Raw genomic sequence first — 288,358 nt, 5'->3', positions numbered from 1 at the left:
AGTCCTTGAGCAATTTCATTGCCCACTCAGCATTTAACTGAGCAAATAAAACAGTGGCATTTTGATGAAAAGAAATATTGTATACCTGTAAAGAGGATTTTGGTGACTTTGGGGCTCGGACTTGGGTGTGTGAGCAGGGCCTTCAATTGTGGCCCTTTGTAATGGTTTGTATTAGGCCAGGCAAGGTATTACAGCTGTGCATTTCACCATGGCAGGCAGGGCAAGGAGGGAAAGAAGGAGGGAAGGAAGGAAAAGAGGAAGGGAGGAAGAAGGGGAAGGAGGAAGGAAGGGAGGGAAAGAAGAAGGAATATAATTTATATAGTACCTGCATTAGAATAGGAATTTTCTCATTATCAGTAGAAGAAGTAGAAACTTTCAAAATAATATAAAAATCCACTACCTCATAAAGGGTAAACAAACGAACATCCTCAGCTGTCTTTAGATACAGCCAACTGATCTCAACCTGGAAGTTGTGGTATTGATATATAATTGGTCTACTGGCAGTCTCACCCTTAGAGCTGGACCAACAGGGCCTTGCCTCAAAAGGTCCTAGAATCTGGGACTTCTTCCTTGAATTTTTAGTTTACCTCTGGTGACTGGGGCCAGCCAGGGCTGGCAGTGCCATCTGGACAAGGTACAGCAAACCTGGATTAGACTCACACCTATGGGGACAAGTGGAACGCTCTTGCCTGGCCGCTATGCCAGAAGGGCAGCTTGGCAGTAGATGTTTCTTGCACAGAATCACATGAGATTGGTCCACCAGAATGATGCTGGCATGCTGATTTGGAGTGGCTCCAATTGTTAATATAGACAAGAGCTCTGCAAAAAAAATATATTTGTGTAGTTCCACACACACTTACTGTCACCTGCCTACTGGTTCTGTTCTTCCACGATTCTATTATTCCCAAGAAAGAAGACACAGGAAAGTCTACCCAATCAGCCAAGGAAAGAATTACTGAAATAAACATACCACATTTCACAGAGGGCATTAAAGGACTCAAAAAGTATATCTCAAATTTGGAGCAAAAAGAATTCTGAAATTTTGCAAGGAAAGTATTACCTGCGTTGTAGAGTACATCTGAGATCAATCTTGGCCAGACTGTGACTGATTCAGAGAGAAACTTGAAAGACAGATTGCAAAATTTCCCTAAAAGTGGCAACGTAGGACTCTGGTTGACTGAATAAAACTATGGTCTCAATGAATAGAAAGTGGGAGAAATAGAAAGCAGAATAAAGAAAAAAGAGTTTAAAAATCAGGAACTAGTAGGGAACAAATATGTCATTGTTCTGGGAAGATGTGCTGTCAGGAAGGGTAGGAAGTGGAAATTGGGGGCTTCAGTGGTTTTGTTACAAGTAGACGAACAGCCCTGGACCCAAGGCCTCTCCATAGCATCTGTGCCTGTGAGGAGAGCACAGCCTACTGGGGCTCCCAAGTTTGAGAGGCGGGTGGCTTGTTGGAAATGGAAATGTCAGGGTCCCAGTGCCTCAGTCCTGATTGGTAGAATTCTCAGGGACCCAGTAACCTGCCTTTAAAGAAGCTCTCCAGCTGATTCTGATACAGATGGTCTATAGACCACATGCAGAGAACACAGGCATAAAGTCAGGATTCTTTTCTAATGATTACAGTAAACACATGTTGCAAATGCAAACACAAGCACTTTCTCTGGTCCCAAGGTTAAATTCCAGGCCCCTGCAGAGTCTGCCTTTGGGCCCCACACACCACTCTCTGCCCAGGCCTGCAACCTAAAGTCTCAACCCTCCTTTTTGATGGGTCCCCAACCCCTCAAGCTGCCTGGTTGGTAACGAAGCCTGTGTTTGAGTGGAAAGGCTATTTTTTTCTCATGCTCTTCTAGAACACTGTGGGGTTTTTTTCCACCAAGGAAGGGTAGGAAATATATGAAATGTGTTGGTTCAGAAAGGCAGAAAGTACCAGAAAGTTGACAGCACTTGAGTATAAGAAGCAGTTTCATTTTTGTATATACATTGCAAAAGATGTTTTAAAAATACCTCCCCCAAGTAGTCAAAATGTCATTCCTTATATACCAGTGTTTGCCTATAACAAACTAAAATGATTATGAAAAGTCCTATAATAATTGTCCTATCATCCTTCCTTGCTTCTATCCCTTGTCTTGAATGGGGAGGCATCCCAGGAAAAGGGAACAGTAGTATCAACTGTTCTGTGGAGATGGAAAAGCTTTGAGATGGAAGAGTCAGAGGGAAACAATGGTATAGAAGCAGTTTACTGTTGTCATCCATAGAAGATGCTCTAGGGATACTGGAGATGAGAAATGAGATTGGGTGAGGCTTGAACGTGAGTCAAGATTTGTATTTATCTTGGTAGTGACAGGAAAACATTGGCAGTTTTTAAGGAGTCATATGACATGATCAGAGCTGAGCTTTCAAAAAAATTAACCTGGCAAGATATGGAAATGGGATGGATAGAATGACAGAGTGATTGAGATGGGACAGGAAAGCAAGAGGTCATTGCAGTAATCCAGGTGAGGGGCTATGACGGCTGTGATGGAGAATTGGTGGTGGCCGTGGATGGTCGGAAAGACGTGAAGGAAATTAGGGAGTGGCTCCTACAGGGCTTAGACCTGCATGGATGTGAGACAAGAGAGATTTCTGAGGGTCAAGCCTCGCTGACTGGGGAGATCATAACGCCATTGTAGAAATGGGAAATAGTGGAAGAAGAGCTAGTTTAAGATTGACAAGTTCTAAACTTGAAGTTCAACTTGATATCTGGATTTGCAACTAGACAGCTGTGTCAGGATAGAGGAAGGGCCTAGAGATAAAGGGCAAAGTTGCATATTTCCATTGCTTGGACTGTTCCTTAGCAGAGATCTCAGGAGTGGGGAGGAGAGAGGGGCTGAGCTCTGCCAATAGAGACAGAGAACTGGAGTGTAGAGGGAGGCAGAGAATGTAGTTCAGCCCAGATATAAAATCTGAAAAGAACTGGGTTTGAAGAATTTTCTGGTTTACCTGGGATATTTTCTCCAGTACTCTCTTGAGCACTAGGCCGCCATATCTTTACCAGGACCTTTCAAGTTTCCCATCCCATGAACTTTTCTCAAAAACAGGAAGGTATGCATTTGAGAGCCATGTAAATATCCTGAAATATCTTAGATTTGGAGAAATGCTTTAGACCTGGCTGACTTGGGCAGCATTTCTTAATCCTTCTTGGTCTCAGTTTTGTAGAAAGAAAGGAAGGAAAGAAAGAAAGGGAAGGGAGGGAGGGAGGAAGGGATGGAGGAGGAAAGAAGAAAAAGAGGAAGGAAGGAGAGAGAAAGAAAGGAAATTACGAGCCACTTCATAGGGTTTTGTGTGTGTGTGCACATGTGTGGTGCATGTGTGTGCAGAGGAGAAATGAGATAATGCATAATAAAGCATCCATACAGTGACTCGTAAATATTAAGCCTTCAACAATTATTAGTTTCCTTTTCCTCTGCCCTGTATGTTCAACAGCAATTCCCAGCAAAAAATGGGAAGCCCTCGGTAGACCAGCACGGAGCTAGAGTGTGAGGGTCTGCTTTCCAGCCCTGCACCAGCTACTGAGTAGGTTATGGCCTTGGGCTAGTTCCTCAGCTAGGGCTTTCTGTCTCAGTTTCCACACAATTAAAATAAGAGAGCTGGCCTAGATTAGTGTTTGCTAATTTCTATCACCAAGTAATTTTTAAAAAAATAGTATATATTTAAGGTGTACAACATGATGTCTTGACAAACATACATAATGAAATGGTCACTACAGTCAAGCAAGCAAATTAGCATGTTCATCATCTCACATAGTTACTTTTTTTAGTGTGGGTGGCAAAAGTACATAAGGTCTACTTTCAGTGAATTTTCAGTATACAATACAATTCTATTAACTATAGGATAGTTACGTTATACACTAGATCTCTAGATTTATTCATCCTACATAACTTTTTACCGTTTGACTTCTGTCTCTTCATCTCCTCACCCCTGTTCTATTCTGTTTCTATGCATTTGAGCTTTGTTTTTCTTTTTAGATTGCACATAAGTGAGATCATATAGTACTTTTCTTTCCATGTCTGGCTTATTTCACTTAACATCCTCTAGGTTCAACCATGTCACAAATGGCAAGATCTCTCTTTTTTAAGGCTGAATCATATTCCATGGTAGACATGTACCGTACATTCTTTATCTATTCATTCATCATTGGACACTTAGGTTGTTTCCATCTCTTGGATATTGTTTCCAGATCTTGGATATTGTGAATTATGCTGCAATAAATCATGCTGCATAATTATAATGCATAAACATGGAGGTGGTAATTTCATTTCCTTTGGTTATGCACCCATAGGTGGATTGCTGGATATATGGTATTTCCATTTTTAGCTTTGAGGAGCCTCTGTACTGTTTTCCATAGTGATTATACTAATTTACATTCCCACCAACCACATACAAAGGTCTCCTTTTCTCTACACTCTTGCCAAAAATTGCCTCGTCTTTTTGATAATAGCCATTTTAAACAGGTGTGAGATGAGATTGCACTGTGGTTTTGATTTGTATATCCTTGATCATTAGTGATGTTACCACCAACGAATGCTTTCATCCTTTCTCATACTTGCTATCTTTTGAAAGAATTTTTTTAACCAACCAGAAGTTGTTAAATAACTGATTCATTTCCTATGTGATCACCAGTATTACTAAACTGGGTTAATATAACTATTGCCCAAAGAAGCTTGTACAGACTTTATATAAGAAAATATGTAACAGCTATTAGGGGCTTACATTAAGAAAACCAACATGCAGACACTATTATAACCATACTGGAATGTTAAATTCTAGGTTAAACACCACTAGACAAGTTAGTCTTAATGTTCCCTCTAACACTCTCTGAACCCATAAGGTAGTGTAGAGTTTCTACTGTATGCCTTTTGGAGGAGTCAGAAATTTGTTTAGCTCTTAAAGGTAGCAATTTAATTTGTTAGAAAGATAAAGCTAAAACAGTAAGCAATTAGAGACCTATTAAGCACTAAACTGAGCATCAGAATATTTAATACAATAAGCGATCAGAAAAGAGATTTAGTGTGGGCTGGGGTAGTCAGACTTGATCAGTGTTGAGAAGAGGTAGACTTTCTCTGGTTCTTTAATTATAATTACATTTTAAATAACCTGAAAGAGCAAATGAGGGCATTTAAAGATTGGATAAGAGGACTTTATCATAGGATGCAAAGAAGAGAAGCCAACAGAAGAGAATGAATGCTCTAATTTTTCCAATGTTTTTTTTTTTCCCCAAGAAAAAACGTGTCTACTTCTTCACCCTTACTTCTGGACTCAGAGGATAAAATCTAGAGTGTTTTGTGATTTAAGTCACTTTCCTCTACAGTTTCATTTCCAGGCACTCAGCCACGCTGTCTCCCAAACTCCATACTCCAGTCATCTCAGAAGATGGCACCTGATCCACCAAGTTTCTCAAGCCCCAAACCCTAAGATCTTCTTGATTCCTTCTTTCCCCTCCCTCTCCTCTCCTCACTAGCCAATCTTCCAAAGAGACCTGTAGACTGCATCTCTATAATTTCCACATTATCTTTATAAAGTACAAATCTGATTGCCATTTCTCTGTTTAAAATATTTAATGGCTCTTCAAAAGCTACAGAATAAAGTCAAAACCTCTCATGGTGCCATAGCAAACTCTCGATTATCTAGTCCTTGACCACTTTTCTAATCACATCTCCACTGGTTTCCTTCCCCCAAGGCTTGATAGAATGTGTAGGAATTCAACTGCTAGAGAATTCAACTGCTAGAGAAATCATCAGAGGCAGCAAGACCAAGTATTAGAGGATAAGAGCTTAAATTAAGGCAATAGTAATGGGGATAATAAGAATATGGATTTGAGAAATATTGAGTAGAACAGAAAAAACTTAATGACTAGTTAAATGTAAGGATAAAAAAAGGCAAAGCTGGGATGATGATGATGATGACAATAATGACGGCAATAAGTAAATGACACCAAACATTTTTCTGCGTACTTACTACGTATAAAGCTTTGTTTTTGAGTGTTTACATGTGTTAACACATTACATTTTCAAAACAAATCCTATGGGACAGAAGCTGTATTTATCCACATTTTACATATAGGAAAACTGAGACACATAAGTTTAACAGTTTATAGAAATGCACACTGGGTACTTTCACACAGTCTAGCTTTAAAACCATGATGATTAAGCACAACACAAAACTGCCTCCTTTGCCTTGTCAGACTGATTACCATCTCAACATGCCATACTCCTTCGAAACCGTTGTCTTCCCTATCCTTCTGTGTGAAATGGCCTTATCCTTTCCTTTGAATGGAAACCTTCTTTAGGACACATCAAATGTTACCTCCTCTGGGAAGTCCTCTCTGTACCTTCCTCCAGCAGAGTTCTTTATCCCCTATTCTGTTTATATTATGCCATTTGCATAGTTCTATTGGGGAATATATCATACTATGTGCAGATTGGGGACATATATTATACTATGTGCCCATCACTTCTTAGCACATCTATTCCTACCCATGAACTAGACTATGAGCTCTAAAAAAGACAGAATCTGTGTCTCATTTATCTCTCAAGTCCGAGGATCTAGCATATTTCCTGAGCCATAGGAAGTACTCAATGCTTACTGAGTGAATGAATGAGTGAGTGAATAAATGAATAAAAATATGGCCAGGGATGGTGGTTCACACCTGTAATCCCAGCACTTTGGAAGGCCAAAGCAGGCGGATAACTTGAGGACGGGAGTTCAAGATCAGCCTGACCAACACAGTGAAGCTCCATCTCTACTGAAAATACAAAAAAATTAGCCAGGTATGGTGGTGCGCACATGTAGTCCCAGCTACTCAGGAGACTGAGGCACGAGAATTACTTGAACCTGGGAAGTGGAGGTTGCCATGAGCCAGGATCGCACTGCTGCACTCCAGCCTGGATGAGCAACAGAGCAAGACTGTCTCAAAACAATGAATAAAAATGTGGAGGTGGGAATTATCCACTCTGCCATGTTACTAATGGTGCTGATGTGAGCTCTTAATGCAGGATTGAGACAGATGAACATCAATGGAGGGACCAGAAGAATCAAGTGGACAGGTTAGAGATAAACTTGAGACTGGCATTACTGAAGAGGTTAGCAAAATGACACCCAGAATAGCCAAGTAGGGGATGTCAAAAGTCTGAGGATGCAACTGTGGGACATAGATGGAATAGGAATGTCTTAAGATCAAATCTGAAAGGAGGAACAAACAGATGTTACTCTTATGTCTGGGCACTGGTTTCAACAATTCCCCTGCCATTAAATTCCTGGAATATGGCTGCTGTTGACTTATTCCCTTTTTCCTAGAATTTCAGAAAAAAATGTGAATTGCAGAACAGACACCATTATCAAAGAGTTTTCTGGAAAAGAAACCAATCTTTGCAAGTAGCATGTAACAAAGATCAAGTCAATGTTTTAGTAGAAGTCAAAATTGCTTGAACCCCAAAATGTTCTCTGAATACTTATCCCACTCACATGGCTGATCTTTACCCTCCATGTCTCCTCACCCACCATTTATGGAGGGATGTCCTCTGTGTGCTTGGTTGCTGGACTCAATTTGTAATTTGCTTCTTATAGATCCCAGCCTTCTAATAAGGGGAATAGGTTGGCTTCTTTTCTCTCCATGTGTCAATATCAACTTCCGTTGTCTTTATAGATCTTTATGTGCTGGCTGGAGAGCCACTTTGGTTTTTTGTTTTTTGTTTTTTCTTTTGGTTTGTTTGTTGTTTGTTTTTTGAGACAAACAAAGCTCTGTTGCCCAAGCTGGAGTGCAATGGTACAATCACGGCTCACTGCAGCCTCAACCTCATGGGCTCAAGCCATCCTCCCACCTCAGCCGCCTGAATAGCTAGGGACTACAGGCATGCACCACCATGCCTGGCTACTTTTTGTTTTATTTGTAGAGACAGAGTTTCACCGTGTTGCTCAGGCTGGTCTTGAACTCTTGAGCTGAAGCTATCTGCCTGCCTTGGCCCCCAAAAGTGCTGGGATTACAGACATAAGCCACTGAGCCTAGGCTTGAATAGCCACTTTGGATCCCCATTTGAAACTCCCTTCTGTTGGAATTTCAATGATTTTTCTGCACAGTCCTCTACCCAAATGCCCTTCGGTGATATACACCTCTGTGTTACAGTCTTGTTGCAGGCAAAGTGCAAATACTAGGGTTCGGGTGAGGCCATTCCTAATTATTTTCAAGGAATGAGGTTTGCTTGTAAAGGTGCCTGTTTCAGATGTTTCAGAGCCCACCTTCCTAAAGATGTATATTGGTATCTGATACAATGAACTTTGATGTATACTCATTGATCCAGTAAAGACGGACTACTATTGAATGTTCTTAAGAAGAGAAATGACCTTATAGATGTCTAGAGTTCACCTAGTATACCAACACGACTATAGCAATTGTCAGAATTTTGACATACAGCTAACCCTTGAACAACGCAGGGGTTAGGGGTGCTGAGCCTCATGTAGTTGAAAATATTCATATAACTTTTGATTTCCCCAAATCTGAATAGTCTGCTGTTGACCAGAAGTCTTACTGATAACATAGTAATATATGTTAATAATATATATTTTTTTTGAGACAGAGTCTCACTCTGTCACCCAGGCCTCCAGGCTGGAGTGCAGTGGCATGATCTCGGCTCACTGCAACCTCCACCTCCCAGGTTCAAGCGATTCTCGTGCCTCAGCCTCCTGAGTAGCTGGGATTACAGGTGCACGCCACCACGCCCAGCTAATTTTTGTATTTTTAGTAGAGATGGGGTTTTACCATGTTGGCCAGGCTGGTTTTAAATCTCTGACCTCAGGTGATCCTCCCACCTCAGCCTTCCAAAGTGCTGGGGTTACAGGCATGAGCCACTGCACCCAGCCTGTATTAATAAAAATTAACACATATTTCATACGTTATATAGATCATATACTGTATTATTACAACAAGGTAAGCTAGAGAAAAGAAAATATTATTAAGAAAATTATGGGCCAGGTACAGTGGCTCACATGACCTTGCACACCAGTTGTCAGTTTTTTTGAATGTCATTCCTGCAGACGTGCGCTTTGGGAAAACTGTTCTGGCAGCAATGTCTGAGGGGTTAGAGAAGGGAAGACCCCAGAGCCAAATAATTCAGCAACAAGTCTGTTGTCTTAATCAGGACGTCAGGTGGTAAGCGCTTGGTCTAATGCGACAGAGGAGAGAACTAATCTGAGTCACCTGTCATCTTAAGAGGGACAAAGGCTCCTCCAGTGTGTTTAGGACTCAGCCTCTGGAAAGCACGGACAGGTAGAAACCTAGTCCCACTCCCAGGGTAACAAGGCCAGAACAGGACCACCACCAACATCAGCTTATTACTGAGTTAGAAAATTTATAAATTCAGAAAATGGGTAAATTGTCTAGTTCAGTCCAGTCTGGGATAAATTTGAGCCAATAAGTGAGCCCTTATAGAGCAAAAAGGATATGAGATCACAGAGGGAAGAGGGTGCAAGAAAAGGGACGAACAGGGGAAAGGGCGGGGGAAGAAACCAGAAAAGGACAGTCATCAGGCAAATTATGATAGAATGTCATCAAGAACAATGAAGACTGAAAATAGTTACACATGTTTTGACTGGGGGTGACTAGAGTGTCACTGTAGGGATTAAGATGGGAATGGATGAAGAAGAAAATGCATAGTGTGCACTCTGGACTGCTGACTCCAAATGGCCGGGACTGGGAAACATTCACCCATGAGCTGGCTCACAAACAGCAGAAACCTGCAGTATGGTTTGGTGGCCATGGTTCTGTGCAAACAAAAACTCAAGAGAACTGACACTGGGCTGTGACCAGATCTTCTGTTTTATACTTATGTTCCTGCTGATCATTTTTTATAATTACTGACAGCTGGAGGGCAGGGAGAGAATTCTTGCTTTTGTGTCAGAAAACATTAAACATGGAATAGGAACAGTACTTCATCTGGACATTAAACCTCTGGTTAAGGATCCCATGCAATAACTGGGCTCAACTCTGAATATATCCTGGATGTAGCTCTCAGCCTCCTCCTGAGTGAGGCAATGGAAATGTCTGATCCAGTAAGCCAGCATTGTGTCACACCAGCTGTCACACCGAGACTTCTCCAGCAGGGACAGAATTCCTATTGGATTATCTCAGAATCACAGAAGTTTGAGTTATATGGACTTGAAGTTACTCTCCTTCGTTCCTGGAAAATTTTAGGTCCAGGTTTACTAGTTCTGTCTCTACTGCTCTAGTCATAATTTTTGGGGGTTTTAGTGTCCATGAAGATGATTCTTCTAGTTCCCTGGCCTTTAAAATTTCCTCAACTTCTTCACCTTTAATGATTTTGTCCTCCACTCCTTAGCCACCCACTTACTTCCTTAGTCATATACACGTCTAGACTTCATGAATGATGAGAACTGTATCTACTCCATAGTTTTAAATTTTTTTTTAAGAGACAACAGGGCCTCGCTCTGTCATCCAGGCTGGAGTGCTGTGGTACAGTCATAGCTCATTGCAGCCTTGAACTCCTGGGCGAAAGCAATACTCCTGCCTCAGCCTCCCAAGTAGCTGGGACTACAGGCATGAGTCACTGTGTCCAGCTAATTTTTTATTTTTTATAAAGATAAGGTTTCATTATGTTGCCTATGCTTACTCCACAGTCTTACACTCAAACATCTAAATCTTAAACTATCTCATATTTTTGTACCCCAATTTTAACAATTCTTCAACTCAGTGAGGATCTCTAAACTATTGATCCTATTACCTTTTCACTCCCCCAAATCCTCTATGCCCTCACTTCCATGGCTAGGACTAGGGTGAGACAACGGAGAGAGCCTAGGGTGCAACATCTAAGGAGACACACACTCTCAGGGTCCTGCGAGAGCAGGTGGGCACTTGCAAATGTTGTCTCCTTAAATGGTGCACCCTAGGCACCTGGCCTGTGCCTCACCCTAGCCCCAGTCTAGCTTACTTCTTACCTAAGCTAGACAGCATAATTCATTATAATAAAACACCCAGTGCCTCTCTCCTGTTTATCTGGCAAAACATCACTCTGGTTAAATCCAAGCCAGCACCTGAGACATTGCACATGGCTGGAGAAAAACACCCACCCTTGCTCATGGTTCTCAGGGACACTAACCTCACAAGGACTTCTCACACTCCTCAGGAATCTCTCCACATTTCCTAGTCCAGAGGTTCTCAAAGTGAGGTTCCTGGCCCAGCAGCATAGAAATATTAGTCTATTTCCACACTGCTATAGTGAATACTACCTAAGACTGGGTAATTTATAAAGAAAGGAGGTTTAATTGACTCACAGTTTTGAATGGCTGGGAAGGCCTTAGGAAACTTAAAATTATGGTGGAAGGCAAAGGAGAAGCAGGCACTTTCTTCACAAGGCAGCAGAAGGAAAGTGAGAAGAGCCAAACCACATTACACCAGGAACTTGTTAGAAAAGCAAATTCTCAGGCTCCAGACCTCCTGAATTAAAAACTCAGAAGGCAGGGCCTGCCAGTCTGCTTTATCAAGCCCTCCAGGTGATGCTGATGTGCCCTCAAGTTTGAGAGCCACTTCCCTAGTCAACTTATTCTCTCCCTCTTGAGACAATTTCATACTTCTCCTCTCTCCTCCAAATTCAGACAGCCCTTCTCCTCTTGAGACAATTTCATACTTCCCTAGTCAACTTATTTTCTCCCTCTTGAGACAATTTCATACTTCTCCTCTCTCCTCCAAATTCAGACAGCCCTTCCCCTCTTGAGACAATTTCATACTTCTCTTTCCTCCAAATTCAGACAGCCCTTCCCGTGTGACACCCACAACTTCCTACCTGAATGTTTTTTTTTTAGATAAGGTCTTGCTCTGTCACCCAGGCTGGAGTGTAGTGGTAAAGCTCACTGCAGCCTCAACCTTCCAGCCTCAAGTGATCTTCCCACCTCAGCCTTCTGAGTAGCTGGGACTACAGACATGCACCACCACACCTGGTTAATTTTTTATTTTATTTTATTTTTTACATTTTTTTTTTGCGGACAGGGGCTTGCTATGTTGCTCAGTTTAGTCTTGAACTTCTGGTCTCAAGTGATTCTCCTACCTTGGCCTCGCCAAAGTGCTGGGATTACAGGTGTGAGCCATTGTGCCTAGCCTCACATCCTTAATTTACTGAGAAAATCAGAAGATAACCTTCACCTGCTTCCACCACTGATTCTCCTGAGGAGGCTGTGCCTGTGCCTCACACCTGGCCTTCAACATTCCTGCTACCATCAACTGCGTGGGCTCTCCTTAAAGTCCTATGAAGTGGATCCCAGCCCCTCTCACCTACTCAAGCACTCTGCTCCTGCAATTGTGTCCTCTCTCTTCCTTCCTACCGCATAATTCTCATCAGCATTTCATATCTCTTAATCTTTTTTAAAAAAGAAAGAAAAAATAGAAATATTCCATTAAATCCACATCTGGTTTAAGCTACCACCCCATTTCCCTGATCTCCTTTAAGCCAAACTTCACGAGCCATATCTTTAGTTTCTGTCTCCAGCTCCTTTCATGGGTCATCCTCTCATGGATCTACTCCAGCCAGGCCATGGTGCCCACAACTTCACTGACAGTGCTATTACCATGTGCTTCCAATTGCCGAGCCCTGCGGTCAATTCCGAGCACTCATCTCACCTCCTTGGGGTCCTTTCTGCAATTTCCCTTTGGGGCGTTGATATGGTTTGGCTACCCTCACTTACAAATCTCATCTCGAATTGTAATCTCCACATGTCAAGGGAAAGACCTGGTGGGAGGTGATTGGATCATAGGGGCGATTTCCCCCATGCTATTCTCATGGTAGTGAGGGAGTTTTCACTAGATATGTTTTTTGTTTGTTTGTTTGATTAGTGTCTGGAGTTTCCTTTGTGGACTCTCTCTTCTGCCATCATGTAAGTCTTGCCTCGCTTTTCGTTTGCCTTCCACCATGATTGTTAAGTTTCCTGAGGCCTCCCAAGCTATGTGGAATTGTGAGTCAATTAAACCTCTTATGTTTAGAAATGACCCAGTCTCAGGTAGTATCTTTATCGCAGTGTGAAAGTGGACTGATGCAGATGCCATGCCACTTCGGGTTCCCCTCTTACTTCATTGGCTGCTTCCTCTCAAACTCCTTTGGTCTGCATCTTCCCAACATCTGAATATTGGAGCTCCCAGAGTTCCAGCCTTGGTCACTCTCCCTTTCTGGCTACACTCACTTCCTAGGGATGTCATCCAAGTCCATGGCTTTAAATGCTGTTTATATACTAATGACTTAGCCCTCCCATGAGTTGTATAGTCAATCACTTTGCAACATGGCATTGCCAATATATCTACAAATGAGTTCAATATTTCTTGCCCCACCACCCCAACCCATTCCTTCTCCAGCCCTGTGCAGCTCTGTCAATGCCAATGCCACCCTTTTAGTGGCTCAGGACAAAGCTCTGAAGTCATCTTGGATCCCTGTACTTCTCTCACATCCTACATGCATTCCTTTAAGTCCTTTTGGCTCCATCCAAAAAAAATGTGTCTGGAGCCTGACCACTTGTCCCCACCTCCACAACACCTCCACACCCAAGCCACCAGTGTCTCTGTCCTAGATTATTTCAATAGCCTCCAAATGAGCCTCTCAGTCTTCACTCTTGCCCCCACAGGCTATTTTTCACACAGCAGCTGAAATAATCCTTATAAAGTATAAACCAGATCATATTACTCTTCTGAGCTTGAAGCCCTCCAGTGACACACCATCTCAGAATCACATCCAACTGCTTGGCTATAGCTGACAGTGGGCATCACTTCCTTTCACTTTCTGAGACCTCTGGCCCCTTGCAATGTCTGGATGGGCTTGGTACTTGTGTTACCAGAAAGAGGTCCTGATCTAGACCCCAAGAGAGGGCTCTTGGACCTCATGCAAGAAAGAATTCAGGGCAAGTCCATAAAGTGAAAGCAAGTTTATTAAGAAAGTAAAGAAATAAAAGAATAGCTGCTCCATAGGCAGAGCAGTGGCATGGGCTGCTCAACTGAGCATACTTATAGTTATTTCTTGATTATATGCTACACAAGGGGTGGATTAATCATGAGTTTTCTGGGAATGGGGTGGGCAATTCCTGGAACTGAGGGTTCCTCCCCTTTTTAGACCATATGGGGTAACTTTCTGACATTGCCATGGCATTTGTAAACTGTCATGGTGCTGGTGAGAATATCTTTCAGCATGCTAATGCCTTATAATTAGAGCATAGTAAGCAGTGAGGACGACCAGAAGTCACTTTCATCACAGTCTTGGTTATGGTGAGTTTTAACCAGTTTCTTTACCACATCCTGTTTTATCAGCAAGGTCTTTATGACTTGCACCTTGTGGCCAACCTCCTATCTCATCCCATAACTAAGAAAGCCTGGCCTCCTGAGAATGCAGCCCAGTAGGTCTCAGCCTTATTTTACCCAGCCCCTATTCAAGATGGGGTCCGTTTGTTTTAAATGCCTCTGACACTTGTCGTTCCCTGTGCTGGAATGTTCTTATTCAGATACACACACAGCTGCCTTCAAGTCTCTGTTTAAATCATAATTCATGAGAAAAGCCTTTCGTTCCCTTTTAGGCAAAAGAGCCCCACCCCAGAGAGGAATGCCAGGGTCCCATGGAGGGAGACAGACAGTGAAGTGGAGCCTGCCATGAATTCACCAAAGGCCATTCTCCCTTTCTTCCAGAGGAATAGGGTTTAGCTGGGCCTATGGCTACCTACCTAGAGACTGTACCTCCTAGTCACACTTGTGGCCAGGTATGGCCATGTGACAATGGAATGTAAGTGGAAGTGATATATACAACTTGTGTTCATTGGGTTTAAAAAAATGCGACTGCCCTACATTTCCACTCTTTGTCTTATCTGTGAATGGGAACATGGCCATGTCTGCAGCCCAACTTTGTGCAGCAAAGGACAAGGCCCTAGGGGAAGGTGGAGAAACAAAATGGAACAACTTGGACCCAACAACTTGGATCCGGATGTGGCCATGTGGAGTCATCTCACCCACCTGGGCCACTCACCCCGAAGACCGTTGTGTGAGGGTGAAATAAAGTTCTGTATCACTAGCCCCTGCATTTCAGAAACTCTTTGTTATGGCAGTTTTGCTTTTATCCTAACACAGACAGCAAAGTATCTTCTGTGGTACCACGACTAATGTTGTTGTTTAAACTCTTATTATAAAAACTATATAAATAAAATATTAAAAATCAAATAAAAATCGCAAGATAACCCTGTGTAACTATCTAGTTTTAGATACCATTACGTTTTTGGCATATTTACCTCATCTATTTTCTCCAAGGGTTTTTTTTTTTTAAGAAGAGTCATGCTTGTTATTTTAAATTATCTTCTGTGCTCCTTGGCCTTGTAAAACTATGGGTTAGTTCAAATTTTGGTAAATGTCTGATACACATGAACTTCTTGCATTGTTGAGGAAATCAGAGAAAAATGGTGCTGTTTTTCTCTTGTGAGTTGACAATGGATGGAGATGAAACCGCCTTTGCAAAATTATGGCAATAAGAGAAATCGGACATGGCAGATTTCTTTTAGCCTCACACGTTGGCTGTCTTGGCTCATTCCTGGGCATGGGCCAAGCTAACTTTGGCAGAAATTTAGTTTATAGTATAAATGATAATAGCCTTTCCCCAAAACTAAACTACCCTTGTGAAACTAATGAAAGGCCACCGAGTTAGGAGGATGAAAAGGGCCTGAATTCAGCCATTATTCTGGAGGTCACAAGATGTGAAACCTCCCCAGTTACTCCTGTAAATAACATCAGTTGTAGAACCTAAAATTGGCCTTTTGACAGGCTTTTGCACTTCTGACAACTGGATGGTTCCGGGCAGACCCGTGACTCAATCACTCCTGTAGCCCTCATCCAGAAATGGACTCAGTGCATGAGGACTGTTTTCCACACCCCTGTGATTGCATCCCAAACCAATCAGCAGCACCCATACTCTATCCCCCTGTGCACCAAACTATCTTTGAGAAACCCCTAACCTCTGAGCCTTTGGTGAGATTGATTTAAGTAATAACTCTGTCTCCCACATGGTGTGGCTGGCCTTGTGTCGATTAAACTCTTTTTTTACTGCAATGCCATGGTCTCCATGAATTGATTTTGTTTTGCAGTGGGCAGGAAGAACCTGCTGGACAGTAACAGAGAGAAGAGAAGAACCATAAGAAGTGGAATGTAAGGTGGATTGAGAGTTTAGTGGGACCAGGAAATTGAAGCAGGAGTGACCCCAGCAACAGAGGCACCTTGGGGTTTGCAGAAATCATGGGAAAGGCACTGAACTTTCCACAGTATGTCGGATAAGGACTTGAGTCTTCTTTTTTATTGAGACATTGAGACAAGGTCTCTTTGTCACCCAGGCTGGAGTGCAGTGGCATAATCATGACTCACTGCAGCCTCAACTTCCTGTGCTCAAGTGATCTTCCTGCCTCAACCTCCCAAGTAGCTGGGACGACAGGTAGGTACTACTATTCCTGGCCAATTTGTTTTTTTTTGCTTTTTTTTTGAGATGGAGTCTGGCTGTTTTGCCCAGGCTGGAGTGTAGTGGCACGATCTTGGCTCACTTCAACCTCTGCCTCTTGGGTTCAAGTAATTCTCCTGCCTCAACCTCCCAAGTAGCTGGGTTTACATGTGCCCACCACATGCCCAGCTAAATTTTTGTATTTTTAGTAGAGATGGAGTTTCGCCATGTTGGCCAGGCTGGTCTCAAACTCCCGACCTCAAGTGATCCACCAGTCTCGGCCTCCCAAAGGGCTGGGATTACAGGGGTGAACCACCACACCCAGCCCATGCCCAGCTAATTAAAAACAAAATTTTTTTGGTTGAGGCAGAGTCTAACTATGTTGCCCAGGCTGGTCTCAAATACCTGGGCTCAAATGATCCTCCTGCCTCAGTCTTCCAAAGTGCTGAGATTACAAACATGAGCCACCACACCTGGCCACCACTTTTATTTTAACATTAAATGTATATACTACCTAAGGCTGGAAGACACAGAGACACCAAGATGACAGTTAGTGTGTGCTTAGTATATGCAAGTATGCCTCAAAGATATTATGGGTTTGGGTCCAGACTACTGCAATAAAGCAGATATCACAATAAAGTGAGTCACAAGAATATTTTGGTTTCCTTGTACATATAAAGTTGTGTTTATTCTACACTGTAGTCTATTAAGTGTGCAGCATTATGTCTTAAAAAGCAATGTATATACCTTAATTTAAAAAATGGTTTACTGCTGAAAATTTTTCATGATCATCTGAGCCTTCGGTGACTTCAGTAATCTTTTTGTGGGTAGAGTCTTACCTTGATGTTGACGGCTGCTGACTAATCAGGGTGGTGGTTGCCAAAGGATGGGGTAGGTGTGGCAGTTTCTTAAGGCAGCAATGAAGTTTGCTGCATCAATAGACTCTTCCTTTTATGAGAGATCTCTCTGTAGCATGGAGTGCTGTTTGATAGGATTTTATCCACAGTAGAAGTTCTTTCAAAATTGGAGACAATCCTCTCAAACCTGCTACTGCTTTATCAACTAAGTTGATGTTATCTTCTCAATTTTTTGTTGTCATTTCAACATTGTACATGGCATTGTCATAAGGAGTAGATACTCTCTCCAGAAAGCACTTTCTTTGCTCATCTATAAGAAGCAATTCCTCATCCATTCAGGTTTTACCTTGAGATGGCAGCATTCAATCACATCTTCAGACTCCACTTTTGATTCTAATTTTATTGTTATTTCCACCTCATGTGCAGTAACTTCCTCCAATGAAGTCATGAACCTCTCCAAGTCATCCATGAGGGTTGGAACCAACTTCTTCCAAACTCCTGTTCATGTTGATATTTTGACCTCTTCCTATGAATCACAAATATTCTTAGTGGCAACCAGAATGGTGAATTATCTCCAGAATGTTTTCAATATATGTTGCCCACATCCATCAGAGGAATCCTTATGTGTGGCAGTTATAGCCTTAAGAAATATTTTTCTTAAAGAATAAGTCTTTAAAGTTGAAACTACTCCTTGATCCATGTGCTACAGAACGAATGTTGTGTTAGCAAGCATGAAACAACGTTAATCTCTTAGTACATCTCCACCAGAACTCTTGGGTGATCAGATACATTGTTAATGAGCAGAAATATTTTGAAAGAAATCTTTTTTTCTGAGCAATAGGTTTTAAAGGGTGGGCTTGACCAGGCACGGTGGCTCACACTTGTAACCCAATATTTCGGGAGGATGAGGTGGGAGGATCACTTGAGCTCAAGAGTTCGAGATCAGCCTGGGCAACATAGGGGGACCCCATCGCTACAAAAAATAAAAAGTAATGAAAATTTTTAAAATTAAAAAAACAGTGGGCTTAAAATATTCAGTAAAAAATGCTGTAAACAGATGTGCTGTCACGCAGGCTCTGTTGTTTCATTTAGAGCACACAGGTAGAGTAGATTTAGCATCATTCTGAAGGACCCTAGGAGTTTTTGAATGGTCAATGAACAACGGCTTCAACTTCAAATCCCCAGCAGCATTATCTCCTAACAAGAGAGCCTATCCTTTAACACTTGGAAACCAGGCATTAACTTCTCTCCAGCTATGGAAGTTCTAGGTGGCATCTTCTTCCAATAGAAGGCGGTTTCATCTGCATTGAAAACCTGTTGTTTAGAGTAGTCACCTTCATCAATGATCTTAGCTAGATCTTTTGGATACCTGCTGTAGCTTCTCCAATAGCACCTGCTGCCTCACCTTGCACTTTGATGTTATAGAGATGGCTTCTTTCCTTAAACCTCATGAACCAACCTCTGCTGGCTTCTGCAGCTTCCTCACCTTTCTCAGCCTTCATGGAATGGAAGAGAGTTAGGGCCTTGCTCTGAATTAGGCTTTGGCTTAAGGGAATGTTGTGGCAGGTTTGATCTTTTATCCCACCACTAAAACTTTCTCCATATCAGCAAGAAGGCTGTTTTGCTTTCTTAGCATTTGTGTGTTCACTGGAGTAGCACTTTTAATTTCTTTCAAGAACTTTTCCTTTGCATTCACAACTTTGTTAACCAGTGCAAGAGGCCTAGCTTTTGGTCTATCTCAGCTTTAGACACGCCTTCCTCACTAAACTCAATCATTTCCAGCCTTTGTTTAAAATGAGAGACAAGTAACTATTCCTTTCAGTTGAAAACTTGGAGGCCTTTGTAGGGTTATTAATTGGCCTAACTTCAACACCACTATGTCTCAGAATAGGAGACCCAAGGTCAGGGAGAGAGAGAGGGAAACAGCCGGTTGACGGAGCAGTCAGAACACATATGACACTATAAATTAAGTTCACAATCTTTTACGGGAATGGATCATGGTGCCCCAAAACAATTACAATAGTTACATCAAAAATCATTGATCAAAGGCTGGACATAGTGGTGCATACCTGTAATCCCAGCACTTCGGGAGGCTGAGGCAAGAGGATTACCTAAGCCCAGGAGTTCAAGATCAGCCTGAGCAATATGGTGAGACCCCAATTTCTACAAAAAAGCTAAAAATTTAGCTGGGCATGGTGATGTGCACCTGTGGTCCCAGTTACTCGGGAGGCTGAGGGGAGGCTCTCCTTAGCCCAGGAAGTCAAGGCTGCAGTAAGCTGTGTTCATGTCACTACACTCCAGCCTGTGTGACAGAGTAAGACCTTATCTCAAAAATAAATAAATAAATACATAAATACCTAAATAAATAACTGATCACAGATCTCCATGTATATATAATAACAAAAAAGTTTAAAATACTGTGCAAATCACCAAAATGTGGCACAGAGACATAAAGTGAGCATGTGCTGTTGCAAATGGAACTGATAGGCTTTCTTAACAGAGCTACCACAAACCTTCCTTTTTTTTTTTTTTTTTTTTTGATTTTTTTGAGATGGAGTTTTGCTCTTTTTGCCCAGGCTGGAGTGCAATGGCACAATCTCAGCTCACTGCAACCTCCGCCTCCCAGTTTCAATCAATTCTTCTACCTCACCCTCCTGAGTAGCTGGGATTCCAGGCATGCACCACCAAGCCCCACTAATTTTGTATTTTTAGTAGAAATGGAGTTTCTCCATGTTGGCCATACTCGTCTTGAACTCCCGACATCAGGTGATCCACCCGCCTTGGCCTCCCAAAGTGCTGGGATTACAGGCGTGAGCCACCGCGCCCAGCCAAACCTTCCATTTTTTAAAACTGCAGTATCTGAGAAGTGCAATAAAGTGAAAAACAGTAAAACAAGGTAGGTCTGTATGTGAATGAAGACATGGTAAAAGAATGAACCTAGACTGTACTACCAGGTACGATATCAACTTTGGTATTTAAACCACAGGGGAGCATCCCAAACCATGCCAAATAAATGAGTCATGCTCTACCGACAACAATAAGAGTCTTCAGACTTGCTCCAGAATTGTAAGTCTCCAGTGGCACTCCCTCAACTTGGGCCCGTGCTGATCCTTCCTGTGGCTTTGTCTTTGCAGTTACTGACTCTCAGGCTCTGTGTCTACCTCTTTCACAGCTATGAATGGGGAAACTATCCAAGGCTCTCTACTTGCTTGTGAGGTGTTCAATTTGCTTTATTTGACCAATTTTTTCTCCTAGTAAGAAGCAAGAAAATCCACCATAAGCTCTGAGGAACAATCGCACCAGTCTGAGCATTTTTATTTCTTGAGCCTTTGCCTAAGGAAGAGTGTGGATCATATTTTCTAATACAAACAGTCAGGATGGAATATCAAAATGTAAGTATATCGTGTCCAAGCAGCAGGTGGGAGCCCCATAACAGAGATCCTGGTTTAAAAGTATTTCCCTCATGATTTTCAGATTTTCCTAATTGGGGCGACAAGTTCATATTCAGATGCTGTGTTTCCCCTGATTTTGAAATCTGTAAACCTTCCCCCTCTCCCTACAGAAGCCCTAGTTTTTGCAACAGCTCTCCATCTGCACATGCATCTCATGGTGGGGTGCAAAGGGCTGGTGGTGAGATTTTCCAGTGTGCCTGGCTAACCTGTCATAAATAAATGTATGGGGAAAACTAGAAATGTAGGTGGTTATTGTGTTGTCACAATGACCGTGAATTGAGTTGGGGGACCGTATAAAAACAGGAATATTCTTGGTTTGATGGAAATGTATAGTGTATTTTCTGGTAATTTCTCAAACTCAGTTATTCAAATCTCACATCTATTTAAACCAGTCTATGGATCCTGTGTAGGGGATCAAATTGCACAGATCGAATTCTTGACAAAATTTTGGAAAAAGAGCCTTTTCAGGGTTATCAAATTCTACATGGGTCTGTGTCTTTCATTGTCCTTGACTATTTTGCACATCTGTAGAAACTGAAGTTAAGTGGTGGAAGGTTGATGATGATGTACATGATTCCTGTTCTTAGAAATACGAATGACTTCTGTCCAGTGAAGGTGCATTGATTCCCACTCTATGGAACTGGCTAGTTTTGCATCTATAGGCAAAATTAATTCAGTATTTCTGATTGCCTATAAGTGTTTTATCCTTGAATTCTCCTTTCAAACAATTTTTACTTCTTACTGGTTTCCTTATTAAATAATAAGTGGAACAACATTTTTGGCATTGTATAATTGTATGTGTTTTTTAAAAATTACTCTTCAACATCCTGATTCTCCAGCAACTTATTCTTTCCCAGAAATGAGGGTGGCATTGAATGCGAGAAGAATCCTGCGTTTCTGACTCATCATTTACCCAGAAAAGAGTGAGTTGACAGAGCTATGTGAAAGGACAAGATAATGTTTACCCTTATTCCTGGACACAGAGGCTCTAACTTCGAATTCCTTTCAGTATACAGTTATAACATTACGTTTGCACAGCCACATTTGAAGATGTAGTGGTTCTCCTTTTTTTAATCTTACATTTTTAACTAATTTACTTACATAACCAAAAATGGGAAGAACAGGGAAGAATCCTGGTCTTAGAGAAGCAAGATGGAAAATTAAACACCAGGGGATCTCTCTGTCTCTCCCTCCATCACGTATTTCTTAACCTGTTTGCACGTTAATTTCATTCTTCAAGACTGGCTTCTCTACAAAGCTGTAGATCTGCTGCTAGCATCTCAACATCTCTTAACTCATATCCTCTGTGGAAAAAACCAAGAGCACCATTAGCATAAGCCTTTCAGTAATGCCTGCGTGAAAAGGAGCCTTCTAACTTGGGAAGGAGGGTGGAATTTTTTATAGGGCTTCAGCAGGCAGGGTCAGCTCAAGTTCACTTTGTTTTAAGAACAAAGATGGTTCCCAGGAAAGGAAGGAATTTTCTTTAGCAATTAGTGATCACTGTTTGGACAACTTGGATTTTACCAAGAGGAATTGGAAGAACAGTCAGGTCATGTGTGAGCAGTGAGGGTGGGGAGGAACAGCTACAGTGGACAAGGACATGGAGGCCCACAGTGGAAAATTTTCATTTCTTCAGTGTCTCTTACATCTTACAGTCTCACGGCCTTTGAGAGCCTTCCCCCGACTTCAGTCAATCTGACTTGCTTATCCCTGGACCACTCACTGTGGTCAAGGAGGCGGAGTCAAAGAAGAGACTGTTTCTGGTCAGACCCGAAGGCTAGAACAGGGGGAGGAGCCGCTCTTTAAAAAGAGAGAGCAGCCGCTGGGCGCCATGGCTCACGCCTGTAATCCTAGCACTTTGGGAGGCCGAGGTGGACGGATCACAAGGGCAGGAGATAGAGACCATCTTGGCTAACACAGTGAAACCCCGTCTCTACTAAAAGTACAGAAAAATTAGCCATGCGTGGTGGCGGGCGCCTGTAGTCCCAGTTACTTGGGAGGCTGAGGCAGGAGAATGGCGGGAACCCGGGGGGCGGAGCTTGCGGTGAGCTGAGATGGCGCCACTGCACTCCAGCCTGGGCGACAGAGCGAGACACCGTCTCAAAAAATAAAAATAAAAAAAGAGGGAGCAGCCTGACCTGGCCGATGAGGGTGTTATAGTAACAGGGCAGCCCTCGCCTTCCTCCCCATTTGTGTCTACAAAACCCTTCTTTTCCTCCTTTCAGGTGAAAGGCACAATGCTGCCTGTTGGGAACACCGCTTCGGCGAGACCGAGCCAGAGAACTTTCAGCCTAGGGAGTGCGCAGCGCGAACCCAGCTGAGGTGAAAGCCTCCTTGGGGAGCAGCTCCCAGCACAACCTGCTGAAAGGCTGGCCGCAGCCCTGCTGCCCAGATTTCTTCTTCTGAACTAACTCCCTAGAGCTTTTAAAATGACCCCTGTGGTCACTCTGTGTACCAGGGAAGACAAGCGGGTTTGGCTTCATCCCTGCATTGGCAGTGCTGGGTGCCTCTTCATTCTTTTCTCTCTCCTTTTTTTTGGCAGAAAAACTCTTTTCAAATATCCAATGCCCATTAGCCCCTTCTTCTCTATAAAAAATCAGACAGACATGAGCGATGAACATAGTTACTGGTGAAAAAATTAAGATTTAGGAAAGGAAATATCTGTCCTCATCATTTTGCCAGAAGAGCAGAATAGCTACAATCATGGATTTTAGAGTCAAAATCCACAGAATTTGAGTCCTCGCTTCCCACTTACTGGTTCCGTGACCTTGGGCAAATACTTAACCCCAGTAAGCCCCAGCTTCTTGTTTAGGAAATGGGGAATAACGTGTACCTCAAAATTTAGGGGAATAATGCATGTAAAGAATATGCCATGGTGTCTGACATATATTAAAATCCAAGTTACAGTAATTTTTGTGATTATAAAAATGATGGTGAGAGCATGAAAGTGACTAATAAACTAAATAAAATTACATATATTAAAAATATAAAAATGTTTTTTACCACCATCACCACTCCCAATATTAGCATTTTTAAAATAGAATTTTACAATTAAGACCTCAGATGACCTCAGGTGGTGGTCAAGTTGTCACTTCTCTAAAGTGGCCTCAATTGCTCCAGGGCCGGGAATGGAAAACTGAAACGTAGCGCGGGGCACGATGGCTCATGCCTGTGATCCCGGCACTTTGGGAGGCTGAGGTGGGCAGATCACTTGAGGTCAGGAGTTCAAGACCAGCCAGGCCAACATGGTGATACCCTGTCTCTACTAAAAATACAAAAATTAGCCGGGGCATGGTGGCAGGTGCCTTTAATCCCAGCTACTTGGGAGGCTGAAGCAGGAGAATTGCTTGAACCGGGAGGCAGAACTTGCAGCAAGCTGAGATCGCACCACTGCACTCCAGCCTGGGAGACACAGCGAGACTCCATCTCAAAAAAAAAAAAAAGAAAGAAAGAAACAAAGAAAGTGTTGGGAGCAAGCCCCCCAAAATCTGGCCATAAACTGGCCCCAAAACTGTCCATAAACAAAATCTCTGCAGCACTGTAACATGTTCATAATGGCCCTAACGCCCGAGCTGGAAGGTTGTGGGTTTACAGGAATGAGGGCAAGGAACACCTGGCCACCCAAGGCAGAAAACCCCTCAAAGGCATTCTTAAGCCACAAACAATAGCATAAGCGATCTGTGCCTTAAGGACACGCTCCTGCTGCAGTAAACTAGCCCAATCTATTCCTTTAATTCGGCCCATCCTTTCATTTCCCATAAGGGATTCTTTTAGTTAACTTAATATCTATAGAAACAATGTTAATGACTGATTTTCTGTTAATAAATACATGGGTAATTATCTGTTAGGGGCTCTCAGCTCTGAAGGCTGTGAGACCCCTGATTTCCCACTTCACACCTCTTTATTTCTATGTGTGTGTCTTTAATTCCTCTATTGCTGCTGGGTTAAGGTCTCCCCGACCAAGTTGGTCTTGGCAGAAAGAAAAAAAGAGAAAAAAAGAAACACAGGAAACCTCTGCCCTGAAGAATGGGGTAAGTGGACCAGGGACCAGGGACCAGGTCCCCTCATTTCAGTGTTATGTCCAGGCTCTGTGTGTGTGTGTGTGTGTGTATGTGTGTGTATGTGTGAAGGCAGGGGTGGGGTGAGCATGTGTGCACATGGGGGTGTGTATGTGTGTGCATCCATGTGCATCTGTGTGCTTGGATCTGTGTATGTTCATGGGATGTGATGATTAAACAGTATGTGACATCAGAAATTATCAACATTGACACTGATTACAGATGCTGGCAAATTAGCAATGTAGAAAGGGGAAATGAAATTTGGCTTAGCTGTGAAAAAGTAATACTAATTACAGTCATTTACATGAGCCCCTCACCATTTATGCTTAATTACGATGCAGCACAATCATAATCATGTGTATCATTAAATATGTGCCCAGTTAACTTTCGTGTATGTTGTCTTGATTAGAATGAGGGCTCTGCTCTACTTAGACATCCTGCTCAGATGTGGAGTGTATGTACAGTATGTGGAGTGTGCAGCTTGGACACTTGTTCACAGAAACATTGCTTAAAGTCCCTGCTACTTCAGGGGCTATCAAGAGGGACCTGACTTCCCAGATTCCACAACTGCTTACCAGGCTGTATCGACAGGTACTGTAGTTTGAGAAAGCCCTCTCAACCACATCCCAATGCAGGGGAGGCAGAAAGGATCAGACTCTCTCCGTTTTCTTCCTCTCCCATCCCCAGAGGATATCAGAGGGCCCAGGGAGCTCACCTCCCACAGCTAAGGGGACACACATAGCTAAAAGGACAGGACACAACTGTACACAATCACACACACAACCCCCCACACACGTCAAAAGATAGTAGTAGAGAGATACAGAGAGAAATAGAAAGACTTGCAAGCCAAGAGATGTGGAGAGAGCCACAGAGAGATGTAAGAGGTGTCAAGAGAGGTCGACAGAAGCAGAGACAAGTAGAGAGGCACGCAGACAGAGAGATATAAAAAGTGGGAGATGTGAGGGCAATCTGGCTGTGGTATCTGTCACCCCATTGATTGCCAGGGTTGATTCAGCTGATCTGACAGCCTGGCAGGTGTCCCCTTCCTCCCTCATGGCTCCGTGTGCGTCCCTCCTGAAGCTGTGCACTCCCTGGAAGAGGACAACCATCCCCGATAGACCAGTCTACGGTCAAGGCCAAGAGTACCTGCGCTCCCCTGCTAGAACCTCCAAACAAGCTCCTCAAAAGTGGGGTAGAGACACAGCCACAGAGGGAGCCAGTTCAGAGGCCTTCACAGGCCTGGTTGTTTTTCTCTGATGCTCCATGAGATAAAATAATTCCCACAAGCCAACCCAGTGAATTGTAGGGTCCCTCCTTATCCTGAATACTGAGGAAAAAGAAAGAGGGGGATGAAAAGACAAGGGGAGGAAGGAGAAGATAAGGAGCTAAAATAACAGACAGACAAAGACAGAGACAAAGAGAGGTCAGGAACAGAGAAGAGGGTCTTGGGCAGGTGAGTGGATCTGCAGGACCCTTGGTCAGGACCCACCTAGTTAAAGACCGAGACAGAAAAGAAATGTGGTGACATATCCATGTTCCCCCTTTGTTATGATAAAATGTCCAAGTCCTTTATGGGTTATGTAGATATGAAACTTTATCGGGCACTTACCATGTTCCTGGACCCAGGCTAAATGCTTTCACATATTTGACTCATTCAGTTCTCAAAATGATCCTGTCTTGCAGGTACTATCATGATGCTCATTTTATGGGGCTGGCGGAGGGGTGGGGACTAGGTGGTAACTTGCAAGTAACTTGCCCAAAGTCATCCAGGTGGTAAATGAGATCAAAATCCTGCAATCTGGCTCCAGAGCCTGTGTTCTCAACTACAACACAATACTCTATAACTCTAGCAAAGCCAGTTATGTAATAACTGATAGTTCAGGGATCCATGATTTCAAAGCATTCTTGTTTAATAGTTTATTTCAAATTCATGTAATATGCAATTTAATCAACATTCCCAAGATAAATAATTTTCATTTCAACCAAGACTTCACCTTGTCAGCTCAGCAAGGCAGCGGGGGCAGGATTCTCGCGTTGTGGTTAGCAACAGAGAAATGGATGCCCTGCGGGGTTTAGTTACTCTTTATGATTGTCACACAGTGTGACTGGGCAGACTCCAGTCTTCCACCTCTGTGGTCCCACTCGCTGCAGTGAGTTTGGGTTCTGTTGCTTTTCAGTTGAGAGACCCTGAAGAGGTTTGGATTTGGTTCTTCCGTGACTCCAATTTCCCCTATGGAAGCTTATGCAAAACTCTCCATCAGCTTTCTAATCTATTAATAAATAATGATAGTTTTAAAAAGAAATCACTTCGTTACTGTCCTTGGAGGTTAATTACATGATTAATTTAGGTAAGTGCTTATGAAATATAAAGTGTTTCATAAGTCCTAAGGATTTATGCTCCAGCGTTCTCAGGCCTGGAGGACAGAAATTCTCTGCTGCTTCTCCTTCTCCTCCTCCTTCTTTTTCTTCTTTAATAAAAATAGATTTCACAAAAATTGCTCAAACTGGATCATAGATTTAAATATCAAATGCAATAATATAGAACTTCTCAAAGAAAACATGAGAGAAAATCTGTGTCCTTGGGTTTGGTGATGAGTTTTTAGATACAACATCAAAAATATCATCAAGAAAAAAATAATAAATTAGAGTTTATTAATAAAAACTTCAGCTCTGCAAAAGATATTATTAAGAGAATCAAAAGACAAGCTACAGACTGGGAAAAAATATTTGCAAAACACGTATCATATAAAAGACTTTATCCAAAATATAAAAAAACCTTTTAACACTCAACAATCAGAAAGCAAAGAACCCAATTAAAAAAACAGAAGTAGTGTGTACACGTGTTGACTCAGGGCTTAACATTTCTCCAAGGTTTCTGGGCATTCTCAGTCAACCCAATCCCTCTGCTTTCTCTCCTCCAGCTCTTACTTACATGTTTGGCCCTCTGAAGACCTTTTCCTAGTCTCCAATGAGTTTTCAATGCTATTCATTTATCACTGTAAAATTATTTCTGTCTTTTCAATGGGATCTTGGGAGGGAGAGCAGGTTGACGTATTCCCTGTCTGACATCTTGAACATCTTCAACTTGAAACCTGTTGTATTTACGGTGTATTTACAGTCCAAAAGAGCTATGACTTTATGACTTGAAGAACTCGAGAAGCAACTGTACAAGAACCTGAGAGCACCTGCCCAAGTATAAACAAGGTCACAAAATATAAAATCTACAAAGAAAATTGATCATACCAGGAGGTAGTCATTCTATTGCAAGTTTTGCAGGTGCAGTTCCAGGGCCTTTTATCTAACCAGGATAGTTCCTGGGCTCCTGGCTACTAAATTCTAAAGTTGCCAATCTAAGACTGGGAGAGGATATACATTTGTGGGTATACATCTGCAGATATACATTTGAGGTATACCTCTGCAGTTTCTTCAACTGCAGGCTAGCTAAAACATATCTGGTGCTAACACAGGTGAAGGGGAGGGATCACTAAGATAAGAGATGACGAGATCTGGTGATGAGCCTTTGGAGGAGAAAACTCCATTCACCGGCACATTGCCTGTCCCTTGCCCATCAGAAGTAATGTTCCTCTGTGTTTGTACTTCTCTGTGTGAGAAACACCCATGCACAGGACATCCCAGGAATGGAAAGTGAGATCCCATACCCTTGCAAGTGTGGTACTGACATGAAAGGAGGGCTCTTACACCTATCCAAGTAGGAACTGGCCAAAATCAGCTCAGGGTCTCCTGTGGAAGAATGAGCTGTGGCTATTCCGAATGGACCACCACCACTTGTTACATGGCATTGTGCCCAGAACTCAATGTATATCACCTCCTTTCATCACCCCAAGAATGTATGAAACAATTGCAATTATTATCACCATTGTACAGGTAAGGGAGGTTAAGCAACTCTCCTAAGATCACTGAGCTGGCATTAGAGCCAGGACTATCTGATATCAGGTCCTCTGCTTCCACCTCCTTTCCCCTGCATCCTCGTTCTTTCAGGTAATGAGAAGCTGAATATCAAGGCCTCTTGTCAGTGCTGACTCTCATTAGATTGCATCAACTACCCCTTAGAGAACTCACTGGGAACACAGATGATCGTCATGGACACTTTTACTCCCCAGACTGGAACTTGGGGCACTGAACTGAAAATCCAAAGGAACTGGCAACAAAGGGAAATCAGTTCTGTGGTTACTGAGTCACAGATCATCCATGCACCACATTAATTTTCAGTAGGGGGAGGCTTTGGGGGGCAACGAGCGTGCAAAGGGCTTCTTATGGTCCATGGAACCCTTGCCAGCCCAAGGGCCTAGTGGATATTGGTGAGACTTAAGCCTACGCTTCTTTTCTACAGCTACTAATTTTTGAATATATTTAGTAATATTTAAAAGGGTAGATGACAATACAAGTTAGTGATTAAGTGCTTGACTTTGGAGTCATACAGTCTGGGTTTGAATCTGGCACAGCTGTTCATACATAGCTATATATGACACCAGGCAAGTCACTTCCCCTTGCTGAGCCTAGGTTTCCTATCACGTAATTCCACTAGTATCTCATTCATTGGGCCTATTCCTTGCTTAAAGGAGACAATGTTTGATAACTGCCCGCCACATAGATGCACAATAGATTCAATCTATGTATCTATCTTTCTATCCAATCTATTTATCTGTCTCCTCACATCATCTCTCTCTCCTTCTCTGTGAGAGTGTGTGTGTGTCTGTCTTAATCTGTCATCATCATCATCATCATCATCAACATTTTTGTTGCTGGTTAATTTTTCTTTTTCTTTTTTCTTTTTTTCTTTTTTGAGATGGAGTCTTATTCTGTCGCCCAGGCTGGAGTGCAGTGGCGTGATCTCAGCTCACTGCAACCTCCACCTCCCGGGTTCACACCATTCTCCTCCCTCAGCCTCCCTAGTAGCTGGGACTACAGGCACGTGCCACCACACCTGGCTAATGTTTTGTATTTTTAGTAGAGAGGGGATTTCACTATGTTAGCCAGGATGGTCTTGATCTCCTGACCTCATGATCCTCCTGCTCCGGCCTCCCAAAGTGCTGGGATTACAGGGGTAAGCCCAGCCTTTTGTTGCTGTTTTTAATATCAGGTATAGTTTTTGATGTCCAGTCTCCAATTTGATCACTCCTGAGAATACTTTAGTTCCGTTCAGCAAGTGTCAGGATCTTCAAGGTTCCTGCCCTCGCCATCTAATTGCCATGTTAAGTCATTTAACATCGTACACAGCCTACTTCGATCTCTTGCACCAGCGTCCCGGCCTCATGGCACAGATGCTGTCTTCAGTGACTACCTTGTTTTCCACCTGGTCCCCACTGTCCATCCAGCCTTGCCTTGTTCCTCTCCCCACCCCACTCCAACTCTGCATACTTCTGCTTGTCCAAATCTCCTTCCACACAGACTCCTAAGAGCCTGCCTGCAAGGAGGTGCTGTGCCAAGCAGTTATTTCCAGATAGACCCAGATGCTGGGCCCTAGGTGTTCCCTATCTGGCCTGTCCTGCCACCTGAGCCACAAGCATTTTTTTTTTGAGAATTTCTCATGCCCCAATTCCTTAGAAAATCCACATTTACTCCACAATCACTCACCTCACATACTGGACAAATGCACTGAGAGGCCACCATGTCCCAAGGGTAGGCTGCTGAATTGTGATTAATACAGTAGAAAAATCATGGATTTTGTTTTTTCTTTATTCGGATCTGGATCTGAATCCTGACTGTGTCACTTATTACCAGAATGATTTCAAAAACTCCTTGCCCTCTGTGAACCTGAGCTTCATCTTGTGTAAAATGGAAATAAAACAATTCCTTTATAGGAATTGTGGGATTATTTTTATTTTTATTTTATTTATTTATTTATTTAAAAAAATAGAGATGGGTCTCATTATGTTGCCCAGGCTGGTCTCAAACTCCTGGAGTGTGAGAATTACAGACGTGAGACACCTCGCCTGGTCATGATTACTTTTTTTAAAATTTATAAGAGGGCCAGGTGCAGTGGCTCACGCCTGTAATCCTGGCACTTTGGGAGGCCAAGGCGGGTGGATCACGAGGTCAGGAGTTTGAGACCCGCATGACCAACATGGTGAATCCCCGTCTCTACTAAAAATACAAAAATTAGCTGGGTGTGGTGGTGCCCAGCTACGTCCCAGCTACTCAGGAGGCTGGGGCAGGAGAATCGCTTAAACCCAGGAGGCGGAGGTGCAGTGAGCCGAGATCACGCCACTCCACTCCAGCCTGGGCAACAGAGCTAGATTCCATCTCAAAAAAAAAAAAAAAAAAATTATATAAGAACACCAAGCTCCAAGCTCCATAAAGAATAGTTCCTTCTTTTCTCCTTCTTGAAGTGAGACTCATCTATTTTTACAGGTTTAACTATTACTTCTATGCAGATACCGCCTAAATTCAATGGATATTTATTGCATTAAAAATGACTATGCCAGAGTGTTTAGAGAACTTGGTGACTGCAGTCAACTGAAGGGTGGCCCCTCAGAAATATGTCCGCACCCGAATCTTTAGAACCTGTGATTATTACCTTATATGGCAAAACATGTGATTAAATTAAGGATTTTTGAGAGGATAATCTTAGCCTGGATTATTCAGGTAGGCTTTAAATCCAATGACAAGCGTCCTCATAAGGGTGAGGTCGAGGGAGATTTTACAGCAGAGGAGGACGAGGCAATGTGACCACAGAGACAGAGCTGGACTTGATATGACCACAAACTAAGCTGCTCCTGGAGTCCCCAGAAGCTGTGAGAGGTAAGAAACAGATTTTCCTCAAGAGCCTTCTGAGGGAGCACAGCCCTCCAATGCCTTCAGTCAGATTTCTGGCCTTCAGAACTGTGAGAGAATAAGTTTATGTTGTTTTAAGCCATCCAGTATGTGATCATTTGCTTTTTCATTTTTTGGGGGGGCAACGGGGTCTCACTATGTTGCCCAGGGTGGTCTTGAACTCCTAGGCTCAAGCAATTCTCCTGCCTCAGCCTCTTACATAGCTGAAATTACAGGCATGTGCCATCACGCCTGGCCTGATGATTTGTTTAGCAGTCACAGGAAACAAATAGGGAGGACCCTGAGATAACTGCTAATTTGGGGTTTCAGTGATTACAATAGGAGATGGTACCCTTTACCAAGTGTGGAAATAGAAGAGCAGGTTGAAGGAAGAAGCTGGTGAATTCAGTTTTGGACATGCTGAGTGTTGGAACAATCTTCCCTTGGTCTTTTGTGATCCTTTACATCTGAATATGCGAAGAATGCAAGGCCTTGACAACTCTTTTGTTTTGTTGTGTTTTGGTTTTGAGACAGGGTCTCACTCTGCCACACAGGCTGGAGTGCAGTGGTACAATCTCAGCTCACTGCAACCTCCGCCTCCTGTGTTCAAGTGATTCTTGCACCTCAGCCTCCTGAGAAGCTGGGATTACAGGTGTCTGCCCCCATGCCTGGCTAATTTTTGCATTTTTAATAGAGATGGGGTTTCACCATGTTGGCCAGGCTGGGCTCAAACTCCTGACCTCAAATGATCCACCTGCCTTGGCCTCCCAAAGTGTTGGGATTACAGGCGTGAGCCACTGTGGCCAGCTGGCCTTGACCACTCTTTACCTGGGCCATACATATCTCAGCCTTCTTATGGTAGTGAGCAACCTTGAAGGACTCCTTCCAGAATAGGCAGCAGGCTTGCTCATTGCTTGCTATAAAATAGTAGGTTCCTCAAGCTTCTTGTCCTTTCTTGTAACACAATCAACTGCATGTACAGGCCTCCATCTGGCCCCCCATTTCATCTTCATGGGATTTGGGGTGCAAGAGTAATTGATGCCAGCATGCTAATGCTCATACTGCTTGCTGTGCTGTGAGTAAAAAGGACCTTTGTCTCTGACTCAGTTTTGTTTCTTCTGCCTGCATCCATAAAATAGTAACAGGCTAACTAATTTGCTTGAAAGTAGTATAAAATCAAAAGTCAACTGGACCCTGAGTTGAGGGGACTTGGGGTCTTCCTGTTTCCTAGAAACACCCACTAGGGAGTTGAATAAATAGGTCTGCATCTCACCAGAGACAACTGGGCTAGAGATAACAGATTTGGAAATTATCAGCTGAGCAGTCATAGTCAAAGCCATGAATTTAAATCCTGCCACCCAGGAAAATTTTATTAAGTGAAAAGAGAAGAAAGAGGAGAGGAGAGAGAGGAGAGGAGAGGAAAGGGGAGGGGAGGGGAGGGGAGGGGAGGGGAGGGGAGGGGAGGGGAGAGGAGAGGAGGCTAAAGAAACCAGAGGACACTGATATTTGAGGGGCAAAAAGAAGAACTCAAAAATTAGACAAAAATGATTCAAATATTTTCCTACTGACTCAGCTTTTGTATCTCAGGAATCCTTCACTTACTGACTTTTTTCCCCTGCATCTAATCAATGTCAATTCCAGCTAATCGTTGTCACACTTTGTCCCACGCCCATCCCTTCTTCCCATTCCTAGCTGACATTCTAGTTTATACTCCATATATTGCATCAGTTCTTTGCCATAACCTCTTAACAGGTCTCTTTGCTTCCTGTTAATACCCACTACAATCCATCCTACACAGTGCTGCCAGGTTAATTTTCTTAAAATATTCCTTGGGTTGACTCACTCTTCCTTGTTAGAAATGGTCAATAGTTCCCTGGTATGTCATGATTCCTATTCTGTCTTTCTCTACCCATTGACACTGATTCTTAATGAAAAACAGGAACTGGCATCATAGGGAATAAAATTTAACTGTGAGAGACAAGAAAAAGGACAGGGAAAGGATAAAAAAGAAAAGGAGAATTTAGATTGTGAGGAGGGGTTGACTTTGTTGGGGGTATTGGAAATAAGTCTTGTTCAGGGATACGCAAACTATGGCCTGTGGGCCAAATGCAGCCTGCCACCTATTATTGCTAATAAAGTTTTATTGAAACACACCCATATCCATCATTAACATATTGTCTATGGCTGCTTTTGTGGCTACGGCTGCAGATTGAAATAACTGCAACAGAGCCTATCCGGCCCACAAAGACTATAAACTATTTAATATCTGGTTCTTTAGAGAAAAAATTCACCAACCCTTGGTCTAGTTATAGCTGCAATATGTGAGAGATATTAGACCTCAAGAAATGTAGAAACAGATATTATAGGAAATGATGCTTGGGATTACCAATTGGATAGATCCCTGTGGACAGCCTTTGAAAGATTCCAGCAAAGATTTGAATTACTTTTAATTGCTGGACTGTTTCTTTGAACATATTTTCTCAGACTCTGTGCCATGAGGCAATCCCAATTAAATGTCCTTTGTGTACTGATCCCTTAGCATCTTTATTTACATGATTTCTCTCTCCTGAAATTTCCCGTCTAGCTTACTTTCATGTCTAGCTTATTCCTTTAAATCCCTTCTGTCAAATTCCAACTCAAGTTTACTTTCCTTTGATAAGCTTTCTCTGTCCTTTATTGCCTGCAGTAAGCTCTCACCTCACATGATAAAAGCTGCATTTAATCAGCACTCCCCCATTCAACCTTTACATACCGCTATGTATTTTTGGTTAATCTTTTCATGGTGTGAGGCTTTCTCCCTATGAGATGACAAGCTTATTGAAGTCAAGAACTGTGTCTTATATATCTTTTTATCCCCCACAGCTTCCGGCAAAGGGACTTGCATAAAATTGTGCTTGATAAATTTGCTTATAAATAGTGAAAGCAGGAGAAATACAAGAAAACAGATTTTCCAACTTCCAAGCCCTATAGAAGTGCTATGCCCCAACACTGTCGCATATTAATGTCTGGCTCAGTTTTTAAGCAACTGAATTTGTTATGTAAAAGTCCCAAATCTTATCATGAGAACATGAAGGTGATTGGGCTATGATGTCTGTTACGTTGTTGGTTGCTAGGCTTGATTTCATGCTCCCTTACTCTGAAGCTGCCTGCTCAAAGAGAGGGGTAGGGGGTCTTCCATACAAGTGGCTAACAGGTATATTAAAAAATGCTGCACATCACTAATCATCAAGGAAATGCAAATTAAAACTATAAGGATATATCACTTCTCACCTGTTAGAATGGCTACTATCAAAATGACAAACGTTAACGAGCGTTGACAAGAATATGGAAAAAAGGCAACTTTTGTACACAATTGGTGGGAATGTAGATTAGTACAGCCATTATGAAAAACAGTGTGGAGATGTTTCAAAACATTAAAAATAGAACTACCATATGATTCAGTAATCCCACTACTGGGCACATATGCAAAGGAAATGAAATCAACATGTTGAGGGGATAGCGGCACTTCTGTGTTTACTGCAGCACTATTCACAATTGCCAGGATTCAGAAGCCACCTAAGTATACATCAAGCCACGAATGAATGAAGAGAAATGTGTTACACATACACAACTGAATACTATTCAGCCACAAAAAGAAGAAATCCTGTTATTTGTGACAACATGGATGAACCTGGAAGACATTATGTTAAATGAAATAAGCCAGGCAGAGGAAGACAAATACTGCATGATCTCATTTAGATGTGGAGTCTACTTTTATGTAATCTTATAGAAGTAGATAGTAGAAAGATAGTTACCAGGGAATAAGGTGGTTGGGAATAAGTTGAAAGCATCTGTTGTACAACTGGACGACTATAGTTAATTACATATTGTATTCTTGAAAAATGCCGAGAGCAGATGTCAGTGTTCTCGTCCCAAAGACAGCCCTATAAGGTAATGCATATGTTAATTAGCTAGATTTAGACATTTCACAATGCATATATATTTCACATCATGTAGTACAAAGTAAATACATACAATTTTATCTGTTAATTTAAAAAGTTTCAAAAAAAAAAAAAAAAACCCAAAGAGGGGCATCTGCTCAGATAGGACAGTTCTGTTGTCAAGTGTATAGCAGCCTTTTGTTAGAGCAATCGGCGATTATGAGAAAGTGTAGGCTAATGTCCTAATTTTCTGTTTTATGACACAGCCTTCTGCTATTGTGCCATATATTTTTTTTATTTTAAAAAAACTTTTTTTGAAGTATAACATACATATATAAATGCATGTAAGTGTACAGCTCGATGAATAACAAACTGAATACATTTATGGTACCAGCTCCCAGATAAAGAAATAGAACAGTATCCACACCAAGAAATCCACATCATGCTCTCTTTCAGTCACTAGGCCCCCCTGCTGCCCTGCAAGGGGACTGTTGTACTGGCTAGCAATAGCATTGACTAGCTTTTCCAGGTTTGATGCTTTTCATTAGGTGAAATCATACAGTATAAGCTTTTCCAGGTTTGATGCTTTTCATTAGGTGAAATCATACAGTATAAACTTTTGTACCTGTCTTCTTTTATTTGTGAAGTGAATTCACAGTATTGTGTGAAGTTGTAGGCAGTCATTCCCATTGCTTTGTAACGAATAAATCAATGGTGGCATATTTATATAGTGGAATACTATACATTTCATTTTCATTAACAACATCTTACATTGAAAGCCTTGAGAGCTCAGCTATTGAAGTCCAATGCTGCAATGATCAATGTTCTTCTCAAATCTTTAATTTCACAAAAGCTTAATGGTATCAGTGTCTTGCCTAAGGATAATAGTTCAAGTACGATATCAGCTTCTGAGTTAGGAAAACCTGTTTTGCTTCATATCTGTTAAGGGTTTTGTAACAAAATAATAATCTTTTAAATTCCATTGTTAAGCATCATTGTTGATCTTAGAATTGCATTTATACAACAACCTTTTCAGAAAACAAAGCAATCAAAAAAGCATTTATATTGTAGAGTCACTTGATTCATTACCTCTAAAATGTTCCTTTCCTTTGTGTTTTGCAAAGTTATGAAAACATGTTATTTTAATACCGAAAAGTCTCCTAAATTTAATTTACTTTGAGATGTGTTTATCTCTCCCACCAAAACACACACACACAGAGAGAGAGAGAGAGAGCTCACTATCACTGACTGGGAGGTTTTAGTTACAGATAACCACTGGACAGGTTAAGCCTCGTGATGACAGTCTTCTTTTGATGTGACAGGAATTACACTGTTTGGATGAAATCCAAAACCCATATCATAAAAAAATTCACTGTTATGGTACCCCTCTGTTAAAGTGCCTGCATAAAAGTGTCTTTTTTTTTTTAAAAAAAAGTCCAGTTTATTGAGGCATAATTTACTTATAGTAAAATTCATCGTGTCCAGTCCACAGATCTATAAGTTCTGACGAGCACACACAGTTGTGTAGCCATCACCACAAGCAAGATCCACAGCAGCCTATCATCCCCAAAAGTCCATTCATGCCCTTCATAGTTAATCCCTACCCCAGACTCTATTCCCTGGTAATCACTGATTTCACATAAGCATATACAATGTTTTCTTCTCTTCCTTTATTAGAGACCAGATGAGTAGGGCAAGGTCTGACTCCTTGTTCCCTCTTGATAGGGTTTGGCTGTGTCCTCACCCAAATCTCAACTTGAATTGTATCTCTCAGAATTCCCACTTGTTGTGGGAGGGACCCAGGGGGAGGTAATTGAATCATGGAGGCGGGTTTTTCCTGTGCTATTCTCATGATAGTGAATAAGTCTCATGAGATTTGATGGTTTATCAGGGGGTTTCTGCTTTTGCTTCTTCATTTTTCTCTTGTTGCCACCATGTTAGAAGTGCCTTTTGCCTCCTGCCATGCTTCTGAGGCCTCCCCAGGCATATGGAATTGTAAGTCCAATTAAACCTGTTTTTCTTCCCAGTCTTGGATATATCTTTATCAGCAGCATGAAAACGGACTAATACACCTCTCCCGCAACCACGTGCAGCCTCCCTGCCCCAGCCACGCTGGCCTCCTCAGTGCCTTGTCCTCTCCACGTCTCCGTCCACAAGTCTCATGCCTGTCGAATATTTCACCTACAACTCTCTTCTCTTCCTTCTGCACCTCATCAACACTTACTCAACCCTGAGATCTCAGTGTCGACATAGTTTCCTCAGAGAAGCTTTCCTGATTAGATCAAATCCCTTTACTGTGCACCATGCACATATCGAGGCAGCAATTTTACATTTGTTTATGTAACATTTGATTCACATCAATCTTCCCCATTAAACTGTGAGCTTCATGAGGGCAGGCATTCTGTGAGTTTTGCTCATGGTTTAATTCTGAGTGTGCAGCCCAGGAGGGTACTCAATGAAGACTCAGTAAATGTATATGTTTCTAAGCCAGCATGGTTCTTGATGTTTACCTTTGACCTTTTAAAGTGTGAGATAAGGCTAATATTATTGTTTCTGTTTTATTGACTTAATGATTTTAAACCACATCCATAAATTCTTCGACACTCCTTCCTCTAATGGTGGAGCCTACTTCCTCTCACATAGAGTGTGAGCTGACTCTGTGACTCACTTCTCATGAATTGAATGCAGCAGGAGTGACATTAAAAGTCACGGTTCTTGTCCAGGCTCGGTGGCTCATGCCTACAATCCCAGCACTTTGGGAGGCCAAGGCGGACAAATCACCTGAGGTCAGGAGTTTGAGACCAAACTGGCCAACATGGTGAAACCCTGTCTCTACTACAAATACAAAAATTAGCCAGGCGTGGTGGCACACACCTGTAATCCCAGGTATTCCAGGAGGCTGAGACAGGAGAATCGTTTGAACCCAGGAGGCAGAGGTTGCAGTGAGCCGGTATTGTGCCACTGCACTCCAGCCTGGGCAATGGAACTACACTCCATCTGAAAAAATAAAAAAATAAAAATAAAAAGGCACTGTTCTCAGCCAGGCACGGTGGCTCACACCTGTAATCCCAGCACTTTGGGAGGCCAAGGTGGGCGGATCACCTGAGGCCAGGAGTTCGAGACCAGCCTGGCCAACATGGTGAAAGCCTGTCTCTACTACAAATACAAAAATTAGTCAGGCGTGGTGGCACGTGCCTGTAATCCCAGCTATTCCAGGAGGCCGAGGCAGGAGAATCGTTTGAACCCAGGAGGCAGAGGTTGCAGTGAGCCGGTATTGTGCCACTGCACTCCAGCCTGGGCAACGGAACTACACTCCATCTGAAAAAAAAAAAAAAAAAAAAGGCACTGTTCTCAGCCAGGCACGGTGGCCCACACCTGTAATCCCAGCACTTTGGGAGGCCAAGGTGGGCGGATCACCTGAGGCCAGGAGTTCGAGACCAGCCTGGCCAACATGGTGAAACCCTGTCTCTACTACAAATACAAAAATTAGCCAGGCGTGGTGGCACGTGCCTGTAATCCCAGCTATTCCAGGAGGCCGAGGCAGGAGAATCGCTTGAACCTGGGAGACGGAGGTTGCAGTGAACTGAGATTGTGCCACTGCACTCTAGCCTGGGCGACAGTAACGCTCTGTCTAAAAAACAAAACAAAACAAAACAGGCATTGTTCTCTCTTGGGTCTGTCACTGTGGGAAAGCCGGCTGCCGTGTTATGTGAACACATCAAGCAGCCCTATGGAGACCCGCCCAGAGTGAAGGACTGAAGCTTCCTGCCAGTAGCTATGTGAGTGAATGAAGTGGATCCGTCAGCCTCTCAGGTCTTCAGTATTTTGACTGCAACCTTATGAAAATCCCTGAGCCAGAACCACCCAGTGAAGTTACTCTCAGATTCCTGACCCACAGAAACTATGTGAGAGAATAAACGTTTGCTATTTCAAGCCACTAAATTTGGGGATAATTTGTTACACAACAATATGGAACTGGAAGAACCAATAAGGGAAAGGATGGGAAATTTGAGAAACTTGTTTAAGGTCCCACAACTAGTAAATGGCATATCTAGGATGCAAACACCAAGTCAGTGTGTCTCTAAAGCCCATGTTCTCTGTACCATGCCATACTTATGTTTTACTTAGTATGGCAGTACTAAGTATGGCATACTAAAGATGCTTAGTATGGCAAATGTAAAAGTCATTTCACTGTGCTATTATAAAATCTTTGCAGATTGGTTCATGTTACAGTGCCAGGAGGTTGCTTTCTGTATTTCCAAAGAAGCTGCTGACTGGAGGAATTTCAGTGAGAATGGTGAGTAAAACGGCAATTCTAATGAAGAATTTTAATTGTGCTTTACTATTTAAAGCATTTCCATGAAGATGTTTTGTTGGAAGAATAGATCAAATCAAGTTTGTTATGAGTTAGAAAAGAGATAACTTAAAAGTGACTTTTTTCTTCAGTTCATCATTATGGTATTGTAAGATAGTTCTCATAGTGTGAGTGGATTATACTAGATTTCTCAATTTTACAGATATTTAGTATTTATATGCATCAACATATATTATTTTAAAATATATTTAAATACTTCTATTTTGCATTTCTGAAGAAATTACCCAAATTCAGTATTTTTCTGAGATTTCTTAGTACCATTTCAAATATCCAAACTTTGGAGTAGTCAAAGATTTCTTAAACAAAACACAAGACACACCAAACTTAAAAGTTGTATTATCTACTACTACTTTGGTCATACATGCCCTTTTTTGGACATATTCAATCATAATGGAACCTGGCAGCATTTAACTAATTAGAGTTTTGATGTAGCTTCCAGTCATACCTAATTAGCCATTGTAAGCTTATACGCTTGGTGCTTAGTAGTTTTCTAATCTACCCTAATTAGACCTAATATCTTCATCCCATCACCCTGGAATAACTCATTTCCACTTTCTTCCCTGACTCCTTCTGTTTACCTAATCAAATTCATAAAATATTCCTTTTGTCTAATCTTTCCATCTTTTTACTTTCTTCGTTAAAGCATTTTCATTGGTTTCCTTTCTTACAAGTATTAGACTCTTTAAGATAACTTAAGTAGAGGAATTTCATGGCACCCAAAAGCAGGAATACTGCTGGGCCTTGAGAAGCTTTGGGATTGCAACCTGAAGAGATTGTCTCTGATTTCATCTTTCTATATGTGCAGTAGGTTTGTTTAATCAAGGCATTTTTATTCAGTGGCACAGAACATGGAACACTGGTTCTTTCAATAATTTGGCTTTTTTTAGAGTCTCAATTCATCCTGGAGCTGGAAAAAAAATTAATATTATGCCAAATAACAGCATTTGGGTCTCTTTGGCTAAATTAAGCTCATGCCAGTGACTGCTTTTAAAGCCGGGTTATTGGCTGGGTGCAGCTCACACCTGAGGCCAGGAGTTTGAGGCCAGGCTAGAAAACATGGTGAGACCCTCATCTCTACAAAGAATTTAAAAATTAGCTAGGCATGGTGGTGTGCACTGAGGTGGAGGATCACTTGAGCCCAGAAGTTCAGCCTGCAGTTCAGCCGTGTGTGCACTCCACTGCACTATAGGCTAGGTGACAGAGTCAGACTCTGTCTTAAAAATAAGGCTGGTGATATCTGTTGATTATGGGGTTTTAGAGGAACCAATAAGTAACTCTACTCCCATTGGGAGGCAGACAGGGGAGTCAAGCTTGAGGGAGTTGGAAAAACTACAGTAACTCCGGATAATGTTTATGCAGAAGAGCAGGCCTTAGGTGCTAAATTGAACAGGCTGGTCCATGCTCCCTCTCTAAATCAGACCAAATGCAGTCATGGTCCCCAACAACACTGACTCTTGTTCCAGGCCTATGACAGTAAAGCTGACCATGCTTCCCTTCTTTAACTAAGAGAAAGAAAGTGAATGTTGAGCCAAGCATGTGCTGTTCTTCCACCCAACCCAACAAGTAAGTCCCTTTGCCTTCCCTGGGGGGCAGCGAGTATGACAAGAAGCAAAGAGGAATCTCAACCAAGTAGGACAAAAACAATCCAAATAAACATATAAGAATATGTACGCACATGCTTGTATATGATTTTATAAGCAGCACAGTGAAATGTGTGGAACAACATCAGGTAGGTATTTCACAGGATTACTTGGGTTCGGGGGTGGTGGCTGGGACCCAAAGTGAAGGGAGGAGCAGAAAAGAGTGGGGAGATAAGCAGAAAGGCAAAAGAAAACAAAACACTGAAAAGTAGTATGTGTGGCATGATCACATAAATGTGTATATTACACATATACACATGCATGTGCACACACCGTATTAAGAAATGATACTCCAAATCCTTAAACCAGTATGGCATGTCTAATACTTCATCAGAGTGGACACCGAAGAACTGAGGCAGAATCCCTGGAAGTCCCTCTATTGAGCCAGGCATTAACCTGAGTTGTGGGGTAGCCCACAGGGTCTGGGGAGAGGGGCTGTAAGGCCAGGATGGCAGGAAAAGATGTGGGAAAGGATGGTGGCACTTGGGAGGCTCAAGACAGTAGCTATTTACAAAACCAAATCAGAAGTACGTCAATGTTTTGACAACATGTGCCGCTCTATCTGTGCATTCCAGCTGAATAACATACTTGCTGACTTACTCATAAGATCAAATTCTTAAAATATAACAGGAAAGTTTTCTTCTTGTACTAATATAATTATTTTAGGTGGGGATAGGCAGAACCCACATGAAGAAAACCTATATTCTGGGTGTTGGGGGAGCCACTTCAAAGACTCACTCAAATGACTAGACATTTGGTGCTTGGATATTGGTTGGAAATTTTGCCAGGACTGTGAATTGGGACCTTGGTTCCTCTCTACGTGGGCCTCTCCTTGGGCTGCTTGAGCTTACTTACAGCATGGTGGTTGGGTTCCAAAAGTAAGAAGTCAAGAGATTCAGGAGGTTCAATATTCCCATTCATAATCTAAATTACACAGTGTCACTTTCATTAGAGTCTAATTGGGCAAGGCTGTCTCAAGGGCTCGTTCAGGTTTAACAGAAGGGGACATAGACTCCACTGCTCTATGGGAGGAGTGTCTAGGTCATACTGTTAAGAAGACCATGTGGCAAGGGAAATATGGAGGAAAATACAGTCTGCAAAAACACATTTCTGTGACAACTGTAACATCCATAGTCCATGCTGGCATGGATCTCAAAAGTTTCTCCTATTCCCATGATGCCACACTTAGGACACAGAATAGCTAGGATAACTGAAAGACTGGAGGAAGGGGGGTAAAGTTAAAAAAGTATAGTCAACCAAAGGAAGAAATAAAGCTAATATTAAGCTCTTAATAATGTGGCAGGCATTGTGCAAGGCACTTTGTATTAGAGTTCTCTAAGAGGGACAGAACTAATAGGAGATTATATATAGAGAGATATATACGAATAGATATAGATATAAAGGGGAGTTTTACACACACACACACACACACACACCACACACACACACACACATATATATGGGAATTTATTAAATATTGACTTACACGGTCACAAGGTCCCACAATAGGCTGTCTGTAAGCTGAGGAGCAAGGAGGGCCAGTCCGAGTCCCAAAACTGAAGAACTTGGAGTCTGATGCTCAAGGGTAGGAAGCATCCAGCATGAGAGAAAGATGGAGGCTGGGAGGCTGGGCCGGTCTCTCCTTTTCACACTTTTCTGCCTGCTTTACATTTGCTGGGAGCTGATTAGATGGTGCCCACCAGATTAAGGATGGGTCCGCCTTCCCCAGCCCACTGACTCAAATGTGAATCTCCTTTGGCAACACCCTCACAGACACACCCAGGATCAACACTTTGTATCCCTCAATCCAGTCAAGTTGATGCTCAGTATTAACCATCATACACTTCTTATATCTTCATTAAATCTTCACCACAGGTATGTAAGGTAGGTACTATTATTGCCATTTCACAGATGAGGAAATAAAGGCAGAAGTATTTAGTAACTTGTCCAAAGTTACACCAGGTAACTGGTAGAGCCAGGATGGCAACACTGATCTGTTTGACTTCAAAGACTGTGTTTTTTTCACTACACCATGCTTCAAAGCATAGAAAATAAACACAATCTGTAAAATGTCCCTCTTTTGTTATAGCTATGCAGTTCATTCTATTTCCTTTGATACATACATAAAAGATCTCTCTCTCTCTGTCTCTCATTTCTCAAAAGAGAGTAAAATATTGCAAATAATCGAAATTTATTCCCTCAAATAACCAACAAAGTATTTTCAAGGAGCACATTAGACAACTCCCTTCTCAATTCATGCCCAAGTTATCACTGGTTAATGCTCATGTAGGAATTACTATCTGGAAGATTGGGTAAGAACGTCAAACTAATTATTAAGACTAACATTGCAAATTAAATTGCAAGACACATAATACAAATTAGAAGAATTCAGTATGGGAGTTTATTCAGTACAAAAAAGATTTGTAAATTGTGAAGAAAAAACAAGTGAACTCTCAGGAAGTTTGCATAAATGTAGTCTTCAGAAATGTATGATGACTAAATATACCATGGGAGCTCCCTGCTTAAAGAAAATAGACATTTCTCTTGTTGCAGCCAAGATTTCCCTACATTAGAACACAGACAATGGAGTTCATAATGAGAAACCCCAAGAGTAGCTCATGGAACACACCCAATCAGTAAGTAGGTGTATTTAGTCGAGGCACAAGAACATTGGCTGCAGTGATCAGGGAGGTTCTTACCCAGATATCTCTTTATAATAAGATCTGCAATTGGTGATGGCAGGGATGAGGATCCCCCACCTCTTTTCCTTGTTGCTAAATACAAGCTTCCAAAAAACTGGTTGTGAATGACAGAGACTGTAAGAATTATGCATATTTTACCATACCATTAACCTGAGCAAAGCATGATTCAACCACAATATGCCAACAATACATGGGACTACAGTGATGCTTCTGGCAAAAATTTGGAAATAAAATTTCTTACAGAGAGATACTCTTTGAAATTAACAAATAATTGTTTAGCAACAGAGACATGCTAAGTCCCTGTAGAAGACAGAACGGTTTCAAAGCTGGTGGGACTCTGCAGTAAGCTGGTATTTTAAAAAAGCCGTGTCCATCAGAATTTAAGTAGCATTGGAAGTATACATAAATGGAGTCATTGAGGCAAATTGGATCCATCCAATTACTGCTCAGGGAAAGGCAGCTTTAATCAGGCTTTTCAACTGGTCTAGACCTATTAATTTCTTCATTTACTCACTGAACTTTATTGAGTCCTTACTACCTCAGGCATTAGCCTACATGCTGGAGATATGGAGGTGAATAAGTCAAAATCCTCATGTTTATACTCTGGTGGGAAAGGCAGTCAATTAAAAAATAAACCATACACCAATGACATCAGGTTTGTGCTTCAAAAAATGCTTAACAAGGTGGGAAGATATAGTGAAGGAGGGAGGTTTTGGGGAGGAAATAAGGTATTATTTTAGATTGGGTGTCAAGAAAGGCACTGCTAAGAATGTGATATTTAAGCAGAGATAGCTGCCTAAAGTGAGGAAGAGAGCCATACAGAGATCAGAGTTAAAGAAGAGTTCTAAGCTGACAGAACAGGAAGTGGCAAGTTCAGAGGTTGGAAGAAACTTGTGTATTCAGGGAACAGAAAGGCCAGTTTGGCGTTCGTGTGTGTTGTTTGCCAAATGTTCTGGTTCTCCATCCTTCTGGGCATAAGATAGGATTGCACCACTGGTTCTTCTGTGGATGTCTATAGGACTCTGTGACTAGTTCTGGACAGAGTCATAAGCGAAAATAATATGTTCCATTTACAGACAGAACCAATGTAAAACGCTCTAGAGCTCTTTTTCCTCTCTGGTACGATCAACGATCACCAATGCACGATAGTGGCTGCTCCATCAGCCTAGATCTAGCAGTAAGGAAGGAAACAGAATCACCAGTTGTCTTCTAGTAGACATGTAATTTGAGTAACAGCTATTTGTATTGTGGTTGTTTTTGTTTTGTTTTGTTAGGAAATGGGCTCTCGCTTTGTTGCCTAGGTTGGACTCAAAACTCCTGGGCTCAAGAGATCCTCCTGCTTCAGCCTCTTGAGTAGCTGAGACTACCGGCACACACCACCATGCCTGACTGTATTGTTTTAAGCCTGTAAGATTCAGGGATTTCAATGTGGTGTTACCTATCCAGAGACAGTAAGTGTAAACTGGTGGAATGTAAGCTAGAGGGAGACTGGTAGACTATGAGATCTAAGGAACAGGTGGGGGTCAGGTCACGCTAAGCCTTGTAGATTATGACAAATTTGGATTGCATTCTGTGTGAGGGAAAATCATTGGAGGACTTTGAGCAGGGGAAAATGCCATGATTTGCATTTCAAAAGAATCAGTCATGTAGGGGAAACTTCTTATTCATAGGAAACATACTGAGGTACTGAAAGATAAAGTATAATGCTTTCTACAACTTACTTTCAATTGGTTCAGTAAAATGTGTGTGTGTGCATGTGTGTATATGCACAAAGGGGGTAAAGTGTTAATAGGCGAATCTAGATGAAGGTTTCATTGTACTCTTTCAACTTTTTTGTGGGTTTAAATTTTTAAATAAAGTTGGGGTGAATCACTCTAGAGAACTGTAAGACCATTATGAGCTAGTGCAGGTGAGATGAAGTGGTTTGGGCTGGAATGGCAATGGTGAGAAATGGGTGGATCTGAAACCTATTTTGCATTTGAAGCCAGCAGGATTTGCTGATAGATTGGCTGTGGAGCATGAAGACAAGTCAATGTGCGTCTTAGGTTTTTGTCCTGAGCAGGTGGGAAGTGGGTGATACCATTAACAGACATGGGATGACAGTGGGAGGGCTAGGGTTAGGATATGGGAAATAGCAATTCTATTTTGGGCATGTTAAGGGTGAGCGTCCAAGTGGAGACTGTGTTGGCAGGTGGATAAATGACTTGAGAATTCAAAGAGGTCTAGGCTGGAAATATATAATTTGGGATTATCAGCATCTATTGGCACCCAAGCCATCATGGAAGGATAGGCTCTCCTAGGAAGCAACTGTAGGTAGAGGAAGGCCAGGACTATGCCATGGGGAACTGGAGCATGAATGGACTGGAAAGAGGACCACATATTTCATTTGATTTCTCTTGTTCTGATTCTATGCTTACTGAGCAAGCACCTGATTATTGTTTGACTTCCCATAGAGGTCCACACACAAAGGAAAGATTGGCCATATGGACTTGGAACATTCTAGTTCCTGGGAGAGTTCTCACTGTAAATAAATTTATCACATTCACAAGCTTCGTGCGAGTTAGCCCGAGACAAAGCCATAATCAGTGTGCTGACAAAAATCTGATGGTGAGTCTGCATAAGGGAGAGCCAGACCCTGCACTGTGGAAATTCCCACAAGAGAATGAAGCACTGCTTGCTGGCACTCTTCCATAGCTCACATCTCTTTGCAGCCTGCCAAGTGAGGATGTTCTCATATTTCAAGAACTGGTGAAACAATCCTAAGCCAGGTGTAGCTAAGAGAATATTCCTTTTCTTTAGGTGTATATCTTTTATTGTCAAAGTTCTACTTACTTGTCAGGGTGTCTCTCACATAGTTTTTCTTCCACACTGATCTTGCATTTCCTTAGATCAGGGTCCTTATTACTTAATTACTATTTGGAGAGTATTCTCTATATGCTCGCACTAGATCTATTTTAAAATTTTATTTCATTTTTGTATAGGTAATATTCAATTGGTTCAAAAATCAAAATGACATTGAGAAATCTTCCTACCTCCTCCTGATTGGTAGGAGACACCCCCACTCCTCCAAATCATTGCCTCTCTTTGTGAATCCATCTAGCTTTCAGGCTGTTAGCAATCTTTTGCTATGACAAAGTGGCAATTAATAACTATATATACATACATATACATGGTTTGTAAGCTGTAGTTTTTGTTTTCTCTGCTAAGCTACGATGACGGGAAAGACATATTCTACTTCTTTTGGGAGGGGACGGGCAATTTCTGATAAAAGTTCAAGCTCAAACTGCATTCTTCTTCCCCTTCCCTTTTAGTCTGAAATGTGGATAACATGGCAATTCCTGTACATGATTAAATAGCATCCCTGGCTGAACCAGTTCAAGGATGTTCAAGTTTAACTATTTAGTGTCTATTGCTTTGAAAATAAAAATGGCTCATGCTGGCCCAAGGAGAAAAAATAAGAAGGTCTATAATGATTATTGAAGAAAATGTGTTTGTGGGAGGTGGATCGACATGTAACTTAATAATAAAAAGAAACGCAGCTGAGAAGTTAATGCGTATTTGTCTTTTCCCTCCCATGGTGCAGCAGATTGTATTTTCCAAAGATAGCTGCCTCAATATATCCCATCCCACATGCTCTTATGATGTGACACTGACACTGTTCCCAATGAGTGGTGGGGCCTGCATTCTTCTCCCTTGAACCTCAGGTGATACTTATGACGGCTAAACAATAGAATACAGCGGAAATTGTCCAGTTAAGCCCAGTCAACCCCCAGAAGCACAAGTAAATAACATAATAATTCAAAAAACTAAGTTTTGGGATTATTCATTATGCAGCAGTACAAAATAGAACCATGATCTTGATTTTAACTTGTCTTTACATTTTCCTTGGTCTTGATTTTTAAATTTCATTCAGATTTTACTGTAATTTTGTCTGTTCCTTTTCTTGGGTGGGGGTGGTCTGTTCTTATTGCAGGTCATTTCACATCCTTTGTGGTAGAGGGTATAAGTATAATGTAATTACATTTTTAAAAGTGCTTTCCTATCTAACTCAGTGATGTAAACTCTCTAGTGTCATTCTGTAAATAAGGATAAATCCATGAAAGTTTTACCACTATTTTTGAGGGGTTTCTTTTAATGAAAAGAAAAAGGATTACTTTGTGTAGAGAAGTCCTTTGCCCATGAAAGTTTATAGAAATTATAATCCCATCTATGAGGACCAAATGACTAATTCATTCAACAAATAGGTCCTCAACAGGAATCTATTGTGTGTAAGATATTAGACCAAGTGCCAAACATACAAAGACTCAGTTTCACTTCACAACAGGGTTCCCCCGTTCCTGGACTAGTGACTATTTATACCTATTATATGCAAAGCACTGGGCATGCCTGGAGGTCATTAAATGCTTACGGTAATGGAGGAGTGTTTAACACAACCACAAAAAAAGTGACCAAATGACCTGAAAACCAACTTAAAAAAAAAGAAAAAAATTATGCAGCAATTTTAAAGTAAGTTCATTCACCCATGAATAAGCAAAAGAGCTAATTTATTCTCTCCATATTCACAGAAACAAAATAATGCATCATATAGCATAAATGTTTAAAAAAACAGAATTATATTTAATATAAAAGATCGTGATATTATAGTTTTTAAAATACATTAGTCACCACTTTTTCAACTGTAATGAAAGTTTTTTTCTTCAGTTTTCCTAAGTTCAATCCCAACCCAAGTAAGAATCTGTTGAATAAGTAAATTGGAAACATGTAATTAGAGGAATGAATTAAAGATAACATTGTTTTATTCAACAAGCACTTCTGAATACTTGGAGTAAATATAGCACTGTTTTGGCTATTACAGAGAACTGATAAGGGCAGAAGACACTGTCCTTGTCCATGACAAGATGCATAATGTTATTTACATTGATAAGCTTTTAAAATATGAACATTTGTAAATGAAATAAATTAGAAATAAAAATAAAAAATAAAACAAATAAACATTAGAAATAAAAACTGTCAAATTATTTGTTACTGTGGAACTCTGGCTATGCACCAAATACAAGAAAAACCAGTAAATACATGAAATATCCTTATAAGCTCTTGGGGTCAGGAGAAAATGATAGTATTAATTATACATCCTTTCTAGTATTAACCTTTTACTACAGAAATGAAAGAGTTCACAATGCATAGTTATATTTCAGATAACATATATTCAAAGGTATATCGAAGCTGAAAATCTATCCAAGGTGGCAATAAACAAATGACCACATAAAAGTAAAAATTAATTTTATGCTTTTTGAAAAAAAATTTGAGCCTTTTACTCACTGCTAATTTTATGCTTTTCAAAAAAATAATTTGAGCCTTTTATTCACTGCTTTACAAAGTATGAGTAGGGAAAATTAATGCAAGTAATGTATTCAATATTAAAAACAATTAGAATAAGCCTACCCGAATCAGAAATTAAATGAGTCTATGAACTAAACACATAACAATGAAGGAGGGCTGGAGTGAAAAAGATACAGAATAAAAAGGAGCTACAAAGAAACACCCTCCCCTAAACACATAGGCTAACACAGAGCTGAGACACAGAGGCATAAAATAGGGAAAAAACAGACCCACTTAGCCAAATCGTGGCTTCCCCTCTAGATTTGTTCCATAAAGTAATTTAATATTTGCATCTGGTCTGGTGACCTTAGTGCCTTTCTTCTAAAGACTTTTAAAGTTACGCTATTTTCCTAAGCAGACTGAACTGACTTTATCGGTGGTCACATGCCTGCTTTACTTGGCTTGAGTTAGATGAAAAGTTTGGTTAAAAACTTCTGATGTTATAGTTCATCTTCTGAATCTTGATTGTGAACTTTCTGAGGGTGTCTCTTAACAGTGATTACCAAGTCAATGGTTAATATTTTTGTCAAACACTGAAGAACTGAAGTTAGTAGCTGGTATTTACCTGTTACTGATTCCAAACCTGTCTGACTGCTTACCAAGGGTTGATTGGTTTGCAGTGCATGGAGAGCTCTTATATATATATGTGGAAAGCTGTACTTTCCTGTTTTAGATTTATAAAGGGCTCTGGGAATGCCTAAAAGTGCATTAGCTATTATCATACTAACCATGGTTTCTTCTGATTGATGGCATTTTTTGGCATAGTTGAGAAGATAGTAATGTAACAAGATCTCAAAATTACCACCTACTGGCAAAACACAACCAGCTGGCATAGATGAGGAAAGGTAACTCTGGGAAGTACCCATATTCTGTAACTTACGACTCACTGGTAACATGCTTCCCTTTCCAGTAATATTTGTGGCTTGTAAATTTTCATAAGAAATGTCTATTCTATTGTTTCCTCTTGTTGAATAAGCAGTGGAATTGTTTTTGAGTAATGGTTCATAATCATCAGTTAGCCTGTTTCTTTCCAAAGACAAACATTTCAGCGTTTCATCTGTTTGGAATGTATCTGTTGGGGTTGAATATGGAATATATGTTTCTAATTCTACATCTGAAATTACCAAATTAGAATGTACTTTTAAATATGTTTGAGTTATTTCCAATTCATCTTTGTTCTCTACAACTGTGTCCTGATAAGGCCTTTGTATTGAGCCCTTACCAGTATCTGGTGCTTGATAACTTTCTCCACTGTTCTTATAAATAAAAAGACTTGAAGTGCCATTTTGGTCACTGGTTTGTGTCACGTACTTTAGATCAAGGTCTTTAAATAATTGCCGAAGCATTTTAAATGCTCCATGTAAAGCATCCTCATGTTGTTCAATGAGACCCTGCACTGGTCCACAAAGAACTACACAGTGTGGTATAAATGTACACGTGCCAATCAAGCCAAGATGAACATACCTTTTGGATCTAAGGATAAGAGGTTTACAAAATTTCACCAAAGCAGTGTTAGATATTTCACACTGTGAAAAGGCCTGTGGTGGTACAAATGGAGAAGGATCAATGATCCTCCGGATAAGAGAAACTTCTTCTGATGATAAACACTCAACCACTGATATGCCATTCACCCCTGCATAATAAATAACTAAATCTGGTTGTTTCACACTAGATAGGAGCAATTTTACATTCTGACTACGTAGATGTTTCATTATTGCTTTTGTCTTTTCCATAATCCAAAATTGAGATGTTTGAAACTGTGCTTCTGAATTTAGAATAAACTCTGACCCAGAAGTGGAAAAAACAGGCTGAATGGTTTCTGTTACTATCACCATTCGTATGTCACCATCTGCTGGGCAGTACACAGAAAAATCTTTCTGAAGCACAAGACCAGCTATGATCCTGGAATCTGAAACAGGAAGGCCAGTGACACCAACATTCAACTCTACAAAATAGTCATCCACTAACTCAAATACATCAATCCCACTTTTACAAGTCATACACTTGAAAAAGTAGTCACACATCAACTGTGAAATAAATTTGTGATTATTTCGTCCCACTCTTCCACAAAAGTATGCTTCTAAGAGCAACTCTAAAGAGCTCCTACACAATGTTCTTTCTTTAGCAGATGAAAAGATAGACAAAAAGTGTCTACTTAGGTACTGGTCCATAATACCGTCTAATATTTGTGTCTGAAAAGTTACGAGAGCCTGGGAAATAAATTTCCACTGACAACAATTTTTCCAATGCCTTCCATGGGTTTGAATGTTTTCATACATCAAAGGATCCTTTTCTCTGTCTGTGATTGCATGAAGTCCTCTAAGCAAATGGCAAAGAAAGATAATAAATGTTTTTGCACCATCTCCTGTTTTTTTGAGATGACTGGAAACACAGTCCACTATCATCCTGTACAAAAAAGAAAGAAAGCAACTCATTTTCAGAAGGCTGGCTTCCCACATCTTAAATTAAAACCATGTTTACACAGCCATAAGTATAAAATGAGAATATTGTTCCTTTGATACATCCTTAGTTTTTTCCTTTCTTGGAAAAAATTCTGCTCTATTTCCAGATTCTACGGTTGGGTGGAGTGGGGAGAAGCGGCTTGGGAGTTGATAAGATTTGGGGTAAAGGAGTGTTCCCTTGGGTAGGGCTCTAATTCCGAGCAGACAGCGGTTTCACCCGAGGTCAGTCTTTCCAAGTACGTATAGCCTCAGGATGGGACAAGAGGTCCACAGAGGCTGCCTGGGGTGCCCAGCTACGGGCTAGCGTGTGGGACGCGGGTACCTGGCTATGGGATGCTGTAAGTGTAGCGCCTCCAGGAGGCGGCCTCCATTCCGGCTGAGAAGCACCTCGCCAGTCGGCTTCGTACACAAAACCTGCCGTCCCTCGGGCCCCACGCAGCAGCTTACGATGGCTTCCAGCACCTCGGCCACCTGCAACGCCGCCTTCACAGACCCTGCGGCGGCCACAGAACTTAGCATCTGGGCCGCTTCCCCTTTCTAGCCAGCTTGCAGAACACCGAGGCCGACCAAAAAAAGGGGCGGGAACGGCCGGAAACGGAATAGGCGGGGAGAAAACCCGGAAGCCAGGTGCCGAAGCTGGGGTAACACGGCTTCTTGGTTGGGCGAGAGGGCTGCCCTTCTGCCCGCTTGGTGGAAAAGCTCTGCAGCTTTGCCAGGTGGGGTGAGCTGGCCCGTTGTCTGCGAAGACAGATAAAAAGACTAGGATTTCCAGCAGCTGTGCCAGGAGCGGCAACCCTAAGCCCTTCCCCGACTCCCTAGGTGAATTCATTTCCCTCCAGTGGCGTCCGCTGCCCCCAAATCCCTTAGTCTCCCGAGAAACTTGCTTCCGAAGTCAGCACGGTATTGGGGCCTGCGCGAAGGAGAGGGCACCCCGGTTGGAACTCAGCTGGCTTTCATCCCCTGCCAGAAGCTGCTTGTTCCGGGGCAAAACCTCTGCCTTGGATTCACGCATGTTCTGTCCACATTCTCCACGAATTGCTCTCCTTACCGTCACGGAAATAATTTGTAGACGCAGGACAGGTGAGAGCCTAGCTACAGCCATGAATTGCAGGCTTTATGTCCGCTGCAGAGGCTTTACCACATTTCCTTGACTCAGGTATCACAATAAAACTCTAGACACCACAGAGATATTAAGCAGAAATGATGTGAAGATTCCATTTACTTATTTATTTATTTTTTGAGATGGAGTCTCGCTCTGTCGCCCAGGCTGGAGTGCAGTGGCGCAGACTTGGCTGACTGCAACCTCCGTCTCCCGGGTTCAAGCGATTCCCGTGCCTCAGCCTCCCAAGTAGCTGGGATTACAGGCATACGCCACTGTGCCCGGCCAATATTTGTATTTTTAGTAGAGATGGGGATGTCACCATGTTGACCAGGCTGGTTTCGAACTCCTGACCCGAATGATTCACCTGCCAGGGCCTTTCAGAGTGTTGGGATTACAGGCATGAGCCACCGCACCAGACCGATGTGAAGATTTAAATCCATTAGTCACGTTGGTGATCAACAGTATGCTTTAAAACACACGGTCAAGGATTATTGTATATAATCCAAAGACAGAAAATACTGTCTCCTATATTACAACTTTTTTTTTTTTTTTTTTTTTTTTTTTTGAGACAGAGTCTCGCTCTGTCGCCCAGGCTGGAGTGCAGTGGCCGGATCGCAGCTCACTGCAAGCTCCGCCTCCCGGGTTCACGCCATTCTTCTGCCTCAGCCTCCTGTGTAGCTGGGACTACAGGCGCCCGCCACCTCGCCCGGCTAGTTTTTCTTCGTTTTAGTAGAGACGGGGTTTCACCGCGTTAGCCAGGATGGTCTCGATCTCCTGACCTCGTGATCCGCCCATCTCGGCCTCCCAAAGTGCTGGGATTACAGGCTTGAGCCACCGCGCCCGGCCTGTTTTGTTTTTTTAAAGAGACGCGGTCTCACTCTGCCACCCAGACTGGAGTGCAGTGGCGCCATCATAGCTCACTGCAGCTCCGCATTCCTGAGCTCGTGATCCTCCTGTCTTAGCCTTCAAGTCGCTTTGTGCCTCACTACACCTGGTTATTTTCTTTTTTAATAGCGACAGGGTCTCCCTATGTTGCCCAGGCTGATCTTGAATTCCTGGCCTCAAGTGATCCTCCAGACTTGGCCTTCTAAAGTTTTAGGATTACAGGCATGAGCCACCTTGCTTGGCCTAAAACACAGGCACTTGAGATTATGGGCTTTGGATTCAGACCTGGGTTTGCTCTGTCATTTCCTTACCTGTGGCATTCACCAAGTATCCTCTTTGACCTCTGCTTTTCTCATCTTTAAAAACAATGGGTCTGGTGTGGTGGCTCATGGCTGTAATTCCAGCACTTTGGGAGGCCCAGGCAGGCGATCACAGGAAGCCAAGAGTTCAAGACCAGCATGGCCAACATAGCGAAATCCCGTCTCTATTAAAAATACAAAAATTAGCTGGGCATGGTAGTGCATGCTTGTAATCCCAGCTACTCTGGAGGCTGAGGCATGAGAATCGCTTGAACTCGGGAAGGGAGGTTGCAGTGAGCGGAGATCGCACCACTGCACTCCAGTCTGGGCGACAGAGCGAGACCTTGTCTCAAAACAAAACAATCCCTGCTAAAAAAACCAATGGAGATAATATATATAAAATAAAAATCTCAAAAGGTTTTGAGGTCTGGAGAATGTTCACTAAACACTTTGCATAGTGCCTGGCATAGTTAGCACTCAACATTCAAATATTTATATTACACCTGTTTCAGGAAAAGGGTCCCAATCCAGACCCCAAGAGAGGGTTCTTGGATCTCATGCAAGAATGAATTCAGGGCGAGTCCATAAAGTGAAAGCAAGTTTATTAAGAAGAGTAAAATAATGGTTACTCCACAGGCAGAGCAGCCCCAAGGGCTGCTGGTTGCCCATTTTTATGGTTATTTCTTGATGATATGCTAAACATGTTAGGGGTGGATTATTCACGCTTCCCCTTTTTAGACCATATAGCGTAACTTCCTGACATTGCCATGACATTTGTAAACTGTCATGGCGCTGATGGGAGTGTAGCAGTGAGGAAAACCAGAGGTCACTCTCGTGGCCATCTTGGTTTTGGTGGGTTTTAGCCAGCTTTACTGCAACCTGTTTTATCAGCAAGGTCTTTGTGACCTGTATCTTGTGCCAGCCTCCTATCTCATCCTGTGACTTAGAATGCCTTAATCATCTGGGAATGCAGCCTAGTAGATCTTAGCCTCATTTTACCCAGCTCCTATTCAAGATGGAATTGCGCTGGTTCAGACACCCACCAAATTACTGTGGTAGGTCACCACTCTCCTGGTTTATTATTCCCACAAGTGATATTTTGTGAGATGCAGAAGATTCAACTAGCATAATAGCACAACATACATCATCTAGAGTAGAAACATGCCAGTATTAGCAAGAAAATGACCTTGTAGATATTTCACTGAGGTTGGACAATGAGGGGCCCGTTTTCCTTAATCCTTATTGCTATGAACAAGATAGGAGGAACCGGCAGGCCCTCCCATCTTTTTCTCCCCAATTAATCAAACCAAACCAAATGACAGCCAGAAGCAATTGGACCCTGAGCAGAGAGCAAGAATGGGAAGAAAGGAGGGTGGGGGAAAACCAGAGAGGAATGATGCCTCGGAACTCATCTGATGTTGACTTGGTATGGACTAATAGGTGAGGTGATCTGAGGCGGGGGTGGGTGGAGGGGTGTAAAAAAAACCCTTTCATATGGATTTCGTGTATGTTTAATAGTAGGGTTTTTTTCTGGTGCTACTCATAACAAAGGGGTTACATTACTCAATATAGATTCAAGCAGTGGATTATATTCCTGACATTTAGAAGTGAAGTGCTATTAGAGTTCTATTTAAGTGTACCATGGAGCTAGAGATTCAAACTTGTGCTTTTACTCTTAAAGTAAGAGTGGGCTACCACTCTTACTCTGTAGCTTTTGGAGACATTCAACTCTCTGAGCCTCAGCGTCTTCATGTATAAAATCTGGCTAACTTCCTCTTAAGGTTCATAGAGGATTCAAGAAGAATGAATATAAAGCACCAAGCAAAGCATACTTCAGGGATTCCCACTGTTGAATACCTTTCAAGTCCTTTGCCATCCTTTGCAGCTATCCCTATACCCCTAAAAGGGGGGATTAAAACAAATTAGCACGAATTTAGTCACCATATTGTATTACAAGTCACTTGATCACCATTTGCTCTTTTTAAAAATTTTATTTAGAAGCCTACTTGTAGAAGTTAGCATAATTTTACAGATTATTAGAAAAATTCAATTCTTTTCTCTCTGCAAACAGTTATAATAGGTTAGGAATAATAGATTAGAAATGCACATTACAAAACAGTAGCCTATAACTATCTGTACATTTACTGTGCACCTTAAGGAAAAGAATTTGACAGTGTGCTGTACTTACACTGCAGGTAACATATTTTTATTCTATCACACAAAACTGACCAGTGGTAGTGCTTGTATTTATAAATGGCCATTAAACAGAATATTTAAACTCAGATGTATATTTAGCATGCTAAAAAGTGAAAAAAATTTCAACTGAAGTTCTGTGGCTCGTCAATTCAAATGTTTCATGACATTTTTTTCTTTAAATGAAAAATTTTGATATTGTAAAACAAATAACTTTACATAAATGCAAAAAGATAAAATTTTCTAAATTTTTAGAAAGAATATTCACATTCATTTTGTCATGGGTTTCTGTGGCTCTTGTAAATATATTAATCATATTAATAAGACACTGGTCCTATACAATTTTAACAGTCCATCTTCAATTAAAAACTGTAATAAAAGTAAACAGTATGTAAAGAGTAACAAAAAGTAAATTAAATATACTAAACACACAACAGGTAGAATAAAATGAAACCAAATTACATAATGGCAGGTTATACATTTTAAAGAATCTCCTTCCACTTAGTCAAATAAGATAGAAACTGAAATGTAAACTTACCGATTTCTGTGGGATTTTCCCCACTGGTTCAAATTGGAAAATTTGATATAAATCTAATATTTTATTTCTGTACATTTAATATGATTCAATATAATCTGCAGTCTCATGTATGGCTTATCAATAATGCCATCATCACTGTATGTCAAACAGAACCTCACTGCTTACTAGAAATGCTAAACACTGGAAAAAATGGAATTTTATACGTTTGTTTTCTTAAATTTTGACAGATATTCTTCAAAAAGTTAAAACTGCCTTCCACAAAATTGTGTGTGTATATGGCACAAGTTGACAGCCAAAAAGTGTGAAATCCATCGAAAAGGCACTGTTAACAATACTCAGAATAATCTGACAAGTCTACATCAACGTCTGAGTAAAGAATAGGTAAACAGACAAACCCTTATAAAAGATAGCATTATTGTTTAAATATAGCTATATAAAAAGAAATAAAGTGACACACAGAAATGACCCTTTTATGACAATTAAGCCTATAAACACTTTGAATCATATTATAGTTCTGTAACACAAAAAATGACAAAAATATTTTCTTAAAGGCACAAAAGCATGAATATTAAATGAGAGTTGTATTTTACAAGGCCAACTTTTCAATGGAATGCAATTACCAACTGAGCTGTGACAAAGAGTACACTGTACCTTTATAACTGATATAAAACAAAAAAGTACTAACATGAAATATAAGTAAAATATCTATTGCTGTAACTTAACATTTCACATGCTCTATTTATTGTTTTTTTTTTATATGTCCTGGGCCAGCTACATCTTACTAAATGGTGGATGATGGCATAGTACATTTAACAGCTAAAAAGAAAATGCACATGTGAATAATTATTAATTAAATTTTCATGTAGGAAAATAACATTTGGATAAATGATAAAAACTGGTCATAAGGTCATAAATCCTAGAAACCCTCATGAGGCTCTCAGACAACTGGGAACCGTAAATCACATTATGAATCCATGTGTGAAGGAAGATTAATTTCAGGCAAATAACATTCAAAGTCAATTACATATATGGCTACAAAGTTAGTAATTATGTGTTTTAAAGATTCATATAACTAAGTCTAGTACAAGCACTGATCTAAAATTAAGCCACCAATTCCTGAGTTTTGTGTTCAGTTCATAGAAAGAAACACATACAACTAAAAGCATAAGAGGACTATTAGATTAGATGCATGCTTTTAGTGTATAAGGAACAGTCATGAATAACCCTGCTCTTTCTTAAGAAATAGTTTTTGACTCTTTGGGTAAGAACCCGTAACATTTTGCTCTAAAAAGAAATTTTAAAAATAAAGAACATAACTACCTATTTAGTCTTAGAAGATACCCATACAAATAAAATATTATTTGGACCAAATGAAAACAACATACACATGGATAAGACCAAAGTCCTAAGAGGTGGGTCACCAATAAAAAAAAAGTTAACAAGGTTTAATGATGAAATGATTTTTGTGATAAGCCAATCAAGTTGTAGGTAATTAACTAAACCACAAAAAAGATGAAACTGTACAATATTTACAGAATATCATATATTAATGAATAGGCAGAGTGTAACAGAATGTGAATACAAAAATTATATTGACAAATACAAAATATAACCAAAAATCCATTTGTTCTAATGTCATGAAAACACTGGGTATATTTATGCTTTTATCAATTTAAAACATCCTGTCACATGTACATATGGAATACAGCATTATTTTGCCAACAAAACATGGGAAATGGTTCTTCATAGAAATCTAAGGATACTTGAGATAGCTATATTGATTAGGGAAAAAAGCAGGCTCTTTTTATCATTTTGATTTTCATAATTTATCAATCAACCCTTGTATTTATCATGGCATAAATGATTGTAATTTTACCATTTCACAGCCTCCTCCTACTGAAAGGCAAATGTGGTGGTGGGGATTATTCTCTCTGACCTTCATTTTCATTAAAAAACATTTCAAAATCTATACTTTCAGGATTCTAAGACATATTTTAGAACAACATATTCCTAAACCTAACTACCTTGGCAAAAATTGCTTTAGAGGAATATACGTATTTCTGTAAAAACACAAAGTCAAAATATTAAACTGAAGAAACAAACAAAAAAACTTAGTTTGCCTTAGCCTGAACAATAGGAATCTTAAAGAATTGTGGTTTTGCCACAGAAAGAAGCTACTAAGAAGAGGGAGGATAATAAAAAATTAAGCTTCAGAACTTGATACTCTTCGTAAATACTCAACTTATTGCACGTTTTACAAAAACCAATTTTAATGTACACATAAAGGCCACCACACAGTGTGTTTTCTTATTGCCTTTCTCTTTTTGGTTTTTGAAGTAAAATACTGGTTATAATTTTTTGTATCCTGCTTATTCACTGAACATATTAGAGTCTAAAGCTAAAATAAGTTTTCATAATGAAAAAACATGAATTATCAGCACTTCAAATGCCCTACAAACATCTCTAGAATTTGGCCTATGTTATGAACCAGCTGACTTAAGAAAAACAAAAATAAGAAAAAAGGACAGCAATCAATTTTGACCACATTTTTTTCAGCAAGTGCTTCAGGTGGTATTATAATCAATCCAAGTAGCTGCACACCAGTGTTTTTATACTGATGTAAACAAAAGTATATATATTTACCTGAATCTATAAATATTAAATTCTAGGGGTTAAAAAAAATCTTATGTAAACTTTTAAAAAAGCAATTTGCCATTTATCTCTCTCAGTGTATTCATTTTGACTATTCATACTTTTTCTTTCCTTCTAAGAAGACAATTGAGCTGAGTGCTTTGCAAATGATTTTAACAGTAGTGTATTGAATTAATTATGTCTATTTTTCCATCATTTCTCAATCTGTAATTCCTTACTGATAAAAGTTTTGTGCCTGTTTTATGAAGAAAATAGATTACATATATTTATGAGATTGATAGCATTTTTTGTTATGAACAATGTTAACATTATATCTTAGAACATACTATAGAATACAAAGACTACTGTCAGGTAAGAGTACATAAGAGACAATTGTGTATACATGTGGGTTTATTATACTCACATGTAGACACATTCTCACAAAAGCTAGAAATGTCCTGGCACTTAACACATAGCTCACTTTAATAATCAAATAGGATAGCTCTTGTTTCAGTGTGAAGATAAAAGATACGAAAAGTCAATACCTCTACATTTATCTCCTAGGTTTTTTGTTTTCGGAATATTGTGATTTTTAATAAAGACCAAACCAACTTGAACACTGGTCCCAGGCCAAATCAGATCTTTCTAGTTCACTGATTCAATGGCAGATAACTTCTACTTGAACATGAAGTTTATTATGACTTGAAGCAATATCAGGAGGAAAATGATGAAGTAGTCTTTTTGTTGCAGAAAATAATCTGTGGCAGGTGTGCTTGAAACTAAATGATTTCGAAGAGCCATAATATTTCTACAAAAATAAGCAACAACAAATTTTATAATGATTTGCCAGAAATGTTGGCATAGAGCCCACAATTTGATATTATACAGTCACAGAGCATTTAATGTTAATAATTTTTAGTTGCTGGGTAATGGGGTGGTATGTAGGGGCTGGGGGAGGGGTCTGAGACTGCAAAGAGGAATACTTAAGGGCTCAGAGAGTGAATATTTACCCACTGTTACGGATGCATTTCAATATTTCAACTGATGCATTCCAATGAAATAATAGCCATGCACAGAAGGGACTATAGAGGCCTTTGTCAACTGACTTTCTCAGAAACAACCCCACCTCCACAGGCAACCCAGCTACATTCCTAGCATGCTACAGGAGTAAATAAAGTGATTCCAATTCTACCCTCACAGAGAAAAAACAACCTCTTCTCCCTTCCCAAGTATTTTAGTGATGGAGGAATTTCGTAAGTGTCAAACATCAGGTGATAGAAACTAACATTCTATTTTAGCTTAGCTACATGTTATAAAAATATGAAGTTTGCATATGATTTCCCACATAACAGGATTCTTAACTACTCCTTGGTCTCAAAGGAATAGTCACTGTTAGTATATTACCTTTTAATTTCTTCCTGTGTTTGTTTTATAGATTCGATGGAACTCTGAATGTCTCCCAGTTCTATTCCTTTCTTTCTTCTTGTACTTGGTTTTACTGATTGAGCTAAAAAGACATTTAGAATGAACTTGAAACTATAAAAATAATCTACAGTTCAATTTAATGTTTCTCATGTAATAAAAATTTTCCTGGGCATTTGTTTTTGTAGCCTAGAGATTAGCATAGTAATATGAATACTCTGCACTTTTGAAGTTGCACATCATTGCAACACTAGAACACTACAAATATATTTAAATGACTACACATCAGTTGAATTTTGGATGGCACCAGTTTTATTTTTTAACTAATTAAAACAGAAATAATTCATTAGAAAATATATATTAATTTGAAGAAGGTATTACTCTTTTCTGTTCCTTGCCCATTTGCCTACCTCTGAAGAAGTCAGCTTCTTGAGCCCTTTTTTCAATATTTTATTGTTAGTGTTTAGTTACCCAAACTTTAAATCCCTTTCGACACTTCTGCAAATTTTTACTGCCAATCAGCAAGCTGTATACGTTTTTCCAAATTCCCTCTCATATGCATTCCTTCCTTTCCATTTTTGTTCAGATCCTACTTAACCTCTCTACAAGTCTCAGCTTTCTCACTTTAAAAATAGGGATAATAATACCAGACTTAACAGGGTTGTTATAAGGTGTATTTAACATACAGTCTGGCACATATTAATTACTCAGTAAATGTCTGATGATACGTTACAGTAATATAGTAAAGTGGATGACAGAGTGAATTAAGGAGCCAAAAAATCTGCATATATAACATACGTATACCTACTTATGGGGTATGTGACCTTAGGCAGGTTAACTTGTGTCTCAGTTTCTTTTCTCGTAAAATGGGAATAACAATAATACAACCAATACTCTCTTCTAACACACTGGGATGCCATGTGACTCCTGCTTTTAAACCCTTATTTGTTTAATTCCTCTAACTACTCTAGTATGTTACCTCACCCCACTCCCCAAGCCTAGACTGCTACAATCCATTAGAAATCCTAATAATTCATCAGAATTCTAAGTACTTTCCCTCGAATTGAATTCAGCTCCCTCTCCTTTAAACTGGTTATCGCTTGTCATCTAATTTCTTAGTAATCTACCATTTATTCACCTCTAGTGTTATCTTTATAGGTTAAAATGGGCTCCGTAGTTCAGTGTAAACTCAGTAGAGATTATGGCTTAAAGTTTTTTTTTTTTTTTTGTCATAATGTCACAAACATCACTTTAATCCTTTCATGATTATATCTCAATGTAGTTCAAGATAGTTTACACATTATCTGACTCGAATAAGAATGGAGTACAATTTAATCTAGCAGTTCCTAAGTTTTATATTTTTATTGTCTGTCACTTCCCAACACTACAGTAATATATTCTGGAAATGAAAAACATTTTTGAAGCATGGAAGTGAGCTCAGAGCTCAAAAAATGCTTCTGAATTCAATCTAGGGAACCATCAACAATTTTTCAGAGGTTAACAAGGCATAAGAGGTAGCTATTACCTAGAGTATGTTCTTTTTTTTTTATTTTTTATTTTTTTTTTGAGACAGGGTCTCACTTTGTCACCCAGGCTGGAGTGCAGTAGTGCGATCTCGGCTTAGTGCATCTTCTCCCTCCCGGGTTCAAGCAATTCTCATGCCTCACGCTCCCAAGTAGCTGGGATTACAGGTGTGCACCACCACACCTGGCTAATTTTTTCCTATTTTTAGTAGAGATGGGGTTTCGCCATGTGGGCCAGGTTGTTCTTGAACTCTTGGCCTCAAGTGATCTGCCCACCTTGGCCTCCCAAAGTACTGTGATTACAGGCATGAGCCACCACGCCCGGCCTAGAGTGTGGTTTTTATTTAGATGTCTCCCCTTTTTCATTTTCTGTTTCTTTACCTTGCGTCCTTGTCTCACAACTTATCTATGATCTAGAATCGCTTTTGTACCTCAATCCTGCCTCAACCAAATCATATAACTTCTTGAGTTAATATGAAAAACCACATTCATATCAAATTGTGTAGTAATTTTAAAAAATTAGACTCTCATTAGTCTGCAATAAATATTTTTACCTTCACTTCCAGAGGAGTCTTGGATGTCAGGTTCTGGGGAGGAATAGCCTTTTGCTACTTTCTTCTGTTGCCTGGTTGGCTTATGTTTCATTTTGGGGACATTAACCTAAAGAAAAAAATAACTATTTTGTGAATTTGCACTGTATTTTGGACTGAAGACCAATTGTGTACAACTGTCAAAATTATCTGCACATAGGCATGATATTCAGAAAAAAAAGACAACAATGAAATAGTCTAATTCAAATTTAACAAATGTGATGCACTTATGCAATCAAATGATCTTATTTTAATAGGAAGTAATTTGGCAAAAATGTCAAAAAGTAAAATACACAATGAAGAGTATACCCAGTCTCTCACACTAAAGAGGTACCCATCACTATCAGTTTATATCCAGGGATATTTTTATGTATACATAAACAAATACGAATATAGATCCCCCTACCTCTGACTGCACCAGCTAGTATCTCTAGTAGAATGTTAAGTAATAGTGTGTATAAATTGTATTTATCTTGTTCCCGATGTTAGAAACATTCCCACTGAACGATGCTGGGTTTCCAGTAAAACTGTTGATTTACTTTTAATCACATCTGGGTAGTACAGAAAGTATCTTATAATAATGAAAATGATACTATTATTTTGTAGAGCATTATTTAAACTTATTGAAAGCATTTAAATGGATGCACAAGATTCAAAAGTATATGAAACCATCAACTATGACTAAATTTTCCTTAGAATAATAAACTTTGGACTCTATCCTATTAATAGATTTGTAATTTTGGTGTTCAGTATTAAACTTAAAAACCTAAATGCAAGATTAGAAACTAGAATCAGAAAGACAAGATGTATTAGTCCATTTTTATGCTGCTGATAAAGACATTCCTGAGACTGGGACGAAAAGGAAGTTTAATTTGACTTATAGTTCCACATGTCTGCGGAGGTCGCAAAATCATGGCAGACGGCAAAAGGCACTTCTTACATGGTGGCGGCAAGAAAGAATGAGGAAGATGCAAAACTGGAAACCTCTGATAAAACCATCAGATCCCGTGAGACTTATTCACTACCACAAGAACAATATAATATGGGGGAAACAGCCCCCATGATTCAAATGATCTCCCACCAAGTCCTTCCCACAACACGTGGGAATTATGGGAGTACAATTCAAGATGAGACTTGGGTGGGGACACAGAGCCCAAATCATATCATTCTACCCCTGGCCCCTCCAAATCTCATGTCCTCACATTTCAAAACCAATCATGCCTTCCCAAAAGTCCCCCAAAGTCTTAATTCATTTCAGGTTCTTAGAGACCTACAAAGAGACTTAGACTCTCACACAATAATAGTGGGAGACTTTAACACTCCACTGTAAATACTAGATCAATGAGACAGAAAATTAACAAGGATATTTAGGACTTGAACTCAGGCGTGGATCAAGCAGCCCTAATAGATATCTACATAACTCTACCCCAAATCAACAGAATACGCATTCTTCTCAGCACCACATCACACATATACTAAAACTGACCATATAATTGGAAGTAAAACACTCCTCAGCAAATGCAAAAAAATGGAAATCATAACAAAAAGTCTCTGAGACCACAGCGCAATCAAATTAGAACTCAGGATTAAGAAACTCATTGAAAACCACACAACCACCTGGAAACTGAATAACCTGCTCTTGAATGACTACTGGGTAAATAACGAAATTAAGGCAGAAATAAATAAGTTCTTTGAAACCAATGAAAACCAATGAGAAACAACATACCAGAATCTCTGGGACACAGCTAAAGCAGTGTTTAGAGGGAAATTTATAGCACTAAATGCCCACAGGAGAAAGTGGGAAAGATCTGAAATCAACACCCTAACATCACAATAAAAAGAACTAGAGAAGCAAGAGCAAACAAATTCAAAAACTAGCAGAAGACAAGCAATAACTAAGATCAGAGCAGAACTGAAGGAGATATAGACATGAAAAACCCTTCAAAAAAATCAGTGAATCCAGGAGCTGGTTTTTTGAAAAGATTAACAAAACAGACCACTAACCAGACTAATAAAGAAGAAAAGAGAAGAATCAAATAGACACAATAAAAAATGATAAAAGGGAGGTCACCACTAATTCCACAGAAATACAAACCACCATCAGAGGATACTATAAACACCTCTACGCAAATAAACTAGAAAATCTAGAAGAAAGAATAAATTCCCGGACACATCCGCCCTCCCAAGACTAAACCAGGAAGAAGTCGAAACCCTCAATAGACCACTAACAAGTTCTGAAATTGAGGCAGCAATTAATAGCCTACCAAACCAAAAAAAGCCCAGGACCAGACAGATTCACAGCTGAATTCTACCAGAGGTACAAAGAGGAGCTGGTACCATTTCTTCTGAAACTATTCCAGACAAAAGGAAAAGAAGGACTCCTCCCTAACTCATTTTATAAGGCCAGCATCATCCTGATGCCAAAACCTGGCAGACACAACAAAAAAACTTTCAGGACAATATCCCTGATGAACATCGATGTAAAAATCCTCAATGAAATACTGGCAAACCGAATCCAGCAGCACATCAAAAAGCTGATCCACCAAGATCAAGTCGCCTTCATCCTTGGGATGCAAGGCTGATTCAATATATGCAAATCAATAAACTTAATCCATCACATAAACAGAACCAAGGACAAAAACCATGATTATCTCAATAGATGCTGAAAAGGCCTTTAATAAAATTCAACACCCCTTCATGCTAAAAACTCTCAATAAACTAGGTATCGATGGAACGTATCTCAAAATAATAAGAGCTATTTATGACAAATGCACAGTCAATATCATACTGAGTGGGCAAAAGCTGGAAGCATTCTCTTTGAAAACCAGCACAAGACAAGGATGCCCTCTCTCACCACTCCTATTCAACGTAGTACAGGAAGTTCTGGCCAGGGCAATCAAGCAAGAGAAAGAAATAAAGGGTATTCAAATAGGAAAAGAGGAAGTCAAATTGTCCCTGTTTGCAGATGACATGATTGTATATTTAGAAAACACCATTGTCTCAGCCCCAAATCTGTTTAAGCTGATAAGCAACTTCAGCAAAGTCTTAGGATACAAAAAAAATCAATGTGCAAAAATCACAAGCATTCTTACACACCAATAACAGAGAGCCAAATCATGAGTGAACTCCCATTCACAATTGCTACAAAGAATAAAATACCTGGGAATACAACTTACAAGGGATGTGAAGGACCTGTTCAAGGATAACTACAAACCACTGCTCAATGAAATAAAAGAGGACACAAACAAATGGAAGAACATTCCATGCTCATGGATAGGAAGAATCAATATCGTGAAAATGGCCATACTGCCCTAAGTAATTTATAGATTCAATGCTATAGCCAAGACAATCCTAAGCAAAAAGAACAAAGCTGGAGGCATCACGCTACCTGACTTCAAACTGTACTACAAGGCTACAGTAACCAAAACAGATATACAGACCGAAGGAACAGAACAGAGGTCTCAGAAATAATGCCACACATCTACAACCATTTGATCTTGGACAAACCTGACACAAACAAAACAATGGAGAAAGGGTTCCCTATTTAATAAATGGTGCTGGGAAAACTGGCTAGCCTTATGCAGAAAACTGAAACTGGTCTCCTTCCTTACACCTTATACAAAAATTAACTCAAGAGGGATTAAAGACTTAAACATAAGACCTAAAACCATAAAAACCCTAGAAGAAAACCTAGGAAATGCCATTCAGTACACAGGCATGGGCAAAGACTTCATGACTAAAACACCAAAAGCAATGGCAACAAAAGCCAAAATTGACAAATGGGATCTAATTAAACTAAAGAGTTTCTGCACAGCAAAAGAGTCTATCATCAGAGTGAACGGGCAACCTACAGAATGGGAGAAACTTTTTGCCATCTATCCATCTGACAAAAGCTAACATCCAGAATCTACAAGGAACTTAAACAAATTTATGAGGAAAAAAAAAAACACACACACACACCATGGAAAAGTGAGCAAAGGATATGAACAGACACTTCTCAAAAGAAGACATTTTTGCAGCAAACAAACATACTAAAAAAATCTCATCATCACTGGTCATTAGAGAAATGCAAATCAAAACCACAATGAGATACCATCTCATGCCAGTTAGAATGACAATTATTAAAAAGTCAGGAAACAAGAGATGCTGGAGAGCAGGTGGAGAAATAGGAATGCTTGTACACTGCTGGTGGGAGTGTAAATTAGTTCAACCATTGTGGAAGACTGTGGCGATTCCTCAAGGATCTAGAACTAGAAATACCATTTGACCTAGCAATCCCATTACTGGGTATATACCAAACGATTATAAATCATGCTACTATAAAGACACATGCACACGTATGTTTATTGTGGCACTATTCACAATAGCAAAGACTTGGAACCAACCCAAATGCCCATCAGTGATAGACTGGATAAAGAAAATCTGGCATATACACACCATGGCATACTATGCAGCCATAAAAAAGGATGAGTTAATGTCCTTCACAGGGACATGGATGAAGCTGGAAACCATCATTCTCAGCAAACTAACACAGGAACAGAAAACCAAACACTACATGTTCTTACTCATAAGTGGGAGCTGAACAATGAGAACACATGGGCACAGGGCGGGGAACATCATATACCAGGACCTATTGGTGGGTGGGGGGGTAGGGGAGGGATAGCATTAAGAGAAATACCTAACATAGATGACGGGTTGATGGGTGTAGCAAACCACCATAGCATGTGTATACCTATGTAACAAAACTGCACATTCTGTGCTTGTATCCCAGAACTTAAAGTATAATTGAAATTAATTAATTGACCATGGATGTCTGGCTTGACATTTCGACACTCAATTCTATTCCACTGGTCAATATGCCTGCTCTTATATAAGTACCACATTCCTTCGATTACTGTAGCTTTATAGTAAGTTTTGAAATCGAAAGTGAGAGTTCTCTTTATACTTCTTTTTCAAAATTGTTTTGGCTATTTGTGGTCCCTTGCAATTCTATGTGAATTTGAGGATCTGCTTTCCCATTCTTGCAAAAAAAGGTAACATTGACAGGGATTGTGGCGAATCGGTGGGTTGCTTTGAGTAGTACTGTTATATTCTTACTTCTTTGAGACAGGGTCTCACTGTCACCCAGGCTGGAGTATAGTAGTGCCGTCACGACACTGCAGCCTTGACCTCTCTGGGCTCAGGTGATCCTCTCACCTCAGCCTCCCAAGTAGCTGAGACTACAGGCATGTGCCACCATGCCCAGCTAATTTTTCTATTTTTTGTAGAGACAAGAGTTTTGCCATGTTGTCCAGTCTGGTCTCAAACTCTTGGGCTCAAGCAATTCCTCTGCCTCAGCCTCCCAAAGTGCTGAGGTTACAGGCATGAGCCACTGTGCCTGGCCAAAATCTTAACAATATTAACCTTTTCTACCTGAGAATATGAGGTGTCTTTCCCTTTATTTAGATGTCCTTTCATTTCTTTAGCAATGTTTTATAGTTTTCACTGTAGAAGTCTTTCAGTTCCTTGGTTAAATCTGTTCTTTTAGATGCTATTATTGAATTGCTTTCTTAATTTCAAGAGTGTTTATTGTTAGAAACATAACTGATTTTTGTGTGTTGATCTTATTCCCAACAATTTTTCTTAAGTTCATTAGCTCTAGTAGCTTTCTATGGATTCCTTAGGATTTTCTATATATAGGATAATGTCACCTGTTAATTAGAGATAGTTTTACTTCTTTGTTTTCAATTTTGATGACTTCTCTTTTTTTTCTTGCTCTAGCTAGAACTTCCAGTACAATGGTAAATAGGAATGGTGAAAGTGGGAATGTTTGTCTTGTTTCTGATGTTATGGGGAAGGCTTTCAACCTGTCACCACTGAGTCTACTATTTGTGGGTTTTTCATACATGCCCTTAATCATGTTGAGGAAGTCTCTTCTCTTCCTAGTTTTATGAGGTCTTTCTTTTGATTATGAAAGGGTGATGGATTTTGTCAAATGCTTTTTCTATGTCAATTGAGATGACCATGTGATTTCCCCCCTTCTTAATGTGGTATATTACATTGATTTTCTTACGTGGAACCAACCTTGCATTTCTGGAATAAATTCCACTTGGTTATGGTGTGTAATCTTTCTAATATGCTACTGAATTTTGTTTGCTAGTATTTTGTTAAGGATGTATGAATCTTACTTATAAAGGTTATTGTTTGTGATTTTATTTTCTTGTGATGTCTTTATCTGGCTTTGACATTAGGGTAATGTTAGCCTCAGAGAATAAGTCAGGAAATGTTCCCATCTCTTCTATTTTTTAGAGTTTGAGAAGAACTTGTGCTTATTCTTTAAAGTTTTGTAGAATTCACCAGTGCAGCCATCTGATCTTGAATTTTTCTTTGGAGGTTTTTGGTTACTGATTCCATCTCTTTATTGTTACAGCTCTATTGAGATTTTGTTTCTTTTTGAGTCAGTTTATGTAATTTGTGAGTTTCTAGGGATTTGTTGGCATACAATTATTCATAGTGTTCTCTCATAATCCCTTCTATTTCTTTATGATTGGTAGTAACATCGCCACTTTAATTGCTGATTTTAGTCATTTGTTGTCTTCTTTCTTGCTTCCTCAGCCTAGCTGATGGTTTATTGATTTTGTTATTTTTATGAAAGAGCAACTTTTGGTTTGGTTTCACAAATTCTATTTTTTTCCTACTCTCCATTCTGTTTATCTGTACTCTAATCTTCATTATTTTCTTCTTCTGCTAGCTTTGGGTTTAGTTTTTTCTTCTTTTTCCAGTTTCTCATGGTATGAAGTAAGGTTATTGATTTGAGATCTCTTTTAATGTAGATGTTCACAGATATATATTTTCCTTTCCTTTGCTGCATCTCATAAGTTTTGTTATACTGTATGTTTGTTTTCACTTGTCTAAGTATTACCTAATTTCCCTTGTGTTTTTCTTTGACCCATTGAGTTTTTGTTTGTTTTGTTTGTTTCTGAGACAGAGTCTCACTCTGTTGCCCAGACTGGAGTGCAATGGTGTCATCTCGGCTCACTACAACCTCCATCTCCCAGGTTTACATGATTCTCCTGCCTCAACCACCTGAGTAGGTGGGATTTACTGAGACATGTTATATGGTGTAACATATGGTCTCTCCTGAAAAATGTTCCATGTATACTTGAGAAGAATGTGCATTCTTCCATGGTTGGGTGGATTGTTCTGTGTGTCTGCTAGGTCAAGTTGGTTTACAGTGTGGTTCAAGTTATCCATTTCCTCCTTATTGATCTTCTATCTAGAGGTTCTACTCATTGCTAAAAGTAATTTACTGAATTTTCCATCTATTGTTATAGAGCTGTTTCTATCTTCCAATTCTGTCAGTTTGCTTTGTATATTTTGGGGCTCTGTTGATTGGTGTGTATATATGTATATATGAATTGACCCTTTTATCAATACGCCATGTTCCTTTTTGTCTCTTGTAACAAGTTTTGACTTAAAGTCTATTTAGTCTGACATTAGTATAAACACCTGTTTTCCTTTGGTTACTACTGGCCACCTCAGTTTTCCTTTAGTTGCTATTTGCACATAATATTATTTTCCAACCTTTCATTTTACTGTATTTCTGTCTATGGATCTAAAGAGAATCTCTTGTACACAGCATATAGTTGGGTTATGTTTATTTTAATCAATTTTTACAATTTGTCTTTTGCTCAGAGAGTTTAATCTATTTACATTTTGAAGTGACTATGGATAAGAACTTCTGATTTTGCTACTTTCTATATGTCATATACATTTTGTTTCTTATTTACTCCATTACTGCCTGCTTTTGTGTTTGCTTCTTGTAGTAAACTGTTTCGATTCCCTTCTCATTTTCTTTTGTGTGTATTTTTTAAGGTATTTTATTTGTGGTTACTATGGGGATGACATTTACACCTACCTCTACAACAATCTAGTTTGAGTCGATACCAACTTAACTTCAGGAGTACACAAAAACTTTCCTCCTATACAGCTCCATCCTCTCTGCTTTTATGTTGTAACAAACTATATCTTTATACATTGTATGTCTGATAACAAAGATATGTAATTAAATTATTTTTCATTCATTTATTTTTTAAGCCCTGTAGGAAATAAAAGAGGACTTACAAACTAAAATTACAACAGCACTAGCTTTTATATTTGCCCAACTATTTACTGAAAATATTACTTCATACAGCTTTGAGTTTCATTTTATTCTGAAGGATTTCCCTTAGCATTTTTTTGTAGGGCAGGTCTAGTGGTAATGAACTCCCTCAGCTTTTATCTGGGAATGTCTTAATTTCTCCCCCATTTTTGAATGACAGTTTTGCCAGATACAGAATTCTTGATTGACAAGTTTTTTCTTCTACCACTTTAAATATGTCATCTCATTGCCTTCTGGCCTCCATGGTTTCTATGAGAAATCGGTTGTTAATCCTATGGATGATCCCTGATGTATGTGATAAGTTGCTTCTCTCTGCTGGTTTTAAGACTCTCTTTGGCTTTTGACAGTTTGCTGTGGTGTGGTTCTCTCTGAGATCATCCTACTTCGAGTTTGTTCAGCTTCTTGAATTTGTAGATTTATATCTTTCACCAAATTTAGGGATTTGGGGGTCTTCTTTCCTTAAATATTCTTCATTCATTTCTCTGTCTTCTCTCTGTGGAACTCCCACAATGCAATGATACCCCACTTGATGGTGTCCCACAGGTCCTTTAGGCTCTGTTCATGTCACTTCATTCATTTTTCTTTCTCCTCCTCAGACTAGATAATTTCCATGGTCTTATCTCCAAGTTTCCTGATCCTGTCTTATGCTTGCTTATATCTGCTGCTGAATATCTCTGGTGAATTTTCATTTTCATTATACCTTTCAGCTCCAGAATTTGTTTGGCTCCCTTGAATAATTTGTCTTTATTGATTTTCTCAGAGATGAGTGTCTGTGTAAGTCCTTCAGGTAGTATCCTGACAGCTTAGGACAGACAAACACAATTGTGTCTGAGGTCCACTCTGTTCCTTCTGGAACTAGGAACTTACACTGGCAATGCAGGGGCCCTTCAAGACTGCTACTGCACTGGGAAGGACCTGGGGCAAGGGCAGGAAAAATGCCATCAAGCTTTCCTCTCTTTGCCCTTTCTTGATCCAGTGTTCACTTGGTTGCTGAACACCTCCGACTGTTTTCCAGACTTCTGGCAAACTGAGTTGACAGTTTTTGCTTGTTTTCTGATGTTTCTTTGGGGTAACAAGAGTTCAGAGCTGCCTCTTTTGCTCACCCAAAATTTACATTTTGCAACGAAATTTTAAATGTTGGTTGTTACAGATACTAAAGATTTAACAAATTTATATATCTAGTGTATCTGGTTTTTTATTACATACCATTGGAGTACGATGTTTCACTTTGGTCTGAATAACACCATCTTTTTCAAATTGTATCATATCATTAAGTGGGTCCCATGGTCGGGTACTACATAAATGAAAAAAAAAAAATACCATTTGCTCAATGACTAAACAAAGAACTTTAAAACTTTCTATTATATGATTCAATTTTATTAATAATTATATAGGTAGTTCTAATAATGAGATTTCCCCATATCTTATCTTCGGACCCTCATTTTATAGGCTAACTACTATCATAGAGTCAAGCTTATAATGAATGCAAAACCAAGTTTAAAAATCTCACACTAATATACATGGTTTAATTAAAAACTACTCCAGCAACAAATATTCTAGAAATAAAGGCAATAAACCATGCTAATAATATATTGTTTGAAATAAACTATTTTAAGTTACTTACTCTGCAAACTTGTAATGCCATTCTCCTGTGAGTGGATCAAGTTCAAATAATTTGCAAGACCACTCTTCATTTTTTGTTTTCCGATCTCTGGCAGCTTGTCTTTGAGCTTCTTCCAAAACGTACTTCTCTTGGGTAGCTTCAGTTTGGTCTTTGGCATTTATGGCTCGAGTTACCCGTTGCCAGAGTCTAATACATGTGCAAAAATAGTATTAAAAATGCAACAGAAAATAAAATCTATATAGAACAGGCTTCAATCCCCTTGTAGAGAAAATAATGCTCACATGAATTTTTGGCTTTGACAACACTTATACTCATAGGCTTAGAAATGAGTCAAGATATAAATTCAGTCCCTTGAGTAGAGAGAGGGTTTCTCTATGAACTAAGTTCATAAGTGGAGACTAATTTTTCTTTTACTTGGCAAGAGAAACTTACTATATAGACTCTAAAACTCATGGTAGTAAGTGTTGCTGGCTCAAGATGATAGGAATGTAATGAAGGTAAAGCTCAGGAATCTATGCTTTAAGCAAGCTTCCTAGATGATTCTTACACTGTTTAACATCCACTGGCTTCAGAAAGATCCATTAATGTAATGCAGTGCTTCTAAAGTTTGGATCCATGAATTATCAGAGAACTTTTATAATCAGAATCTCTGGGGTCAGGCCCAAGTATTGATACATTTTTAAAATGTTTCCCCAAAGTATTTTAATGTATTGCCAGTGTTGAGAACCACTGGTTTAATAGAAAAGACCACTGAGGTAAAATGATATCCTCTACTCGTTCTTTCTTCTGTTACATAAAAGTATATCTATATCCTACCCATCTAGAAAGGCAGCATGTTAAAACCAGAAGAAAAGGCTTTGGGATCAGATAGACTTGAGTCAAGTCCTAGAGCTGCCACTTCTTAGCTGGTGCACTTAAAGTTATTTATCCTAAGTCTCATTTCCTCATCTTCAAATATGCTGAATTATACACTCTCAAAAATTATCATATGTATGCCTTTGCAAAGCTTATCTCTGGATAAAGAACATCAAGTGGTTATGGCAGAATATTTAGAACTGGTACATACACATTCTTCCATCTTTGACAACCTTAATTTTGAGTGTAGAAGGGAAGGTACACACAGACTTGAATTCCATGAGAGAGAATGATACATATGTGGGAACATGTAGGGAGGACTAAGTTGCATAATGAGTGTTTAGTGCCTAGCAAAGTATCTTTTATACATAAGTCTCTTTCTCTTAACACAAAGACATAATAACAGTAAAATGGGGAATGTGTATATAGTATTTTTGATTCAAAAAAGTTCATGACTTAAGAACAGAAATGATAGCCTTAATTATTATCCAACTAATAAGTCCTTTAGAAGCCAGTCCATCCAGTAACTTTATTTTTGTTTCAGAGAATGGCACAGAAGTAGATTCTGCACCATTCCCTTTACCTAGAGTTCTAATGCCTAAACTAGGTTAGAAAACAGTTGCCAGGTAGAAACTAAGAGTCACTAATTAGTCCTGTAATCTTATTTAAACAAAAACTTTTTTTTTTTAAGGTTCTGGAGAAGTTGATAAAGAAAAACATGAGTAGTTTTGAGGTACAGAAAAGCAAGACGATTTGTATTATATTTCTTTGACATTCTTATACACAGAAACAGAATACTGTCACATTCCACAAATGATAAACTATTTTGCTGAATTAAGATATGACAGAAGAAAGGTGACAAAATGACCATGTCATTAAGGAATTGAAAAACTACTCTCTGATCCTTATGAAGTTAGCTGTAAAACAGTATACTTACTTCTCTGATTCAAAATCTCCCTGTTCTTCAGATTTTACAGTGTGCCTTATTAATCTCCATTGCTTAATGTCAGGTGTTGGATTCCAGAAAACCTCTGAATTATCAGTCTTTTTATCAGTAATAAAAACTTCACTATCCTATATTTAAAGAAATTCAAAATTAACGTAGAGAATTATACTTAGAAGGCAATTTTATAGTATAGTAATATGATGGTGAGAATTTCTTTTGGTTAATCCTCCAGTTAAAAACATTTTTAAAAACAAATGTAACTAGCACTTTTCCAAAAGCCCCATGTTTCTTATCATTTTTATAAAAACATTAAGATTGAATACATAATACTAGTTAATTAAAAAGAATTTGGTTGAATATCCAGTTTGTGAAATTTCACAAGTTTTACTTCATAAATTTCAAACATTACATGCAAAGCCTCAATAACCATCTTCAAACTGTCAAAGTAGAGCATAGTATTTGTTGCAGCTACAATGAGATGCTGTTGACTATCCATGGTTTCAATATACTCATACATACACACACATCCCTCTGAAAGAGGCTTTCCTAGCATTAAAAATTTGAGGTCTATCTCTATCGAATAATCTTTCTATATAAGACATGGTCTTCCTCTCTTGTGTAGGCTGGAGTGCAGCGGTGCTATCTACCTTATCTATCTAATCTATTTTACCTATCCAATTTATCTACCTGTCTATCCATCCTTCTCTTTCTCTCTCTCACTCTCATCTCTCTCTCTCATCTATATCTTATCTATCTGAGACAGGGTCTTGCTCTCTCACCCAGGCTGGAGTGCAGTAGCACAATAATGGCTCACTGCAGCTTTCACCTCCCAGGCTCAAGCAATCTTCCTGCCTTGGCTTCCTGAGTAGCTAGGACAGGCATGTGCCATCATGCCCATCTAATTTTTTTATTTTTATTTTTAGTAGAGAAGAGGTCTCGTTATGTCACCCAGGCTGATCTCAAACTCCTGAGCTCATGCGATCCTCCTACCTCAACTTCCCAAAGTGCTGGAATTATAGGTGTGAGTCACCCCACCCAGACAGAAATTTCATTTTTTAAAAATGACTGCTGCTTTATCTTTTTTCCAGAAGACGCTCAGATTTAAGGCAATTAAAAAAAAATTTCAGAGTGTATGTGGCCACTTAGCGGAGTCTCTAAATACAGTTTCACTTTCTCATATTTCTCAACATTTTCTGCTTACTGTATGCAGAAAACAGCATATACTCAGTGCTCGTAGTACGGTATATCCATGCAGTGCCATGATTCTTTTTATTCATTTAAGCGTCTCTTAACAAAATTACATAAATATGAATTTAGGTTAGCACAGAAGTAAATAAAAACCATTGCTGTCATACACCACTATATCCTTTCCATGTTCCACTGAAAGGAATGTAACTAATTGGAACTATGCCTCTTTCTTCTATGTGAGAGGCAGCAGAGTGCTGTGCATAAAAGCACAGCCCTGGAGCCAGGGTTCCTGGGCTTTAATTCTTGTTTCACCACTTACTTTGAGCAAATTATGTGAACTCTCTGTGCCTCAGTGTCCTCTTCTATAAAATGGGGACAATAATAAACAATAATAAAATGGTCATGGCACCTATATACTCACCTCATAGGGTTATATGTTATAAATATTAAATCAGTTAATATGAGTAACATTCTTAAATAATGCAGTAAGTCATATATATAAGTGTTAGCTATTTCTACTGATTTTAAAGTTTTGGAAATAAAATATTACATAAAATTAATTATTGTTGATAACAGATCAACACCAAAATATCTGCTATTAAGCTGATGCTTATGTTAAATAGTGATGTTTTCAGCAATGGAATAAGTTTTAAATTTTAAATGTGATTGTTATTTTTTTTCCCACAGAATAAAATCCTTTACAAAAATATGTACCCTCTCCCCTCCAGCTCACATACTCTTCCTCAAGGAGACCCTGCCACTCTCCCAATGAGAAGTGGGATCTATATTTCTTCTCCTTGAATTTGGGTGGTCTTACAATTCTCCAAATAACAGACGACAGTGGAAGTAAAATTCTTTATAATACAAAATACTTACCCAATGACCTTCCAAAGTAGCTAGGACTTCTTTTCCCAGTTTAAGTTTCCCTGATATTTGATTAACACAGTCACTACTCCCTAAGAATGGCTTTCAAATGAGAAAATGTTAAAACATTTTACTTATCACTTATATTTACATATAATGTAAAACCAAAACAAACCAAAAAAAAACAACAAAAATTACTTGCATAGTTATAGTGCTCTTGAATACACAAGCAGTAAAAAACACTGACTCAAATTTCAGTTGGAATGTTTAATAAGAAATCTGAATTGCTGCTATGAAAAAATAGGATAAAACAAGCAGACTATGTTAAATGAAAATAAACATATGAAGAAAGATCACACCGATATAACTGACTCATGTTCCATGTATGCTCAAATCCTATGTCCTCACCTAACTGTCAAGACTGTGCCCTATCAATGTGACATTATCTTAAGCAATAACAACTCAGTAAACCTAAGGGAATTCACGATCCATTGAAATAAATAACACCCTTTCCTTAAAAAATAAACAAAAGTAAAATACATAGCTAAAAAAAGCCTACAAAAAATAAAATTAGAAGGAATATATTTTGAGTTACTATAATATCTTACTAACGTCTCTCCTTAGAGACAAAATTTTGATGCTCCAATGTAATACTTAAAGGCATCATATATACTTAAGAACTCATTCATCATGATCTTCAAACATTATCATCACCATACAAGCAAAATTTTGCCAAGGTGAAAGAAAAATAAAAAAAAGACATTGCATCAAATAATACTTGAGGTCTTTCTCATTAGAGCAAAGCTGCTTATCAGCTGGATATCAACACAGCAGCAATTTAGTAATATTACATAGTTCACAGAAATATTTTTATCTGAACATAATATACTATTGTTCAAGAACAATTAACTCACATTAAGTTCTCAAATTTCCCTTTCATTTTGAGGCAGACAAAAATTTCCAAAGATGGCCTTGACAATATGTACCCTCTCCCCTCCAGCTCACACACTCTTCCTCAAGGAGACTTTGCCACTCTCCCAATGAGAAGTGGGGTCTATATTTCTTCTCCTTGAATTTGGGTGGTCTTATAATTCTCCAAATAATAGACAACAGTGGAAGTGATATAATTTGGCTTCTCAGACTAGGTCATGGAAAGCAAATGCAGCTTCTGCCTTGCTCATTGGGGCACTTGCACTTTGAAACCCTCAAATGCCAAGTAAGAAGTCTACTTTGAGGCTGTCATGCTGTCAGGAAACCAAGTCACATGGAAAAGCCGTGTATACAGGTGCACAGATTAGCAGTCCTAGTCCTTCGGTCACCCTAGACCAGGTATCAGATATGTAGTGATAAGCCTTCAGGTGATTACAGTCCCTAACTATTGAGTCACCCATGGCCTACAAAGTCTTTCTGAGACCCCAGACATTATGAAGCAGAGATAAGCTATCCCCAATATGCCCTGTCCAAATTTTTGACTCACAGAACTCACGAGGAACAGCACAGTTATTAAGTCTGTTGAGTTTTAGAGTAATTTATTACATAGAAATAGTGACTAATACAACTGTGCCTTAGTTTACACAGCTAGACTGCAAGATGACACATATCTTCTGGTATTTGGCAAAAACAATCCTTTATTAAGAAATTTCTGTCTAATCACTTCTTAAATCTCATCTTCTATATAATACCCACAGTTTTATTAATTAAGATGAAAAACAAAAACGTCTTTGTGTTAATTTGAATTTTCCAAGGCTGCTATCTTAGGCTATCCGAAGATACTCACCCAGCCTTGTCCTTATCCCTTAGATGCACTTATCTTTGACCTGACGTAAATTGTTTTCTTACATTTAGTCCTTAACTAGGAAATACATGGTGCCCGTTATTCAATATTTATTGTATGGCTCTCCTTCTAGTTAGGTGATACCTACTATTATTTCTACTAACCTTTAGTTTAAATTCAAGTATTGCACTGTATCCAGTTTTTTGACATGTAATATTGACTGTTCCACCAAGCTCCAGTGTCATTGTACCATAAAGAATTCCTAAAGGAAAAAGATTTGACAAAATATTTATATGTATATGGCTCACAATAAACAGTTTAGTAATCTAATCACCTTTTAGGAGGAACGTTAATTCAAAATCACTCTGTCCCACTCAAATGAAAAGCTATAATACAGACATAAAGATGGTTCTGTGGGATATAAATAGATAACAGCTGATTCACATTATGTGCAGATTCCATATCTGTAAATTCACCTACTCAGTAAAGTATCAATACCCAGAGTGCTTCTGTAGTCATTTGGAGACACGTGCAGAGTAGTGAAAAATTTGAGTCACCTGATGCACACATTCTGAGCTGAGGTTGAGCAAGGCAAACACTCTTCCTTGTTTCAGCTTCCACATTGTTTAAAAAAAAAAAAAAAAGTGTCCTTTTCGCAGTGTATTTACTACCATGTTTTCACATTTTTGTGCTTTTCATTGGTGGTTTTGCTGTTTAAAGTGGACCCACATGTAGTGTTGCAGTGCTGCCTAGTGTTCCTAAGTGCAAGAAAGCTAAAATGTATCTTATAGGGAAAATGTGTGTTAAAAGCTACGTGTAGGTTTCAGGTTCTGTTGGCTGTTAGTTCAAGGTTAATGAACCAATAATATGTAATTAATGTTATAATGACATCAGGTTTCTTTAAATAGAAGCACACATAAAACAAGGTTATGTACTGATTGATTGGTTGATGAAAATGTTAGGACAAGAGGCTCACAGGAATCCAATCTCATACTTCCCCCCGGAGTAATGGCTCAGTATTTGCTAACTCAGTGGTGACTTTATATAACCACTGCAAATAACAAGAATCAAATGCATAAGCAAAGCAAACAAAAAAACTACAGAGTAAGTTCTGTGGTTAAAAGCTGGGGAAACTCTAGGTTTACAAAGCTAAACAGGTTGTGTATCTGCTGTTGGTCTAAGATGTTAAGGCAGCCTTTAACATGCAACGTACAATATTATCTTTTGAGAGGGGAACAGACTATGTAATGTTTCTCATACTTATTTGGCTATGGTACTCTTATTTTACAAAACAATGTGTGAGGCTAGTGACTTGGGGGAACATACCTTAGAAAACATACAGGGTGAAACAGCTTATAAAAATCATTTCATGTGCTCATTCACAAGCAGTTATAACTTCTTTTCTTTATCCATGCATTGCTATAAAAAATTTTCCCTATTGTTAGCTAAGTATGGGCATGGATGTCTACATGGAATATAATTTTATTTTTTCTAAATGATAGAAAATTTAAATATATTTGTTCTTATCAATTCATAATTAAAGATATTTCACTCCATGCTTACCTCAAGCTCTAAGAATAATCTAGACTGAGGCCATAAGTTAGCCTCTTTTGTACATGCTGGGTTGGCCTTCAATAAGATTCAACCCTCCCAGGTTTCTCAACTGTGAAATAAGGCCATATCAAATAATTCCTTTTAAATTATACTTTAAGTTCTGGGATACATATGCAGAACATGCAGCTTCGTTACATAGGTATACATGTGTCATGGTGGTTTGCTGCACCTATCAACCCATCATCTACATTAGGTATTTCTCCTAATGCTATCCCTCCCCTTGCCCCCACCTCCCGACAGGTCCCGGTGTATGATGTTCCCCTCCCTGTGCCCATGTGTTCTCACTGTTCAACTCCCACTTATGAGTGAGATCATGTGGTGGTTGATTTTCTGTTTCTGCGTTAGTTTGTGGAGAATGATGGTTTCCAGCTTCATCCATGACCCTGCAAAGGACATAAACTCATCCTTTTTTATGGCTGCAAACTATTCTATGGTATGTATGTGTCACATTTTCTTTATCCAGTTTATCACTGATGGGCATTTGGGTTGGTTCTAAGTCTTTGCTACTGTGAATAGTGCTGCAATAAACATACACGTGCATGTGTCTTTATAGTAGCATGATTTATAATCGTTTGGTATATACCCAGTAATAGGATTGCTGGGTCAAATGGTATTTCTAACTCTAGATCATTGAGGGATTGCCACACTGTCTTCCACAATGGTTGAACTAATTTACACTCCCACCAACAGTGTAAAAGTGTTCCTATTTCTCCACATCCTCTCCAACATCTGTTATTTCCTGATGTTTTAATGATCACCATTCTAACTGGCATGAGATGGTATCTCATTGTGGTTTGATTTGCATTTCTCTAATGACCAGTGATAATGAGCTTTTTTTGAAAAGTGTCTGTTCATATCCTTTGCCCACTTTTCATACTGAATAATTTCTATGTTTTCATGAATCAGTTCCCAAAATAGAGGATAATTACCAAAAAAGTTATTTTTAAGATTTTAAGAAACCGGTTGGGAGGACACACATCATGACCACACTAAACTGACGCAAAACAGTTGAAAGTTCAGAATGCAGAGGTAAACCACCTGGGTTCAGATCCTGACTTGCTGCATTTTAGCTGTGTGATCTCAGGCGTATTAAGCCTCTTTGTGCTTCATTTTTCCTCTTCTATAAAAAGGGAATAATAATATTTCTATTTTATAGGAGCTGCTGAAATGATTAAATAAATGCATTGAATAGTTGGGTGCCTAGCATGTTGTAATGTAGATGACAATTATTATGTAACACCCTTATCTGTATTTTAAATAATGGGTCAAAAAGCGTAACACATTAAGAAATTGGCAAAAGAGGGTGAGAAAAATCTTTTAAAAACTTTGTACATTAAAAAATAGTAAATTAAAAATTTTAAAAAGCATGGTGGTGCAAAAAAATGAAAATCATCTTTACAGATTCTGAAATAACAGACAGTTTTGTCAAATTTGAAAACTTGCACATCAGGTAAGTGCAAAGAAATTTCATTATGGTAAGTCAGTCTCTTCTGACTAAAGTATACATCACAAAAAGGTCCATTACAGGTGAATTAATTCACCACAGAAATATTCAGCAAATGATAGCAATAATCTTAAATATCTGTAAACCAAGGATGCTTTCAAACAAAATATAAGTCTGACTCCATCAATCAGAAAGCACAACAAATCACAGCTACATACATTTACTTAAAAGGAAAGCTTAATATCTAACTCAAGTATAGAAAATATTTACCTTTACAATGAGCATATGGCATTGTCATTACATAATCTTCACCTCTATTCAAGAAAGTTAACCGTGCTTCTCCCTCTAATATTGCAGATAATGAGTTTCCTGAAATAAAATGTTTATTAAATTTCACAAAACATATTCAACCAACTCAAAACAAACAAAATATATTTAGAACACCTACCAGACATCTACAGTGGAAAGTCTTAAAAATGTCTCAATCTCGGCCGGGCGCGGTGGCTCAAGCCTGTAATCCCAGCACTTTGGGAGGCCGAGATGGGCGGATCACGAAGTCAGGAGATAAAGACCATCCTGGCTAACACGGTGAAACCCCGTCTCTACTAAAAAATACAAAAAACTAGCCAGGTGAGGTGGCGGGCACCTGTAGTACCAGCTACTCGGGAGGCTGAGGCAGGAGAATGGCGTAAACCCGGGAGGCGGAGCTTGCAGTGAGCTGAGATTCGGCCACTGCACTCCAGCCTGGGCGACAGAGCGAGACTCCGTCTCAAAAAAAAAAAAAAAGTCTCAATCTCAGTGTGCCCAAACATGTATTCATTACCTTATATCCAAAACATATTTCATCCTTATTCTCATTTTTACATAATGACTACTTTTAAAAGATACAGTTATGTGCTTTTTTATAATTAAAAAAAAATTTTTTTTGAGATGGAGTGTCTCACTCTGTTGCCCAGGCTGGAGTGCAGTGGAGTGATCTCAACTCACTGCAATCTCCACCTCCAGGGTTTAGCAATTCTCCTGTCTTAGCCTCCCGGGTGGCTGTGATTACAGGCGTGTACCACCACACCCAGCTAATTTTTATATTTGCAGTAGAGACAGGGTTTCCCCATGTTGGCCAGGCTAGTTTTAACTCCTGACCTTGGGTGATCTGCCCTCCTCGGCCTCCCAAAGTGCTGGGATTACAGGCATGAGGCACTGCACCCGGCCTATTTTATGAGAGTTATAAGAAAATCAGAAAACATGAAGAATACTTAATATTAATAAAACACTGTTTCACTGTATAGCCTAATTTTCTTTTTTGAATAAAACCATTATTTTTTAGCTATAAGTCACATTACTTTACAAATCTCAAGTTATTTAAATGCTTATAATTGATATAATAATCCTATAGACAATTTAGATAAATAAAAAATATAAAGCACCAAAATATAGTCAACAATAAAATACTATGGTAATTTCTTCTAAGTTTTCTCCGGTATGCATTTTCTCTCCTTCTATTCTCAGTTTTACTTAAGTATAAATTTACATACCGTAACTAACCCATTTTAAGTGTGAAATTCAAGTTTTGGAAATTGCAGAGTCATATAATCACCACCACAATCAAGATATAGAACTTCCCATTATCCCCAAAAAGTTCCTCCTTGCCCCTGAGCAGTCAATCCTTTCCCTCAGCCTCAGGAAACCACTGGTCCATTTTAAATTACTGGCTTTACCTATTCTAGAATTCTGTACAGATGGCATTATAGAAGATGTAGCTTGCTGTGTTTTACTTCCTTCAATTAGCACAGTGTCTTTCAGGTTCACCCACATTGTTGTATAAGAATTCTATTCCTTTTTATTGTTAGTTAGCATTCTGTAGTTGTGACATTTCCTTACTAGTTGATGGTCCTTAAGTTGTGTTTAGTCCTGGATTATTATGAATAATGTTGTGTATACTTAAGAATATTTATGTACAAGTCTTTATGTAGCCATCTATTTTCATTTTTCATGGGTAAATACCTAGGAGTGGAATTTCTGAGTTTACGGTACATGCATGTTTAACTCTGGACAATCATTTCTCCCACGTGAAAAAACATTTGACCATGTGTACCGGTCTACATCTGAACTCTATTCCATCCCATTAATTTATATATCTACCATTATGTCAATTCCACACTGTAATGATTACCTTAGCTTTACAGTAAAATTAGGCAGTGAAAGACTTATCTTGTTCTTTTTCAAAATTGTTTGGCTGTTTTGGGTCCTTGACTTTTCAATGTAATTTTAGAGTCAACTTGCCAATATCTTCAAAAAAGCCTGCCAAGATTATGATTAGGACTGCATTGAGTCTATGGCTCAATTAAGGGAGCTCTATTATCTTAACAATATTAAATATCTCAATATATAAACATAGTCTATCTATCCATTTATTTGGATCTTCTTTAATTTTCCTCAGTGATGTTTTAGTCTTCAAGATACAGGACTTACATCTTTTATTAAATTTATTTTTAAATATATTATTTGGATGCTATTATAATTGGAGTTGTTTTTAAATTTCATTCTGAGCCAGGCATGGTGATGTGTGCCTGTAATCCCAGCTACTCAGGAGGCTGAGATGAGAGGATCCCTCATAGTAAGACACTGTCTCAAAAAAAAAAAAAAAAAAAAAAAAAAAAAAAAAAATATATATATATATATATACACACACTTCTGCAAGTATTCATTTCTAGTATATAGAAATACGACTGATTTTTCTATTTTGACCATGCATCTTGAGATCTTACTAAATTCACTTATTAGTTACATGGGCTTTTTTTGTATATTCTTGAAGATTTTCTATACAATCTGGTATATAAATGGCTTATCTTCTTCCTTTCAATCTGTATGCTATTTTTCCCTTTAATTTGCCTACTGCATTGGCTAGGACCTCTAATACAATTTTGTATAGAAGCATATATAGAAGCTGGATGAAGTTGGCTATGTATTTTTCATAGATGCCTTTAATCTAGTCCTAGTTTCTTGAGGACTAAGAAATAAACAGGTGTTGAATTCTGTCAAATCATTTTTCCGTGTCTATTGAAATCATACTTTTCTTCTCTGCTATTCTATTAATATGGTAAATTACATTTTTATCAGATGATAAACCAACCTTGTATTCCAGAGACAAAATTCATTTCATCATGATATATTATTCTTTTAACATATTGATCATGATACTTTTATTTATATGTATATGTCCATATATTATTCTTCCTATATGTTGATTTGTTACTACTTAAGAATTTTTGCATGTATGTTCATAAAGGATATTAGATCTGTAGTTTATTTTCTTGTAATCTCTGGTTTGGGGATCAGGATAATCCTGGCCTCATAAAATGATCTGAGGACTGTTTTTTCTTCTATTTTCTGCCAAAAATTGTGTAGAACTGTTATTTCTGCCTTAAATCTTTAGAAGAACTCAAGACATCTGGGCCTGGAGTATAACCTTGAAGAAAGATTTTAAATTACTAAATCAATTTATCTGATATAAGAGTATTACAATTTTACACCACTTCTTGGGTCAGCCGTGGTAATTCGTATCTCTTAAGAAAATTTGCCCATTTCAAATTTCTGCCTCTTTTAATTCTGTTTTTGCTTCATATTGAAGTTCTGTGCTTAGGTACATAGGCATTTATGGTTATTATGCTATCCTGAAGAATTGAACCTTTTTATTTCATTATGAAATGTTCTTTATCTCTATTAACACGTTTTTGTCTTGAAATCTATTTTATTAATATACTCACTCAACTCTACTTGTACTTAATACTTGCATAGTTTAGCTTTTAACTTTTACTTTCCATTTACTTTCTTTTTTTTTTTTTTTCCTTTCTTGAGACACAGTCTTGCTCTTGTTGCCCAGGCTGGAGTGCAGTGATATGATCTCAGCTCATTGCAACCTCTGCCTCCCAGGTTCAAGTGATTCTCCTGCCTCAGCACTCCGAGTAGCTGGGATTACAGGTGTATACCACCATGGCCAGCTCATTTTTGTATTTTTAGTAGAGACAGGCTACATTTTGGCCTGGCTAGTATGGAACTCCTGACCTCAGGTGATTCACCCACCTTGGTCTCTCAAAGTGCTGGTATTACAGGACTGAACCACCAAGCTTGGCCTACTTTTCACTTACTTTCAACCTATTTGTGTGTCTACATTTAAGGTATGTTGGTCCTTGCTGTTTTAGCTAATCTGATAATCATTGTCTTTAAATGAGATTATTTGGGCCATTAAGACTGATACAATCATTATTATTGGGTCTATCATATTATTTTGGTCTATCATTTTGCTATGTGCTTTCTATCTGCCCCTCTGATTTTTGTTCCTTGATTGGGCTTTCCTGTTTCTTTTATAAATTATTTAAATTATTGTTTAAACTTTTCAAATAATTTCATTTTAATTTTCTTACTGACTTTTTGCCTATACTTTTTGGTGGTGATTTTTCTTCGTGTGTGTGTGTTTGCTCTAGTGTAGGGCTTCTCAATGGTAGCATTCCTGACATTTAGGGGACCGGATAATTATTTGTTGTAGGGAGTTATCCTGTGCATTGTAGGATGTTTAGCAGCATTTCTGGCATCTACCTACTGGATCTCCCAACTGTGAGAACCCAAAATGTCTTCAGACATTGCCAAATGTCTCCTGAGGAGAACCACTGCTTTAGGGATTACAATATTTATCTTCAAAATGTCACAGTTGGCTGGGTGCAGTGGCTCATACTTGTAATCCCAGCACTTTGGGAGGCTGAGGTGGGTGGATCACTTGAGGTCAGGAGTTCAAGACCAGCCTGACCAACATGGTGAAACTCCATCTCTACTAAAATAACAAAAATTCGCTGGGCGTGGCGGTGGGCACCTGTAATCCCAGGTACTTGGGAGGCTGAGGTAGGAGAATTGCTTGAACCCGGGAGGCGGAGGTTGCAGTGAGTCGAAATTATGCCATTGTACTCACTTACAGTTAATCTTTTACCACTTTATATAGAATAGAAAATTTTACTACTTCTAGGTCCATTCTCTTCCAGGCTTATGTACTATAGTTACATGTGTTAAATTTGCATATGTTATAAAACTCACAAGATAATGCTGACATTTCTGTTTTGAACAGTTACATGTATTAAAAGGAAAAAATAAGAAAAAATGCCTTTTGAATTTACCTATAGGTTAACCAATTCTGACAATCTTAAATTCAATCTAGATTTAATAGATTCTTTCAAATTATAAAGGAACAGAGAGCTCTGATGTATATAAATTGTAGCATAACACAGAAAAAAGGCCCACTGATGAAGTAATCCCAGAAAGCGAGCTATGCCCCTCGTACTCCATAAAAATTTCTATAAGGGTAGAACACACACTCAGAAAAGCCATTTATACTACAGTCAGGGTAGAAGAATAGAGGGATGAAAGGTGAAGTAGGTAAGAAATATATCAAATATAAAATATATATAAACTTAAGGAAAAAAAAACAAGCAATCACCATCTTAAACAAAACAAGGTTAAAAAAAAAAAAAAAAAAAAAACAAAACCAAACGAAAACAAACATCAAGGGAAATAAAAGATACCTTGAAGAAATATAACAACACACACCAGGTTCCTGATCAAAAACTACTCTTAGATATCCCTGTGGTAGACTTAACTATGGCTCACCACATGCTCAGGTAACCAAACCTTGGATTTCTGTTTACATACTTTATTTTTCCTTTTTTATCATATTAATTTTTTTCACTCAGGTTTAAAATTCTTTGGTTGAAATTTAATTGTTCTTCATTTAAACATTTTAAAAAACTATATAAAAGCATTTTAAGGTTATATATGTTTTACTGGTATATAGCTTTGGCAATGATTTGTTTGAACTGTCAAGTTTTTGTATTAATGTTTCCTACTATAACCTTTTCTCTATTTTCCCTTGTACTTGCAAACAGTTTTTTTTTTGGTATGTTATTTAGTTCAAAGTTAAATATATTTACCGATTGACCCTGGGCCAGTTCTCCTAAACATACCTGAATTCTTCCTCTCTGTTCAAAGACTACAATAGAATGACTGATCCCTTAGATACACTGAGATGAAACACAAAAAACTGGTCAGACTAAAGGCAAAAGAAATACTTTATGCACTAAAGGGCTATAATGGGCAATCATTCTGTCTTTTCATAAGTGATGTTTGTGATATATTTACATATATGTGATGAATACATAAGCCACACCTTTATGAGTGGGCAGAAAAAAGCCATTATTCAAGGAAAGATGATACTTAAAATGACAAACTCCATGTTGCAAATAGCCCATGACGCTGACTAAATAAAAGCTCACCAGAAAATAATACCTCCCAGGAATGGGTGCAAGTTGGGACAGGGGGAAACTCACCATAAAACTTGGACTTAGCCAGGATACTACCACTAAGACAAAATCCATCTTTTCGATTACTAACATAAAAGGCAGATATTGGTGGATGATGGGACACCTATTAAACACAAGAAAAAACATGCATATATAAAATATAAAAACATGTTTATATAAAGTATAAAAAGATAAGCATATTATTGTGTCATTATCAAAAGTTCAAGCCTTATAATAAGAAAAAACATTTAATAAGCAGTAAAATTAAGTATTGATGGTTATAGTAACCAGCCTCCTGTCTCCTAGTGAGACCCACACTCCTGGTATTCACATAGGCCCCTCTTATATTGTACTGAAATGGTTTGTGTGGAAGTGACACTACGTAATTTCTGAAATTAGGTTACAAAGCACCTTCCACGTTGGGGGCTGTCTCTCTGCCGATCTCTCAATCATTAGTTCTGAAAAGCCAGCTTTGAGATTGTGGAAAAACCCTACAGAGAGGCCTATGTGATGAGGAACTGAGTTCTTCTGTCAACAGCCATGTGATGAACCTGGACATGAATCTTCCTATCCAGTCAAGCCTGTAGATGACTGCAAAGCTGGCTGACAGTTTGACTGCAAGCTCATTAGAAATCCTGAGCCGGAACCACCCAGCTAAGCAGATCTCGGATTCCTGAACCTCATCATATGAGATAATAAATACTGCTTTAACCCATTCAGTTTTGGCAGTAATTTTTTAGACAGCAATGGATAACTAATATAGTGATTAGTCTTCATATGGATTACTGAATGACTATAGGAAACAAAAATAAAAAACATGTTATTTAATAATCTAATGCCTTCAACAATATATTTACTTCTTATGTTCTCTTTACATGAGAAAAACTAAAATCACCATCTCAAGCTTCTTAATTTCATGAAGAATTAAATCATTGACTTTTAAAAAATTTAATATAGATGAGTGGTTTTGACTTGAGGGGGTTATCAAAACCTCTAGGAGAAGAAGGTTTTCCAAAGAACACATGGTCTTCTCATTCTCCTTACACTCAAAGTGAGGATTACCATAATAAGGAGCCACCGTTATTGAAAGAGAATGTCATATGCCTCAAGTTTATGCAGACAGAAGACTGAAAATCATGATTATGGATGTATATGAGTTCAAATTAATGAAAGTTTAAAAACTAAAATATTTTCTGTCTGTATACAACAAAAAGAGAGGTATCACAGGGGAGAAGAGGGAATTAAAGAAGCTAACAATTCAATTAGGAAAATAAATATTCTGTAAAAAGGTAAACAATACAAATGTTAAAATAATAGCTTAATGGATAATCACAAAAACAATACAGAAGTTTGAGAAGAGAAAAATCACTGGGAGCTGCAGTCATTTGGATCATGAAGGATAAGCGAGTCAGGGTTTGTTTTGATAAAGAATAGCTAAGAAGAAATACTGGAGTGGGAGAATTAAATTTAAAAATGAGGCAAGAAACTGTGAGATCAGGTTACCTAGTCATGAACTGCACAGGTTTGACTACTGTGGAGAACTAGAAAGGTATTAATTTGAGATAAACTTGGAAAAGATATAGAGGACTTTGAATGCCAGACAAATGAATGCCACACCACTGAATAATTCTGAGCATGATCAGAAGTTGTTTTGGAAATATGAGTTCGGCCAAAAAAACAATTAAAAAAAGGGCAGGGGGTATAGCAAAGGAAAAACACATATTTATTTTTGGTCAAAGGATTCCATGACTGTAATAACAATACCTATCAATATGACATTTAGTAGTATTTAATACTAAAAGGTTAAATGTTTGACAAATGTGCACAAATAAGAAAGGCTAAATAATAGTGAGTTTACTGAGTAAATATTTTCTATAAAAATATTCCAGTAACTTCCAGATAAGTTTTGTTTCCATACATGCATTTCTAATACCTGTTCAGCAATATAAAAAGTTTTGCTGTTTGTTCTGGGATGAATCCATAAACAACGAAAAGTCTCGCCAAGTATAGGATTATAAGGTTTCTTCAGTCCCTGGTTTAAAAAAAAAATGCAATTTCAAATTACAAATACAAAGGATTCAAAATAGCTTAAACTAGTCAAAATGGGTTTAACTGTACCATCTGGGAACCATCCTTATAAAATTTCAAAGTAAATAAAATTTACATTAAATAAAATTAAACGACTTCAATCATAATACAGGTCTAAATGATCAGGTATTTTGCAATTTTGCTAAGTCAAAGAAGCCCAGTAATGTAATTGTTAACAATCTACAGATTACATAAAATATAAAGCACTCATAAAACACTAAAGACAATAAAATACAAACAAACATTACCTTTGGCTTTTTATAGAATCCTGACAAATACCATTTCACTACTTTCTTCAAACGGAAATAAGGATTTTCTTCAAGAGCAGCCCTAAAACACAAAATGGTAAACAAAAATTTTACAAAATAAACCACAAATTCTCTCTCACATTTATTAATAACTGAGTATGAAATATGATTAGAAAACATAATTCTTATTTTAAATGGATGACAAAACAACCATGTAATCAATTTTCAACCATGTAAATCCATTTCTGTTTTTCTTAACCTGGTCACATTTTCCCATTTTTGGTACACTGCCTGAGTCTTTGCTAAAGTAGTTTTTGGAAACTCTCCAAACCAAGGTTTCTGAATTGGGATTCTGTAGAACCTGAGATGTTGTTAGTGGCTCTGTGAAAATTGTGATTGAAAAACATAAAAATGGATTTTGGATTCATGCACTATGTGATTTCTAGCATTTGCAATGATAGACAGTGGCCAAGCAGCCTCATTAACAATTCTGATAGAAGTCTTCAGCCTCATATGTCAGTGAAAGACCAATGTTTACTTGGTTGAGTCCATTCTCAGTTGTTGATGTTAGAGTAGATCAATGGTAACTGGTGGGTGCTGTAGTACATGGAGGGGAGGACATACGTTGACGTTAGCCTCTTTTGTGCAAAGTACTTATCTAAATATAGGATTTTATGGGTATGCAGTCCTTAGTACAAAACACAGAAGTTTCCAATTACAAATATGAAGCAGAGTCAAAATAATTAAATCAATACAGAAGGTTTTAACCTATTTTTATTCTTCAACTTGCTCTTGTGTACTATCAACTGATTTTCCAGAATAAAAACTCAACCAGAATAATGGATAATCAAAGAGTAATTTTTATTTTAAAGAAGTTTGTAGGAGCCATGACTCAGCTGCCCCCCATACAATTCTGTTGTTGTGCAATCATTGCAAAAACCTGATTGTGTATGTCTGAAGTAAATTTTACTGAGAAGTTGTTTTTGTTATTGTTGTTTTCTGTTTGTAATGTTGTTACTATACCCTTATTTACAAAAAGGCATTTATGTTTCACAAGCATGTCTGACAGTCCAACGTGGTGATTTTTTTAAAATGAGATGTGAGACAGAAGAGCACAGACCTAGGCTTATTGACAATTGTGCTAAGTTGAAAGCTTGTGTTTTTCTGGAGTAGCAACCCTCTGATTGCTCTCTGTCCATCTTGGCTTAAATTCCCTTACTATGCAATTTTATTTTAAAATTAAATATATAGAATTCAAAAGTCAAAGCAATATAAAGAGGTACACATGTCTTGTTACTGCCCCATCTCTCCACACTGTTCCTACTTACCTTCTATAGGTAACTTTTAAAAAAAGTTTCCTTCTAAGTTTTCTTTAGGCATAAACAAGCATATATAAATAAACAGTCCTGTTTTTCTTCAAAAAGGTTTGCAAACTATACATACTCTTCTGTACACCTTGCTTTTTTTCACACACAATTCTAGAGGTCCCTCCAGATCAGTTTATGGAATTCTTCCTTATATGGGTGAATGTGTCACACATTATTTAATCAGTACACTGTGCTGGGCACTGGAGTTATATCTAATGTTTTATTATTACAAACACTGCTGCAATGATCTTGTGTATATGCCATTCTGTATATGTGGCATTATATCTGTAAGAGTTATTCCCAGAAGTGAGATTAGTGTATCAAATGATGAATGCATCTATACTTTTGGTAAATACTGCCAGATTACCTTCCGGGTGCTGTGCTAGTCTGCACTGCACGTGGTGGTGCATGATCGTCCCTGGTTGCCAACACAATCTTGGCAACAGTGTGTAATGCCAGAAAAGTACAATCTTTCTATTTGGGACAGGGGGCATCTCTCAAGATCTTGTGATTCACAGGAATTTGCCTTATATTCTGAGAGAAATGAATTTCCAGACAGATAAAAGTGCTGAAGATATTAGAACTAGGATATAAAAGGTTTTTGACTTTTTGTCAATGTGATGGATAAACAACAATAACTTACTATAATTCAAATGTACCTTTTCCTTATTTTGCATGAGGTTTTTACATGTTTAAGGACTGTTCCTATTTCTTCATTTTCCAACTGTCCAGTAATTTCTTCCACTCCTTTTTCTATAGGCTTCCTTTTCTATAGAATCATTTTCATTCAAATTTTAAGAGCTTTTTTTAGGGAGGTTAAACATTTTGCCTATGATGAAATTTGCAAAAATTTCCCAGTTTATCGATTATCTTTTGACTCAGCTTATTATTTTTTTCAATGTTCGCTCATGAAATTTATAGACAGAAACTAGCATTGATAAAGATTCTAAAAATCAGGTCACAGGGCCAGATATCAGTGGCATAGAAAGCACAGTGCCTTGAAACACCATTATTGCTAGAATGGGGTATCAGGTAAGTAAGAATTGGAAGCATGGACACAAAGTTGCTGTTCCTTGCAAAGTTTACTGGTTTTCCAAGAAATTGCTTGGACAGAGGTGGACAGCACCTCCTCTGCCTCCTTTAAGTGTGCCTTCTTCAAAATTACACTCAGGATCAGCTGGCAGCTTCAGAAGCAAAGAAAATAAGGATTTGTTCCAAAAGCTAGCAACTGGCAGGGCATTTTAGTTCTGGTAAGCCATACATAACTCACAAGCATGCAGACAGATAAGTATGAGCAAAAACAGAGGCCCCAGGATGGGACTGAACAAGGCTTTCATAGAGGAGAACAAATGATGCCAATCACCTCTCTCTGTGTTAGGTTAGTGAACTGAGGTTAAGGAGCCTATAATACCAGTGTTGTTCAGTAAAGGGTAGAATTCTTGTTTTCCTCAAGCTTATGATATCTCAATTTCACTTCATAAATGGCAACATTATAGCAAAGTATTAAATATGCTTCTTACTAAGAAGTGGTAGAGAACAGAGAGTGATGTGTCATTAGAGCCTGATTTTGGAAAGGAATGGTAATTGAAAGTAGTACTCTTGAGAGCTTCTAAAATCATGAAGTATTGTCTATTTTAAGAAATAAGAATCTACTTACTCAGATAGGAAATCTGCATGATAGTAGTAATCTGAAAGTTTATCCAGGAAAGAACGGGGTTCCAAAATAAATGTAGGCAGAACCACCTTGGATAGGTCCATGCCAGGACGGACTTGTTTCAATAGTGTCCAGATAAGGCTTTTGTTTTCTTCAGACACAGTTTCTGTTTGAGAAGCCTCACCTGCCTTTATCAATTAATGAAAATTACCAAAACATTACATTTATTTCAGACAGATATGTAAACAAGCCAGCTAATGTTGAAAATATGAATTCTTTTCAGGACTACTCCAAGCATTCTTTAAATGTGGAAACAAAAAGTAATAAAATCTATAGCTATAAAACTTAGGTAAAAAGGGTAGCTGAAAAAGACATCAAAGTGAACAATATGTACAAGAGATCCACTAGAAAAATATTATAGCCCATTATTTTACACTACATTTACTTCTACGACGCACTGGCAATAACAACGTTATAAACTCATGCTTCCTTGCAACTTACTTTGCACTGGCAATGACATCAAGCAATATCCTACTTCAAAATCAAGCTTGAAGAAAATGTAAACTTTAAATTTAATGGAATATATTGGTATTTATGTGAGTATTTGTGTTTAGTTGTTTGTAAATCCTAATATATTTCATATGTGTGCAACTTTGAAAATATCACATTCTATCACAGAAAAATAGGCAATAGATGAAGCAAATAATATCTTCAATTTCATTGAACAATTCCCAAGAATATGAAAATTCAGAATCTCTAAAAATAACAGACTTCTACCTCTCCAAGTTCTTCATGGCTCTGTTCAGTGTAGGTAGTCTCCTTTAAAGGCTCAACAGGCTCGGGTTCGATATATGAGTCATCTTGTCTTTCTGATGTATCTGTGTCACTTTCTTCACTTTTCCCCATCACCTCATTGTCAGACTCATCATGTTCTTGATCATTTTCTTTATCAGATTTATCAGAATACATATCTTGGTCCTTAAAATGTTGTCGTTCAATTTCACTATCATTTAACCTTAAGGGAAAGAATTTTTAGGAGGAAGAATAAAGGATGTTAAGAATGCTCAATTCATAAATAAAAATTATATACAACATTTATTGAGAATTTACTATGTGCCCGACAGTGTTCTAAGTGTTTTACATAGTGTTAATTCACTTAATCTTCAAAATAACCCTATGAGATAGGTAATATTATTATTCTCATTTTATAGATCAGTAAACAGAGGCATAGAAAAGTTAAAAACCTGGAGAAATGTGAAAAGATGATACTCTGAGCTCTTTGCCTCTCTACCAATTGGGACTAAAATCTTCCAAAACCAAAATTTTAGACTTCTTGCTAGATATTTTTCTTAGTTTTTCAAACAGCATCACTTCCATCAATCTCACTGTCACCTATGGTATGAAGAAAAAATGCAGGTCCAGATAATCCGATTCTCAACTGAACTCAAATAAATTATGACTTTCCGCCTGTATATGAAGGTTTCCAAAGTCACCTCACGAGTCCAAGAAAAAGATATGAAAATGGTAAATGGTAAACAATTATATTAAATTCTATTCGTCTGAAAGGTTTAATCCTGAGCAAAAATCCAGAGAATTAAAAATGAAAATTTCAGCTGAAGGAAATGAACCTATGACTAAAATCAAGTAAGTTTTGCTGAATCTACCCTATTCTCACTTAAAGTGATTAGGGTAAATAGTCTGTACAAAAAGGGGAAAGTCTTGGAAAGAGGTTCCAACAAACACTCATTCCTCTGTCAGTAGCCCACCCCATTCCATCCTATCTCACTCAGGCACCAGGTATTTGGGATTAAGGTAAAGCTCCAGATTGTAGGTCTGCAAAGAAATAAGATAAAAGGTCAGGTAATGGAGATTTTCAAGAGAGTAGGGAAAAAAAGAAAAAAAAAAAACAAAAAACCTGGGCAACATAGTGAGACTATGTCTCAATAAATAAATAAATAAATAAGCAAGCCAGCCCAGTGTGGTAATACAGGCCTGTAGTTCTAGCTACTGGGGAGGCTGAGACTGGAAGATCGGCTTGAGCCCAGGAGTTCCAGGTTACAGTGAGCTATGATTGTGTCACTGCACTGCAGCCTGGGCAACAGAGTGAGACCCTGGCTCTAAATATTTTTTTAAAGTAATACAGAGAGAGAGAGAAAAAAAAAGAAACAGGTAAAAGGATAGGGAAGAAATGTCTAAATCAGGCTACATGGAGAAGAGGAGAATAGCAGTCTAACTTTGAGAAGAGCAACCTCAATGCTGATGAAAGTGACTACAGAGCAGAAGCCAAGGAGTGGGGAAAGGGAGGAAATGGAAAAGTCTGATGTTTTTCCTGCAAAGCAACAAAAAGACCTGAATCTCAAGAAAGTCTTTGCACTACTGTCCAGTTTCCTTGGAGAAATGCTTTTTTAGTGTTAACTACAATAAATCCTTCAGGGAATAAAACCACAAATAGGCTACAGTTTCATTCCAAACAGGATATAAATGAATTTCACAAATACCAGGTAGAGTAAGTCCAGTGCCATTACTAAAAACGTGTTACTCTATAGAAAGATAGATTATGTCTCATAGTTATAAAGCTCCACATATGATGTAATATTTGAGACTGATCTTGAATACATGGACAGGAGAAAAAAGCAAGGAGTAGGAGGCAGAAATCATTCTTAATAGAAGGTACATCATGCACAGACAAGGTGAATAATTAGCATGGCTATATTTGGGAAAGATAAAGTAAATCACATTGGCTGGAATCCCTAAGGAAATACATTTCTACACCTGATTATAGCAGCTAAACAAATTTTAAGCCAGGTCTTAGACCATATAACAGGAAGATATGCAAATTTCAGTCCTCGATACACTACTAAAATTCTAGGCCTGCAAACTAATTTTGTGAACAGCACAGTCTCTGAAACATTACCAAATCAGTGGCAAAATCTACTTACTGGAAGTTGTCACCACTGTGGAGATTGTTAGCACGTAGTAAGCCATAGAAAGTTACATGTGTGCTATCTGATGAAACGCTCAGATCATGTTCCTTTCCTTCTCTGATCATTGTACGTTTAAGAAGACTAGAACATTTCAAAGCCAGCTCCAAAGCGTCCATCCAGCACCTTCCTAAATGAACACAGATTCATAAGCAGTATAATTTTTAAAACTATGAAACTAGCATGCATCTTAACTTACCCTGTTACCACTATTTCTTTTAGAAACGTGCACTAGGAAAGTTAATCTGAACATAACATCTGCTAGAACTTCTTAATGCAATCTTTCAGTTTTCCAAATGCTTTTCACATACTAAGCAGCTACAAACCACTGATAAATGAATAGTATACAGCATGCATTAGAAAGTATATCCAATCTAAAATAAACATACTTTATTTTTCTAATCTTAGAACATTAACATGCAGTATAATTTGAAGGTATCAAGCAAGGTACATAAAATATACTGGAGGATTTATGGTTCTACTGTAAACAAACTATCTGAAGTAACTGTTTTTGATAATAGGAAGTCTATCCTCAAGATTAACATCCATTCTATTTGTATGTATGAAACTTTTTAAGTCAGGAAAATGCCTATATAATGCTACTATTAACTGCCATATTAGTTAAGAGAAACATTAATAGTTTTATTTTTTAAATAAAAATTTAAAAGTGAATTAGCAGAAAATTTTTCACTTATATTTGTTTGGGGCTCTTAATTTTCATATATATCACTTCAAGATTTGCTGGGAATATCAGTCAAGTAAAGCATTTTCATACTGAAAGCTCATACCTATATTTTAATTTAAAAAAATCATCTGAGGCCAGGTGTGGTGGCTCACGCCTGTAATCCCAGCACTTCGGGAGGCCAAGGCAAGCGGATCATGAGGTCGAGTGTGACACCATCCTGACTAACATGGTGAAACCCCGCCTCTACTAAAAATACAAAAATTAGCTGGGCATGGTGGCGTGTGCCTGTAATCTCAGCTACTCGGGAGGCTGAGGCAGGAGAATGGCTTGTACCAGGGAGTCGGAGGTTGCAGTGAGCTGAGATTGTGCCACTGCACTCTAGCCTGGCAACAGAGCGAGACTCCATCTCAAACACAAAAACAAACAAACAAAAAAACATCAGATAAAAGTAAACTTTGGAAGGTTACAAGATTCCCTACACCAACCTTGTCTAAACTACGAAACATGAAAGCATGAAAGTGAGGACAAAATCTGTTATTAAGATTTGAAAGCTACCTTGATATCATTTAAGTGTTTCTCTCCCCATATTTGCTTCATGAATTAAGTATTAAAGGAGGAATAAAAAAGGTTGTGCTCGAATGTCTTATGTAAAAAAAAAAAAAAAAAGTATATGTCTCATAAATGGTAACATTTAGTAGTAAAATATAAAAAGTATTAAATGTATCTTTAAAATAAAACATGAGTTACCATAAAGATCACTAACAAGTTAAAAGGTGTTAATATGTCCATGGAGGATGAAGAAGAAAACTCTGAACTGCTAACTCATCGGTAAATCACACAATGCTTCCTTTCTATCAGATATCCCTATTTGTCTATTAAGTTACTCATATATTTAGCATTCAAAGCAATTTATGATTACCATGCTTCTGCTGCAAATGCCATACTAAAAATATATTTCCCCAGAAAAATACAAAGTGGCATAAAAAAACTTTTAAAAATGAAGACCAAAATCCAATCCAACAAAAATTATACTTACCATCTGACTCTGAAGTAGCTCGGATGATCAAATAACTGCTAGGTAAGGGCTGAGTAATGGATCCAACCGCTTCACCTTTTGGACCCTTAATAACAAAATAAACAAAATAAATGGTAGAGAGTAAGTATTATGAGATCTCAACTTTATACTATCCAATATTATCTGCAATAATCTAAATCAGGTATGGATTATAATCTAAAAGCAAATAAGCTTTAATTTCATCATTCTTGACAATGCAAATGTTAAGTATTAAGAAAAATTTTCTAACAAATATATCTCCTTAGCAGAAAACTGAACAAATTAATTATCACTTAAATATTACCTCTACATATTGCTTACATACTAAAAAGAACCTGCAATTTACCATAGTAAACCAAATTTTAACTTAACAATGTCCATCCCATGGATACAACTAATGAGATAAGAAATACTAAATTTCTAGAAGGCTAAAGAAAGCATCTGGAAATAGAATTATAATTCAAAAGAAAAAGAGATGAATTTTAACTGGGTCTAAGGAAAAATATATCTCTACTTTAAAACCAATGACATATACCTGTTTTTAAACACCAACTATATAAGCTGATTTTATTTTTCCACATGAAAGAAAAAGAAATTCTGTTGTTGTTGTTGGCTAGGGTTGTTTTATAAGTATACAATACCAACACTAATTAATACCACCAATGCTAAACTTAGGTAGACACAAATCTGGAAAGGAAACTAAGTATTGAATTTAAAATATAATTTTGATACAAAAGCTTAATTTTTAAGTTGTTTTCAAAGGGTTCTTTAAAGTTATCGGGTCAAAAAACAAAACAGATTTCCGCACAAAACGTTAGAAAGTAAAGATGTAGATTCAAAATGAAAACAGAAAAAAAATTAATATGGCTTTAACAAATACCGTAACCTGCATTTTCAAATAGCTTTACAATTTATGGGCCAGTTCCTAAAACCAGTATACAGTGGGACATGGAATCAGACTGCCTGGGTTTCAATCATAGCTCCATGCTAGAAAAACAGAGTTCAATCTCTTCATGTGTATAATGGGAAGAAACTGTATCCTCCTTATAGGTATGAGAATTAAATAAATGATTTCATGTAAAATACTAAAGTACCTGACATGAATTCATAGCTGTTACTATTTCCTAGTCATAAACACTGGCTTCCAAAATATTTAAACAATATCCTAAGTAGGTTTTGCTTGTGGGAAGTATTTATATAATTATACAGATTTCTCTCTTCTTCCAATATTAAGAATTAAATATTATAAATTTGACATTAAAATACTGATTTTAATTGACATTAAAATCATTAATATAATGGCCTAAAATTTATTTTAATGCTTGCAATTCCTAAGAGTAGAATACTATATATATACACACACACACGTGTATATATATAATATTTTTGTATATGTGTATATGTATACATATATTTTGTTGTTGTTGTTTAAAGGTTTTGAAAGTCATTTTCTCCACTTGAGAATCGCTTAATATATAAATGTCAGAGGTTTGGGGGTTTAAATTCTTTCCCCTGCGGGAAGCACCTAACCTCAGAATGGAACTAACTCGGTAATCCCAAATTTATTCTCGCTGTGACTCCAGACTACTGAAATAAAGATTAAAAAGTACAAGTTTTTTCCTAAGTGTATGTATATTGCGTTATTAAGCAATACCTTCCCTGCCCCCCAAAAAGGATTAAGCTACTTTTAGTTAATCATAATCTCAATTAGGTGGTTTTCCCTAAAGGAGAAATTCTAACTTCTTTATTCTATGATAACTGGCCTTCTTAGAAACTAAAGCAATGATCATTTTGTAAAAACTCAAACTAGGCTAGGCATGGTGGCTCACATCTGTAATCTCAGCACTTTGGGAGGCTGAGGCAGGAGGGCCCAGGAAATCAAGACCAGCCTGGGCAACACAGAAAGACCCTATCTCTACAAAATTTTTTTTTAAAAATTAGCTGAGCATGGGCCGGGCGCGGTGGCTCAAGCCTGTAATCCCAGCACTTTGGGAGGCCGAGACGGGCGGATCACGAGGTCAGGAGATCGAGACCATCCTGGCTCACACAGTGAAACCCCGTCTCTACTAAAAATACAAAAACTAGCCGGGCGAGGTGGCGGGCGCCTGTAGTCCCAGCTACTCGGAGGCTGAGCAGGAGAATGGCGTAAACCGGGAGGCGGAGCTTGCAGTGAGCTGAGATCCGGCCACTGCACTCCAGTCCGGGCGACAGAGCGAGACTCCGCCTCAAAAAAAAAAACAAAAAAACAAAAAAACAAAAATTAGCTGAGCATGGTGGCATGTGCCTGTGGTCCTAGCTACTTGGGAGGCTGGGGTGGGAGAACTGCTTAGGCACAGGAGGTTGAGGCTGCAGTGAGCAATGATCATGCCACTGCAGTCTAGCCTAGGTGACAGTAAAATCTTGCCTAAAAAATACACATACATACACAAAACCACTTAAATTTGACTCACTTATTCTGTTAGTATAATGCTTTTTTTTTTTTTTTTGAGACAGGGTCTTGCTCTGTTGCACAGGCTGAAGTGCAGTGGCATGCTCATGGCTCACTGAAACCTCCTTGATCTCTCTCAAGCTCAAGTGATCCTCCCACCACAGACTCCTGAATAGCTGGGACTACAGGTACATGTCACCACACTCGGCTAATTTTTGTATTTTTTGTAGAGACGGGGTTTCACTATGCTGCCCAGGCTGGTCTCGAATTCCTGAGCTCAAGCGATCCAACTGCTCTGGCCTACCAAAGTGCTGAGATTACAGGAATGAGCCACTGCATCCAGCCACAGTAATGCTTTTCAGTTATAAAAAACATTAATGCTTCAACTTTTTTTTTTTTTTTTTTTTGAGACGGAGTCTCGCTCTGTCGCCCAGCCTGGAGTGCAGTGGCCGGATCTCAGCTCACTGCAAGCTCCGCCTCCCGGGTTTTACTCCATTCTCCTGCCTCAGCCTCCCGAGTAGCTGGGACTACAGGCGCCCACCACCGCGCCCGGCTAGTTTTTTGTATTTTTTTAGTAGAGACGGGGTTTCACTGTGTTAGCCAGGATGGTCTCTATCTCCTGACCTCGTGATCCGCCCGTCTCGGCCTCCCAAAGTGCTGGGATTACAGGTTTGAGCCACCGCGCCCAGCCTAATGCTTCATCTTTAAAGACACCTGTCTCTTTCTCAAGAGTAAGTAATTAAAAAAAAATTTTTTTTTAAGAGTAAATAAGATTGCTTCTGCTTATAATAGGCTTCCCATCACATCTTTACATCACTACAGGAAAGACCACAAAAAAAAAAAAAAAAAGGCAATTTCTGTTCCAGGGATTCTACTTACCATTTTGATAAAGAGAAAAAACATGGGGCGGGCCACGGGAAACAAAACAAAACCAACAACAATAAATATAATACAATGTTACAAAGCTGAGTTAGTAATTGCAAACTGAAAAACATAGTACAAATTGAATCCCCAAGGGCAAAAGAGATAAAAAGATGCAATATAAAAAGACCTCAAAGGCAAAGCTTTTTGGTGCACATTTTGTTGTGAGTAGAGGCAGAATGGGGAATAATGCACTGGAAAGCACAACAGATTTATAAGTCCTGGCAGAGGATTAAACTCATTTGATTGATTTATCTCAGTTCTATTCATGGATTATCATCTTTACCTTTCATCTATATAACAAGCGCTTACATACCTTCACTGCCCAAATAGATTGCTCCAAAGGATGAAAAAGTTTGAAACAAAAGCCATCCTTTTTTGATGGACGTTCAATGATTTCACAGGCATTCAGAAGAACTGTTCCTACCCACTGACCATTTTTTTGGGTTTTATAGATCAGTAGCACCCCAGGTTTCAACACACACCATAACTTGGTCCAGCTCTTTAGAGTACCACGAATCTACAGAAAGATAAATTTATTTTAAAAATGAAGATCTGTTCCCCAAGGTCCAAACCAAAAAATTTGCAAATATGATGTTTTAATCTGAAATTTCCATAACATGCACACTTTAAATATTTTATGTAAAAGCCACTACATGGCAAGCACGGCAAACAGACATGAAAATGACATGGCTCTTGTTTCTAAGATGCTTAAATTTTAGTGAGAGACAGGCCAACAGTTTCGAAATAGTGTACTAAGTAGAATAATTTTCCTAATCTCCCTGACCAGGTCAGGGGCCATTAAAATATACTTTCCTAGTACTGAGATTCTTCTTTTTGTAACATTGATCATGGCTATAATCTTATTTGTGTGTATATGATGATTCTGCTTAAAATAACTTTTCCCCTTTACCACATCAACAGTGCTGAAAACACTGCTGGAACACACTAGGCATTCCCTAAGTATTTGGTGAGTGGTAGGAAGAGAAAATAATTTCCTCCTAGCCCCTAAAATTACCTTATTCAAATTACTTTGTTCCCAGTAATTACATAAAGTATGCCATATAAATTTATTGGAGGATATTTTAAAATACAAGTTACATGAATCCCTATACTCTCATAAAATGTTCCTTATCCTAGGGTTTAACGCTATGTCAATAGTAAGTCTAAAACTACTTTTTCTATAAATTTCTATTTCCATCACCTATTAAAATTGTATCTATGCAATTCAGTGAATTCAAAACAGTGAAAGGATGTTAATATTTAGATCAAAAATAAGAATTATACTTTTATTTACTGTAAAACATCTGTTATTTCAATGCACCTACATGAAGTATGAAATAATACAGGATTCCCTAATCCCCCAAATAGGCACACCACAGTAACTCTCAACAAGAAACACTTAGAAAGAAGGAGTTTGGAGCCAGGCATGAAGAAAAGAGAAAATCTAAGATATGTGTATATGTAAAAGAATGGTAAGACAAGAGAGGTGAAAGGAAGACAGGTACTCTGAAATAACATTTTGGATCGTGGAGATGCAACAGAACACGAAGGACAAATTATCAGAAGGAAGGTAAGGTAGAGAAAGTCAGCCAGAGAATGTGTTGGGGACTTAATAGAAGGCAGCTTTAACTCTGAAAAACCTAAGTGAGAACTTGAGCTAATGCACTTCTAAGTAGAGTCAAAACAAGTTGGAAGGTGTTATTAGCACAAGATTGAAAACCCTAGAATTAGTTACCTGAATTGTCAGGGAAACTATCACTAGACTCTCATTTTAGTGAGGGGAGTCCTAAGACAGATCTCATAAGGCTTATGAGGTCAGAGGCCTTAGTAAGTCTTGGCAAAAGTGGAAAGTTTTCAGGGTTGGGGTGATTCTCAGGTACACGCCAAGTACTAAAATTTTCTGTGAGTCAGAGTCCTACAAGATCACTCTTAAACTTAGGATCCCTACAGCTGTCTTTCAGATAAGAATGAGAAAGAGGATAGAGTGACCAGGATGAAAGAAAAGGAAATAAAAATAACCAGAGGCCAAAAGAATAGGGTCTGGAAACAGCAATGTGTGCCTGTCTGATAATTAACAATTTTCATTTTTAAAAAATATATTATGTATCCAACTATTTAAAAATAGCTTTTATATTAAGTTTGTCTCATCTTTTCAATAATATACTAAGTGTACGGTAATACTTAACAATAATTGGAATAGCAAGCAAAGTATTTTTTACAGCACATTATATTAGACAACATATCACACAAATCTAAAAGCTTTTTTAAAAGAACTGCTATACTGTATGTAATTGATGCTACTGTTAAGAAAGACATTAAGATTCCTTCTCTTCATTAAGATGGGAACACAGAACCTCCGGGAATACAATAATAGTTTCTTTGCCAGTGAAAAACAATCATCTTAGGAGTTGTTTTTGTCTTGTAGGCTTTAGGTATACTCTGGGCTTTTCCATCCCAGTAGATGAACATCCAGCAATCTGAATTCATGATTCAAAACACACTGACCTTCAACCAATCAGCCATAACAATAACAGAAGGATCTGTGATTGTACTGAGCAGCTCCTTTGTGGCTCTTTTCTTTTCTTCTCGGTAATTTTTCTTTTGTACCTATTTTATAGAAATAATAGAAAAGCTAAAAACTCAACAGAAATGAGCAATTTATTTTAAGTTCAGGGGTACAAACGCAGGTTTGTTATATAGGTAAACCTGTGTCATGGGAGTTTGTTGTACATATTTTATCACTCAGGTATTAAGCCTACTACCCATTACTTACTTTTCCTGATCCTCTCCTTCCTCCCACCCTCACCCTCTGAAAGGCTCCAGTGTGGGTTGTTTCCCTCTGTGTGTCCATGTGTTCTCATGATTTTGTTTCCACTTCTAAGTCAGAACATGCAGTATTGGTTTTTCTATTTCTGAGTTAGTTTGCTAAGGATAATGCCCTCCAGCTCCATCCATGTCTCTGTAAAAGACATGATCTCATTCTTTATTATGGCTACATAATATTCCATGGTGTACCACATTTTCTTTATCCAGTCTCTCATTGATGGGCATTTAGGATGATTCCATGTCTTTGCTATTGTGAATAGTGCTGCAATGAACATACACATGCATGTGTCTTTATAATAAAACGATTACATTCCTTTGGGTATATACCCAATAATGGGATTGCTAGGTCGCATAGTTCTGTCTTTAGGTCTCTGTGGAATCACCACACTGTCTTTTATCCTAATAGTCTAGTATTCTAAAGAGGTTTAGAATTCCAGAATCTGACAATAAAAATACTATAGTTTTTTTTTTTTTCTTTTTTAGCAGGAGTTAGTCTTAGACAACCAAGGTTAGAATCTAGTTTTTCTGACCACTAGTGCAGTTCTACATATCTTTTAAATAATTTTACCTCTTTTTTTTTTTTTTTGAGACAGTCTCACTCTGTAACCCAGGCTGGGGTGCAGTGGCGGAATCTCAGCTCACTGAACCTCCATCTCCTGGGTTAAGTCAATTCTTGTGCCTTGGCCTCCCAAGCAGCTGGGATTATAGGCATATGCCACCATGCCCGGCTAAGTTTTGTATTTTTTGTAGAGATGAGGTTTCACCATGTTGGCCAGAATGGTCTTGAACTCCCGGCCTCAAGTGATCCGCCCACCTCTCAACGTGCTGGGATTACAGGCGTGAGCCACCACACCTGGCCAATTTTACCTCTTTTTAATTACACAATGCATTAACACAATCTCACAATAAAAATTTCAAACATAAAGCTAGAAGCCATTTTTATTATACCCCATCCTATTCCAATCCTCTAAATTGATGACTGTTAATCTTCTGGAAAATACTGTCTTTTCAGACCTTTTCTAAGTAACAACCTATAAAACATTTACATTTTGTGTTTAGCATGCAAAAAGTTCCCCCAGTAAACATTTTTTGAAGATTATTCATGTCTGTATCATTCTCATTCTTTTAAATGTTACATAGGATTCCTACTGCAAATTAAAATAATAAGAGCTCTAACACTGAGGGCATTCTGTGAACCAGCCACAGTTCTAAGCACTTTACTTGTATTGTCATTACCTCATTTAATCCTCACAACAACATTGTGAAGCAGAAGTATTATTATCCTTGTTTTATAGATAAGAAAACTGAGGTAGAGAGAGTAACCTGCTCAGAATCACACATTTAGTAAATTGTAGAGTCAGCATTCAAACAGAGGCAGACTAGCTCCCAAAGCTATTCTTTTAACCACTGGCCTATACTGCTTCTAAAATATTTATTAATATATTATCTTACTGATAGAAACCTTCTCTGTTACCAATTTTTTCAGATAACAAAGAATGCCACAACTGTTTGCAATTGAAGTTTTGCTCTCTTTCCCAATACTAACATGTAAGTTATACATAATTAAGAAGCCATAACTATAAAATTAGTTTATCCAAAATATCAAAGTTTCACCTTCATAAGTAAGTTAATTCTAATCATTTGGGGAATCAGCAGTGGACTAATGAGGTCTTACTGTTGCTTTGTTGTTATAATTTGGATAGGGGAAGAGTGATGATAACCTATTAGTGACTACATTTTTAAAAACTAACAAAATCTTACACCAGAAAAGTTGTATTTAATGATAAACAGACTAGACATAATACAATTTTAATAATTCTGTACCCCCAAAACTTTAGATTTTGGTCTTTATTAATCCATCTGATTTAATATCGGATGCAAATACAAATATATATAGGACCAGGCATGGAACACAAATGGTAAAATAGACTAGGCAGGAACCAGAGCCAGTTGGAAAGCAAGTGTTTCTTAAGCTCCAGATTCTATGGCCACTCAGGAAGGTAAGCCCAATGCTACATATTTCTCAGAGAAATTGGATAGCTGAACTTTTAACTAACTGTTGGGTCAAAATTTTAAAACATTATGCAGGTCAGGTTCAGGCCATGACCCAGGAGTTAGCAATCTCTAATTTCAATGGGTGCCAGAGTTCCCATCAGGAGTTCCACAACACAGGGATGATATACCTAGTTCGGATACATTTGTGTAGAGATATCAAGTCCTTAGCCTCTGCAGCTGCCATTTGAGGCCTGAAGCAGTCTGCTCTGGGACAGTCATCAATCAGCCTTATCAGTTGACCACAGTGTACCATACAAATATTAACATTTTCTATGTGTGCCTGCCTGTCTGCACCACTGGATATTTTTTCTTTCTTTAGGAACACACATATATATTTATCTTATTAGCCTACTTCCAAACACACATGCAAAGCACAATGTAAATTACCTTTCAGAAATAACTGGAAACTAACCTTAAGAGATTCTTTTTTTGTGAGTTTGCTTGAAGTTGAACTGTCCTTCTCTGAGCCATTATAAAGTTTAGATTCAGACTGAAATCATATAGAAACAGAAGAGAAATAATTAAATCCTTCAGATTTTCTACACATAGCATAAAAATTAATGTTAAAACTATGTGACATCTTTCTCATTTATTGCTATGATTTAAGCAAATGTCAGTTTTCAAATAGAATTTTTCCCTATATAGTATGTCTTTAAAAATGAATCCATGTTAAATCCATAAATATAAAAAAGTTAAAACTAATCAGTATACAAACCTACAATGTGAAGTTAAGTAAGATCATTTGTAGATTTTACATTTTTTTTTAAAGAGTATTTCTGGCCGGGCGCGGTGGCTCAAGCCTGTAATCCCAGCACTTTGGGAGGCCGAGACGGGCGGATCACGAGGTCAGGAGATCGAGACCATCCTGGCTAACACGGTGAAACCCCGTCTCTACTAAAAATTACAAAAAACTAGCCGGGCGAGGTGGTGGGCGCCTGTAGTCCCAGCTACTCGGGAGGCTGAGGCGGGAGAATGGCGTAAAAACCCGGGAGGCGGAGCTTGCAGTGAGCTGAGATCCGGCCACTGCACTCCAGCCTGGGCGACAGAGCGAGACTCCGTCTCAAAAAAAAAAAAAAAAAAAGAGTATTTCTAAGAACATATATAATTATTTATTCCTAGGACAAAAGTAGCCAAAGTAATGTTATCTTTTAACAGTTTAAATATTCTTAAAACAAACAAACAAACAAAAGACACAAATTCTAACAAGCTGACGCACATATTGCCCTGCTTCTACTCCTCCTCCAACAGGAAGAAATACAAACACTTTTAGAAACCAGTATTAAGTCACTCTATCTAATTTGTACAGTGTGTAAACACCAATATTTCTAGGATCTACTACTTTCTACCTATCAAGTGAGTGGGATTTCCTCACTAAATTATTCATGTCTTAAATTTCTTTCCAGACTTTCAGTTTATACTTCACATTTTCATTTAATCTTCACAAGAATCTTGAACAATAGGCACAACAGATTGTTTTATCTCCATTTTACAAATCATGAAAGGGAGGCTCAGGAAGGTTGATTTTCCAAACTAACAATCATTAACACTGCAGAGATCAGAACCCAGGTTTCCTAATGTAATGCTTGTTTAAAGAGACCACATAGGTTCACCAGAGTAGAAAAGCACAAAACTTAAAAGCTCTATTTATTTTGGAAAAACAAAATTAAACATACTGCTTCAATGTCCAGAAGTTTTATTTTTAACTATTGTTAGACACAGCAGAAGGCACTTAAAGTTCTTAGCAGTACTCCTAAGCAGTGCCAAGAAAGTATACAGAACCTGATCCAAATGGTGGCTTTCAAATGTTGAGTGGCCAGATGTGCATAATATTACTAGATATTATCAAGGATACACACCTTTGTATACAATTCCCTCCATTTTTAGATTAATAAGAACAGATAACACATTTATTTGTCAATGATACCCAGTGTGTATCACCCAAAGAAAAGAAAGAACTCAGTAAATATCTAATGAATTAATAAAATGAAAATAAAATAGGTACTTGCAGCTCATTTCTCTCCTCTCTCCTAAAAACACTTCTGTTACTTGGTATGAAACATGGGCTATTAAGGTGATATTAACTGGCTGAACCAGAAGGGAAATGCAAACAATTTTCAATGTAGAAATCAACCTAGTTAAACTTTTGGGAAAGTTACTCCTTTAAGAACTGGAGTTGAAACATCACATTAATTACTCCAATGATGATGGCATATATTGTGATACCAAAACAATTTCATAACATTCCTCAAGCCAAACAGGTTTCTGTCTTCTCCTTGGCCCTGGGAACACGAAATGGCATGGCTATTGTCAGAGGAATATGATGGCTTAAAATTATTAGGAGATTCTACTTCCCACAACTTAATAGGATAATGTTTACAGTAGTGTACTTTTTAGAAACTATTAAACAAAAAATGTTAATAGTATTACCTTAAAAGTTAATGAATATTCATGGTTGTTTACTATTTACAAAGTACAGTTAACTCTTGAACAACACAGTTTGAACTGCGTAGGTCCACTTATAGGCAGATTTTTTTACACTGAGTGTACCTGCCTTTCTTGCTTCCCCTACCACCTCCTCCACCTCTTCTGCCTCTGCCACCTGAAACAGCAAGACTAACTCTTCCTCTTCCTCCTCAGCCTACTCAATGTGAAGATAACAAAGACAGACCTTTCTGATGATCCACTTCCACTTAATAAATAGTAAATACATTTTCTCTTCCTTATGATTTTTTAAAATAACATATTCTTTCCTCTAGCTTACTTTATTGTAAGAATACAGTATACAATACATATACAAAGTAAGTGTTAATTGACTACGTTATCAGTAAGGCTTCTGGTCAACAGTACACAATTACAGTAGTTAAGTTTTTAGGGAGTCAAAAGTTATATGCAGATTTTTATACGCACAGGGGAGTGGAGGGTCAGTGCCCCTAACCTCCATGTTGTTCAAGGATCAACTGTATATGTTAAACATTTATATACTCAAAGCAAACTTAGGAGATAGTAGTTGTATCCCTCTTTTACTAATGAAGACACTAAAACTAACAGATTACATATCTTTCCAAAGTCGCAAAGCTACAAAGTGCATGAGCTGGCATTTGTACCCTCATCTAATTCCCAGCTTCATGTTCTTACTTATCTCACTATATTAATTTCTCATCTTTTAAAACTGTTCATATGGTATCTTAAAGTTAAGATCTATCTTTACGAACAAGAAGAAATCTGTGGCCGGGCGTGGTGACTCACGCTGGCAATCCCCGCACTTTGGGAGGCTAAGGCGGGAGGATTGCTTGAGCCCAGGAGTTCAAGACCAGCCTGGGCAACATGGTGAGACACCATCTCTATGAAAAACACAAAAATTAGCTGGGCATAGTGGCATGTCCCTGTAGTCCCAGGTATTCAGGAGGTTGAGGCAAGAGAATCACCCGAGCCTAGGAGTTTGAGGCTGCAGTGAGCAGTGACTGCACCACTGCACTCCAGTCCGGATGATAAAGTGAGACCTTGTCTTAAAAAAAATCAAATTTGTTTCCCTAACAATTAAGCTCTAGCTTGGTTATTCCTAAAAGATTACTGTACATAGGGACCAGCAGGCCAGAAGGGTGTCACATGAGCTTGGTAAACCGACCTCAAGGAATCTTTAACTCACATACCTCAAGGAATCTCTGACATAACATGCAGTCTAGTTCTGAAATACAAAAAGGAATGACCACGTTCCAGTCTTTTCTACATTACTACCTCAGTTTTTTAAATCAAAACACCTTTCAAATGCCAAAAATGTAAATGATTTTTTTTGTTGGGGATATTTTACTAAACTAAGTTTCCCGTCCTTCATAAACTTTACTGACCACTCTCTTAACGATGACCATCAAGATAGGCAAGTTTAAGGTATATTACTGCTTGCCTCTTTGTTAAATGGCATTAGAATGCTTAGCATGTTATATTTTTTACTTCTTTCCTTCTCTTTTTCTTCTCTCTTTTCCCCTTTAACTGCTGTCCCCTTATAGGCTCTGTGACTTTGAGAAGTTAATTTCATCTGTCAGTCTTAGTTTCTTCATCTGTAAAATGAAGATACTACTACTAATTCATAGGGTTGCTTTGAGGGTTAAATGATACGTAAAGTGTTTAACTTAGTACTTGGTAATATATTGTTTGAGGTTTATGACTATATCTCAGATTGCAGGTGCTATCAAAAATCTGACCTTTAGAGATTTAAATAATGGGACATTTATTTATTAAAATACTTTGCAATTTGCTTTGAAAATTATATAATGCTACAGATATAAGGAACAACAAGGATAATGGTAAGTTACTGTGATCACATCAGACATTTTGGTTTAGAAAGGTTTGTTAAACGTCCAGGTAAATGTATGTTTTTTTTTTTTTTTTTTTTTTGAGACGGAGTCTCGCTCTGTCGCCCGGACTGGAGTGCAGTGGCCAGATCTCAGCTCACTGCAAGCTCTGCCTCCTGGTTTACGCCATTCTCCTGCCTCAGCCTCCCGAGTAGCTGGGACTACAGGCGCCAGCCACCTTGCCCGGCTAGTTTTTGTATTTTTAGTAGAGACGGGGTTTCAGCGTATTAGCCAGGATGGTCTCGATCTCCTGACCTCGTGATCCGCCCGTCTCGGCCTCCCAAAGTGCTGGGATTACAGGCTTGAGCCACCGCGCCCGGCCGTAAATGTATGTTTTAAAGCAAGTAACAGATGATTCAGCAAACCTACAAGGCAAGTAGTTAAATGGTTGAAGAATCAACTTAAGAGATGTGAGCTCAAAAACCCCTTATCCTTTTAAAAGAATTCCTTTTATCCCACTAGACACATTAGTTATGTTGTAATTCCTTTTGTTGAGATGGATAATTAAAAATTCATTTTAAAATGCTACTTTGTTTGGGATAATCTGATTAACCAACTTTTCCAATTCACTTATTCATACAATGAAAAAGCATAGGAAAAGGTGCATGAGAAAGAGGAACTGCCTTATTTTATTTTTTGAGACAGGTCTCACTCTGTCACTCAGTCTGGAGGGCAGTGGTATGATCACAGCTCACTGAAGCCTCCAACTCCTGCGCTCAAGTGATCCTCCCAACTTAGTTTCCCGAGTAGCAAGTCAAGGTCTCGCTAGGTTGCCCAGGCTGGTCTCAAACTCCTGGGCTCACGCAATCCTCCCACCTCAGCCTCCCAAAGTGCTGGGATTACAGGCAAAAGCCACTGTGCCCAGCTCCTTTATTTTTAAATAATGTCTTGGGGATGAGGCAGGTATATTTTATTGTGTTAATCAGGCTCAATTAAGAATTTTAAGAAATAACATTTAACCTAAAATCCTGTGACCAAAATGAGAGTATTCATATTTTCTGCATCAAGTTGGGAAAAGTTAAAATTGTTTGATGTTCTCAGTTATACAACTCAATCATGAAAGGAATAACAAATCTTGTTTTCCAAAATTACTCAGATAAGAATAAAAATCTTCAGAATTCCACAAGTATGAGGTTTAATGATAAATGTAAAATTTTACACTGTTCTGAAAAACAAGAGAGTTGGTTGCATGCTCATACATATATACAAATTTATATATTTGAGACAAGGTCTCACTTCGTCTCTCAGGCCAGAGTGCAGTGGCGCAAACAAAGCTCACTTGCAGTGTCAACCTCCTGGGCTCAAGCATCTCCTGCCTTAGCCCCCCAGGTAGCTGGGACCACAGGCATATGGCATGTGTCACTACACCTGGCTAATTTTTGTATTTTTTGTAGAGATAGGGTTTTATCATGTCCAGGCTGTTCTTAAACTCCTGAGCTCAAGCAATCTTCCCATCTCAGCCTCCCCAAGTGCTGGGATTACAGGCATGAAACACTGTGCCCGGCCGCATGTTAAAATATTTGAAGACAAAGGAGCAACTATAGACATCTTAAGCTAACAGAATAAACTAAGATTAAATCTAAATTATGAGAAAATCAGTAAGTTTCAGCTCTTGGAAAATAATATGATGAGTACAATTTTACTTATATACCAAATAGTTATGTTAAGAATACCATTCATTCACTCTAATGCTTTATTCATAAAATATCTTCTTAACTATCTATTGTTAACCAGCTACTTTGTCAGGTACTTTCTGCACCACAATCTGGGAGGTAGATCTTACCTCCCCTGAACAAAAAAGAAAACTGAAGCCACTGTGAACTCTAGTTTTAAGACTTATTATTTTGAGTCTTGGGGAATTAATTTGTCTGAGCCTCAGTTTGTTCATTCATAAAATGGAGCCAACAATACCTGTCTTCCAGTATTGTTATGAATGTTAAAATGGCCCAAGTAAACTCTCAACAAAAAGTAGTTATTAAGTTGGGCATGGTGGCATGTGCCTGCAGTCCCAGTTACTTGGGAGGTTGAGGTGGGAGGACTGATTGAGCCCAGGAGTTCGAATCCAGCTTGGGCAATATAGTGAGGCCTTCATCTCTTTAAAAAAACAAAAAAATTAGCTACTAATGGCTGGGCGCAGTGGCTCAGGCCTGTAATCCCAGCACTTTGGGAGGCCGAGACGGGCGGATCACGAGGTCAGGAGATCGAGACCATCCTGGTTAACACGGTGAAACCCGGTCTCTACTAAAAATACAAAAAAATTAGCCAGCTGTGGTGGCGGGCCCCTGTAGTCCCAGCTACTCGGGAGGCTGAGGAAGGAGAATGGCATGAACCTGGGAGGCGGAGCTTGCAGTGAGCCGAGATCGTGTCACTACACTCCAGTCTGGGTGACAGAGAGAGACTCTGGCTCGGGGAAAAAAAAAAAAAAAAAAAGTAGCTATTAATAACATTGTAACTAACAGCTAAAAATTTATAGGTAATAGGAGAGTCAAGATTCAAATTGACTCTTTCCATTTTAAAGCAGCGCTGCCCAGTAGAACTTTCTAAATGCCAGATGTCCTATATCTGAGCTGTCCAGTGTGGCAGCCACTAGCCATATGTGGTTACTGAGCATTTGAGGTATGACTAGTGTAACTGAGGAGCTAAATTTCTAATTTTATTTAATTTTAATTAATTTAAAGATCCACATATGATTAGACGCTACTGTACCCAAAGCATAGTTCTAAAGCTTGAGGTTTTTTTTTTTTTTTTTTTGGTCCCCCTCATTAAGGCACACAGCTTCATTTAAAGTACGCACAGTTCCTTTTCAGGCCTCCCCCATTAAAGGGTACATATAGATGGCAAATAGGTAGCTGTGGTATGTAGATCTGTGTGTTTTGGTGTTTAGGCTTTGGAGTAGGAATACCATTATACCATGTATTCACCAATTCTAGTATTAATTGCTTGAAAATAGGTCTTTAAAAAAAAAAAAACTCTATAAATCTCATTGTATTTCTAGCTGTGGCAGACCTAAGATAAATTATTTCCTACTTTCTTTAATAATACAGATCATGTAAAATGATTGACAGAGCTCAAAACTCATTACCCCAAAATACAGGGGCATACTGACTCTTTTAAGCTGAAGGAAACTGAGAAAACTTGAAAAGCAGAAAGGTCACTCTCTGACCTTCTGCCTTTCTGCTCTAAAGCAGGCCACAATATAATTCTCTGACCTTTCCCTGAAGCAGGTGCTCTACCTATCCTTAGAAGAAAGAACCCAAAGACACAGAGATACCAAGAAGAAGCTGAACAAACAGGCCTTGCTAAATTCCCCGCAGCGTATTAGCATCATATAATACCCCCCAACCTTTGTCTAATCATACTTCTGTGACTGTCTGCCCTTCACCAAACCAAAGCATAAAAATACACAGATTTCCCTGTTCTTTTGGGTCTTCATTTCTGAAAGCTCCTGTGTCACACAGAACTTGTATTAAATACATATGTATGCTTTTCTCTTGTTCATCTTTCTTTTGTTATGGGATCTCAGCCATGAACCTTGCAATGGGGAAAGAAATCTTTTCTCCTGTTGGTGATGCAGGCATTTCTCATATATGTTACATAAATACAAAGTACTTTTAAACTTCTAGCCTAAGTACTTTACACTAATATGATAGATGAACTTTTGTGTAATGTATACATGAAAAGTGGGAATAATATTTGTGTAAAATCCTACACAAATTTTTAAACGTATTGTGCAATCTTCTCAACCACTCTCAAGAACAGGATATGGGGGAGCGTATATGGGTTTAATGGTATTTTTAATTTACTTGGGAGGTATAATGGTTGTTTTTGGTTATGCTACGGCAATGGCTATTGAAGAGTATGCTGAGGCATGGGGTTCAGGGTTTGAGGTTCTGGGGAGTCTTTTAGTAGGGTTAGCAATGGAGGTAGGATTGTTTTTATGAGTTTTAGATTTTGATGGGTTAGTGGTGGTGGTTAATTTTAACAATATAGGGAGTTGAGTGATTTCTGAGGGAGAAGGGCCGGAGGTTAATTCGGGAGGATTCTATTGGTGCGGGTGCTTTGTATGACTATGGGCGTTGGTTGGTGGTAGTTACTGGTTGAACATTGTTTGTTGGTGTGTATATTGTGATTGAGATTGCTCGAGGTAATAGGTTATGTTATTAGAAATAAGGTTAGGGTGAGAGGGATAAGGAAAGAGAGAAAATAAAATTTGATTACACCTTTTTGAGTGGTTGTGAGGATGGAGGTGATAATGTGGGTGTGTGAGATTGTTTAGATTTTTCTAGTCAGATTGAGTCTAGTAAAAGGGAAGCTGGGTTTTGACTTATAAGCAGGTTTTGGTAGGGAGCTGTGCGATGAATTGTAATGGGAAAATATCCTAGTATGTTAGAGAATTTAAATATGTATGATGGGATATCCATTTTAAGTTTATTGGTTATAAGAGTAAGATCCAAGGCTACTAGGAAGCCTAGAGTGGTTATGTACAGGGCCGAGAGTTTTAGGTGAGATGATATTGTTAGTTGGGGAGGTGAGGTGGGAGAGATGCTATTGGTAATGAGAAATCCTGCAAGTAGGCTGCCGATTGTGACGCGTTTGATTGGGTTTAATAGGGTGGGGATGTTTTCGTTAATGTTGATTAAGGTTGGGAAGCGAGGTTGTCCTGTTAAGATGAGGAGAATAGTTCAAGCACTGTAGGCGCTTGTTAGGAAAGTGGCAATGAGAGTGATAGATAGGGCTCAGGCGTTGGTATACGGCGTGTTTGCGGTTTCGATGATGAGGTCTTTGGAGTAGAGCCTGTGAGAAAAGGCATGCCTGTGAGTGCCAGGTTACCGATGGTTAGGGAAGTTGAGGTAAGGGGTATCATTTTAAATAATCCTCCAATTTTTCGAATGTCTTGCTCATTGTTTAGATTGTGGATAATAGACCCAGAGCAAATAAATAGTATGGCTTTGAAGAAGGCATGGGTGCAGATGTGTAGGAATGCTAAGTATGGTTGGTTGATGCCGATAGTGACTATTATTAGGCCTAATTGACTTGAGGTGGAGAAGGCTATGATTTTTTTGATATCGTTTTGTGTTAGGGTACAAATTGCTGTGAATAGAGTAGTAACGGCCCCTAGGCATAGTGTAAAGCTTTGAATTAACGTGTTGTTTTCCATTAAGGGGTGGAAACGGATGAGTAGGAATACTCCAGCTACGACTATGGTGCTGGAGTGGAGTAAAGCTGAAACTGGGGTTGGGCCTTCTATAGCGGAGTGGAGTCAAGGATGGAGACCAAGTTGAGCTGATTTTCCTGTTGCTGCTAAGAGAAGGCCTATCAGTGGGAGAAAGTTTAAATTGGAGTCTAGGATGAATATCTGTTGAAAGTCCCATGAGTTATAATGTAGGAGAAACCATGTTAGGGTTAGGATAAAGCCAATATCGCCAATGCGGTTGTACAGGATTGCTTGGATGGCCGCTGTGTTAGCGTCTGTTCGAGCGTGCCATCAACTAATTAGTAGGAAGGATATAATTCCTACACTCTCCCATCCAATAAAAAGTTGGAAGAGGTTGTTGTTAGTAATTAGAATTAATATAGTGGTGAGAAAAATAAGTAGATACTTAAAAAATTGCTTAATGTTTAGGTCTGAGCTTATATATCATAATGAGACTTCTATAATAGATCAAGTGATGAAAGGTGCAATTGGAATAAATATTACGGAAAAATAGTCTAATTTGAAGCTTAGTGTTAGTTCTAATGTTTGGATGGTTGTTCAATGTCAGTTTGAAATCATTATTTCTTGGTCTAGGAAAATATATAGAGTTGTGGGAAGGAGGCTAGTAATAAAAGCAGATATAATCATTGTTTTTACGTAATTTGGGTACAAGTGTTTTTTTGTTAGGGTTGATAAAGGTAATGATGATCGGGAGGATTAAAGAGGTTAGGGTTATTATGGTAATGGAGGTAAACATGGTTATTACTTTTATTTGGAGTTGCACCAATGTTTTTGGTTCCTAAGACCAATGGATAACTGTTATCCTTTAAAAGTATCCAAAAAATGTAAATTGTAAGAGCAAGCCCAACTGCTGAGAATAACAGAGAACTTAGTCTTTAGAAACAGTTGTCTTACAGTCATGGAAGTTTGATCCCATAAACATAAAAGCTCCTCCTGCTACTAAATCTTGCCAGAAAAAAAGTCGAAAGTCGAATCCCTTCAAAAGTCATAGAAAATCCAGTGAACTACAAACCCACAGGGAAACTGGTTACTGCATCACATAGTGTTTCTCAAATCTGAATATGCACTCTTAAAGAAAAAATGCTCAACAGGCCTAAGAATGTGTCTAAGTATCCCAGTTTGAGAAATACTGATTCATAAACTCCGTCTTATTCTAAGAAAATGTCTGTCAATCGTAGACAATTACTACTGCAAAGATCTGGCTTTTAACTGGTAAAAATATATGTATTTTGGTTGTCATCTGAATGAACTCAAAATACTTAAGAATTTTTTTTAAAGCTATAAACCCTGAGAATATATCTGAATGCAATCCTCAGACTTAAGTTTGAGAAGTGCTGCTATAGCAGAGATACCAGAAACAGTATTACTCTGACAGGAAAACTGGTTACCAATCAGCTGTATTTCTAAGTAACCAACAATACTTACATTAGCCCCAATGGAACTTCACTCTTTTAATACACACTACATGGTTTAGATGTATCAACATAAAAACATCACATAAAAGCTTCACAGGATTTCAGTGTTAGTTCCCTTATCTCAAATACTAGGGAAATGTCATAATCATGTATTTGCTTATATATGCTTACCTTGCTCTTTGACATAGAAAGTGAAGATTCATCTTTGTTTTGAGAAATATCTTCCTTCCCTCTTTCAAAACCTTAAAAAAAGTCAGTATATCAGTATTACTATTTTTGAACATGTATAATAAGTAATTCATTTTCAAGTATAGACTATATTTGAAATAAATCAGTTCAGGAAGCCTGTACATATGGCTTTAAACTATTAAAGATCTCTAAAGGGTCATATCTAGTAAAATCCTTCAGAATTAAGGCTTAGAAACAACAAAGTATTTCCCCGAACCCACCAACATTGTGAAATATCTGTTTTCTTTGCTCCTGCAGAACTTTGCAAAAATTCAGCCCTCATAGAGCTTTTATTCCAGTCAGCTGGTTTCCAGCAATGAATTCTAACGAATGGAACCAACCCAACATACTTTTCATACCTCTGGTGAAAATGGAAAACAATTTCAGACGAGGTGATAAAAGATTAGGGAAATAAATCTGGATTTACTTTTTTAAAATCTTATAATGTGCATATGGTGAGAATTAGATGAGGATACATACAAAGCACTTAGCACAGAGTTTTTGCACACAGCATACATTAAATTAATGTTCACTTTTATTATCATCACTTTCTATTGTTATTGCAAAAGGATGAATCTAAAATACAAGAGTGCATTGGGACAAACATGCATATACTCCTGTAATCACATAACACTTTAATATATAGCACTAAGCCGACACCAACAAACAAATTACTATTACAAAGGTACAACTGGGTGCTTCCAAGATGGCTGAATAGGAACAGCTCCAGTCTACAGCTCCTAGCGTGAGCAATACAGAAGATGGGTGATTTCTGCCTTTCCAGCTGAGGTACCGGGTTCATCTCACTGGGGCTTGTCGCACAGTGGGTGCAGGATAGTGGGTGCAGCCCATCGAGTGTGAGCCGAAGCTGGGTGAGGCATCATCTCACCCAGGAAGCACAAGGAGTAAGGGAATTCCCTTTCCTAGCCATGGGAAGCTGTGACAGACAGCACCTGGAAAATCGGGTCACTCCCACCCTAATACTGCGCTTCTCCAACTGTCTTAGCAAAAAGCACACCAGGAGATTATATCCCGCGCCTGGCTCGGAGGGTCCCACGCCGAAAGAGCCTCACTCTTTGCTAGCACAGCAGTCTGAGATCGAACTGCAAGGCAGCAGCGAGGTTGGGGGAGGTATGCCCGCCACTGCTGAGGCTTGAGTAGGTAAACAAAGCGGCCAGGAAACTCGAACTGGGTGGAGCCCACTGCAGCTCAAGGAAGCCTGCCTGCCTCTGTAGACTCCACCTCTGGGGGCAGGGCATAACCGAACAAAACGCAGCAGAAACCTCTGCAGACTTAAATGTCCCTGTCTGACAGCTTTGAAGAGAGTAGTGGTTCTCCCAGGATGGAGTTTGAGATCTGAGAACGGACAGACTGCCTCCTCAAGTGGGTCCCTGACCCCCGAGCAGCCTAACTGGGAGGCACTCCCCAGTAGGGGCAGACTGACACCTCACATGGCCAGGTACCCCTGAGAAGAAGCTTCCAGAGGAATGATCAGGCAGCAACATGTGCTGTTCAGCAATATTCGCTGATCTGCAGCCTCCACTGCTGATACCCAGGCAAAGAGCATTTGCAGTGGACCTCCAGCAAACTCCAACAGACCTGCAGCTAAGGGTCCTGTTAGAAGGAAAAAGGACATCCACACCAAAACCCCATGTGTATGTCACCATCACCAAAGACCAAAGGTAGATAAAACCACAAAGATGGGGAAAAAACAGAGCAGAAAAGGTGAAAATTCTAAAAATCAGAGCACCTCTCTCCCTCCAAAGGACCACAGCTCCTCTCCAGCAACGGAACAAAGCTGGACGGAGAGTGACTTTGACGAGTCGAGAGGCGAAGGCTTCAGAAGATCAAACTTCTCCCAGCTAAAGGAGGAAGTTTGGACCCATCGCAAAGAAGGTAAAAACCTTGAAAAAAGATGAGACAAACGGCTAACTAGAATAACCAGTGTAGAGAAGTCCTTAAATGACCTGATGGAGCTGAAAATCATGGCATGAGAATTACGTGACACATGCACAAGCTTCAGTAGTCGATTCGATTAACTGGAAGAAAGGGTATCAGTGACTGAAGATCAAATGAATGAAATGAAGTGAGAAGTTTAAAGAAAAAAGAGTAAAAAGAAACTAACAAAATCTCCAAGAAATATGGGACTATGTGAAAAGACCAAATCTACGTCTGACTGGTGTACCTGAAAGTGACGGGGAGAATGGAACCAAGTTGGAAAACACTCTGCAGGATATTATCCAGGAGAACTTCCCCAACCTAGCAAGACAGGCCAACAATCAAATTCAGGAAATATAGAGAACACCACAAAGATACTCCTCGAGAAGAGCAACTCCAAGACACATAATTGTCAGATTCACCAAAGTTGAAATGAAGGAAAAAATCTTAAGGGCAGCCAGAGAGAAAGGTCAGGTTACCCACAAACGGAAGCCCATCAGATTAACAGTGGATCTCTCAGCAGAAGCTCTACAAGCCAGAAGAGAAGTGGGGGCCAATTTTCAACATTCTTAAATAAAATAATTTTCAACCCAAAATTTTGTATCCAGCCAAACTAAGCTTCATAGTGAAGGAGAAATAAAATCCTTTACAGACAAGCAAATGCTGAGAGATTTTGTCACCACCAGGCCTGTCCTACAAGAGTTCCTGAAGGAAGCACCAAACATGGAAAGGAACAACCGGTACCAGCCATTGCAAAAACATGGCAAATTGTAAAGATCATTGATGCTAGGAAGAAACTGCATCAACTAACGAGCAAAGTAACCAGCTAACATCATAATGACAGGATCAAATTCATACATAACAATATTAACCTTAAATATAAAGGGGCTAAATGCTCCAATTAAAAGACACAGACTGGCAAACTGGATAAACAGTCAAGACCCATCAGTGGATCTAGAATTAGAATTACCATTTGACACAGCCATACCATTACTGGGTGTATACCCAAAGGATTATAAATCATGCTGCTATAAAGACACATGCACACATATGTTTACTGTGGCACTATTCACAAGAGCAAAGACTTGGACCCAACCCAAATGTCCATCAATGATAGACTGGATTAAGAAAATGTGGCACATATACACCATGGAATACTATGCAGCCATAAAAAAGGATGAGTTCATGTCCTTTGTAGGGACATGGATGAAGCTGGAAACCCTCATTCTCAGCAAACTATCTCAAGGACAAAAAACCAAACACTGCATGTTCTCACTCATAGGTGGGAACTGAACAATGAGAACACTCGGACACAGGAAGGGGAACATCACACACCGGGGCCTGTCATGGAGTGGGGGAAGGGGGAAACGGATAGCATTAGGAGATACACCTAATGTAAATGACAAGTTAATGGGTGCAGCACACCAACATGGCACATGTATACATATGTAACAAACCTGCACGTTGTGCACATGTACCCTAGAACTTAAAGTATAACAAATAAGAAAATAAACAAATAAATAGCATACAGAAGAAAAGAAAAAAAAAAGACCCATCAGTGTGCTGTATTCAGGAGACCCATCTCATGTGCAGAGACACACATAGGCACAAAATAAAGAGATAGAGGAAGACCTACCAAGCAAATGGAAAACAAAAAAAGGCAGGGGTTGCAATCCTAATCTCTGATATAGACTTCAAACCAACAAAGATCAGAAGAGACAAAGAAGGCCATTACATAATGGTAAAGGGATCAACTCAACAAGAAGAGCTAACTATCCTAAATATATATGCACCCAATACAGGAGCACCCAGATTCATAAAGCAAGTCCTTAGAGACTTACAAAGAGACTTAGACTCTCACACAATAATAATGGGAGACTTTAACACCCCATTGTCAACATTAGACAGATCAACGAGACAGAAAGCTAAAAAGGATATCAAGGAATTGAACTCAGCTCTGCACCAGGCAGACTTAATAGACATTTACAGAACTCTCCACCCCAAATCAACAGAATATACATTCTTCTCAGCACCACATCACACTTACTCCAAAACTGACCACATAGTTGGAAGTAAAGCACTCCTCAGCAAATGTAAAAGAACAGAAATTATAACAAACTCTCTCTCAGACCACAGTGCAATCAAACTTGAACTCAGGATTAAGAAACTCACTCAAAACCACTCAACTACATGGAAACTGAACAACCTGCTCCTGAATGACTACTGGGTACATAACAAAATGAAGGCAGAAATAAAGATGTTCTTTGAAACCAATGAGAACAAAGACACAACATACCAGAATCTCTGGGACACATTGAAAGCAGTGTGTAGAGGGAAATTTATAGCACTAAATGCCCACAAGAGAAAGCAGGAAAGATCTAAAATTGACACTCTAGCATCACAATTAAGAGAACTAAAGAAGCAAGAGCGAACACATTCAAAAGCTAGCAGAAGGCAAGAAATAACTAAGATCAGAGCAGAACTGAAGGAGAGAGAGACACAAAAAACCCTTCAAAAAAATCAATGAATCCAGGAGTTGCTTTTTTGAAAAGATCAACAAAATTGAAAGACCACTAGTAAGACTAATAAAGAAGAAAACAGAGAAGAATCAAATATATACAATAAAAAATGATAAAGGGGATATCACCACTGACCCCGCAGAAATACAAACTACCATCAGAGAATACTATAAACACCTCTACGCAAATAAACTAGAAAATCCAGAAGAAATGGATAAATTCCTGGACACATACACCCTCCCAAGACTAAACCAGGAAGAAGCTGAATCCCTGAATAGACCAATAACAGGCTCTGAAATTGAGGCAATAATTAATAGCCTACCAACCAAAAAAAGTCCAGGACCAGATGGATTCATAGCTGAATTCTACCAGATGTACAAGGAGGAGGTGGTACCACTCCTTCTGAAACTATTCCAATCAATAGAAAAAGAGGGAATCCTCCCTAACTCATTTTATGAGGCCAGCATCATCCTGATACCAAAGCCTGGCAAAGACACAGCAAAAAAAGAGAATTTTAGACCAATATCCCTGATGAACATCGATGCAAAAGTCCTCAATAAAATATTGACAAACCGAATCCAGGAGCACATGAAAACGCTTATCTACTATGATTAAGTGGGCTTCATCCCTGGGATGAAAGGCTGGTTCAACATTCGCAAATCAATAAACGTAATCCATCATATAAACAGAACCAAAGACAAAAACAACATGATTATCTCAATAGATGCAGAAAAGGCCTTTGACAAAGTTCAACAGCCCTTCATGCTAAAAACTCTCAAAAAATACGGTATTGATGGTACGTATCTCAAAATATAAGAGTTATTTAGGACAAACCCACAGTCAGTATCATACTGAATGGGCAAAAACTGGAAGCATTCCCTTTGAAAACTGGCACAAGACAGGGATGCCCTCTCTCACCACTCCTATTCAACATAGTGTTGGAAGTTCTGGCTAGAGCAATCAGGCAAGAGAAAGAAATAAAGGATATTCAATTAGGAAAAGAGGAAGTAAAATTGTCCCTGCTTGCAGATGACATGATTGAATATTTAGAAAACCCCATCGTCTCAGCCCAAAATCTCCTTAAGCTGATAAGCAACTTCAGCAAAGTTTCAGGATACAAAATCAATGTGCAAAAATCACAAGCATTCTTATACACCAATAACAGACACAGAGCCAAATCATGAATGAACTCCTGTTCACAACTGCTTCACAGAGAATAAAATACCTAGGAATCCAACTTAAAGGGATGTGAAGGACTTCTTCAAGGAGAACTACAAACCACTGCTCAACGAAATAGAAGAGGACACAAACAAATGGAAGAACATTCCATGCTCATGGATAGGAAGAATCAATATTGTGAAAATGGCCATACTGCCCAAGGTAATTTATAGATTCAATGCCATTCCCATCAAGCTACCAATGACTTCCTTCACAGAATTGGAAAAAACTACTTTAAAGTTCATATGGAACCAAAAAAGAGCCCACATTGCCAAGACAATCCTAAGCCAAAAGAACAAAACTGGAGGCATCACTCTACCTGACTTCAAACGATACTACAAGGCTACAGTAACCAAAACAGCATCGTACTGTTACCAAAACAGAGATAAAGACCAATGGAACAGAACAGAGCCCTCAGAAATACCACACATCTACAACCATCTGATCTTTGACAAACCTGACAAAAACAAGAAATGGGGAAAGGATTCCCTATTTAATAAATGGTGCTGAGAAAACTGGCTAGCCATATGTAGAAAGCTGAAACTGGATCCCTGCCTTACACCTTATACAAAAATTAATTCAAGATGGATTAAAGACTTAAATGTTAGACCTAAAACCATCAAAACTCTAGAAGAAAACCTAGGCAGTATCATTCAGGACATAGACATGGGCAAGGACTTCATGACTAAAACACCAAAAGCAATGGCAACAAAAGCCAAAATTGACAAATGGGATCTAATTAAAGTAAAGAGCTTCTGCACAGCAAAAGAAACTACCATCAGAGTGAACAGGCAACCTAAAAAATGGGAGAAAATTTTTGCAATCTACTCATCTGACAAAGGGCTAATATCCATCCAGAATCTACAAAGAACTCAAACAAATTTATAAGAAAAAAAACAAACAACCCCATCAAAAAGTGGGCAAAGGATATGAACAGACACTTCTCAAAACAAGACATTTGTGCAGGCAACAGACACATGAAAAAATGCTCATCATCACTGGCCATCAGAGAAAGGCAAATCAAAACCACAATGAGATACCATCTCACACCAGTCAGAATGGCAATCATTAAAAAGTCATGAAACAACAGGTGCTGGAGAGGATGTGGAGAAATAGGAACACTTTTACACTGTTGGTGGGACTGTAAACTAGTTCAACCATTGTGGAAGACAGTGTGGTGATTCCTCAAGGATCTAGAACTAGAAATACCATTTGACCCAGCCATCCCATTACTGGGTATATACCCAAAGGATTATAAATCATGCTGCTATAAAGACACATGCACATGTATGTTTATTGTGGCACTGTTCACAATAGCAAAGACTTAAAATCAACCCAAATGTCCATCACTGACAGACTGGATTAAGAAAATGTGGCACATATACACCATGGAATACTATGCAGCCATAAAAAGGATGAGTTCATGTCCTTTGCAGCAACATCGATGCAGGTGGAAATCCTCATTCTCAGCAAACTATCTCAAGGACAAAAAAACAAACACCACATGTTCTCACTCATAGGTGGGAACTGAACAATGAGAACACTCGGACACAGAAGGGGAACATCACACACCAGGGCCTGTCATGGAGTTGGGGGAGGGGGAACGGATAGCATTACGAGATATACCTGTTGTAAATGACAAGTTAATGGGTGCAGCACACCAACATGGCACATGTGTACATATGTAACAAACCTGCACGTTGTGCACATGTACCCTAGAACTTAAAGCATTAAAAAAAAAAGGTACAACTGTATTGAGACTTGTGTGGTAGGCATAAAAGGAGCAGTACACATTTTAATTTTAATAAGGTTTTTCTATTTTTGAGGACAAGTACTATTAACTCTTTCCTATAATTATTTGGTCAGAGTCCAATAAAAGCCTATGTTAAAAAAATAGGTACATTCATAAAGCAGCATTTTTTAAAAAGTCAAGTAGTACCAGTGCCTAAAGTATTTTAAAATCACTTCTAGCACATCAAGGATAAGACCATTGATTCTGTATTTGGTTTATTAATACAACAGCTAAAAAAATCTGTTCCATTTTCTTAATCCAGACATTTTATTGAAAATTTTGTATGATATAAAAAAGGGATCTTTTTTCCCTCTCTGGTAAGAAAAAAGATCACTCAATGCCAATACTAAAAATAAAATGTAAAAAAAATGAAACTTTCATGAATGCAACATGGAATATTAAATGAAATTAGTTAGTGATTTGGGGTAGTAAATTCTCTTCCAACTATCTTCCCCACTCCTACAATGAGACAGAAACCTACATCCCTATTAGAATGGCTAAAATTAAAAGGACTAACACTATCCAGGTACAGGTGAAAACATGGAGCAGCTGAAACTGTTTACTACTGGTGAGAACACAAAGTGGCCTAACAACTTTGAAAAACTATTTGACAGTATCTATTAAAGTTAAATGTACACCCATTCTAACACACAGGAATTCTAGTCCTAGATATACCCAACAGAAATGAGTGTGTACATCCATCAAAAGAGAGGCACAAGAATGTTCATAGAAGCTTTATTCATAATAGCCAAAATCTGGAAACACTTCAAATGGCTATTAAGAGTAAAATTAATGAATGCATTATAGTATGGTTACACAACGGAAAATTAGACAGCAACAAAAAAGAACAACAAATATTGAGTGAAAGAAGCCAACTCTACCCATTTAAAAAAAGTACATACCAAATGATTCTATTTACAAACAATCTATGGCATTAAAAGTTTGGAACAGTAGTTTACCTTTTTGGAGGAAATACTGACTCGGAGGAGTGTGAGACAGCCTTCTGCTATGGGAAGTAATTACACGTGTCTATATGCAACTAAAAATTCAAAAGCTGCACACTTAATTACATGTAAGTTATATCTCAATAAAAATAATTTTAAAACACACCTGTTCCCTATTCTTCCAGTTTATTGGGTTTCCTCTTGCTTTGACATCCTATCCCACCTAGTCTATATGCCTTTAACTTTAACTTGTTCCATATCTGGCTAATTCTGATTCATTTATCAGCAATAATGATATTTATAATAACTAACACAAAAATATTTTAAAAAGCAATAATAAAGCAACCAATACCTATTTGTGAGAACTCAAGTGCGTGTAACACACTATGCTACAGGTTTCATTTTTTTCTAAACCTTAAAACAATGCCACACACAGAAAAAATTAACCATATTTACAGTTGAAAAAACTAAAGCTCACAGAAATTAAGCTGACCAACATCAACAAGCGAGTATGAGAGCTGATTTAAACTTAGGTCTACATTTAAAACTCATGCTGTTTCTACAATGCCATGGTGCCTCTCAAGACACAAGGCCACCCCTTCAGAGAGGTCTTGTTTTGACTTTGCAGGCATAGTTAGCTGCTCCTTTCTATGACACAAACAGCACTTCACACTACTTGTACTAAAGTATTTACTGCAGTGTACTCCAATTATCTTGATGCTCATGTTGACCGTGAGTTCCTGAAAAGGGTCTAATTCTTGTATATTCTCTGAAACTTAAAAATTTCATAAATTAATCAAAAATTTAATAGAAAGAACTCCATTTTTACTTCTAAAGGTTTTTAGAAAATGTGAAATATAGCACATCTTTAGAAAAATCCCTAAAACATAAATGTATAACTTAACAAACACAAAGCTTAACCATCACCCAAATCAAGAAATAGAGAATTGCTAACATTTCATAAGATTCCTCCTCCATGCAACTCTTAATCACAATCTACCCTTTCTCCTCAAAAGTAACTTGACTTGCGCAATAATTATTTACTAGCATGTCACAGCAGCTACTTCATTCATTTTCACTGCTGATTAGAATCCTACCACATGACTATACCACTATTTATCCATTCCACCATTATCAGACACTGGATTGTTCCTAATTTTCCCCTGATGAAAAATAGTGCTATGAATATTCTTGGAAATGTATTGTTGTAGACACCCCTAAGTTTCTCTAAGGTTTAAATCTAGGAGGAGGAATCCTGGGTCCCAGAGCATGTGTAACTGAAACTTTATACCAAACTATGCAAAAATTTTCTTTTCTCCATAACCATAGTAACTTCAGTATTGAAAAATTTTTAATATTTTTTTGCCAGTCTGGTGGATGCACAATAGTTTGTCAGTGAAGTTTTAGTCTGCGTGTCCCTGATTACTAATGGTGCTGAGAACTTTCTCATATTAATTGGCTAATTTCCTTTGTGAAGAATGTCTTCAGATCTTTTGTACATTTAAAAAAAAAAGTCTATCTTTTCTTATTATATAAGAATTATTGATATAGTCTAGATACTAGTACTTCACCAAATGTATTTGTTGCCAACATCTCCTTATTCTGTGGCTTTTTATAGGCTATATGGTTTCCTTTGGTGAAGAGCTTTTAATTTTCATGTACTCAAATTTAGCAATCTCTTCCTTTAAAGGTCAGTGCTTTTGGGTCTTAAGAAATTCTTCCCTAAACCTGCAGTCATAAAAATTTTTTCCAATAATGTAGTTTTACTTTTTGCATCTACATCTACAATACATCTGGAATTGACATTTGAGTACAGTGTGATATGCAGGTGCAATTTCACTTTCTTTGCATTTAGACACCAACTGACCTGCCACTGTTTATTGAAAAGAACTTCCTTTATTAATATGTGTCAAATGTTCATATATGTGTAGGTTTGTTTCTGTGCACCCTGTTCTATTCATCTAGCACTTAAAGTACAATATTGCCTAGAAATGGTGAATGCAGGCATTCTTGCTTGTCTTGTTTCTAATCTTAAAACTGTCAATATTTAACCATTAAGTATAATGTTTAATGTAGATTTTTGGTATATTTTTATATATGTATTTTTATATATTTAGATATAGATATTAATATTGGTACATACATTAATATAGATATTTAAGGAACAGGGTTTATTTTTCTGTTTTTTTTGTTTGTTTTGAGACAGGGTCTTCTCTGTTGCCTAGGCTGGAGTGCAGTGGTGTGATCTCAGCTCACTGCAGCCTCAATCTCCCGTAACAGGCAATCCTTCAACCTCAGCCTCCTGAGTAGCGGAGACGAGACACATGTTACTAGGCCTTTTTTTTATCTTTTATTTTTTCTGTAGAGATGAGGTCTCACCATGTTGCCCGGGCTGGTCTTGAAATCCTGGGCTCAAGCAATCCTCCCACCTCAGCCTCCCAAAGTGCTGGAATTACAGATATGAGCCACCATATCCAGCTGGAACAGGTACTGATACAGATATTTGAGGAAGTTCACTCCCTCTAGTTTTCTAAGAGTTACCAAAACGAAATTAGGATTTCATCAAAACTTTTCTCACATCTGTTAAGATAACCATATTATTTTTTCTGCTTTTAATCTGTTAGTATAGTGAACCACATTTATTTCTAATGTTAAGTCAATCCTGCTTCCTTAGATTTTCATCCAACTTAGTCATAATGCATTGTTCTCTTTATAAAAAGATATTGTTACTACCATTAAGAAGTTTTGTAATCCATATTCATTACTGATTGGAAAAATTTCAGAACAATCTCTTTCAGTTGAATTTCATGTCAAAGTTATACTATTACTATAGTGTTCTTCCCACTCTGCCCTTCCATCCTCTGAAAGCAGTTGTGCAAGACTGGAATTATTCCTTCATTTAATGTTTGGCAGAACTTGTTATGTAATTGAATTTGGCGCTTTCACGTTTAATTTCTGTTTTTCTTTTCTTTTTTTTTTTTTTGAGAAGGAGCTTCGCTCTGTCGCCCAGGCTGCTGGAGTGCAGTGGCACAATCTCGGCTCGCTGCAACCTCTGTCTCCCGGGTTCAAGCGATTCTCCTGCCTCAGTCTCCCAAGTAGCTGGGATTACAGGTGCATGCCACCACGCCTGGCTAATTTTTGTATTTTTAGTAAAGACGGGGTTTCATCATGTTGGCCAGGCTGGTCTCGAACTCCTGACCTCAAGTGATCCACCTGCCTTGGCCTCCCAAAGTCCTGGGATTACTGGCATGAGCCACCGCACCCAGCCTCTGATTTAATTTCTTAATGGTTATTAGGACTATTCAGGTATTCCGTTTCTTTTAAAAACAATTTTAGTAAACTATATTTACTAAGAATTTATTTCATTTGAACTTTTGAGTACATCTCAGCATACAAAAGTTCACAATATTCTCTTACATGTTTAATACATGCTCCATCTATTGTTGTATATCTTTTTTATCTTTGATACTGGCTAACTGTATCAGAGTTACACTTTTAAAAAAAATACCTTTTGTCTGTTGATTTGCAGTGACACTCTTTTTCATAATCAGTCGTACCACAGGTTTGTCTACTAGTCTTTTTCCAAGAATTTTAGGCTTTATTTAAACTCTCCAGTGTGTGTATTTTCTGTTCCATTAATTCTTACTCTTGCCTTTATTACAGTCTTTTTTTCATTTTGGAGATTTATTTTGCTCTTATTTTTTGAACTTAAGATACTTAGCTTATTAATTTTTATTCTCCTTTCTGTTTCTAAAATATGCACTTAAGGCTAAACATTTCCCCCTAATCACTATTTTAAAGCTATATTCCACAAATTTCTATATGTGATGCTTTCATAATTGTTCAGGTCAGTTATTTTTTCAATTCCTATTTTGATTTCTTCTTTGATCCATGAGGCATTTAGAAATATATTTCTGAATTTTAAACATAACAGAATTTTTATTGAAATTTTTGTTATAGATTTCTAACATAAAAATAAGGTCAGATAATATGTTCTGAATACTTTTAATAATTTAAAATGTGTTGAAACTTACTTTATGGCACAGCATATGAGCAATTTTTATAAATATACCATATGTATTAGATAAGAAGGTATACTCTACAGTCGTTGGGTTTAAAGTTCTATATTTGTCCATTAACACAAATTTGTTAGTAGAGAAGTTCTATTTGATATGTATTTACTGATTTTTGTCCTTTTCTCCCTCAATTACAAAGAGAAGAATAGAAGTACAGATCTAGTTTCCATGTTGTTTTCTATAAAATTTCCTCATATATTTTGAGGGCATATAATGTACTCATGCTTTTTGCCTCAAAATTTATTCTGTCTGGTATCAATAGATACAGGAACTTTCTTTTCAGTAGTGTTTGCAGCACTTTTTATCCCCAGTCCTTCCCTACCCCAACTTTTCTTTATTCTTTTATATATAGATATGTCACTTGTAACAGCACAGTACTGCATTTTTTAATACTAATCTTTAGATCATTGGTACTCAATATAATTGCTGACTTATCTTGATTTATATTTATCTTATTTTGGACTTTCTATTAGTTCCTTCCATACTCTATTGTCCTCTACTATCTTGTCTTCTATTTATATAAACTAGTCAAGATTAAAAAACATAAGTTAATCATTCTGTTTAGTGGTTTCACTCAGAGATTAAAATATGTATACTTAACTTTTCAAAGTTTAAAGTTAATTATTAATTTACCCTCCTTCTGGGAAATACAAAGGCCTTGGAAGAACTTAAATTTTCTTCCCTTCTGGCTTATATACAATAACTGTCATATACTGCAAATCTCTTTCTTTTTAACTCCAAAAGACATCACTTGTATTGGATTTAGAATTATTAAATTTGCCCACATAGTCCTTGCTATTTGTTTATCCTTACAACTTCAGACTTTCCATCTGAAATCACTCTCCTTTTGCCTAAAGTATACCTGTAGCTTCTACTGTTTCAGTAAAGAAGTCAAACAGGTGTGAGTTTAACTGTTGTTACTCTTGTGAAGGAAATCTGGGTGTTTTCACCCTCTTTGATGGTCTGTAGTTTCACTATGATGTGTTTAGGTGTAAGTTTCTTTTTAATTTGTTTTCTTGAGAATTTGTGGACTAGTATCTTTGATCAGTTCAATTAAAGGCATTATACTTAAAGATTGTTTTTGTCCTATTTTCTCTACTTCTTTTATTTATGACCAAAAACAGACAGCTTTTTTCCTTTTATTCTGCATGTCTCAACTTCTTTTTTTTTCCATCTTTTCCTTCCCTGCTGTATCCTGAATAATTCTTCTGACTTACCTTTCTCTTCACTAATTCTATCTTCATCTGTATGTCCAATCCGCTACTAGTATGTATACTGAGTTTTTAATTTTGGTTATGTGTAAATTCATTTCTAAAATTTATATCCTAATATTTCACAAATCTACAGGCTATTTTAAATAATTCCATTTTGAAAGTCTGCATTTATGCTTTTAAAAACAGTAAACCGAGCTTTAAAAACATTAGTCTATATCTGACTACTCTAATATCCAAGAAGCCTTACAGGCCTCTTTCTACTGTCTGTTGTTTCAGTTATTTCCCATTCATGTCATATTTTCTTATATATCTGGCCATCTTTGACTTGTGTACTAATTGCTGACTTTGAAAAAAATATTTGTAATAATAATTAGAGACCTGGAATGAAAAAGCCCGTCTCCAGAAAATTATACGATTTTCAGTACTTTTTTTTTGAGACGGAGTTTCATTCTTGTTGCCCAGGCTGGAGTGCAATGGCACAATCTCAGCTCACCACAACCTCTGCCTCCCGGGTTCAAGCAATTCTCCTGCCTCAGCGTCCCGAGTAGCTGAGATTACAGGCTTATGCCACCATGTCCGGCTAATTTTGTATTTTTAGTAGAGACGGGGTTTCTCCATGTTGGTCAGACTGGTCTCAAACTCCCAACCTCAGGTGATCTGCCCACCTTGGCCTCCCAAAATGCTGGGATTACAGGCGTGAGCCACCGTGCCAGGCCGATTTTCACTGCTTTCTTAACAGCCTTTCTCCAAAATATTCTGTCTCTTGTTTTAACTTACATAAAGTAATAAGAGTATCTATGGGATATTTTATTGAAGCCAAATTCCTTCCAAATGGTCATTAAGTAGCTAAGTGAGGATTGGTAACCAGGTAGTCTTACTCCATTTTCACTCTGCAACATACACTCAGGCTGACTTCCACATTTTCTGAGGTTATAGAACCTATAACAATAGCACATATAGAGGTCAGGCGAGGTGGCTCACACCTGTAATCTCAACACTTCAGGAGGTTGAAGTGGGCAGATCACTTGAGGTCAGGAGTTCGAGACCAGTCTGGCCAACATGGTGAAACCCCGTCTCTACTAAAAATACAAAAATTAGCTGGGTGTGGTAGCACACGCCTGTAATCCCAGCTACTTGGGAGGCTGAGGTGAGAGGATCACTTGAACCCAGGAAGCGGAGGTTGCGGCGAGCCAAGATTGCGCCACTGTGCTCCAGCCTGGGCAACAGACAAAACAAAAACAAACAAAAAAGCAGATACTGAGAATGATGACTATTTAGACTGACAGATGGCCATCCTTTCAACCAACTAAGAAATAATAATGAATTCACCTCTTATAAATATAAATATTAGGCTGAACATGATGGCTCATGCCTATAATCCCAGAACTTTGGGAGGCCTGGGAGGCCAAGGCAAGTAGATCACTTGAGGCCAGGAATTTGAGACCAGCCTGGCTAACATGGTGAAACCCTGTCTCTACTAAAAATACAAAAATTAGTTGGGTGTGGTGATACATGCCTGTAGTCTCAGCTAGTTGGGAGGTGGAAGCAGGTGAACCCCTTGAACCCAGGAGGCGGAGGTTGCAACGCGCCAAGATCGCACTGCTGCACTCCAGCCTGGGAGACAGAGCGAGACTCCATCTCAAAACAAAAACAAAGCACAAGTATATATATATGTATATGTGTGTGTGTGTGTGTGTGTGTGTGTGTGTGTGTAAAAAATACAGGTATTTATAGTATACCTATCTGTTACATAACACATTGCATTTAGGGATAAAAACATGAAAAGATATTGTTCCCTATCATTCCTTTCTTTTAAAAAGGCTATTGTCTAGAGAGAAGCCAGGTATTCAAACAAAAATTATAATACAGTAAAATAACTGTGTATAATGAAGGCAGAGGGATACTTGAGAATAAGCTATGAGGTCAGACTATCTGTCAAGCCTGGCACCACCATTTACTAGCTGTATAACACTGGGCACGATACTTAACTTCCAATGATTCAGTTTCTCTAATGGGGAAAGGCATGAAAGTGATAAAGTACTTAAGACTGAAGCAAAAGAGTGCTATAATATTCTCTTCATATGAAAAGAAAAAAACATACTAATGCATTTCAGAAATGCTTTTAGCCATCAGAGCAAATAAAAAAGAATTTCCTAAAGCTCAACCCCAAAAGAAAAACTAATGACATTCAAACCTGGTTGAAAAAAGTCTGTCATATCTTTCTTCCAATCTTTTCATTTTGGAAGTAGTCACAGTCTCACAATAATTCGAGTGAATATAATAACTCTTCCATCAAGTAATTATATAACCATGGTAAGTTCCTTAAATTCCAGGGACTTCAGTTTCCCATCTACAGTAAATTTTACATTAGATGATCTCTCGTGTAAGTACATAGGTTTACTTTCTCCTGCTAATGCAATGGAATATTATCCCTGAATAAATTAGCGTTCTGCCCTTAACCTCTAATTTGTCCACAAAATGCAAGTACTATCATCACTGATAAGGTGTTATCTTTTTGATATACCTGGTTCATTAATGTTGTGATATAATAAAGCAAATTTTATGTTGCTTCAGTCATTAAAATGAAATTATATACACAAATCTACAAATAAAGATTTTATAAGTATCTACAAAACAAATACAGAATTGCTACATCAACTATATTGAATACAGCCAAGAGCCAAGAAAAAAATCTGAGAAGTCAAAATACACAGAACGACTATGCCCTAAAATGTACAATCTATAGATGTCTATAGATGCTTTCTTTGCTCAAAGTTTATTTACTCCAATTTGTAGGTACTGTTGTAGAGATTAGTAAAATGAGCATTATCTAGAAGTAACAGCTGAGATCAACAGATAGATAATCAGATATGAACTAAATAAACACATTGCATCATGGCATCACTATGGGTACGGGGCAGGGGTGTCACATCCATGTTATAGCTAATCATAAAGAAAAAGGCTATGCTGACATATTTATTAAGGCAGAAGTGACTAAAAGAAAAAAGTTTTTTTCAGGAAAATTAAAAATAAAAAAGGGTTATGCTCAAAGCAGTAAGAAAAAGTTATCTTTAAATATCACTAATGAAGACAAGTCTTTCTCCAATTTCGTCAGATAAAAGCAAATGCATGTAAAATAATTTTTTCAATACAACAATGAAGTATATATTAGGAGATATTAGATGTACTTTTTACTTTTACCTTAAGTACACAACAAAAAGCCACTTCTTTGAAGCACTTAATTTCATTCTACTTCTTAGTTGATAAAAGCAGATATTTTACAGAGCTTTTTATCACAGCTGGTTGTATTAAGGAGATGATGGAATCATTTCCATGAATGATTTTCTCTATTTCAAGAATTAGAAAACAAAGCAAACCATTTACTTTTCTATAAAAACAAATCCATCCAAGATGGCTTTTAATATTTCTTTGACAAGATAAACTGACAATTTTGCCTTTAACTGCCTAATTAAATAAGTACCAAACTTAAAAGCTAAGTTTTCTATTGTTTATCAAGGTCACATGATTATTCTGTAAAGCTAAGTAGACTTGTGGCATGAAGGTCAGCAAACTATATTAGCAAGCTTGTCGGCTTAAAAAATGCAAACAAAGAGACAGAAACAAATACAGAAATGAAACTCATTTTAAAACAAAAAATATTTAACATTAAAAAAATCTCAGTATTTTGTATTTGCAAAGCCACTTCTGAATGAAAAACGACTAAATTTACACCATTTAAAAGAAAGACACATGAGAGTAACCATGCTACACTAAGAAGACTTAATATGGATTATGAGTGCTATTTAAAGCTTATGCTACTTAGGGAGAGTTGAGGACTATGGTTTCTAATTCTTTTGTGAAACACTCTTAGAAAAGAATGAAATCAGTCAATTTATAATAATTTATTTAACTGCCCAGGTGAACACTTTCTATGAGGCATTTCACTATCTCAAAAGAACATATATACCATTTATCAACACGAATATTCAAAAAGCCAAGAAGAAAGGTTATTGTGAAAATAGGGAATTTAATTCAACAAAATCTAAGTGTCAGAAAAAATATGTAAATTCAAGTATCAGTTTCAGTCAATATTCCTTTGCCATCATTATTAAATAATACTTTTATTTGAAAAGAATATATAACCTTAAAAGAGTAGACATAGTTATATAGTGTTTAAAAATCTGAAAGGAAAACAAAAGATTATTTAAACATATTCAAATATTTGCTACAATTTCAAATAATAAAATATCAATTTATGTCTACATCTCATTGACCGATTGTTTAATGCCTAAATCATAGCTGTCAAATGCCTAATTTAATAAATATAACTCTAAAAATATCATATTTTCATGACAAAAAATTAATCACAAACAAATACATCTAACAACAAGAAGAAACTAAGGTATTTCAAAAACTATACTTGAGTAGAAAGCTTCACTTTAGTCACAATTTGAGATAAATTTAGGAATTTAAGATAAAAACATTAAGATAATAAAGTGGTGAAATTAAAGCTTACATTAAACATCAATTTTAATACAGCTACCATTCTGCAAAAAATGAACAAATATCAATATTAATATCTGGGTTTCATTTGGTAAACCCTCAGAGAAATGTGTTTGTTTATATAATTTTGTGTTTATCTCAAGTCTAGAAGGGCTTTAATTTTATCAAAGGGTCATAATATTTCTATAATTAAAGCAAAAATTTATGCCGTAAGCACTCAAGATTCCCACTTTACTGAATCATTACTTCTCAAGTTTTAGCTGAAGAGACTCTAAGAGAAAATATGGAAAAGTCAAGCTGTTTAGCAGCAGTTACTGAAACCTAAGCTTTCACTACAGAATTGTTTTGTTCAAATGAAAGCAGCTTTAAAATGTTAAAATGCCTGGTTTATTTTAATTAAGTCTGCAAGAAATTAGGAATGCAAGATTAAACACACAAACCTGGCAATGAAGGAGAAAGTTCATTGTATCCTCCAAATGAAGCATTCCGAACAAGCTTTCGGCCATCAATCCGTGGAGGAAATAAAACAGGCGAAACCCCAGTACATGAAGAAAATCTACGTTGTTGTGAGCTCTCTTCTTTCATAGCTCGGAAGGTCTATTTAATGTATATGCTCACCCAGAGGCTAATCAGACCAATATGGCAAAGACAGGCTTTTCTCTCACATCCAACTGTAGCAAAACCCACCACCACAAACAAAGAACACACACATTTAACAGCAAAGGAGAAGGACCAAAGACTGTCAAATCAGCAGTCAACAGATAGAGAAAGCCTGACAGAAAAAGCATTAAACCATGCTGCTAATTTTTAAAAAATGAACTGATAAACACTAAAGGCTACTCTACTAATGTTTTACCTTTTTATCAAGCCACCCTGCACTGAATTGCTGCTTTAGGAAAACAAAGCAAGATCAATACTTAGCAATTCAAGATGAAGTAACAAAGTCATTTTCTCTTCTTAAAAATGCAATCCTTTTATCACATCCATTATGTTTTTGTAGAATCTGGACACACTTCCCACCTCTTCTGACTCCTTCCTTCCCAGCTTTTACTTACTTCAAAGATGGATATAAACGTAATGCTTTTTATCTTCCCTGAAGCTTCTAGATTTATATCTAATCTACAGCTTGCCTCAGCCATGATTAAAAATTCATAAAGAAAGATACTCTTTCAAGCACAATGTTGATGGATTCCAACAGTTAAAGCAGAGAATAAACATTTAAGTTTTGCCTCCAGCAGGGATATGAGTCATTAAGACAGTGGTAGCGCAAACCAATCAACAGAGGAGATTAAAATGACACCATAATGCTGTATGCTCTAACATGTTCCTTGAAACAAATACGAGCTGCTACTGTTCCTCTTAATTATATTTAAACTGTTCAAAATATACAATCTATCAATGAGTCTTTCCCGCTTATAATTTTTTTTTAAAAGTAACTTTATTATCACAGTGACAAATGTACTATGTTTAAAACTAAGTGACTAGTATTGACATCATGTCATTAAATCTAACAGGTACTTTGCTATCCTTATAATGATACCATCTCTTTATACCTAATCTTTAAAATTCCAAAGAATTCTCTCCCAATTATACTAAAATCCATATACCTTACTCTACCTTAATTCAAATTTAAAAGCTCTAATCAGTTGCTCTCTCTATATGCTGTAGATTGATTTTTTTGGTTATAATTATTTCTTGCAATCTGAAAATACACCCACTCAGCTGGACAACAACCAACTGGGTTAAAATTTACTTCGTGGTTCATTTTCATAGGTATCTTACCACGAGATCTCAGTTTCCTTCCTTACTATGCATATACTTCAAGGCTGGTTCTCTATTCATACACAAGATCTCATATAATCTAAGACTTTGTCCTTACCAGAAAGGACACACACAAAAAAACAAAACTCAATTTCTTTCTTTCTTTTTTTTCTTTTTTGAGACGGAGTCTCACTGTTGCCCAGGCTAGAGTGCAGTGGCACAATCCCAGCTCACTGCCACCTCTACCTCCCGGGTTCAAGTGATTCTCCTGCCTTAGCCTCCCAAGTAGCTGGAACTACAGGCGTCTGCCACCATGCCTGGCTAATTTTTGTATTTTTAGTAGAGATGGGGTTTCGCCATGTTGGGCAGACTGGTCTCACACTCCTGACCCAGGTGATCTGTCCACCTTGGTGTCCCAAAGTGCTAGGACTGTAGGTGTGAGCCACCGCACCAGGCAAAACTCAGTTTCTTGCATATGACATATTCTTTCTTGGGCAAAGGCATTTCGAAATCAATTAGTGGAGAATAAGTTTACCACTAATACCCATAACTGCAGCAAGTTTGTGGGTTTTAGGGGTTGGTTTGGTTATTATTTTTTGCTTTTCTCCATATCATAAAATGTACATTATCATTAACTGTAGACAACAAATAATTATAATTCATGCAATGCTGCTTGCCTTTAAAAGCATAAAGAACGTCACAAACAGCATTATACTAGTATAACAGTTAAGCAGGATTTGAAATTAAACTGCATTCAAATCTCTGTTTTATCTTTCCTAGAAATACTTAAACAGTTAACTTAATTTCTCTGGGTCTTTGTTTTCTCACCTATAAAATGCTAATAGTAGTATTGATATTATAGGATTGTTACGAGGATTAAACGAGATGATACATATAAACTCTTAAAAGAGTCTAGGTTAAAATGGCAAAATGAAGATACTGAACAAATGTGTTCCCTCCTAAAACTCAAGTAAAATCAAGAAAAGGGGTATTTTTAAAAAAATAAACAAATATGTATATATATCCCAAAAGTATGTATTCAGGAGAGGATATATTAACAACATAAATTTGGCACTGCAAAGCTTGAGATGAACAAGTAGTCACGGTCTTGCAGATCCAAGAAAGCCAAATCACAACCAGCAGGTAGTAAAAACTGAGAGTCAACCCTATTTACACCAAAGAACCCTTCTGCACATAATTCACAGCACCAAGCTCCTCTGGATCATGAATCAGATAGGCTATTGATGTCAACAACAATACTGGAAGCAGGCCAAAAATATAACCAGTATCTTCAAAATATGAAAGAAAACTAGTTTCAATTTAGAATTCCATACCTAGCCAAATTATCAATTACGTATTAAGAGTAAAATAAAGATATCTTTAGACATGCAAGGTCTCAAAATTTTAATTTCTATGTACTTCTTAAAATAATTTACTACAGCAGACCCTTTTCAGCTGGGGTTCTGCAATACAATTAAGCCTAATGTACTAAGGCATCCATTGTTCAAGACGAATTAAATTTATCTCCCATGCATCTATAATGTTTCCAACCATGCACTATATCTTTGGGAAAACAGAGAAAATACTCCTATAGGATTTACTTCTGTCATGAGACCCCAGTTAAGAAAGGCTGTACTAGAAGATAAAACTGTACCAAAACATGATAAATCAAGAATGCATGGGGTATAGAAACAGGACATTCAATATAAAAAAGGTGTCATTACCAAAAAGTCCCCCTGCCACTGCACCTTTTTTTTTTTTACATTTTATTATTTTTTTCCCATAGGCAGTATTTTATTTATTTATTTATTTATTATTATACTTTATGTTCTAGGGTACATGTGCACAACGTGCAGGTTTGTTACATATGTAACACCAATGTGCCACATTGGTGTGCTGCACCCATTTAACTCGTCATTTACATTAGGTATATCTCCTAATGCTATCCCTTCCCACTCCCCCTACCTCACAACAGGCCCCGGTGTATGATGTTCCCCTTCCTGCGTCCAAGTGTTCTCATTGTTCAATTCCTACCTATGAGTGAGAACATGCATGCACCATCTTTTTTGACACATGGGCAAACTGCTTGGGTGAGCTTTGCCCAAGTTCTTTGTTGACACTGGCTTGTGTGTCTGACTGTATGCTGATAAAACTTCTTTTCTTCCAAGCTGATGTTTGGATCAGTTGAGAATACTTCCAAAACAAGGAAGCATTCTACTTTTTACTTATTCCTGGTAGAACATGGTGAGCTAAAAAGCAGAATATACTTCTCCTAGTCATATTCCTGCCAGGTGTCCAGTAACTAAACCACAAGCAATAATGAATCCTGTATTTCCCAAGACCCACTAATTATCTTGTCAAATGCTTTCTTCAGACGACTTTTGTTAAACTCTCAAATAAATCATTAACAAACTATGGCTCAGAGACTCTTGCTCAGTTTATCTTCCAGCAATGTTGCCCTTTCCTTACCCAACCAGGTTTGGGCTTGCTACTGTTAAATAAGCAGGAGGCCAATGGCCTGAGGCTGTCTCTGTACTTTTAGTTCCCAATAATGAACTACAAGCTAACTTTGGTATGTAAATGAACAGCAACCTAACTTAGGAATCTAATATTTGTAACAAATACGCAGATCTTTGCCAATCACAAGCAGGTGAGCTTCAAACAATCACAGGCAACAAACTAATCAGACCACGTTCAAATAAGGCAGAAGCCCCGCTGTAGCCAATCAAGCTACTTCTGTATTTCTGGGTTCTGTCTATAAATATTCACTGCTTATGTTTCAGAGTGGTGCTCTCTGGACCTCTTCTGGTTTTGAGTGTTGCACAATCCATGAATCGTTCTCACTCAAACTCTGTTAAATTTAATTTGTCTAAAGTTTTTCTTCAAACACACTCTAAATAGTGTTTAAAGAAATAACCATAAATTGTCTAGATATGCACACATGATGGTAACATTACTAGAAAAAAAGAAAAGGCACACAAAAGTGAGGATTCTGGTTACCAGGAGCATGCAGAGGGCATATAAAGCGGAAGAGATAAGGATCAGGAGCTATATGTAAGATCTCTTCTAAATCTGGGATGCTGGGTATATAAGTATTGGTTTTATTATTATTATTTAACTGTAAATGCATTTTGTATACTCTTCAGACTGCATGAAACATTTCACAGTACATATACATGTAAATGTCTTTTTCTTAAAACAAACTTCTCAGATTGTTGCCGGATACATAGAAAACATTTCAATGTAAGCTATTATTATGTCCAGGATATTAATTCAACAGTTCAGAAAAGGCAGATAAGAAAAACAAAATATTACTAAATACAATAATAGCAGGATTTATTTTCCCTTCCCTGATAGCCACCTGTTACCACTTTATCCTTCCTTCTACTCTTTGAGTAATCCTAACTCAAACCAGTCATCTGTACTCCTTCTCCCACAAGATGTAATCACTGGCGTTTAATTATTTAGAAATTCAAGTAAGAGTGCCATCTTTCTTACCTCATCTGAACGGTGGTAAAATAAATGTGGTTTAGCCAAAGATGTACCATAGTTACACCAACTTCATAAAGCTTCCATTAACATTCTTCATGTTAAAGGTTTTACAATATTTGGTAAGCTCAAAATACCTGGGAAACTACTTGGCAAACTAAAAAAGTATTATTTCAAGAGAAGCAGTGGAAACAACATTATATGATAGCATATTTCTGGATCCTAAATCTGTTCAATTATTCTCTACAACCTACCTTGCCTATACATCACAGACTCATGAGGATGAAATTATATATATGTATGCTCACACATATGTGTGTATGTGTATTGTTTTGATCAATTTGATCATTTATGTCACATAAATGTAAAGTAGTAATAAAATAGTTATATTTCAAATCTATAATTCAAAGAAAACCATTATATTACAATAATCTCAAGACAGGATGTAATTGCTATAGACTAATTTCACAAGGGAAACACAAATACTCTTTTCTTCAATAATTTAAAAAAAAAACTACTAAAAATTTTAAAGGCAATTGTTCATTCAAAACCAAAATCTAGATTACTCTAAAAAGCTAAAGATGTATTTTTAAAACATTATATATACTTTTGTGATTTCAATTTAATTTCAGAATTACTTATAATCACTACAGATTTTTATAATTTTAAAGTAATACTAAGGACAAAAGAGGATCAATGTTGCAAGATCATCATGACAGTTTTAAGCTACGTGAAGCATTTATGTTAGAAACAGATTCTGGTCTTGGGATAAACATGTACTTACTTAAAAGGGTTTTTCAGGATACAAGTCACCACACATTGTTAAGTTGAAAAATCAATTTGGTGGGTCACAAACAGTGCTTTTAAAAATTAAATGGGTCAGGATAGAAAATATCAAAGTGCATCCTACTCTGATATTAAAGGGCAAATTGTTTCATGTTGTTTTAGGCTTTTTACATAACTATTTACTATGTTTTGGGTAGTGATATAAAATATATGTCTTACAAGAGACCATGGTCCAAATTAGAAAACACTGATGTAAATGATATCTTTCTTCTGAAATTCCTTAATTTTAAAAAATAAATAATTACAAAATGTTATTACCACCTTGCCACTGAAGAGACCAACTACATATATCATATATGGTCTAGCGGCTCTTTCCATTTGAAAATGGTAGACAAACAAAGGCAAATACCATAAAAGGTCCTAAGAGTTTCTGGAATCTGCTAAATGCCCACAGAAAATGCCCAGCCTACATTTCTTTCTGTTAAGATAAAAGATTCAGACTGGGGAAGATATCTCATTGGACAACTGGAACTTTAATGGGTTGTCTGGACAAATTCCAGACCATCTCTATTTAAGAAAAAAAAAATGAATGGCAAACATAGCTGATATTCTGAAATAACCTTATTAGTATTTGGAAAAACCCCTTTAAATTCTATAAAATTCTATGTGCACACTCATGGTAGAAAACACTGAATTACATTAGGATGAAAGCACTGTAAGAGTTACACATTTTATCTTGAATCTCAAGATAATAAACCTAGGCTTTAAGAGATTTTAAAATCCTTAAAGCAGCAGGACAAGTTCGAGAAAGATCAAAACATTAAGAACAAAAATCAACCAACAAGAATTTAAGAAAGTATTATGTCCAGACACACAGAGAACCACCACTCTATAAAATGAGTATCTGAAGACTGTTGTACACAAATTCAGCAGTAAGTTCCCATACAGAACATGTGAGTCAAATAAGAATATAGTTGACATATTAGAGCAGCTCAGGCTTAGAAAAGTCTATTCGTAACATTAAAATGATCTGTAAATCAAGATGGAGCACATAAACCAAAATGGGAGCATATAAATCAAGATGGGAGATAATGAACTTTGCTTTAAAATAGAAAACACAACAATAAGGCTCTCCGTCAATTTCTATCCTCTAATAGAGCAAAGTAGTTTCTTAGCTGTAGTTAGCAAAATCTTACTAATGTTACTAATAATTGCATAGCTGAAAATTATGCCAAGCAATCTTATTGTCCTACATTTTCCTCAGAAAACACTGCTGTAGATTCTCCATTATCAGCATTAAATATGTTCTCAACATGAAAGCACTTGTAAATACACATACAAAAATAAAAGGATAGCTTAAAACAATTTTAGATAGCATTCTTGTCCATGTACCTACATTCATTGCAAGAAGTGTAAGACCGTACTTTCCTCTGGATAAGAAGTTCTTTATAATTTCATATATATAATTAAAATCATCCAATAAAAATTAAGTGAGCACCTACTATGTGCTGGGAACTATGTTAGGCACAGCTATGTGAGGCACCTTAGCTTCCGCTCTTATTGAACTTTCAATGTGAATGAGTACATGTTCATTATATGTTGACTGAAACACAGAGACACTATTCCCACGAAGTATTAAATGTTATATGAAACGCTTAGGTTTCATATAACAATCTATTCACAGGTTTGTGAATAGACTATTCACAAAAATCTATTTATAACTAAAAATGTACTAAACTAATAGTACCTATCCATGCAACCATCACAATACTACCTCATAATTAAATAATATAATTTTAATGAATGTTTTGTGTATGTTCTCAATAAATTCAAACAACAATGTGACATACAAAAGGAGTGTCCTTGTTTTATGTATAAAGTAATCTGTATGAGAGGCACATATTCAAGGTCACACAGTAAATGTGCAACAGAGACAAGATTAGAATTCAGCCATGGGAATAGTGCTTACTGTCTCTCTCCTTTCCCTAAGTCAGCCAACACAAATGCCAGCATCAAGCATTTTTTTGTAAGGTGAGATTCACAGACAAGTTTTTTTTTTTAAAAAAAGATGGTACCAGCTGTGACCTGGCTGTAGCCTTACTGATTCATGGTCTAGAGGTAGTCGTGCCTGCTCAGAAACTCACCTGGTAAAAACCATGCCCACTAGCACCCCTGGTAACAGGCCTGCTGACTTCCAACACAACCACAGCTCCTCAAACAGTCATGACCCCAGCTGCAGCCCCACTCTAGACCTCAAAGACAATCCTGTCCCTTGAATGACTTGTCTGGGGAACACAGTGGTAATACACCCAACCACATTCCTCTTAATGGATCTACCATCTACAGAATTGACTGAGGCCCTTCTGAATGTGGCCCTATATTGTGATTCCAACCCTGCTCAACCGCAGTTCAGAGATAGGCTTGTCTGACCAAGAACCAGGTAGGAACCACATCCACCAATGCCCCAGGTAACAGGCTCAACAATAGCAGATCCAACAGAACCAGCTCCAGTCCCACTCAGTCACAATGTCAGAGGTAGTACTATGGGTCCAGAAAAATGGCAACAGGAGGTCTTTATCTGTTGAATTCAGTCTCTAAGGACTGGAGGAGGTATCTGCTCCTTCAAATGCAGACACTAACGTAAGTCAGAAAAACAAGACATCACCAAAAGAAGCAAATAAAGCTCTGTAACCAACTCTAAATAAACATCATGAACTGCTTCACAAATAATTCAAAATGATTTTCTTAAAGAAGCTCAGTGAGCTACAAGAGAATACAGATAGAAAATCTAACAAAATCAGGAAAACACTGTAAGACTATCTACAACATTTTTCAATGGAAACCTTGCAGGCCACAAGAGAGTAGAATGATACATTCAATGTACTGAAAGAAAATGTTGCCAGCCAAGAACACTTTAAAATGTGAAACTGTCCTTTAAGAATGAAAGGTAAAGACCTCCCCAGACAAACAAAAAATGAGGGGAGCTCATTCCCACTAAACTTACCTTACAATAAGTGCAAAGAGTTCTTCAAGTTAAAATGAAAAGATGCTAAACAACAACATAAAAGCATATGAAAGTATAAATCTGAATGCTAAAGGTAAACATAAAGACAAACACAGGATATGATAATTCTGTAATGGTAGTAAATAAATCACTTTTATTACTAGTATATAAATTAGAAGACAGAAGTAGTCAGAATAACTATAATGACATAAACTTATTAATAGGAACACAATACAGAAAGAAGTAAAATGTGACATTAATTACATAAGTATGAGGTTGGGGGAGGTAAAATGTGGCGTATCTAAAGACAGCTGAAATTTGTTATCAGCTTAAAATAGACTGCGATAACTATATAATGTTTTATGTGAATACCACAGTAATCACCCACAAAAAATGCACAATAGATTAAAAAGCTAAAGAGAAAAGAAAACACACCACTGCCAAAAAAAACCCAAAAAACCAAAAAACAAAACAAAACAAAAAACACCCTACAAAGAAAGAAAATGAGAGAAAGGAAGAAGAGAACTACAAAACACACAGAAATCAATGAACAATATGGCAAGAATAAGTTATTACTTATCAATAATTATTTTAAAGTTGAATGGACTAAACTTCCTAATCAAAAGAAATAGAGCCACTGAATGAATAAAAAACAAGACCCAACTATATGCTGTTTACAAGAAAATCAATTTAGATTTAAAAATATGCATGGGCTGAAAGGGCAGTGGTGGAGAAAGATATTCTATGCAAAGAGTAGAAGTGGCTATATATGTATCAGGAAAAATGGACTATAAATCAAAAACTGTCACAGAGACAAAGTCCATTATAATAAAATGGCTAATTCAATAGGAAGACAGAACAACTACACAGATATATGCACCCAACTTCAAAGCACCTAAATATATAAAGCAAACATGGACAGATCTGAAGAAAGAAAGAGCAATACGATAATAGCAATTCAATACCCCACTTCTTTTTAGTGGACAGATTGTCTAAACAGAAAATAAAAGGAAAAGAAGTGAACAACATTACAGACCAAATGGACCCAACAGACAAATAGAATTTCCCCAACAGCAGAAGAATACATATTCTTCTCAAGTGAAAATGATTTCTGGATCGATACCATGTTAGGTAACAAAAAAAGTCTTAAAAAATTTAAACTATCAAAATAATATCAAGTCTCTTTTCTTATCACAAAAGAATGAAACAGTAAATAATCAAGTAAAAGTATCAACTACTTACTGTTAAGTAATCAATAACAGAAAACAGAAAAATCACAAATAGATGAAAACTAAGCACACTAGAACAATCATTAGGTGAAAAAGGAATTAAAAGAGAAATTTTAAAAACATCTCAAGAAAAACAACACAACTTACTAAAAGTTGTGGAACGTAGCAAGAGCCGTACAAAAACGGAAGTTCACGGTGAGAAAGACTACATTTAAAAAGGAATCACTGGCTGGGTGCAGTGGCTTATGACTGTAATCCCAAAACTTTAGGAGGCAGTTCGAATTGCTTGAGCTCAGGAGTTCATAACCAGCCAGGGCAACCCAGCAGGACCCTGTGTCTACAAAATGTTTTAAAAATTAGCTGGGTGTGGTGGCACATGCCTGTAGTCTCAGCTACTTGGGACATTGAAACAGAAAGAATGCTTGATCCCAGGAGTTTAAAGAAGCAGTGAGATGTGATCATGCCACTGCATTCCAGCCTGGACAATAGAATGAGACCTTGTCTAAAAAGAAAAAAAAGAAAAGAAAAAGAAAGAAAACTCAAATAACCTACCATTATACTTCAAGTAACTAGAAAAAGAACAATAAACTAAGCCCAAAATTAGCAGAAGAATAAAAATTAGAACAGAAATAAATAAAAGAGAGAATAGAAAAACAATATAAAAAGGAGTTTTTTGAAAAGATAAAATCAACAAACTCTTAGTGAGACTAAGAAAAAAAGAGAAGATTCACATAAAATCAGAAAAAATAGATATTACAACTATGAACAACTATACACATAATGTATAGTTAATAAAACATTGGCAAACAGAATTCAACAGCACACTGAAAGAATTGTACACTATGGTCAAATGGCATGCAAGGATGGTTCAACATACACAAAGCAATCGATGTTATACACCTCATTAACAAGATGAAAGATAAAACCATGCGATCACTTTAGTAAATGCAGAAAAAGCATCCAAAAAAATTCAACATCTATTCATAACAAAAACTCTCAACAAAATAGGTATAGAAGAAATTTATCTAAACACAATAAAGACCACATATGAAATGCCCACTGACAACATAATAAGCAATAGCGAAAAGCCAAAAAACATTTTCTCTAAGATCCAGAACAAGGCAAGGATGCCCACTCTTACCATTTCCATTCAACCTAGTATTGGAAGTCCTAGCCAGAAGAATTAAGAAAAAGAAATAAAAGGTGTCCAACAGTAAAGGAAAAAGTAAAACTCTCCCTGTTTGCAGATGACATAATCATATATGTAGAAAACCCTACAGGTTCCATAAAAAACTTTTAGAACTAATAAACAAATTCAGTAAAGTTGCAGGATACAAATATTAGTGGTGTTTCTATACATAATGAGCTACTCAAAAAGGAAATTAGAAAAGAATACTTAGAAATAAAAAGAGGTGAAAGATTTATACACTGAAAATTAATAGTGATGAAGGAAATGAAGGAAGACACAGATAAATGGAAAGACATCCCATTTTTGTGGATCAGAAGAATTAATATTGTTAAAATGTCCATCCTATCCAAAAGATCTACAGACTCAAAGCCATCACTATCAAAATCCCAATGCCATTCTTTAAAAAAATACCAAAAGTGGCTGGGTGTGGTGGCTTATGCCTGTAATCCCAGCATTTTGGGAGGCCAAAGTGGCGGATCATGAGGTCAGGAGTTCGAGACCAGCCTGACCAACATCGTGAAACTCCATCTCTACTAAAAATACAAAAAAAAAAAAAAAATTGGCCAGGCGTAGTGGTGCATACCTGTAATCCAGTTACTCAGGAGGCTGATACAGGATAATTGCTTGAACCCAGGAGGCAGAGGTTGCAGTGAGCCGAGATCACACAACTGCACTCCAGCCTGGGTGACAGAGTGAGACTCTGTCTCAAAAAAAAAAAAAAAATTCCTAAAACTCATATGAAATCACAAAGACCCAGAATAGCTAAAGAAACTTTGATCAAGAAGAAGAAAAAAACAAAGCTAGAGGTACCACATTTGCTTATTTCAAAATATATTACAAAACAACAGTAATCAAAATGGTATAGCATTGGCATACAGACAGACATATAGACCAATGGAACAGAATAGAGAGCCCAGAAACAAGCCCACACATTTATGGTCAACTTATCTTCAACCAGTGTGCCAAGAACATACAATGGGCAAAAGATATTCTCTTCAATAAATGGTGGTGGGCAAACTGCATATCCACATGCAGAAGAAAGAAATTTGTCCCTTATCTCACACCACATGCAGAAGTCAACTCAAAATGAATTAAAGACTTAACTGTAAGAGCTGAAACCATAAAACTAGCAGAAGAAAAAAGGAATAAAAGCTTCCTGACATTGGTCAGAGCAATGACTTTTGGGATATGACACCAAAAGCCAAGGCAACAAAAGCAAAACAAATAAGGCTGCATCAATCTAGAAAGATTCTGCACAGCAAAGGAAACAATCAACACAGTGAAATGGCAACTGACAGAATAGAAGAAAATATTTGCAAACGCTGTATCTAATATGGGGCTAATATACAAAATATATTAAAAACTCAACTCAATAACAAAAAATTAAAAAATGAAAAGAAACAAAATAACCTAATTAAAAAGTGAGCAAGAGACCTGAACAGGCATTTCTCAAAAGAAGATATACAAATGGCCATTAGGTATATAACAAATGTTCGGGGGGGGGCGGAGCAAGATGGCCAAATAGGAACAGCTCCAGTCTCCAACTCCCAGCGCAAGCGACACAGAAGACCGGTGATTTCTGCATTTTCAACTGAGGTACTGGGGTCATCTCTCTAGGGAGTGTCGGACAATCGGTGCTGGTCAGCTGCTGCAGCCTGACCAGCGTGAGCTGAAGCAGGGCGAGGCATCGCCTCACCTGGAAGCGCAAGGGGCAAGGAAATCCCTTTTCCTAGCCAGGGGAACTGAGACACACAACACCTGGAAAATCGGGTAACTCCCACCCCAATACTGCGCTTTAAGGAAACAGGCACACCAGGAGAATATATCCCACACCTGGCCGGGAGGGTCCCACGCCCACGGAGCCTCCCTCACTGCTAACACAGCCGTCTGTCGCGATCTATCCGCAAGGCAGCAGCGAGGCTGGGGGAGGGGCGCCCGCCATTGCTGAGGCTTAAGTAGGTAAACAAAGCCGCTGGGAAGCTCGAACTGGGTGGAGCTCACAGCAGCTCAAGGAAGCCTGCCTGTCTCTGTAGACTCTACCTCTGCGGACAGCGCACAGCTGCAGTCCATTAGGGGAAGAGCGGGGGCGCTGCAGACGTGAACGACTCTGTCTGACAGCTTTGGGGAGAGCCGTGGATCTCCTAACGCGGAGGTTGAGATCTGAGAACGGACAGACTGCCTGCTCAGGTGGGTCCCTGACCCCTGAGTAGCCTAGCTGGGAGACATCCCCCACTAGGGGCAGTCTGATACCCCACACCTCACAGGGTGGCGTCACCCCTGAGAGGAAACTTCCAAAGAAAGAATCAGACAGGTACACTCGCTGTTCAGCAATATTCTATCTTCGGCAACCTCTGCTGCTGATACCCAGGCAAACAGGGTCTGGAGTGGACCTCAAGCAATCTCTAACAGACCAACAGACAGTCCTTCTGACTGTCAGACGGAAAACTATCAAACAGGAAGGACACCTATACCAAAACCCCATCAGTACATCACCATCATCAAAGACCAGAGACAGATAAAACCACAAAGATGGGGAAGAAGCAGGGCAGAAAAGCTGGAAATTCAAAAAATAAGAGCGCATCTCCCCCTGCAAAGGAGCGCAGCCCATCGCCAGCAACGGATCAAAGCTGGTCAGAGAATGACTTTGACGAGATGAGAGAAGAAGGCTTCAGTCCATCAAACCTCTCAGAGCTAAAGGAGGAATTACGTACCCAGCGCAAAGAAACTAAAAATCTTGAAAAAAAAGTGGAAGAATTGACAGCTAGACTAATTAATGCAGAGAAGATCATAAACGAAATGACAGAGATGAAAACCATGACACGAGAAATACATGACAAATGCACAAGCTTCGGTAACTGACTCGATCAACTGGAAGAAAGAGTATCAGCGATTGAGGATCAAATGAATGAAATGAAGCGAGAAGAGAAACCAAAAGAAAAAAGAAGAAAAAGAAATGAACAAAGCCTGCAAGAAGTATGGGATTATGTAAAAAGACCAAATCTACGTCTGATTGGGGTGCCTGAAAGTGAGGGGGAAAATGGAACCAAGTTGGAAAACACTCTTCAGGATATCATCCAGGAGAACTTCCCCAACCTAGTAGGGCAGGCCAACATTCAAATTCAGGAAATACAGAGAACGCCACAAAGATACTCCTCCAGAAGAGCAACTCCAAGACACATAATTGCCAGATTCACCAAAGTTGAAATGAAGGAAAAAATCTTAAGGGCAGCCAGAGAGAAAGGTCGGGTTACCCACAAAGGGAAGCCCATCAGAATAACAGCAGACCTCTCGGCAGAAACTCTACAAGCCAGAAGAGAGTGGGGGCCAATATTCAACGTTCTTAAAGAAAAGAATTTTCAACCGAGAATTTCATATCCAGCCAAACTAAGCTTCATCAGTGAAGGAGAAATAAAATCCTTTACAGATAAGCAAATGCTTAGAGATTTTGTCACCACCAGGCCTGCCTTACAAGAGACCCTGAAGGAAGCCCTAAACATAGAAAGGAACAACCAGTACCAGCCATTGCAAAAACATGCCAAAATGTAAAGACCATCGAGGTTAGGAAGAAACTGCATCAACTAACGAGCAAAATAACCAGTTAATATCATAATGACAGGATCAAGTTCACACATAACAATATTAACCTTAAATGTCAATGGACTAAATGCTCCAATTAAAAGACACAGACTGGCAAACTGGATAAAGAATCAAGACCCATCAGTCTGCTGTATTCAGGAGACCCATCTCACATGCAGAGACATACATAGGCTCAAAATAAAGGGATGGAGGAAGATCTACCAAGCAAATGGAGAACAAAAAAAAGCAGGGGTTGCAATCCTAGTCTCTGATAAAACAGACTTTAAACCATCAAAGATCAAAAGAGACAAAGAAGGCCATTACATAATGGTAAAGGGATCAATTCAACAGGAAGAGCTAACTCTCCTAAATATATATGCACCCAATACAGGAGCACCCAGATTCATAAAGCAAGTCCTTAGAGACCTACAAAGAGACTTAGACTCCCATACAATAATAATGGGAGACTTCAACACTCCACTGTCAACATTAGACAGATCAACGAGACAGAAAGTTAACAAGGATATCCAGGAATTGAACTCATCTCTGCACCAAGCGGACCTAATAGACATCTATAGAACTCTCCACCCCAAATCAACAGAATATACATTCTTCTCAGCACCACATCACACTTATTCCAAAATTGACCACATAATTGGAAGTAAAGCACTACTCAGCAAATGTACAAGAACAGAAATTATAACAAACTATCTCTCAGACCACAGTGCAATCAAACTAGAACTCAGGACTAAGAAACTCAATCAAAACCGCTCAACTACATGGAAACTGAACAACCTGCTCCTGAATGACTACTGGGTACATAACGAAATGAAAGCAGAAATAAAGATGTTCTTTGAAACCAATGAGAACAAAGATACAACATACCAGAATCTCTGGGACACATTTAAAGCAGTGTGTAGAGGGAAATTTATAGCACTAAATGCCCACAAGAGAAAGCAGGAGAGATCTAAAATTGACACTCTAACATCACAATTAGAAGAACTAGAGAGGCAAGAGCAAACACATTCAAAAGCTAGCAGAAGGCAAGAAATAACTAAGATCAGAGCAGAACTGAAGGAGATAGAGACAAAATAACCCTCCAAAAAATCAATGAATCCAGGAGTTGGTTTTTTGAAAAGATCAGCAAAATTGACAGACCGCTAGCTAGACTAATAAAGAAGAAAAGAGAGAGAAATCAAATAGACGCAATAAAAAATGATAAAGGGGATATCACCACTGACCCCACAGAAATACAAACAACCATCAGAGAATACTATAAATGCCTCTACGCAAATCAAGTAGAAAATCTAGAAGAAATGGATAATTTCCTGGACACTTACACTCTCCCAAGACTAAACCAGGAAGAAGTTGAATCCCTGAATAGACCAATAGCAGGCTCTGAAATTGAGGCAACAATTAATAGCCTACCCACCAAAAAAAGTCCAGGACCAGATGGATTCACAGCTGAATTCTACCAGAGGTACAAGGAGGAGCTGGTACCATTCCTTCTGAAACTATTTCAATCAATAGAAAAAGAGGGAATCCTCCCTAACTCTTTTTATGAGGCCAACATCATCCTGATACCAAAGCCTGGCAGAGACACAACAAAAAAAGAGAATTTTAGACCAATATCCTGATGAACATCGATGCAAAAATCCTCAATAAAATACTGGCAAACCGGATTCAGCAGCACATCAAAAAGCTTATCCACCATGATCAAGTGGGCTTCATCCCTGGGATGCAAGGCTGGTTCAACATTCGCAAATCAATAAACGTAATCCAGCATATAAACAGAACCAAAGACAAGAACCACATAATTATCTCAATAGATGCAGAAAAGGCTTTTGACAAAATTCAACAGCCCTTTATGCTAAAAACGCTCAATAAATTTGGTATTGATGGAACGTACCTCAAAATAATAAGAGCTATTTATGACAAACCCACAGCTAATATCATACTGAATGGGCAAAAACTGGAAAAATTCCCTTTGAAAACTGGCACAAGACAGGGATGCCCTCTCTCACCACTCCTATTCAACATAGTGTTGGAAGTTCTGGCTAGGGCAATCAGGCAAGAGAAAGAAATCAAGGGTATCCAGTTAGGAAAAGAAGAGGTCAAATTGTCCCTGTTTGCAGATGGCATGATTGTATATTTAGAAAACCCCATCGTCTCAGCCCAAAATCTCCTTAAGCTGATAAGCAACTTCAGCAAAGTCTCAGGATACAAAATTAATGTGCAAAAATCACAAGCATTCTTATACACCAGTAACAGACAAGCAGAGAGCCAAATCAGGAATGAACTTCCATTCACAATTGCTTCAAAGAGAATAAAATACCTAGGAATCCAGCTTACAAAGGATGTAAAGGACCTCTTCAAGGAGAACTACAAACCACTGCTCAGTGAAATCAAAGAGGACACAAACAAATGGAAGAACATACCATGCTCATGGATAGGAAGAATCAATATCGTGAAAATGGCCATACTGCCCAAGGTGATTTATAGATTCAATGCCATCCCCATCAAGCTACCAATGACTTTCTTCACAGAATTGGAAAAAACGGCTTTAAAGTTCATATGGAACCAAAAAAGAGCCCGCATTGCCAAGACAATCCTAAGTCAAAAGGACAAAGCTGGAGGCGTCACGCTACCTGACTTCAAACTATACTACAAGGCTACAGTAACAAAACAGCATGGTACTGGTACCAAAACAGAGATATAGACCAATGGAACAGAACAGAGTCCTCAGAAATAATACCACACATCTACAGCCATCTGATCTTTGACAAACCTGAGAGAAACAAGAAATGGGGAAAGGATTCCCTATTTAATAAATGGTGCTGGGAAAATTGGCTAGCCATAAGTAGAAAGCTGAAACTGGATCCTTTCCTTACCCCTTATACGAAAATTAATTCAAGATGGATTAGAGACTTAAATGTTAGACCTAATACCGTAAAAACCCTAGAAGAAAATCTAGGTAGTACCATTCAGGACATAGGCATGGGCAAGGACTTCATGTCTAAAACACCAAAAGCAACGGCAGCAAAAGCAAAAATTGACACATGGGATCTAATTAAACTGAAGAGCTTTTGCACAGCAAAAGAAACTACCATCAGAGTGAACAGGCAACCTACAGAATGGGAAAAAATTTTTGCAACCTACTCATCTGACAAAGGGCTAATATCCAGAATCTACAAAGAACTCAAACAAATATACAAGAAAAAAACAAACAATCCCATCAAAAAGTGGGGAAAGGATATGAACAGACATTTCTCAAAAGAAGACATCCATACAGCCAACAGACACATGAAAAAATGCTCATCATCACTCGCCATCAGAGAAATGCAAATCAAAACCACAATGAGATACCATCTCACACCAGTTAGAATGGCAATCATTAAGAAGTCAGGAAACAACAGGTGTTGGAGAGGATGTGGAGAAATAGGAACACTTTTACACTGTTGGTGGGATTGTAAACTAGTTCAACCATTATGGAAAACAGTATGGCGATTCCTCAAGGATCTAGAACTAGATGTACCATATGACCCAGCCATCCCACTACTGGGTATATACCCAAAGGATTATAAATACTCTACTACAAAGACACATGCACACGTATGTTTATTGCGGCACTATTCACAATAGCAAAGACTTGGAATCAACCCAAATGTCCATCTGTGACAGACTGGATTAAGAAAATGTGGCACATATACACCATGGAATACTATGCAGCCATCAAAAAGGATGAGTTTGCGTCCTTCGTAGGGACATGGATGCAGCTGGAAACCATCATTCTTAGCAAACTATCACAAGAAGAGAAACCAAACACCGCATGTTCTCACTCATAGGTGGGAACTGAACAATGAGATCACTTGGACTCGGGAAGGGGAACATCACACACTGGGGCCTATCATGGGGAGGGGGGAGGAGGGAGGGATTGCATGGGGAGTTATACATGATATAAACGTCATGCACATGTACCCTAGAACTTAAAGTATAATTAAAAAAAAAAAAAAAAAATGTTCAACATCACTAATCATCAAGGAAACACAAGTCAAAACCACAATGGCCATTATCAATAAGACATAAGTTAACTTTTCACTAGGATGCAGGGAAAAAGGGACTCTTTGTACATAGCTGGTGGAAAAATAAATGGGTACATCTATTATGAAAAGCAGTATGAAGGTTCTTCAAAAGATTCAAAATAGAATTACTGTTATGATCCAACAACACCACTTTAGAGTATATATCCAAAGGAAATGAAATCTGTATGTCAAAGAGATAACTGTACTCTCATGCTCACCATAGCATTATTCACAATAGCAAAGATATGGAAACAACCTAAATGTCCACTGACAGAGAATGGATAAATAAACTGAGGTTTTTATATATATGTGTATATATACATATACATATATACACACATACAATAGAATATTATTCAGCCTTGAAAAAGAAGGAAATCTTCCCATTTGTGACAACAGAGACAATGCTTAGGACATTACACTAAGTGAAATAAGCCAGACATGGAAAGACAAACACTGCATGATCTCTCTTACATGTAGAATTTAAAATAGTTGAACTCATAGATGCACAGAATTAGAATGGTGGTTGCTAGAGGCTGAGGAGTGGGGGAAATGGGGAGATGTTAGTCCAAGGGTACAAGTTTCAGGTATGCAGTATGAATAAGTTCTGGGGATCTAATGTATGCATAGTTAATACTGTATTAAATACTAGAAATTTGCTTAGAGGGGAGATCTTAACTGATCTCACAACACATGCCAAAAAATGGTAACGGTGAGGTGATAGAAATGTTAAGTAGCTTGATTGTGGTGATAATTTCAAAATACACCAAGTTGTACAAGAAATATATATTATTTATATTTGTCAATTACATGCCAATAAAGCTAAAAAATAAAAAGATAGTTTCAGGCAGCAATACCATCTGTGGTGGGAAGGGAAAAAAATGAGCAACATCACAATGACAGTAAAGAAAGGACAGTTTATAGAACCTAAATCACCCAAGTGGGTCTTCCTTTACATATAAAGGCAGTTTGCAAATCAGGGACTCAACCCAAAACTTTCAAAACACCATTGTTTAAAGAATTCTACCACTAGAAATCTATGCAAATATCATATTAGAAAGGGCCTACTACCCTTTCCAGGCACTATTTCTTCTCTATAACTAAGCTCTCAAAACATAAAGAAAATCTTACTCCCCACCATACATATTCAAATGCTCCAAAGGTAAGTGGAGTCTTGCAGCCATTCTCTGTAAGCATGAAAACCAAACTATGAGAGAATACTGCTTATTCTAGAACGGCAAGCCTGAATACTGGTGTCTCCACTCCCTTTCCTAGCTGATGTTTATATATTGGTGCCAATGCTTGCATCTTTTTACTTACCCACCAGAGACTCTATCTAACCTTATGGGCTTTGTATTCGGATATAAATTACTGGTTGCCACACTCCAAAAATTTCCTGAATGATGAGCCTAACACTGTCCTTAAGAAGCTCTTTTGGATCCATGGTGGTAACCATGTTTCAAACTAACTTCATCATTCATTATTTTATCTAAAAATGTAAGAATTTTCACATCTTTATTATGTACCCACAATCCTCTCATATGGTAAATAACATAAACCAGTGGTCCCTAAATTTTGAAATTTGTGGACCAGTAAAATTCCACGCCTCCCCAACAGCTATCTGGATTTTCATCTTGATAAGACACATTCAAAAAACAAACAAAAACAAAAATAAAAAACACCCGTAACTCACAATCTCCATCAATTCATAAAGGGACATTAAATACTATACATTGGAAAAACTACGATCTTATAATAAAGGACAATGTTTTGAATTGAAGGAATTTAACTTAACAAAAAAACTCACGGTAGTGTACTCATTTTTTTCATCTAGTTACAGAACTAGGAAAACATGACAGAAACCAGTAACAGTCCACAAACTATACTTTTAAAAAAGAAAGAATAAACATTTATTTTAAATATGATATATACAAGTTTATATAACACATGTGCATTAGAAATATCTCCCTCTCTTCCAGCCAGAGTTCACCATTATCCCCAATTCTGTTTACTCATTCCATTGTTTTATCACGTATCTACCATTATCCCTAATTCTGTTTACTCATTCCATTGTTTTATCACATATCTATCCCTATTGCCTATAATGCATTAGTAAGTTTTACTTGTTTTTAAACTTTACATGTCTTAACTTTAATTTGTTTCATAAATTCTTCCACGTTGATTCCTGTAGCTTTAAAGCATTCATTTCAAAACTGTATGGTATTCTACTGTATGAATATATTGTAATATTTATTCATTCCACTCATGACAAACATTTAGGTTTTTTCAGGTGTTTTGTTTCTATTACCAACAATTCTGCTGGTACATGTGTGAGAGTATTCCTGGAAGCATAAAAGCAAAGGATTCCAGTTTATCTTTAACTTTACCATGTAATGTCAAATTATTTTTCAAAAATGGTTCTACCAATTATGCTTCCATCAGTTGTAAATGGGAATTCATATTGATTTCATATCCTTACTGACACCTGTAATTATCAGACTTGAAAATTTTTTTTGATGTGGTAGGTGGGTATGAAATAGCAATTCATTACTATTTGGTGATTAACTACATTTGGTAATTCTTAATGATGTTGAGCATCATTTTACATTGGCCATCTGTTTTACCTTTTCTGTGAGGTATCTATTCATGTCTTTTGGACATCTTTCTGGTGAACTTTTTGGTCTTTTTGGTTAATCCATAGGAGTACTTAACTTTCTCTGGATAGTAATCCTTTGTTAGTTACATGCACTGCAATGCATCTCTACTCCCACCCTTGCCTGGTTCTGCTTTTCTTCAGGAGTATCTTGACTCTTTTTTGCTCTTTGCTTTCCCTAGAGAGTTAAGAATGGTCTTATCAAGTACTTTCAAAAAACTCCTGTTGAGATATTGATTCAAAATGCATTGACCCTATAAAATCAATGAGAAGTGATGTCATGCTGGAATAATGTTGAATTTTCCTATCATAAACATGGTCTATTTATTTAGAATACACAATCTTAATGTTCACTTTCCCACATAAGATATTTCACGTCTCTTATTAGACTTATTGTTGTGTAACATATTTTCTGCTATTTTAAGTAGTGTATCTTGAATCACATTTTGCTAACCACTTGTTATGGGTCTACAGAACTGCAGGTAACATATATTCAGTAACTTGTTAATAATATATATATTTTTTGAGGCAGGGTCTGACTCTGTCGCTCATGCTGGAGGGCAGTGATGAGATTACGGCTCACTGTAACTTCGACCTTCCTGTACTCAAGCAATCCTCCCACCTTAGCCTCCCAAGTAGCTGGGACTACACCATGCCTAACTAACTTCTTAATAATTTTAATGACTTCTATGTCAATTAGGGGGTCTGTATAGAACAGTTATTAGTTTGTTTCTTCCTTTACTTTTTATTCACTGGCTAAATTTGAAATATCTGAGATGAAGTGTAAATAGTCCACACCTTTTTCTTGTTCTAGATTCTAACTTCACAAGGTTAGGACAGATTCCGTCTATTCCTAGTTTGCTAAGAGTTTTTATTGTGACTAGATGTTAAAATTTTCAAATATGTTTTCCTTATTAGTGGGATGATAACAGTTTTTCTTCTTTAATTTGTTAAAGTGTTAAGTGGAAATCATAGATTTTCTAATATCAAACCCATCCTTGCACTACTGGAACAACCTGATGTGAGTACAATGCTTACCTTGCTAGATTCAGTTTGCTAATAATTTTTGAATTTCTGCATCTAGGTTCATGAACAATAAATGTCTTATAATTTTTTTCTCTTGCAATGTCCCTGTCTGCTTCTCATATAAAAGCCTGATTTAAGGAATGTTTCTTTTTTTCATTTTATCAGTTCTAAGATGTCACCAACTACAGGCTATATTCCTGACTTCAGAGAGGTCATAAAATACGGGGAGAGGTGGAGAGACTGATGCCAATTATAAGATATATAGCACACAGGCCAGATGTGGTGGCTCACGCTTGTAATCCTAGCACTTTGGGAGGCCAAGGTGTGTGGATCACGCGGTCAGGAGATCGAGACCAGCCTGGCCAACATGGTGAAACCCCATCTTTACTAAAAATACAAAAATTAGCTGGGCATGGTGGTGCACACCTGCAATCCCAGCTACTCAGGAGGCCGAGGCTGGAGAATTGCTTGAACCCGGGAGGCAGAGGTTGCAGTGAGTCAAGATTGTGCCACTGCACACCAGCCTGGGCGACAGAGACAGACCCCATCTCCAACAACAACAACAAAAAGATATATAGCACACATCCCAAACTCAGAATGATTTAAAAAAACAGTGTCTAACAATAACAATGACCAACAGAGATTGTAAAACACCATCAATTTAAGATTCAACTGAATTTCAGAGATGACAGAATATGTATGTGCTGGGGGGGAGAGTGTTTTTATAATTAATGAAATACAGTACTAATGTGAAATTAAACTTTTTATTTTTCCCCTAAAGGTTTGGTAGAATTTGTTTGTAAACCTGAGCTTCATGTTTTCTTTGTAAAAGTAATCTGTATTACTAATTAGGTGACTTTAAAGATTATAAAAATCACTAGAATTTTCTAATTACGGAGTCAGTTTTGGGAAATCATCTTTCCAGAAATCTGTTCATTTCATTAAATTTTTGAAATTTATTGGCTTAAAGTTGTTTATAATATCTTGTAAACATCTACGTGTATTTTTAGTTGTGTCCCCTTTCATTCCTAATGTTTCTTTTTCCGCTTAAGCTTGCCAAAGGTTTGACAATTTTACTAGCCTTTTCAAACAACCACCATCTTCCCTGATCTCAACTGTGTCTTGTCTTCTATTTAATTAACTTATTATCTTTATTATTATTTCCTTCCCTGTTTACTTTGGGTTTATTCTATTATTCTTTTTCTAGTTCCTTACTTCTGAGCCTTTCTTCTTGCCAAGTATCAGCATTAAGGCTATTATTTTTCAGATTTCCTGCTTGGAAATTGTGGGGCCTCTTTAATCAGACAGTTGTTGTCTTTCAAGAATTCTGAAAGATCCTCAGCATTATCTCTTTTAAAAATGACGCTCACCCATTAAATTTCATTCTGCAACTGATAGTTCAAACTGATGCAGACTTTATACAAATGCACAGTAGGTACTTCATGTGAATTCTCTCTGACAATGGTTTGTTATCCCACGTGTTGACGATTTTTTTTTTTTCACATCACCGCCAACATCTGGTGGTGACAGCATTTTGGATTTTAAGCTATTCTTTCTTATAGGTACACAATGGTATCTCATTTTAATTTTTTATTGATTTTAAATTATGGGCTCATATATACTTCTTTGAAGTCTGTGTTTAAAATACTCTTCTCTAAAGAACGAAGACTTGTGCCAATTCTTCCAGGCACTTGTGCATACTAATAGCCCAAATTGTTTTGAACTAAACTGAAGGGTGTTTTTGCCACAGAGATAATATGGATTTTGACCCTAAACTCATATAAATATGTGCTTGTGCTTAGAATTTCTCAAGGAAGACTCTCCCCTCCCATCATTTGACCTAGAATCAAGACCAAGACAGGCAAATATAGTCTTCCTCTGTGGGTATATTTCCCAGTTCATTAACTAAGTACGTTACCCTTCAGGACCTCTAATTTTATGAGGAGAAATCTTCAATCCAAATTTCCATCACGAATGGGCCACAGTCTTTTACTCCTTTCTCTTGCTAGAACTCAAGCTTTAGACCTTCAGAAATTAGTAGATGCTGGCTCCAGATCTCATCACCTCTGGAGTCCCGCTTTCTCAATAATTCTGCCCCTCCTGTTAATTCCCTTATTTTACTGACAACTCACATTTTAAATTTCTAAGACATTTTACTTAGTATTTTGATGTTCTTACTACAAGGATTTTTTTCTGAACATCTACTTTGCTATGTTACTGGAAATGAAAGTTTGCTTACATTAAGTTTTCATATTTCCTTACAATGTTTCCCTACTTCTTTCCCCTATATTTCCCAATTACAAATTAAACTCATGTGGGCAGGAGCTGCGAAAATCATCTTTGCACTTGCTTTCTACTACAGGACTATTTACAAGCAGGCTAAATGAAAGCCAGCTTGATAGAGGAGACTCGAAAAATACTGAATTCCCCAGTAGTTTGAATACTGAATTCAAAAGAGATCAACTTGCTAAGATTTCATTGTTTCATTCTTAAATAAAGTTTATATATCTTCAAAGTTACAACAACCAAAAAGAAGAAGAAAAAGAAAAAATTCTACGAATATGTTTGCTTTCTCTCAAAAATTATACAAACATTACTTAATAATTCTACTGATATTAGTTGGCTGTACATTTATTAAAAATACAGAAAGTCCTTTCTAGGCCTCATATAAGAAAAACAAAATTGTAGTAGTCAACTCTACAGATAAAACTTTTACCACTCTTGCTAAAAGGAGATCTCAATCTGTCCAACTTGCAAAACCCAGAAGGTTAAATCCCAACAGAAAATAGCTGAGAAAGGAGTACAGGTAATAGTTGATCATTTTTTAATGTTATATTAAGTTAAAAAAAGATATATAAAAGAACATTTTTTCAAGAAAAAAATACTCATTTGTGATATCTTAAAATCAAAACGATTGAACCCATGGAGATGCAGACTAGAAGGATGGTTACCGGAGGTTGGGAAGAGTAGTGAGAGGGTGGGGTGAGGGGAGCTAAGGACACTTAATAGGTACAAAAAAATAGCATGAATGAATACAGCCTAGTATTTGATAGCACAACAGGGTGACTATATTCAATTATAATTTAATTGTACATTTTAAAGTAACTAAAAGAGTATAATTGATTGTCTGTAACACAAAGGATAAATGCTCGAGGAAATGCATATTTTCCATGATGTGATTATTAGGCATTGCAGGCCTGTATAAAAACATCTAATGTACCCCATAAACATTTATACCTCCTGTGTACCCACAAAAATTAAAAATTATTTTAAAAAATTCTGTGGTGTTCTTAATGTTCACCTTTCTGCTTTGTTAAAGAAGCAATTAATAAGGCCTGGCAAGAATAAGACAGTTGCCCCCCATCTTTGTAAAGATAATTAAAGCTGAATTATTCATTCTTACTTTTCAATAAATGCTTTCGAAGTATTTCAGTTTCTCCTGTAGGAGTATAGGAACAGTTGAACAAAGGTACCATAACATTTTATAAGAGATTTTAAAAAAGATTTTATTTTTATATTCTGAATTTGCCAAATGTTATATTCTCTTTCATTATTCAATAGGTATTTTCATAGTTCTATGAAGCAACTACCCACAGACAAGGAACTTCAAAACAGAAAACAGCCAATTTTAAAAAATAACTTGAAATCTAAATTACAGATATTTAATGCATTAAGGATTTTAAAACTCAGATGAAAGTTAGCATAATCTGTAATTATACTACCTCTAAAGAAACAACCTCTGGCTACAAAACAAAGCACAGCATTTGAGCGGGAAATTAAAGATAATGGAGGGGTGGGTCTAACTACAAGCCCTCTTTCGGGTAAAACAATTTTCCAAAATATAGTATATTCAAGAACACATTTGTTATATGTGTATAGTACAGTCCTATGTATGTTCAGAACTGATACTAGAAATATCTTAACAAGACAGGAGGAACTGCTTCGATTCATGGAGGAAAGTGATTTCTAGGTCTTTCTTATCTGTGAACCACTTAAATGAAGGCATTCTGAGTGTCTAACCAGTAATATCTAATGCTGTCACCCTGAGGAATCTGGTACAGTATCTTCACGTTAGCAAATTGTATGAAAGAAAATCTCCTGTGTGTTTTCTATGAAGTAGTGGATACTGACTTATATTTTTAGTGCTGCTAGAGCATTTAAAGTGAAGGGACTCTGCAGGTTTAAGAGAATGTACTAAGAGATAAGAGACACAAAACTAAAAATAGATATTTTAATTCAAGCCTAGCTAAACCAAGCAGAGTCTGTTAATTTTGATAAAACTGATTAAGCAGGTTAAAGTTTTTGTTTTAAAAGTTTTAAAATTTTAAAGACTTAAAAATTACTTTGAAATTGACTCATTTAAGTTTTAGTAAAGCAATACTATATATTCTCTCACAAAGCACTATAACTGAAAGATTTTTTAAAAAAATAAAAACATACAAAATAGCTTTTTACAACCAAGAATGAAAGAGTAGTTACAGGGTAAGTTACAGTATTTCATGAAGCTTTGATAAGAATCTCAAACATGACACAGAAGAAATTGCCTATTTGCCCATGAGATGAGCTATAATTTAGTCTCCAGGCTCCTTTGGCATTGTCCTTAAATGCAGAGGAGGAAAGGGTGAAAGCAAACCTAATTAATCTACATTTCTGTCTTTTTTATTTTTTTGAGACAGTCTCGCTCTGTCACCAAGGCTGGCGTGCAGTGGCGCTATCTTGGCTCACTGCAACGTCTGCCTCCCAAGTTCAAGTGATTCTCCTTCCTCAGCCTCCCAAGTAGCTGGGACTACAGGCATGCACCACCACGCCTGGCTAATTTTAATATTTTTAGTAAAGATGGTTTCACCACGTTGGCCAGGCTGGTCTCAAATACCTGACCTCAGGAGATCCGCCCACCTCGGCCTCCCAAAGTTCTGCTATTATAGGGATGAGACACTGCACCCGGCCCTTACATATCTGTCTTTCTTAATAAACAATTGAAATACGTTTGGCTCAAATAAATCAAAACAAATACCATCTTCTTTAAGAGACTATAATTATATTTAAGGTAAAATTATTTTAAAGTAAACTGATACTAAGCCTTTGAATAAGGAAAACAATCTAGAAAATACACAATTTTTTGAATAATCCAATTCACCATAATCTAAACATATAACAAATAAAAATGTATTTTGGTGTGTGTGGGGTAAGGAGAATCAGTCTCCCCAGCTCTTAAAAAAATACTAGGCGGGCGTGGTAGCTCACGCCTGTAATCCCAGCACTTTGGGAGGCCGAGGCGGGTGGATCACAAGGTCAGGAGATCGAGACCATCCTGGCTAAGATGGTGAAACCCCATCTCTGCTAAAAATACAAAAAATTAGCTGGGCGCGTTGGCAGGTGCCTGTAGTCCCAGCTACTCGGGAGGCTGAGACAGGAGAATGGCATGAACCCGGGAGGTGGAGCTTGCAGTGAGCCGAGATCACGCCACTGCACTCTAGCCTGGGTGATGAGCAAGACTCCATTTCAAAAAAAAAAAAAAATACTAAAACGATAGAACAAAACCAGAGTGCAAAAAACTTCAAAACTGCTTTTAAAGAATGATAAGCTACATTAAGTGGTATGAGTCAACATACATGATAGAGATTCAGCTAGAAACATGAATGAGAATAGATGAAATTCTTAAATTGATGGTAAGCAATCATTCATTTATTATGCATGTAATTTAAGGCATTTAACTCTCTTTACAACACTGCTTGAAGAAATCAAACATACCTATTATAATAACAATATAAAGCAGCACGTTGTGAAATCCCCAAAGCAGTGATATAAGAATTTTGAAAACTGAGATAACAGTATCACCTAAGAAAGCCTTATAAAAGAGAACAGATTTAAACTACACCTTCAAGAATGAGAAGTATTTGGATAAGCAAGTGGAAAGGAGAAGCATATTCCACAACAGAAGACCAGCACAAATGAAAATACAGTCTCACTGGGAAACAGTGAAGAAAGTTATCTAGCCGGGTCCATGATGATGAGAAACACAAGATGAAATTGGAAGAGTACAGTAAAATCAGACATACTAAGAACCTTGACTACTAAAGATTATGGAAGCCTAAATTTATGCTCTCAATTGCTGGTTTCCACTTGCTGGTCCAAATGTTGCTACATCAGACACACTTGGAGAGCTTTATAAACACATTATGTTACTGAGCCTCACCCTTAGAGATTCTGAAAGAGTGGAGTGAAATCCATATCTAAGCAAAGCTTCCAGGTGACTCAGATACAGCTAGACTTAGGTGCTACTGCTCTAAGCAACAGTAAACCACTGCCTTTTTGAGAATGAGAGTGACATAAATGTAGCCATCGCACTAGTTTTTTATAGTTAAAAGCTTTAATAATAAAAAGTGGTACACTCATTTAAAATTTTATATTTTTCTTTTATTCATATTATTTCCCTCAGAGATCTACTTCATAGGATCCATGTGTTCTTTGGTCATATACACCTATAAGAACCCTGAACCCATCATAATCTCACCAAAATATGTAAAAATTAATTTCTTGTTTGGTTGTTTTGTTAAGAAAGATGAACTGGAATGCTGGAGGGCAAGGTTCTAATAGCAGTTAGGAGGCTGTGGAACTACTGAGTAATGCAGGCATAAAATGACAGAGATCTAACCAAGATGGTAAAAGTAAGAATAAAAATAAAGAGATAAATCGGAGCCTTGACACTTTATAACTTCTAAAAGAAAACACAGAAAGTATCCTTTGCAACTTTAGAGTAGGCAAAACTTGCTTTAATAGGAAAAATGTTTGAATCATAGAAAAAACCGATAAATTGGGTATCAATGAAATTCTGCTCTTTGAAAGAAAGCATTAAGAAAATAAGAAAGCATGCCCAGACTGGAAGAAAGTACTCTCAATACACATGGCTATCAAAATGATATTAAAATGTATTAAAGAATCTTTAAAACGTAATAATACAAACAAGACAATTTTCAAATGGGCAAACATATGAAATGAAACTTCGCAAAAAGAAGATGTAAAAGATGGCCTGGCCGGGCGCGGTGGCTCAAGCCTGTAATCCCAGCACTTTGGGAGGCCGAGAAGGGCGGATCACGAGGTCAGGAGATCGAGACCATCCTGGCTAACATGGTGAAACCCCGTCTCTACTAAAAAATACAAAAACTAGCCGGGCGAGGTGGCGGGCGCCTGTAGTCCCAGCTACTCGGGAGGCTGAGGCAGGAGAATGGCACATAAACCCGGGAGGCGGAGCTTGCGATGAGCTGAGATCCGGCCACTGCACTCCAGCCTGGGCGACAGAGCGAGACTCCGCCTCCAAAAAAAAAAAAAAAAAGATGGCCAATGAGTATATGAGATGCTCAACATCATCAGTAATGAGGGAAATGTAAACTGAAACCACAGTATACCACTAAACACCTACTGGAATGACAAAAATAAAAAAGATCAAGGATGTAGAGCCACTGGATTGCTCACACACTGCCTAAGAGGAATGTAAGAATGGTACAACTACTTTGGAAAACAGCTTGGCCATTTCTTAGAAAGTAAAACAAACACTCGCCATACAATTCAGCAACTGCACTCCTAGGTACCACCCCCCAAAAAAATGTATCTCCAAAGCACTGTATACATAATGGAATTCTATCACAATACTCAAGAGTCAAAGTTTGAAAAACTTGAACCTCCAAAAATATGACAAAATTGCTTGGAACTTAAGAAGTCTGAGTTTTATCTAAGTTCAAATTTTAGCTCTATTACATACTATGTAGACTTGTAAACCTTACCAACTGCTCAGTTTCATCATTTGTAAAATGGGGGGAATAATTATTTATACACCATAAAGTCCTTGTAAGAACTGCATATAAAAACTCTCAGAGACATGAGGACCTTTAAACGTTATTCACTATATTATCAATAAGCTTTTGGAACTCTAATTCTTTCCATTCAGAAGCTAAAATGCTGGTCATGAGTACTTGAGATATGATAGATACATCAGAGGCTTTCTGGACATTGGTTTATCTCCTCCAGCAGATAATCTTCACCATGACCAAAAGCTAACAGATAATCTTATTCTAAACAAAACCCCTGAACATGAAAACTGTGATATGGAATTTCCGTGGAAAAACCAGAGGAAGTATTTTGCTTTACAAAAAGCCAATGGGTTGACTTTAACAAAGAAGTACAGCTATTATGTAATTTACTCTAAAAATATTAATTTATTCATAAACTTACCTAGGAACGTTAAAGTGCAAATAAAGATATGACTAACACTGTGGCTGCTTTAAATGCAAAAATTAGAGGGTTAAACATGGGCCATCCATACTAAAAGAAGTTCTAAATGAGCCTCTAAAAGATACTGAAGTATAGGAAAGCCTGAAATGTCAGCCTTCAACCCAAATGGAATTATTTTTTATTTAAAATCCTGATGACAGTAATGATAATAATCGTTATTATTATTATATCAGCTATCATGAGTGGTTATCATATACCAGGTGCTAGGCTTTATATACATATTAATTCATTTTAAACTCTAATAAAATCCTATGTGCTAAATACTATTATCTTCATTTTACCAATGATTGAAACATAATAAATACATTAAAATCCATGAGTTCCTCATGATTTAAAAAAACTTAAAAGGCAAAAAGAAATTGTCACCACTGGAATTAGACTTCACATCATGCCTTCAATCAAAAAAGTAATACTTTGCAGTAAACAAACACCCACAGAGCCTACCTTTTTTGTAGGAACTAACTATATTTCACATTTACCAAGTAACCCTAAGTGATGATCTCGTATATGAAGAAAAATTTCATTAACATGTATAAAAAGAACGACAGAATTATAAAATCACCATTTTTCAGCTCCTAATATTGTAACTGATTCAGTTAATGATCATCAAAGGATTTAAACATCTTTCAGTAAAAAGTTGACGTGGGACAGGATTTTTGCAAGGTGCCAAACATATCATCTTTATCTTCACTTTCAAGTCATAAGGAAAGAAAAGATGCAACTTTCAATGAAGAGAATCAGGCTATCCTCACCTAAATCTACCAATCTTGTATCACTAGCAGCAGCAGGACAATCAGATATTAAGTGAATTCTTATGTGATGCAGCCTGAAGTACTACACACTCCCTACAAAGTATTCCTGCCAAAAATGCTCTAGCTAGATACAATCAAGCCTTTGCATTTAACTTCTACTTTATAGAAATTATAGAAGATAGAGAAATTAAGTAATACTGCAAAGAAGCAATCAAACACATCTAAAAAAATCAAACACTCTATAGGACATTGGCCATGATCCCTTTTTTTTAGATGGAGTTTTTCTCTTATTGCCCAGGCTGGAGTGCAAATGGCGCGATCTCGACTCACTGAAACCTACGCCTCCCGGGTTCAAGTGATTCTCCTGCCTCAGCCTCTTGAGTACCTAGGATTACAGGTGCCTGCCACCACGAGCAGCTAATTTTTTGTATTTTTAGCAGAGATGGGGTTTCACCATGTTGGCCAGGCTGGTCTCGAACTCCTGACCTCAGGTAATCCACCCACCTCGGTCTCCCAAAGTGCTGGGATTACAGGCATGAGCCACTGCGCCCGGTCAGCCAAGTTTCTTAAACCCGTCAAAGACAAAGAAAACAAAAGTAAACAAGGAGACACTTTAGGATTAAGGACGTAATGACATAACCAAATAACATGTATGGACTTTATTTGGTTTCAGCAAGCCCACTGCAGAAAGATTTGGGGAAAACTAGGTGAAATTTAAATATAGACTAGGTGTTAGGTTATGTTAAGTAATTAACATCAATTTTGTTAGACGTAATAAAGGTTTTATGGTTATATAAGAAAATGTGCTCATTTTTTAGACACATTAAGTATTTTGCGGTAAATAATGAGGTCTGTAATTTACTCTAAATATTCATGCTGTACTCCAAATAAATGAAACAAATAAAACAAAAGGTTAATAACTGCTTACATCTACACAATGGGTATATTAGTGTTCGTTGTACTCTTCTTTTAACTTCCCTGTTTGCCTGAAAACATTTATAATAAATATAAACAAGTGTAGTTTTAATTATTAGTAACTAACCCTTTTGTTGGTTCATTAACTCCTAAGTTAAATAATTCCTCTAAATAGTCTAGTGCACAGATACATGAATCAGAGAAACCATATCTACTACAGTCAAAATTCTGGTACATAGTGCAAAAAAACCAGGTCGGTTGCATTGTTTCAGCATTTTATCTTAATGAAGCTTATTTATACCAGAGTGTGTACCACATACCGTTTTTCAAGTCTTCCAAAAAGCATTTTGGCAACAAAAATGCTGACTTTTCAAAAATACCACTGACAACTAAGTAATACATGTTATAATTATTTTCATCTTGTTACATAAAATTTTTATAGTTCCTTCAATGCTATATGAAAGTGTTTTCATCTAATATATAGCTAGAAAAACATTTTCTATTGAAATAAAGTACAGGCCAGGTGTGGAGGCTCACGCCTGTAATCCCAGCACTTTGGGAGGCCGAGGTGGGCGGATCACAAGGTCAAGAAATCAAGACCATCCTGACCAACACGGTGAAACTCCGTCTCTACAAAAAAAATACAAAAATTAGCTGGGCATGATGGCGTGCACCTGTAATCCCAGCTAGTCAGGAGGCTGAGGCAGGAGAATCGCTTGAACCCAGGAGACGGAGGTTACAGTGAGCTGAGATCGCGCCACTGCACTCTACTCTGGTGACAGAGTAAGACTCTGTCTCAAAAAAAAAGAAAAGAAAGAAAGTAGAAAATGATCATGTAACTTACTATTTACAAGGTAGTACTCATTTAAAAAGTTACTAAAGCCAAATTTCAAAAGATAATTCATAAAGTTACATCAAACCTGACTAATTACACAGTATGACAGAACTCTAAATTTAATTTTTTAAAATAATAGCCTAAGTATACATTAACTTTCAAAACACCAAATTTCATTTCTCAGTTTTAAAAGCAGAAGTCCTTCCACCACAGCTATGAGTAGTACTACAGGAGATTTCTGTACATTTGATTAAATAAACTTCAGCTGAGAAGCAGAATCCATTATACAAAACTTATCAACTAGGAATTAGAAAGTGTGATCCCCGAACTTCTGAGAGTACCCAAAGACCCTTCCAGAGGGTCTGCAAGGTGAAAACTAGTTTCATAATACTTTTCCATTATGTTGCCATTTTCATTGATGGCACAAAAGCAATGTTGGGTAAAACTGCTGGCAACTTAGCACAAATCAAGGCAGAGGCACCAAACTGGAGTAGTAGGCACTGAATTCTTCAGTCATGCACTCACAGAAGAATGACAGTTTCACTTACTGCTGTCCTTGATGAAGAAGTAAAAATTATTGCTCTTGAACCTTTAGTACACAAGATTTTAATATTCTGTGCAACAGAATGAGAAGTGTACATAAAGCCCTTCTCTGTACTGTATTTTTTAATGTGTCAACACTTGGAAGATCTGCATAATTCAGTAAGCAAATATTTTCCAAATGACTAATGCATGACGTTACAAAATCACGCATGAGTAAAGAGCCATTCGAAATTCAAGAGTGAATTTTAAGAGTATAGAAAGTGTACTGATAGCGCTTCAGTTTCCAGATTGCAATTAACATGAAGAAAATGACTACTAGTCAAGTTTTGACATATTATCAAAGAATATCTATAATTATGTATAAAACCTAACAATGTAATCCTCCTTTTCCAGCTCTCTCTCTCTCTCTCTCTCTCTCTATATATATATATACACATATATATACATATATATGCGTGAGACCAGATTTTATTCATATACTTCAATCGGATCATCATATTATAACAGACTATAGAAGCAGATACAAAAATGTAGGTGTCTTTTAAGCTAGACATTAAAGGGATTTGCAAAAACTGCCAAAAAGTAGTTCTTAATCATGGATGATTTTGTCCCTCAAGGGACACCTGGCAACATCTGGAAACATTTCTGGTTGTCACAACTGGGGAAACTGCTATTGACATCTACTGGGTAGAGGCCAGGGATACTGCTAAACATCATATAATGCACAGGATAGCCCTCCACAACAAAAAACTGTCCAGGCCAAAATAGTGCCAAGGTTGAGAAATCCTGAAAATAGTTCCAAGGTTGAGAAATCCTGGGATAAACCAATACCAACCTTCTCAATCAACTTTTTGGGGAGTAAAGGGAGAGAAAACCTTGTAATTCTTAATAAAAATGTTACTTATATTAACATGTAATCGGTTTATTCCTTTAAACGGATTAAATTTTTAAATTTCTAGTTTTAATTTACAATATAACAAATATCAATAGATATAACTCACATAAAGAAAAGTGCTTCACAGTCTTCAATAATTTTTAAGACTAGAAAGGAACCATGAGACCAAAAAGTGTAAGAATCACCAAATTAGATGAATGATATAACCAATGAAGTATGTTGGAGAATATTAAAAAAATTGAAAGTCTAAAGGAAAGTGTACTCATTTCAAGAGTATTATAGATGACCTAAACAAAACAAACGAAACCCCTTACAAAACCAAATAGTTAAAAAGAAAAAAAATATGATAGTCCCCAGATGTCATTCTCCCCTTCTCCCCTCCAAAAACAAAAACAAAAACAAAACAATACATGAAAATCACAACTTCCTACCCTGGCTATGAGGACTTGCTGGACTAAGAGATGGCTGATACAAATCTTTGGTTGGTGTTGGATAAGCTTCTTTTCCTTGGCGCTGACTCATCTTTCCTGGTGTCAGAAGTTGAGATTCGTCACTGTTTGCTACAACAGCTCAAGGAAAGAAGAGAAAAATAATTAGTACTAAAGTCATAGATTTACATAATAGTATAGTTAACAACATGGAATAAGATCATAACTGAAATGGTCTTGGTGGTTATATTCATTTTACCAACTCAATACTTTAATAAATTATCATAGTCATCTTGTTTTCATGTTGGTTTGTTATTGATCCAAGAAGAATTGACTAACAGGTATGTTTGAGTCAAATATACAAATTATAGACATTATAATAATGAAACTGATAATGAATGGCCTAAGGTTTACTGTGTGCCTTCCATTGTGCTATTTATTTACTCTATATTTACCAACAAAACAATAAGCAAAAGAGTCATTTCCCCCCAAAAAAATACAAATGGTCAATAAATATATATAGATACTCAGTCTCATTAGTAATCAGAAAAACTACAAATTACTAGCAGTATAAAATAATATTTGACATTCACTAGAATTTCTACTCTAATTTCTAATTTTCATGAAAAGTCAGTATGATAACTGTTTTAGAGAGGGGGAAACTTGAGGGTCAGAGATTGCCTTGCCTAAGGCTAAACAGTAAGTAATAGAGGCAAGATTCTAACTCAGAACCATTTGGTTCCAAAGTCTGTCTCTTAAAGCTTGCTGCCCCAATACCCAATTTAAGTAGTGCTTTGAAGTTGCTTCTCACCCATTTGGCCATCCTACTATCTATTGCTCAGTAACAGTGAGCCAGGCCCAGTTTCAGAGAGCAGAAACAAAGTGAAAACACTCAATGAAAACAGGGTAAACTGCCAAGTCCAAAGTACCTGAAGATCTCCACATTCTTTCATTTTATATTCCTATGCTTTCAGCCTATAAAAACTCAAGTTTCATCTTAAGAAAGGACGATTTACTAGCACTTTGGCAAGCCAAGGTAGGTGGATCACCAGAGGCCAGGAGTTCGAGACCACCCTGGCCAACGTGGCGAAACGCAGTATCTACTAAAACTACAAAAATTAGGTGAACGTGTTGGCACGCCTGTAATCCCAGCTACTAGGGAGGCTGAGGCAGGAGAATTGCTTGAACCCGGGGGGCGGAGGTTGCAGCGAGCAGAGATTGTGCCATTACACTCCAGCCTGGGCAACAAGAGCAAAATTCCATCCCCAAAAAAAAGATGATTTGGTCTCCACCATAGGTTTTATTTGTCAACACAGACATTCAGAATTTCACATTCACCTTTTTCTCATCACATCCTTTAAATCTAATTAAAATGTTTTCTATTGTGACAGTTCTCAAAATTTTATTTCAGCTCCTTAGATTCCAAAGTAAAAATATAAAAACACTGCACTTTGCATTCAAAATATAAAAAATTATTTTTCCAAGTCAATTTAAAAAAATAGACTGATGACTCCCAACTTCATATCCCCCACTAAACTCAAACTTACATACCCAATTGCCTGCCTTATAATCACCTCTTATTTACAGGCATCTCAAATTTACATAGAATGTAATTTTTGATTCTGCTCATCCTCCAAACCTGCCTCTCCCCAATCTCAGTTTGTGCCATCACTACTCCCCTGCCACTACTTTCTCAGGCCAAAACCTTAGATGTGTTTTTATTTTTCTCTTTCTCTTACTGAGCAATCTTTTAAAATCATAAGCTCCTGCCATAATAGTCTTCTTGGTATTTCCTCAAGAAAGGCCATCTTTTGCCCAGTCACAGGGCTTTATATCTCTTGTTCTTTCTACCTGGAATATTCCTACCCCAGATCATCACATTATTGGCTCCTCTCATTTGTTGTCTGGGCTCAAATGTCATCTCTTCAGAAAAGCCCTTTGGTTTCTTCATGGTGTTTTTTAGTACGTTCTTAATTTTAACATAGCACAATTAAGCATTTTTTTTTTTTAGGGTTAGTACCCACCACTTCACAGTTATACTCTATTACTTTACCCTACATGATTTTCACTGTAGCTCCTATCATTATCTGAAATAATATAGTTTATTTATTGCTTGTCTTCCTCCAGTAGACATTAAATTCCATGAGAAGGAAGTTTTGTCTGCCTTATTTTCCCATAAATTCTCAAGTCCTGGTAAACTTCCTGCCATATTGAAGGTGTTGCTTCCTACCATACTAAAGATGTTCAATAAAATTCTATTGAATGAATCAATAAATCAACTTGATATTTTTCGAAAACATCATAAAGTATATGGTGTCTCTTTCAGTTACTAAATCCAACATTCATTTGATTCCTAAAAATAATTATTAAAAAATAATTTTAAATGTATGGTACTGATGCAGAGAGATAAACTGACCTAAAGAACATAGCAGACAGCTTTCAGAAACAGACACATACATACATGGAGTTCAGATATACAACAGAAATAGGGAAAATAAATTACTCAGTTCACCATAGGAGGTTATCAACTGGTCATCAATATTGGAAAAGTAGATAGAACTCTACTTCTTACCACACGCAAAGAATAGTTCTATGAAGACTACAGACACAATGTAAAAAGCAAAACTGGAAAACCTTTAGAATAAGAGAGTATCTTCATAAACTTGGGACAGAGATTCCTTTAAAAAGACACAAAAAAGCACTAACCCAAAAATAAAAAAATCAGTAAGTTCAATATGAAAAGTATAAATTGCTTTAAAGGTATCACAAACTGAAAAGGCACAAAACAAGATATTTGCAACACCCATAATTAACAAAATGTTGGTATCTAGAATGCTCTTCAAAAAAAAAAACTTCTATAAATCAATAGAAAAAGAACATCATCATAATAGCAAAATAAGGCAAAGACTTGAACAGTGATTCACAGAAGAAAACTGCAAATGGGCAATCAATGTATGAAAAGATGTTCATCCTTTTTTAGTACTGAGGCAAATACAAATCAAAATAATAAATATTTTATACTCAGTAAAATTAACAAAGATTAATCTCTGATAATACCAAATACTGATGAGGATGGGATCATCGAGATGTCTTAAGCACTATTAGTGGAGTATACATTAATACAAGCACTTTGGAAAACAATGTGAGCTTCTTATATAAAATTGAATACCCTGTGGGTCTGACAATTCCACTCTTGGTATCTAGAGAAACTCTCACAGGTGTGTACCAAGAGGCAAGAATAAGAATGTTCATAGCAACACTGTTCATAGCAGTAAAAACTAAAATAACATATTCATCAATTGAAAAAAATGAATTTTAATAAATTGTGGCATATGCATATAATGAAATAGTATATAGCACTAAAAAGGAATGATCTAGTTCTGTAACAAACAACATGATTGAATACTAAAAGTAAAATGTTAATTACAGCCAGGCACAGTGGCTTGCATCTATAATCCCAGCTACTCAGGGGGCTGAGATGGGAGGATTGCTTGAGGCCAGGAGTTCAAGACCGGCCTAGGCAACAAAACAAGATCTATCTCTAAAGGAAATAAAAATAAAAAAAAGTTAGCTGGGCGTGGTAGCTCATGCTGTAATCCTAGCATGGCAGGCATCTGTAGTCCCAGCTACTAGGGAGGCTGAGGTGGGAGCATCACTTGAACCCAGGTGTTCGAAGCTGCAGTAAGCTGTGATAACACCAAAGAACCCTAGGGTGGGCAACACAGCAAGATCCTGTCTCTTTAAAAACTTAAAAAAAAAAAAAAAGTAACTGCAAACAGCAAGTCCTGGAAGATTATATAAACCATGACACCATTCTTTTAAAATTAAAAACCAAGCAAAATCTAGTGATACATACGTGAGTAAAAAACAACAACAAAACCAACTTTTTAAAAAGCAAAGAATAATAAAAAGAAAAAATACAACCTAGTCATGCCCTCTTGGGGCAGGCTCAGGGATAAAAAAGTAGCAGATAGAAAGACAGAAGGTACATGGAAGATTTTAGTTCTTAAGCTGAGTGATAGGTCAGTAAGTGCTCATTGTACAATTATGCTCTCATTTACATATGACACATATTCTTTTGTGTCATATCAGACAGAACATTTAACGCTAATTTAAAATACTTTATAAGAACCACTAGCAGAATTAACGTAGGTTTTAGTATTCTGCCAGTAAAACATAGGTGTCTATGTCTTGAATAACTTTAAAACAGCCTGAACTGTAAAGTTAGCTCTATTCACCCTTTCTAATCCATTTTCAATGGAAGTATTACTATATGATTTTGATAACCGTGAAGTAAGAGAGTATGCAGAAACAGCAATATACACAGTGCACCTTTTTACCAAAAAAAACAGAAAGCCCATGTTTCTATTTGTTTCCTCATCCCATTCACAAGCATTAACAACTATACAGACAAAAGAGGCTGGGGAATATAAAAATCATTATGATTTCCTACACCAGTTACATAATAGTAGACTATTCAAATATAAGTTTAAGAGGGACAGTGACTTTTTTTTTCTGTATCCCTTGGCATATAACTGATACTCACTAAATACTCTCTAAATGACTGAATAGATATCTGGCAAATGAATCACTGTGTGATTCCAGTGCAGTTTCACTGTCTCACTTACCAAAGATAACATTACAGTGCCCTCTGCTGTTTCTACTTCAAGTGGAAGTAAAGCAACCTGCTTTGCTACTCGTAACACTACTCATCCTTAGTAGAAATCACACTGAAATAGTTAATTAACTTATCTGCTACATTTAAGGAGAACATGAATCAAAAACTAACATTTTTACCTTCTGAATTCAACTCATCAATATAAAATTTGAAGAATTTTACAAGTTTCAAAGTCTGCCTTTAATCTAAGTGGAAGCTAAAATAAGATGAGGTAATTTTTTAAAGTCATAAATAATAATCTGTATGTAAATCCTGTATCTCCTTTTCTTCTAAGGTATACCTTTTCTTAAATACTCCAATAATTTAAATGTCAGTATAGATCATGTAGTTTTTTCATTCAATAGTACAGATCCTAATCAAGTACCATGAAATTACAGTTGACGTTTAAGCAGTCAAAAATGTATATTTAGGGACTGGGAGTGGTGGCTCACACCTGTAATCCCAGCACTTTGGCAGGCAGGCAGATCATTTGAGGTCAGGAGTTTGAGACTAGCCTGGCCAACATGGTGAAACCCCATCTCTACTAAAAATATAAAATTAGCTGTGCATGGTGGTGCACGCCTGTAACCTCAGCTACTGAACCCAGGAGACAAAGGCTGCAGTAAGCCAAGGTTGCGTTCCTGCACTAGGTGACAAAGACTCCATGTCAAAAAAAAAAAAAGTGCATTTAACTTTTGACCCTCTAAAAACTTAAGTACTAACAGCCTACTATTTACTGTTGACTAGAAGCCTTATGCATAATACGAAGAGTCAACACATATTGTATATGTTGTATGTATTAAATACTGTATTATGTAATATAGCATGTACATAAGCTAAAGAAAATATTATTAAGAAAATCATAAGAGAAAATACAATTATAGTACTATACTGTATTTACTGATACAAGTTTATGCCATCTGTTTACAAGATGAATCATCAGTTTGAAATAGCAGCAACCACAGCTGCAGACCTCAATCTACAGCTAAATATTAAGCAATTAAACTCCTTCTTGTAATATCATGACCTTTGTCTGCTTCTTGGAGCAACTGAAGCATCAACAGTGTTACTTCGTATAGGTCCCACAGTGTTACTCGAGGTTTACAACATTGCATGAAACACGATGAAAATAGGCAAGAATGGTGAGAAATGACTTTTTAAAGCAATATGCAATTTACTGGAGCAAAGAACTTCATGCAGAGATGATTAGCATCACACAGCATTTAAGTAGATATTTGCAACACCTGAGCTCACTGTAGTAACAGGAAGTGGCTAGAAAATTATTACAGTAGTACAGTATGTACCAGTTAATGTTATGTAGTTACAATTTAATACTGTATCTTTATGTTTGTTTACATTTTTCTCAACTGGGAATGGCAACAGGTACAGTGTGTGTGAAAAGTTTTGATAAATTTTTACTTTTGTAATAGATTTGTGTATATTTTAAAGTAGTGAGAAAATAAACTAGTACCTACATATATTTTATGCATTCATGATATACCTAACCTTTCCTTTATTTTTTCTATGTTTCTAAGGTACAGTTCATCTGTGAGTTTTAAATTGTCACAAATCTCAGAAAACTTTTCCAATATATTTCTTTTTAAAAATACACATAGAAGTGGACTCGTGCAGTTTAAAGTTGTCTTGTTCAAGGGTCAACTGCACTTCACTTTAAAAGATATATGGTCTCTAACAAATGATTATACAGACCCAGCCTTTTAATACTTGGCAGAGTACATTATAAAGTCATCTCCAATATCATGATGCATATTTTTATATATGCTTGAAATATATAACCTTAAGTAAATTTCTTCTATTCCAAGTAAAAAATATCTCCATTTGTAAAAACTCAGTTCCTAAGATAAAATATTTCAGTTAATATTTAAAATGCTATTCTATTTATAAAGCTCAGCAGTGCCATTCAGTTCACCTGAGTCCATGTCTAAATATATGAGGTAATTAAAGAAACTGAAGAATACATTGAAATTATAGGCCAAGTAAGTATCACAAGGCTGAACAACAAAACATAAAAATATTTTGAAGCTTGGTGCAGTTGCTCATGCCTGCAATGTCAGCATTTTGGGAAGCCAAGGCAGGAGGATTGCTTGAGTCCAGGAGTTTAAGATCAGCCTCGGCAATATAGGAAAACCCTGTGTCTACAAAAAATAAAAATAAAAAAAAATTAGCTGGGCACATGCTTGTAGTCCCAGCTACTCAGGAGGCTGAGATGGGAAGATCGCTTGTGTCTGGGAGAAGTTGTGGCTGCAGCAAGCTGTGATTGTGCCACTGCACTCCAGCCTGGGTGTCAGAGTAAAACCCTGTCTCAAGAAAATCAAAAACAACATTTTGAGGTTTCTGTTCTTTTTCCTACTTTTAAGATTTCTACCTCCTAATGATGATTGTATAATAAATAATATTTATAAAATATTTTGAGTTATTGCATTTAAGAATGAAAAAAGGGCTAGGCAGGGTGGCTCACACCTGTAATCCCAACACTTTGGGAGGCTAAGGCCACAGGATCACTTGATACCAAGAGTTCAAGACCAGCCTGGGCAACATAGTGAGACCACACCTTTACAAAGAATTTTAAAAATTAATTGGGTGTGGTGGCACAAGCCTGGAGTCCTAGCTACTCAGGCGGCAGGAAGATCCCTTGAACCCAGAAATTCAAGGTTGCAGTGAGTTATGATTGTGCTACTGTACTCCAGCCTGGGTGACAGAGTGAGTCCCCTGTCTCTAAAAAATAAGAATTAAAAAAAAAAAAGGAATTTAGCATATTACTTTAAATCCTCTCTTTTTAGAAAAAAATTACATACATACTATAACCAGTTAGAGTTACAGTAACTGATAAACAGCAACTGATCTAGACTAAAAAAGTTCATAGTTAGAAGAAACCTTTACCATTATCTCATTCAGTTCCTTTCCTAGGTCAATGAAATATAAGTCCCAGAATAGTAAACTGACTTGCAATAATCAGATAATTGTTCAGGAATCAATAACAAAACTTCCTAAATCAATATAATTTCCTATACTATTCATCAATAAAGTTAAAATCTTCATCTAATTTATGATGCAGTAAAATTTTAACTATTTTGTTATACTTGAATGCAACAAACTAACAGTTTCCTTAACAAAACTTCCTAAATCAATATAATTTCCTATATTATTCATCAGTAAAGTTAAAATCTTCATCTAATTTATGATGCAGTAAAATTTTAACTATTTTGTTATACTTGAATGCAACAAACTAACAGTTTCCTTCTATCTTTGAATAACAGTAGAAGGAAGACACACTGGACTAGTAACCAATTCTAAATTCTCGGATATTTGTGCTATCTTAGCTTGAGGCTCTCCTCTATAAAATTAATGCTTTATTAGATAATTTCTGAAGTTCCTTTCACCTCAGCAATTATATGATTTTTAATATAAAAATTGCCCCTCTTACTCCCTAGCTAACTATAAAAATTTTTAGGGGCAGGAATCATGTTTTATTCATTATGTACATCCAGAAGTTGGCAGTGTCTGCTGCTCCCTGCCCCAAAAAACTCTCAGTAAAATCTGTTGACGTGAATTGGATATAATTTTCAAGGATACATCTTCTAAATCCCTAAGGTAAAACACGTTTCACTTATAAAATATCCAAAGTATAAAACAATTTTCATAATCAAATTATTAAGTAAAAATTCTGACAAACATGTTTCTCCCATTCCTATGGCAGTGAAATCCTTGTGCTATAACTATGCCTTGTGATAAATGTAGAAAGAAATACTCTGAAGAAGAGGTCCCAAATTATGAGTTAGATAATTAAGTAAACAATGCATCTTTAGATAATCAAGATGTAAATATACAAACACTACCTATGAATCTCAGATGGACAATGAGAACAGATGGGGCACTGGTACTAAATGACCATTTATATTCTTTACTTTGTATTTCAATTCCTGGAAAGAAAAGTAGAAGACTTAATAATTCAAAATTGAAACACCATTTGCCTTTCATAATAATTACACATCAAAATATTATCATGTCCCCAAACATGCCGTTCAAGCTTTAACTACTTACTTGATGGCCCAAGGACATCTTTGCTATCACCAAGAAGCTTTTAAGGCAGGGTAATTGAGCAGCAAACAAATACAGTCCAAATCAGGAAGAAGCAAAATGCATCAGGATGGAAACAGCAGTGAAACAAAAGGACAAGGAAAATAGCATTAGTTTATAAGTAGAAAGCACATGCACATCAATAGTAATAACCGTAATAATTTATAAGAAACTTCCTTTTCCACACACAAAAAAAGATCTTGGATTAAGCAGTATCAAATATTTGTTTTGTTTTTAGAAAATGAAGGTGGTAAGAGAAAAATGGATCGCCTAAGTATTTTGTTTTGAAAATTAGGTCAAAAATTACTTTCAATTATAATTCAAGATATGAGTTAGTAAAGGTAAAAATTACACAGAAATTTAAGAGACAGCCAAGTTATGCATTCCTTAAATTTAAGGTGGTTTAAAACTATATAACATTCATGCACTATTAAAGATTAGTTCTGCATGCCATGAAAGCATGTAACACTACAAGGAGATTTAGTATGTTTCTTCTACAAAAGAGTAAGGAACATTTATTGAGCACTTGTTACATGCCAAGCATTGTGTGAAGAGCATCTACAGAGGCATCAACAAAGTAGAACAAATTTTTTCTCAAATGCCAAAAATAAAAATAGAAACATTAATTAGAAAGAACTTTTTTAAGTCACACAAAATTTTCTTAGGGCCCACTAAAAATCAAGCATAATATTTGGAGCTACTGGTCTTTGGGAAGTCAGAAGACCCAACCCTTGAATGAAGAACTTGCAGTCAACTAAAAGAAACAGGAAATAGGCTGCTGATCTTCTGTTTAGTAACTATTTTAACATAAATTACTCTAAATGTTGCCTATGGACAAGTGCTTTGGTTCTGGTAGGAACAGAGTTCTCTGCTCTCCTTCACTTAAGTATCAAATATAGTAACATATCAAAACAAATGCAATAACAGAAACAAAAAATTCCCGATAATTACATTATTTGTTGGTCTTAAAGAGGCCTGAGGATCTTAACTGACTGTGACAAAACAAGTTAGCAGTTGTTTGCTTTAGGCTTTTGTCACCTCCTTGAATAAAATCTTGGACCTATTCCTTCCCTAAGTGATGGCTTTTTACAATACTTGAAATGATCTTCTAATGCCTTGAAGGCATTTGCTCTATTCATGTTTGTGCAGTTTCCCATTTAATCTCATTCTTCTGTTTTACAAACAAAAGTTGACAAAGTTATATTCTCCTTGGCTCAAGCAATCCTCCAGCCTCCACCTCCCAAAGTGACGGAATTACTGATGTGAGCCACCATACCAGGCCCTAAATCACTTCTAATGAACAGAATAGAGCCAAAGTGATGGGATGTCTCTTCTGGGATTAGATTATAAAGAGACTGTGACTTCCATCTTGCATGCAGTTTCTCAGTCTCTTGTAGAAAGATTACCCTGGGGAACCACTGTCACTTCATATGTCAATCTTGTAGAGAGGCCCACTAGGTGAAAGAACTACGGTGTTAGTGAGGTCGGCCAACACCACTAGGTGAACTTCAAAGCAGATCTCCCACTCCACCCTCCACCCCCAGTCAGTCTTTCTTTTTTTGTTTTTTGAGGCAGTCTCGCTCTGCTGCCCAGGCTGGAGTGCGGTGGTGTGATCTTGGCTCACTGCAACCTCCGCCTCCCAGGTTCAAGTGATTCTTCTGCCTCAGCCTCCAGTAGCTGGGTCTACAGGCATGTGCCACCACACCTGGTTAATTTTTGTATTTTTAGTAGAGATGGGGTTTCACCATATTGGCCAGGCCAGTCTCGAACTCCTGACCTTGTGATCCACCCACCTCAGCCTCCCAAAGTGCTGGGATTACAGGCATGAGCCACTGCACCCAGTGTAGTCAGGTTTATTTTGAATAAGATGGGGAACCACTGGATGGTTTTGAGAAGATAATTGACACGGTCTGATTATGTTTTAACAGAATCACTCTGATTGCTATGTTGATAACGGACTAGAGAGACAAAGGTATAACCACTTCGGAGATTACTACTATAATCTAGGAGAAAGGGTGAATCATGGACCAAAGTGTTAGCAGTGAAAGTGATGAAAAGTAGCTGAGTTCCAAATATATTTTGAAAATAGAGGAAACAAGATTTCTAAATAGACCAAATGTGAGATGACAGAAAAAAAGGCAGGAACAAAGTAATGTCAAGTGTTGGGGTTTGAGCACCTGGAAGGATGGGACTGCCATTATCTGAGACAGAAAAGATAGTGAGAGCAGCTAGTTTACAGTGAGAAATATAAGGAGCTCAGTTTGGGTCAAATTAAGTTTGAAATGCATGCCAGACATTCACCCAAGTGGAAATGTCAAGTAAGCAGTTGGATATACAAATCTGTACAGGGAAAGGTTCAGGCTGGTAAGAAAAATATAAACTATGATAAGTATGAGAGTTATGATATATGACCTCAATGGCTTAATCATAAGAGATTGGAAAATGCCATAGGATAAAAGAACAGGCCCTAGAAAAACATACATTATAATGAACAACACAACTAAGAATCACACTCAAACACTGCAAATGCAAAGCTGAAACACAATGAAAAATAAACATGGCTTCAGAAACCTTCCTCAAAAGGATATGGATACAAAAGCACTAAACTAGGAGTTAAGCGAAATCATCCTTCCAGAGTTGATTGTAAGTGATGCCAATGGGAAACAGGATATAAGTAACTGAGGATTACATATCAAATTTACAAAGTAACATATACATCACTGAAGTCTTCTGCACATGGCTAAACTGCCCCCTACTAATTTCTTATTCTTACCACTTCGAGGACCTGGGTCAAATTTGTACATTACCATGTTGCATAACACACGAATAAAAACAATGTGAAATTACTGTTGTGGAACCACTCTACACAATTACCTTGTACAATATTTAAAAAGTAAAATGCTAGGCGTTCTTCTTGGTTTTTGTTAAAGAACCTAAATAAAGCTAGAATCTCAGAGAATCCAAGAACAGCTTCTCAGTTTATTCAGAAAAGGTCATCATGGGCGCCTTGTAGCCCCAACTACATGGGAGACTGAGGCAGGAGGATTGCTTGAGCCCAGGAGTTCAAGGCTGCAGTGTACCATGATCCATGATCGCACCTGTGAATAGCCACTGCACTCCAGCCTGAGCAACATAGGGAGACCCTGTCTCTAAAAAGAAACAGTTTCTCTAATTGACTCTATTTCAGTAACTTATGTTTACCATTATCCCACAGACAATGTCCAGTTATCTCACTAATTTTGTTATAAGTATATCGATAAGATATATTGGTAACTATATTGGTAATAAAAGTTTCAGACATATTACCAAAGTATTTAAAAGCATGAAATATTTATAGCCATTACCCAAATATTTACTAATTTTAGTCTATAAATCTCAGAAATAGTGCACTATGCAAAAAAATGTGATTGTATTTTATTGTATGTCTAAATATTTGCCACCTCATCTATAATTAGCAGTAAACACACAACCTTTAGGGCCTGGGAAACTTCTCAGTCTCAAACCACGATGGAAGGCCACCCTACTAAAGAAGTAATCCTACGCAATCTATAGCTTTGATTCCATTCCCTTTGGCACAGCACTTTCCTCTTAATATACATCATGGCTTGATTTAACTCATCTGACTCATGACAAAGAGCTCATCAAGCACTGATGTAGCTGGTGGCACCTCTTCACCCAATAAAGTTGATCAAGTTGTTACAGAAGCAATTCTGCTGCAGCTGGCTCTGAGAAACTACAATTCAGAAAGAGTACACAAAATATCTGAAGAGTGCTCTATTTAGCATTATCATAAGCACTTAGAATAAGAAACTTCAGAGAGAGCTATATTGTGCAGCTGAGAACTGTCTGTTCTTTTAACAGGAGTCATCACTCTACACTTGGCTGAATTTTTAATATTCCTGTAATCATCTGCAAAACATACTTGTGCACATTTTACCCCTGAGTTTCATGGGAGAGATTTTAAAGGAGTATTTGTCTCGGAACTACAGCTTTTCACTGTTGGATAAAGAATACGATCTGGCCTGCCAAGCAGATATTTAAAAATAACCTAATCGCACTTTTGATCCAGCAATTCCCCTTCTAGGAATATTAATAAGGGGATCATACAAAATGTTCAAAGAGATGTGTCCGGCTGGGCGCGGTGGCTCATGCCTGTAATCCCAGGACTTTGGGAGGCTGAGGCAGGCAGATCACGAGGTCAGGAGATCGAGACTTTCCCGGCTAACACAGTGAAACCCCGTTTCTACTAGAAATACAAAAAATTAGCTGGGTGTGGTGGCGGGCACCTGTAGTCCCAGCTACTCGGGAGGTTGAGGCAGGAGAATGGCATGAACCTGGGAGGCGGAGCTTGCAGTGAGCCGAGATAGTGCCACTGCACTCCAGCCTGGGCAACAGAGCGAGACTCCGTCTCAAAAAAAAAACAAAAAATGTGTCCATGGATATTTACCACAACACCATTTACAGTAATCTAAAGAAGTAACCTGTTTTTTGTGTTTTTTTTTTTGTTTTTTGTTTTTTTGGTTTTTTTTTTTTTTTTGAGACGGAGTCTCGCTCTGTCGCCCAGGCTGGAGTACAGTGGCCGGATCTCAGCTCACTGCAAGCTCCGCCTCCCGGGTTCACGCCATTCTCCTGCCTCAGCCTCCCAAGTAGCTGGGACTACAGGCGCCCGCCACCTCACCCGGCTAGTTTTTTGTATTTTTTAGTAGAGACGGGGTTTCACTGTGTTAGCCAGGATGGTCTCGATCTCCTGACCTCGTGATCCGCCCGTCTCGGCCTCCCAAAGTGCTGGGATTACAGGCTTGAGCCACCGCGCCCGGCCAGAAGTAACCTGTTTTAAACAGGGTAATAAAATACCTTCACACAATGAAATAGCATGAAGTCATTAAAGTTTCTTTTTCCAGCCAGGTGCAGTGGCTCACAACTGTAATCCCAGCACTTTGGGAGGCCAAGACATGAGGATCACTTGAGGTCAAGAGTTTGAGACCAGTCTGGCCAACATGGTGAAACCCTGCCCTATTAAAAATACAAAAATTAGCCAGGCGTGGTGGTACGCGTCTGTAATCCCAGATACTCTGCAGGCTAAGGCAGGAAAATAGATTGAACCTGGGAGGTGAAGGTAGCAGTAAGCCGAGATCACACCACTGCACTCCTGGGCTAAGAGCAAGACTCTGTCCCCTGCCCAAAAAAAAAAAAAAAAAAAAAGTTTATTCTTCACCTACTGAAAATCACGCATTATATACCGGCTTTTAAAAGTAGGTTATAAAGAAGCTTGTATGATATGACCCTACCTTTATAAATTTTCTTATACATACACAAACTTAGGAAAGATGCCACCAAAATATCAACAGTAGTTAACTTTAGGAGGTAGGATTTTACTTATATTTTTCTGTATTGTTTAAATATGGTACACTAGTATGCATTATTTTTACAGTCAAAAAAAGAACTTATTTACATTTTGGAAAAAATATAAACAGTGTTTAACTGATATTTTTCAATCTACACTAGCTTATTTCTTATTATGACATAATTATCTGTGATTAAGTATAGTGGGAAGTATATTTTAAGAATCCAACTTGAAATCCTAAAAAGATGAAAAAATGTTAACATATTGCACACAGCACCACATATTACTCACTGTCTCTTGAACTTCAGCAACTTCTGAATATGGCAATATCTAAAAAGAAAACAAATTTTCTCAGGAGTGATTTAATCTCATATACTTAAATCTGAATCTAGAGAGCACCCAGAATTTATCAAATGAATTAAGTGGTGCAATAACCTTTTAAGTAATAGCTATTTTTCAAAATTATTTCTACACTGAAAATTAAATCCTTTTTTAAAAATCTTTTTCTAGGCTGGGCGTGGTGGCTAATGCCTGTAATCCCAGCACTTTGGGAGGCTGAGGCAGGCGGATCATTTGGTCAGGAGTTCGAGACCAGCCTGGCCAACATGGTGAAATGTCATCTCTACTAAAAATACAAAAAATTAGCAGAGCGTGGTGGTGGGCGCCTGTAATCCCAGCTACTTGGGAGGCTGAGGCAGGGGAATCGCTTGAACCCGGGGGGATGGAGGTTGCAGTGAGCCAAGATTGTACCATTGCACTCCAGCCTGGACAAGAACAAAAAATCGTCTCCAAAACAAAAAAAAAAAAATCTTTTTTTCATCCTGAGTCATCAGGAAATTACAGTTAATTTGCCAACCTGTGGAGTCTTCTCTGGCATTGGCCTGGTAGTTTTTCACACTTTATATCCTTCCTTTATGTATTTAAGTCTATCAGTCTTCTCATGTAAGCCTCTTTTGGTTTCTAAGAATACTCCTCTGCTCTGGCTTCTCTTCTATTTTCCTGCCTCCACACTTAGTCCTCCCAGTCAATAAGTGAATGGCCATTACCAGTGCTCAATCTCAACTATTTGTTGTTCTTCCTCTACCTGCTCTTTTCCTGCAGGTTCCATTGATGCTCAAGGCCCATTATTACCTATATTCAGATAACTTCCTAGTTTCTTCTTCATACCTAGCATATCTCCAAAACTTCAAACCATTTCTATGTATATGTTTGGACATTATTGCATATCCTTCTAGTTCTAAAATTATGTTAACAAAGGAAGGGCTTTACATCTTTGTATCAGAGATAGTAGTCAGCTTTCTCTCAGAAACCAGCTTCCATGCTGATTTGCCCATCTTTCTTTCAAACACTCAGGCATAAACCCTTGATTCATCTGAGACATTTCCCCCAACATCTGATTAAATTATTAAATTCTGACTTTTTTGCCTCTATGGTGCCTATTTCACATTCAGTCTTTTTTTTCACTTCCCATTAGTGCCCCCATGTCAGACCCACATCACCTTATGTGTCAAGTTCTGCATCTCCCTTTCAGTAGATGTCCCTGCATGCAGTCTCAGCCCACTCATTCATTTACTATGCTACATACCAGAATTAAAAAACATGATAAAAACATAGTCCCTACTGCCAAGATCACCACACATAGAAGACAGTATGTATTACGGTTTATTCAACACTAACATAAGTGATCTCCAGTCTACCCAACATTACTCATTCTTCAAGCTATCCCATCATTAGCATGCCACTTAACTTCTTTCTGTGAGGTTTCTTTTTCTCCTTTGTAAATGCACTAATTATTAAACCTTACACATTTCTAGAATTGTTATGAGGCTTAATAGTTTACATGAGTATTCCATATAAATTTGTTTTGAAAATCAGTATATAGACATAAGGCAGAATTACTTATTATTAAAACAAATGAGAAAGACTAAGAAAGGACCCAGAAAAAAGTGATTAATTTACCAACTTAATTTTCTAGGCAGTCACTCTGGCCTCATTTCTTCTCCACTAAAGAAAGTCTGGTGGCATGCTATTCTTTTAAAAATAAGCCCCCAACACTGATAATTAAAATATTTTACAATTTGGTCCAACTATCCATCCCACAGAAATAATGATTTTCTACGAGACAATCTAACATCTCCACTTAACTCAAACTCTACTTAGCTAAAATTCTGCCTAGTAAAACTGATTGCTTAAAGTGATCTGTAATTTTCTCCCTACTTTCTTTTTGCTTCCCTACTCAACAGCTTGAAATTTTTATATGTATTTTCTGTCTTTCTCCACTCAAATGTTAGCTCCACTGGAGTGGGAATTTTGTCTATTTTGTTCACTGCTACATCTTTTAAAACTAGAACAGAACTTGGCACCACAGCAGACACTCAACAAACCCCTCACTTTGAGAGCTCAAACTGCCAATTCTGCTACCTACGTTCAAGATGAAGTTATCATTCTCCAACTCTGACTTTCTAATGTGAATTCTTTGATAATGCATAATTATCTCACAATATTGTCTCTCCTGTTATATAAATAAATAAACAATTCAACTGTTATTTAACTTTTCTCCACCATTATAATGGTCTAGTACAGTGCTGTCACAATAGAACTTTCTACAACGATGGAAATAGTGCATATCTGTAATGTCCAAAAGGGTAGCTACTACCTACATGTAGCTATTGAAATCTTGAAATGTGGCTAGTAAAACTAAGGAACAATTTTTAATTTAATTAGGTTAACTTTAAATTAGTAACATGTGGGAAGTGACTACATCATCAGACAACTCAGGTCTAGCACAACCCTACAATTCCCTAGCTCAACCTAACACTGACCACTCCTCTAGCATTTGCCACTGCTGACCACTCCTCTTCTGAAAACTTTGCCCCTTCTTAGTTTCCAACCTATTTTCTCTTTCTCCTCCCTCTCTCTGGCTCCCCTGCATCCTAGAATCTCTCATTTCCATTCAACATGATTTCCTCATGTGATTCCATTGACTTGATTTTTTAAAGAGCTCAGTTCACCACTAACTCCCCAAATCAGTTTCCTACCTTACCCTCTCCTGAGCTGCAGCCCCTCAAGGCCATTCCAATGATTCTCCTGGTGAATTCATTCTTCTTATATAAAGCATGACATCCTTGATAATGGATTTCCTGACCTCCCACTGCAGGCATAACAAATAGATATTCCATCTGTCTTGTCACTGCTTCCTTCTATTATCAAGTCGGATTGCAGGGGAGAGCCCACAGAGCTCCATGTGTTCCTAGGAACACTGACCCTGTACCTCCACCTTCCTGAGTAGGAGGAAAGACCCTTCACTCACGCTTTCCCACAACCCCGACTGCTTACAGACTAACCACCACTGTCTGCCCAACAGATATGCAAGCTTTATACTTAGTTCTTATTTCTGCCTAGAAAACTTCCTTTAGGGTTCTGCTCAAAAGCTACTTCATCAGAATACTTCCATAATATTCCCAGGAAACAGCACTCATCCCCTATTTTGTTACTCTCTCTCCTTCTTACCCTGCTTTATTTTTCATCAGAGCAATCATCTCATAACACAGTTCATATTTATATATTTTTTCTTTCTCTACTCAAATGTTAGCTCCACTAGAGTGGGAATTTTGTCTATTTTGTTCACTGCTATATCCCTTAAAACTAGAACAGAGCCTGGCACCATTGTGGACACTCAACAAATACTGAATGAACAAAGACAAGAAAAGAAAAAAAAAAAAGAGGCTTAGTGATTATAACCCTAATAACTAGCACAAAGTCTCTGGCCATCTGATAAGCCCAAATTCCATCACTAAGAATCCCCTCATTCTTTTCCTTAAATAGTTCTGTCCTGTATAAAATAACACTGTTACAGATTCACCATCAGTTTTTTGTTATGAAACATGAATTATATTTCTTCTGGCACTGGTGGTCTCTTGCCATGATTCATCCAACCTCTTTTATCAAGATCTTCACATACAAGAGAAGCTCAAAATTAACCAATATGATTTTCACTTGTAACTAATGGCATGCATCTGGTGAGACTGCTGGTGGACTCTGTGGTTCGGAAACCAGAAAAAGTTTACTGCCCACTAAAAGAATTAAAGCCATAACACTGAGCTTTAACTTCATTAACATTTTCCTCTAAATCTGGCCTAACCAGCCACAGTTGCCTGAAAAGGTTATAAAATAGCACAACCGAAACCATATTATCACATCACAATCATGCCAGGTGATATGAGAACTGGTTATACGAGCCAACATATACATAAACACTTCAGTGTCTGATACTTCATCTTATAACCTGTTTCACACATTTCAATTGTCAATCTGAAATAAAAGCTCATCTTACTTGAAATTTCATTTTGGCCAATTCTTTGCATTCTTACATAGAGATATGTGAGCCTACATTCTAGATTAAATCATGACTGAGATCTAAATTAAGACATAAGAGCTGCGGCCGGGCGCAGTGGCTCAAGCCTGTAATCCCAGCACTTTGGGAGGCCGAGACGGGTGGATCACGAGATCAGGAGATCGTAGACCATCCTGGCTAACACGGTGAAACCCCGTCTCTACTAAAAAAAAAAAAAAAAAAAGAGCTGCAAAAAAATACCTTCATGCCTTCTAGATTTCTATTCCATTTCTAACAAATCACTGATTAGTATATCACACTGCACAGCATCAAGCCACGGGTAAGACTGCTAATAATAACATGGAAACGTCAACCCCCATGACTCATCAATCTACCACACATAAGAATGCAGTTAGCAACTGTTCCTCATGTCTCTGCAACTAGATGGTGCCCAAATGTCAAAATATTCAGCCTAGATAAAAAAAAGTCAAAATTATTAATAGTTACAGGAAAATAAAGCTTTGGATTATATAAAATAGATCATGTATCACATATTTTTCAATGTATACAAAAAATTATATTAGGTAATGAATATAAAAACCTTAAAAAGATGCTTAAAAGTCTAGGTGTAATATAGATGAATTTATAACAAAAAAATAGCCCTTTCTTTCAATAAGAGAATTCGAATATTTACATTTAGATCCTAGTGCTGCCTACTGTCTAGCTAATTGACTTTATGCAAATTACTCTTTCAGAGCCTTGGTTTCTTCATCTTTTAAAAACAGAGTAACATCTACCTTACAGTATTATAGAAAGGATTAAATGACGAACTGTACGGAACATCAAGCCTCTGTACACCTCCGCTTGGATACACATCTCAAACTTAGCATATCGAAAACTGACTTCATCTTTCCTCTCTCTGCCCCTGCTCTTCTTCCTATATTTTCTCCCTTAATGAATGGTACCTCCCACCAAATCACACAACAGAGAAAGCTTTAAGTCACTCTAAACTTCTCCTTCACTTTTATTTTCCTCATCTATATTCTCCTCCACTCCTAATATTAAGTCCAGGACAAGGTCCTAAAGTTCTACATAGTCTATCGTATTTATCCTTTATTTCTCATGTCCACAGTTACTGCTACTACCTGCCACCTGAATTTCTTACACCTAAGTAGTTTATACTATTATCACAGAGAGCCTTCTAAAGTTGTTCAACAACATGGTTGAACCACTTCAATGGTTTTGGACTTGGTAGGCTCCCACAGCCTACCAAAACTGGAGAGAAAAACATTTAACTCCATCTTCAAGGCTCTTCGCAATTTTGTCAATCTTACGTCATGCATTCCTCCAAACACCCATGAATCCTACACATCACAAGTGACAAACTGATAATTACTTTCACTTCTTCAAACATACCATGTTGTTGAACAATTTACTTGTTACTCTCACAGCTCCTTTTGTCTACAATGCCATTCTCACCTTCACCAGGCAAATACCTAAGTTCCTTTCAACACTCAGGTTAAGCATTACCTCGTCTAAAAACACTTTTTTGATAACGACTTTTCAACTCCACTAAAATAAGTGACTCTTATGATCCCCTCTGCATCATATATGGTCATCTATAACAGTGTCATCTCATCCAGTATGAATTAATGCTAAACACATTAATGCCCTAAAACTTATAGAAAGAAAATGTAATTCAATATGCAAAGGCCTGAATTCAAGTCCTGACTCCATCATCTACTTCTTGTATAGCTCAGGAAAAGCTACATAATTTCCCTTTATCTCAGTTTCTGCATCTGTAAAATGAGGATACCACCATCTTAACATCATTTTTAAGATTCTACATGTTTAGTATATGTAAAATTGGTCTTTAGTATCTTCCTGAAACTACACATCCAATCAATCACCAGGTCCTGCTGATTTGCATCTCTAATTCCTTTTACATATTTTCTATTCTGCTGCCACTACCACAGAAGTTTTAATTGCCTTTTATCTAGATTTCACAAGAACATGCTAACTTATTCCCTGAACTAACCACCTCTATTTCTATGGTTTTCAACCTTAGTTGCACATCGAAATCAACTAACGAACTTTAAAAGGTACTAATATATGCAACTCACCCTCTGAGATTCTAATTCAATTGAATAGGAATGTAGCTGTACATCAGTTTTTGAAAACATCCCAGATATATCTAATGTTCAATTGGTTGCCCCACCAACACTCCACAATTTTGCCATGCTGATATTCCTAAACCACAACTCTGAACAGGCTGGTTCCCTGCTCCAAAATCTTCAACAATTTGATACTGTGTTAACAACAAAGATCCCAAACAGTAAAAGTAGTATTCAAGGCCCCATATGATCTGATTCACAGAGACGCAGTATAGGAAAGTGATTAAAGGTTCGCCCCTGGAGTCGAAATATATCCCAGCTCCGCTATTTACCAGATGTGTGTCCTTGTCTCTGTATCCTCATAATTCTATCTACCTCATAGGGTTATTTTTAAGATTAAATGAGTTTATGGGCAAGGCACTTTGAATAGCTAGTGGCACACAGTGGAAATTTAATAAACATTAGTTGTTATTCATTTCTATTAGCTTTATTTTCTACTAATTCCCCTAATGCAGCCAACAGTTTTACCCATAAGACCTAAATAAAACCTGCTCTAAACACAGTATAGGCATGAACCTAGGAAGGTACTATGTGTAGAATGTGCTTAATGAAGGTAGGTTAGTTTGCTGAACCCAATAAATGTTTAAATAAAATAAAATAAATTTTAAAAACATAAATTTTTTAAAAATATTTTGATTTAAGGTCTAACCAAATCTCCACTTGTCTGTCTAGTGACAGTATAATAATGAACGGATTTTTATCCATATCTCAACTTAGTAAGTTTTCATTAACTTGTGACTGCTTCAGAAATCAACGTAAGTTTAATATGGTGAAAACAGCAGCTTTGGAGCAAGAGCAAGCTTAGGATGGGGGGATAAATTTATATACATGCATTTGTGTATGTACACACATACATATATACATAAAATTTAATTTTGTGTGTATATGTATAAAAATAATATTAAATTTCTGGAGGGGAGGCAGAGTCTCACTCTGTCACTCAAGCTGGAGTGCAGTGGCATGATCTTGGCTCACTGCAGCCTCAACCACCAGGGCTTTAGCAATCCTCCCACCTCAGCCTCTTGCGTAGCTGGGACCACAGGCACATGCCACCATGACCGGCTAATTTTTTTTATTATTTGTAGAAACAAGGTCTCGCTATGTTGCCCAGGCTAGTCCTCAACTCCCAGGCTCAAGCAATCCTCCTGCCTCAGCCTCCCAAAGTGTGAGGATTACAGGCGTGAGCCATTGCAACCCAGCCCTAAATTAAATTTTATGTCTATAGGTACATATGTACAGAGACAAATACATACATAAATTCATCACCCAATCCTCAAGCTTGCTCTTGCTCTGTTGCTGCTATTTTCACCCTATTAAACTTAAGTTGACTTCTGAAGCAGTGACTTCTGAAGCAATTACAACTTAATGAAAACCTACTAAGCTGAGGTATGGATAAAAATATCTTTATTGTTCTACTGTCACTAGAAAGACAGGTAGAGATTTGGTTGGACTTTTAACCAAATTTTATCTTCACATATCTCCAATATGCTAAAATTTGAATCCTTCACATTTCTTTCTGAGGTTTTATGGGACTCCCATAAATTTTTTTTATTTTAATCTTAAATTTAAGATTCTTAACATACACCATTTAATTAAGAGTTAAATGTGGACCTGTGGGTGTCTAAGCTTTAATTATATCCTGCTTATGAGAAGCTCTGGCATGTCTTAAAACTTGAGAGAAAGAGCAAATGACAATACTTTAAAAAACCATCATATGTTTAAAAGCTGAGTAGTTGCATTATTTATGGGTACTGAAGGAAATAATAAGTTTTTAAAGCCAGTTCTCCTCCCAAAGTCTAGGTCAGCAAAACAAATAGTTTTGTCTATTCTCCTGTTACATAATTTCACTGTCTACACTGAGTAAATGACACAGCCTGTTTTTTCAGGTGGTTCCTTAATAGTTCTATTTTTTATTTTTAAACTGTGTATCACATTTGACAAAGATCTTAATATGAACTAACTGTGTAACAGTTCTGCTGTTCTTTTAAATCTCTGGTCCACTTTCAGCCTCTCTATACACAGAGAATGCAAAGTCAATAAAGAAGAAGCCAATTGCTTTTGTAAGTGAGAACTGAATTACTGGTGAAGTAACAAGTCCCCACCCCACCCTAGCCCCTGAACCCATCCCTGGAGATGCAGAAAGTGGAATATCATGGATAAAGAAAAGGCCAGGAGAAGGGAACAGGAGGAAGGGTTGGAAGCTAGCCATCTTTCTATGCTCTTTTCTCTCTAATCATTGAACACCTTGTTTTTACTATGAGCACAAAACATGATTTAATTCCATACAGAGGCATTAAACACAGTCCTAAGTAAGCATTTTTGCTTTTAAACTGTGCACATACACACATGCTGTACTGTTACAGTACACACATACCAAATGCAGGCAGAGAGGCCGACTACTGCCTTCCACTGTGCTTTCTCTCAAATGGGCTGTTTACAACTAAAGAGACAGTTTATGGATAAGAAGTGTGCCCAGAACAGAGATACAGAAAAGTTCCCTAAGAAACAGAATATATAAGCAACTGGGGTAACGAGGTGGAAGCTATGATTTTGATAAAAAAGATTCTCTAACCTAAGATATGTATTCTCTAGACTGACCAAAACAGTCAAAAGCTAGTCCCTGGACTCTTACCTTTCTATGTAGGACAGTATCAGACAAGACAGTTAATATTCCCAGAAGAATATTATTAAGAGAATATAAGCTCACAAACAAAAATAATATTCTAAGGAGCCCAAGTGCTGTGAAAGACAACAAACTGAACAATCTTGGTCAAAGAAAAGAAAATCAGTGAACCAAACTCACCAAAAACTTAATAAACACGTTTAAAAAGATAACGGAGGATATTATAAAACAGAGCATGAACAAGCAAATATTTTTAAAGCTGATAATACTGGGTATAAAAATATAGATAAATAAAATATAGTAGGCTCGAACAGCAAAATGAATATGATCCTGTAATAAATTAATAAGCTAGAAGAATAATCAAGGAATTCAAAAAGAAGTCATCAGGAAAAAAAAAAGATGGAAAATATACATAAGTTAAGCAAGATGAAAGAATGAAACAGAAGTGCCACATTCACAAAATAAGAGATGCTTAAAAGGAAGGCATAACAGATTTAAATATAGTAACAGAATATTAAATTTTAAATAATTTTGAAAACCTACACAGAATGAATACTTTTCTAGAAAAGACTCCCCAAGTCTCACCGCCATACATACATTCATAAAACCACAGCCTCAACTGTATAAGGAATGGAAGAAAAAGGGGAAAAAACCTATTATTTGCAAATGATATGAATCAGACAAAATATTAAAATTAATGAAAAGTAAGCAGACATTCAACAAGTATCTGTTAAGTTACCAAATGAGAAAAGAAAGAAACAAAGTCAAAAAACTACTGAAAGGTAGAGGTCCTGTCTCAACACTAAGCAGAGTTATAAAGAAGCCAGAGTTTATCTTGGTATCACTCCCTTATTCTTAAAGGCCCTATCAATTATTTCTTCTACTCTCCCACCCCCAAACCTCATCTTCTTGGTTCCTTTTGTCATATCAGGCAGCTGTCGATTATTCTTTCTTAAAGTGTTAGTTGCTTAAGGCTTAGATGAGCAACTTAAACGCTTGGGTCTCGAGATTCCTTTATACTCTTAGAAACTGTTGAAGACTCCAAAGAGCTATGGTATATGTGGATTATGCCTAGTAATATTTTCCGAATTTAAAAAAAAAATTTAATGGGAAATTTACTAACTACCTCAGCCACATGATCATGGTCAACAGCAAAAATAAGTTATGCTAACAGAATATACCCTTGGTATGATGTGATGAAAACGGCACTTTATCTCTGCGGTCTTCCTTCTCAAAATCCATTAAACTTAGTCTAATCACGAAAAACATATCAAACAAATTCCAGTTCAGAGATGCTACGTAAAATAACTGACCAGCAGCCCTCAAAACGGTCCAAGGTTCATTCAAAACAAAGAAAGTCTGACACACAGTCATAGCCAAGAAGAACATAAGGAAACATGAGAACTAAATGTAATGTGGCATCCTGAACTGGATCCTGGAACATAAAAAGGACATTATGTAAAAACTAAATAATTCTGAATCAAGTATGGATTTCTGTTAATAATGTATCAACATAAGTTCATCAATTGTATCAAATGTACCACACTAATATAAGATGTTCTTAATAGGGGAAAGGGAGGTGTACAACATATATGGGAACTCTATTATCTTTACGATTTTTCTGTAAAACTAATACTATTCTAAAACAAAGCTTATTTTAAAAAAAATACCTCAGAAAAAATTAAACTAAAAAAAAAAACTGAAAACAAAAGAATTCACAGTGGACGCAGTGGCTCACACCTGTAATCCCAGCACTTTGGGAGGCTGAGGAAGGTGGATCACCTGAGGTCAGGAGTTTGGGATCAGCCTGGCCAATACGGTAAAACTCCATCTCTACTAAAAATACAAAACTTAGCCAGGCAGGGTGGTGCACCTATAATCCCAGCTACTCTGGAGGCTGAGGTGGAAGAATTAGTTAAACCTGGGAGGCAGAGGCTTCAGTTAGCTGAGGTCGTGCCTCTGCACTCCAGCCTAGGCAACAGAGCAAGACTCCATCTAAAAAAAAAAGAATTCACAAGCATACCCTCCAATAGCCACCAGAGCAATGACATCATGTTTTATGTGGTCTCTGGAAAGTTGTACTGTGCCCTAATGAGGAAAAAAAAGAAAAATAATATCAAATACCATGGTATTATCACACAAAAAAAATTTTTAGCCCTCACAGATTCTCTAAAAGGGTCTTAGAGAGTCCCAGAGTCCTGGGAATCCACTTTAAGAACATCTCCAAGAATAACAGAAACACAAAAGACATGTGGCTGGGAATTCTGCTGTTATATTCTGTATGCCACTGGTTATTTCTTTTTCTTTTAAAAAGTTGACAGTTTCTCCAACTAGGTTCCCCAAATTTACTACAGAGTCCAATTATATACCTGAATGATTTTTACATTACTCAAGCCTCTAACAAGAATAACCATCTAATAAGGTAAGAAAAAAAAAATGATATACTGAGATGGAATCTTTAGTACTCACACAATAGGTAATACTGCCCAATATTTTCCCACTTGGGAAGTTCAAACAATTACAAATATTTAAGTACTGCTAACAAAACTTTCAGAAGTTAAAGTAATGGAGATGTAAACAAAGTATAACAGGCTGGGCGTAGTGGCTCACGCCTGTAATCCCAGCACTTTGGGAGGCCGAGGCAGGCAGATCACAAGTTCAGGAAATCGAGACCATCCTGGTTAACAAGGTGAAACCCCGTCTCTACTAAAAATACAAAAAATTAGCAGGGTGTGGTGGCAGGCGCCTGTAGTCCCAACTGCTCGGGAGGCTGAGGCAGGAGAATGGCGTGAACCCAGAATCACACCATTGCACTCCAGCCTGGGCGACAGAGCGAGACTCTGTCTCAGTATAAGAAAGTATATCTATCAAATTATTTTGACCTTTTCTAAATATCTCCCTTTAATAGAAGTTTCAATAAAGCTATAAAGTGGCAAAAGACAAAATACCAAACAAAATGTAGGTTGGACTGTACATTTTAAAATAACTAAATGAGTATAATTGGATTGTAACACAAAGGATAAAAGCTTAAGAAGATGGATAACCCCTCTTCCATGTGATACATGCCTGTATCAAAACATATACCCCATAAATATATTTACACACCACTTGCACACAAAATTTTTTTAAAAATTAAAAAATTTTTTACTGTATTAAAAAAAGTATGTTGATTGGTTTGCTTGCTCAAAAGGTACAGACTAATCATAATCATTCTTTCCAGCCTCCACTTTTTTAACCCAATTAGAATTCTGATGTATACCCCTATTGAACTAACAGATCCAGGCAATGATCATCAATGGTTGCTATTATCACATAAAGAGAGACAATGAGACATTATGTGCCTCCTGACAGTTATGTACAACACCATTTATACATCATTATCGTCAAAAAAATTTGAACCTCAATCTGTGCAAGCCTCTAATTCTAACAACCAACTTGCAAGAAATATAAGGGACTGATGAACACCCTAAACATCACCATGAGGGGAAAACTCATATTGTAGAAAACTCCACAGAATAAACTATCTTGTTTTTTCAATAAATTGAAAGGTAAAAATTAAGAACAGATATAGGAAAGATTTAAAAGATTCAAAAAGACTTGTGACTTATCAACTAAGTCCAACACAACAACCTACTATAAAAAGAATATGAGAGGCCAGGCACAGTGGCTCATCCCTGTAATCCCAGCACTTTGGGAGGCTGAGACTGGCAGATCCCCTGAGGTCGGGAGTTTAAGACCAGCAACACCAACATGGAGAAACCCTGTCTCCACTAAAAATACAAAAATTAGCCGGGCATGGTGGCGCACGCCTGTAATCCCAGCTACTCGGGAGACTGAGGCAGGAGAATTGCTTGAACCTGGGAGGCAGAGGTTGCACTGAGCCAAGATCGTGCCATTGCACTGCAGCCTGGGCAACAAGAGTGAAACTCCGTCTCAAAAAAAAAAAAGAATTTGAGAGAACTAGGGAAGTCTAGGCACTGAATAATTATCTGACTAAAGAGTTATTAATTTTTAGGAATAATGTATTTATGATCAAAGTTTTAAAGTCTTTATATTTTAGAGATATATACAGACAGGAAATATTTATGAATAAAATGATTTATCTAAGATTTGTTAAAAAAAAAACTCTGGCTTAGGAAGGTGGGAGTATAGATGAAACAATGTCGACCCAAGTTGATAATTGTTGAAGATGAGTAATGAGAACATTGGGATACATTCTACTACTCCATTTCAGTTCAAGAATAACTTCTATTAACAATCTTGTATGTATGATTAATACAAACTGTTAGAGTTAGCAAGCAGCTGTTGGGAAGATGAAATTATTTTAACATGAGAAAATAAGAATGTAAGTAATAAATTGGTGACTAAAATTTTCAGTTATTTTTACTTTACATAAGGAGATCCCTGCAACCTAAGAATTCTCATTATTTAGGACTTCAGTCTAGCTGGCAACTTCTCAGGTGAGATGCCTGGGCAGACCACAGACTTTGGGTTATCCAGCAATAGGACCCACTTCCAATAGGTTAGGTTACTCCAGAGGTTAATACTGGCTCCGGAGGAAAGAATAATGGCCTCCCAAAGATGTCCACACTCTAATCCCTGGAAGCTGTGAATGTTACCTTCTCTAGTAAAAGGGGTTCTGCAGATGTGATTAGGTTAAGGACCTTGATATAGGGCAGTTAACTGATTTTCTGAGTGGGTTATGTAACTGAGCTCAATGTAACCATAAGTGTCCTCATAAGGAGGAAACAAGAGGGCCTAAATGAGCAGTAGTTATGTGATAACAAAAGCCAGAGGTTGAAGTGATACAAGGATCCACGAGCCAAAAAACATGAATGCATTCTCTAGATACTAGTAAAAGCAAGAAAATGGATTCTTCCCTCAGAGTCTTCAGAAGGAAAACAACACTAACACTTTGCTTTTAGATTTCTGACTTCCAGAACTGCTAAGAAAACAAATTTGTTGTTTTCAGCCACTAAATCTGTGGCAATTTGTTACTGTCGCAATAGGATAAGAGCACAATGACCAATGGTAAAATTTAAAGAAGTGCTATTGTACAACAATACTTTCAGAGGATTAGTAATTGGCATACGGATAAATTATCATTAAATTTGAATGCACCAATGCTTTTGAGGCCAATTATTGGGAAGTTGTACATAAAAAACTACTGTTGTTACAGCCCTGGGAAACAGAGCGAGACCCTGCATCTATAAAAAATAAATTAGAAATTAGCCAGACAGAGTGGGGCAGGCTTGTAGTCCAAGCTACTCTGGAGGCTGAGGTGGGAGGATCACTTAAGCCCAGGAATTCAAGGCTGCAGTGAGCTAGGATCGCACGACTACAGTCCAGCCTGGGCAACAGAGTAAGACCCTGTCTCTACAAAAAATTTAGAACTAAAAAAAAATGTGAATACTATTGTTAGAAAGATGCTATCACGAACACCACATAATATACTAAATCAATAATCATAATAATGAAGTTAATCTCATAGTATTTATAACAGGACAAAAATAGCAGCATTTAAAAACTGTGACCCGCTCAAAATAATACTTACTGTAGCAAAAAGTGGTGTAATTCCATTAATTTGCGTGCACAAGCTCTAAAATGTTGCTAATTTTTATAGATAGCTGGACTTCTTAGAATATGATTTAAGGCTTTGAATAAACTCTAATTAACACAGCAATTTTACCTTATGATCACCAAATCTAAATTATCAATAACTTACCCAGTATATAAAAATCAGTTGCAGGAAGTTGGATCATCTCTAGAGTCTCCACAAAGACACTCATTGACTATATTCTAAGAATTGCTGAACTAAATCATTTGTGCAGTTCCTTCCACTTCAGAAAGCTTTTGGATTCAAGGTACCCAACCTGAATTAGAATCTTACAGATTTTCTCAATTGAGAGCCCTTATACACACAACAAACATTCATACATATTTTTAAATTGTTACTGTCTTCTAAAAACCTATTTATAAAATCAATTTTTAATACAATAAAGGATTTTGTCCTCTAATAAAACGTACGAAGCAGTTTCCTTTGCTTCAAAAGAAAAAAGAAATAATACTTCAGAAATACTTCAAAAGACAGGCCGAGCACAGTGGCTCATGCTTATAATCCCAACATCAACACTTTGGGAGGTTGAGGCGGGGCGGATCACCTGAGGTTAGGAGTTCAAGACCAGCCTGACCAACATGGAGAAACCCCGCCTCTACTAAAAATACAAAATTAACCAGGTGTGGTGGTGCATGCCTGTAATCCCAGATACTTGGGAGGCTGGGGCAGAAGAATTGCTTGAACCCGGAAGGAAGAGGTTGTAGTGGGCCAAGATTGCTCCATTGGACTCCAGCCTGGGCAACAAGAGCAAAACTCCGTCTCAAAAAAAAAAAAAAAAAAAGATACAGTGACTATCCTTAAGCTGAGGAACATATTCAATTTTCTTTAATCTAGAAAGGTATTTCACTTCTTTAGTCTACCTCAATCTAGTCATAAGAATTTGACTCTTTAAAGCATTTTGAGCAGTTAATTTCTAGAGTGAAAACTGTAAACTTTCAAAAGATAGTTTAAAACATATATTAAAAAGTATTCTCATGTTCTGTGGCATACAAGTACCACATATAGAAACACAGATTTAATCTATACTATTTAGTACCTGCCATCTAACAGCACTGCCAGAAAAATAGAACCATATGCAACTAGAAAACTAGAATAACAAGTGAGCAAATGTGTTTTAAAAATACATAGTATTGGGCCGGGCACAGTGGCTCATGCCTGTAATCCCAGCACTTTGGGAGGCCGAGGTGGGTGGATCACGAGGTCAGGAGTTCAAGACCAGCCTGGCCAATATGGTGAAACCCTATCTCTACTAAAAATACAAAAATTAGCTGGGTGTGGTGGCGCAGTCCTAGCTACTCAGGAGGCTGAGGCAGAAGAATCACTTGAACCCAGGAGGCAGAGTTTGCAGTTAGCCAAGATTGTGCCACTGCACTCCAGCCTGGGTGACAGAGCGAGACTATCTCAAAAAAATATATATAGTATTGGCCAGCCGCAGTGGCTCACACCTGTAATCCTACCACTTTGGGAGGCCAAGGCAGATGGATCGCCTGAGGTCAGGAGTTCGAGATCAGTCTGGCCAACATGGTGAAATCCCATCTCTACTAAAAATACAAAAAAATTAGCCTGGTGTGGTGGCGTGCGCCTGTAATCCCAGCTACTCGGAAGGCTGAGGCAGGCGAACTTCTTGAATCAGGGAGATGGAGGTTCCAGTGAGTCGAGACCATGCCCCTGCACTCCAACCTGGGCAACATAGTGAGACTCTGTCTCAAAAAAGAAAAAAATTGTATTATGTGGAAGAAGGAAAGCAAAAATAATAAAGTCAGATTTTTTTCACAACCTCACACCAAGATCACTATAATAGTCTTTTTCTTTTCTTTTCTTTTCTTTTTGAGACAGCATTTCACTCTTGTCGCCCAGGCTGGAGTACAATGGCATGCATGATCTCAGTGCACCGCAACCTCAGTCTCCCAGGTTCAGACAATTCTCATGCCTCAGCCTCCAGGGTAGCTGGGATTACAGGTGCCCACCACCCCACCCAGCTAATTTTTGTATTTTTAGTAGAGATGGGGTTTCACCATGTTGGCCAGGCTGGTTTTGAACTCCTGACCTCAGGTGATTCGTACGCCTCGGCCTCCCGAGGTGCTGAGATTACAGGCATGAGCCACTACGCCTGGTCTTGTAATATTCTCTTAATATTCATTCCTCCAAATCATTTTATACCCTGCTTTCAGATTCATCTACATTAAAATACTCAATGGCAAACCATTACTTACAGAATCAAGTCCAAAATCCCTGGTCTAGCACCTAAAGTCTTCCATAAATTTGGTCTCTATCTGGCATATCCATCATTATTCCTCTAGACATCAGTCACTTACTTCTATCCTTAATTTTTTTTAATAATTATACCCTGAATAAACTGAGCAATCAATTCCCTATTTAGCCTTGCCTCTCACTATTCTCTCATCTGGCATGCTTTCCTTGCTCATTTTCAATCCTATGATCCCTACGTTCATGTGCAATTCAAAGTTTATGTCCTCTTAAGAAAGCTCCTCCAACTACTCTAGCGTGAAGCAATCACCGAATCATCACAGGCCTCTCCTGACTTTTAATTATTTATCCTTTTGGAGAGAAGGCTTAATATTAATAGTTACATTAACAAAAAAAAGTTGCTTTTATTTAATGGATGTTTACAGTATGTGCAGCCCTGTAATAGGCACTTCATAGACATATTTTCTCAATTAATATTGAAAATAACTTTAGGAGGTAGATATTATAATTATCTCTATTTATAAGGAAACTGGAAACCTGGAGAATTTATTACCCAGGTCATACAACTAAGTGACAGGGCTCAGATTTTAACATGTAGCTAAATGTCTTACAGAGCTCATGTTCTGATCCACTTCTCCCAGATCTAAACAGTAACTAGCTTAGAGCGAGCAGTTCAAAGGTAATTATTTTATAGCTAACTCGAAAGTGGACCTCAATGTTAGTTTCAAATACAGAATATTTCAGTAGTTTACACTGAAATTAACGGTATTACTTTCTCTAAAATTAGTTAAAATATTTCACAGAAGGAACCTAATGAATAAGAAAAAACTGTTCTACTTTTTTTTTTTTTTTTTTTTTGAGACGGAGTTTCACTCTTGTTGCCCGGGCTGGAGTGCAGTGGCGTGATCTCGGCTCACTGCAACCTCTGCCTCACGGATTCGAGTGATTCTCCTGACTTGGCCTCCTCAGTAGCTGGGATTACAGGCACCTGCCACCATGTCCGGCTAATTTTTTTGTATTTTTAGTAGAGACACGGTTTCATCATGTTGGCCAGGCTGGTCTCAAACTCCTGACCTCAGGTGATCCATTTGCCTCAGCCTCCTGAAGTGCTGAGATTACAGGTGTGACCCACCATGCCTGGCCTCTCACTACTTTTTAAACAACTTTTAACTTCTCAATATCAAAAAAATTTGGAATAGCAAATGACTGAGGCCGGGTGCAGTGGCTCACGCCTGTAATCCCAGCACTCTGAGAGGCCAAGGCAGATGAATCACCTGAAGTTGGGAGTTTGAGACCATCCTGACCAACAAAGAGAAACCCCCATCTCTACTAAAAATACAAAAAATTAGCCAGGCATGGTGGCACATGCCTGTAATCCCAGCTATTCAGGAGGCTGAGGTACGAGAATCGCTTGAATCAGGGAGGCGGAGGTTGTGGTGAGCAGAGATCACGCCACTGCACTCCAGAAATGACTAAAACTTTATTACTTTAACCAAAGGAGTCTGGTAATAAAATGTAGTAACATTTACTTGGACACATACTTTGAAAGGTAACAACAAATTTTAAGACACTCTATTCAAAAATATAGGTATGTAGTCAACATCTTAGTAGTAAAGTATTCAGAGACAGACAGATTTCAGTTCTATCGCTTAAGCTGTAAAGTCTTAGAGAAGATAATTAACTTCCCTGAGCCTATTTCCCTACCTCAAAAAGTGAGGATAAACAAATATCTACCTTTAACAGCTGCTATGAGGACAGTCTAACAAAGCATACACTTAAAAACAGCCACTGTAGTTATTACTGATATTTTTGATATCACTAGAAGACCAAAAGTATTTGAGTTGAAAGAATCTAAGATGGTCCATTAGATTTAAAAAAATAAAAAGGTTAAGTTATGATAAAGTAAACGTAAGTTCTACAAACAAGGCTTAATCTTAACTTTTCTTCTGAAATTATAGTAAAAATAAAATAACTTACCATCCGTTTTCCATTTAAATCAACATGACAACAGCCTTCTTCATAAGCCAAGTTATTTCCACACCCATTTTCTTCTCTACTAACAACTTATTTTAAAGTTTAACTTTTTTTGATCATTTAAGAACGCCAAACAAGACTGAACCAGAAATTCAAGAAAGGCTGAGACTAAGTTAATACAAGTCAGCAAAACTGCATTTTGCTATCAATCATTAGACTGTTCCTAAACTGGAGCCTGAACAAAGGACATTCACTAAATTAAAATTTACAAACACTTCAATCTAATAGTGACTCTCAATTCCACAGTAATATAAAAGACAGAAAAGTTGGGCTCTACCTTATTCCAACAATGTAAATTTGTTAAACAATCCACCACCTAATGATAAAGCTACCAGCTGACTACATTTTACTGAAGGGGGCACCTTTACTTTAGGTAACAGAAACACTGCTAAGAATCTGTACATAAATATATAATGGAGTCACTCGAGATGCAATAAGATAACTGAAAATGAAATTATTCTGGAGTAAAATCTTTTTGTACAGTGAGAAAAAAATGACACATCATCATTTAGTCCATCCTACTAGTGATTTCTTTTTTAAATGTATTGGGTAAGGTATACTTTTCCTGTTACCCACTACTTGTTTAATTTCAGAATATAATTCAGTTATGATCACAGGGCAGAAATGTTTATTAAATCTTTACATTTTTATAAAAAGAATATATATGGCAATTGCTCTTAATTATTTTAACTGTTTCATTCCCGCTATTACTCATAGCTGCATGTGATTTGAGATTTGGAGGCATTTAATTTCCTCAAATGTTAACATTCTCTTGATTTCACTTAAGACAAAGGTTTTGGGAGAAAACAAATGATTCTATCAGTATGTCCTTCACTATATGGCTGGGAGTATAGGTAAAATAAGAGGAGGAGGATGGAGTAGAAATTCAGAAAACTGGGTTGTGCTCCAACAAGCTTTAAGCTATCTGTAATTTTCGTTTTTTTTTTTTTTTTTAAGAGACAGTCTGACTTTGTCACTCGGGTTGGAGTGCAGAGGCGCTATCTTGGCTTACTGTAACTTCCACCTCCCGAGTTCAAGCAATTCTCGTGCCTCAGCCTCCCGAGTAACTGGGACTACAGGCATGTGCCACTACATCTGGCTAATTTTTATATTTTTAGTAGAGACAGGTTTTGCCATGTTGCCCAGGCTGGTCTTGAACTCCTGAGCTCAGGTAATCCACCCGTCTCAAGTCTCCCAAAGTTCTAGGATTACAGGTATCAGCCACCATGCCTGGCTAGCTATCTGTAATTTTCATATCATTTAAGGTATCTGTAATTCTCAAGGAGTTAAAGCATTATTTTAAAAACACTTTTTTAAGAGTTTGTTTTTAATATATTTTAAAAACAAAACCCTGGCTTACATCAAACACTTCACAGTTACAGATGAATCTTACTATCCGTATAATCTTACTATCACAGAATCTTACTATGTCATATTGGAACTACTCACCGAAGTTCGATCAGGTTCTCCATCTGCCAAACCTCCCTCCATAATGAAAGAAGATAGGTTTATGCTTCTCTTTCCATTAATGTGCAGCCATCCTGTAAATCTGCAAATCCTAAAATTAAAAAATCATATTTATTAGGACTGGTATAAAATTGTGACAAGTAGAAATAAAGCACTGAGTTTATTAGGAGGGAAAAATCATTTTAGTCTGAGGTTATTCAGAAATCCAATAATTAAAAAGAAAAACAAACAAATTTTGACATGGGCTTGAAGAATGGTAAAGGTTCAGAGAAAAATGAAAGAAGAAAAAAATATTCCAAGTGAAGAAAAATAGTAAGAGCAAGGTTAAACATGAGATTGCCTAAAATTTGAAAGGATGCATAAATCTACTTATGAAATAAGTACTACTAATGAAATAAATTAGTATTACATTGGTAAAAACTAAAAAGTATGCTAAAATGCATCATGGGACAGAATGTGGGGAAATAGATATTCTCACGTACTTTTGTTATGAGAATACAAATCAGGACAATTTTCTGGAGGACAATTAAAAATATGTCCAGCAATTTCAAGACTAGAAATTCTCCCACAGATATACAAATGCACAGAAATATATAAATAAACAAATCCAACAAAGTAATAAATTTGATGAAAAAAACTAGAAACAACTTTAATGTTGATGGCTAGAAGCTTCCTTAAATTATATTACAGACATACAATAGAATATCATGCAGTAATTTTTAAAAATGAAGATCTGTATATACTAAACTGGAAAGAGGATCACAACGTGAGGTGGGAAATGTGAGTGATGGAACATTATATAATAAGATACTCTTTGTTCTTCTGTATATTTCCATTTTTACCATGAATATGTATTACTTTTCTACAGGCATGCCTTGTTTTATTGTGCTTCGCTTTACTGCACAAAGAGATACCGCCTTTTTTACAAAATGAAAGTTGGTGACAACCTTGCAGCAAGCAAGTCTATCAGTACCACTTTTCCAACAGCATGTGCTCACTTTGTGTCACTGTGCCATAATTTGATAACTCTCAAATATTTCAAACCTTTTCATTAAAATATCTGTTACAGCAATCTGTGATCAGTAATCCTTGATATTACTATTATAATCATTTTGAGGCACCACAAACTACAGCCATATAAAACAACTAACTTAACTGAAATGTATGTGGTTTTGACTGCTCCACCCATCTGCCATTCTCCCATTTCTCTTTCTCCTGGCTCTTCTCTATTCCATCAGACACAATAATATTGAAATTAGTCCAATTAATAACACTACAAAGGCCTCTAAGTGTTCAAGTAAAAGGAAGAGCCACATATTTCACTTTAAATCAAAAGCTAAAAATGATTAAGCTTAGTGAGGAATGCATGTCAAAAGCCAGAAGCATGGCCTCTTACACCAAACAGCCATGTCGTGAATGCAAAGTAAAAGTTCTTGGAGGAAATTGAAAGTCCTATTTCAATGAACACACAAATGATAAGAAAGCAAAACAGCCTTATTGTTGATATACAGCAAGTTTGAGTGGTCTGGATAGAAGATCAGGCTAATTATACAGGCAAGACCCTAACTCTCTTCAATTCTATACAGGCTGAGAGAGGTGAAAAAGCTGCAGAAGAGAAGTTTGAAGCCAGCAGAGGTTGTTCATGAGGTTTAAGGAAAGAAGTCATCTCTATAACATCAAAATGCAAGATAAAGTAGCAAGTGCTACTTGGAGAAACCACAGTTAAGTTATCCAAAAGATCTAGCTAATATCATTGATGAACATGGCTACACTAAACAACAGGTATTCAATATAGACAAAATAGCCTTCTATTAGAAGATGCCATTAAGGACTTTCATATTTAGAGAGGAGAAGTCAACGGCAGGCTTCAAAGCTGCAAAGGACAAACTGACTCTCTCGTTAGGGGCCAATGCAGCTGATGACTTGAAGTTGAAGCCAATGCTCATTTACCATTCCAAAAATTCTAGGGTCCTTAAGAATTATGCTTTAACTACTCTGCCTGTGCACTATAAATAAAACAACAAAGCCTGGATGATAGCACATCTGTTTACAGCATGGTTTACTAATATTTTAAGCTCACTGTTGAGACTACTGCTTAGAAACAATATTCCTTTCAAAATATTACCACTCACTGACAATGCACTTGCTCACCCAAAAGTTCTGGTGGAGATGTACGAAAAGATTAATGTTGTTTTCATCTCTGCTAACACGACATCTATTCTGCAGCCCATGAATCAAGGAGTAATTTTAACTTTCATGTCTTCTTATTTAAGAAATACATTCAGTAAGGCCATAAGGCTGCCAGAGATAGTGATTCCTCTGATGGATCTGGGCAAAGTTTGAAAACCTTATGGAAAAGATTCACCATTCTAAATGTCACTAAGTACACTTGTGATTCACAGGAGGAGGTCAAAATACTAACATTAGCAGGAATTTGGAAGAAGTTGATTCCAACTCTTATGGATGACTTTATGGGTTTCAAGACCTCAGTGGAGGAAGTCACTACTGATGTGGTGAAAACAGCAAGAGAACTCGAATTAAAAGTGGAGTTTGAAGATGTAACTGAATGGCTGCAATCTCAAGATAAAATTTGAATGAATGAGGACTTATTTCTTATGGATGAACAAAGAAAGTGGTTTCTGAAGACAGAATCTACTGGTGAAGATGCTGTGAACACTGCTGAAATTGACAGGGACAGGGGGTAGAGAAATTCTAGGCAGAAAAGGGCGGGTCCCTGGCAAAAGCCCCACCCTCAAGCTGAAAAGCGTGAAATGGCAGACCAAAACAAGAACTTATATCCCTGTTTTCCCGTTCGAATGTTGCCTTTTCCTAAACCACCCATGGCCTTGTCCTGCCCCACCCCATCTTATGCCTATGAAGACCCCAGACTCAGCTCTAAGAGAGGAGAAGCTGCTAGACATTGGGGAATATGGCTGGACACTGGAGAGAAGCGGCTTGACTTCAGAGGGACAGCCTGATAGTGTAACTTCAGAGAAGAATCCAGTCGGAGAAGGCTAGGCTTCAGGGAAAGATTACTTACCTGCCCCATCCCCTTTTTCAGCTCCCCTTCCTGTTGAGAGCCACTTTCATGACAATAAAATCCCCCACATTTACCATCTTTCAATTTGTTCATGTAGCCTCATTTTTTCCAAGGACACTGGACAAGAGCTTGGGAGCCACAAGTGTAGATACAAAAGGCTGTCACACTGGCCCCTTGCCCTCATTGGCAGAAGGCAGCCGTCTCATGTGAAAAGGCAGAGGGCCCACTGATTTGTTATTAACAGTTAAGCCATCCACAGATAGCAGAGCTAAAAGAGCACTGTAATATGCCCTCTGGGGCTTCAGGAGTCACAGGCACCCCACCTGGATGCTGCCACAGAGCCTCCACGGAGTTCGCTGCTGCCAGTGCCCAAAAAGCACTCGCTCTGGCTCCTGCACCTGCTCACCTGTACACTCCTTCCTGCAAGAGGTGGAACACAGCAGGTCCAAGTGAGTGGAGTTTGATCCTGCTGACACCAAAATGGCAACCCAATTTCAGTGCTTATGCACTCCAGTTCCCACCTTGTTCACTCACTCACTCACTCACTCTCATTAGGAGTGGAGAGTAGCAGGCTGAGTAAATAAGGCACCCCTGTCATGAGTCCCATGAAGGGGTCAGGGAAATACGCTACTTCAAAAAGAAAAAAAAAAAAAAATTAGAATACTACATAAATTTAGTTGATAAAACAGTGGCAGGGTTCGAGAGGACTGATTTTTTCATTAACAAAACCTACAACCTGAACTCTCATAGTAACTATAAATACTCAAAGGTCTCTGATAACCTCTCTAACAATTATTCCTTCAAAGAGATAACAAAGCCAAAACCAATAAAATCAGTAGACTTCTAATCATTTTCTTGGAGTTTCAAAAACGTTTTCTTATTTCTACAAGTATAAAAGGCCTTACTGAAATATAAAGGCTGGTGAAACATTATTTAATTGGACTTTGTAAGGTTGGCATTTGGTTCCTTTGACATAATCAATAAGAATAGCCCAAGAGACTACTCTGACTTTCAATTTAGAAACATATAAACTTTCCTTGACTACATGTATTATAATATATTGTAATTATTTGTTCCCATGAGTCAATTCTCTTCAAGGACAGAGGCTATTTTACTGATCTGTGTTTCCAGTGCTAGTTCATGGTAGACATTTCATTAACAGTTGTTGCACTTAACTAATACTGTCAACTCAATTATCTAAGTGAATAAATAAGAATCCAAAACAGCAGATGATATAAAAATTATGTCTATGGGATGCACACTGATATTTGTATTTGAATATTGCATTATTATACTCTAAAAATTTGCAATATTAACAACAAAATAACAAAACATCATAAGCAGCTTTTACTTCAAAAAATATTTTACTAATCTTTTCATCCTATCCATTCAATGTTAGGGATCCATCTATTCCTAGGTATTATACTGACCACTATGAATACATCAATTTGCAAAGCAAACAAACCCTGCCCTCATGGAGCTTATATTCTAGAAGGGGAAGACAACCAATAAAAATAATAAATTAATAAATTATGTATTAGAAGATAGTACGTGCTATGGTAAAAAGTAAAACAGGTTAAGACTACCCAGGGATTAAAGGGTTACAATTTTAAATAGGATGGTCATAGTAGGTGTCATTGAAAAGGTGACATGTGAGCAATGATTTTAAGTAGGAAGGAAATTAGCTATGCAGATATCTGAGGGAAGAGTCTGAAGGTCAGAAGAAGCTGCCAGTGCCAAGGTCCTAAGGCAGAAGTTTGAGGAACAGGAAGAAAGCAATGTAGCTAGAACACATGTGAAGGATGGGAAAAGCAGAAAATGTTTCCCCACAGAGGTAAGGAAACAAAGTATAAGTAGATCATATTTGGTCCGGTGGGCCAGGTGTTCCCAATGCCTGGGCCACAGATTGATATGAGTCTGTGGCCTGTTAGGACCTGGGCCACACAGCAGGAGGTGAAAGGTGGGTGAGCGAAGCTTCATCTTTATTTACAGATGGTGGATACAGATGTATATCCCCATCATTTGCATTACCACCTGAGCTCTGCCTCCTGTCAGATGAGAGGCAGCAATAGATTCTCATAGGAGCACGAACCCTATTGTGAACTGTGCACACAAAGATTCTAGGTCATCTGCTCCTTATGGGAATCTAATGCCTGGTGGTCTGTAACTGTCTCCCATACCCTCAAGATGGACCATCTAGCTGCAGGAAAACAAGCCCAGGGCTCCCACTGGTTCTACACTATGGTGAGTTGCATAATTATTAAACAGGGTACACAATAAGTGTAAATGAGCCTGAATCATCCTGGTCTGTGCAAAAAGTGTCTGCCACAAAACCAGTCCCTGATGCTACAGAATATATCTCTTTTTTTTTTCTTTTTTTTTGCTTTCATTGTGTGTGCGTGCAGACGTGTACATTTTGGGTCAAAATTTAAAATGCACTTCTTCCTCTAAGTTGCAGTCAAAATAGTTGGAAACCACTGATGCAGTGCATTTGGAGTAGAATCTCCACTCTGCCACCCTATCATTTTCCACCAGCATGACTGTGAGCAAGTCCGTTATCTTCTCTGAGTCTTTGTTTTCTCATTTGCAAATAGGGAATATTACGTGCTCTACATATTTCACAGGATTGTTGAGAGGACCCCAATAACATAATGTGTGTATAAGCTTTATACCAAAGCTCTAGACCAATCAAAATTTGCTTCACAGACCAGAAAGAGCTCTAGCAGTATCCTCAATGACAGCGTTTTACCAGTGAGTTTTATAATGTATATGTTTTCATGTTACTGATTAGCATCCTTTCATTTCAGTTTGAAGAATTCTCTTTCATTTTTTTGTAAGGCAGGTTTAGTGGTGGTTAACTCCCTCTGCTTTTCTTTTCTGGGAAAGTCTTCATACGTCCTTAATTTCTGAAGAACAGCTTTGTCAGATAAAGTATTCTTGGTTTACAATTTTTTTCTTTCAGCACTTTAAATAAATATATTATTCCATTCTCTCTAGACCTGCAAAGTTTCTGCTGAGAAATTCACTGATAGGCTTAAGGAGTTCCCTTGCATGTGAGGATCCTTTTTTATCTTGCTGCTTTTAAAATTCTCTGTGACTTTTGACAATTTGATTAGATATGTCTTCTTTGGGTTGAATCTAGTTGGAGACCTTTGAGATTCCTGTGCCCGGGTGTTTATCTCTTTTCCAAGATTAGAGACGTTTTCAGACATTAAATCTTTAAATAAGCTTTCTGTCTCTCTTTATTCTCCTTGAATTCTACAAATGTTAGCTCTTTTGATGATGTCCCTAAATCTGTAGGCTTTTCACTCCTTTTCATTCTTTTTCTTTTCTGATCAAATATTTTCAAATATCCAGTGGTTGAGTTTATCAGTTCTTTCTTATGCTTGATCAGTTCTGCTGTTAACAGTCTCTATTGCGCTGTTCTTTTTAATTATTCCAACCTCTCTGTTAAACTTCTAGTTTTGTTTGTATTGCTTTTCTTATTTCATTGAGTTGTCTGTGTTCTCCTGTAGTTCACTGAGCTTCCTTAAAATAATTATTCTGATTTTTCTTTGACAGGCAATTCATAGATCTCCATTTGGGGAGGGTTGATTATTGGAAAATTATTGCATTCCTTTGGTGGTGCTCTGTTTCCTTGTTTTTTCAATGTTTCTTATTGCATTGTGTTAAGGTTTGTTCACTATATGGAGTAATCATCTCTTTCAGACTTTATAGTGGTTTTGGTAGGAAAAGGCCCTACCCTATGGCTACATTCTAGGCACTGGCTGGGTGGTAGGATATGACATATGTTAGCCTTTTACTCTAAGTGATATGAGAACCCACTGGAGGGTTCTGAGCAAGGAATAACATGATCTGAGATTTTTAGTTTCTCTGTATTGACAATTATAGTGGGAGAAGGGTAGAAACTGGGAATTCGGTTAAAAGGTTACTGCATTATCTAGAAGAGAGAATATGATGCAAGAATGAAGATGAGAGCCATAAAGATACTGAGAAGAAGAATTCTATATGAATTTTGAAGGTAGAAGCAACAGGATTTCCTGAAAAATTGAATATGGAGTGGGAATGAGAAAAGATACAAGATGACCTAGATTTTTGGCTCAAATGACTAGAAGGATGTTGATCACTAAATGACATGGGAAACACAGCAGGAGGAGTAAGGTTATCTTCTTTGGGAGAGCAGGCCAGAGGATAACCAAAAATCAGAAGTTTCGTTTTAGGAGTATTAAGTTTGATATGTCTATTCCATATTCGTGTGGACCTGTTAAGCAGGCAGCTGGATTTAAGAGTTTGCGGCTCAAAAAAGAGATCTGAGCTGGAGATAAAATTCGGGGAATTAACATATTGATGGCATTTAAAGCCATGAGACTGAATCAGACCACCAGGGAGTGGATATCAAAGGATGGATTTCAGAACTTCTTAGGCTTAGGGTCCACTAATTACATTAAAAATAAAAAGGTCATTACCAGTGTTACCTGCCTCAACAGAGCTGCCTTCTCTCTATTCCAACTTGTTGGCTGAAAGGGCATCTGCAGAGCAGATAACAAGAACATATTTCATTTCATTTTGGGTCAACTAATTAAATTAAAAATAAAAAGGTCATTACTAGTATTACCTGCCTCAATATTCTAGCTATTTCCTTGAGTTTTCTATAAACCAGTTATCTTCTAGTTCCTGTAAGCGGTACGTTATATGCAGAAGACATTAACAAAATATACAAATTCAGCAACATTAGGAAGAACATGGTCAGTAAACAATATAATAGCCCAGCATTATCTGACACATTTTTACTAAATGCCTCCCAAAGGAATTGAAGTCCAATAAAAGAGGTCTAGCAAATAAATTACTGTACAAGTGCTATATAACACATTTGGGCAAAGTACTGTGGTAGTTTAGACTAGTCCAAAGTGTTTGGGGGAAACTGCATAGTACTGAAGTCTGCTGCTGCCAAATGACCGGCATTTTAAAATACAAAACTATAATCAAACAAGAATACCAAAATATTATGCAAGTCTGATACTATGTCTCTACTCTCCGGACCTTGGAAAAATCATTCATAAAAGGACAATGACACCTACCCTACACAGTTAAACAACAAGAAAAACCACTGAATGATTTACTTATTACTCTTCCATCACCATTAAACTGTCCAAGAATTTAGTTATGACATCACACAAGGATCTGTCTAGGCAAGGTTCATCTTGATTAATTCTGTCGGCTCTAAAAGAATTCTTTTTGGTCGAAGACCTATCTTTCTCCAGTTCAGGAGAGTTTCTTCTGCTTTTTTTGTTAACTCTTTCTTCCTTTCTAGTCTGTTCTTTCTTGCTAAAATTTGTATTAGAAAAATGTTGGACCTCCATCTTTCTTGATTTCAATGTGATATTTAACGTTCCACTTATTTTTGGGTACTTCCTGAAGTATCTTATCAACTTTATTTCCCGGATCACTAACTTGCAAATTCTACCAATTTACCATCTTTGGACCATTTTATTCCTTAGCCCATTCAATGACTTTTAACTTTCATCTTTTTTTAATGACACATTCTTATTCCCCAATTACACATTAGTCTGTTATTGTTTCACGACTGTAGTATTTTTTTGAATCTTTCTAACTACACAGGAATTTAACTGCTCTGCTGTTTGGTGCTCTTCTGTCCAGGGAATCCTCTCTGTTTCCTCTGAAGTTATTTGTTACTTCTTCTTGATGCTTCCCCTTCTGTGCTGTTGGTTTTCCTCAACTATCTGGTGATCCTAAGTTGTCTAACATATTGATGAATAAATGCTGTGTAATTTTTTTTTTCTTTTGGAGACACTGTCTTGGTTATGCTGTCGCCCAGGCTGGAGTGCAGTGGCACAATCACAGCTCACTACAACCTCAACCACCTGCGTGCAAGCAATCTTCTCGCCCCAGACTCGTGAATAGCTGAGACCACAGCAGACATGCACCACCAGACCTGGCTAGTGTTTTTTTTTTTTTTTTTTTTTTTTTTTGAGACAGTTTCACTCTTGTTGCCCAGGCTAGAGTGCAACGGCATGATTTCAGCTCACTGCAACCTCCGCTTTCCGGGTTCAAGTGATTCTCCTGCCTCAGCCTCCCGAGTAGCTGGGATTACAGGAACCTGCCACCACGCCCAGCTAATATTTTGTACTTTTAGTAGAGATGGGGTTTCACCAGGCTGGCCAGGCTGGTCTCAAACTCCTGACCTCAGGTGATCCACCCGCCTCAACCTCCCAAAGTGTTGGGATTACAGGCGTGAGCCACCGTGCGCGACCCTGGCTAATATTTTTAAATTGTGTAGAGATAGGGTGTCACTTTGTTGTTCAGGCTGGTCTCGAACTCCTGGCCTCAGTCCTCATTTCAGCCTCCCAAAGTGCTGGGATTACACATATCAGCCACCACGCCTGGCCCCATCCTTCGTTTTTAATAGACAGCATGAATATTGAGGTTTTAATACCCGTAAGTGTTTGTATCTGATAAAAGAGACTCAGTTATGTATATTTCAGTGACATGTTCCCATATTCCACTATACATGAACTAAGTAAGGAAACACTTTTATCAATTTTTTTTAACTAAAGGGAGACAGATGTTGCAGTATATCTGTATAGCTTAGGGATCAGCAAACTTTTTTTTTTTTTTTGTAAAGGGCCACACAGCAAACAGATTTTACTTTTGACTTTGCAGATGATAGGATTTCTATTGCAACTGCTTCACTCTGATGTTGTAGCATGAAAGCAATCATAGAAAATGAATAAATAAAATGAGCCTGATAAACTGTATTTACAAAAATAGGAGTAGGGCATAGTTTGGTAATTCCTAGTATAGTGTTTCAGGTTAATACCACATGTGTAAATAGCATATCTGTATGCATAATAAAGCAGTCTTTCCTAGTGACCCCAAAACTTGCCCTCACAGTTTTTCTCCTTTGTTTAGCTCCACTTAGACCTACACCTAAACCCTAAAAGTAGCTTCTTTGCTCAGCATGTGTCTCACTACTAACTTTATCACTTTCTGAAGCAGTATGTTCCCTGTATGTTTTAATATTAGCTTCTTCTGAATTCTTCTCTATGTGGTTGTTTTCATCCTTCTTCTGTCCAAACAACTTTTTCTGACTTTTGGTGCCCTTAGAGCCTAGGCAGGCTGTGTAAGGGCTTAAGTGCGTACGGTCCTTTTTTACTGTACCTTTGTAACTTGAGGCAAAAGAAGCATAGCTAAGACAGGAGTTTCTTTTGATTCTCCAATAACAGAAAAGACTCTTATGTAATACTTCTCTCCATAACTTGTACAAGCAGTAGTGTGTTAGGACTGGGCATTTTTATATCAAAAATATTAACTAAGGAACACATGAATTTACATAGACTGTTTTTGTTGAACACTTTCAACACTTTTCAACAGAAAACAAGTGTTTTTGTGTGAACAATTTCCTTATCATTCAATTTTAAGGATATGGATGCATTTTCAGTGGCTGGCATGTGATAAATGCCCAATAAATGTTTGTTAGCCAATGAATGGCATATAGATATTCTCAGGCAAATGATTTTTTAAAAATCAGTATATGGGCTAGACATGGTGGCTCACACCTGTAACCCTAGCACTTTGGGAGGCCCAGGCAAGCGGATCACCTGAGGTCATAAGTTCGAGACCAACCTGGCCAATATGGGGAAATCCTGTCTACTTATATAAAGAAGAGGTCACACAACGTCCGGAAACCAGCTCTGATTCCTGATTCTGGTCCTTTTTACAACCAATATTTTAAAAAATCAAAAACGGTACATAACAGTATTAATTTAGGGTTTGCCTTGAAACTATGGATGCAACACCTAAGCAATGACTGATTAGAGCTGAGCAGCAGCCATCCACTTCACAAGCTGCAAGCACCCACCTCTTACACCATGTTTGCATCTGTATTTTCACTGTTTCACTCATTTTTGCTACCTGTCCAAGTTGTGTAAGTATTTGAGTCCTGACAACTGATTTGAAGTATCTATATAAGAATCCTTTCTAAAACAAAGAAACGTACAAATGCTTTGAACACAGAAATTTTAAAAGCTCTCATTTGAATTTCTTCTCTATCAGCTACCATCCTTTCTGTAACTAAGTTTTCTACCTATGCTTTTGAGCTAATCCCTCTGGCACTTAATGGTAATAAAAGCCTTCCCACCTTTTTTTTTTTTTTTTTGGAGACAGGATCACCCAGAATAGAGTGCAGTGGTGCCATCACAGCTCACTGCAGCCTTGATCTCCCAGACTCAGGTGATCATCTCACCTCAACCTCCAGACTAGCTGGGACTACAGGCACATACCACCATGCCCAACTAAGTTTATTGCTTTTTGTCTTTTATAGAGATGAAGTTTTGCCATTGTGATGATTAACACTGAGTGTTAACTTGATTGGATTGAGGGATGCGAAGTACTTATCTTGGGTGTTTCTGTGAGGGTGTTGCCAAAGGAGATTAACATCTCAGTCAGTGGGCCAGGAAAGGCCTTAATCTGGTGGGCACAATCTAATCAGCTGCCATTGAAGGCAGGCAGGCAGAAAAACGTGAAAGGGGAGACTGGCCTAGCCTCCCAGCCTACATCTTTCTCCAGTGCTGGATGCTTCCTGCCCTTAAACATTGGACTCCAAGTTCTTCAGATATGAGACTCGGGCTGGCTCTCCATGCTCCTCAGCCTGCAGACAGCCTATTGTGGGACCTTGTGATCATGTAAGTTAATACTTAATAAACTCATATATATCTGTATATCTATCTATCGATCTATGTATCTATATCCTATTAGTTCTCTCCCTCTAGAGAACTTGTATTAGGATGCCATGTATTAAGCCATGTTGCCCAGGCTGGTCTCGAATCCCAGGCTCAAGCGATCCTTCCACCTCGACCTCCCAAAGAGCTGGGATTACAGGCATGAACCAAAGTGCCCAGCCCAGTAAAAGCCTTTACTCCAATATCAATAATTTGTCAGCCAGGTGCAGTGGCACATGCCTGTAATCCTAGCACTTTGGGAGACTGAGGTGGGCAGATCACCTGAGGTCAGGAGTTTGAGACCAGTCTGGCCAAAATGTTGAAACCCCGTCTCCACTAAAAATAAAAACATTAGCCGGGCATGATGGCTAATCCCTGCTATAATCCCAGCTACTTGGGAGGCTGAAGTAGGAGAATCACTTGGACCCAGGAGCAGAGGTTGCAGCGGGCAGAAATCGCGCCACTGCACTCCAGCCTGGGTAGCAAAGCGAGACTCCATCTCAAAAAAAAAGAAATTGTACTGTTAGTTCTTCCATTGCCCATAATGCTCAAGTTTCCCTTACTCTCAATAAGGCCCTTTTCTGTCCTAGTTGCCTTAAAGCTACCCTCCGATGATCCTTTACCTGTTCTGGAAGATTTCTTAAGAATGTTCAAGCATTCATTTCCTCTATCTTTGCCCCTGCCTTCATGCGTACATATTATATCGGTTCTATCCTAGGTTAATCTAACGCACAGAAGAGATCATGTCAACTTAATATCAAAAACTTCAGCTGTTCTTATTAAAGATTTAAGTCCAAATCTTGACTTGGCATTGGAGGGTAACAATCATTTTGCTTATACTTGCCTTTCTCAGTTATTATTTGCTTTCTCTGAGCCTTTATGTCAGAAAAATTATTTGCTATTCTGCATATATATCAGTGCCTTCATAGATCCTATTCTTATGCCTTCATATTTCCCTGCCCTTGCCTGCATTCTTCCTTCTAGAGAATATTTCTTTTGCAAAACCAAACCCAATCCACCCAATGAAGTCCAAGTCATATATTACCTTCTTCATGAAGCCTTCCTTGATTTCCCCTAACTGGAAGTATTCTCTTGATTCGTTAACTTCCAAAGTTCATATATCACTTAATACTATTTACTTTAAGTTTTTAAAATTTGTTTATATAAATCTGTTAAAATTGCATACGTTCCTATCTTCCCTATAAGATTATATTTTTAAAAATCATGGATTACAACATATTCATTTTATACTTTCCCCAATACTTTTATAGTTTATTGCCCTGAATGAGTAGAGCCCATCAATTTTAAAGTACAAATCTTCCTTCAAGGACTACAAGCTGAAAGATTTAAAGAATTTCCTTCTTTTTTCTTTTTTTCTTTTTTCTTACAAGCAGAGTAAGAGAAAAACAGAATTTCTTAAAAGTATAGACGGTAGAAACAAGCCTCTGCTTTTACAGGTGATCATAAAAACTGATTACCCAGGGACCATATATATGTTTGGAACCATGTTTCATTCAGTCCTCATAACGTTTGGCAAAGTCATTCTGTTAATGTTTGAATTTACTCACATATAAGCAATTCAGTTACTACTGTGTACTTAGCCACTCCAAAAATGCCCCTTTGTCTGCCAGGCCCTTGTAGGCATTTGAGTTTGTGACAGCAACACTGGTTAATAAACTTATAAAATGTTAGGTGATTTGTAATTATTTATTGAGTAACTATATGTGGGTGTATCTTTACACACACACACATAGATACATATACATAAGTGTGTGTGTTTATAATACCTTTGGGTGCTTTATTAATGTTTTCTTAGATTTAAATCCCAATTTATAATTAAAATAAATGTAGTGCCTTCCTTAACCCTCATTATCTGGAAATGTGGATTCCTTCCCAATACAATTTTCACGTAAATGAATCTGGCATTTTTTAACAGGTAAGCTGGGGGTCAGCAAACTGTAGCACATAATCTAAGAATGGTTTTTATGTTTTTAAAGGTCTATAAAGAAGGAAAATAGAAAGGAGAGGGGAGAGAAGAAAAGGAGAATGCGTGACAGAGACAGTATGTAGTCCACAAAGTCTGAAATATTTACTACCTGGGCCTTTACAGTGAAGATATTTGTGTCCCATGTGAATACTCACCACAGGTGATCTTAGCAGAGAGGTATTTTAATGATCAAGTAAATAGGAGAACCCATTCTGTGATACTAGTAGGCCTCTTTCTCCAGTCACTTCTGTCATTCCACAATGGACTCAAGAACAAAGTAGCCATGGTGACAGGGATTGAGGTTATGCATGGCTCAGCAACATGGACTTCCACTCACCAAAGCTGACCTGGCTAGAGCCACTGCTGAGTGCCCAACTGACCAGCGGTAGAGATCAACACCAAGTCCCAAATACAGCACCAATGTGCAGGATCATTAGCTAGTTGCCCAGTGGCAGGTAGATTATGCTGAGGTGCTTCCATCATGGAAGGGGCAGCATTTTGTTCCTACCTGAATAAATTTATCTTCCCTGCATGCAATGCTTCTGCCTGAACCAACATCCACAGACTTAGAGTGCCTTATCTACCATCATAGTAACATATAGAGCATTGCTTTGGAAGAAGAAACTCATTTCACAGCAAATGTAGTACAGCAATGAATCCACGCTCAGGGAATCCACTGGCCTTACCATGTTCCCCAACATCATGAAGTAACTGGTTTGAAAGAATAGCAGGGTGGCATTTTGAAAACTCAATTACAGCATCAGTGAGGGAGCAATTCATACAGGCTGCAGCATGGATCGCCAGACGGCTGTATATGCTCTGGGTCAACATGCAACATACAGTGCATTTTCTCCTATAGTCAAGGTTCATGGCTCTGAGAATGAGAGGGAGGAATGGAAGTGACATCATCCACTATTACCGCTATTGATCCACTAATAAAATTTTTGCATCTTGTCCCCATAACCTTGTGCTTTGCCAGTCTGGAAGTCTTACTCCAAAGAGCGGAATGCCTCCACTGGGAGACACAGCAATAATTCCACTGAACTCAAAGTTAAGACTGCCATCTGGCCACTTTAAGGTCCCCATGCCTCTGAATCAGCAGGCAAAGATGGGGGGTTACTAGGCTGGGTGAGGTGAGTGAACCTAATTACCATGGAGAAATTGGACTGCTATTCTACAACAGAGGTACGGGAAAGTATGTCTGAAATACAGGAGCTATAATGGGATATCTCTTAGTACCGCATGTTCGGTAATTAAAGTCAATAGAAAATCACAACAATCCAATCTAGACAGGACTAGTAATTGCCTAGACTCTTCAGGAATGAAACTTTGGGTCATCCTACCAGGTCAAAAGTCATGACCAGTTGAGGTACTTGCTGAGGGGAAATGAATACAGAAGGGATAGTGGAAGAAGGTAGTTATAAATACCTGCCACAATTATGTGATCAGTTACAGACACAAAAATTGTTATTTTGGGGATTATTACTTCCTTATTCTTTTATGAATATGTTTGTGTATCAAATCTTTGTTTTCTTTCCTCTCTTATTGCTTTATAAGATATACTGACTTTATTTCACAGCATTTAAGTATTGTTAACTCTACATTATAGTATTTAAGTTACAGAATAACAAGAAAAATGAACATCACCCAAGGACTTTACATTCTCTTTGGGGAAAAAGTTAGTACATTTTACGCAAGACAGTTGTACCACTGGGTGGAAGCATGACCTTGTTATTGTCTTTGTTTGGAGATAAACTATTGTATTAATTTTCTAGGGTTGCCATAATAAAATATGACAAACTGGGTGGCTTAAACAATAGAATATTATTTCCCCATAGGTCTGGAGGCTAGAGGTCCAAGATCAAGTTGTCAACACGTTTAGTTTCTTCAGAGGCCTTTCTCCTTAGCTTGTAGATGGCCATTTTCTTCCAGAAATTTCATATGGTCTTCCCTCTGTACATGTCTGTATCCAAATTTCCTCTTCTTACAAGGAGACCTGTCATACTGAACTAGGGCCCACCCTAGTGACCTCATTTTAACTTAACTATCTCATTCAAGATTCTGTCTCCAAATACTGTCACATTCTGAAGTGCTGGAATGTCAAACTTCAATATGAATTTTAAGGGGATACAATTCAGCTTATGACAAGTATGTTTTTAAAGAGATATGGTGGGTGCCAATGTAACAAGGGGTAGCCTATAATGGTTCATTTTATGTGTCAATTTGGCTAAGCTATGAGACTCAGTTGTTTGGTTAATCACCAGTATAGATGTTGCTCTGAAGACTTTTTTTTTTTTTTAGATGTGTTTAACATTTAAATCAGTAGACTTTGAGTAAAGCAGGTTACCCTCAATATGTGGGTGGATCTCATTCAACCACTTAAAGGCAAAAAAGAAAAAGAAAAAAAGAAAAAACCTGAGGTCCTCAAAAGAAAAAGAAATTCTGCTTCCAGACTGCCTTCAGACTCAAGACTGCAACATCAGCAATGTGGTAGTTTTCCAGCCCGCTGACCTACCCTGCAAATGTCATACTTGCTAGTCCCCATTTTGTGTGCGTGTGTGTATGTCTCCACATACTGTGGGTACTGTTTTTCTAGAGAACCCTGACTAATCCAATATATACGTATACATCCATATCTTATCAATATAGGTATAAATAAATTTATTTTATCATTCATTCTGTGCTCTCCTCTGTATCATAGAAGCTAAAAGCATGGAAATTACATTTTGCAAATGTCTTTGCCTTGGGGATTGTAGATGTGACTTACATTCAGCCAATGCAATGCATTTTCACAGTATTTGGAAGGTGGAGGAGAGACATAAACCAAACCATTCTTCTTCTCCCAGCGAAACTGCCTTTGCAAAAATTTTAACAGTGAGAAAATTATGACAGTGAAAGAGATCTGACCTAACCAACTCCATCTTGCCTTTAGCCTCCAAACTGCCCTTGGTCATTCCTGGGCATAGGCCAAGCTAACTTTGGGAGAAATTTAGTTTATAGATTATGATAGCCCTTTCCAAAAGTAAACTGCCTTTGTAAAACTAATGAAAGGTCACAAGGTTAGGAGTATGAGTGGCCTGAACAAGAAGCCAGCAACTGTTCCAGAGGTCACAAAATTTGCAACTTCCTCAATTACTCCTGTAATAACATTACTATAGAACCTAAGACTGGCTTTTTGAGATGTCTTTTCAGGCATTCGCATTTCTGGTGACTGGGTGGCCTCACCTGGATCTCCTTTCGTGGCTCTCACCCAGGCGTGGACTCAGTACATGAGGACTATTTTTCCATACCGCATGACTGCACTCCCCGACCAATCACAGCATTCCCCATTCCCTAGCGTCCTGCCCACCAAATTATGCCTGAAAAACCCTAGCCTCCAATAAAGGAGGCTGATCTGAGTAATAATAAAACTCCAGTCTCTCATTTAACCAGCTCTATGTATATTAGTATTTTCTCTTTTGCAATTTCCCTGTGTTGATAAATTGGGTTCATCTGGGCAGTTGGCAAGAAGAACCCATTGGGCAATTACAATGGCAGTAAGCTCTGACAGACACGAGGCTTTATAGTGATCACCAAGTACTCCGCTGCCAGCTACCCATGTTAGTACCAACAGGCAGGTACAATGATCAGCAGCAATGACTAACCTGAAAGCTAGGAATAGCCATCCATATCCATGCCTCCAGCTTTTCCAATAAATTTGTCACCATCTAATTCCCCTTATTAATTTTCTTTTTGCTTGAAGTACCAGTAGTAATTTATTTTCCTCGATGAACCTGACCTGATAATTTTTTAAAATTAAACAATTAAAATATATTGTGTATTATAATAGATACTAGAATAAAAAATAGGAAGGGAGGAGTTGTCTGACATGTCACAAAAACAAGGTAAAATTTTAGATTGGATTGCCTAGAAAGGACTTTAGGCTTCACTGAAATGACTCTGAGTCAAGATCTCAGTAACATCAGGGGGTGAGCAATCCAAATGACTAGAAGACCCTTCCAATCAGAAAAGGAATCAGCAAGCACAAAGACTGTGAAGCAGGACCATGTGGCATATCTAAAGAATAGCAAAGAGACTACTGTGGCAAGTGGAATAGGGAACAAAGTGAGCAAAGAGAACAGAAAGGTAACTAAGCTACAAATCACAGAGAGCCTCAAAGAACAGAAGGACTTTAATTTTTTACTCTGAATGAGATGGGAAGCTACTACTGAAAGGAAAGCTGAGAAATGATAGGATTTTACTTAAGTAGGATCATTTGGGCTGCTAATTGAGAAGAGATTACAAAGTAGAACACTATCACTATAATGCAGGCAACAGACAATGATGGCTTGCACCAGAAGAGCAGTAGGAGATGCGATGAATAATGCCAAATTCTTTCTATACTTTGAATATGAAGCCAAAAGAATTTATTGATGAATCAGATATAAGATGTACATTTTTTTAAAAGAGAGGCAGGAACTTAAGCAGGGTTTGTGTCCAAAGCAACTGAGAAAATGAAGAGGTCATTTAGCAGGAATGTGATATATTGTGGGAAGACTTGGAGAAGAAAGGGATGGATATCAGGAGCTCCTTTTGGACTTGCTCACTTTGGGATGCCAGTTAGACATCTGAATACAGATATCAAGGAAGCAGCTGAACATGCAGATGTGAGGCTGAGGGGGAGAGGTCAGGCCAAAAAATGTAAACTAGGAGTTAGCATTCAGATGGAATTTAAAACCATAACAGTGAATGAGGTAATTTTGGAAATCTTTGCAGACAGAAAAGAACCCAAGATCAGAGCCCTGAGGTGCCCCAATATTAAAGAATCAATATTTATAAAATGAATGAATAAATCCTGATTTTTTGTTTTCAACTTTCTAAATTACTCTATGTAAAAAGAGAATTACTCAATATGAAAAACAAAGAAGACACACACAAAATAAAAATTATAAAATCACTAAGTAAAAAAGGAAGCAAGATGACAAAAGGTAAAATTAGTGATAAATGCCCTAAATTCCTCACCTTTGATAACAGTTAAGAAACACTGTTAATAACAAAAAATCCTGGAAGGGGAAGGTGGCTGGGGGCTTAAAGTATAAGCACACCAATCTCTTCATCCTTCAGAGGGCAAAGTCAAAAACATTTAAATGATAATAAATCTGAGAATAGGGAAGCATTTCTAAAAAGCTAAAACAGTAATTAAAGGCAAACTTAATGGCAGTAGGCTCTAAGGAATAGGCTTTGAGAGAAGAAAGGTAGTCTTCTCTGCTGTTTTAAGCATTTTAAACAGTGTATATTGCTTCTGTATATTTTTTAAAAGTTGAATAACTTTTTCGTAAAAGAATATGGCGTTTGATAACCATATCGACTCATTTCTCAAAATTGCTAAGCTAAAGCCAGGCCTGCATCCTAATTTAAATATAATTACTAGTTGAATTCAAAGTATAAAGAAGACAATGTTCTCTCTATTGTTCCTTTTGTTATCAGTACTCTAGAAGCTGGGGAACTGGTAGCTCACTGTCTATACTTCCCTAACAAAGTTCCTAGAGAAAGTAATTTTTATAAAAATTATTCTCTATTTGGGATTTACAAATAGTTATTTCAGTCACAGGGAAAAGGAAGGAGCACCTACTAGGCAAGGCTAATGGCTTTAATACATGTCTAATCATAACAATCTTATAATAATGACTGAATATTGAACATTCAATTATTCAGTAATGAATAACGGCTTTCTCTTATGGCAATAAGTTGTATACGATAAATGTGTGACTTCCTATCTCCCAGGATGTCCCAGGAGTTTTTCTGTTTTATTACACTCAGACGTAACAAAAAAAGGATTCTCAAAGGCAAAAATGTACCAGGTGTGATGGCTCACACCTGTTATCCCAGCAGTTTGGGAGCCCTAGGCAGGTGGATCACCTGAGGTCAAGAGTTTGAGACCAGCCTGGCCAACACGGTGAAACCCCACCTCTACCAAAAATACAAAAAAACTTAGCTGGGGGTGGTGGTGCATGCCTGTAATCCCAGCTACTCAGGCGGCTGAGGCAGAAGAAATCACTTGAACCCAGGAGGCAGAGGTTGCAGTAAGCCAAGATGATGCCATTGCTCTCCAGCCTGGGCAACAGAGCAAGACTCCATCTCAAAAAAAAAGGCAAAAATGCAGAGCCATGAATACACTACACTTTTAAAGCAGAGTATTACTGGAAGATGGCTGGGCGTAGTGGCTCATGCCTGTAACCCCAGCACTTTGGGAGGCTAAGGCGGGCAGATCACCTGAGATCAGGAGTTTGAGACCAATCTGACCAACATGGTGAAACCTCGTCTCTATTAGAAATACAAAAATTAGCTGGGCATGGTGGTGGGTGCCTGTAATCCCAGTTACTTGCGAGGCTGAGGCAGGAGAATCACTTGAACCTGGGGGTTACTTGCGAGGCTGAGGCAGGAGAATCACTTGAACCTGGGAGGCAGAGGTTGCAGTTAGCTGAGACCACGCCATTGCACTCACTTGCTCCAGCCTGGGCAACAGAGCAAGACCCCATCTCAAAAAAAGAAGACGAATATTATTGGAAGATAACACTATATTCACATCACTTACCTTAATTTCACTCTGCAATTTTGACTAAAAAAAGAAGTCAGATTGTAAATAAGAACAAACTGGTTTAGCTAGTCTGAACTAATCTACACTACAGTAGTCATCAGCCATACCACATAAGGATGTTACAGACAAGGACAGACTGCATGTAATGACAGTGGTCCCACTAAGATTTACTATGAAGCTGAAAACTCCCCATAGCCATGGTAACACTGTCAGTGGCGTTTGAACCAGAGCGACTCCATCTTGAATAGGGACTGGGTAAAATAAGGCTGAGACCTACTGGGCTGCATTCCCAGGAGGTGAGGCATTCTAAGTCACAGAATGAGACAGGAGGTCTGCACAAAATATAAGTGATAAAGACCTTGCAGATAAAACAGGTTGTGATAAAAGAAGCTGGCCAAATCCCACCAAAACCAAGATGGCAATAAAAATAACCTCTGGTCGCCCTCACTGTTTATTACATGCTAATTATAGTATAATGTATTAGCATACTAAAGATATTCTCACCAGTGCCTGACAGTTTTCAAATGCCATGGCAACATCAGCAAGTTACCCTATATGATCCAAAAAGGGAGGAACCCTCAGTTCTGGGAACTGTCCACCCCTTTCCCAGAAAACTCATTAATAATCCACCCCGTTTCGCATATATTCAAGAAGTAACAATAAGTATAAGCAGATAAGCAGCCCATGCCGCTGCTCTGCCTATGGAATAGCCATTCTTTATTCCTTTACTTTCTTAATAAACTTGCTTTCACTTTACTCTACGAATTCACCTCAAATTCTTTCTTGTGTGAGATACAAGAACCCTCTCTCTTGGGGTCTGGATCCGGACCCCTTTCCAAAAACAAGGTCACAGTGCAAAGCAGTACCTTTTCTATGCTTAGTCATGTTTAGACACAGAAATACCATTGTATTACAATTACCTACAATATTCTGTGTAGTAAAACATGTTGTACAGATTTGTAGCCTAGGACCAATGGGCTATAGCATATAGCCTAGGTGTGTAGTAGGCTATACCACCTAGGTTTGTGTATTAATAAGTACTCTATCATACTCACATGACAAAATTGCCTAATGATACATTTCACAAAATGTATGCCTGTTGTTAAGTAACCCATGACTGTATCTACAGTAGATTAAATCCTGAAAGAAAATCTAATATAATGAGATTATATAAAAATGACAGTTTCCAAATATCAAGCTAGTACCAACATTCTATTCACACTTACTTTGAAAGAAAAAAAATCTAAGTGAACTGTTTGATTAAAGCAGTCTATTCCAAATGGCTTTCATCAAATATTTGAAAATGGTACAGTACACATGCTTCCTATAGTACACTAATATTCTGGCACCTACGAGTTATGTTAACATTTCTTCCATTCTAATATTACTACTATAATAGTAAGAAAAATAGAAAAAAAAATGACGACGGCAAACAAAAAGTTGGACACTGATGGACAAGAAGGAAGTGGATTAGGGGTATGCCGTGCAAGCTATCCCACTGTGTACAACTTTAGGAAGATGAATGAGGAAAACATGCAAGCGGGGGTAGGGGGGGAGGCAAAAGAAACAAAGTAAACTAATAATATCAACTATCAGAGAGAAGGGGAAAAAGCATAGTAAGTTACCTAAAAACATAAAGGCAAAAGGAGAGCAAAAAATCTAGACAACTCCCTTTATCTTGATTACTCTGGAGCACAAAGGTAAGTGATATTTCCAAAAACACTGCCTCTTTCCAAAAAACTTCATAAAAAGCCACTTTTTCCATAGACATTAAATACATACTATTGTGCTGATAGGTGTCTATTTCAAATTCATTATAATTTAGTTTCTATTTATTTAATGACTGCCTAACAGCACATTAAAGCCCAATAAATTATTTAAATTCTGAACTAGAAGGGTGTCCAAACACTTTTTATATCTCCAGATCTGGCAAATCTTATGAAAAACTTAGAACAGAGGTAGTGTTTTAGAGATATATATGTATATATCAATCATCCAACCCAGTGACAAGCTACCAATAAAATGCACAAAGAAAAATGTACTAAAGGTTTTCTTGATCTATTGTTTTATAAATACCTACTACTTATGTAATGAGTCCAGGCAAAACTAAATCATCAGCATTTTGCTCCGAGGAAACCAGAATACTAAGTTCAATAAAAAAAAAGAAATCATTACTACCAAAATTGTCAAGGCACAAAAGAAATTTCATTTCCCATTATCTGTGAACCAACCATTCATAAAATTTATGGCTTACAGACCTTAATACCTATTATTGCTTCACTGTCAGTTATATGTCCTTTGTAGGGCTCAAAACACATTCATCAAATATTATTTATGGCCAGGTGCAGTGGCTCACGCCTGCAATCCCAGCACCTTGGGAGGCCGAGGCAAGCAGATCACCTGAGGTTGGGAGTTTGAGACCAGCTTAACCAATATGGAGAAACCCCATATCTACTAAAAAATGCAAAAATTAGCCGGGTATGGCGCATGCCTACAAACCCAGTTACTCGGGAGGCTGAAGCAGGAGAATCACTTGAACCCAGAAGCCGGAGGTTGTGGTGAGCCGAGATCACGCCATTGCACTCCAGCTTGGGCAACAAGAGCAAAACCCCATCTCAAAAAAAATAAATAAATAAAAATAATAAAATATATATATATTTACCTCTTGCCATACAAGAGGCACTGTTCTAGATTCTGAACATACAGAAAACAAACATCACTGCTGTCCTCAAGGAATTTAGTGTATAGCCAAGAGAAAATGAAGTAAACTGATTAGTATAATATACAATGTAATGTCTCTTAAACAAAGGTATGTACATGATGTTACCTAAACCAGTACATAGGGATATTAAATCCAGACTTCTGAGGGTGGTAGAGTGAGAGTCAAAACCTTTAGGCAGCTTAGGCATTTAGGTTGATTCCATGTCTTTGCCATTATGAGCAGTGCTTCAAAGAACTTTCGCATTCATGTGTCTTTATGGTAGAGTGATTTATATTCCTCTGGGTATATACCCAGTAATGGGACTGCTGGGTCAAATGGTAATCCTGCTTTTAGCGCTTTGAGGAATTGCCATACTGCTTTCCACATGGCTGAACTAATTTACACTCCCACTAACAGTGTATAAGTGTTCCCTTTTCTCTGCAACCTCAGCACCTGTTATTTTTTGACCTTTTAATAAGAGCCATTCTGACTGGTGTGAGATGATTTTGATTTGCATTTCTCTAATGATCAGTGATATTGAGCTTTTTTTCATATGCTTGTGGGCCACAGGTATGTCTTCTTTTGAAAAGTGTCTGTTCATGTCTTTTGCTCACTTTTTAATGGGGTTGTTTTTCTCTTGTAAATGTATTTAAGTTCCTTATAGATGCTGGATATTAGACCTTTGTCAAGTGTATAGTTAGCAAATATTTTCTCCCATTCTATAGGTTGTCTGTTTACTTTGCTGACAGTTTCTTTTGCTGTGCAGAAGCTCTTAAGCTTAATTAGATCCCACTTGTCAATTTTTGCTTTTGCTGCGATTGCTTTTGATGTCTCTGCCATAAAATGTTTGCCCATTCTTATGTTCTGGATGGTGTTACCTAGGTTGTCTGCCAGGGTTCATAGTTTTCAGTTTTACATTTAAGTCTTTAATTCACCTTGAGCTCATTTTTATATGTGGTGTAAGGGGTCCAGCTCCAATCTTCTGCATATGGCTAGCCAGTTATCCCGGCATCATTTAACTGGTTAGATTTATTTTAGGTTTGTTAGTACATGTGAAGGTTTGTTACATAGATAAACACATGTCATGGGGGTTCATTGTACATACTATTACATCACCGAGGTATTAAGCTCAGTACCCAATAGTTATCTTTTCTGCTTCTCTACCTCATATACCCCTCCCCACTCAAGCAGACCTCAGTGTCTGTTGTTTCCTTCTTTGTGTTCACAAGTTCTTATCCTTTAACTCCCACATATAAGGGAGAATATGCAGTATCTGGCTTTCTTTTCCTGTTCCTTTAGTTTGCTAAAGAAGAGAGCCTCCAGCTCCATCCATGTTCTCACAAAAGACATGATCTAGTTCTTTTTTATGGCTGTACAATACTCCATGGTGTATATGTACCACATTTTCCTTGTCTCAGTCTGTCATTGATGAGCATTTAGGTTGATTCCATATCTTTGCTATTGTGAACAGTCCAGCACAATTTATTGAATATAAAGTCTTTTTGCCATTGCTTGTTTTTGTCAGCTTTGTTGAAGACCAGATGGTTGTAGGTATGCAGCCTTATTTCTGAGCTCTCTATTCTGTTCCATTGGTCTATGTGTCTGTTTTTCTACAGGTACCATACTGCTTTTGTTACTGTAACCCTGCAGTGTAGTTTGAAGTCAGGTAACATGATGCCTCCAGCTTTGTTCTTTTTGCTTAGGATAGCTTTGGCTGCTGGGCTCTTTTTTGGTTCCATATGTATTTTAAAATAGTTTTTTCTAGTTCTGTGAAGAATACTGATAGTAGTTTGATAGAAACAGCAATGAATCTATAAATTGCTTTGGGCAGTACAGCCATTTCAATGATACTGATTCTTCCTATCCATGAGCATGGGAGGTTTTTCCATTTGTTTGCATCTTCTCTGATTTCTTTGAGCAGTGTTTTATAATTCTGACTACATAGATCTTTCACCTCCCTAGTTAGCTATATTCCTAGGTATCTTTTCTCTTTTTGTAGCAATTGTGAATGACACTGCCTTCCTGATGTGGCTCTTGGCTTGGCTGCTTTTGGTGTATAGGAATGCCAGTGATATTTGTACATTGATTTTGCATCCTTAAACTTTGCTGAAGTTGTTTATCAGCTGAAGAAGCTTTTGGGTCAAGGTTACAGGGTTTTCTAGATATAGAATCATGTTGACTGTTAACAAAGATAGTTTGACTTCCTCTCTTCCTATTTGGATTCCCTTTATTTCTTTCTCTTGCCTTATTTCTCAATGCTCTGGCTAAGACTTCCAATACTATGTTGAAAAGGAGTGGTGAGAGAGAGCATCTTTGTCTTGTGCTGGTTTTCAAGAGGAATGCTTCCAGCTTTTGCCCATTCAATATGATGTTGACTGTGGGTTTGTCACAGATGGCTCTTATTATTTTGAGGAATATTCCTTCAATATCTAGTTTATTGAGAGTTTTTAACATGAATGGGGTGTCAAATCTTACCAAAAGCCTTTTCTGCAACTATTGAAACAATCATGTGGTTTTTGTCTTTAGTTCTGTTTATGTGATGAATCACATTTACTGATTTGCATATATTGAGTCAATCTTGCGTCCTGGACTTGAAGCCTTCTCGATGGTGGTGAATTGGCTTTTTGATGTGCTGTTGGATTCAATTTGTAAGTATTTTGCACAGAATTTTTACATCAATGTTCATCAAGGATACTGGCCTGAAGTTTTCTTTTTTGTTGTGTCTCTACTAGGTTTTGCTTACAGGATGATGCTAGCCTCGTAGAATGAGCTGGGGAGGCGTCCCTCCTCCTCAATTTTTTGGAGTAGTTTCAGTAAGAATAATACCAACTCTTCTTTGTACATCTGGTAGAATTCAGCTGTGAATCCATCAGGTCCTGGGCTTTTTATCATTGGTAGGCTATTAATTACTGACTGAATTTTAGAGCTTGTTATGGGTCTATTCAGGGAATCAATTTCTTCTTGGTTCAGTCTTGGGAGGGTGTATGTGTCCAGAAATTTATCCATCTCTTCTAGGTTTTCTAGTTTGTGTGCATGGAGGTATTCATAGTAATTTCTGGTGGTTATTTTTATCTCTGTGGGGTCAGTGGTAACATTCTTTTTCATCATTTCTAATCGTGTTTATTTGGATAGTCTCTCTTTCCTTATTAGTCTAGCTAGTGGCTTATTTTATTAATTTTTTCAAAAAACCAACTCCTGGACTCATTGATCTTTTGAAGGGTTTTTGTGTCTCAATTTCCTTCAGTTTAGCTCTGATTTTGGTTATTTTTTGTCTTCTGCTAGCTTTGGGGTTGATTTGTTCTTGCTTGTCTAATTTTTTCAATTGTAGTGTTAAGTTGTTAATTTGATATCTTTCTTAACTTTTCAATGTGGGCATTTAGTGCTATGAATTTCCCTCTTGACACTGGCTTAGCTGTGTCCCAGAGATTCTTATATGTTGTACTTTTGTTCTCATTAGTTTCAAAGAACTTACTGCTTTTTGCCTTAATTTCATTACTTACCCAAAAGCCATTCAGTAGCATGCTGTTTAATTTCCATGTAATTGCATGGTTTTGAGAATTTTCTTAGTCTTGACTTCTATTTGTATTGCACTGTGGTCCAAGAGTGTGTTTGGTATGATTTTGGTTCATTTGCATTTGCTGAGGATTGTTTTATATCCAATTATGTGATTGCTTTTGGAGTACGTTCCATGTGGAGATGAGAAGAATGTACGTTCTGTTGTTTTAAGGTGCAAAGTTCTATAGAGGCCTATCAGACCCATTTGATCTAATGTTGAGTTCAGGTCCTGAATATCTTTAATTTTCTGCCTTGATGACTTGTCTAATACTGTCAGTGGAGTGTTGAAGTCTCCCACTATTATTGTGTGGGAGTTTACATCTTTCTGTAGGTCTCTAAAAACTTGCTTGATAAATATGGGTGCTCCTGTGTCGGGTGCATATATATTTAGGATAGTTAGGTTTTGCTCGATTGAACCCTTTACTAGTAATGCCCTTCTTTAATTTTTTTTTTTTTTTTTATCTTCGTTGGTTTGAAGTCTGTTTTGTCTGAAATTAGGATTCTAAGCCCTGGGCTTGTTTTATTTATTTATTTATTTGGTTTTCTGTTTGTTTGGTAGATTCTCGTCCATCCCTTTATTTTGAGCCTATGGGTGTCATTACGTGTGAGATGAGTCTCTTGAAGATAGCATACTACTGGGTCTTGCTTTTTTATCCAGTTTGTTGCTCTGTGACTTTTAAGTGGGGCATTTAACCTGTTTAGATTGAAGGTTAGTATTAATATGTGTGGATTTGATCCTGTCATTTTGTTGTTAGCTGGTTATGTTGGCTTGTTTGCATGGTTGTCTTATAGTGTCACTAGTCTGTGTGTTTAAGAGTGTTTTTGAATTAGCTGGTAGTGGTCTTTCCTTTCTATATTTAGTGCTCCTTTCAAGATCTCTCATAAGGCAGGCCTGATGGTTAACAAACACCCTCAACATTTGCTTGTCTGAAAAGGATTTTTTTTTTTTGAGACAGAGTCTCACTCTTTCATCCAGGCTGGAATGCAGTGGCACGAACTTGGCTCACTGCAACCTCCACTCCTGGGTTCAAGTGAATCTCCTGCCTCAGCCGCCTGAGTAGCTGGGACTACAGCTGCCTGCCACCACGGCCAGCTAATCTTTTTTTTTTTTTTTGTAATTTTAGTAGAGACAGGTTTCACCGTATTGGCCAGGCTGGTCTTGAACTCCTGACCTTGTGATCCACCCACCTCAGCCTCCTAAAGTGCTGGGATTACAGAAGTGAGCCGGCTAGAAATGAAATTCTTTGTTGAAGAATTTTTTTCTTTAAGAATATTGTAGGCCCTCCTCAATCTCTTCTGGCTTGTAGGGTTTCGGCTGAGAAATCTGCTGTTAGCCTGATGGGGTTGCCTTTGCAGGTGACCTACCTTTAACATTTTTTCTTTCGTTTCAATCTTGGAAAATCTGATGATTATGCATCTTGGGGATGATCTTCTTGTGTAGAGTCTTTCAGGAGTTCTCTGCATTTCCTGAATTTTACTGTTGGCCTCTCTAGCAAAGCTAGGGAAGTTTTCATGGGTAATATCCTGAAATATGTTCTCTAAGTCATATGCTTTCTCTTCCTCCCTTTCAAAGATGCCAATGATTCATAGATTTAGCCTCTTTACATAATCCCATACTTCTCGGAGGTTTTGTTCATTCCTTTTTATTCTTTTTTATTTTTGTCTATCTTATTTCAGACAGCCAGTCTTCAAGATCTGAGATTCTTTCTTCAGCATGGTTTATTCTGTTGTTAATACTAGTGATTGCACTGTAAAATTCTTACATTATGTTATTCAGCTCTGTCAAATTAATTAGGTTCTTTTTTATACCAGCAATTTTGTCCTTCAATTCCTGTATTGTTTTATTGTGATTCTTAGTTTCCTTGGATTGGATTTTTCTGTACACCTGAATCTCAATGATATTCATTCCTATCCATGTTCTGAATTCTACTTCTGTCATTTCAGACAGTTCAGTCTCATTAAGAATTCTTGTTACAGAAGTGGTACAGTCACTTGCAGGACACTCTGGCCATTTGAGTTACTGGAGTTCTTGTGTTGGTTCTTTCTCATCTCTGCATATGGGTGTTCCTTTAACTGCAGTGTAGATTAAGTAGTCAATAGACTTCTCTTTTGGACATTTTCACAGGGTCGAGGCTTTGTGCAGGATCTTTATTTTATAGAAGCTGATTTCTTGTCTTTGGTTTCAGAGGGGGTACATCAGAGAGGTATTTTTGGTGTTGAAGTTGTGGGGTGTGATCCAGCAGGTAGCACTTAGGTGTACTGGTCAGTTGGCAGACTCTTGCTCAGATGTGTGGCTCCACAATTTCCTCACAATTGCAGTCATGTTCCCTCTCAATGCTCTGAAAGCGTAGGCTCCTCTTCCCTTGAGTGCTGGCTATAGATTGCAGCTTTGTACTCCTGGGCTGCCCACTGCAGTTCTAGGGTGATCTCAGTGTTTATGTTCCTTCCTCAACAAATTCCCTGAGCGGGGGAGGTTTCCCTGCCTCTGTGTCACTTCTGGGTGGGCCTTCATCCTGTCTTGCTTTTCTCCATTCTCCATGGGTAGAGTTGTTTCCTTGATTAGTCTTGATGCATGTACTTGAATGATTCAACTATTTACTCACCCCTTCCATTCCTCCCTGTGACAGCCACACATATTAGCTGCTTCTAGTCAGCCATCTTGGTGACCACCCCCCCAACAATGTGTTTTACAATTAAGAAATATAATTCTAAATATGTTTCTTTTATATTTTTGAAGAAGTAATCACAGTGGCAATTAACAAAATAAAAATTTTAGTGAAATGATAATGAAATACTGTAAGAACTGAGGTAAGCAAAGAAAATGCATAGCTATAAAAGACAGGAAAATCAAACAGCTAATAATCCATTTCAAAAAATCTGAAACAGCAGTGGAGAAGTTCAGGACTGCCACCCCAAAATACACTGCTATGGAATATTGATTATTTTGAGCTAAAGGTACTCTGACCTTCCTTTTTCTCCCTGAAAGCAGGAGATGAAACTCTCATGTGAAAAGTGCCCTCCCTGTACCAGAGGAAAGACATTTTTAACACCAGTGATGAAAAACCAAGACTAAGAGAAATCTGCATACATAAACCTTAATAAACTAACCTTACCTTCCTAGCTTCTTCTCCACAATTAACTGTTCTAGTCGAAACTCCATATTCTTGTTACATTTTACATTTTCACAATCTAATGCTCTTTGTCCTTCCTAGTATTATAAATATTCAGCTCTAACTGCTTTTTTGTGTCTTTGTTTTTCTGGCATAAGACAGACGTTATAACCAGAGAAAAGCATATGACCCTAGGAGGGTGGAGGAAAACTTTGCTTCCCTAAAGCAGCAAACCCCAAAAGAGTAAAAGAAAGGAAACAAAGAGTAGTAATAAATGTCAAAGAACACTAAAACACAAACGAGAACATGCCCAAAGTTAGTTCTTTGAAAAGAATGCAATTAATGAATACCAAGTGAGATTTAACAAAGAAAAAAACAGATAGCATAAATAACCAATAATATGGTTGATGAAGGAAACATAACAAATCCTCTGGCCATTAAAAATATCCTAAAAGCGAATTACAAACAACTCAATACCAATAAACTTGAACATTTATTAGAAAAGTTTTAGTAAAATTCAACTTACTGAGAAATCCTAGAAAAATCCAACTTACGGAAACTTCCACAAGAAACAAAATCAGAACAGTCCTACTGGATACATAATTTAAAACCTTCCAAAGAATAAAATTACTGTCCTAGATTATTGTACCTTATTAGTGAATTTTACCCAACAGTGGGGGCAGAGGGGTGGGAGACACATAGAAATTTTTTTTTTTTTGAGACAGAGCCTTGCTCTGTTTCCCAGGCTGGAGTGCAGTGGTGCGATTTCGGGTCACTGCAAGTTCCGTCTCCCGGGTTCACACTATCCTCCTGCCTCAGCCTCCCGAGTAGCTGGGACTACAGGTGTCTGCCACCACGCCTGGGCAATTTTTTGTATTTTTAGTAGAGACAGGGTTTCACCATGTTAATCAGGATGGTCTCCATCTCCTGACCTCATCATGATCCACCTGCTTCTGCCTCCCAAAGTGCTGGGATTACAAGCGTGAGTGAGCCACCGTGCCCAGTCCAGAAATTTGTTTAACTCTTATTTTAAGTTCAGGTGCAGGTTAGTTATACAGGTAAACTCATGTCACGAAGGTCTGCTGTATAGATTATTTTGTCACTCTAGTATTAAGTCTAGTACCCATTACTTATTACTCCTGATCCTCTTCTTCCTCATACCCTCCACCCTCTGGTAGGCCCCAGTGTCTGTTGTTCCCCTCTATGTGTCCATGGACACATAGAAATCTTACACAGATTTTTCTAGGAAAGTGAAAAGTATGGAACATTACCCGAGTAGTATATAACTGTGATATAAAACTAGACAAGGACATTTGAAGACAGAGAAATTATAATTCATTGCTGAAAGTCAAAATCCTAAACAGAATAGATGAAGACCAAATCTGGTGACATATAAAACAGAGCATCATCATATCAGGTTTGGTTTATCCATTCAAAAAACATATATATTAATCGATATAACTGAGTACATTTAATAAAGAAGTTTATAAGTTCATTGTAATAGACAACGAAAAAACATTTCATACAACTTATACCCACTTATGATAAAAACTCTTAGCAAACTGAATAGAAGGAAATCTCTCTAATCAAAACCTACAGAACACATCACTTAGTGGTGAAATGTTCAAAGTTTTCTCTTTGTGACAAGGTATCCTATTAACATTTCCATTCAATCTCATACAAGAGATCTTAGCCAGTGTGATACAATAAGAAAAAATAAAAACTATAAGGATTAAAAATGGGGGTGGGAAGCTATCTATATCTACAGATAATGTAATTTTACACAAAATATCCAAAAGGATATGCAAATTATTAGAATTAATAAGTGTGAATAGCAAGATTACTGCATATAAAGGTCAATATACAAAAATCAACCACATGCATATGCAATGACTCATGTAATTCCAGCACTTACGGAAGCAGAGGCGGCAGGACCACTTGAGCCCAGGAGTTTGAGACCAGCCTGGGCAACACAGTGAGAAATCCTTCTCCACAAAAAGAAAAAAAAAAAAAAAATCAACAACACTCCTATATATCAGCGACTGTCAGAAAATGATTTTTTAAAGATAAATTTATAATTAAACAAAAAAGTATCAAATACTTAGATATAAATCTAATAGAAATGTGAAAAACTTCTGCAAGACAAAAAGCTATAAAATATTAATTAAAAAATTAAAGTTCTAAATAAATAGAGCAATATACTATGGTCTAGAATGAATTTTTTTCATGTCTATTTTTCTCAAATTAATTTATATATTCAGCAAAGTTAAAATCAAAATATCAACAGACATTTTGATAACTAGACATACTGATTTTATAATTAAGACATAAATATAAATGTCCAGAGTATCTCTCAATAGATTTTGAAAAAGAAGCATAACATAGGAGGACTTTGTATAAAGCTACAGTAATGAAGACAGTATGATACAGACTAAATATATTCAAATATCAAAAGAACAAAGAGTCTAGAAACAAACGTACAATATGTATGAACACTTGAATTTATGAAGTAGTTAGCACAGATAATGGAAGAAAATAATGCTTTCAATAAACTAAGTCAATTAAGTATCCATATAAAAGGAAAAAAAACAAAGTTCTACCTCACAGTATACACAGAAACCAAGTCCAGTTGGATTACATATCTAAACATGAAAGGCAAAACACAACTTTAAAAGGATATAGGAGAATATCCAAATGATCCTGGAGTATGAAACGATTTCTTAAACAGAAAGCACTAACCGTTAAGAACAAAAACTGATAAGGAGATTGACTAATTAAAAGGGACTTCCATTTATCAAAAGACATCATAAAGCCAGTGAAAAAGCAAAGAGCAGTGTGGAAGACAGTGGCCACAGTTATAACAGAAACATAACCAGATTATTTAAAATTCTTATATATCAGTAAGACATATGGTTTGGTTTTGGTTCTGATTTTGACTTGGCTTAAATTGCTTGACGAACAGGTGAGCCTTTAACAACACTTTGGTTTTAGTTTTTATTTTGATTTAGTGTGAATTAGATGAGTGAGTGACCTTTTACCCTTTCCTTCTTGTAGTGTGAATGTTTTGTCTCAAGAGAAAAATAGGTCAGACACAAAGTAAGCCTACTCTGCTGGGAACTGTGTTAAAAAATTTCAAAAAGAAAAAAGGAAAGGCATCAAATCATCAAAACTTACTCTATTAAAGTGCATGTTACAGAACCTTAAGAAATGTTTTGCAGGAAATTATAAAGTTACATTAACTCCTTAAAGGTGAAGATCTCTGTGTGAATTAGAACTGCCCTCTTTTGGTGTAGGATGGCCCACTGAAGGAACTATAGAGAAGGAACAATTGGCCATGTATTTAAGGTGGTGACAGGAGTCGGAGGACAGCCAGTGTACCTAGATCAAATTCCTTTATATTGACTCATGATTAAATATAAACAAAACTAACATAAATTTAGCCCTGTTTAACAGCTTACTGCAAAAAAGCCAAAAGTAAAAGAGCAGCTTCACCAGCAGACACAGAGTTTAAAAAGGGAGCCCCAGAAACAGCAAGAGAAGCCAGTTTTGCAGGAGCCACCAGAGAAAATAGAAATTCTTTCTCCATATGTCCCAGCCTACCCCGCTTTACCGAGGCCAACACCCTCTCAGAAAGAGATTCAGGAGCTAACAAGCCCCAGGTCTCACCTCGAAGGGGAGGATCTGAGCCTCCAGAGGCCAAGGAAGGAAGTCAACATAGTCAAGTGTGCAGTCTCAGATCTGGTCTTACTCGAGCTATGCAAATAAATGCCTCTTAGGGAGACGCGAGGACTATATATTGATTCTCAGTAGCCTCAGGGTTAAATGGGGTGTAAAGCCAGAATGCTTTATAGAGTCTCTTATAAAACTGACTTAGGCTTTTGTCAGCTCCTTGAAGCATTCCTGGAATCTTTTTTTATATTACTTGCTTTTTTCTACCAACTCTTAGCCTCTGCAGAAGTGCTTCTCAGGCTGTGCAGCAATGGCCAAGATCAAGGCTGGAGATCTTCGCAGGAAGAAGGAGGAGGAGTTGCTGAAACAGCTGGACGACCTTAAGGTGGAACTGTCCCAGCTGCGTGTCGCCAAAGTGACAGGCGGTGCGGCCTCCAAGCTCTCTAAGATACGAGTCATCTGCAAATCCATCGCCCGTGTTCTCACAGTTATTAACCAGACTCAGAAAGAAAACTTCAGGAAATTCTACAAGGGCAAGAAGTACAAGCCCCCGGACCTGCGGCCTAAGAAGACACGCGCCATGCGCCACCGGCTCAACAAGCATGAGGAGAACCTGAAGACCAAGAAGCAGCAGCGGAAGGAGCGGCTGTACCCTCTGCGGAAGTACACGGTCAAGGCCTGAGTGGCCCATTGTCAATAAAGCACAGCTGGCTGAGAAAAAAAAAAAAAAGTGCTTCTCGGTACCTCCGCAAACGCTGAAGCTGAGTTGCATTCTCCGGGTGTTTTTTTCCCCTTTTTCCTAGAGTTTAACAGGCTCTTTTCTTTATATAATTTTCCATGTGTAGACTAGTCAGCTGCCGGTGTGTGACTAGAGCAGGGCTTGTTGTGTCCTCAAGCTTCAGCCGTGCGTAGACTGGTCAGCCTCCGGAGTGACCAGAACAGGGCTGTTGTCCTCACCCAATAGAAAAAGTGAGGAAAAGACTTGAACAGGCTTTTCATAAAAGAGGATACTCACGTGGCCAATAAGCACATAAGACAGTGCTCTGAAACCATAGAGATGCTAGTACAAACCCAGGAAAATGACTGAAATTAACAAGACTTACAATACCAAGGTTGGTAAACATAGAAGAAGAATAAAAACTCACACAGTGATGTCTGGGAGTAGCAAGTTAGTACAATCACTTTGGGAAAACAGTTTGGCCCACTAGGTCCTACCTCCAACGTTGGAGATCACAATGTGGAGGGCACAAACATCTAAACCGTATCATTCTGCTGGTGCCACAAATCTCATGTCCTACTCACACTGCAAAATACAATCATCCCTTCCCAATAGTCCCCCAAAGTTTTAAGTCATGTCAACATCAACTCAATCAAAAGTCCAAAGTCTCATCCAAGTCTCAAGTCAAATTCCTTCTACCTATGAGCCTGTAAAATCAAAATAAGTAACCTGATACATCAAAACAAGATACATTGGTGGTTCAGGTATTAATCGGCCAAAAGAAAGAGGCAACAGGCCACAAGCAAGTCCAAAACCCAGCAGGGCAGACATTAAACCTTAAACTCAGACCTACAAAGAGACTTAGACTCCCATACAATAATAATGGGAGATTTCAACACTCCACTGTCAACATTAGACAGATCAACGAGACAGAAAGTTAACAAGGATATCCAGGAATTGAACTCATCTCTGCACCAAGCGGACCTAATAGACATCTATAGAACTCTCCACCCCAAATCAACAGAATATACATTCTTCTCAGCACCACATCGCACTTATTCCAAAATTGACCACATAATTGGAAGTAAAGCACTCCTCAGCAAATGTACAAGAACAGAAATTATAACAAACTATCTCTCAGACCACAGTGCAATCAAACTAGAACTCAGGACTAAGAAACTCAATCAAAACCGCTCAACTACATGGAAACTGAATAACCTGCTCCTGAATGACTACTGGGTACATAACGAAATGAAAGCAGAAATAAAGATGTTCTTTGAAACCAATGAGAACAAAGATACAACATACCAGAATCTCTGGACACATTTAAAGCAGTGTGTAGAGGGAAATTTATAGCACTAAATGCCCACAAGAGAAAGCAGGAAAGATCTAAAATTGACACTTTAACATCACAATTAAAAGAACTAGAGAGGCAAGAGCAAACACATTCAAAAGCTAGCAGAAGGCAAGAAATAACTAAGATCAGAGCAGAACTGAAGGAGATAGAGTCACAAAAAACCCTCCAAAAAATCAATGAATCCAGGAGTTGGTTTTTTGAAAAGATCAACAAAATTGACAGACCGCTAGCAAGACTAATAAAGAAGAAAAGAGAGAGGAATCAAATAGACGCAATAAAAAATGATAAAGGGGATATCACCACCGACCCCACAGAAATACAAACAACCATCAGAGAATACTATAAATGCCTCTACGCAAATCGACTAGAAAATCTAGAAGAAATGGATAATTTCCTGGACACTTACACTCTCCCAAGACTGAACCAGGAAGAAGTTGAATCCCTGAATAGACCAATAACAGGCTCTGAAATTGAGGCAACAATTAATAGCCTACCCACGAAAAAAAGTCCAGGACCACATGGATTCACAGCTGAATTCTACCAGAGGTACAAGGAGGAGCTGGTACCATTCCTTCTGAAACTATTCCAATCAATAGAAAAAGAGGGAATCCTCCCTAACTCATTTTATGAGGCCAACATCATCCTGATACCAAAGCCTGGCAGAGACACAACAAAAAAAGAGAATTTTAGACCAATATCCCTGATGAACATCGATGCAAAAATTCTCAATAAAATACTGGCAAACCGGATTCAGCAGCACATCAAAAAGCTTATCCACCATGATCAAGTGGCTTCATCCCTGGGATGCAAGGCTGGTTCAACATTCGCAAATCAATAAACGTAATCCAGCATATAAACAGAACCAAAGACAAGAACCACATGATTATCTCAATAGATGCAGAAAAGGCTTTTGACAAAATTCAACAGCCCTTTATGCTAAAAACGCTCAATAAATTCGGTATTGATGGAACGTACCTCAAAATAATAAGAGCTATTTACAACAAACCCACAGCTAATATCATACTGAATGGGCAAAAACTGGAAAAATTCCCTTTGAAAACTGGCACAAGACAGGGATGCCCTCTCTCACCACTCCTATTCAACATAGTGTTGGAAGTTCTGGCTAGGGCAATCAGGCAAGAGAAAGAAATCAAGGGTATCCAGTTAGGAAAAGAAGTCAAATTGTCCCTGTTTGCAGATGACATGATTGTATATTTAGAAAAACCCATCGTCTCAGCCCAAAATCTCCTTAAGCTGATAAGCAACTTCAGCAAAGTCTCAGGATACAAAATTAATGTGCAAAAATCACAAGCATTCTTATACACCAGTAACAGACAAGCAGAGAGCCAAGTCAGGAATGAACTTCCATTCACAATTGCTTCAAAGAGAATAAAATACCTAGGAATCCAGCTTACAAGGGATGTAAAGGACCTCTTCAAGGAGAACTACAACCACTGCTCAGTGAAATCAAAGAGGACACAAACAAATGGAAGAACATACCATGCTCATGGATAGGAAGAATCAATATCGTGAAAATGGCCATACTGCCCAAGGTTATTTATAGATTCAATGCCATCCCCATCAAGCTACCAATGAGTTTCTTCACAGAATTGGAAAAAACTGCTTTAAAGTTCATATGGAACCAAAAAAGAGCCCGCATTGCCAAGACAATCCTAGGTCAAAAGGACAAAGCTGGAGGCGTCACGCTACCTGACTTCAAACTATACTACAAGGCTACAGTAACCAAAACAGCATGGTACTGGTACCACAACAGAGAAATAGACCAGTGGAACAGAACAGAGTCCTCAGAAATAATACCACACATCTACAGCCATCTGATCTTTGACAAACCTGACAAAAACAAGAAATGGGGAAAGGATTCCCTATTTAATAAATGGTGCTGGGAAAATTGGCTAGCCACAAGTAGAAAGCTGAAACTGGATCCTTTCCTTACCCCTTATACGAAAATTAATTCAAGATGGATTAGAGACTTAAATGTTAGACCTAATACCATAAAAACCCTAGAAGAAAATCTAGGTAGTACCATTCAGGACATAGGCATGGGCAAGGACTTCATGTCTAAAACACCAAAAGCAATGGCAGCAAAAGCCAAAATTGACAAATGGGATCTCATTAAACTAAAGAGCTTTTGCACAGCAAAAGAAACTACCATCAGAGTGAACAGGCAACCTACAGAATGGGAGAAAATTTTTGCAACCTACTCATCTGACAAAGGGCTAATATCCAGAATCTACAAAGAACTCAAACAATATACAAGAAAAAAACAAACAACCCCATCAAAAAGTGGGGAAAGGATATGAACAGACATTTCTCAAAAGAAGACATCCATACAGCCAACAGACACATGAAAAAATGCTCATCATCACTCACCATCAGAGAAATGCAAATCAAAACCACAATGAGATACCATCTCACACCAGTTAGAATGGCAATCATTAAGAAGTCAGGAAACAATAGATGTTGGAGAGGATGTGGAGAAATAGGAACACTTTTACACTGTTGGTGGGATTGTAAACTAGTTCAACCATTATGGAAAACAGTATGGCGATTCCTCAAGGATCTAGAACTAGATGTACCATATGACCCAGCCATCCCACTACTGGGTATATACCCAAAGGATTATAAATTACTCTACTACAAAGACACATGCACACGTATGTTTATTGCGGCACTATTCACAATAGCAAAGACTTGGAATCAACCCAAATGTCCATCTGTGACAGACTGGATTAAGAAAATGTGGCACATATACACCATGGAATACTATGCAGCCATCAAAAAGGATGAGTTTGCGTCCTTTGTAGGGACATGGATGCAGCTGGAAACCATCATTCTTAGCAAACTATCACAAGAAGAGAAAACCAAGCACCGCATGTTCTCACTCATAGGTGGGAACTGAACAATGAGATCACTTGGACTCGGGAAGGGGAACATCACACACTGGGGCCTATCATGGGGAGGGGGGAGGAGGGAGGGATTGCATTGGGGAGTTATACATGATATAAACGTTATGCACATGTACCCTAGAACTTAAAGTATAATAAAAAATAAAAAAAGAAAAAAAAAAAAAAAAAAACCTTAAACTCCAATATAATCCTTGACTTCATGTCCAGCAACCTTGTGTGAGGGGTGGGCTCCCGAGGCCTTGGGCAGCTCCACCCCTGTGGCTTTGCAGGGTACAGCTCCCATGGCTGCTCTCACACGTTGGACCTGAGTGCCTGCAGCTTTTCTACGCTCAGGGTACAAGTTAACAGTAGATCTACCATTATGGGGTGTGGAGGGTGGTGGACCACTTTCCATAGTTCCACTAGGCAGTGCCCTAGAGGGGACTCTGTGTGGGAACTCCAACCCCACATTTCCCCTCTATTAGTTGCCCTAATAGAGGTTCTCTGTGAGGGCTCTACCCCTGAGGCAGGCTTAGCCTGGGCACCCAGGCTTTCTCATACATCCTCTGAAATCTAGGGGGAAGCTGCCAAGCGTCCTTCGGACTTGCCCTCTTAACACCACGTGGAAGCCACTAAAGCTTATGTCTTGTACCCTCCAGAGAAGCAGCCCAAGCTGTACCTGGGCCCCTTTGAGCCAAGACTGGGGCTGGAGCTGGAGCAGCTAGGATACGCGAGGAGTGTCCTGACGCTGAGCAGGACAGTGGCACCCTGGGCCAGGTCCCTGAAATCATTCTTCCCTTCTAGGCCTCTGGGCCTGTGATGGGAGAGGCTGCTTCTAAGATCTCTGGAAAAGGCTTTCAAGGTCTTTTTCCCATTGTCTTAGATATTAGCACTTGGCTCCCTTTTGGTCATGCTAATCGCTCTAGCAAGTGGCTGCTCCACTGGCTGCTTGGATTCTTTCTCTATCACAGGGCCAAACTCCAAATTTTCCAAATTTTTATGCTCTGCTACCCTTTTAAATAAGTTTCATCTTTAAGTCATTTCTTTGTTCCTGTACTTGATCAGAGGCTGTTAGAAGTGGCCAAGCCATGCCTTGAATGCTGAGAAATATCTACCACCAGATACCCTAAGTCATCACTCTTAAGTTCGACCTTCCACAGAACCCTAGGATTGGCCACAATGCAGTCAAGCTCTTTGCTAGGGTGCAGAAGGGTGACCTTTACTCCAGTTCCCATCAAGTTCCTCATTTCCATCTAAGAACTCATCAGGCTAGTCTTCACTGTCCATATTTCTATCAGTATTTTGGTCACAACCGTTTATCCAGTCTCTAAGAAATTCCAAACTTTCCCTCATCTTCTTGTCTTCTTCTGAGCCCACCAAACACTTCCAATCACAGCCCGTTACCCAGTTCCAAAGCTACTTCCACATCTTCAGGTATCTTTACAGCAACGCCCCACTCCTCAGTACCAATTTTTTGTATTAGATTGTTCTTGCAGTGCTATAAATACATATTTGAATCTGGGTAATTTATAAAGAAAATATGTTTGTTTTGGCTCATGGTTCCGCAGGCTGTACAGGAAGAATGGTGACCACATCTGCTTTTGGTGAGGGCCTCAGGAAGGTTACATCATGGGGAAGGCGAAGCGGAGCAGCATATCACATGGTGAGTAAGGGAACGGGGTTAGAGGGAATGTCCCAGACTCTTTTAAACAACCAAATCTGCATGACCTGAGCAAGAACTCACTCATCACCAAGGAGATGGTGCTAAGCCATTCATGAGGAATCTGCCCCCGTGATCCAATCACTTTCTACCAGACTCCACTTCCAACACTGGGAATCACATTTCAACATGAGAATTGGAGGGTACAAACAACCAAACCATATCAGCACAGAAGAAGCTTATTTAGTAAAACCACCAGAAACAAGAACAGCAGTTTCCCCTCTCACCTACCTCCCACAAACCCTCCTATAAAATATCTCAGAGACCAGAGATATTTTGAATAAATAACCTTTGAATAAAAGGCTACAAGACCCAAAATAATGGTAACTTAATTGTTTTGAAAGCTTTGTTATAAATTTGCATAAATACTCTAAATGCCTTTAAGTGAATGAATGAACTTAAAAATGTATATTGATATCACACTAGTTCTTTAAAAAAAAAAAAAAGAAACAAGAGAATATGGATTCCATTTCTTCTCTAGTGCAGTTCTTTCTTCCTTTGCACGCAAAGTACTTCTAGTACAGAACTGGTCACACTGTATTTCTAAATATTTATCTATCTGCCTCCCCCCATTAGATCCAAGGCTACATGATGAAAATCAGTTCACAGAAATTAATGTGAGCCTGGTATGTGTCAAGCACTACATTACTTTATGGAGAATCAAAGTGTACAACACACATGATTTATGACCTCCATGGACCTTACATAAGGTTACAGGATGCTTCTCATAGGAAGTGATGTTTAAGTTGAGACCTAAAGGTTAACTGGCAGTTAGCTAAACAAAGTATGGCAAGAAACACATCCCAAGCAGAGAATACAAGTAAGTCATAAGGTGGGAGGTCACTCCTATATTCTCTATTTCCACTAGCACTACACATTGCATAGTAAATATATTCCATTAGTGATAATGAGATGATGGGGAAAAGTGTGACAAGATGGAGGAATGAAAGAAAAAAAAATTAAGTCAATATAGGAGCAGGCCTATTATATCCAAGTTTCTGTGTTTTAGATTGACAATTCACACTTAAATATGCTATTTAATTAGGCCTTTATAAAAATGAAAAATAACCACCAATCAAGGGTCCACCCAGTAGCTGCTTCCCATGACACTCTAAAGTATTGTGGAAGAGAAGCAATTTCAGCAGGTAAAATTTTGACATTCCTCTGCTCTACAAGAAAGTGCTCAAAAGAATAATGTATCAGATAGAAAGAGCAAAGTATTTATTTCCATCACCTTACTTATCCAGCCATTTTCTTCCTAAAAGCACTTCTTGTATTTTAAGAATCCAACAGCAGGGTCCAAATCTTTCTTACACCCACTAACTCATCACTCAGCATAGTGTGAATAATAATACTCTCAACTGTTCAAAACACGCACCTTGGGTTTTCACAACAGTCAAAATTCAATTCCTAATTAAACAAACATATTGTGACTATAAAGGGACGTAAATAACAAGACTAATGTTTCTCTCTACCAAAATAAGTGTATTAAAAAGTGATGCATGCTCTGTGGAGAAACTGGAACTTGTGTGCCCTGCAGGTGGGAATGTAAAATGGTACAGCCACGTGGAAAAGAGTATGACGGTTCCCCAAAAGATTAAAGAACAGAATTACTAGATGATCCAGCAATTCCACTTCTAGGTAAGCAAACAAAAGAACTGAAAGTAGAGTCTTGAAGAGATATTTGTACACCCATATTCACAGCAGAATTATTCACAGTAACTAAAATGTGGAACCCATAAACAAGTGAATGCATAAGCAAAATGTGGTATATACATACAATGGAATATTGTTCAGCCTTTAAAGGAAGGAAATTCTGGCCGGGCGCAGTGGCTCAAACCTGTAATCCCAGCACTTTGAGAGGCCGAGACGGGCGGATCACGAGGTCAGGAGATCGAGACCATCCTGGCTAACACGGTAAAACCCCGTCTCTACTAAAAAAAAAAACTAGCCAGGCGAGGTGGCAGGCACCTGTAGTCCCAGCTACTCAGGAGGCTGAGGCAGGAGAATGGCATAAACCCGGGAGGCGGAGCTTGCAGTGAGCTGAGATCCGGCCACTGCACTCCAGCCTGGGCGACAGAGCGAGACTCCGTCACAAAAAAAAAAAAAAAAAGGAAGGAAATTCTGACATATGCTACACCATGAATGGACACTGAGGACATTATGCTAAGTGAAATAAGCCAGTCACAAAAAAGCAAATACTCTATGATTCCACTTTTATGATGTCTCTACAATAGCCAAAATTGTAGAGACAGAAAGTAGAATAATGATCGCCAGGGGACAGGAAGAGGGGAGAATGGAGAATTATTGTTTAATGGACATATAGTTTCAATTCTGCAAGATAAAGAGTTCTGGAAATGGATGATACTGATGTTTGTACAACATAAATATACATAATACCAATAAACTTTACATTGAAGAATGGTTAAGATGATTTAAGATGATTTATTTTACCATAATAAAATAATTGGGAAAAAAAGTAAAATTTTTCTGTCTAGAAATACACAATTAGAGATCAGATTGAGGACATATCAACTTGCCTCAAACACAACAAATTGGTCTGGTGCCATTTAGAATGAAATCAATTATAACGCTGCGATCCCCTTCCATGATGTGCTGGTTATTCACATTGAGTCACTTAAAATTAATGATCTCATCTCATTTTTGAATAAATGAACCTATCTTTCCTTCTAATAGGTTAATCTTTGAAGTAAATTAGACTACAAGAACAACTCGTGAATTAACTAGTTCTAGAACTCAAAGTTTTAAAAGAGAAAAAAGGTGCTTCAATATAATCCAAAAAATGAGAAAACAAAAAGTCATATGGTACTATGGTTTAGATATGGTTTGTCTGTCCCTACCAAATCTCATTTTGACATTTGATCCCTAGTGCGGTGGTGTTGACAGGTGGCCCCAGTGGGAGGCCTTAGGATCATGGGGACAGATTCCTCAGGAATATCTTGGTGCCATTCTCTCAGTAGTGAGTTCTTACTCTGGGAAGATGGAATGAGTTCTCAAGGGAATAAGTCAGTTCTCAGTAAAGTGGATTGCTATAAAGCCAGGACACCCTTTAGGTTTGGTATCTCTTCATATGTGCCTGCTTTCCCTTTGACCTTCTCTGTCATTTCTGATGTGGCACCAAAGCTCTCACCAGAAGCTGAGCAGATGTCAATGCCATGCTTCTTGTACAGCCTGAAGGATAATGAGCTAAACAAACCAAATCTTTTCTCTATAAATCACCAAGCCTCAAGTATTCTTTTATAGCAACACAAAATGAACGAAAACATATAATAGATAGACAAGGTCCTAAGCCAATAGTATTTAAAGTACCAAAATATAGCAAATTCCTATCTTTATTTATTTATTTAGAGGTAAGATGTCACTGCCACCCAGATTGGAGTGCAATGGCATGATCTCAGCTCACCATGAATGAGCTCAAGTGATCCTCCTACCTCAGCCTCCCAAGTAGCTGCGACTACAGGTGCATACCACCACGCCTGATTAATTTTTGTATTTTTTGTAGGAACAGGATCTTGCCCTGTTTCCCCGGCTAGTCTTTAACTCCTGGGACAAAGTGACCTGCCTCAGCTTCCCAAAGTGATAGGATTACAGGCATAAGCCACCATGCCCAGCCTGGTTCCTATCTAGAGTTTCCAGTAAGAAATTGTTATTTCTACTGTGTTAACCTGTATTATCTGCTCAAAAATTAACCATAAACTTATTTTTATATTTTGTAGAGGAAAACAAAATTTAAAGGGCAGTAGGGAAGGAGAGTTTACTGTTTTGTTCTTTCCACATTTCTAAAGTATTCCTCTTCCCTGAAACCAAGGCTAATGGAAGAATAAGGGTGGAGTTCACAGAGAATGTAGCAGCTATCCATAGAGTCAAAGGGAAAATTAGGGCCCTTAAACAACAGGTATTTTATAAAAAGCCAATTCCTCACTGCTATGAACTTGAATATTTATGTCATCTCCAGTATTTGTGCCTTCTCCAAGATTCACATGTTGAAATCCTAATCAATCCCCAATGTGATGACATGTGTAGATAGGGCCTTGGGGAGGTAATCATGTCATGGAGTGCTCATGCTAGGATTAGTGCCCTTATAACAAGAGATACAAAAGAGCTTGTTTCCCCTCTCGGTTTCCACCATGTGAGGACTCAGCAAGATGAAACCTGTCTACAAGCCAGGAAGAGGGCCCTCACTGGAACCTGACCATGCTGGCACCCTGCTCTCAGACTTTCCAACTCCCAGAAACGTAGAAAATAAATGTGTTGTTTAAGTCATCTAGTCTACAGTATTTTGTTACAGCAGCCCAAGCAGACTTAGACATCCATGTACTCACTTCCAAGAAAAAGAAAACTTAAATAGCACTAAAGGCCAATATAACTCTTCATTTAACTCAAAAAAACAAAGAAATCATAAATATGACAAATCTCAATGGCAAAGCATAACTTCACTTTAAAAGACTACTATGACTATAAAACAATATGGAAAAGAGATTATACGTTAACTCTTTTAGAAAACGAAATACAGTATATAAGTACTATGAATTAGAATCATTTAAAGTACATACGTAAACAACAAAGAATGGAGGAAAGAGAAAAAATGGCACTAAGGTGAATAAATCCTTTAATATGTTAACAGACTGTTCTCATAATAAACAAAATTGAAGATAAATAAGATATAGGAATAAAAATGTCCACAGGCACCAAACTATAATCCTAAATTAAAAACTGTCTATGAAAGCAATATAATAGCAGGCACAAAAATTTCATAGAAAAAACTGTACAAATTTCAGTCTTCAGAAGATTATAAGTTATTTGTTAGGAGGTGATAATTTCAACTCTGCTGGCCTTTTAGCATCCTATAACTACCGACAGTACAACTAAAATTTTAACTAGGAAAATCAAATAAGAGTAGTAAGAGCAATTAAATTTTTTTTTAAATGGCTGGGCCTTTTCCAAATGCTTTCCATACACCATCACTAATCTTCACACAAATCCTGAAAAATGGGTATAATAATTGGAAAGTGTTGCTTTTGTTTTGAAAACAAAGAAAGGACAACCAGGTATTATACATTTCCTGATACAAAATATATACCACTGTGAAGTTTTTTTTGGCAAAAAGAAAAAAGAAAAGAAAATCAAACTTAATTCATATCAAGACTAGAGATGTAATTACTTTTCTTACTTTTCTCTTTTTTTTTTTTTTTTTTTGAGACGGAGTCTTGCTTTGTTGCCCAGGCTGGAGTGCAGTGGCACAATCCTGGCTCACTGCAATCTCTGCCTCCCAGGTTCAAGTGATTCTCCTGCCTCAGCCTCCCGAGTAGCTGGGATTACAGGTGCACACTACCACGCCCAGCTAATTTTTTTATTTTCAGTAGAGACGTGGTTTCGTCATGTTGGCCAGACTGGTCTCGAACTCCTGACCTTAGGTGATCTGCCTGCCTTGGCCTCCCAAAGTGCTGGGATTACAAGCATGAGCCACTGCGCCCAGCCATAATGACAATTTTAAAAAACACACGGTGATCAATTTGCAAACTCCAGGCTGTGGTAAACTACAAAACAACTAGGCTTCTTTAACAAATAAACACAAAGGGGGTTAAAAACAGGGGAAACCTATGGCTTAAAAGATACTTGAGAGGCATACTAACCACTGAGGTGTATAGACCTTGTTTGAATCCTGATACAGATAAATTTTTAAAAATTTCTCAATCAGAATTATTTGAACATATGCTGGATATTTTATGTCATTAAGAAATTTTCCTGATATTGTATAGGATAATATTTATACAAAGTTTATATATGAAAAAGAGTAAACAGAAAAATATACACATAAAGTAACACAATCTCTGAAGGTCCTTTTAAAAAAGTGAGGAAAAGGAGTATGTGGTATTTTTACCAAATATTTATTTGACATAACCATTACTTATGTAATAAGTCAAAGAATGTTCAAAACTAAATGTGAGATTAATTACTGGTGTGTGACACAGAATATAATTAATTTGGGGGAAGAGCAATATTCATTATGCATAAATGGTAACACTGTAGATAGACATGCTCCAAACAACTGATAATTGATTTATCTGAACTTTAAAACGTCTACTCTCAAATTGGGGGAAGAAAACTTATGACCACAACAAAATTAACTGCAGATCAAATATTACAAATATTTTAACTTCGAATTATTGGAGAGAGGAACTGAAAATTGAATATTTATCTAATACATGAAGAAATAACTTATCTTTGAGGGAGCATAAAAAATAAAAATGTCCCCAAATGTAAAACATTTTAAACATTTACAAAAATAAAAACAAAAGGAAAACTACAAAGGTAAAAACTGTAATGTACAAAGAATCCACTCAATTATGTAAGATATTAAGACTTCATTTATTTCACTGAACTAATATTTTTGAATACCTACTACGGGCCAACCATTGTTCTAGGTGCTTATCCTTGAAGGGAGAGTTACTACAAGGGAGCACAGGAAAGTCTACTAGGGTGCTGGAAATAGTCTACATCTTCACTTGTGGTTACTTGGATATATACATAGGTAAGAGTTGTGGACTTCAGTGTAAGTTGTACATGAAAAGTTCATTTGTGTTGCTTTCCATTTCTGCTAACTGTTCTTATACACACTACTTCAATTTTAATTAACAGAACCTTGAAACAAATTTCTACATAGAGTAGTACATTTATTATGACAGACGTTTTAAACAATCCAGGAGGAGAAAACAGATGTATACATTTAAAAAATGTTTCCATTAATAGAAAATAATTATATCAGTGGGTTCTATTTATTGATATATAGCACAAAAGTATTAATTGAACGCTTTTCAAATGTTCATTTCTCCATCAGCCACATACTTTATGCCGCCAGTTATGAATTTAATGATTTTCTCCCATATCAACATTTCTCAGTAGTCAGTGTACCAAATTCATAACTTTTGCTATGCACTACTAGCATAGTTACTTAATTTTTTTACTGCCTTTAACTTTGATTAGCCTCAACTAATCCATGAATTACTGGCTTAAGCCAAAAGTTGCATATTTTCTAATATATGATACATAACCGTAAAAATTACAAATGTTCATCAATGTACTAAAGTTATTTCATACAACCACACTGTTTCATCCTCATGAAATATCCATCCTCAAGTCATTCACTTTTCCTGTCCTGATGTAGCATGAGGAGATACACAAATATTATACTTGCTATCAGTAAATCTTTTTTTTTTTTTTTTTTTTGAGACAGGGTCTCCCTCTGTCACCCAGGCTAGTGCAGTGGCACAATCTCGGCTCACTGCAACCTCCGCCTCCCGGGTTCCAGCAATTCTCCTGCCTCAGCCTCCCAAGTAGCTGGAATTACAGGCGTGCACCACCATGCCCAGCTAATTTTTGTATTTTTGTAGAGACAGGGTTTCACCATATTGGCCAGGCTGGTCTCGAACTCCTGACCTCAGGTGATCCACTGTCTTGGCCTCCCAAAAGGCTGGGATTACAGGTGCGAGCCACCACACCCAGCCAGTAAATCTCATTTTTAAGTCCATAGCTCTATTGAGAACTAGTTGTGGACCACTTTACATCTCTGGACCTCAGTTTCCTCATAAGTAAAATTAAGAGGCTAAAATGTCAATTATTGAGACTCCTTAAAATTCTAATATTGTACAATCTAACAGCCAGCAGTTTTACCTTCTGTCTATATACTGCTGACATAATCACTGAAATGCAAAAGAATAGGTACATGGTACCACCCCAACTTTAAGGTCCATATTAGGACCTGTCTTTAGAGTAATAAATTAAGGAGGGTGGTGGGCTGGGGTTGACGGGGAGCAACATGAGGCAACTTACAATAATCACAACCAATCAATAAAGTACATTAATTACAGTTTTCTAAGGTTTTTCAACTTCAATTAAAATCTTTTTATTCTACCTAAACAGCAAAAAGTCAGTTCTTCAAAAGAAAAATCAGTTCAAGTAGGAAACCAAAACAATATGTTAAATATTTTATTACAACTGAAATACACATATATCTCCAAATCTTTTGATGGAAGGCCTTATCATTGAGTATAAATCTGTCAATTAGAATTACTTATCTTCCTTGCTTAAACCACAACTATAATACATGGGTCTGAGAGCTCTACGGGTAGTTCTCTAAAGTGAAGCAAAATTTAAAACATTTGTAAAGCCATCAGTTTGGAGAATCCTACATGTTCCAAATACTTTCCTAGCTTTTCCAGTTATCTAAATTATCTTATCCATACCAAGACAGGCCCAGGGAAATGCCTACAATAAACAGTGAGTTGCAATACAGAAGAGTCCTGAGCTTAGGGAACCCAAATATTTTATAATAGACACCAAGAATGACTGCCTTTTCTCTTCCTCTGAAGGAAAATACTATCATTATCTTCCAAGGCTGCTCACCAAATAAACATTCTTGAAAAGACAGTCTAAAGTAACAGGCAGTCACTGCTTTACTTACAAGATATGCAGAAAGGCAAGAAATCAATAAAGAGTTGTCTTCCAATTGTCTGTTTATCCCCGTCTACTTAACTGCTACCAAATACAAACCCCTGTAGCATTTCGCCTTTTTTTTTTTTTTTTTTTTTTGAGACGGAGTCTTGCTCTGCCACCCAGGCTGGAGTGCAGTGGCCGGATCTCAGCTCACTGCAAGCTCCGCCTCCCGGGTTTATGCCATTCTCCTGCCTCAGCCTCCCAAGTAGCTGGGACTACAGGCGCCCGCCACCTCGCCCGGCTAGTTTTTTGTATTTTTAAGTAGAGACAGGGTTTCACCGTATTAGCCAGGATGGTCTCGATCTCCTGACCTCGTGATCCGCCCGTCTCGGCCTCCCAAAGTGCTGGGATTACAGGCTTGAGCCACCGCGCCCGGCCGCATTTCGCCTTTTAATATGTAAGTATTACTGTTGGCCAGGCATGGTGGCTCACACCTGTAATCCCAGCACTTTGGAAAGCCTAGGCAGGCAGATCACAAGGTCAGGAGTTCAAGCCAGCCTGACCAACATGGTGAAATCCCATCTCTACTAAAAATACAAAAATTAGCTGGGCATGGTGGCGCATGCCTCTAATCTCAGCTACTCAGGATGCTGAGGCAGGAGAACTGCTTGAACTGGGACCCGGGAGGAGGAGGCTGCAGTGAGCCAAGATCATGCCACTGCACTCCAGGTTGGGCTACAGAGCGAGACTCCATGTCTTTAAAAAATAAAAAAAAAATTTTAAAAAAAGTAGTATTATTAATAACAGAGGATGAAATCATGATTCACAAGCCATTTCTAAGAAAATTCACTCTTGTAAATGACAGCTGGTTGTAATTAGAATTTTTTATGTGCTTTTAGACAATTTGAACAATCCTTTTATAAATAAATCATGCCTTGTCGAATCCAGTCTTAATAACCAAATGCTTCTGCAATGAAGTTAATCATCACCCAAAACGCTTCAGAAATTAAATGAATCAAGTGAGTACTGTAGAAAGGGTACATCCTAAAAGTAAAAGATAGTTGTCACATCAACACAGAAAGCCAAAAAAGACAAGGAAGTGTAATAGAATTTCACACATACACACACACACACACACACAACGATATAGCTACAGCTATAGATATAGATAGCTACTAGGGAAGGCTGAGGTGGGACGATCACTTGAGCCCAGAACACAGAGGTTGCGATGAGCTATAAAGGTGCCACTACACTCCAGCCTGGGCAACAGAGGGAGACCCTGTCTCAAAAAAAATAAAAATAAGTAAAGTATAGCAACTTTAAAATTCCATCACATTTTTCACTTCTTCCAACCTCCTCTCAAGCTATAACACAATCTTATGCCAGAATGAACTAAGGAGACCAAAGTCCAAAACAGGGGTAGTGTGGTCTACCTCTGAAAAAGCAGTAAGAAGTTATTATGTCACTACTTCATTTCAATCTTAGTTTTTTCTTAACTATGCCAAAGCTAAAATACCATTATGAATTTCAAATGTGAGAAACATTAAGGATTCTAAGCTGTTTCTTATACTAAGGGTTTCTGCCTAGGAATAACAATTTTTTAAAGCGTTATGAACTAACAATCAGAAACTGAACTAGGATATTAAGGTGCATACTATAAGGAAAATATAAGACAATGCTGAAGCTTCAGAAAAATAAATTTAAGAAAACTGGAATCCTTGCTATTTTTCCCTTCTTGGGCACTTGTTACTATCCCCTTCCAAAAACAAATCAGTTGGGGAGTGGATTTGTAGAAACCTAATCAAAGCTTAGAAGGTATGACAGATTAAGAAACCCAGCTGAAACCTTTTCAGCCTCTAAACCATGAAGTAACTAACCATTTGTACTTGCCTTAGAATAGCAGCGTCATCCCCGCTCTGGATTACCTACCTGCTACTACAAAACAGAAAAAAAAAAAAAAATCTTATTTAGGCCGCTGTTCATTTGGCTTTCTATTAAAACAGCAGATCTATATCTGAATACATTATTGAAACTCTTTCTGTGAAGAACTGAAGAAGCTGGTGGGGAAGAAGACTCGAGATGAGAATAGGCTCATTATTCAAAGCTCAGCATGGCTCAAGTATAGTGAACAACGAGGAGAACTATCCGAGATAAGGCTCCAGAGACAGTAGAGTCTGGATTTTATTCACTGTGAAAGAGGAAACCAACGAAAAGCCTGTGCAAGGCAGGAACATGATCCACTTTATATTCGAAGACACATTACTAGTTGCTTTAAATGCATTATTATATCATGTAGTTATCATATAAACCCTATAAAGCAAGTAATTTTTCACTATAGCCCCATTTTCAAAATGAAAACACGAAGGCACAGAGTGGTGAAGTAATATGCTGATTGCTCATTCTGCACCATCCCCAAGAGCCTCTATGATATGATATTCCTTTAACATGTCAAGCAGATTTCCATATTTTTTTTTCTTTTCTTTTCTTTTTAGACACAAGGTCTCATTCTGTTGCCCAGGCAGGAGTGCAGTGGCAAGATCATAGTTCACTATAATCTCAAACTCTTGGAAACAAGGGATCCTCAGCCTTGCTCAGCCTCCCAAGTAGTAAGAACTATAGGTGTGTGCCACCAGTCCTGGCTACTTTTTTTTTTTTTTTTTTTTTTTTTGTAGAGAAGTCTGACTATGTTGCCAAGGCTAGTTTTGAACTCCTGGCCTCAAGCAATCCTCCCTCCTCAGCCACCCAAAGTGCTAGGATTACAGCTGTGAGCCACCACACCCAGCCTCCATAAGGTTTTTGTATCTGCTGTTCTTTGCCTAAAACACTCTTCCTTCAGGTTCACTCTCTCACTTCTTCCAGGTTTATTTGTTTAAATGCCATTTTATCAAATAGATCTTCCCTGACCATCCTAGCTACAAATAGCAAAATAGCAACTTGCCTCCTCCCATCCTTTTATTCACCTTTTTACCAACTACTTTTTTCTCCAAGACACTTAACACCTGACATACACATGTGTTTGTCTATATCCCCAAATATAAGTACAGTATATTATATCAACAAATAGAAGTGCTCCATGATAAGTAGTTTGTTTTGTTCAGTGAGGTATTCCCAATACCTAGAAGAGTGCCTACCACAGTTGGTGCCTATTACAGTAGGTGCTCCTTAAACACTTAAGAATTGCGGACTGGCAGAGATGAGGAGCTAACTTTATCATCAAGCAAACAGATTCTTTACAGTATAATAAAGCAATAAAGGCATGAAGGCTTAATTCACTTCCTGGAAGACATAACAAAGGAGTATTAGGCTTAAGATCTTCCACCTCCAGAAACAATGTAAGTTCTCATCAATGAACTACATAAATGAACCCAACTATATACGTAATAAATTGCCATCACTATTATTTTTATTAAATGTTACAGTACCATTATATTAGTTTTTTCTCACACTGCTATAAAGAACTGCCCGAGACTGGGTGATTTATAAAGAAAAGAGTTTTAACTGACTCACAGTTCCACAGGGCTGAGGGGGCCTCAGGAAACTTACAATCATGGCTAGGGGCAAGGGGGAAGAAAGGACCTTCTTCACATGGTGGCAGGAGAGAGAAGAGTCAGCAAGAACAGGGAAAATTGCCTTATAAAACCATCAGAAGTGATTTTTTTTTTTTTTTTTTTTTTTTTTTTTGAGACAGAGCCTCACTCTGTTGCCCAGGCTGGAGTGCAGTGGCCAGATCTTAGCTCACTGCAAACTCCGCCTCCCGGGTTTACGCCATTCTCCTGCCTCAGCCTCCCGAGTAGCTGGGACTACAGGCGCCCGCCACCTCGCCCGGGTAGTTTTTTGTATTTTTTTAGTAGAGACGGGGGTTTCACTGGGTTAGCCAGGATGGTCTCGATCTCCTGACCTCGTGATCCGCCCGCCTCGGCCTCCCAAAGTGCTGGGATCACAGGCGTGAGCCACTGCGCCCGGCCAGAAGTGATTTTTAAAGTCATTGTATCACCTTTTATCACTCAATTAGTATCATAAAACAAGCACAAAGAAAAACAAGTTGTGTTACTTAAGTGACACCATTCTCCTTTTCTTAGTTAGCTTCCAAGCAGATCAGCAATCTAAATGTGACTTTCAGTAATTCAATGGTAATAAAGTCTTCCCTCCATCATTCAAGTTAGGTACAACTAGGTTATAAAAAACTAGTCCCTTCAGACCAATTGCTTGTACATTTCTGCAGGCACCTTTTTGGCAAACCCACATGGATTTTAAGAAACGGAGAATAAGGAGAGAGAAAAATATTAATAAGATGTATCAAATTGTGACAATATGTGAAGAGTATTGTGTATACACAAACAGGAAACAATTGAAAGCCTTCAACATGGGTGGGTGGGGGGAGGGATAACTGAATTAACAGGCCATGTAGTAAAACTTAACAAATCCAGTAGTCTTGAAGGTACAGTAATTGTTCAGTTTTGAAGGTACAGTAATTGAGTACTGGGCACTAAAAAAAAAAATTAACCAAAAGGCCAGGCGTGGTGGCTCACGCCTATAATCCCACCACTTTGGGGGGGGTGAGGCAGGGGGATCACCAGGTCAGGAGATAGAGACCATCCTGGCTAACACGGTGAAACCCGTCTCTATTAAATATACAAAAAATTACCAAGGCGAGGTGGCGGGCGCCTGTAGTCCCAGCTACTTGGGAGGCTGAGGCAGGAGAATAGCGTGAATCCAGGAGGTGGAGCTTGCAGTGAGCCAAGATGGCGCCACTGCACTGCAGCCTGGACCACAAAGCAAGACCCCGCAGCAAAAAAAAAAAAAAAAAAAGAAGAAGAAAAAAAAAGGCCAAAAAATACACAGAAACTGACAAATCTGTTCCTTAAAATTTTTTTTTTTCTAAACAAAAATTTTTTGTTGTGGACTGTATCTGAGGCACTATCTTCTCTAAGAAGAGAAAAAAACCTGTGCTCCTTAAGCTGAAATAACATTCTAACTTCTCTGATATTCACCCCAATTAAACTAGGTGGTATCAGAAAATGAAAAGCACTTAATATACTTAAGAAAACACCACAGTGAAAAAAAATCACTATAAATTATCTATTTTAAGCAAAATTATTTGATGTTGCTTAAACATAGCAAAACTAGATTATTTCGGCCGGGCGCGGTGGCTCAAGCCTGTAATCCCAGCACTTTGGGAGGCCGAGACGGGCGGATCACGAGGTCAGGAGATCGAGAGACCATCCTGGCTAACATGGTGAAACCCCAAAAACTAGATTATTTCACTTTGTATTTGTTAAAAATCATAAAACCATCTCCCTTCATCACACACTGAATCTACGAAGTAATTAATAATGAATACAATGAATGCTTATATGTATTATGATCATGGCAAATCTATAAAGGCTGAAAGGCTTGGGTTCAATCAATGAAGTTAATATTGTATTATAAGATATTTTAAAATGTTATATCCACCTAGACACTATAGCAGTATTGGATTTTTGTTTTAACCTGTCCAGACCCATTTCCCCTTCCTCTGATAACATCCACCTTGATCTTCTTTTGGGAAAGGAACATCCCTCCTCCAACATATGCAATCTTGGCACTCCACGTTCTCCTAGCAAAAAGAGTGGACAAGAAAAACCGAGCCAGACCAATCAGTCTGTATCTGTCTCTCGCTCTCTCTGAGAAATGTGAATCATGAGCAGAGTGATCATGTGAATGAAAAACAATCACAAAAAAAACTATCCTAATGGGGGCTCCACAAAGATTGTTGCTTTCTGCTCTCTAGATCCCTAAAGCTGTTCAAATGTCTATTATTTCTAAAACTCCATTCTTCATCTTTGAAGAAAATGAGCTTATCATCCTAGTAAATCATTTAAGTTACCCAAAGCTTTCTCTTACTTGAAGCAAAAAACCCTTAATTGATATAGATACTATTTCAGACATTTGTAACTGAAATAGTCTACCTTTGAATAAGGAAATAAAATAAAAATTAACTTCAAAATATTTTTAAATGAATCTACAAAAGTGAAATCAATGTCAGACCTAGAATATTTTAAAACACTATATATCCTACCATAAGAAAAAAATACAATAGCATAGTATTCATTTATGTGTTTCTTGCTAGGTTTCTTAACTGCATTACATAAGACCTATCCTATAAGCATATCCAAGTCCAGGTTTTTTTTAAGTCCAGGTTTTGGTAATAATCATAAGGAGAAAAAAATGTTTACTCAGAAATCTCTTCTTCAATTTTCATTTGGATCCTACTACTCAAGGTGCCTTCTCTGGAGCTTCTGCTTCATTTCTTCTTACCCACTATCAAAAGAAGGATTTGTGGTAAACTACATGATTAGGACTAAGAAGAAAAACATTTCTGAAAATATCTATTTGAGCAGCTGGCTGATATTTCCATTTGTCTGACTGATCTTGCAATCCACTGAAGTCTTTATGAGGCAAATACAGGAGTAGACACAAACAAGTGATGACCAGCCCTCCGAAAGCACTTGACCACGATCAGTCTGTATCAACAACTTAAAGGGGGGAACTCAACCACTCAAATGAGACTATTACCCTCAAATCCACCTCACTACCTACCAATTATCCAAAATTCTAAGCTGTATTAAGTGCAAAGATTAGAAATGTCTTTCAAAGAAGAAATGTGATTTCAGTAGGAAAAAAAATACATCTATATTCCTACTATGGCCTGGGACTTACTATTCACCAAAACAAGTTAATTCCAGTGCATAACCAACATCTATCGTCATTTCCATTATGTGAGAAATGAGGCAAAATAAACAGAAGATAAAATCCTTATCTAGGAAAGCACACAATTTAATTGGAAAGACCAAAAATACACATGAAATAAAACACTCATATGCAATCAATATTGTAATTGAATGTTACATTTTACCTTTTCTCCTTATATTTTTACTGTAAAGTGGTTTAAGAAGGGAAAAATACCTGAGTGCTATTTTGAAACCAAGAACTGTATTCATTAATGAGATTTTTAAAATGTCCATTTATATGTAGTTAGAAACAAAATTAAATGTAATTTTTATCTAACATTTTTCTTCAATTCAACAAGTTCCCAGTTAGCACACACTAGTTTGGCAACTGCCATTACAGTACCTCAAATGTTCCTGCAAAAGACTGCTTCAGGCAAGGATAGGAATGTTTCTGTTAAAGAATGGGAGAAGAAGGAAAAGAAACACAATTTTAAATTGAAAAGTGTTACAATTTCATTTCCTGTCAAGTATCAGACTTGATATTTAAACACTGGGCTTCTGGTACACACTTTTGTTGCTGCAACCCCAATTTACTGACCTTCTCAAAAATCATATACTATTGGCATCTAGAGTTGCTTACTACCAATAACGGGCTAAAGAAGAATACCAATTGCTGTCTAATTCCTTCTGACCAGCTGAAAATACTTTGCTTCTTCCTTAGTATATACAATATCTGCATTGGAAATAACAAGCAGAAAGTCCCTGGTGGTGGCAACATCTTGGAAAGCAGAAACTCACAAAAAGAAACAAATGAAAAACAAAAATTAGCAACACATACACACAACCAATGAGGTCAAGAGAGTAAACTATGCAAAGTTTTTTTTACTCTTTCTGAGATGATGTTGGGTTGGAAGATTTACACTACCTTCAAAACTTACAAAAATAACCAAAATAATGTGGTACTAGCATACCACACATATATCAATAGAATAGAATAAGGAGTCTAGAAATGGATCCATAAACAGAGTCAATTAATTTTCAACAAAAGTGCCAAGGAAACCCACTGGGAAAAAGCAAATACTGTCAGTAAAAACTAGATGGTCATTAAAAACAACAAAAACAACCACAGCAGCCTGGTTTTTACACTAAACAAAAATTAACTCAAAATGAATCACAAATGTAAATACAAAAGCCAACATTATAAAACTTCTAGAATAAAAATAGGAAAATAAAAATTTGTAGACAAAAAATTATTGATATGCAAAAAACACAAACCATGAAAGAAAATGCAGATATGCTAAATTTCAAAAAATTAAATTACTTCCCTTTAAAAAGTTTAATTTTAAAAAGGCAAGACATAAACTGTTAGAAAATATGCACAACACATATATTAGACAAATGACTCAGATTCTGACTTATAAAAAACCTTAAAATCAATAAGAAAACAATTTTTTTAACGAATAAAAGATTTAAACAATTTATTAAAAAAATACAAATGGCTAATAAATCCAAGAAAAGATGCTTACTACCACGGTCACCAGTGAAATGCAAATGAAAAACCACAATGAGATACTACTACACAACCACTAGAATGTTAAATGTTTGTAACTGAAAATGTAAGTGTTGATGAGAAGGGGAGCAACTGGAACTCTCATATATTGCTGGTGAGATGCAAAATGGTAAGGCTATTCTTAAATATTTACCAAAGAAAAATGGAAACATGTCCACTCAAAAATTTGTACATGGAGGTTCATAGTAGCTTCATTTACAATAACTGAAAATTACAAACAAGTCAAATGTCTATCAAAAGGTGAATGGATAAACAAATTGGACATTCATTACAATACTGTAGTAATATTCCTATGCCATGGAATACTATTCCAAAATAAAAAGGAATAATATCAAAAATACGCAGGGCAAAATAAACCAGAAAAGAGTACACACTCTATGATTCCATTCATATGAAATCCTAGAACAGACAAAAGCAATCCACAGTAACAGAACCTGAATCAGTCATTGTCTGACATAGAATAGGAAAGGGAAAAATTAAGTTCAAGGGGCACAAAAGAATTTTGGGGACTGATGGAAAGTTCTGTATCTAAATTGTGGTAACAGTAACATGAGCGTATACATTTGTCAAAATGAATCGAACTATGTACTTAAAATGGGTTCATTTTATTCAGGTGTAAATTATACTTGAATAAAGTAGTTTGGGTTTTTTTTAGCATTTTTTTAAGTGATATTGGTGGGGTAAGAGGTGGAAAGCAGGAAAGACTACAGAAGTAGAGAAAGGCAAAATGATGCTGTTTAAGTAGCAATATTTAAAATCAGAAAAAACGTTAAAAATCTAGCACAACTAGGCCAGGCGCAGTGGCTCACACCTGTAATCCTAGCACTTTGGGAGGCCGAGACGGGCAGATCACCTGAGGTCAAGAGTTAGAGACGTGCCTGGCCAACATGGTGAAACTAAAAATACCCAATACTAAATACTAAAAATACTAAATACTAAATACTAAAAATACCAAAAAAAAAAAAAAATCTAGCACAACTAAAACTAAGAGTGTAACTGAGATAATTTATTTAATTTTGCCTGTAAAATGGGAATAACTCACAGGATAGCTGTGAAAAATAGATGAGACAGTTAATCTTATCGCTGTACTACTTAACATTATGTATGTTGGTAAATTACAGCAACACGATTCATATTAGTTGAATTTGTATCTACCCATGGTAAGTGTTAAGGTGAAGCAAAGAAAATAAGTAAAAGTTACATGGAATAAATCCTGAAAGAATTTCTAGAGGAAATTATCTTAAGATGCCACTTTTGAAAAGAGAAAAGGAAATGGGTAGAAAGGAAAGAGAGACCTACAGGTGGAGGGAATCGTACCGTGCAGAAGAACGGAGGTGGAAAAGAGCAAGTCATATGCAGGAGATGGCAAAATGAGCATGCCTGTGGCAGCAAATCCATATATGGGAGTATCAGAAAAAAAAAAAAAAAGAGTAATCTTCCCATCTGACGCAAGCATTCATTTAAATGTTACAGTAGGACCCAGAAATGCAACTTCCAGGGGATGCTATGATACACGATAAATATATTCAACCATTTAAAACAGAGAAAAATAAAAAGTTCTATCTTTGTACTTAAAAAATGAGAACGCTTACAATTACCAGCTTCAGTCTCTTGGAGGTTAGTCACAGTTCTTCCCAAAAGAAAAAAAAAATTATAATTATTAAAATATAATTACAGCTAAGCAACATATGGACTTGCTGCGCAGCTGTCCCTGTGCTTCTGAAACTATGAAAGCCTTTACATTTTGCAAAGTCTGATTTCTATAAATGACTGGTATTTGGAAAATAAGATACAAGAAAATCTGCCCAAATAACTAATCAGGTACAACAAGAATTATTTCATAGCATACTACTTAAAAGGTATCAGAACACTAAAATTGTATTTCAACAGGCATAATATGACCAAGACCAGGAGTCCTGGGCATTTATAATTTTAAACTGTTTTTACATTTATACATTTAAACATTTAAACATGTTTAATTAAAGAATGCAGGGTTACCATTGTTATGATGTGCAAACTGACTTAACTCTTAAGATTTTGCATATACAACAGTGTTTCATACACAGAACAGAAAAGTATTATTTTCAATGTCTTATCTCTGGGAATAGATAACTAAGATAATAGCTATCTTATAGTAATAACTTGAGCAAATTAAGTTCTCTGAATGAGAGAAATGTACAGAAATGTACAATGAGAGAGATTCACAATGAGAAATAAAATATTAAAGGACAACAGGCCAGGTGCGGTGGCTCACGCCTGTAATTCCAACACTTTGGGAGGCTGAGGCAGGTGGATAACTTAAGGTCAGGCATTTAAGACCAGCGTGGTCAACATGGTAAAACCCCATCTCCACTGAAAACAGAAAAATTAGCTGGGCATGGTGGCGGGCACCTGTAGTCCCAGCTACTCGGGAGGCTGAGGCAGGAGAATCACTTGGTCCCAGGAAGTGGAGGTTGCAGTGAGCTGAGATCGTGCCACTGCACTCCAGCCTCGGCAACAGAGCGAGACTCCGTCTCTAAAAAATAAATAAATAAAATAAAATAAATAAGGGACAATAATACTGACCTTTAAACGCAGCAGCAGCAATGGAGTTTGCTGAGGACAACAAAGCTACAGAATTAAATCAATTTAAGTCTCTTTACTGAGAAAGGCTGTTATATAGTGACAGTCAGCTAACTAACAAGGTTTTATCTGCTCCATCTACATTAAGGCCATACCAATTAGAGACCCTTACTCAGAGTAGAGAATGTAGAGGCTAAAGAACAACCTTAATGACTTTTGCTTTTTGAACCCATATATTATACATCAATGTAGTCACTAAAATATTTACAAACACATAAAAATTTGATGTTATATTGTTCAGAATCATGAATAATTTTCCTTTTCATGATAGTATTTTATACTATTAAATACTTTTTAAATTAAATACTAACTATATATTCACTTTTTAAAAGTGTGTATTTGTTCCTATTTTAAGAAACACAAATTGGAAAAAACTTCTTAATAATAAGATTAGCAATAAAACACTAGTCAAGACCTGTCACTAACTTTTGTTTTTTTTTGTTGAAAGGAGATTTTAGGAATGTGACACACCTATAGATTATTATTTTTAAATGAGGATTATGAAATATTTTAAATCAAACACCTGTAACAATGATTAACGGGATGACAGGTAACATGAAAGCAAGCCCTTTAAGTATAGTTCAAAGGCTTTATCATTGTAAATAAACTTATTTAAAGGTAAGAAGTTTGTCTATGGGACATCTATATTCTTCAGAACTTTGAGGCCCAGTGAAGTGGCTCACGCCTGTAATCCCAGCACTTTGGGAGGCCAAGGTGGGCAGATCGCTAGAGGTCAGGAGTTTGAGACCAGCCTGGCCAACATGGTAAAACCCTATCTCTACTAAAAATACAAACATTAGCCGGCTGTGGTGGCACATGTCTGTAGTCCCAGCTACTCGGGAGGCTGAGGCAGGAGGCTGAACCTGGGAGGCAGAGGCTGTAGTGAGCCAAGATCACACCACTGCACTCCAGCCTGGGTGACACACTGAGACTCCATCTCAAAAAAAAAGGAAAAAAAGAAAAAAGATTAGAACTTTGAGGATGAAGTCCAAAATTTAAAGGAATAAAAAAGGAATGAGAAGTCCTAAGAGCCTACTATTAAATAACTGGGTAAGTATCCTGACTCTCTTACTGAGGGTAGGAATTATATTTTGAACCACCTACCTTAGAATCATGCCACCCAACAGCCACACAGAGAGAAAAAAAAGACAGATATCAATTTTTAAAAAGTAAATTTAAATTAAAACTCTGCCTAGGGAAGTCACTGTTGGAGTCATTCATTTCTCCAATATTCTTCTTTACACTTGTGTCTCTGCTTTAATAAAACCCTATGCAGAAAAAATAAGAAAAAATTTTTAAGTGTTTAAGCAAAAAGTCAAAAAGGGCAAAGAAATTTAAACATATGTAAAGGTAACAAGAAAATATTAGAAAAATAAATGCTGAAGTTTAAGAATAAGAGTGTATAAAATGTCAGTGTACTAAGAAGACTATGGACAAAGATAAAAACAGATAAAAATAAAAGGATATACAAATGAAAAACTAAAAGGAAATAACATCAGCAACTTAAGACACTGAAAGCAAGAAAACAAAAACCATCTTTCAATCAACGTAATATTAATAATGCAGCAATGCTAATTCAAAAAATGAACACCTTTACCCCAAAACTCTTCAAAGACTGCTTTTCCCTCCTAAGTTTTCTCAAGAAAACTTTACTTAGCAAATAATCTCACAATAAAAAGCCAAAGAGTGAAGAGCACAGCTCCTGGTCTCATACCAATGGCTACTATCCCTAGTGCTGCGGCTTTTCTCAGACACTTATGCAAGAAGATAGCACAATCCCTCAAAGAATGCTGAGCAGGCCATAAGTCCCATTTGTCTTAACTTCCCATGAGCAGTCAATGGGTACAACCAAACATAGACCCATACACATCCCACATCCCCTAAAAAAGTAGTCTGGATTTTCAGCCAGAAAACAATCAGCTTCAAGGAAGCTTCTTTTTTTAGGTCATTGTTATCTTAAAAGCAGCAAGCATGCCTGCTGAGTATACCAGTAAATAAGAAATCATCTTTTTGAATCTTGTTTCTAACATCCTTCCTCCCCCGATCATTGTGTTTTTAACTTGGCAAAGCTTATCCCCTTAAGTGTCCACAGCTAGATTGAGATCATTACTTTTCATATAAAATTCTAGAAAACCTCTGCCCTCTGAAATCCTGGTATTCCTTAACAGCATTTTAGAGCTATCAAGACACTTCAAGTCAACCTCTCAATAACCATAAATTTTAGAGATCACGAAATGAACACAGAGGGGTTAAGTGACTACTCGTCCAAGATCCCTAGGCAAGAGACCAGAACCAAGGTCTCTTGAGTCTAATGTTCTAAGAATAAAATACACACTATCAATGGGAGGAATTATTAGGAATCTGACTTTTAGATTTAAGATGTATTGATTGGTAGAAAAACTGCAAAACAGCATTACAATAAACAGTTCTGTTTTAAAATATATATATAGTCTGTGTGTGTGTGTGTGTGTGTACAGAGAGAGAAATCTAGAAGAATAACACCAAACTGCTAACAGAGTGGGCTATTTCAGACATAAAGTGGTGGCAACAGAAGCCAACTTAATGAGTTTTTATAGTTGCTAGAATTTATATTGAGCACACATTGATATAATAATTGTATTTTTCTTTAAAAAAAAAAAAAAACTTAAGGCAAGCAAACACATTTCACACAGAAAATTATCCCAAAATGGCTTAAGTGTCTCTCTCTCTCACACACACACATGCACACAACTCCAAATATATTATTTTGTAAATGAGATTAACCTTGAAATTACTTTTCACATCAAATGTGGTCTTCCCTTAAGAAGAACAAAACCTTAACATGTTAGAATTCTTCTAACAAGTTAATTAAGAAAAGTAAGTCTGAGTTATAAAATGCATTTAAAAACATTTTTCCTTTAGATACATAATAGTAACAGAAAAAAAAAAAAAACAGCATAGCAAATAATCTCAGGGTAGACCAAAGAGTAAAGAGCACAGCTCCTGATCTTTCATACCAACGGCTACTATCCCTAGTGCCCCAGCTTCTCTCAAGACACATAACGCAAGAAGATGGCACAATTCCTTACACCATAATAGTAATTCTACAGTAGCAATAGAAAGTATTTGTAATAAATATTTGCAATTTAAAAATTATTTAGATGTGGTCAGTCGCAGTGGCTCATGTCTGTAATCCCAGCACTTTAGGAGGCCAAGGCAGGTGGATCATATGAGGCCAGGAGTTTGAGACCAGCCTGGCCAATATTGTGAACCTCATCTCCAATAAAAACACAAAAATTTGCTGGGTGTGGTGGTGCACATCTATAATCCAGGCTACTCAAGAGGCTGAGGCACGAGAATCGCTTGAACCCAGGAGGCAGAGGTTGCAGTGAGTCGACATCGTGCCACTGCACTCCAGCCTGGGTGACACAGAGCAAGACTGTCTCAAAAAATAATAATAATAAACAAAAATTATTTAGATGTAAATGCATACTGCTTCAACAGTTTTTATCACATTAAAAATAGGGCATAGGCCAGTTGAGGTGGCTCACACCTGTAATCCCAGCACTTTGGGAGGTAGAGGCAGGCAGGTCACCTGAAGTCAGGAGTTCAAGACCAACCTGGCCAACATGGCGAAACCCTGTCTCTACTAAAAATACAAAAATTAGCCAGGCTTGGTGGCAAGTGCCTGTAATCCCAGCTATTCGAGAGGCTGAAGCAGGGAGAATTGTTTGAACCCGGGAGGTAGAGGTTGCAGTGAGCTGAGATCATGCCACTGCACTCTAGCCTGGGCGACATGGCAAGACTCTGTCTCAAAAAATAAAAAAAAATAAAAATAGGCCAGGCACGGTGGCTCACACCTATAATATCCCAGCACTTTGGGAGGCCGAGGCGGGCAGATCACCTCAGGTTGGGAGTTCAAGACCTGCCTGGCCAACATGGAGAAACCCCGTCTCTACTAAAAATACAAAATTAGCCAGGCTTAGTGGCACATGCCTGTAATCCCAGCTACACGGGAGGCTGAGGCAGGAGAATCGCTTGAACCCAGGAGGCAGAGGTTGTGGTGAGCCGAGATCACGCCATTGCACTCCAGCGTGGGCAACAAGAGCAAAACTCTATCTCAAAAAATAAAAATAAACATAAAAAAATAAAGCATAATGCTTACTTCGCCACTCCCTCCCTTTAAAGACTCTCCTGAACTTTTAGTTCTTCTGTCTCTTTAACCAATTATTTGACTCTTTCACTAGCTCCCCCTCTATCTCAGGGTTTCATTCTAGTAGAGATGCTTCTCTTCCTCACACTCTCCACTACCACCTTCAGTGCAGGTACTGTCCATATCACCAGTCTAGAACTTTCTCTTGCATTCAAAAACCATATACTTAATGATCTAGAGCAGAGTTTTAAAAACTTCAGGATGCATCACAATCATCTAGAGGGCTTGTTCCAAAAAAGATTTCTGAGACCCACCCCCAAAGTGTCTGATTCTATAGGTCTAGGGTAGAGTCCAATAATCTGCATTTCTAGTAAGTTCCCAAGTGATGTACTTTTAGAACCACTGGCCTACAGGATTCTCCCCTTGGATGAATCATAGATACACTAAACTGTCTCCCAGCATCTACCCTCATCACCCTCCAAACCACTATTCACTTAGCATCCAGAGAGATCAATCCAAACCTGACCATTTCATTCCTTTGTTTAAAATCCCCTAATAGTTTTCAAGAGATTTGAAGACAAAAAGCAAAATCTTTAACATGGTCTCAGGCCTCACATGATCCAGTCCCTACCTCCTATACCACAATGTTATCTTTCTCATATTTTTTAAAACACTCCAGTCACAGTGAACTCTTTCAGTTCCTAGCAAAGGCCAATTTCCTTGATCTTCTAAAATCTTTAAACAAGATGTTCTGTGAGAAATATTCTTTTCTCCCTCAGATCATCTTCTTTGGCTCCCCTCCCCCACTAGGTCAGCACATTTTTATATTGCCCTGTATTTCTTCCTCTCAGCATTTCCCACAATGGGAATTACATAGTGAATTGTGCAATTAGGAGTTTACTGTCGATTTTCTACCACTCTCCACACAAACGCTCGAAGAGGTCAGCGAGCACATATGCCAAGCTCCTACTGAATTTTCAGCCACTTACACAGTAACTTGCACTGAAATCTATTGAATTAATGGTCTTGTAACATTAAATTATTCTGGTACCTCAAAGGGGAAAGTATTATTAAAAAGGTCCTAGAGGCATTTTTCAGTGTCCTTTAATTTTTACAAATGAGGACACTCCATTAAAGTCCACCATTTGGGAGTTAAACAAGAAAAATAATACCTTCAAAATAGAAAATGAAATCTCCCTATCACAAGCTCCTCTGAAACAAGATATATAAATATGTTATATATATGTATATATATATATATTTCTTTCTCTCGGCACTTCCCTCAATGGTAATTACATAGTGAAATGTGCAATTAGGAGTTTACTGTCGATTTTCTACCACTCCCCATACAAGTTTATTACCTACACCAAGTATAGCACTGATATCCAAAAGCTACTCAGTCACATACAATGCTAAGATAATTTTTGCAAAAAAATTTAACTTAGATATAAGCCTGCATCAAAGAATGCACTCCAAAGGGGTAGCTGCCTGGAATTAAACCTAGCCCTGGATAACCACAAACTACATAATAACTATTAATACAACTAATAATTAAATAAGCTAAGATAATTATTTGCAAAAAGTTTAACTTACATGTAAGTCTGCATCAAAGAGTATACTCTGATAGGGTAGCTGCCCAGAATTAAACCTAGCCAGGGATAACCACAAATTACATAATAAATATTCATATAAACCAGAATTAAATTATTATTCAAATCTATGTAAATATTGTTCTATAGATTTTGTTCTTCTTTAAAATACGAAGAATAATTCATTCGCCGACACTTTTCTCTACAGCACAGTCCCAAATCACAGTAGCACCAACACGTGGGAAACAGAACAGGTGTAACACTCAGGATATAACTTTAATATAGCAGAATTAACATACAAATAAAGGTCATCTCCATTCAGAGTAGTCACTTTCAGAGACTAGTTTCAAGTTGCCATCCCACAAAACAATTTTGGAACTCCTCTTTTTCTAACCACTTTCTTAGCTACCTTATAAAAGATAAAAGAAGAAAAAGTTTCATCCCTTTGGTCACTGCTTATTTTACTAAAAATGGCCTTCTTCATTTTGATCCTTAATTGTATGTGTGAGACTTGGTTCAGAAAGACTTGCCACCTTTTCCAAATACCAAATACCAAATCCATTCTCAAAAGATGTAATTTGTCAACACAGAACGTAGGTTAAAAGAAAGGGGTGAAAGACAGTAAAGAAATGTCAAAAGCATTATTCCAAAAGTGTTTCTTGAACAATAGTGATATTATTGAAATATGATAACTTTGAAAACACTGACCATCTCTTAGACACATAAGTTCTAGAATAATATTGTAAAACTGGTCATATTTCTACTTTGGCACAACTCATAGACATGCCTGATACCTGACTTCTGATTTTCCTGAATGACAGACACTATAAAGCAAAAGCACATTTATTATAAACTTCAGATTAAGAAATGTAACAAATTTTAAGAATAAGATCTGATGGTCTAATATAAACAACATGGTTTGGGTGGCAGTATGTTATACTAAAAAGAACATATAGCTATAGAGGGAAATAGGTGACGGTATAACTTCTCACTTAGCTCCTTAGTAGCAACATGACTGAACATGTTACTTAAACACTGAGTCTAAAAAAAAAAAACAAGAATAATTCCATCTGTAAAACAGTCAGAATACCATCTATTTATTTCAGAGCTATTATAAGGATTACATAATATACTACCTGATTGGAATTTTAGCCTCTCAAAAGAACCTAAGAGGCCACTGGTTCCTAACTCTCCATTTTACTAGGACCCAGAGAGAGTAAGTGGTTTGCCAAGGTCATATAGTTACTTACTAGGAAAGATAATACTTCTTGCAGGTTTATTTTCCCAGTGCATCTGTTCTCTAAATCAGTCAGTGCTTGTGATACTAGGTCGCATTGTGACAAGGGTGTCTCCAAGAGTAACTCAAGGCCTCTTAAGGATAATGCTTGCAAATATGATACTGGCAACCATATATTAATAATTTAGTCCTATATACTAAATGTCTGTTTTTAAAGTTAGATATTTTCAGTTACAGCTAAAACTACCCTGAATCTATGTAGATTTTGACTGTTTTCTTAAAAGGTTATTTTCTAAGAAAAATATGAACACTGTTCTGATTTAAGATACTAGAAAAAAAGAATGAATTTCTCATTTATTAAGCATGATATCTGGTTATAATAAACCAGAAGGGTTTGCCCAGTTTTCAACAAGTAAAAAATCATCCCCATACTTAAGCTGATGGTTCATTACTAAGGATCAAAGCTTGAAATGCAAGATCTAAAGTTAATTCAAGACAGTCTCAAAGAATTGTATTACTGATATTCAATCCCAAAAGCAATTTCTTCATATTTCAATACAGACTAAAAATGGCTATCTTGGGCATGAAACAAAAATGAGTATCTGAGTGCCTAACCCTGGTCTAGATGCTTCTGGGTTTTGAATTCTAAGTATAAATTACCACAACCAGAAGAGTCATCATCTCTAATTTACAACGTAAGTAACCAAGACGCTTAATTAAACTTCTCTGTGCCAATTCAAACAGGAACTGTGAAAACCAACATAATTTGTGAATTAAGAATAACTAACAAAAAATGAGAAACTATGGAGCTAACTCTTATATGGAAGGCCTGTTCCTAAAAGACTCTGATCAACATGACAAGGAAAAAATTCTCAGTGAATATTTTCAAAAACTTAGAGTTGACCCTTGAACGACAAGAGTTTGAACTGCATGGGTCCACTTATACACAGATTTTTTTCAGCCAAACAAGGATTAAAAACACTGGATTCGTAAGATGTTAAAACCACATACATAGAGAGCTGACGTTTACAATACGCAGGTTCCGCAGGGCCAACAATGGGACTTCTACGCACGGATTTTGTGTTATGTGGGGGGTCCTGGAACCAATTCCCTGCTTATAGCAAGAAACATCTATATTTTCTGCATAATCAAAATGTCAAGAAAATGCTAATTTCTACTATTTACTATTAACCTCTATTAATGAATTACGAAGAAGCTCCTCCAAAATAACCAAATAAACAAGATCTTGCTAGTTAAAATGCATGTTAAATTTATGTTAAACAATCAACCTCTTACACGGATCTCTGTTTTTACAGAGAAATATTCCCTCGGTAATGACAGGGTATTTTTTTAAATTCCTACAACCTAATCATAAATTCTTGGGAAAATAATGAGAGCCAATTTTAAAATATTCAAAGTATTATCTATATAATGCTGAAGATTCTATTTTCTAGCAGCATTATTAAGGTATCACTGACATATAAAAAAATACATATTTAAGGTATACAATCTGATGTTTGAAAATTCTATTTAAAATTTCAGGGATAGCAAAAAAAAGTTATCAAAATTATAAACATAATAGAAGGAATAAAGGATTCCATCAGTCAAGAAGAAATTAATCATGACAACTGATATCTGAGAGGGAAAATTCTTAGAATACCTGCAAAAAATAAAGCATGAGATATATAACCACTTCATTCTAAAAGTTTCTTGATCTAAAATCAAAAGTTAGTTTCACAGAATATAGAGAAAGGTAACAAAATTATCAGTAATCAGTCCACTACATTAGAAAATATTTAAAACTTTGATTTCCTGGACAATGAGCAAATTAAAAAAAAAAAAAAACTGTAAAGGGGCCAATTATTTTCTAAGCTACTTTAAATTTCAAACAAGTACAGTATTTACTATGAAAGTTCTATAATACCTTATATAATCAGGCCAAATTTGGGGATTTCAGCCTTCCAAACCACAATCCCTCTGACTGGATTTTCAACTTCAAAGTAGTCAGCATTTTTAAATCTGGCATGTAAAAACTTCTGATTGCAGGAGAATTATAACTCCAATTACAAAAGACACACATTCCAATAGTCAAAACCATAGCTGCAGAAGAAAGAACTTCAAAATCTTATGAGAGAAGAATTGAACATGATTAAACAAGATTAAGAGCAGAATTAAACAAGATTTGCATTCTGCCAATGCAGAAATATCACAGAAGAGAGGGAAATGAGATGAATATATTTAAATTTATTCACCCAGGTTAATTTACAATAGTATTCTAAGCTCAATCAATATGGAGTCTGAAGATTATGAAAAGGAGTCTGGGAAAAGAAGTAAAAGACAAGTTTAAAACAATGCTAGGAACAAAAAAACAAAAAATATAAAACAATAAAAAATAATAAAACAATGCTAGCAAATTTTTATGGGTAGAAAATGAAAGGAACAAATGAGCATTAAGGCTTCCAATGAACTTGCTAGGCAATCTAAACTCAACATTTAAAGTACCAAAGATAATACAGAAGAGAAGGAAAAGCAATGGAGGAAAAAATATCAACTACTGAACCAAAGTAGCTATCACACGTGAGGCAGAGAAGTAAATGAAAAAGAGTAACACCTCACCCATCTAGATACACTCGAGAAACAGAAAAAAAGGCTTCTAAATAATCAAGATGCCACAAGGGTCAGGTGTTTAAAGCTAAAATGCCATTCCCTGCAGCAAAGTCCCTATTTTACACACAATTCTAAACAGTCTCATTCAGTTTCCAAGTAGCAAACAAGAAATGGCAAGATAATCATAACAACGTGCAAGTTGGGGTAGAGGACAACGAAAGGGGAAACAGAAAAACTATGAAGCGAGCAAGAATTCAGAGTTCAAGTTTTAGGACCAAGTGGCATAAAGGCACAAATAACTATACAAATCAATAGCGAAGGGACATAAGTGTATTTTAACACTGTATCATGATCATAATTTCTATGAATAAATCTGCATTAACAAAAAAAAAGCTCAATACGCTCTGTTTCTTCTGTTTATGAAGCTAGAAGACTTCTAATAAAAGATGGGGCGCTAAATATAAACTTTCCCTCCAGTTACTCCAGATATGCCATTGAAATAAAAACAACTCATAAAAGAAAGAAAATTGTAAGAGTAAAGAAATTAAAATTGAGGTTAGAAAGAAAATCCAACAAATTTCTGAGAAATTAAAGTATATGAGGTTGATAGAAATAACAAGCAGAAAAAGCCACAGCCTCATTATACCCTTTAAGAGTGACACGGAAAGGATGGGAACCAACACGTCTGACAAGATCCCCAGGAAAGCATGATTATAATGTAAATGGTACAGCAGAGGGTGGAAATAAATAGTAGGGTTAAAAATAAGAGAACTGAGTATTACTTAGGACTAACTATAAGGGACAGCTATATCTCCCATCCCCTATTTCCAAGCTACATCTAAACAACTGACATTTTACCTCCAGGCAAAAAAACAAGTCAGCTTTTCCCTAAATAAAGTGAACCACTATCTAGGGAAAGCTAAGTAGAGGTGTGGCACAGAGTAAACACATCTCATCCATCATTTAAAGGGCCCATACATAGCCTAGCAGCTAGCTCCTCTCTCTTTTACCCTAAAACAATCTGCCAAAAGACAGATCCTACTCTACTACCTTGCCCCACAAAGTGCTCTGGCCAGAATTCCTACTCAAAGGAAAAAAAAAATCTAATAGGGAAAACAGTCCAAGGAACAGGGGAGGGAGGGTGACCAGGAACCTAGTCTGTCTTTCTTAACCATGAATGGACAACCAAGAATTATCAGGCATATAAGTAAAACTGAGCATGAAAAAAGAATGATTACAAAAACAAACATAAAAACTGACCGGAGGAGAAAAGGAGATAAATTATAGACACAAGGAGACACAAGGTATCTTTAAAAAAATCTAATTTACACATTTTAAGACTCAAGATGATAACACAGCATAATGTAAAAATGGTAGGAAAAGAAAAAGAGAACAAAACTTATAGATTACCCCCAGGAAAATCAGCCAAAATACTAAAGGGGAAAAAAATTCCCCTGAACATCACAGAACAAAGAGAAACACAAAATATAAAAGATGAGACAAGGAAGATCAAAACAGAAAGCAACTGCCCACTGAAAAGCAAAAAAAAGATGAAGCGAGGACATTTTTAAAGACAGAGAAGAGAATTTCCAGGAATTGGAAAAATAATCTGATTCAGACTGTATCTACATAAACAGCCGAACAAAACAAAAATGACCTATACACCTCATTATGACTTTGTAGAAGACACAAAAGAACGGATTCTAAAAGCTTTCAGACAGAATAAAGAGCAAATCACCTTAAAAGGACAGTGAATCAGACTGATACACGACTACTTTTTTTTTTTTTTTTTTGAGACGGTGTCTCACCCAGGCTGGAGTGCAGTAGTTCCATCTCAGCTCACTGTAACCTCCATCTCCCAGGTTCAAGTGATTCTCCTGCCTCAGCCTCCTGAGCAGCTGGGATTACAGGCGCCCACCACCACGCCCAGCTAATTTTTAGTAGACATAGGGTTTCACTATGTTGACCAGGCTGGTCCCAAACTCTTGACCTCATGATCAACCCGCCTCAGCCTCCCAAAGTGCTGGGATTACAGGCGTTGATATATGACTTCTAATCACCATTCCTACATGCTAGAAGACATCAGAGCAATGCTTTCAGGGTTCTAAAGGAAAATTATTTCTAACTAACAATACTGCACCCAGCCAAATTATCAATCATTTGTGAGAATAGAATGAAGACTTTTTTACACAGAATTCGGAAAGTTTGCCTCTCATACATACTTCTTTTTCAAAGAGTTACTTGAAGATGTACTCCAACAAACCGATCAAGCAGATGCAAAAAAAGGAAAAAAAAATGTGTAACAGAATGGATCCAACTCAAGAGTAAGGAGAAAGGAAGTTACAAGAAGAGACCTAAAAGAGTCCAAATGGAGGCAGAGTTACAGACAACTACAGATAAATAAAGGACGCAGCACAAAAGGTAGTATGCTGAAGAGTTGGGGTATGGGGGAACTGGGGTGTAGGGGAGGCTATGATCGAGGCATATAGTACAAGAAAAGAGGGTAATTTAAGACACTAAGAAAAACAGGAAGTCCTATTCAAAAATATTTTAAAGTCCAAAGTTAGATTTTGGTCATATCAAAATTTTTTTTAATTCGATGGTCAGAATTGATAAAATAAGTAAAATCTACTTATCGTCTATATTATCAACATGTTTCTTCTGGCAGCCCAGGGACAGAAATCATAATCTAAGCACATTATCTGGCTCAGCATTAAATAATACTTACACAGTCATAATATCAACAGTTTTTATTGGTTTTCATAATTTAGAGACAACCTGTGGACATGACAGCTGAGATTACAGGGGAAAAAACACGTATTTGTCTAGGCCAAGGGTGTCCAATCATTTGACTTCCCTGGACCACACTGGAAGAAGAATTGTCTTGGACCACCCATAAAATACACTAACACTAACAATAGCTGATGCGCTTTAAAAAACAAAAAAATCTCATTATGCTTTAAGAAAGTTTATGAATTTGTGTTGGGCCACATTCAAAATTGTCCTGGGCTGCATGCAGCTCACCAGTCAGGGACTGGTCAGGCTTAGTCTAGCCAATAAAAAGTACAGCTACCAGTTTAGAAGAAATAATAATAAGGTAATACATGGAAAATTCAAGTAATTTCTAAAGCTGATAAAGAGAAAGGTGAATCAACATTAAGGCTAGGCACTAGGGTTCATGCCTGTAATCCCAACATTTTGGGAGGCAGGAGTTCAAATTCAGTGTATGCAAAATAGCGAAACCCTGTCTGTACAAAAAAATAAAGTAGCCAGCCACAGTGGCACACACCTGTAGTCCTAGCTACTGGGGAAGGTGAGGCAGGAGGATCCCTTCTGCTCAGAAATTCTGCACTCCAGCCCAGGTGACAGGAGGAGACTGTTGCTCAAAAAATAATACAAACATATATACATACACAATATATCGAGAGAGAGAGGAAAACACACACACACTAGAAACTAGGAAGTTTTATAAAAACAACATAGCTCCCTTTATTGGATATACAGAAATGAACCGCTCCCCATGAACCTTACCTATCCCCTAAAAGGGGAAAAAGTTCTTTAATTAAGGATAATAGGCCGGGCGCGGTGGCTCAAGCCTGTAATCCCAGCACTTTGGGAGGCCGAGACGGGCGGATCACGAGGTCAGGAGATCGAGACCATCCTGGCTAACACGGTGAAACCCTGTCTCTACTAAAAATACAAAAACTAGCCGGGCGAGGTGGCGGGCGCCTGTAGTCCCAGCTACTCAGGAGGCTGAGGCAGGAGAATGGCGTAAACCTGGGAGGCGGAGCTTGCAGTGAGCTGAGATCTGGCCACTGCACTTCAGTCCTGGCGACAGAGCGAGACTCCGCCTCAAAAAAAAAAAGGATAATAGTTTCTTTCCATTTAAAATCATTTCTTTCAGATACATTCAATCTTTAAAGCAGTAGTTCTCTACTGAGGGTGACCTTGCCCCCAGGGAACATCTGGTAATATCTTGAAACATTTTTAATTGTCACAATTAAGAGAGATGACACTAGCATCTAGTAGAGCCAGGGATGTTGCTATACATTCTACAAAGGACAGGAACTCACAACAAAGAATTATCCAGCCCAAAATATCAACAGAGTCAAGTTAAGAAACCCTACTTTAAGAAAACTCTTCCGACTTGTATAGATTTTCTCTGTTCCTCATTCTTATCATGGTGACTGGGCATAAGATAAAGCTTTCATGGACACTAAAGTATTACGATTAGTCTAAATACACACCCACAGATTGCCCTGGGGATCCTCACAGGCCTCTGAGGTTTGAATATCGGCCCTCACAGAGTCACAGTGGCACACGCTGATGAATATGTTGGAGAAGTATCCAGAGGATCTCCTAACTTGGCCCCACCCACCTCAGCTCTTGCTGGTACGGATATTATTACAGTCTCGACTACCTCCTCTATCCAGTCCCTGGCTTATACTTAAGGCAACACTAGCTGCTTAACAAATAAACCCCAGATTTTCACACAATTAAAATTTTTCATTAATATTACAATCCATTGTGAGTGTTCCTGTTTGGTACACAACTTTCTTTCACATGGTCAATTTAGGGACTGTAGATCTTTTCAATCTTATGGCTTCACCATCCCTTAAGAGTCTAAGCCTCTGCATCTGGCCCTTGAATTAGAAAAGAGAAAGTGAAGAAAGAATACCTATTTTTTCTGCCACTTCAACCCAGAAGTGACAACAAATTTATTTCTATTCACATTCCACTGGTGAAAAACAGTCGTGGCAGGCACAGTGGCTCACACCTGTAATGCCAGCACTTTGGGAGGCTGAGGCGGGCAGATCGCTTGAACTCAGGAGTTTGAGACCAGCCTGGGCAACATGGTGAAAGTCCATCTCTACCAAAAATACAAAAAATTAGCCAGGCACGGTGGCACGTCCCTGTAGTCCCAGCTACTCGGAAGGCTAAGGCACAAGAATCACTTGAGCCCAGGAGGCAGAGGTTGCAATGAGCCAAGATCCTGCTACTGCACTCCGGCCTAAGCAACAGAGTGATACGCCATCTCAAAAAAAAGAAAAAAAAAATAGTTGCAAGCACAATTTTTGGTGGGCAATGAAATGAATCTGCCCTTCCCACAACCTCTGTCTACTACATGGTCCCTCCCTCACAATAGCAGCCTCATGACAAGCTTGCTGGCTCTCACTCTACTAACTTCTATTTCCTTCACTAGGCATATGTGAGAACATCCAGGTCCCTTTCAGACCATGTAAGAACCATGGAAAACTCACAAGAGTACTACCTCTGGCCCCCTCTCTGCTTAAATACACCATTTTCTTCCCTTTTGGCCACCCCAAGTTAGCATTCCAGGGCAATAGGCTAGTAAGTGGCTGTACCAGTTGTGAACTTTGGCAGTCTGGCTCCAGGGTTCGTGCTATTCTGCCTCTCCAGATTTCTAAAATAGGTGATAAGACAGCACACTTCGATTACTACCAATGGATATTTGTAAAGCACCTACATCTTGCAAAACAGCCTAGGAACTATTACAAACTCCACACTATGATGCACAGCACTGCTTTTCTTTACTTCCAAATTGCTGATCTTACAAGTTATTATAATCATAACAATGTGCAAAATTACACACTAAGCAAAATTAGTCTCCAGAAGTCCCTCATCCTACTCTCCACTTGAACAATGTACCTGTGCCCTCACATCCAAGGCATCCCACCTCATTACTTCTCTCTCTCCAGATCTACCATACTTTCATCCCATCAAAATATACCAACACAGATTCCATAATTTCCACATGGGCCCCAGCCTTCCCTGTAAAAAATTATGTAATCTGACAAACTCTTCCTATTAATATGTAGGCATTTGGCAGCCAAAAAGCAAAAATTATCTTACCAATGGTCATCTCAACAGGATAAATTTCAAATTTCAACTATACAGATCTATGTCCCTCAAATATCACTAAATAGGCCTGGCATGGCAGCTCACACCTATAATCCCAGCACTTTGGGAGACCAAGGTGGGAGAATCATTTGAGGTCAGGAGTAAGACCCTGTTTCTACCAAAAAAAAATAAATAAATAAAAACCTTAGAAATTAGCCATATGTGATGGTGTTCGCCTGTAGTCCCTGCTACTTGGGAGGCAGAGACGGGAGGATCACTTGAGCCTGGGAGATCGAGGCTGCAGTCAGCCACGGTAGTGTCACTGCACTCCAGCCTAGGTGACAGCTCAAGATCCTATATCAAAAAAAAAAAAAAAAAAAAGGCCAGACGCGGTGGCTCACACCTATAATCGCAACACAACACTTTGGGAGGACGAGACAGGTGGATCACTTTACGTCAGGAGTTCGAGAACAGCCTGATCAACATGGTGAAACCCCATCTCTACTAAAAATACAAAAAATTAGCCAGGCATGGTGGCAGGCACCTGTAATCCCAGCTACTCAGGAGGCTCAGGCATGAGAATCGCTTGAAACCAGAAGGCAGAGGTTGCAGTGAGCCGTGATCACACCACTGCACTCCAGCCTGTGTGACAGAGTGAGGCTCTGTATCAAAAAAAAAAAAAAAAAAAAAAAAAAAACTAAAAAAAATGCACACCAATTCTGTGAATCAGCCTTATTCTTTAAAACAATTTTTTAATTATAGCAACACCAATTCTGTGAATCGGCCTTATTCTTTAAAATAATTTTTTAATTATAACAACTTAGCTTTAAATATTGTTATGTTATTTCCAGTTACTCTGAAATTCCCCACTAAGAAAATGACAACTACATAAATAATAAAATAAATATTTGCTTTACTTTTAAGATTTAAAAATAGGATGTCAGTCAAATACAAGTAAAATGAGGGGAAAAAAATCAAGGTTATATTCCATCTTCTTATAAAGTAAAGTGCATTTTATAAATCACACAACCAAAACAGACTCAGGAAGATCACAAGGTCAAGACCTATCAAGAGGAGCAACTGCAAATAAATTATACGAGGCAGTATATAATATGATGGTTAAAAGGATAGGCTCCAAAGTCAAAGGTCAGGTTAAACCTCAAGTTTAAATCCTTTCAGCAGGACTTAACTTCTCTGTGCCTCAGGTTTAGTTCAAATCCTGGCTCCACCACTTACTTAATCTGTCAGTTGCTCAGGTTTAAAAAAAAGAAAATAGCCAGATTGGGGGTGGTTGTCAGGATCAAATGTGATGACATGTCAAGTACTTCCAGAGTAGTACAGTACCTGGTATACAGAAGTTGATGCACATTAGCTATTAATATGACCTATAACAATTTCCCTCTGAATTTATCAAGTTTTCAAGAACTCTAAATCAAAAAGCTTCTCCCTTTTATTTGAAAAAAGTCAAGCTCTGAAACCATTTCCTCTTTTTCCAGTCCTTCTTGAAAATGGGAAATTAGCAGGTAACTGGCTTATCATTTGATGACTCTTCTTAGTCTTCATATAATAAAAAGACTCAAGACTCTTTTTAGTCTTTCTATAATAATATTCTCTTCCAAATATTATACCAAGGACAGACTGCTCTAAGGATCAAAAACACTACAAAGAGTTCACAAAGTATAATGAAATTCTGAGATTCATAAATGAACAAACAGCTACTGGCACAAAAAGCTTAGATAAATAATGCAGATGTCTGTTCGTTTGCTCAAGAAATACTGAATTTTATAATAAAACATGGAAGGTAGAGATCTTCATGGCCTATAGTCACATCACTAAAAACACAGAAAATATTTTTGGTAATTTTTTTCTTAATAACTGGAAAACGGCCGGGCGCGGTGGCTCAAGCCTGTAATCCCAGCACTTTGGGAGGCCGAGACGGGCGGATCACGAGGTCAGGAGATCGAGACCATCCTGGCTAACACGGTGAAACCCCGTCTCTACTAAAAAAATACAAAATCAGCCGGGCGAGATGGCGGGCGCCTGTAGTCCCAGCTACTCGGGAGGCTGAGGCGAGAGAATGGCGTAAACCCGGGAGGCGGAGCTTGCAGTGAGCTGAGATCTGGCCACTGCACTCCAGCCTGGGCGACAGACCCAGACTCTGTCTCAAAAAAAAAAAAAAAAAAAAAAAAAAATAACTGGAAAACCCCTTATCACAACAATGAATAGATAAATGACATTACAAGCAAAGACAATTTCTTCAAAAACAAATTATATAGAGAAAAAAAGCTTAAAGGCTCAGATTTTCTGCTACACATATCCCTTACTTTGAGCTTCAAAGATTTGAGGCTTCTAGAATTCCTTGTGGTTAACATTAAGCAGTAATACAATTAAGCCTCATTTCTATCAGAAAACATTAAACTGACTGAAAAAAAATTATCTAGAATTTTGATTCTCATCAATTTAAACATAATGCCATGAGTCATCTAGATCAGTCAAGCAAATATTAGAGTTCATGACAAATGAATCAAAATATTTTTTAAAGATCTGGAAACAAATGTTTTAAATAATTTTGTATTTGCTGAAGTCCTCCTATGTGTGACACACTGAGGTAGGCACATTCATATTGAGGTATGCACTTTCACATGCATTACGTAATTTTGTTCTCCCAGCAACCACGGATTATTATCCTGATTTACAAACGAGAAAACTAAGACCAACTGATTTGCCGATGGAAATGATGCTTGTATAAGATTCAGTCAGAACACCAATTCAAATTTTCTGACCCTCACCGTACTGCCAAAACTCAAGCACTGTCAATCTCTGCTCTTGCAAAGCACGTTAATCTTTTTATCTAGGGAGAGGTGAAAATAGAGATGGGAGAAGAAAAATTCTTCATAATGTTACAAAAAAAGACTCACTGTGCTTTATCTGACATAATTTATTCAGTTGACTTAAATGCTTTGCTGCACGTTGTCTACCCGCTTAGACATCGCTTACCTTCAGACACACAGCCTACACCAAAACCTAACTCAAGAATCACCTCCTCCAAGAAAGTTTCCCAGATTATATGACCTGTTCCCCTCCTCCCAAGCTAACATCCTTCCTTTATCATTTCGCGCTTGCATTTAGTTTGGACTACATTAACAGATACTCCTTTTGTTCTCCAGTCATATATCTGGAAGTAGATATTTTTCATTCATTAACTATTGAGAATTTGGAGATTCAATGGTGAGCAAAACAGACAAAGACCTCGCTATCATGGAGAATTTACACTATCTGGATCTTCAACAAAGGTAAAAATAACAGGGTATAAGAATATGATGCTCTAGGACTAGGATTTCTTCTCTATAAGGTCTCCGAAAATAGCTCTCTCCCTCGCAAGCTTGGTAACACTTTTCAGGAAGAAAAATTCCTTCTATCACGCCTTCCGCATGAGAATTTTATGACTTTGTGAGGATATATGAGGGATGGGGACCAAGGTGGGAAGAAAGATAGATCTAAAATCTCTCAGGGATTTCCCACATACTGCCATGAAATATGCACACAACATGAGTCTAGACATCTCTTCCTGTGTCTCATCACAAGGAAGCTATACTTTGGCCACAACTGTTCCAGTCAAGCACCTCTACTAATCTCCTTGTATCTAGCCACCTTCATTAAAAATTGTATATTTCTCAGAGGCTTTTCTTTTTTTTGAGACTGAGTCTTGCTCTGTCTCCCAGGCTGGAGTGCAGTGGCATGATCTCGGTTCATTGCAACCTCCGTCTCCCGGGTTCAAGTGATTCTGCTGCCTCAGCCTCCCAAGCAGCTGGGATTACAGGCACGCACTGCCCCGCCCAGTTAGTTTTTTTGTATTTTTAGTGGAGACAGGGTTTCAACATGTTGGCCAGGCAGGTCTCGAACTCCTGACCTCAGGTGATCTGCCCACCTCGGCCTCCCAAAGTGCTGGGATTACAGGCGTGAGCCACTATGCCTGGCCTCTCAGAGGCTTTTTTATTCAAGTTGTGTTTGTCTTATTTGCAGGTCATTATTTGTAAGATTAAGGCAGGACCTATGTCCTCTTTGAATTGCCTGATGCTCCAAGAACATTGCTATAAATGTTTTTAACTTTCGATATAATACCAACATTACAACATGACATTTCAGGTATTGTTATTAGGATTAAAGTTTTCCAAATTAGTATCAGAAAACTAAATCTATGTACTGTATCAATTCTTTGTCTTTAATGCCTCAATTCAAGAAATCTGCTTTTGAAGGATTATTTACAAACCAAAGCAAGTTGAAATGTAGTAACACTGGTTAAAATTCTGCAATTCGTACTTTTAAACGAAAGATCCGCCAGGCGCAGTGGCTCATGCCTGTAATACCAGCACTTTGGCAGGCTGAGGCGGATGGATCTTGAGGCCAGGAGTTGGAGACCAGCCTGGCCAACATGGTGAAACCCCATCTTTAATAAAAATACAAAAATTAGCCTGGCATGGTGGCGCGCATCTGTAATCCCAGCTACTCAGGAGGCTGAAACATAAGAATATCTCGAATCCAGGAGGCAGAGGCTGCAGTGAGCCAAGTTGCACCACTGCACTCCAGCCTGGGAAACAGAGTGAGACTCTGTGTAAAAAAATAAAAATAAAATTTCTTTTGTAATGCATATTTTACAAATTCATAATTTCATCATTTTTCTTAAAACAAACTAAAACATAACTTCATTATACACAATTGTAAATTTATCCCCAAAGTGTAGTCTAAGGCTTTCAATTTTTAAATGAACCAAGAAACTGAATATTGACAAATGTATAAGTACCCTGAATGTGTTATAAAAAACATATTTGACTGCCTTTAAAATGCAATAACATTCTAACTGGAAAATATAGTAGCATCTTTCCACAGATCAGAGATTCAATAACTATTATGATCCAATCAAAAATAAATAAACTATGGCCATTTTTAATTAAACAGGCATTTCTAAGCACCTGTGTACACGGTATTGCTGTTCAAACGGTTGACATGGAATGTGACCGCAATACCTTGATGTCCATAATTAAAGACCCAAAAGGTAGCTTAAGTTTCATCTATTCCCTTTCTCAGCTCTTTGAACTGGCATATTATAGTCACTCCATACATGGTTAATATCAAAAAAAAATAAAAGTTACAAATATTTGAAATTAGTTGTACTTTCATAGAGAACAGTTTTAAACTGCATGGCCTTACTCTTCCTTTTCCAACCTATTTTATAAAACTAGCATGATCTTAATAATTTCACTGCAAAACAGGTTCTAGCAAGCATAGAAACTGATGATAGCCTCTCAGCATGAGCAAGTTTAGATGAAACCCTAGGAAATGAGCAAAATCTAACAATCAATTCACCCACAATTCTCCACAATTCTTGCTCTCTCTAGGATACTAAGGGAGGCAAAAACTGTTTTAAATGATTATTTCAAAAGCAGCACTAATTTGGGGAAAAACTTAACTGCCATGCAGGAGACACTGTATTACTATCCAGACGTCATTTAAGTCTTCCAGCAGCAGAAAGGCAAAAACATCATTAAATTTTTTATTTAATGCATATATACTTATATTATCAGTTAGTTTACCCATCTGTTTACGTAGTACAAGTTACCTATTATTTCAGAAAGCATTTAAATAAAATGAAATTAGGTTACGTTCTGCAACGCAGATGTGTCTCATAAAGAGGGTTAAATGACTTTTGTGAATGGAAAATCTGCATATACTGTTGCTTCGCCTCAGCCAGTCTTGAGTGGGTGGTTCAATGAACCTAAAGCATGCTGCATGTGAAGCTCCTTGGAACCTGACTCCACTCTTGAGAGAGGGCTTAGAAACAAATATTAAATTTAAAAGCACAGCAAAGGCTTGGCTTTCCTCCCACGTTACAAGAAGGCCAGGAGAACTGAGGCTTAGAGGAACAACACCGTGTCGCTCGGCTCTGCAAAGGCGGGTGCGGTCTGCGATGCGCGGCACAGCCTCCTCTGGGGCTGTCACAGGAAAAAAGGAGCCTCGCCTTAACCGCACCAAGCGACAAAGCGCCAGCTCTCCTGTGCGCGGGGGCTCCCAACGAGACCCATGCCATCGACCTATCAAACTTCAGGAGGGACAGACACCCGGGGCGGTCGAAATGCTCCAAGAGCCTCCCACCCCAGTTCCCCTGCCGCGGCTTTTGTAAGGCTGCAGATGCACCTACTGTGGGCCTCAAAACACTCCACCCCGCCAGCCTTTCCAATCCCCCTACTCCAAAATGGAACAAAGGAGCCAAAGAACTCCTCCGCGCGGGTGGCCAGGAGTCCCCGACAGCCCGAGCTCAGAATGTGGCAATAAGGGTGCGCAGTCGCTCTGAGGGGTGCGGACCCAGCACCCCCACCTCAGGAATGGAGCAACACTCACTCGTGCGGAGATCCCAGGAAGGCGGGACGCAAGGAGCTGGTTCCTCCGGAGTCCCCGCGGCGCCGGGGTCCGGGGCCCCGTACGCGTCTAGTCAGACCCCAACTGCTCTCGGCCGCTGTCGTCGGCGGCAGCTGGGGCGCGAGCCCGGACGGAGGGCGCTGCCCAGCTGCCGCGGGGGCACTGCCGGCTCAGCCTCCCAGCGGGGCAGGTATTTTCGGCTCCGCGGTCCACCGGCCAGGGCGGACCCCCACCTTCCCTCAGAGTCGGCTTGTTACCGGCAGCGGCTACTGCGGAGTCCAAAGCTAACCCTACAGCCGCCGCCTGGCCAGAAGCGCGTCGCGGCCTAATGTTGTCATCCGCCGCGTCGCCGCCTTTCTGGGCACCCAGAACCGCCAAGATCCTTCACATTCTAGCGCCCTCCCACTGCCCGACCCGCCCCTAGGATCACGGGCTTCGGCCACGCCCTCTTCCCGTCACGTGACGGTGCCCGGAGACAACAGTGGACTTGCTTACGCTGCCAGGCGGGCGGGAACAGCGCGGGAGCCGGTGTCCACCTTGCTTTGCCAGGGTGTTATCGCCAGGCAGTCCCCTTCCGCATGCCCAAGGGCAGCCTCAGGAAGCGAGCCCACCACCGTCGGCCCAGCGCCTGTTGATCGGCCAGGCCTTCTGGGCCAGTAGTACCGGGCCCTTCTTGACCTGAGGAGATTGCACAGTAGGGCTCCCTGATCTGGTCAGCGCTCAGTTAGGACCCCTCTCCAGCTTGGTAAAAGCTTTAGCGAAACAAAGAAAAAAGAACGCATCGTAGAGTGTCTGGCCTAAGAAGCATTCCGTAACTACTTGTTCCTATTTCTAGTAGCACATTAACCGTGGCATTTAATTTACTGCTTCCCTCATTAGAGGTTTTTTTTAAGGAAACGGTGTATTTCAATCACGCTGGGATGAAAACAGCCTAGCAAACTTATTTTTATTCCTTGTTGTGTTCAGGATCCTGCTGCCAGTTTTACAGTCATTAAGTTTTACAGTGTGTTAGGTTGGTGACAGTTTAAACGGGTACACAGGAATTTGACAGTTGGTTCCATTTTTAAAATAAAGCCTAATTCTTGAATTTTTTTTCTAATGCCTTAACTTTTTTTTCCTAATGGCTTAACTCTAGGACTTAACCTTTTGCTTTCTTTTTTAGCCATAATCCGAAGAACCTCTCTAGCCGCCTAATGAAATAACTATACAGAAGTAAGGGAGGTAGAATAGAGAAAGATCATACTCAAACCCCGATCGCAATGAAAGCAAATGAGAAAGC

At 37.9% G+C, this 288,358-nt stretch overlaps 3 protein-coding genes across 15 annotated transcripts; 1 reads left to right on the top strand and 2 right to left on the bottom strand.

The window, feature by feature from the left end:
* Positions 1-48,789: 48,789 nt before the first annotated feature.
* BBS10 (Bardet-Biedl syndrome 10) lies at positions 48,790-53,388 on the bottom strand. Its single transcript, XM_033221219.1, has 2 exons — positions 52,426-53,388; positions 48,790-52,047 (listed from the first exon to the last, which is right to left on the bottom strand). The coding sequence occupies exons 1-2, from the start codon at positions 52,620-52,622 to the stop codon at positions 50,082-50,084; spliced, it is 2,163 nt and encodes a 720-aa protein (XP_033077110.1). The 5' UTR covers positions 52,623-53,388; the 3' UTR covers positions 48,790-50,081.
* Positions 53,389-56,360: 2,972 nt separating this feature from the next.
* OSBPL8 (oxysterol binding protein like 8) lies at positions 56,361-287,486 on the bottom strand. 13 transcript variants are annotated; one of them, XM_033221204.1, is made up of 26 exons: positions 287,062-287,486; positions 205,787-205,895; positions 185,640-185,678; positions 179,969-180,005; positions 179,764-179,847; positions 171,253-171,390; positions 117,537-117,607; positions 106,799-106,876; positions 104,011-104,112; positions 101,819-102,022; positions 98,136-98,220; positions 96,373-96,544; positions 94,211-94,448; positions 93,437-93,621; positions 90,413-90,494; positions 90,010-90,108; positions 88,104-88,200; positions 82,006-82,104; positions 78,842-78,939; positions 76,916-77,005; positions 74,843-74,979; positions 73,051-73,236; positions 72,633-72,720; positions 63,251-63,356; positions 61,156-61,258; positions 56,361-60,559 (listed from the first exon to the last, which is right to left on the bottom strand). In XM_033221204.1, exons 2-26 carry the CDS (start codon positions 205,826-205,828, stop codon positions 60,427-60,429), a joined length of 2,793 nt encoding a protein of 930 aa, XP_033077095.1. In that variant the 5' UTR covers positions 205,829-205,895; positions 287,062-287,486; the 3' UTR covers positions 56,361-60,426. The 13 variants fall into 13 exon arrangements, with proteins under 13 accessions (XP_033077095.1, XP_033077101.1, XP_033077097.1 ...); XM_033221206.1 differs by having other exon boundaries at positions 56,366-60,559; positions 171,253-171,381; XM_033221205.1 differs by lacking the exon at positions 287,062-287,486 and adding an exon at positions 209,251-209,365 and having other exon boundaries at positions 56,366-60,559.
* LOC117089708 (60S ribosomal protein L35-like) lies at positions 239,478-245,621 on the top strand. Its single transcript, XM_033221218.1, has 3 exons — positions 239,478-239,873; positions 241,402-241,406; positions 245,609-245,621. Exon 1 carries the CDS (start codon positions 239,492-239,494, stop codon positions 239,861-239,863), a length of 372 nt encoding a protein of 123 aa, XP_033077109.1. The 5' UTR covers positions 239,478-239,491; the 3' UTR covers positions 239,864-239,873; positions 241,402-241,406; positions 245,609-245,621.
* Positions 287,487-288,358: the final 872 nt, after the last annotated feature.

This window comes from Trachypithecus francoisi, unplaced genomic scaffold (assembly GCF_009764315.1).
Source record: "Trachypithecus francoisi isolate TF-2019V2 unplaced genomic scaffold, Tfra_2.0 Lachesis_group11, whole genome shotgun sequence".
NCBI classification, from domain to species: Eukaryota; Metazoa; Chordata; class Mammalia; order Primates; family Cercopithecidae; genus Trachypithecus; species Trachypithecus francoisi.
This window is presented reverse-complemented; position numbering and strand designations above follow the sequence as displayed.

What these genes read in the sequence shown, in the direction of transcription:
- BBS10 (XM_033221219.1), bottom strand. Translation starts at nt 52,622, where the DNA reads ATGCTAAGTTCTGTGGCCGCCGCAGGGTCTGTGAAGGCGGCGTTGCAG. An exon ending in TTACAGCATCCCATAGCCAG is followed by an intron (nt 52,048 to 52,425) that starts GTACCCGCGTCC and finishes TTTTTTGTACAG; the next exon opens with GATGATAGTGGACTGTGTTT.
- OSBPL8 (XM_033221204.1), bottom strand. Translation starts at nt 205,828, where the DNA reads ATGGAGGGAGGTTTGGCAGATGGAGAACCTGATCGAACTTCG. An exon ending in AGCAAGTCCTCATAGCCAGG is followed by an intron (nt 117,608 to 171,252) that starts GTAGGAAGTTGT and finishes ACTTTTTTTAAG; the next exon opens with GTTTTGAAAGAGGGAAGGAA. An exon ending in CACAGTGGTGACAACTTCCA is followed by an intron (nt 94,449 to 96,372) that starts GTAAGTAGATTT and finishes CTTTCCCTTAAG; the next exon opens with GTTAAATGATAGTGAAATTG.
- LOC117089708 (XM_033221218.1), top strand. Translation starts at nt 239,492, where the DNA reads ATGGCCAAGATCAAGGCTGGAGATCTTCGCAGGAAGAAGGAGGAGGAG.